This window comes from Pleurodeles waltl, chromosome 1_1 (genome assembly GCF_031143425.1).
Source record: "Pleurodeles waltl isolate 20211129_DDA chromosome 1_1, aPleWal1.hap1.20221129, whole genome shotgun sequence".
In the NCBI taxonomy this organism is placed as follows: Eukaryota; Metazoa; Chordata; class Amphibia; order Caudata; family Salamandridae; genus Pleurodeles; species Pleurodeles waltl.
The window spans coordinates 581,543,713-581,832,070 of record NC_090436.1 but is presented as its reverse complement, the minus strand read 5'-3'; positions in this window follow the sequence as shown (position 1 = coordinate 581,832,070).

Below are 288,358 nucleotides of genomic sequence, written 5' to 3'. Positions count from 1 at the left end.
TTAAGTCACTGTTCATGATTGACTAGGACCTAGGCACGATTATGGGCCAACCACAATAAAATGTGTGCGAGATGTACCAACTGGGCTCTCCTTGTCAAAGAATGTACATTCTGACTTTGTCTCTGATAGTGAAGTCGAAAACCTCCAGTGGGGCAGGGTTGCAATCTGTATTCAATGACTTCCTCACAAAGCCAGAGAGCCACATGGACATGAAGCTGTTGGTTTTGGCAGAGAAAGCTTATAGGGAGAGAAATATAAATGTTGCTGTTGTGAAGTTCTCACGTCAAGCAGATACTATGCAGGCCTTCAGAACAAGTCTTTTTCATGGAGTTCAAATTCCAAAAGAGGGCAAGCCTGTAGCTGCAACTGATGAAGTCCTTTTGAAATCAGCAACTTTTGCAACAAGTTCGCACTGAACCTTCGAAGGTCTTGGTAGTCTGAAAATTATCCCAACTTTTCAGAGTTTCTGAAGAAGCTCCTCTTGGTCATGTCTAAGGCTCTCTGGGACCTCAAGGGCAGCATCTAGGGGCAACGACTCACTCCTGTAGAAGCCACAAGCAGGGTCCAGTTCAAATTCAGTTGCTACTGGTCATCTGAGCACCTCAGGAAAAGGGTCTGTAGCGGTCTGTTGTGTGACACTGGAGGTCAGCCAACTGACCCGTTGAGTAAACAACTTAGTTCTGAGTACAAGTGAGAGGATGTCCAACCATTCAGGGCTCAAAAGGTCTCAAACAGCAGATCTAGTGCCCCTGTTCTTTGCAACGTCCAGGGAGTGTTCTGATGAGCTGTGGATGAGGTACCAGCTTTGTAGATTCTACAAGCTAGCGGTTGAGGGTGACTGCTGAACACTCTCTGACCAATTAGAAAAAAATTCCTTGAGGCAACCATTCCAGCTTTTGCAACAAATACTGTTTGTTTCACAGCACATTATCCTGCAGTGCACCATTCTGTGTCAAATCTTACATGGCAGCTTCTTTCTGCCTCTCAATGGAGTTTCTTTGCCATCTACTGGTGAGGGAAGAGACATGAGGAGCCCCCTCCTCTCAGTTAAACTAAACTGCTTGTTGGACCAGCTCTCCTTCCCACAAGTTTGATGCCAAGTTGGTGGCAGATGGCCTAAGGAAAAAAGGATTTCCACAGGTCTCCTTTTAATGAAACTCCCAGGCTCTAATAACTTGTCCTTCCTGGGTTGAGAGTAGTCACATTTCTCATACCAAGATCTTCTCAGAAAAGGCCTAAACCTTGTTTCTGCTGTGGGGGCAGTTTACACTCCTCATTAATATGATGATAGACGTTTAGCTCAGGCACAGTTATAAATCAAGCACGCTTCTGGATCAATCAGCTATACAAAGATAAGGTGATATTACAGTAATAACAGTACATCTTCATGATTCCCATATTCTCCAAACTTAGCTAATTGTTGGGATTCAGCTCCTGGCTAATGATAAATATCCTAAGGGGGAAGGGAGCACACTGCCGCTCATTCCATCACTGTTCACTCCATTGCATTCTGGTAAATGCAGTACGCTTACTTCAACGTTGCAGTAGTTTTTCACCTAATTTGGTGCAGGTAGTGCTGTTATCCTTAGACATGTGTTTCTGGGTTCACCCCTTTATCAGTAGAGAGTAGAAGTAGTAGAGAGCAGAGAAAAGTTATCTGGGGTGGGTAAAATGCAGCCTGTCTTCATATGTCATGGTACCACTCCACAGGCACAAGGTGCAACCCAGGTGAAATGGTCAGCTCGTTGGCTCAAGGGAGCCTTTTAAACACAAGGGAGAAGGGAGCACACTGCCTCTCATCCCAGCACAGTTCACCCCATTGCATTCTGGTAAATACAGTAAGCTTAATTTAAAGTTGCTGTAGTTTTTCTCCAGGATTGGTGCAGATATTGCTGTCATCTCCCGACACTTGCTTCTGGGTTTAGCCCTTCATCAGTAGAGAACAGAAGTAATAGAGAGCAGAGTAGTAGAGAGCAGAGAAAAGTCATCTGGAGTTTTTGAAATGCTTCCCTTTACTTCTTTATTGATTAATGCCCACACGTTTCGGCTACACAAATAAAACGCATAAAAATGGACCTTCCATTAACCGTACTTCAGATCTCCTAATCCATAGCAAGCGTAAATTGTATGGGCAAAATGCTTGGTAGTTTTTCTAATTGCTACAATCCCTTTTTACCTACTTATTTGGTTCTATTCCTCATCTGAAAAAACAGACCATATACCTATTGTCATTTGCAAAGTTGTGACGTTCCAGCCAAAGTTAATTACAAAAAATGAAATATATCGCTAGTGACATTCTGACTCTGTGATCCATCCCTCTCTCATCATCAATTGTGGTCTGAGTAATTACGTTTACTTGCTAACACAATCTAGTACTTATATATAGGAATAGCTTTCAATGCCAAACAACAATAGTCTTGCGGCAATGACAATACAGAGACTAAACCTGCAGGAATGAGCCTTTCATGAAGCATTCCTAGGAAAATTTATTTTTTCAATACCAAGTAAGCGGAAGTGACAAGAAAACTGATAAGAATCTCAGTCAAACAATTAGCTCATTTCAGAGATTATGAGAATCTGGGTGATGTGCTGCCCCTGTTATTGCTGTGATATCACCTTATCTTTGTCTAGCTGATTGATCCAGCAGCGTGCTTGATTTATAGCAGTGCTTGGTATAAACATCTGTCATCATATTGTCAGCACCGATTTCCTGTGAGACTGTTTCAAATCAAAGGAGAAGGTCACCCAGGCTGGGGAACAGAATCAAATGAACCGAGGTCAGCGCAACAGCTGTCTCCCTGCCTCTATCTTCCACATGGCATTGTATTTTGAAGAGGCGCTTGATCAGAATGCGCACATTTAGTAATACATATACAGCACGTGCTCATTATCACTAATTAAAACGTATGTTCTGAAAAGTTTCTGCTTTAAGAAGAGAATTCGAAAAACACTAACGCCCTCATCACAACCCTGGCGGTCAAAGACTGCCAGGGTTGAAGTGGCGATTGTACCGCCAACAGGCTGGCGGTACAATTCGCCATATTTTGACCGCGGCGGTAGCGCCGCTGTCATACCGCCGGGGACCGGCGGTTTTCTGCCATGGTTGTCCCGGCAGTTTGAATCCACCAGGGCAGCGCTGCTTGCAGCACTGTCCTGGGGATTTTGACTCCCCTTCCCGCCAGCCTGTCCATGACGGTAGAGACCGCCATGGAAAGGCTGGCAGGAAGGGGAGTCGCTGGGTCCCCAGGTGGCAGACAGTGAAAAGCGCCATGGGTGCTGCTGCACCCGCCGAACTGCCAAATTGGCGCCGGCTCCATTAGGAGCCGGCTGCAATTTTACGGCCGACATTCCCGCCGGCCCAGCGAGGATGTCCAAATGGGGCCGGCGGGTTTCCAGCCGCATGGGCGGCCGTCTGGCGGTACATCCTTCCGCCAAGGTTGTAATGAGGGCCTAAATGTACAAATCACGCCATGCAGATTTTTTTCTGCGAGGCATGTCTGAATGAATGATTTAGGTTTTCTGACATACAATCTGTTCAAAAACAAATATGCACCCAATTATGTAGGGTTGGTTTTACGGGCACACTGGAAGTTACATTAACTATGGCTAACAGACAATCCCATAATATTCGTGTGAATGTTAAGAATACAAAAGATGAGAGGGAGCATGGATATAAATGTAATGACTTCAATAAACCAAAGTTTTTACATTTACCTTTTTCCAGTACGTAACCTACACTCTCCTCCATCAGGGAATGGACAGATCCACCGTAACAAACAATGAAAGCGCAAATAATAAATACATGACCATCTAACCTGAAAAAAGGAGCATAAATATAGCTTTGGATAACGAGCAACATATAGTAGATGACAGAGAATACGAGGTGAATCATGCTTAAGTAAGGTGCATTGTACAGTGGACAGGTGGCAAGGGTAAAGGAGTAGTGGGACCTTTGCGGGAAAGAGGACCGTAACATGAGCACGATATAGCACACACTATTAATCGCAGGGTAATTTGCAATATCTTCACTTTTCACTTTTTCGGTGATCAGTACTGGTGTCCAAAAGTGTAAATATTACATGTTTCTCAATGTCTCTACATATGTTTGCCAAAGAAGATGGGCGACTACAAGCAGCATAGATAGCAAATAACCGTAGCACAATACATTTTTGAAAGCATTCTTGTCCTACCCTTAAATATCTGGAACTCCCTTTAAAGATAAATATGTTAAATAAGCAATATGTTATGGTGCACTGTTGCATTCAGAGGCACTGGATTTTCCATCAGCCAGCTGACCTTAATGTGGCCTGACCGCTGATGGAACATGTGATGCCTCTGAATCTGGCATTAATTTACTGAATTGCAATTGCTTCTTACCCACTAAACTCGTGCTTCACCCACATTACTTGGAGCTGGTTGAAGCACAGTGGATCTATATCGCTCCGTCAGTGGAAACCCTTGACTTGACAGACCATCTGCCACTGGTGATAAACACCCCCACCCCATTTAGGGCAGGGGCGCAGTCTACAGAATTCCCTGCCCCAGACTGCAGTGGAATGCATTGCAGTTCCGGGAAATAAAACTGAGTAATCGGCTCTATATGAATAGAGACACCCTTTCATGGCCATTGAATTTTCTTTATAAAAAATCAAACTCCTGCATTGCTACGTCGGACAAGTTTACAATATGTCAATGTCAGAAGGACTAAACAAGGCCTAGTGGGCCGAGGTTTACTGTTAAATATCCCTGAGATTACGCCAAACATTGCCTGCAGCACACACATATACCTCCGATAACTTACAAAAGATCTATAAAGCATATCTTTCACAACTGCCTCAATGTGCAAATGTGGGCCACTTTTCAGCTATCTGATTCGCTATTAAGGACTTTTATTTTGGTAGCTGTTGCTACTTTCTGTCCTAATTGGACCATGTGCGAGGTTTGTGTAAAACAAGCACAATGCTGTACAGGACAAAAAAACATGGGCCTACTCAACATTTCACTGTGCCTACACTTTATTTTTATTTTTTTAAAGATGTTTTTTATTGAGTCAAATACAAGAACATTAACTTTAAATTGCCAGGACAGAGATATGCAGTTGTGAATATATATGCATAAGGAATATTGTACTTGTAAATGCATATTTAAACATGTACATGAATTAGGCATATACAGCAATATAGTATCAAAGACTCCAAGTTTGAATAAAGAAAGAAGAAAGAAAGAGGGAGAGGGAGAAGAGCTTTAGGGATAGAAAAGGGAATCAAGTGATAGCCATGTGGAGAGAGAGGCAATAGGCATTAGATACAGCGAATGTAAGATGAAATATGTATATATAAGAAGAAAAACAGGAAATATATTGACATTTTTTAAAAAGGAGGAGAAAAATCCATTTCCTTCGCAGTGCGCGAGAGATAGTTACTTAATGGCAACCATAGCTGATGACGTTTGAAGAAAGTTCCTGTTGAATCAAGCTTGTAGCTGTCAAGTCTATGATGATAACATACAGAATTCCACCACTGTCTGAGAGTAATGTTCTCCGAAGATTTCCAGTTAGAAGTAATAATAGAGATTGCAATAGAAAGCAAAAGGTCCACCAATTTTCCAAGAGGCCTGAATGAACTCCAGATATCGTGTACGCCTCCCAAAAACAGTAATTCATATGACATTGGTAAGGAAATCTGAGCTATTGCTGAAATGCGAGACCATATTGAGGACCAAAAAGTAGATAGGGATGGACAGGAAATAAACATGTCAAAGTCAGCACCCTGATGAGTGTGGCAGCGCCAACAATTGTCATTTTGTGCAAGTTTGAATTTGTAAAGGCGTACAGGAGTGTAGAAAAGTCTATTATAAAAAAAATATAGGGTCTGTGTGAGGCTTACAGTGTGTGCAGTGGAATGTATCTTATACCATATTCTATCCCATAAAGAAGTTGGCCAAACAACACCAAGATCTGATTCCCACAATGGCTCAATAGGTGATTTGAGTCTAGGTGAAACAGACGTTTTAAAAGTTTATAAATTCCAGCTGCCCTAGGATAATTAGAAGTTACAATCGGGTGTGGAGATGATGCAAGAGAAGAATGATTGTGATGTATAAGTTTATTGAGGGCCTCTTGGACTAGAGTAGAAAGAATGATATATTGGGATTTCATGTGAATAGGGAGAAATTATAAATTGCTGAGAGAGTAGTAAAAGGGATGATAGAGTCTTTATGATATCATTGGGAAATTAGAAGAATACCTTTAGTCATCCAAGCCTTCCAACACAAGGTTTTACCTTGTTTCCTAAGCGAACTATTGTGCCAAATAGGACTGTTAAAGAATTGATTAATGGGGGTAAGATGCGAAATAAAAAAAGGTTTCAGTAAGTTGACTGATTGGGAGATAGTGCTGGGCAACCAGAATTTTGGGGGGTTAGACATAAATATAATGTGTTTATGGGAAAAGGGAGAAATAAATGTTTCTTCCAAAGAGAACCATAGCTTTTTAGGGGCATCATTGAGTGTAGATAAATAGGGATGTATTTGCTTAATGCCAAAAGATTTGTGATAAGTTATAAAGTCAGGGAAATTAACTCCACCTTGTACTTTAGGAAGTTTTAATTTCGAGAGAGAGATTCGGGATTGTTTACCGTTCCACAGGAACTTGGATAGAATTTTATCAATTGAACTAAAAAATAGTTTAGGTATCTTAATAGGAAGCATCATAAGGAAGAAGTTAATGATAGGGAGAAGCATCATCTTAATGGTGTCCAAGCGGCCCCACCACGTGAGATATAACGGAGACCATTTCTGTGTGAGATCTACAAGCTTTGCCGATAGGTTTTCTAAATTAGTCCTTAATGTATCCTTGAGAGTAGTGCAGTACCATACCCCCAGGCATTTAATCTTAGAAGAATTCCAAGATAATCCTGCATCAAGGAATACAGAGCCAGTGCAATGAGCATTAAGTAGTAAGACCACTGTTTTGTCTATATTAAGTTTATAGCCAGATACATCAGAATATAAGTTGATCTCATGCAGGAATGCAGGAAGAGTAGTGTCATGAACAAAAGAATATCATCAGCATATGCCATCAATTTGATGTGTGCATTATTCATTTGAAACCCCGTAAATTGTTCAGACGTTTTTAATTGGTATAGAAAAGGTTCGAGAGCCAAAATAAATAGTAAAGGAGATAATGGGCATCCCTGACGAGTACCCCTTTTAAGAGGGAAAAAAGGAGATCGGATACCGTTTGTTATAACCGAGGAACATGGTGAGGAATAAAGAATGGATATAAAATGTCGGAATTTAGTACCTAGTCCATGCCATTCCAATGCTTTCGACAAGAAACCCCAGTAGACCCTATCAAAGGCCTTTTCTGCATCCAATGATAAAGGTGCCAAATCTTAAGTTTAAATGCCTTGTTAATAATATTTTAAAAAGTACGGGAATTATCTGCTACATTTCTATTAGGGATAAAACCAGATTGATGAGAGTCAATAAAGTCAGGTATATATGGGAGTAAACGGAGAGCTAAAAGTTTGGCATAGAGTTCACAATCAGTATTAATTAAAGATATGGGTCTATAATTTTTACAGTCAGTCGCATCCCGATCTTTTTTGGAATAAGACAAATCATGGCCTCCGTAAATGAGCCAGATGCAGAACCTGACATTATAAAATGATTAAGTAATTGAAAGAGTTTGGGGAAAAGAGACTTAGCAAACTGAATAAAGAATTCTACTGTGAAGCCATCTGGGCCTGGAGCCTTACCCTTGGGGAGCGATTGTAAAGCTGTATATAGTTCGGTAAGTTGTAGGGGTTGGTCTAAAGATGAGAGGTCAATCTGCAAAGGGTCCCTTGGTTTGAGATTAGAGAAATATTGTTGAGAGATTCAACTGTTGGTATGTGTTCTGGAGTGTACAGGTCCTTATAGTAAGAAGCGAAACACAATGCTATATCTTTATCTCTAAAGTGTTTAACACCATTTTTTATCTGTGATAGATTTAATAGTTGTCTTTTCTTTTCTTTGTTTCAAATATCGAGCTAGAAGAGAACCAGCTTTATTGTTACCACCATAATATCTGGCATTTATTTTCAGGACGGTGCTGCATGCTTGTTCAGTGGCATATTGGTTAAACTCCATTTTAGCTGAGACTAGTGCTTCAAGATGTGATTTACTAGTTTTGTGAGTATAGTATTCATGTTCTAGGGACTTTATATTTTCAAGGATGGAAGTCGATTTTTGTTGAGCAAACATTTTTTTTGAGTCAGCGTTACTTATGATGAAACCCCTGGAGGCTGCTTTGAATGCATCCCACACAAAATGAAATGATAGTTGATCACTATCGTTGATGTGAAAGTATTCTTCTATAAACTTACTGTAGGAAGCGATAAAAGTAGCATCTGAAAGTAGAGAGTTATTAAACCTCCATTAAGATGTTTTAGAACCATTAAGAAAAAGATCAAGGTCAGTAATCACAGGTGCGTGATCTGAGATCAAAATAGCACCGATTTCAGAGTTGACCATATGTTGCAATAAACCTTTACTCAGAAAGATATAATCAAGCCTGGAATGGGAATGGTGGCTAGGAGAATAAAAAGAGTATTCCAAGAGGTCGGGATTGCATAGTCTCCAGGAATCAGAGAGAGAATGGTGTAAAATAAAGTTTTTAAAAGCTTTGTGGGAAGCATGTGGAATGAAACGTGACGTGGAACATCTGTCCAAAAATGGATCGAGAATTTGGTTGCGGTCACCACCTATTAGTAAATTGTTTGAGGAATGTTCAGAGACAATATGTGAAAGATTCTTCCAAAAATTTGGATCTGGATGTGTGGGGCTGTATATATTAAGGATAGTAAGAGAAATATTGTCAATTGTAAAGGTAACAAGTACCCAGCGACCTACTGTATCTTGATGCTGTGAAATTATGGTAGGTTTGAGAGATTTATGACAGAGTATAATTACCCCATTTTTGTTTGTGATGGAAGGGGAGTAGAAAATGTCCCCCACCCATTGTTTTTTTAGCTTAATTGCCTCAGAGTCGTTGAGGTGAGTCTCTTGCAACAAAGCAATGTGGCATTTCAAACGAGCTAGGTGAGATAAGACACGCTGACGTTTAATGGGGTGTTTAAGCCCCTTAACATTCCAAGTGACAGTTCTAAGTTGCATAACAAGAAGTATTAATAAACAACTGCTGTAACAATGAAAAAACTAGGCATATCAATTTTGCAAAAGCAAAGAAATGAGGAAGAAACAAGATAGTAAAAAAAAAAAAAGGAGGACGATGACCTGCAGAAGTTGTATATACATGGATGTGGCAATTCAGGGACTAAAGTCCACGAAAGCTAAAAAAAACAAGATAGAAAGTGAATACCCCGAAAGGTAGAGGGACAGCGGAAAACCTGAAAAGACAGGCAAGAGTGGCTTCAGCACAAGAAAATTGATATTAGATATTAAAACATATGAAGGCGAGTTTCATGGAAGAAAAAAAAAACCATACAAACGAAAAATGTACCATTCAGGAGACCAAATAACGTAATAACTACAGTAAAGGACTGTGACATGAAAAACAATAAAAATCAAAGCTTAACAGTGGAACGTGTAGGAGAACAGTTTGGATGGTGAGAAAGGGATACGGTTGGGAAAGGAACATGAGGATTGCACAAAGAACACTATCTAAAAAATATATATATATATATAAGAAAATAAGAAGATGCAGAGATGGAAAACCATGGATATAAATATTAAACATAACCATTACTATAAAACTGTCCAGAAATAAAAAAAAGAAGGACATTAAAGACAAATTAAATTATATCTTCAAGTAATTGCAGATGCTCCTAGTTCCATTGCTTCTGTTTTGTGTTGGTTAATAAACGTTTGTAGTGCTGAAGGTTCCTCAAACGAGTAAGATTTGTCCTTGAATGTAATTTTGAAAAGGCATGGGTGAAGAAGACCATATCGAATATTCAAGGATTTGAGTTGTGGACGTAAGTCCAAAAACTGTTTGCAACGTGCAGCTGTAGCAGGAAAGAAGTCTTGTGTGAAAAATACTTTATGACCTGACCATAGCAAAGAGCCCATCTTTTTGGCTTCCGAGAGTATGTGCATCAAGTCAGTAAGTTGGAGAAAGAGAATAATAATTCCTCTAGGATGTGCACGAGGGCCAGTTGAAGTCTGTGGACCTAAACGATATGCCCGTTGGATAGAGAGGGGAGAGGTAGGAGGCAAGCGAAGAATTGAAGGTATTGCTTTTTGAAGGAATGCAATCATGTTAGAGCCTTCAGAACCTTCTGGAATCCCAAAAAGGCGAAGATTATTTAACCTATTTCTGTTTTCTAAGCTTTCAGTAAGCCTTTTAAGTTGAGCTATGTCATTAGAGATCTGAGGATTGACAGTGTTACAATCTTCAATGCTACTGACTCTCTGTTCCAGAGTACAAATTCGTTGTTCGTGTTGGGACCATTGCTCCTGAATACGTTGCAAAGAGGCATTAGTGTCCATCATAAAGGGCTTTAGTGCACGCAATTCCTCCATGACATCATCTAGAGTAAGATGTGTAGGTGATTTTGAGGGAGAATCAAGGTATTTTTTTGGGCGCTTGACGGAGGAGGTGTTAGATGTTTTTTTCGCAACTGCGCCAGCAGCATGAGATAAAGAGGCGCCATCCTTTAAAAAGACTGCAGCACTATCCATTGTTAAAGTTGATGGTAGAGAAGATTTAGTTATATGTGTGCGCACCACTCGAAGACGATTATTAGACTTGGAGAAAGATGATGACTGGCAACTCTGAGAATTATGTGGTCTCCCCATAAAAGCCAGCAGCAATTTGTTAATAGGAAGCCAGCAATGTGAGGTGTTGATGAAATTATATTACAATGAGAAGCTGCTGCCAGAAGTTTCCAACAACATAGCAAAATATAATAAAAAATATATAAATAGAAAATCCTAAATTCTTCTCTCATAACAGGCATGACAGAATACCACAAGAGCAAAGCACTTTACTGCACATAGTCAAACAATTGGTGACTAGTTTTAAGGGAACCTTCTGAAAAGGAAATAAATCCCCTCCGTCAAAGGAAAGCATTTACCATGTTATGAAGAGCAATTTGAAAGAGCTCCTTGACAAGAGCTGCCAGTGAATACTGAAAGTTCAAAAACTCAGCTAAATGTGTTTGAAGAGAGAGGTCAAAAGTTCAGCTGGCTATTCCATTGCAGAGGAAACTAGATTTGTAGAATCACATCCAGGCAAGCAGTTAAAAGTCAAATAGAAACATTTCTGTGAACGTTTAGGTTTGTGCAGAGGCTTACGGAGTGAAAGCAAATGAGGCAGATAAATAATTACCTCAGGCACTCACATGAAGTCTCTGAAATTACTTCAAAACTGGATGTCTCTGTAAGATAAAGGCATATTTATGCAGCTGCAGTGCTCCGGTGCTCAAAAATGTTGAAGAAATTAATAATATTGATGTGAAAACATCTCCTTCTTTCCAGGAAGTGCTGAAGCCTCACGGAGCTCTAAAGAGCAGCGGCCATCTTGCGTGACCTCCAGCCACGCCCCCCTCTGTGCCTACACTTTGATCACCGGTGGAGCAGCTCCACTGCAGATTTAAAGAGCTCCAACCAGGCATGGATTTTCAGAACATGTTCTGACCACACAGGCTGGTGGGCCGTCAGGGTGGGACTAAACCACCCTACATGGTACTGAAATTATATTTATTCCCTTCTCTCTTTTTGCTTATGTAGTATCCCTTTGAAGTATGAACATCTGACACACTTACAAGGGTTGATGGTTCATTGGTATATCCCAACTGTGTTGTCATTATTGGAAAGATTAACCAAGAACAACAATAACGTTTTTGTGGACTATCGCCTCGAATACCAGTGTGATAAAATGAATGTCACTCTTAAAGAATTGCATACTTTTTATTTCAGATCAGTTGCTTACACTTTTTCATGCCATCAATAAAATAAGATGGGCTCCCTTCTCTTTTAATGTCACACGGTTAATGCTAATAGATTTATAAACAAACGTTTGGGATGGGTCTTCACTAAGTCAAAAAGTAAAACTCAGAAATCATTGTAGATAAAGCAGTCTCTCATTAATGTGATTGTTTATTTACAAACCCTTGCAGTTGAATTCAATGGAACCCTTGCAGATGGATTTGCTGGAACCCTTGCAGATGGTTTTGCTGGATTTCCATAGTTTCAATTTCTTATAACGTAATGTGTCAAGGTGCTAGAAATTGTGTCTCTAGTTGGCAGAGGTATGCACCCTGTCCAAGTAGAGACCACAATCCTAGTCAGGGTAAATCAGACACACCCTCTAAATTCGCCTGTGCTTGCCCTCTGGTAGCTTGGCATAGAGCAGTCAGGCTTAACTTAAGAGAAATTGTGCAAAGTATTTGTTCAACACTTAAAACAGTAAATCAACAAAAACAAGACATAAAAATAATCCATATCAAGTAAGAAAGATAGATCTCAATTTAATGAACAAAACAAGAGACAATGACATAACTTCAATAAGTAGAAGTGGAGATATGATTTTTTAAAGAATATCTGCAAACAGTGCTTAGAGATTTAGGGGCATATTTATACTCTGTTTGCACCAAATGTGCGTAAAAAAGTTTGACGCACATTCAGCGCAAACCATGCCCCATATTTATACTTGATGCCCGACCCCGCGGACGTCAAAAATCCTCTGTGTACCTCATTTTTTGGATGCGGGAAACCGCCTTGCGTTAATGACATGCAAGGTAGGCGTTCCCGTCCAAAAAATGACTTTAAGGCCTGTGCACCTTATTTATACTCCCGCATCATTTTGACGCACAGGAGGGGGCGAGCCTTAGAAAACGGCACACAGCCTGATGTGCGCCGCTTTTTTAACGCCTGGGTGAGGGCAGGCGTTAAGGGACCTGTGGGCTCACTTCCATGGTCTCTGACCATGGAAGCAGTCCATGGAAGCAGGACGTCCCCTGCCACCCTCGCCCACCCCTGGAGGACACCCATGGATAGGGGGGCACCATCCCAGGTAGGTACAGGTAAGTTGGGGTAAGTATCATTTTTTTATTTCTTTAAAGTGGCATAGGAGGGCCTAATTTGGGGGCCCCTACATGCCACTGTGCCCAATGACCGACAGAAGTCCCCTGGGCATGGCCATTGGGCAAGGGGGCATGACCCCTGTCTTTGCTAAGTCAGGAGTCATTTCAAAGAGGGTTGGGCATAAAAAAATGGCGCAAGTCCGGTTTGAGTCATGATTTTTTACTCAAACCTGACTTGCACCATTTTTTGACGCACAACCCCCATTTTCCCCTAACATCAATACTTAAATAAGGCACCTGCCTGGCGCGTAGGAATGGCGTTAGCCGGCGGTAAACTTTTTGACGTAAACCAGCGCCGGCGCTGGCTTGCGTCAAAAAGTATAAATATGGGCCTTAAAATGCCAATGGGGGCTATCTTGTCACTAGACTAGGGTAAATAAAAAATTCAGGGGCGTGGCTTCGGTCATCAAGACAGCGGTCACCCTCTAAGAGTGCTCCGGACCCCTCCGTCACCCGCCTGCTGAAGCCTTTGCAATCCTGCTCCATCATGCACCCCCTGGCCGTCCCTGCGGGTCCCTCCTGCCACCTGGGACCCTGGTGACCCCACTGGGAGAGTGATCGGGCCCGGACTGGTGACTACAACATGGCGGCCGGGAGCTGCGGCCGGCCGCAGCGCCCCTGATCATCGCGGCGCCGTCACCCAGACTGACTGACCCGACCACAAGATGAGGTGAGCGCACCGGAGGGGGCCACTGGACGGGCCCGGTGGAAGACGGCCTGGGCGATCCCCGTGTGGCTGCGGCACCCCGGGGAGGCGTAGCATCTGCGGCTGCAGGCCAGTCCCCTTGGACTCTGGTAGCCGGCCCGGGTCTTGGCGGTCTGACGTGTGGCGCGGGCGGCCCCATGGGGTGTGGGGGCTGGTCCTGGGCCGCGGGAAAGGAGCTGTGGCCCCCCCCCTGGGGGCGGTGTGGAACGGACGAGCTGTCTCCGCACGCCGAGCTGCCGTGGATGACGGCAGACAGACTTGGAGCGTGATCCATTGTGGGCCCGCAAGGCTGCACTGGACAGTTGAGTCTTCGAGTGGGACTGGGCCCCAGCGGTGACGAGGGGCGATCATGCCGTGGGGAGTCCCGGTCCTCCCCTCCATCTGAAAGACCAGCAGCTGTCTCGCTCAGTGAGATGAGTGAGGCGACGACTCGCTTGGAGCCCCTTTTGGCCGAAGGCACGGCCGGGGCCCCGGAGGAGCTAAAAAGACCAGGGGCACTGGGGCAGTGAGCGGGATGCGTGGCTATGGGCCCTGCCGCCTGAGGGCCGAACCACGGACAGCAGTGGAGATTAGCCCCTTGCCCCACCCAGGAATACCTCCTCCTCAAGATAATAAAACAACCACAGCGGTCTCCTGGTCTGGGGGCCCCTGGTGAGACCGTCCAACGGTGAGTGGCATAGAGTGAAGCTGTCTCTCAAACAGAAGCAGAGCCGGGTCGGCTGCCCTTTGGTCCTGGGGGGGCTGGCCTGGGAGCCCGCCATTTTATTTGGGGGTGCCGTCCCGGAGTACAGAGGAGTGCGATCACAGAGTCTTGTTGCCCAGTAGTCTTTTACAGCGACTGTCCAACTGAGCGGGGGCTCCCCCTCGGGAGATTCCCCCTCTGGGAAGCGGTGAACACAAAAGAGGCACCGTACGATTAAAGACCCGGGTGTATTCGACGTGCAGCACCAAGGGGATCCTGCCTGACTCCTCGTGACACCATGGGCAAAGACAGAACTGCCAGACAGCCCCCGGCGTCCCAACAGAGGATCGACCAGTTCACTGCACCGGCGACCACCCGGAATGAGGGAGACGTGGCATCGCGGGGGACCCCCCTGGACGGGGTGTATGCTATCCTTCAGGCTATCCAGTCATCACAACTAGACGTTGGACCTAAGATCATGGAGGTGCATGAGGACATGGGCCTTATGCGGCAAGATCTTAGGAATGCGGTGGGCCGAATCACGGAGGTCAAGAATCGCGTCTTTCAGACAGAAGGCGATCTAGCGGATCTTAGGACCAAAGTGGCCCAACTACAAACTCGAACGGGTGAACTGCACTGCTGCGCCGAAGACACGGAAACCGCTCCCGATGGGTGGTTTCCCAGAAGGAGTGGAAAAAAACAAGGCCTCTGAGTTCCTAGAGGACTGGATCAAATCCTGGATGCCAGAACAAACTCTTTCGACCTGGTTTGCAATTGAACGTGCGCACAGAGCCCTAGCCCGGCGGCCCCCACCAGGTGGACCCAAAAGGCCGATGATTGCACGTTTTTTTAACTTCAAGGACCGCAACAACATCCTTAACGAAGCCAGGCGTTGCACCACCTCCACTGGGACAACCACAAAACTCTGATATTTCCAGACTACACCCGAGAGGTCCAAACACGACACCGGTGGTATGAACATGTCAAGCAAAAGCTCAGGGCAATGCAACTCTCGTACATGCTCCTCTTCCCCGCGTGCCTGAAAGTCCTTATGGGTGGGAAAGCCCACTTCTTCGTGCCTCCGGAGGAGGCATGGGACTGGCTGACTGACGAGGGCATCAGGGCTTGTGGCGTCCGTTCTGGACCGATGGGTGGCTCCCCAGGATGCGGCTTTGCACCCCGAGCAGACACGCGAAGAGGACGAAGGCACACTAGGTCTCGACGTGGGTGGCAGAGGGGCCCTGATAGCCTGCACAGTGAAGAGAAGATGCTAGGGCCTGGCTCTCGGACAGACAGGGATCCTGCAGATATCTCGGAGATTCGAGACTCTGAATGTGCGATGGAAGGAGACCGCCTGAGTCAAACCCCCACACTCAGCTGACTGCGGAGTCACGGCTCTTTCCTGGTGCACCTCAGGGACGACTGATATAGCCTGGTGCAGGCATGTGCAGTCCTGGGCGGGGTCTCCCCCGCTGCCTAATGCTCTCAGCCTATTGTTTACCACCTACAGACCTTGGCCGTCACTTACTGATTGCAGATTATCCGCTTGAAAGGAGGGGTCCACCACTCCATACCAATGACAGTCAATCTTGCTGTGTTGTTTTGTTTGGGTTACTGGGCGACAGATGCTTCCGGGGAAGAAGTATGGGGTGGGGGGTAGTTGGGGGGTGGGAAGTTTACCAACGGGTTAAGTAACAATGTTCCTTTAGGGTTTCTTTATGGTTCCTTCAATCCATCACTTTGTTTGAGACAGCTACCCCTAGACTCACTGACAGGCACTCAATATTCCACTACATCACAGTACTCCATGCGTGCCCCTCACTGACACAAGTCCTTTCATAGAACGTGAATGGACTCCTGGACAAGATCAAGAGGTCCTCAGTGTTCAACACGCTTCGCAGGTACACCCCCTCAGTAGCTTTGTTACAAGAGACCCATCTGCTTGGCACCAAATGCCCCATGCTTGCACGAGGAGGGTATGACAGGGTTTACCACTCGGGATTCTCGAGGGGCTCCAGGGGGATGGCTATCCTACTTCATCGTATACTGCCCATGGTGGTTACTGCCACCCAGTCTGATCCACAAGGACAATTTGTCATTGTGACCAGTTCTCTCCACGGGATGCCGATTAACATCGTAAGTGCTCTCACCTCCCCAGCAGCGTTTGATAGCTTCTTACTTTCGCTTCGCTGGGTACTGTCGGGACTCCCCCAGGGGACAACCCTAATAGGGGGGGACCTCAACTCCGTCGTAGACCCGAGACTAGATGTATCGGTACCGTATCCGTCAGCCGCTCTTGCCTGGCTGCTAGCCTGAGTGGCTGGGCTGAGAGCCATGGCCTCTGTGAGGTCTGGAGAATCTGGCACCCCAGGACGTGATGATACACGCACACTTCAGCAGCTTACCAAACACACGCCAGAGTTGACCTTGTGTTCATGCTCGCGTTAAACATGGCCGGGGTTACCGGGGCTGAGATTCTACCACACGGGGTCTCTGACCACGCGCCACTACAAATTTGGTTGGGAGGCGTGGACCCCGCTCAACGCCCGGTATGGCGCTTGAACGCTTGGCACTTGCAGGACAGTGCGTACACCCTGGCAATTCTGGACCATCTTGGCCAATACTTTGAGCAAAACTTAGGGTCAGTGCAATCGCTGGGTACGGTCTGGGCTGCATGCAAGGCTACCCTACAGAGACACGCCAAGCATCTCCTTTGCATACGGGAACGTGTACGAAACTCGCGGTGTCAGAGCTCGAAGCTCGAGCGCCGACATGCAACCTCCGCCTCCATTCTGAGGCAACTCACCATGGTCAAGGAAGAGATTAGACACTTATTGCTGGATACTGCGAAACATCTCTGGCGAGCATTGGCAGCCCTGTGTATGGCTGGGGAGACAAAAATGGGAAACTCCTACACTGGCTGGCCACTCGGCCTCTGGCAAATAGAATTATCTCTGAAATAATCTACGAGTCGGGAACTCTTTCCAGGACGCCAGGTGACATCGCGCATTGCTTTGCCTCCTACAATGCTCGCCTATATGCAGAGCGCCCCCGGCCAACGGCCGAGAGGGAATCCCCTCTCCTGGATGACATTGTCATCCCAAAGATTTCACAAGTGACCAGGGAAAACCACGACGTGGCTTTAAGCCTCGAAGCGATCAATAAGGTGATAAGTAAATTGGCATCAGGTAAAACACCCGGCCCGATGGCTTCCCAGCAGAGCTATATGGTACATGCGGAGATATCTTGGGCCCTCACTTGCTAACTATGTATGAGGAAGCCCAAAAAACTGTCTGTTTCCCTTCCGGGATCGACCAGGCAACAATTGTGGTAATCCCCAAGACTCAACCTCCGTCGCCACACTGCTCGGCGTGCCGTCCCATCTCTCTTTTAAACACCGAGATTAAGGTGCTGTCCACAATTCTTGCCACCAGGCTGAGGATGGTTCTTCCCTTACTGGTACACCCTGACCAGTGCAGGTTTATGCCCACGCGAAGTACAAGACACTGCATCAGGCGCCTGCATGTGGCCCTGGCCCACCTGGAAGTCCTGGCCCAGTCTTCCTTAGCTCTCCTCTTGCTGGACTTTGGGAAAGCCTTTGATACCGTGGATTGGTCCTATCCGAAACACGTCCTGCTAAGCAACGGATTTGGGCCTAAGTTCGCGGCCTCATGAAGCTCCTTTACTCTAATCCGACCGCCCGAGTCCTAGTGAATGGGGTGATCTCAGACCAGTTTCCCATCTGATGGGGCACCCGCCAGGGGTGCTCGCTGTCCCCACTGCTCTTTGCACTCGCGATAGAGCCCCTGGCAGAACTACTGAGAGAAGACCCCTTGTTTGAAGGTTGGTCATGGCCAGCTGGACCGGAAGACCACATAGCATTATACGCAGATGACGTGCTTATATACCTCTCTAACCCTGTCAAAAGTGGTCCCTGAATTCTGAAGCTCCTGGGTCTCTTCTCCAAAGCCTCAGGCTTAACGCTGACTCCCAACAAATCCCTGCTGGTCCCCCTACATCCCTCCAGAGACTGCATTGAGTGGCAGCAATACATCCCGATTAGACGTAACAGTTTTAAGTACCTGGGTGTGCAAGTGTCCTTACTACCGGATCTCGCGTGGGCCCTCAATGTCACTCCGCTCACCCCACGAATTAAAGACGACCTCCATCGTTGGCGGGCTCTGCCCCTCAACCTGCTTGGTAGAATAGCACTCTATAAAATGATGATCCTCCCCAGACTCCTTTATTTACTGCAGAACTTCCCACACCCAGTACCTCGGAGATGGTTCAAAGAAATGGACACAGTGGCGCGTCACTTCTTGTGGGGCGACACCCGTCCTAGGCTGGCCCTTGATACCTGCTAAAGTGACGTCTATGACGCAGGTCTGGGAATGTCCAATATTTACTATTGCCACCTCGCAATGCACCTACTTGTGATAAACGATTGGATGGGGGAGGTTGGTTAGACCCAGCTTACTGACTGAAGCTCCGAACAATGGGCTACTCTAGGATCATCAACGCACTATATGGCTGCCCAATCCCCCGAGTGTTGCCCGAGCTGACTAGAGTGGTCTTATTAGGCTGGCGCGAGGCCCAAAAGTTGTCGGGCCGTCTCACCCAACAGACCCCATTGTGGCATGGGAGATGGTTGGCGGAGACCTCGGTGTTGGAGGGATTTCGGAGATGGGACGACATAGGAATTTCCACACCGGGTGACGTCTGGGGAGGGTCACATATGTGATCCTTTGAGGAGCTTCAGCGACTCTTTTCTCTGAACTAACCTCAATTCCACAGGTATCTACAACTCCACCACGCATTACTGGTACACGTCCAGGTAGGAGAGACCATACCCGAATACAGTCCCATGGAGGCGAAGGTGCTGATGGGGAGCCTGGGTAGGGGTGGTTTCTCACAGATTTATCGCTCTCTGATTGCTAACACAGTTCGTCCACTTGATGGGTCTCGCCAGAGGTGGGAGGAATGGGTGGGCCCCAGAGAGGAGGAGGACTGGAGGGAAGCAATAATGGCCCCCTCGAACTCTGACCATGGCCACCCGATTTCGACTACTACAGTCCCTCTATCTCCACACAGAATACCTCACGCCCATTAGACTACACAAAGCAGGCCCCTGGCCCCGGCCTGACTGTCCCCAATGCTCTGGCCCGGACGCTGACTTCTACCACATGGTGTGGTCCTGCCCATCCATAGTGACTAACTGGAGGGCGGTTCTGAGGGATGTCTCAGGGGTCCTGGGGGGTGAGGTGGAAATGGCTCCATTGGCACTTTTATTGGGGGTCATGGGGGAAATGGGATTGAGAAGAGCAGATCGAATCTTTCTGGGAATGGCATGCCTGGTGGCAAAAAGAGACATAATGGCGAACTGGAAGGCCGGAGCGGCACCGGCGTTGACGAGATGGAGACGAGGTGTGGACTGGTGTGCCCGGCTCTAAAAACTCATGTATGAAGCCAGGGGATGCCCAAACAAATACTATAAAGTGTGGGGGAAATGGGAGGCCACGTGGTGCACTTTAATTGTTTGTGAATTGCACGAACCACTGGGGATCCTCCCTCTGATACCAACTTTTGGGAGGAGGTTTTTCCTCCCCCTTCCCACCCCCTCCCCCTTTTTTCCCTTCTTTCTCTTATTTATTTCTTCTTCTCTCTCTCCCTCTTTCCCCCCTCAACACGCGTCCGTAGAACTGTATATTGTATAATGACTGTAAACATTGTCTATGATAGCTTGTTTGTGGTTAGCGAGGTGACCGTCTCCAGGCGCCAATTGGTGCCAAGTGGTGTTTTATTTAATGTGGTTTATTTTATTCCATTTGTTTTGAAAAATTCAATAAAAGTTCTTTATTAAAAAAAATAATAATAATCAGACCGCGATGGAGATTAGTGCAGTACCTTTGAAATGGGACTGAGTTCAGAGAGGGTCTTTGAAGTGCACACACGTCCGCCCTTTTCTGCCCTGGCTCCAGACACACAAGAGGGGGGTCGGCAGCTCTTTGTCTGGGGACAGACACAGCCCTATTTAGGTACAAGTGTCAGCTCCTCCTTCCCATCTAGCTCAGGACGACCCATCAGCCTGGTTTGTGACTGTCTAAAGCGAATGCACAAAGCCCAGCAGTCACCAAACCTAGACATGTGTTGAAAGCAGGTAGCAGGCACACAGAGCTTAAGAGCAGAAAAATGCCAACTTTCTAAAAGTGGCATTTTAAAAGTTGTGATCGTAAATCCATCTTTACCATTTAGGAGTGATGTGTAGCCTTTTTAGTTATAGCTCCATGCACGTTATTTTAGCATACTAGGCTTGCTGCTGTGCACTTTAACCTAGATATATTTTATTCAGCTTTGTTTTATTATTCTATCTAGCTGTTTTTGCCTAGGCCAGTACTACGTTCTCAAACGAGACATTCTTGCTCACTCTGTGCTTCTTTCAAGGCTGCAGTAATATAGGTTGCCGGTGAACGTGGAACAAGTATTGCCTCTGAAATTCACAGAAAAACACACATCCTTACGTAGGGACATTTTCTCAGAACATCAGCTGTTTTATTATAAAAACACATCTCTGTCCCTCACACGTTAGAGGGAGATTCCAGCCAGAGAACCACAACTGTATGCTGATTGCTGAACGCTTGCTAGAGCTGCTTATGCAGTCTTCAGGCCTTTGACAGGAATGGGGGATGATGTCTTCCCAGGGGAACCTGAAGGGCAGAATTAGAGCTTAACACGCAGTGCTCTATTATAGCCTAGATAGGAATAAGTCTATTGTCTCTAGTGACAGCGTTATTTCTATGCTTTACTCTCATTGTCACAATTTTAATCTTGCCATGCTGTATAGTCCTGTTATTGCAGCACATGCTTTGGTATCTAAGATGCAGTCGTTTCATTAAAATCTTATTGAAATATATACTGCTTCTGTTTGTCATTGTGTATGTGAGACTAATGTAACTGAGAGAAACGGATGAGAACTGAGCGACCATGATTTCCCTGAGAAATCACTTATGTCATGCGCTCGGCTCCCCAATCATCCCTGCCCTTGGGTAGAGATGAGGCACTGCTAGTTAGCCGGAGCAAAACCCGGATTAGTGTGACAGATGTCACCTGTAGTGGGTCAGACTTAGTCTCCCACAACGCAGGCGAATCTACACGGGTCCACGGGTACCCAACAGTCCTACTTTTCCTTAATGAGGAATTACACTTAAGAGATGTATTAAGGAATTGCCAATGTTATCCTGTGATAGGGGTAGGCCTCACAGTGGCGAAAAACACATTTGGGAGTGTTTCACTATCAGGACATGTAAAACTAAAAAGTATATGTCCTGCCTTTTGCTTACACTTCACCCTTGCCTATGGGCTAACTAAGACCTAGCTTAGGGGTGTAACAAAAGGGGAGTTTAAAGGTTGACCAGAGGTGTAAATGCTAAGTCGACATAGCAGTGAAACTGAATCTACAGGCTCTGCAGTGGCATGTCTGAGACATGTTTAAAGGGCTACTTAAGTGTGTGGCATTCTCAGTGCTGCAGTCTCACTAGTAGCATTTAATTTACAGACCGTGGGCACATTTGACTTTACTAGGGACTTATAAGTGAATTCATTATGCCAGTTGTGTATACACCAATGTTACCATGTTTTAGGGGATTGAGCACCTGCACGTCAGCACTGGTTAGCAGTGGTAAATCAACCAGAGTCCTAAGGCCAACACAAATAGATCAGCAAGAAGTAAGTCAAAGCTGGCAAAAAGTTTGTAGGAAAACCATCCTAAGGCTGTCAGGTCTAACACACAAAAACACGGACAATATAAGTATCATTATGATTGTTTTAAATATTTTATATAATACTATAATACTCAACAATGCATTAAGTAGTTAATTTGCAAAAGAAGGATATGAACACAAAATCAATTTTAGTAGAATTCTTCTCAACACTGGTCTAATGCAGCACGCAAGATAATAAGTCATACATATTCAGTGAATGATCATAGTAACAAGTGATCACACAGTGCTCAAACAGGGAACAAATGGCACAAATGTCATCACAATCCAAAAAAATGGTGAGAAGACAAAAAACTATTTCTTATTAGGGCACAGAGAGAAGTTTTCCAAATAGCCAAAAATCAGGAATATTTTGAAATCGACAATCTCTGTACTGAATCTATCAATATTAGCTTTTCTGATGTTAGAAATGGGGTCCCTAGTTGGCAGAGTTATACAACCTTGACCAAGTAAGGACCACAATCCTAGTCAGAGTTAGTGACACACAGTCCAAACTATTCTGTGCCCACCCTCTGGTAGCTTGGCACTGAGCAGTCAGGCTTAATTTAGTAGGCAATGTGTAAATTATTTGTGCAATAAATCATGCAATAACACAGTGAGAATACCACAAAAATACACCACACAGGTTTAGAAAAATATAAAATATTTATCTGAGTAAATTAAGGTCACAACGCTGGCACTGTGTCGATCTCCACTTGGGGAACTGGGATGCGTCATTCCTGGTTGGTGATGTAGTGATTCTTTCACCTCTAGATAAGCTGTATGCCAATTCTGGCAGGCTGTGCATCGATGTTCGCCACACAAGGAGTTCCTTTGAAGAGATGAAGTATTTTTGGCCCTCAGACTTCAGGAACAGGAGGTGAGCTCAATCTAAGCCCATGAACACCACTACTCAGCAGAGCCAGAGGCCAGCAAAGCAGCAGGGCAACAGTAAGGCAGCAGTCCTTCACAGCAAAGGAGTCCAGGTGAGTCTTTTGGTCAGCCAGGCAGCTCCTCTTCGTAGGTTGCAGGATCTGGTTTAGAGTGTCTGTCCCAGGAAGTGTCTGAGTTGGGTCAGGGACCCAGTTTATATACCCAAAAGTGCCTTTGAAGTGGGGGAGACTCCAAAGAGTGGTTTAGAAGTTCACAAGGTTCCCTTTCAGTACAGGTCTGTCTGCCAGGGTCCCAGTAGAGGGTGTGGCAGTCCTTTGTGTGAGGGCAGGCCAATAGCCTTTGAAATGTAAGTGTCAAGCCCCTCCCCCATTCCAGCCCAGGAAGACCCATTCAGTGTGCAGATGTGTGCAAGTGTGACTGAGCATCCTGTATTTGTGGTTGTCTGGGTTAAATGCTCAAGGGAGCTGTCAACCAGCGCAGCCCAAACGTGGATTGGAGACAGGCTATAAGGCACAGATGGATTTTAAGTGCAGGGAAATTCTCACTTTCTAAAAGTGGCATTTCTAAAATAGCAATATAAAATCCAACTTCACCAGTCAGCAGGATTTTGTATTACCATTCTGGCGGTACTAAATATGACCTGTCTAGCCCTTTCTGATCAGAATCTACCACTGAAACAGTATATGAGGGTAGCTCTAATGTTAGCCTATGAAAGGAGCAGGCCTCACAGCAGTGGAGAACGATTTAGGAGTTACCCACTACCAGGACATATAAATTGCACAGGTATAATCCCTTCCTTTTACCTACACAGCACCCTGCCCTATGGGTTACTTTAGGTGTGTCTTATATGTAGAAAAAGTGGAGTTTAAGGCTTGGCAAGGACTTTTAAATGCCAAGTCGAAGTGGCAGTGAAACTGCACACACAGGCCTTGCAATGGCAGCCCTGAGACATTGTTAAGGGGCTTCTTATGTGGGTGGCACAACCAGTGCTGCAGGCCCACTAGCAGCATTCAATCTAAAGGTGTTGGGCATATGTAGTACACTTTATTAGGGACTTACAAGTAGATCAAATATGCCAATTGGTTATGAACCAATGTTCACATGTTTTAAGGGAGAGAGCATTTGCATTTTAGCACTGGTTAGCAGTGGTAAAGAGCGCAGAGTCCTAAAACCAGCAAAAACATTGTCAAAAAAATGGAGGGAGGCAGGCAAAAAGTTGGGGTGACCACAATAAGGCTGTCAGGACTAATATCTGCCAAATGTTTGTTAACTGCATTCTGGCACTGATCACTATCAAGCTATAATAACCCACTGATAATAACTGTCATGCTGAGCCACACTCTAGGAGAAAGGGGAATGAGTTGATATTTTTTTTGCAGTGAAACTCTTTCACTTTCTGTTCTGTATGTTTGGCAGTACTCTTCTACGCTGCCAAAATCACTTAAGGTAAGAATACTATAACGCACATTATATCAATGGCTGCTATGAATTAAAACATCATTAATCTCTGGGTTGTATCTCTCTATTATGTGCATGAATATAGAAAAATCCAGCATTTCCTACACTAGAGAATGCTTTAGTCTTTTAAGACATAATTAATTCCAAGAGTTACATTATGATGGATGCTTACTGAACATCATTTCTTGTGATTTGCAGCTCAGAATTGTGCAATCTGTTCTGGGTGATGGTCTCTTTGGGTTATTGTGGTAAACTGATTTTAGGCTTGGATAATGTGTTTGTTTGGACTAGCACATGTGGCCCCTTGCTAGAGGCTCTTAATAACTGTGCTGTTTTCCCTCAGATACCTGAAAGTATGCCTACTAGTGTATACTGAAATGGCTGCACAAGGTTCACTGCTGAATCTTGGAATAGCTTTGTGTTTCAGGTGAGTTTTCAGACTGCGTGTGACAGGTGACACGTTAATCTAGGAGCTAAGAAGTTTGGAGGGAGGTTCTTCCAGTTGTGGATCATGGTTTTCGAGCAAATTAAGGATGCTCTCAGTGTTGTATTTTCCCTCCTGCAAGCCCTATAAATTGCAGCTGGCAGGTGCAAATCTTGCAGATTCCCCAAATCGCACATTCTCGGCAGACATTGGGTATTCGAAGTTGTGGTTCTTGACACCATAGGTCCCCTAACACATACTTGGATCATTGGAGGCCCCCATTTCTCCAGGCCTGCTCTGTCACACTGCATGCAACATATCTAACACAGCAGGCCATAGCAGCTGCCATGGTTTCTCCTGTTGGGTGCTAGAACACTTCTCGCGCATTCTCATCCCTCTTCCCTGCTGGGTCCTAAATCTAGTTTTGTAAAAAACTGAACACACAGTTGTCGCTCGCTTTTCTCTGTGACAAGTTTAGCACTTTCACTTTCCAAGTATTGTGCGTCCGTCAGGCCTGCCACAGAAACTGTTTTTCCGAGAGATTATTTCTAGATGAATGGATGCTTACTTCAGACCCCAGACATAGTAGCTGCACACAGCAGTTGCTACAGGTGGTATTTTATAATTAAATGTTATTTATTATCTACAATCAGCATGTAAACTTTGTGTAGCAGAATAATAGTAATAATTATTATAACTCCAGCAGGCATATACGAAGATGAACATTTGAAAGCTGAATCTTTTTACATCATTACTGGTTGTAATAATTTGCTCCAATCTCTCCCCAACACCTATGCACATATTTTTACTACCCGCTCTGTTAAATTGGCTTTATGATTACTAATTTCTCAAAGTATTTATGCCAAGCAATGTAATTATCCACACATGTTCCAGAAAGCTGTCTGGCTTGCAGTACAATAAAAGCACTCAGGCATCTCCCCTCATTCAACCAGTCTTTGTGTATGTCCCCTCTGATTTCTTTGAACTAATTATACCTGTCTTTCCAATGATTCTCTAAGGAGATGAGAGGGGGAGTTGCATTGTACGGAATAAACTGTCATTCACCATTTATACTGAACTGACCTAAGTATAACTTGCACTGCTGTGATGCACTGCATATTGTGAGAAAAGGGCTCTTTTTGGATGGCCCTCTAGGGCCCTGCATTCACATGCACCTAGCACTGCCATTCCAGGCTGAGTGTTCTGGGGCAAACCTAAAAATACAAATTCAACATGGCACACTCCCTGTGTGCCCTGTCCACCCAACACTGCATATGTTATGGGTAAGTCACCCTCTAGCAAACCTTCCATACTATGGGAGCCATTACCACCCCGGCGGTCAATGCTATAGTGGAGGTATTACCGCCAACAGGCTGGTGGCACCTACCTCCCCTATTATGACATTGGAGGTTTGGCCAAAGCGGTTAGGCTGCCCATGGCATTTTGACCCCGCCCACTGACATGGTTTCAGTGGTTTCTGTACTGCCAGAGAAACCATGGCGGTAGGCACTATCTGTGTCAGGGAATTCCTTCCCTGTCACTGATAGGGGTCTCCCCTGACCCCCTCCCCAGAGTCCTCTCCCACCCTCCCCCTCCTAACCCCCCCACATATACGCACATACACGCACATATATACACACCCATACACACATGCATACACACATTCACCCACGCATGCATACATTCATACACACTCACAGCAACACTCCCAAACATACATCCAGGCACACATGCAGTCACACAACATGCACGTATGCACACATGCAATACACACACATGCACGCATTCACACACAGTCACCCCCACCCCCACACACGCACACAACACCCCCATCCCCCCTCTCCTGTTGGAGAAGCCGACTCACCTGCTTGCAGGGGGTCCTCCGGCAGGAGACGGGACGCGGCCCTGCTGCCAGCAGCAGCCTCTGCCAGCAAAACACCACCTGGCTGGCGGTAGCAGTGCCACCTTACCGCCGTCCACCGCCATGACCATAGCCAGAATTCTGCCAGTCTTCTGGCGGAATTCCGGCTACGGTCATAATGGCATGGACGGTCGGTAGCCACGGCGAGGGTATGTTGGCAGCTGTCACCATGACGGTGGGCAGCATTTGCCACCAAGGTCCTAATGAGGGCCTATATTGTTAGGGTTTGTGCACAGCAAAGAGCATGTCCCCTCTCACTGCACTAGTGGGTTCTGTAATAGCTCCCTTTTAAAATTCCTATTGAAAGCCTTTCTTGTTATCTCACCTTTCCCCCCCACCCCCCTAGGCTTCTGTGTATGTTGTTTAATGTGCTGTTTTGTTTACACATTGGGCCTTGCTTTTACCAAGGCTTCTTTAAAACACTCCTCTCTAGGCCATGTGTTAATTTAACTCATTTGCATAATAACTGAAACGCTGCACACCTTTCAAGAACATGTGCAGCATGTGAGGACCACACCCAGCCCTGTCTATAAAAGGCAGCCCTCGAGCCTCGCCCAGTGCTTGTGCTCGTCTACCTCCCGCTTACCTGAGGACAGATCCCTCGGCGCTGGCACTCCTGCTCTCTACAGACTTTCATTGGCTTCAATGGGCGCAGCTGCTGGCTCTTCCTTCTTCCGGTTTCCGGTTCCTCCTTGCCTCAGCCTCTCTCCTACAAGCAACCTGCAAAAGAGAAAGAAGACAAGGTTAGACTGATCAGTATCTCTTGCCAGCAACAAGTAAGTGCAAAACTTTTATTACCTGAAAGAACTTTGACAACAATTTCTGGATTCGTGTATAGACAATTTGAAACAAGATACCTTCCACGAACATTGTGATTCAAACTCTTTGTTACAACAATACTTTGCGGAACTTTGTGAAGCAAACATTTTTTTATGGAACTTTTAAGAATCGAACCGTGGAAACCATTAACAGCAAGGCAAACAGTAAATCAAGGACTTGCACAAATTACATGCTGTCTTTTGACGTAAAAGTACAGTATTTGTTTTATAAAAGATTCTGGAAATATGGGAAAAGTGAGTCTGCTATTGGCAATTTAGGCTTTAGTTATATTAAGATGAATGTTTGATATTGATAATTCTGATAACGGTATTTGTTTAATGTTTTAGAAGCTTTAGAGTAATAGAAAGCACATCCCAGAGCAGTAACCCATTCCAAACCTGGAAACTAGAGACCAGGATCCAAGAGGTACTTTTAGAAGAACATTTCTAATAAATAAAGGGATAGTCAGGAACCCAGTTAGGAATAGGATGTACTTATCTCTTCTTTGTTTATGTTTCATTAGGCACCAGTTTCTACCGAAGTCAGAGAGGGCCGCAGATTTGTGCAGCACTTCAACAGTGGAAACGCAGTTGTCTCTTTATTTTATTTTATCCACTTCCCCCCTTCCCTTGACCTTCTGTTCTTAGTGCACTGTTTTAAAAACAAGTGTGCTGGAACAAGCAGTTTCAGGGTGGGGTCGGATTGTCTTCAACCTCCATCAGAACTGAACAAGGACTCAGGTGAGCTGGGCTTTGACAGAAGCACAAGCCTTAAATAAAAAAAAAAATTCAGTTCTGGTGGACGATGAATATCGGGGAAGAAATAGAGGGCATTGACGTCACGGATATGGCGCAGGCCCTAAATGAGGACTTGGCTCATAATGAATCAGTGTCTGGCATCTTGCAACATATGCAAGAGGAAATAGAGAGATTAAAGATGGAGAATACCTCTTTAAAACAGGATTTAAGCAGGTATAAATTTAGGGTATCTCAGTGGAACACAGCTTTTACGCCTTTGTTTAAAACCTCCTCAGAGACAGGGGCGCCATCAAAACATACAACTTTGCCTCCCCCAGTTGAGGTCACTGTTAATGTTCCTAATGCTGTGCCCTTAGCAGCACCTGAACGTTTTCATGGAGATAGTAACAAATTCCATGTTTTTATCAATCAATGTCAATTACACTTCGTTTGTAAGCCACAACAGTTCCCTACTGATGCTACGAAAGTGGCATTCGTCTTGTCTTATTTGGGTGGCACAGCAGCCAATTGGTCAATTCCTTTCATGGAGAGAGATGATCTCATCCTCCATAATTGGAATCAATTTAAACGTACCATGACCAGCCTTTTTGCAAAACACACTTTCATCCAGGCAAGTGATAATGAGCTTTTAAATCTTAAACAAGGTAACAAGGATTTATTGACCTATCTCACTAGTTTTAATCGTTTACTCACCGAGACACACTGGCCAGAAGAAAAGCGTGTCTCCCTTTTCTATAAAGGTTTGAGAGACGAGTTAAAAGACGCGCTGGCTCATATCGTTGATTTGCCAGAAGACTATTCGGACTTTGTAGATTTAGTTGTAAAATTAGAACATAGACTAGGAGAAAGAAAGGGAGATAAATACAAACTGGAATCACGGTTAACTTGTATTAGACATGAGAAGAAAGACCCAGATAATAAACTCCCTGAACCTGAGCCTATGCAAATAGGGACACTCAGAGGTTCACTCACATCAGAGGAAAAAGAAAGAAGGAGAAAACTTCAATTATGTTTATATTGGGGAAGGGCAGGTCACTTTGCCAGAGAATGTCCAGTAAAGCTTAAAAATCCACGAAAGGGTGCTGTTTCCTCCACATCCTCAACTGAATCGGGAAACGATTAAGCTTGACAAGGGGAGAGGTTACTTGTTCGAGAAAACATCTTAATCAAACCTCTAATGCTGCAGCCTTCATGGTACCGCACATACCTAGACATTTCATAATTCAGGTCGTTTTAATTGTTACTACCCAAGTGAGGCATTCTCTCCCTGTCCTACTGGACTCAGGCGCGACAGGAAATTTTGTGGATAATAAGTTAGCTGAAAACTTAGGACTTCCTATGTGCCTAAAGCCTTGTCCAGAAGCAGTATGTGCAGTGGATGGGTCAGAATTGACCTCTGGATTAATCACAAAACAAACAAGTCCACTTGTTATGGTCTGTCAGAACGGGCACACAGAGGTGATTAGCTTTGATCTGATAGATACTCCTAATTTTGGTTTGATTCTCGGGGTACCCTGGTTAACAACTCATAACCCAAAAATTGATTGGGTGAATAGAAATGTTACTTTGGATTCCTCTTTCTGTAGAACCAATTGCTATCAAGAAGCAGGTACAGAACAGAGCACAGTATTACACTGTGCTAGTGTTATACAAGATGAACCAAGTCTCCCTCCTGAATATTCTGACTTTAAAGACGTCTTTGATCCAGTAAAGGCTAGTGTGCTGCCCCCACATAGGTCTTATGACTGTCGTATAGATCTGATCCCAGGGGCCCCTTTACCTAATAACAGAGTATATGCTTTGACTGACGAAGAAGCCAAATACTTAAGAACCTACCTAGATGACCTACTACAGTCTGGGTTCATCCGTCATTCCACATCTCCGTTGTCATCTCCACTCTTTTTTATCCCGAAGCCGGATAAATCCCTGCACGCGTGTATCGATTATAGAGGACTAAATAAGGCTACAATAAAGAATAAATATCCTCTTCCTCTAATACCTGTGTTGTTGGATCAGTTAAGACATTCTACTGTATACACTAAACTAGATCTGCGGGGAGCTTACCACCTGGTCCGAGTAAAAGAGGGGGATGAGTGGAAGACAGCTTTCAAGACAAAGTTTGGTTTATTTGAGTACACAGTAATGCCCTTTGGGTTATGTAATGCCCCTGCGGCCTTTCAGTTCTTTATAAATGAGGTCCTACACAAATTCCTGGACGTTTGTGTCATAGTATACATAGACGACATCCTCATTTACTCTAAGAACTCAGAAGAACATACCCAACATGTTCGTGCAGTATTATCAAAGTTAAAAGAAAATCATCTTTTTGCTAAGTTAGAAAAGTGTACTTTTAATGTCAGCAAGGTGGACTTTTTAGGATACTGCCTGTCACCTCAAGGAATAACTATGGATGTAAAGAAAATCAGTGCTATTGCTGATTGGCCAGAACCATCCTCTGTAAAAGATATTCAGAAATTTCTGGGTTTCGCCAATTTTTATAGGAGGTTTATTGCACATTTCGCAGACATTGTGGCCCCAATAACTACCTTGTTGCGGAAAGGGCAACGATTTCTTTGGACTGATGAGGCGGCACACGCCTTTCAACTCCTAAAACAAAAGTTCACTTCAGCCCCAATTCTGAAACATCCTGATCCTGACTTGCCTTTTTTTGTTGAAGCGGATGCTTCACAAGTAGCTTTAGGAGGAGTTCTCTCTCAACGAGATGCAGTAGATGGCCAGTTACATCCTATAGCCTTCTATTCCAAAAAGTTATTACCAGCTGAACAAAATTACACTGTGGCTGAAAGGGAACTACTAGCTATCAAAGTAGCCTTTTCAGAATGGAGGCACCATTTAATGGGAGCCAAGTACCCAGTTACAATCTTTTCTGACCATAGGAACCTACAGTTTTTTGGATCACTTAAAGCACTAACACCACGTGAGATGCGCTGGTTATTTTTTTTTAGCACATTTGACTTTGTAATAACCTATAGACCAGGTGCACAACAAATTCAATCTGATGTGTTATCTAGATACGGACATACTTCAGACATGAAACAAGATAAAATAGGAGAACCCATTATTCCTCCCCAAAAGTTTTTGGCACCAGTACAACAGAAGGATTTCATCACAGATCTATATAATGCACACATGCAAATAGCACCTCAGGATTGGTTAAAAGATTCCCATAACACAATACAACAAGGTTTATTGTATCACGACAACATGCTGTTAGTGCCCACCTCTGAATTACAAACACAGGTGATAATTTGGCATCACGCCTCACTGTTGGCAGGTCATCCTGGTTGGGTAAAAACCCTGGAAAATGTGCAAAAACACTTTTGGTGGGACACTATAAGAAAGGACATTAAGCAATTTGTCACTACCTGTCCAATTTGTGCAAGAAATAAATCTTCTCATAAGGCCCCTGACGGTTTGTTAATACCAATGCCAACACCCAAGCAACCTTGGCACACTGTGAGCGTGGACTTTATTGTAGGTTTACCACCTGTAAAATCTTTCACAACAGTGTTGGTTATAGTGGATTTTTTATCTAAAATGGCACATTTTGTACCATTACGGAAATTACCCACGGCAGCAGAATTTGCTAATATTTTTATAAGGGAAATTGTGCGTTTACATGGTTTGCCAAGCAAAGTGGTGTCAGACCGAGGGAGCCAGTTCAACTCTAAATTTTGGAAAAAATTATGTAAAAAACTGAGAATAGATGTGGCATTATCCACTGCTTTCCACCCAGAGACAGATGGACAGACTGAACGACTGAACCAAACCTTACTTCAAACGCTACGTTGTTTATTGGCTGATTATTCTAGTGAATGGTTGGAAGCTCTCCCTGTAGCGGAGTTTGTTTATAATAATACTGAGCATTCAGCTCTACTTTGCTCACCATTCTATTTCTTGCAGGGGTATCATCCAAGAGCTATACCCATTTTGTTAGAAGATTCTCTGTTACCTACAGTAACGGATAGACTAACAAGGTTAGGTGACATACAAGACAAAGCCAGGAAACATTTATTAAAGTACAAGGAAAGCATGAAAAGACAAGCAGACAAACACAGATCTGAGGCCCCAATGTATAAAATCGGTGACAAGGTATGGCTCTCCACAAAGAACCTAAACATAGAGGGATCCCGAAAGCTGCAACCACGTTTCATTGGACCCTTTAGTATAACTGCCATAGTAAACCCGGTAACAGTAAAATTAGATTTACCAAAAGAATATCCAGTACATACTACATTCCATGTGTCCTTGCTTAAGCCGTACAATCCAAAAACCCGACCTGAACCACCACCTCCACCCATACCAATTAAGGGAAATCTAGAATATGAAGTGAAAAGCATAAAAGACTCAAAAAGAATTAGGGGACGTCTGTTTTATTTAGTAGAATGGAAAGGATATGATGAATCTGAGAATTCATGGGAACCAGCATCATATGTACATGCCCCACAGCTGATTAGATGGTTTTATTTAAAAAAATCCAGGAAAACCCCGTCCTGTAGGAGGGCCTTTGAGGGGGGCAACTGTTAGGGTTTGTGCACAGCAAAGAGCATGTCCCCTCTCACTGCACTAGTGGGTTCTGTAATAGCTCCCTTTTAAAATTCCTATTGAAAGCCTTTCTTGTTATCTCACCTTCCCCCCCCCCCCCCCTAGGCTTCTGTGTATGTTGTTTAATGTGCTGTTTTGTTTACACATTGGGCCTTGCTTTTACCAAGGCTTCTTTAAAACACTCCTCTCTAGGCCATGTGTTAATTTAACTCATTTGCATAATAACTGAAACTCTGCACACCTTTCAAGAACATGTGCAGCATGTGAGGACCACACCCAGCCCTGTCTATAAAAGGCAGCCCTCGAGCCTCGCCCAGTGCTTGTGCTCGTCTACCTCCCGCTTACCTGAGGACAGATCCCTCGGCGCTGGCACTCCTGCTCTCTACAGACTTTCATTGGCTTCAATGGGCGCAGCTGCTGGCTCTTCCTTCTTCCGGTTTCCGGTTCCTCCTTGCCTCAGCCTCTCTCCTACAAGCAACCTGCAAAAGAGAAAGAAGACAAGGTTAGACTGATCAGTATCTCTTGCCAGCAACAAGTAAGTGCAAAACTTTTATTACCTGAAAGAACTTTGACAACAATTTCTGGATTCGTGTATAGACAATTTGAAACAAGATACCTTCCATGAACATTGTGATTCAAACTCTTTGTTACAACAATACTTTGCGGAACTTTGTGAAGCAAACATTTTTTAATGGAACTTTTAAGAATCGAACCGTGGAAACCATTAACAGCAAGGCAAACAGTAAATCAAGGACTTGCACAAATTACATGCTGTATTTTGACGTAAAAGTACAGTATTTGTTTTATAAAAGATTCTGGAAATATGGGAAAAGTGAGTCTGCTATTGGCAATTTAGGCTTTAGTTATATTAAGATGAATGTTTGATATTGATAATTCTGATAACGGTATTTGTTTAATGTTTTAGAAGCTTTAGAGTAATAGAAAGCACATCCCAGAGCAGTAACCCATTCTAAACCTGGAAACTAGAGACCAGGATGCAAGAGGTACTTTTAGAAGAAAATTTCTAATAAATAAAGGGATAGTCAGGAACCCAGTTAGGAATAGGATGTACTTATCTGTTCTTTGTTTATGTTTCATTAGGCACCAGTTTCTACTGAAGTCAGAGAGGGCCGCAGATTTGTGCAGCACTTCAACAGTGGAAACGCAGTTGTCTCTTTATTTTATTTTATCCACTTCCCCCCTTCCCTTGAGCTTCTGTTCTTAGTGCACTGTTTTAAAAACTAGTGTGCTGGAACAAGCAGTTTCAGGGTGGGGTCGGATTGTCTTCAACCTCCATCAGAACTGAACAAGGACTCAGGTGAGCTGGGCTTTGACATATATGTGAGGGCATAGCTGCACGATTAACATGCCCCCACTGTGTCTTTGCCTAACCAGGGAGATAGTGGATGAAAAGAGCTGCCATTTTACATGCATGTGCTGGGCACTGGTCATACTTGAGTTCCCCAGCTACATGATGGCCACTCTGCACCCTGGATTGTTTGGTATCAAACAATTCAGGATGATAAATCCAAACTGGTACCGATATTGGATTTATCCCTAAATGTACCCAGGGGTCACCTTAGAGGTGCCCCCTGCAAAAGATAACCTAACTGGCATAATTGGTGACTGGTTCCATCCAGCATGCCACCTGTAGACAGCCAATATACAAACTTTGGTTGAGGGCCCTTTCTCTCTGGTGTGTAAGACAATGACCTTCCTGGGTGGAGGAGCTAACACCCCCTCCCTCAGGAATGTACTTTCCCCTGGTGGTGAGCTTCAAAGGGCTACTTGCCCTTGAAAATTAAGCCCCAGGCCTACTGCTAGCAGCAGATGGCTTCCCCCTTTGCTAAACCCCACCTTTGGTGGAAGCAAAGGCAGGAAACCACACATGGGTAGGAGGAGGGGTCTCACCACTAGAGGCTTGCTGGTGAAGTGGACCCTCCATTTAATTTTCCTCTATGTTGGATGGCAGGAAAATAGCCAATGAGGTTTAGGGCAGTGACCCTTTCCACAGGAAGTGGTCACTGTAGTGGGCGTAGCCACCCAAGGGTAAGTGTCCCATTGGAAACTCCAGGTTCTCCCTAAAAAAAACACAAAATTCAGTATTTATTGGGCTCCCCTAGACCAAGAAATCGGATTCATCAGGAAGAAAAGAAGTCAGCTCCAAAGAACCCCACAGCACGAGAACAGAGGACAAGCTGCAACAGCAGAGGCTCCAAGACCCCTGCTTGATGCACCAGAGTCCTGAAAATCACCGCTGCGGATGAGCTGGCCACTTGACCGACCTAAAAATACCAAGAGGACCTACAGCCTTTGCAAATAGCCAAAGATCCCCCTCTTGGAGGCACCACTCAAGAACCAAAAGAAACCAGCAAGAACCAGCAAACCGTTGAGGGTCACTTCAACAACCGGCTGATATCTCCGCAACATCCTGAATTAATTAAATAATAAATGTTTGAATACCTGGATCTCAGAAATAGATTAATTGTCACTGACGATGACAGTGAGAATGTTAAAGCAACCATTAAAGCAACCATGTCCTCCAAAGAGTATGTTAGTCCCACACTACAGGATTTGTGTTGCAAACATAGCCTGTCTACTTTCATTACGTATCGAACCCTGGATGTCTCTAATTGAAGATTAGATCATCAAGAAAGTCTCCTAAATGAGAGATGAAAGACTGTGACTTGTAGGGTAAAGATGAATTGAAGTTCTGACTTCATCAACCTCTGCAGCAAGAACTCACAGCGCAGCCTCACCACACCTCAGAACTGGTGTGTTGCCGCTGTTGCGTGGAACAGAACCGACATATCACCTGTACTGTGTTGTTCAGAAACAACAGAACCCTCTGCAAATATGATTTAAGGTACTTTGGTTCAGCTGGCCTAACTGGGTCCCTGTAGCTGGCCCATGCTCCATCGCTGTTGGCTTGACGTTTTGACTTTGTCCCAGTCTGATGTGACCAGATATAGCCAGTTGCTGCTTCATGCTTCTAAACGCTATTTTACACTTTATTCTCTAAAAAGTCACAGCTCAAGTTCTACTCATTTAATTTGTATTTGTTTTAATTATTAAATTCAGATTTATTTTTCTCTCCTTGCATGGATTAACTTTGGGTGATGTTGTCACTGTTTTACTGTTTGAAGTGTTGCAGAAATATTGTACACACTGCCTCTAAGCTAAGCCTTATTGCTCTGTGCTAAGTTACCTGATTGTGAGCAAAGGTTAATTTAGGTTTTCCTGACTAACACCCTTACTAGGATTGTGCTTGCTTTTTAACTAAGCTTCACACCCCATCCAACCCACAACCCAATTTCTAATTTTGGTAATCAGCGGTGAAGATAAGGGCGTGTGTTTGTGCAGTTCCATACAGTAATTTGGTTTACACTACCAATCAACATCCAAGACCAATGAAATATTTCAGTTAGCCCTAAATGGCTTTTTCTCCAAAATCATGTCTCTAGCTGCTGGTTCTGCAAGTGGAAGCATGTAATTTGAGCTGGCCAACCTGGAAACCTATGCAGTGGCCCAGCTAAGAGGCTTCTGCAAGGAGCTTTAGCTTCATGACAAGAATGCCACCAAGAAGATGGAGTTACAAAAGGTGCTGAGGGCCTGTGTAGAAGCTCACTCCGGACAAGATGAAAACAACACTGAGGATGATGGATTAGTGAAGCCTGGGAATTGTCCTTCTGAGGAACCACCTGCAGTGGCTGAGGGTCAAATCCCTGAATTGGAGCAACCTGTCAGGGCAGAGAGCAGTATCTATTCCAGCAGCCTACCCATAGTGGAACAGACAGAGAGGAGGGAGGAGAGAGAATTTAAACTGGATCTTGCCAAATTAAAGGTAGAGGAAAGGAAACTGGCCATGAAGGAGAGCAAGGCTAAAAGGGCATTGGAAGAGAAAAAGCTGTTGTCAGCTCATGAGAGGAGCCTAAACAAGCTGGGTACCAAGGCCAGAGAGGTTGATTCCCGCAGTGATTGTGGCAGCATACCAGTAGTACCTGAAGGAGAGAAACGGGTTTGCATACCCAAGGAGTTTGGGCCAGTTGGATGGTCGGAAATGACATAGACAATGTTTTTCAGCCTACAATGTTGCACTGAGAGTTTACAAGGTACCTGAGGAACACTGGACAAACTGTGAGGAGGGACAAACTTCTAACACTAGAGGTTAGGGACCAAACTGAACACACCCCTATGAACGCCAATCTGCTTGCAAAATTTAGTTTAACCCTGGAAAAGTACTGCCAAAGGTTCAGAGGCAGCCAGAAGCTCCCCAACCATTCCTGGTTAGATTTTGTTGATTACTCTAGCAAAGCACTGAATGGTTGTGTGTATGGCAGCAAAGTAAATGATTATGCTGGGTTGTACAGTTTAATCATGAGAGTACCTCCTCAGTGTTTGTTTTACAGAGTTGCACCAGCACCTAGTTGACAGTAAGCTGACTGACCTCAAAAAACTTGCTGAGGAGGTAGACTTCTGGGCCAGTACCAGATTGTCCAAGAAAGTATCTAGGGGGACTCCCACAAAGGTGATCAGGGTTCCAGCTAGAAGAATGAGGGGAGAGAAGAACTTAAACATAAGGAGTTATCTAAAGGCCCCCAAAATAATTCCCAAGAGAGTCATGGTGACCAGCCCCAGTCTGAGTACAGCAGGCACAGGTCAGCACAGCAAAGTAGGAATCCAGCAAACAGCAGTCCAGCAGAGTGGCAGAACTTCATCACCCCAGCAGTCTCTCTTCCTGGCGGAGTATCCATAGAACCAGAAGTGTACTGAAGTGGTGTCTGGTTCCCAGTGGAAGACAAATGTGTACCCATTACTTGTTCAGGCCACATAACTAATGATACATTTTCTAACATTGGTGGCAGTGGTGGGATACATTGGTTCCAACCCACAGTGTACCCTTTGAACCCTAACACTACACACACTAGGCCTGAATGAGGAGGGTTCCTTCTCTAGAGTATTAGGAACAGCAAATGATACCCACATCACAGATTTAGGTGGAAGAGTGTACCTTACTTCTTGGAGCCTAGAAGGTAAATGAAGGGCCCCGGGAAATTCCTGCACTTGTCAAGGGCAGGTTTCCAAAAGGGGGGGCCCAAGTTAGTCACCTTCTCTGCAGAGAGTTTCCCACCATTGGTGCAGGCCAAAACCACTGGAATATTGGGATATTGGGGAAGAAGGGTTTTTTCCCCATGGGTAGTGACCCCCCAAAGGTTCCCACAGTGGGGGGACCCTGAGGAAATGTACCGTGGGGTGCTGGGAGGGTGTGAAATAATTGAGGTCCCTACAGTCCCCATAGGTTATCTTGTTGGAAGGGTGAACAACCGAAGGATGGCCCCTGGTGGTGAGTGTCCCCAATGAAGGGTGGTTTCTCAACCCCAGGTTCCTAGATGTGCTAAGTAAGTGACCCTGAGGAGATCTGAGAAAATTAGTGGTGAACCCTGATGTGTCAGAGTATAGTAGATGATTACCCAAGGAAGCAAAAGTATGTCACTCTGGATCAAGGTTGTTTTGAACCTGAGGTGGTGGCTAGGGCAGTGCCTGGCTAGTGACTAATCAGGTAGGTCCTGTGAGGTCAGACTCCAGGACAAGGAGAGGGGCAGGAAGCTATGTTTGTTAGGAGGGGTTCTGAGCTTAGAGTAAGAATCAGCTGGCCACAGCATGTGCTAGAAGGTGGTTCTGACCATCTAATCCACCCAGATATGTCACTTTTTGATTACCTCCAGTGTTCCCCTTTGAAGATAAGACCACTGCACGCACCAAAAGAGGAGAGACACTTGGCTGGTTAGATGTGAACATATGCGCACATCCATGTACATGTGTCTGAGGGCTGTGCGTGGGATACTTCTGTTGTTCACAGTCCGGGAACTGCGCATAGGTATCCTGGTGCAGAGGGAACTATGCAAGTTTTGGAAAATCGGTGTGATTTACTGTCTTGTCTATAGTGGCACTCCATTATACATTTATGGGGAAGGCTGCTTTAGGGTGCAGCTCTGCTCTTTTTTGGTCTACAGACTCCAGAGATATAGGTATGTACAGTGTCACCTTTTGGAAAAGAACAATTCTGTAAAGTCCAAAGACATATCTGTACAGCATATGAGTCATCCAGGAATGTCATATTTCTCTGGCTCTGCTCAGGATCAGACCCCAGGCCTATTGTCACCCTACTGGGCTGGGTTAATTACTTTTCCCTCGAGCTGCAGTAACAAAGGCCTCCCCCCACTAAGGAGCAATTAACAGTGTTTGAGTCAGTTCCTGAGAAGGAAAGAGGTGGATGAACTCTTCTGCATCAATCTGCCAGCTGTCATCCTGTGCCGGGAAGAAGGCCTGCCGCAGGTCACTGAACAAAGAAGGGAGTTCAGACCTCTGGAGTTAAACCAGGAGAAGGGCTCCTCTGAGGACTTGCTGGGGACGTTCCTGGCAATTATGTCAGTGAGGGGTGGAGCTGATACCCTCCAGAGCACGTGGCAAGTGATTCCTGGGGGAAGACTATGCAGGGAGGTTGGGACAGGAGGGGAGAGATGATCTGTGCAGATCAGGATTGGTCAGAAGCTGCTGGACACTCACATCCCCACATAAAAAGTACCACACAGGGAAGAGAGCTCTCTTGGGTGTGCTTTCCACTGCAACTGGAGGCAGCTGCCATTGACAATGGAAGGAGGAACCCCCTGACTGCCATCTGGTCCAAGGACTTTGACTCTGATTGAGCCCAGGAACAGTGGGGCACTCTTCAGGACCAAGAAAGCGGGTGCCCTTAAACCCACTGGGGAGCAATTGGGGGGGAAGCCCTGAGGAAGAGCAAAGTGAAAGGCTGGCACAGGGAGCCAGGGAAACCATCTCCTTGCTTTGAGGCCTGGCGCCCTAAGGAAAGTTCTCCAGTTGACCAGGGCTTACCACTAGGAGCAAAATGAAAGAAAGAGTCTCAAAAGTGGCCCAACAAGGCCCAAGTTATTTCCAATGAAATTCCACGTTTTTGGCAACCTTTGAACTTTCTTTGTTTCTTCACTGGTGATGAAGCACGTGGGCTGAGCATTCCTGTAGCATAGGTAAGCCCCACACACAGTTCTTGTAGACCACATACCTGAAGTTCAGATGTACACATCACTCCACTTGAGGAATTCAGATCATTATAGTCTGTCATTTTCCTGCTCTTTTTCTAATCTTGCATAGGTGTCTGGCCACAGTAAAAATTACCTTTTTACACCCATATTCAATTATATCCCCTCCACATTATTATATTTTAGCTTTTGACAATGTGCTACAACATGAGCTGCTGAAAATAGATGTTGAGAAGAAAAGATACAAGTGGGACAATATCACACGTAAACAAAGAGATGCCTTATGAAGTTTAGCTGGGGATTCTTCTATTATCATCAAGCCCTCAGATAAGGGAGACAATACTGTGATCCTCAATATGAAAGAGTATTAGGAAAGATGCTCGTCACTAGTTGAATCATGCAGAGTGTTATGAAATTGTGACTTGGGATATTTATAGACAGTCAATACGTACATACCATGACTTGATATGTAACTGGCACCAAGATGACCTTTTGGACCAAGATAAATACAGGTTCCTTAAAAAGGAACATCCTAAAGTGTCCTGTATATATTTTCTTCCAAAGAACCAAAACCATCCCATGCAACCACTAGTGAGACCTATAGTCTCATCCAATAACAGTTTGTTAGAAAATACTGTGCTCTTTTAGATAGATACCTGACACTATATGTATTGAATTTGATACTTTAAGGACAGCACTGACTTATTGAAAAGAATATATGATATACCTTGGGAGGACACCTACAGCATGCTCACTTTACATTTGTGTTCTATATGCACTAGCGTTGAACATGATCAGAGAGTGATGCCTGTATGTACTTGCATTATATATCCAGACTAAGATGTTGGAAGAGATGATGATGTATTGCTTAGCCAACAACAAATTTCTGTTTGAGTACACCTTGAACAGACAGGACAAGGACAGTGTTGGTCACCTGCTTCACCTCTAACTTTGCAAACGTATTCCTTGGCTTGTAGGAGGAGCAGGTGGTCTGAGTGGAGGACAACAAAACATGCACCCAACACACCCAACATACCCTTGCAGATTTATTACATCAACGACCTGTTCCTTATTTGGGACAGGGACATTTCACTTGCAGTAGGGTTCATCAACCCACTAGAAGTCAATAGCCTGAATTTAAGGTTCACATACAATATAAGTAGATAATTGATTGAGTACTTAGATATTACTGTTCATGTAAGGAATAACAAACAAAGCACTACATTACACAGGAAAGCTACACCTGGCAATAGTGTGCTACATGCCCTTAGCTTTCATTCTAGCTCACTGAAATCGAGCATCCCCTACAGGGAACTATTGAGGACTCACAGAAAATGTAGTAATGACAGCGTCTTTGATGTAGAACAATAGCTCCTCATCAAAAGATTCAGGGAACAGGGTTATGCCAACAGGTCACTACATGCTTCCATCTGGTATGTTGAAGAAAATCATGACATGCATTACCTGTACATCAGATTATGTCATCTTTGTGCATGAGTGCCCTTGTGGCCTCAACTCTGTGGGTAGCACTGAATTGCTAGTGAAGCAAAGAATTTCAGAGCACTTAGGGTTATCAAAAATAACAACCACAATTATCAGCCGGCCCGGCATTTCTACACCCATCATGCCAGCAATCCTGAATTGATCACTTTCTATGGTATAGACAGAGTTGTAAGGAGCATCAGGGGAAGTGATCCAGAAAAAATTTCTCAGAATTGCCAAATCCAGGTATATTATTCAGTTAAATACCAGGCACTCTTTTGGGCTGAAAAGGGATGAAGAGTTATTTGTCCAAATTGGAGTCTAATCTGTGGGTTTTCAAACTGTCCAGAATGTTTGGTCTCTAAAGTGACTTCCCTTATTTTATATATGACAGATAGGAGAATTCTTTCAGTTCCCATTGTGTCATCAGGTTATCAAATACTTTGGCCGATATTTATACTTTTTTTTTGCCACATTTGTGTTATTTTTTTTACGCAAAAGTAGCGTAAACTTACAAAATATAATTGTACTTTGTAAGTTTGCGCCACTTTTGCGTCAGAAAGTGATGCAAATGCGGCGCAAAAAAAGTATAAATATGGGCCTTTATGTTTCTACTAAGATGGCGTATGCTATTAGTTTGTTTTATATGCGATACAGCATTTTGAGGTGACTGAGTGTTTGATTCAGTCCTTTTTAATGCCACTGTATTCACTAGTTGCCATTTTATTTGGAGAACAAAGCATTTCATTAATTTGATATTTGTAAATGACTTCTCATATCATGAACTTCTTTTCCTCATTATCCTTTTTTCTTTTTGGGGTATTTGTTTTATAACAATCTAATATAGTACATATATCTGCACTTGCATAAACAAGATGATGTTTGAGGCCGTGTTAGTTAGAGTAGTCCCGTCTGATCATTGGTTCAAGAGGGGTTTGTAGTAAAGTCCTCCTTTTTGCCCTGGTCACCCCTAAACATTTTGTACAGATACTGGTGGTTACTGACTCTTGCTGTGCCCTGGGTACTGCTAACCAGCCCCAGGGCCAGTGTTCTGTGCAAATTGGATATGCAAATTAGGCTAATTAGAATTGGCAGCATATGTCCCTGGTATATGGTAGGACAGGTAGGTTTAGGGACCACTGCATAGGTAGTGCACCCATAGGTTCACTGCTGAGGTGCCCAGTGTCATTTTAAAGGCAGGCCTGCCTTGCTGGCTGCTTATAAATTAAACTTCAAATTCGACTTTGGAATTAAAAGTACTTCCAAAGTCTTAAACTACCTTATTTTTACATATAAGTCACTCCTAAGGTGTGCCCTAGGTACCCCCAGGTTTGGGTGCAGTGTAGCTATAAGCAGGGACCTTATAAAAGATGTTTTATAAGCCCTGGTGAGGGGAAATAGCGAAATTAGTTTTTCCCTCATTGTAGTGAGTGGGCTCCGTAGTCTAAAATGGGGAAACTTTGGCCCAGATATATACTTTTGGCCGCAAAACTATGCAAACGCAGTTTTGCAGCAAAAAGTATAGCGCCTGTTTTCGCCATTTCACAGTGCCAGCCAGGCACTATATTAAAGGAATGGCAGTGTCTTAAAAAAAGACTGTAGTCGGGTGGGGGTGGCGATAGGGAAGGGGGTTGTGCATTAAAAAATGACGCTAGCCTGATTAGAGGCAAAAATATGCCTCTAATCAGACTAGCGCAATTTCTTGGTGCATACCCACCAAAAACATGGCTACTGTCTTAGGAAAGACAGGAGTCGTGCCAAACCACCCCAAAGACCAGCACAGGGGACACGTGTGCCATGCAGGGGACTCCAAGTTAGGAGCCCCTGATGGCACTTAAAAAAATAAATAAACATACTTACCTGGGATGGGGTCCCCCATCCTCTGGTGTGGGGGGGGGTGTTCCTGGGCCTTGGGGAGGACACCTTGGAACCATTCCATGGTGTTTCCCCATGGACCTGGGGCCACAGGTCCCCTACCGCTTTGTCTGATCTGGCAAAGCAAGCGTGACTGGGGGTGAGTGTTTGAAAAGTTTCAACACTCCGTCGATCATCCTTTCGTGTTGCTAAAGTTGTCCTCAGTGGGAAGGGTATGCCCAGACGTGGGTCCCTTGCTCACTGTGCCACTGGATTCAAGCTAGCCTGGCTGATGAAGGGTGATACCGTGAAACCGGTCCCAGGATGCTTGTTTCCTGTCCAGGGAGGACCTGGCCCGGCAGTTTAGGCTGGACTGTTCCCATGGGGAACAGAGTCAAGACTGATTTGCATATGGCTGGGTCCAAACTGGGGTGGCATGGTGAGCAAAAGAAAAATGGATTAAACCCAGATCTGTGACTGGGGGTGAGTGTTTGAAAAGTTTAAACACTCCGTCCATCATCCTTTTGTGTTGCTAAAGCACACGTTACACTACTGTGGGAATGTCCACCATGGTGAATAGGAAGGCAAATTACGTGCCACCATGGTGTCAGTGGCAGGGGCAAAGAGCCTGCAAGGAAGTTGGTGGTGTGGGATCAAAGCCCAAAATACCTTGTAAGGTTACCTCATGTGTGATGCACGATGCTACACATACTATACAACTACAACTTGGGGTCTGTAACATGTCACTGAGACTCCAGTAGCAAGTGAATGATGTGCCATGTCACACATCCACCACAGTCAGAGATTGACATATGACTATCTCATTGCAGAGGATGAGACCTTACCTCCTGCCGACCTGCCTGTCCTGGATTTTACATATGACATGGATGACCAGCTGCCGATCATCAATGAAGAGACTCTCCATGGTGTCCTAGGATCCCTCCAGACACCACCTTCAGTCACAGGGAGGACACAGAGCATTGCAGGATCTCCACATGAACCATCCAGCAACCAACACACAGCACCAGCCAGTCCTGACACAGCCATGGATTCCGAGGACCCAGACATCACCTTTCAGAGGACAGTGGTAGGAGTCCAGTGGGAACAGGCCAAGCAGGTGCAGGTAGGGATGGAGAACATGGCAGGCAGCCTGGAGGGAGTACAGAGGTGCCTCAGTCCAATTAAGGACAACTCCGCTGCCATCTGAGGCACCCACTACCCGCTACATGGACTCCAGCAGTCCCTGGTCAACATAGCTGGTGTCATGAGGCAGAGACTTTAACAATTGCCCTCCCACACTTGCAGCAGCATGATAGACAACAGGCTGGAGACTATACAGAATACCCTGGAGTCCATAGAGGGGTAAGTGGCCTCTCCCAGGGAAAACATGGCTGCCTACCACTGTGATGTTGCTGCAGTGTTGAGAGATGAGCAGATCCTCCTTGCTGCAGTGATGCCTCATGTGTTCCCACAAATGGCAGTTGCCGGGATCTTTGACTTCACATCTCTATCCCTCGATGTGTGTGTGGCTCCCTCAACTTTAACAACAGTACCACCCATGACACAGGGGGCACCACACACATCAGAGGATGAAGATGTGGACGGAACAACATTTGTAAGGAAAACCACCCGGTAGCACCAGTCTGTGCCAGATGGACGGTATCTCCTTAGTTCTGTGCTTAAGATCATGCCAATATTGTGACAGCTGACAATGTGCCCTCTTCATTCAACCACTGTCTTGTCTGCTATGTACTGACATTCTCTCAAAATTGGACTTTTCCTCGCTAATGCACACTTCTAACCATGTCTCATGGAATGTCCCTCACCCTTGGACTCTGATTGTAACAAATGGCTCAGGGTCTCTCATGAGGTCTGTGAATTGTATAGCATTGGAAAATACACTTGCATCTGTAAATAAATCACCTTGTTCACATTTAACATTTCTACATTTACTGTGATCCATCAACTCAGCTAAATATATGCATTGAGTGAAGCTATGTCAGTTTGCATTACTGACAGACACAAAGCCACACACTAGGAACCTAACATGAAAAAGGTGAATGATGGTGTTGTGGGCTACAGCCAACTTACAGAGAAGTAAATACATGTATTGATCAGATATCCATGGAAGTTGACATAATGCATGTATGGGTCTGAACCAAGTGTATGGTAATTTACCCAGATGAGAGCACCACTAGAACTAAAATGTGTGGATAATTGTCTAATACTAACAGGGTTTATTATTAAAACAAATTAGTAACACCATATCAAAACCTAACCTATACACTACCCTACACTAATCTAACCTAAACTAACTTATCTTAACTTACACCTACACCTCTCTATCCTATTTGAAACTTATCTTACACATGTAACGCCACACTCTAAACATTGTTCCCTTGCCCTCTTAAGAGAAAAGACTGGAGTAGGACAACTAAAACTAAGGCTACACATGTACTATCTAACCTATTTCCAAGACATTCATATATTTTTTGTACGTTTTTTAGATATTTTGTTCTTTTATTAACATAGAAACCCCACGTAACCTCCCACCAAGCCCCCAAAATAAAAAATGTAGTATAAGCCCCCCAACTATACTTACACTAACATACACCTAAACTACACTATTTTACTATCCTAACACTACCCACCTATAAATCCACTAAAATGTTAACATCAGTAAAAACGAAACGGAAGGAACTGGGAGGCTGTGGCACAAATAGTTTACAACTTCTTCAGTTTCTTCTTGCAGTACTTAAGTAATTTGTAATTTCTGGCATTTTCTCTTTCCAACTTATCCAGCCTTACCATCATGGCTGCCATGTCCCATCTCAGGTCGACTTTGAAGGTTGAGGTTGTGACTGGAGCTGGTGGCTGTTGGGGAGCCTGGCTGTGGATTGGTGCAGTAGATGTGGAGTGTGTAGGACCAGCAGAGGCCCCTCTGACCCCAGATTTCTTCCCAGATGTGGCTTGCACAGTTGTGGGCTGTAGTGGAGGTCCCCCATTGGAAAATGCACATCAGGCCCTAGTAGATTTCTCCCTTCTATATTTATTTTCCATAGTTTGGTACCAGTCCTGTACCGTGATTACGTGCCTGTACCTGTCAGCCCTCTTTTCAAAAGCGAGAACATGGCATTAAATACAACATTGGGTGGAGGTAGAAGATACATGCAATGCACGCAGCATCCTCAAATGACCTGCTTTCCACCACACATTCCACAACACTGACAAACTCCAAATCTATACTAACTTCCTACTAGCTATCTATGGTATCATGTATATGTCACTGGGGTAACAGCTATCCATTGTTGACCATTGAGGCCCAGAGGTAAGTGGACTACTGTGTACTTGCTCAACATTTGTGTCATCAGACTAGTGAGGAACAAGTCCAGAATCCCTGTGCCATTGTCAATATGTGGCGCAATGTATGCAATCTACCACTTTGACATAGTGGTGCTACTTCAAGCCTTGGCCTTGCATCATGGATGCAAGGTGGGGTCCTCTGATAGGGGGACAGGAAACTTCCCACTTGCAAAGCTAAGCTTTGGCAAAGCATCATTCATGTGTCCTTGGATTAACACCTGCTCAAAGCATGTGTTACAAGGGGACACACCATTGCTCACAATGGGTCCACATGTACAGTTCAGGCTTAGTGCCCATATAGTTTGGCCAAAGCATCAACAGTACATCTATGTTGCCTACAGATTTGGTACCTATTGCCCCTTACCCTGTGCTATGTTGTGCAAATTGGGTAATGCCGCACTCACATGGTGGCTGTATGGGTGCCATAAGGGACACAGTAAGATTGGCACAGCACTGGGTGCAGCTACAGTATTTCTATTTATTGAACAGCATGAGCACATGCATGTCAGACATCTCCTAAGTACAGGTACACACACAGCATTCACATTCTATGCACATGTGATGTGATCAAGATCACTGACAAATATCATGATGGGTAGACCATGTTGGTAAATCTGCACACATCTAGCTTGCTACATACCATAGACATTCTATAACCTACTGGAGCAGAGTTGTATTCTCATTGTGTACTCAACTGACTGTTGGCAGGCACAATAAGGCTCCTTACATGACCACTGCCTCACTTAAAATCTGAAGATTAGTGAGGCACCAGTGGTGCAAGTGAGAGACCTCAAAACATGTACATCATCTGTAGCATTTCCTGAGTAACTGAAAGCGCCATTTGGCACACACTGCTGTCAAATGTGCTGTGACATATATGCTGGCAACAGGCATGCTAATAAAATTAACAGCAGCGAAGACACATATCATGATTGACATCAATAGATATGTGGGCATGTTTTCCTTTTCCTAACACCCAATATTCCATAGGAGCACACGTTGGAACTTGTGCAAAAATCAACTCATACTCCTCCTCAACATAGCATCAGACAAGATTTCCATATCCTAACTCAGATTACGTCATCTCATTGGTCACACATTACGTTTCATCATTGCATTGCACACATCAGACCCTCTCACACAAAACCCTGGAATGAAACACGTGACGCACAAGGTGACACTTACTGGCTACATTGGGGTCTTCAAATTGGGATACTTCTCCAGTGGTGTATGGTGGAGGCCCACCTGCAGTACATTACAGGAAAACATAGCTTAGTGGTTTTTGGACATTTCTGTGCATGGGCAACAGTTTCACATTCAACTTGTTAAACTGAGTAAGCACATCAACTTAGTGGTAGGTCAGAACAACTGCCAAACATGTATTATCTGCCTGGGAGATGAAGGACCAGATAATGGAGACCATGGCACCGCCAAAGCATCACTTTCCCTGAAGCTCCTGTGGTGCATTTCACTGCACCATATGCAGATGGTTTTGTCATGCACCTGTTTTGTTATGTTACACCTCAAAGGGGCAGCATGACACAGTATTCTGCATCAGAGTGGCATGCAATGGTTGTTGTAGTGGCAGTCCCATTGTGACACCCATTGCTTTTGACCCTGCCCCAAATGTTGAAGACATCTTACTCATTATCAGCGCAAAAAGACTAACAACTGCCCAGGGGTTGTGTGAGCATAGTAAAACGTTGAGTAATGCATTGATACATCCTTGTTTCTTGGCACACACGCTAGAGCTCAAATGTTCACGTAGTTGTCCCTTCCTAAACATCAACTGAATTACATTATGGATGTCTTGCCAATATTGTGTGGGTAGCCATTGTCACTACAGTAGACCATTTAGGTCCAGGAAGGGATACCAACCTGCGCATATACACTCCCCTCAACACAGACACACCTGCCCTGTGATCCAAGTATGCCTGCGTTGGTGCAGGCATCTGAGTAATGTGCTAGTGCTGACACAGAAGGACTGTCCCATATGTCTGTAAAATGGGGCAGGTCTGTGGTACAAATTCAGCACGTTGTCAGATTATAGAAACATTATGGAGTGTATGTGATACACAATGTACACAAAGAGGAATGTGCAGGTAGTCTGGACCCGGTGCCTAGTTATGCTCCCTTAAATACCATTCCCCAAAGGCACGAAGTGGCATATGAAATATAAGATGCACCATGCAGTAGTTGACAATCACGTCATTTCATATAGACGTAAATGATGTACTCAGCAGGAGTGGCACCAAAAATGTTGCACTAATCCTGCAGAGTACATAGGTGACCATCATATATAAAGGTATGCCTCTTTTAACGTCTGCTCTGAGCAGGCGTTCAAAGTGTGGGAAAAATGGTGTTAGGATATATAAATGTATTCCCTGCCCCATTTATTGTGCATCCATTTAAGATGTAGGCCCCCTGCCATGCATGATGCCTGGAGCAGCCATCATGTTGTGCAAGGCTTAACAAAGTGGCTCTATGCATCGCACCACTTTGTTAATACGTCGGAGGAAAATCAATCAATCAATCAAAAGATTTCTTCAGCGCACTACTCACCCCTTAGTGTCTCAAGGCGCTGTGGGGGGGTGGTTACTGCTCAAAAAGTAATGTCTTGAGGTGCTTTCTGAAAGTTAGGAGGTCCTGGGTCTTGTGTAGGTTGGTGGGGAGGGAGTTCTAGGTCTTGGCGGCGAGGTGGTAGAAGGATCTGCCGCTGGAGGTGGTGCGTTGGATGCAGGGGACTGTGGCGAGGGCGAGGTCAGCGGAGCGGAGCTGTCGGGTTGGTATGTGGAAGTTTACTCGTTCGTTGAGTTAGGACGGACCAGTGTTGTGGAGGGCTTTGTGAGCGTGGATGAGAACTTTGAAGATGATCCTTTTGCTGATGGGCAGCCAGTGCAGGGATCTGAGGTGGGTGGATATGTGTTTGTGGTAAGGGAGGTTGAGGATGAGACGTGCGGCTGCGTTTTGAATTCGCTGGAGTTTTCTTTGAAGTTTGGCTGTGGTCCCTGCATAGAGGGCATTGCCGTAGTCCAGTCTGCTGCTGATGGGGCATGGGTGACCGTTGTTTCTGAAGGAATCCACTTGAAAATGCGTAGCATGCGAAGTGCGTTGAAGTAGGAGGACGATCTGGTGTTGATTTGCTAGGCCATGGAGAGAGATGAGTCTAGAACGATGCCAAGGTTGCGTGCATGGGTGGTAGGTGTTGGGGGTGGTCCGAGGGTGGAGGGCCACCAGGAGTCGTCCAGTGCTGTCTTTTATGGGCCGAAGATGATGATTTCTGTTTTGTTTGAGTTAAGTTTGAGGTGGCTTGCTGTTATCCATTATGCAATGTCGAGGTGTCCGGCGTGCAGGTTTATCTTGGCGGTGGCTGGGTTCCTGGTGAGGGAGATGATGAGCTGGGTGTCGTTTGCGTATCAGATGATGGTGATTCAGTGGGTGCGGAGGATGTTGGCGAGGGAGGCCATGTAGATGTTGAAGAGGGTGGGGCTGAGGGAGGATCCTTGGGGGACCCCGCAGATGATCTTGGTGGCTGGAGACCAAAAGGGAGGGAGGCAAACTCTTTGGGTTCTTTCGGCGAGGAAGGAGGTGAGCCAGTCCAGGGCCTTGTGTCGAATTCCTGCATCAAAAAGGCGTGTGCGGAGGGTCTAGTGGCATACAGTCTCGAATGCTGCGGAGAGGTCTAGAAGGATGAGGGCGATGGTCTCGCATTGTCCACTCTGGTCCTGATGTCGTCTGTGCAGACGATGAGGGCGGTGTCAGTGCTGTGGTTCTTGAGGAATCCAGACTATGAGGCGTCAAGTATGTTGTTTTCTTCTAAGAAGTGAGACAGTTGGGCGTTGACTATCTTCTCAGCTACCTTTGAGGGGAAGGGGAGAAGAGAAAAGGGACGGTAGTTTATGAGTTCTTCTGGGTCTGCTTTGGGTTTTTTGAGGAGCGCGTTGACTACGGCGTGCCTCCAAACGTCTGGGAAGGTAGCAGTGTCTAAGGAGCTGTTGATGACGGCACGGAGCTGGGGAGCGATGATTTGGCTGGCCTTGTTGAAAATGGGGTGGGGCCAGGGGTCTGTGGGGGAGCCTGAGTGGAAGGAGTTCATGTTTTTTTGGATTTCTCCCTCGTTGGTGGGGGTCCAGGTGTGTACTTCAGTCCTGCCTTAGCGCCATATTATGAATTTCACAATGGCAGCGCTAATGTGGCACAAGGGGCTCTTAAATCTGGCCCACAACAACCTGTCCTTACCCTTGACAAAACATGCTGCACTCATCCTCATGTAGGCCTGTAATGCACATGCAAATAAGGATGTTGCAAATCAAATGGGGAACTTACCAACTGATCCACCAATCTGTATCCCCAGGTGATCCAGTAAATCTTACTCCAGTGCTATCAGGTCAGCCCAACTGTGTTTCAACTGGTGGTCGTTGCGCACTACTCTGAATAATCTGTGTAGGTGGTGGAGCACCTTGTCTCACAACAGCTTCCGGGCCTCTGTGGGGGTAGCCCTGTATTACGCGGCTACCTAAAACTAGCATCATTGGAAGGTAATCCTGCACCAGCCAAATGAGCCCTCCAGTTCATCTGCTACCAACTTGGTTGCCCTTCTCTTCCCAGACATTATGCAGTATGTGCAAACTGCAAATGTGACAGCCCAAAAAATCAAATTAAACTTAATTAACTACCCCACTTAACCTCAATTACCCCAACAAACTATGCTACCCCTGGACAAACACGCCACAACACAATGACAAATACAAGATTAAAATACTACAAAAACTGAGGAAAAAGACAAAAAGCACACAACAGGACACAGCACAAAACTCTCCAACAACACCATTCCTCCACCAGCTCCACACACCCTCACACAGTCACAGACAAAAAGACTTTGAAGTGAAAGTGAATACATTGTACTATGTATGCAGCCAGGAAGTCCTGTTTCATCACTTCTAGGCCTGTGTGTCACATTTTCTGATATTTGTTGCTTTTTTTGATGCATGATGGTCATGCATCGATTTTTTTTCAATTGAGGCTGAGAAGGCCTCAAGGGGGCAGGCGTCATTTTTTATACATATGGGAGTAGGGAATATTTGTGTTTAGGTCAAAATTTCTGAGGCATAACAGGAATGCGTGGATTTTGTTGGAAAGGCTGACAGTGCTCCCAGATTCAAATACCATCTCACAGGGCTATGCATGTATGCAGTAAGTATGGTATGGCTACCTGTGTGTGGATGTTCATACATATCTTAATGGCAACATCGGTATGTGTTACCATTATGTTTGTATGTGTGTGTGATGCATGCAATGACTGATGCCGTTTGCATACGTGCATGTTTTGCTAGACTTTGTACACATACATGTTACCACATGTGTACTAGGAGTGTACACATGTGATCTAACACATATTTGGGGATCTACCACATTGTAATGTCTGATTTCCAAATGTACATTTAACAACAGCACAATAGATATGATGGGCTATGTCCAATAGATGGTAATGCATGTGATACCCATGACAAATCATACGCAGAGGATGCAGGGGACAATGGCTGGGTTGATTTCATGTTACACCTGGCAATGTGAGTGCATGTGTGTTCACACTGATGTGTGTTGTTCAGGCTTCATGGTGCTCTGCTACACGTGTGACATATAGGCCCTCATTCTGACCCTGGCGGTCGGCGGAGAGGCGGCGGTCGGACCGCGAACAGACCGGCGGTATTAAAAATGGCATTCTGACCCTGGCGGGAACCGCCAACACAGCCCGCCAACTTAACACTCCGACCGCCACAGCGGTACAAACAAACAGCGCGGCGGTTCCTGCCAACAGCCCGGCGGCAGACAAAGTACCGCCCACCCTATTACGACCCACCAATCTGCCACCTTTTCCGGGGCGGGAGCACCGCCGATAAGAACACGGCGGAAACAGACTACGAACGGGAAAACGCTCACCTCTACGCACTCCACGGGAGATTCCGGCAGTATGGAGCCAGAGTTGCAGGTCATCCCCGCACTCCTATTCCTCCTCATATACCAGGAGCACGCCCGGCGGCGCGGAAGACATCGGTGAGTACTGCACCTACGACACAGGGGAGGGAAAAGATTACCGGCACACACCCACCCACCCACACCCACTACAACACACACATCAATGCATTCCCACAGATCACTGTCACAACCCACAAACCACCCCCCTCCGAAATAATGCAAAGACCAAAAGAAGAGATCAGAAACGGGCAGATATATTGAAATAAACTATGTACAAAATATATACAGCTACTAAATGTAGTCCAACCACTGTCCGTGGATCACAGGGGTCCTGTGCAAAGGGGCAAGGCCCAGTCCCACGACAAGAACTCCACGGAGAGAACACTGCAGGGGCATCAGAAAGAAAATAGGACAGGCACCTCAGGGGGAAGGGAAGGGGGGGCACCTCAGCCACTTGAGTACACGACGCCAGATCCACGAGGGGACTCCATGACCACTGGGCCATCCTGGGGAGAGCAAAGCCACAGTCCATACAGTCCATACAGTGGGTGGCCTGCCCACTGGGCCATCCTGTGGAGAGCAAAGCCACAGTCCAAACAGTCCATACAGTGGGTGGCCTGCCCACTGGGCCATCCTGGGGAGAGCAAAGCCACAGTCCATACAGTCCATACAGTGGGTGGCCTGCCCACTGGGCCATCCTGGGGAGAGCAAAGCCACAGTCCAAACAGTCCATACAGTGGGTGGCCTGCCCACTGGGCCATCCTGGGGAGAGCAAAGCCACAGTCCATTCAGTCCATACAGTGGGTGGCCTGCCCACTGGGCCATCCTGGGGAGAGCAAAGCCACAGTCCAAACAGTCCATACAGTGGGTGGCCTGCCCACTGGGCCATCCTGGGGAGAGCAAAGCCACAGTCCATACAGTCCATACAGTGGGTGGCCTGCCCACTGGGCCATCCTGGGGAGAGCAAAGCCACAGTCCATACAGTCCATACAGTGGGTGGCCTGCCCACTGGGCCATCCTGGGGAGAGCAAAGCCACAGTCCATACAGTCCATACAGTGGGTGGCCTGCCCACTGGGCCATCCTGGGGAGAGCAAAGCCACAGTCCAAACAGTCCATAACAGACCCCACTGCCACTGGAGGAGGCAAGTTGGCCAGAGGACATCCTGCAGCCCTGCGCAAGATAGATCCTGCCCTGCCACGTCTGCCAAAGGGCCAGCGGTTCTTGCCTTGAAGGGCCCAGTCCAGCGGTTCTTGAGACGGCGGGGCCCAGTTCAGCGGTTCTTGCCTTGAAGGGCCCAGTTCAGCGGTTCTTGAGACGGCGGGGCCCAGTTCAGCGGTTCTTGCCTTGAAGGGCCCAGTTCAGCGGTTCTTGCCTTGAAGGGCCCAGGTCAGCGGTTCTTGAGACGGCGGGGCCCAGTTCAGCGGTTCTTGCCTTGAAGGGCCCAGTTCAGCGGTTCTTGAGACGGCGGGGCCCAGTTCAGCGGTTCTTGCCTTGAAGGGCCCAGTTCAGCGGTTCTTGAGACGGCGGGGCCCAGTTCAGCGGTTCTTGCCTTGAAGGGCCCAGTTCAGCGGTTCTTGCCTTGAAGGGCCCAGGTCAGCGGTTCTTGAGACGGCGGGGCCCAGTTCAGCGGTTCTTGCCTTGAAGGGCCCAGTTCAGCGGTTCTTGAGACGGCGGGGCCCAGTTCAGCGGTTCTTGCCTTGAAGGGCCCAGGTCAGCGGTTCTTGAGACGGCGGGGCCCAGTTCAGCGGTTCTTGCCTTGAAGGGCCCAGTTCAGCGGTTCTTGCCTTGAAGGGCCCAGGTCAGCGGTTCTTGAGACGGCGGGGCCCAGTTCAGCGGTTCTTGCCTTGAAGGGCCCAGTTCAGCGGTTCTTGAGACGGCGGGGCCCAGTTCAGCGGTTCTTGCCTTGAAGGGCCCAGGTCAGCGGTTCTTGAGACGGCGGGGCCCAGTTCAGCGGTTCTTGCCTTGAAGGTCCCAGTTCAGCGGTTCTTGCCTTGAAGGGCCCAGGTCAGCGGTTCTTGAGACGGCGGGGCCCAGTTCAGCGGTTCTTGCCTTGAAGGGCCCAGTTCAGCGGTTCTTGAGACGGCGGGGCCCAGTTCAGCGGTTCTTGCCTTGAAGGGCCCAGTTCAGCGGTTCTTGCCTTGAAGGGCCCAGGTCAGCGGTTCTTGAGACGGCGGGGCCCAGTTCAGCGGTTCTTGCCTTGAAGGGCCCAGGTCAGCGGTTCTTGAGACGGCGGGGCCCAGTTCAGCGGTTCTTGCCTTGAAGGGCCCAGTTCAGCGGTTCTTGCCTTGAAGGGCCCAGGTCAGCGGTTCTTGAGACGGCGGGGCCCAGTTCAGCGGTTCTTGCCTTGAAGGGCCCAGTTCAGCGGTTCTTGAGACGGCGGGGCCCAGTTCAGCGGTTCTTGCCTTGAAGGGCCCAGTTCAGCGGTTCTTGCCTTGAAGGGCCCAGGTCAGCGGTTCTTGAGACGGCGGGGCCCAGTTCAGCGGTTCTTGCCTTGAAGGGCCCAGTTCAGCGGTTCTTGAGACGGCGGGGCCCAGTTCAGCGGTTCTTGCCTTGAAGGGCCCAGGTCAGCGGTTCTTGAGACGGCGGGGCCCAGTTCAGCGGTTCTTGCCTTGAAGGGCCCAGTTCAGCGGTTCTTGCCTTGAAGGGCCCAGTTCAGCGGTTCTTGAGACGGCGGGGCCCAGTTCAGCGGTTCTTGCCTTGAAGGGCCCAGTTCAGCGGTTCTTGCCTTGAAGGGCCCAGGTCAGCGGTTCTTGAGACGGCGGGGCCCAGTTCAGCGGTTCTTGCCTTGAAGGGCCCAGTTCAGCGGTTCTTGCCTTGAAGGGCCCAGGTCAGCGGTTCTTGAGACGGCGGGGCCCAGTTCAGCGGTTCTTGCCTTGAAGGGCCCAGTTCAGCGGTTCTTGAGACGGCGGGGCCCAGTTCAGCGGTTCTTGCCTTGAAGGGCCCAGTTCAGCGGTTCTTGCCTTGAAGGGCCCAGGTCAGCGGTTCTTGAGACGGCGGGGCCCAGTTCAGCGGTTCTTGCCTTGAAGGGCCCAGTTCAGCGGTTCTTGAGACGGCGGGGCCCAGTTCAGCGGTTCTTGCCTTGAAGGGCCCAGGTCAGCGGTTCTTGAGACGGCGGGGCCCAGTTCAGCGGTTCTTGCCTTGAAGGGCCCAGTTCAGCGGTTCTTGCCTTGAAGGGCCCAGTTCAGCGGTTCTTGAGACGGCGGGGCCCAGTTCAGCGGTTCTTGCCTTGAAGGGCCCAGTTCAGCGGTTCTTGCCTTGAAGGGCCCAGGTCAGCGGTTCTTGAGACGGCGGGGCCCAGTTCAGCGGTTCTTGCCTTGAAGGGCCCAGTTCAGCGGTTCTTGCCTTGAAGGGCCCAGTTCAGCGGTTCTTGAGACGGCGGGGCCCAGTTCAGCGGTTCTTGCCTTGAAGGGCCCAGTTCAGCGGTTCTTGCCTTGAAGGGCCCAGGTCAGCGGTTCTTGAGACGGCGGGGCCCAGTTCAGCGGTTCTTGCCTTGAAGGGCCCAGTTCAGCGGTTCTTGAGACGGCGGGGCCCAGTTCAGCGGTTCTTGCCTTGAAGGGCCCAGTTCAGCGGTTCTTGCCTTGAAGGGCCCAGTTCAGCGGTTCTTGAGACGGCGGGGCCCAGTTCAGCGGTTCTTGCCTTGAAGGGCCCAGATCAGCGGTTCTTGCCTTGAAGGGCCCAGGTCAGCGGTTCTTGAGATGGCGGGGCCCAGTTCAGCGGTTCTTGCCTTGAAGGGCCCAGGTCAGCGGTTCTTGAGACGGCGGGGCCCAGTTCAGCGGTTCTTGCCTTGAAGGGCCCAGTTCAGCGGTTCTTGAGACGGCGGGGCCCAGTTCAGCGGTTCTTGCCTTGAAGGGCCCAGTTCAGCGGTTCTTGCCTTGAAGGGCCCAGGTCAGCGGTTCTTGAGACGGCGGGGCCCAGTTCAGCGGTTCTTGAGACGGCGGGGCCCAGTTCAGCGGTTCTTGAGACGGCGGGGCCCAGTTCAGCGGTTCTTGAGACGGCGGACGGTCTATGGCCAACTGCTAATTGCATGGTGGTGCCCTCCTGGGCAGCGGGGATGGTGCTCCTTCACTGCCCACCTGGGCTGTGGGTGGTGGGGCCCTCCTGGCCAGCTGGGCTGGGTCCTCCCTGGGCAGCGGCTATGGGGGTGGTGGGCTCTCCCGGGGCAGCGGCTATGGGGGTTGTGGGCTCCTCCTGGGCAGCAGGCCTGCTGCCTGACCTCTCCAACTTGCTGCCCTTGCCCTCCTTAGTCGTCGGCCTGTGGCCCTTGCCTCCCTTTGGAGCTGTGGCTGGTGACTGTCTCTGGGTGGTGTCCGGGGGGGATGTAGAAGGCGGGCTCCTGCGGCGCCCCTTCCGCCTTCTGCTCCTCTTCCCAGGGGGTGGGCTGGCTGTCCCCTTGCTGCTGCGTGAAGATCCAGACATACGGGCTGGCGGGCTCCAATACCCCTGCACCCTTGTCAAGGGGGCTGCAGGGCTGGTGGTGGCTGAGGTGCTCTTCTTACCCCGACGAGAAGGAGGGGGGGGCTCAGGGTCAGGAAAGAAGTTAGTAGTGGCGAGGAAGAGCTTCTTGGGACAATGGAGAGTGGTAGGTACAGTGGGAATGGGAGTGGAGGGAGAGGATGTGGTTGTAGGTGAGTCACGTTTGCTGTCTTTGGGTGCAGGTGCAGGAGGGATAGGCTGTCGTGAGGTGGATGGCTGTTGGGTGGGTGGGTGGCTGCGTTTGTGTGGTGTGGAAGAGGGGGTGACAGACACAGTGGGAGAGGACACAGGGGACGTGTAAATGGCAGTGGGGGTGGTGACTGCACGTGTGCGGACTGGAGTGGAGGGTGTGCTGGTGATGGAAACACTGGCTGATGGTGAGGTGAATGGAGGTGTGAGTGTAGACGTCACAGGGAGGGAGGAGGGAGACGAGGAGGTGGGGGTCACAGAGGTGGTAGTGACTGTTGGCATGTCTGCATCGGAATGTTGCGTGTGTGAATGTCTGGGTGATCTGTGGTGCTTATGTTTGGATGAGCTTCTCTTGGGTGTTGAGGTGTGTGCAGGCTGGTCTGATGGTGTGGGTGGGACAGGCAGAGGAACAGGAGACTGGGAGGAGGGAGTTAGTAGAGGCAGGCAGGAGACAGGGACAATGGCTGCCGTCAGTGCTGAGGCCAGAGCCTGGAACGATCGCTGATGGGCAGCCTGACCCGAATGAATGCCCTCCAGGTACGCATTGCTGCGATGAACCTCCCTCTCCACCCCCTGGATGGCATTCAAAAGGGTAGTCTGCCCAACAATGAGCGTTCGGAGGAGGTCAATGACCTCCTCACTGAGGGCAGCGGGGGTAACAGGGGCAGGGCCTGAGGTGCCTGGGGCGAAGGAGATGCCCGGCTTCCTGGCAGAGCGGGCACGGGGCGAACGCGGAGGGGCTGCTGGGAGGGCGGAGATGGTGCGCTGGGTGGCGGCTGTACCTGTAATGGCGGGGGGCACGGATGGTGCCACCCCCGCAAGGGAGCCCCCTTCCGAGGACGTGTCCGTGTCGCTGCAGGCTCCAGTCGTCCCCGTCGTGGAGCTCCCCTCGCCCTCCGTCTCACTGGTCCAGTCTGACTCTGTGGCATGGCCCTCCTGGGCCATGTGAGATGCAGCTCCCTCCTGCCCCAATGCCACTTCTCCTCCGCCTGATGATGCTGATGCACACAAGCACAGAAAGACAAACAAAAAGGGGGGGGGAGAGAGAAATAAAGGGATATTGAGTACATGGATCTCCGGTACAGTTAGCGGACATGACAGACACAGATGCCCCCTGCACTACGTTGCGCACTTGTGGTCCGCTACGCATTCCGTGGAACATGCCCTACACGCCTAGAGTTGTCAACTGCACCCATGGATGACACGGCCCAGGGATGGCTGTACTGACACACTACTGAGGGTGGTGGCTGGGGACACAGGGGCTTACGGGGGTGCCCAGCCTACAGATATCGCCCTGGCCTAGGGGGACCCACAGCCCTCCTCCCCCACCCAGACACCTCCACTGCACGACAACAGAGTAGATGATGCTTCTACTCACCCCCTTGTGTCTGCTGTGCTGCCCTCACGCGCCCATCCAAATCAGGGTAGGCCACCGCCAGGATCCGGAACATCAGGGGGCTCAGTTGACGGCAGGCACCCCGCCTACGTTGGGAGGCCATCCCCAGCAGAGACTCGGCGGTCTTCTTTGTCCCGCGGCGGATGTCCTCCCACCTCTTGCGGCAGTGGGTGCCCCGTCGATGGTGGACCCCCAGGCCCCGGACTTCCTTGGCGATGGCACGCCAAATCCCAATCTTCTCATGGGCGCGGACCTATGTGACACGTACAGGGAGGGAGAAATACCACGTTCAAGTTACTCAGCATTTTCCTTTCCAGTGGCCCAACGCCCCCCATCCCCGCCAGGCCCCCCGCCAGGCCCCCCGCCATGCCCAACATGCACCCCATCCCCGCCAGGCCCCCCGCCATGCCCAACATGCCCCCCATCCCCGCCAGGCCCCCCGCCATGCCCAACATGCACCCCATCCCCGCCAGGCCCCCCGCCAGGCCCCCCGCCATGCCCAACATGCACCCCATCCCCGCCAGGCCCCCCGCCAGGCCCCCCGCCATGCCCAACATGCCCCCCATCCCCGCCAGGCCCCCGCCAGGCCCCCCGCCATGCCCAACATGCACCCCATCCCCGCCAGGCCCCCCGCCAGGCCCCCCGCCATGCCCAACATGCCCCCCATCCCCGCCAGGCCCCCCGCCATGCCCAACATGCACCCCATCCCCGCCAGGCCCCCCGCCAGGCCCCCCGCCATGCCCAACATGCCCCCCATCCCCGCCAGGCCCCCGCCAGGCCCCCCGCCATGCCCAACATGCACCCCATCCCCGCCAGGCCCCCGCCAGGCCCCCCGCCATGCCCAACATGCCCCCCATCCCCGCCAGGCCCCCCGCCATGCCCAACATGCCCCCCATCCCCGCCAGGCCCCCGCCAGGCCCCCCGCCATGCCCAACATGCACCCCATCCCCGCCAGGCCCCCGCCAGGCCCCCCGCCATGCCCAACATGCACCCCATCCCCGCCAGGCCCCCGCCAGGCCCCCCGCCATGCCCAACATGCACCCCATCCCCGCCAGGCCCCCGCCAGGCCCCCCGCCATGCCCAACATGCACCCCATCCCCGCCAGGCCCCCCGCCAGGCCCCCCGCCATGCCCAACATGCACCCCATCCCCGCCAGGCCCCCGCCAGGCCCCCCGCCATGCCCAACATGCACCCCATCCCCGCCAGGCCCCCCGCCAGGCCCCCCGCCATGCCCAACATGCCCCCCATCCCCGCCAGGCCCCCCGCCAGCCCCAACATGCCCCCCATCCCCGCCAGGCCCCCGCCAGGCCCAACATGCACCCCATCCCCGCCAGGCCCCCAAGCCAGCCAGTGGCCCCAAATCCAGATAGAATTACACTCACTTGTTGGTCTGGAGGACCGTAGAGTAGCGCATACTGGGGGAGGACCCCATCCACAAGTTTCTCCAACTCCTCGCCAGTGAAGGCAGGGGCCCTTTCCCCAGTCGCAGCAGCCATTGTCCCTTCCAGACCGAGGTCACAGCAACACTTGCAGTATAGGTCCTCTCCTGTGAAAGTTCAAGTCGCAAGTGGATAAGTAGATAGAAAATGGCGGTCACGTCCGCGGCGGTGCGTACCGCGGCGGTGCGTCCCGCCACCGCCGGCGCCCTTCGCCATTGGCTCCTGAAACCCATAGGCTTCAATGTTAACCAATGCGGCTTCGCGCCGCGGTCTTGGCCCGCCGCCCGCCGCGGTGTGCCACGCCAGCGCATTGACCTCACATCCCATTGTCACACTTCACAGGTCAGGCAGCCGCCATTTCCAGGGCCCACATGGCTCAATTTCAACTGCGTCACACAGGCCTAGGCCTTGCATAGCCACTCATACACGCCATTCACTGCATAGAGAATCGTATACTGTGCTAGCTGTGAGTACGTACCTGTGGGTTGCCTGACTGTGTGCTCCATGTTGTCCTTCCTAGGCACCGTCCGCTGGGTTGGGCGAGGAGACGGATGAATCCTCCCGTGTACCGACCGCTGGTGGACCTGTCGACAATGGAAGAACGCCACATTATCCTGACCTACCGTCTTAACCGTGCCACTATCCATGAACTGTGTGCCCGGCTGGAGCCCGACCTGATGTCCCCCATCCGCCAACCCACAGGGATTCCCCCTCTGGTGCAGGTCATGTCAGTACTCCATTTCTTGGCAAGTGGGTCATTTCAGACAACAGTGGGAATTGCTTCTGGGATGTCTCAGCCCATGTTTTCAAAGGTGTTATCCAGAGTGTTGTCTGCCCTGATGAAATCCGTGAGGAACTACATCATTTTCCCTGAGGTGGGCGAACTGGCTACAGTGAAGGGTGATTTCTACGCCCTTGGACATATTCCCAACGTAATTGGTGCCATTGATGGGACCCATGTGGCTTTGGTTCCCCCAAGAGACAGGGAGCAGGTGTACAGGAACAGAAAAAGTTACCATTCAATGAACATCCAGGTGGTGTGTTTGGCTGACCAGTACATCTTGCATGTAAATGCCAAATTCCCAGGGTCAGTGCATGACGCCTACATCATGCGGAATAGCAGCATCCCTTACGTGATGGAACAGCTACAGAGACACCGTGTATGGCTAGTGGGGGACTCTGGGTACCCCAACCTGTCGTGGCTACTGACCCCAGTAAGGAATCCCCGGACCAGGGCAGAGGAACGGTACAATGAGGCCCATGGGCGTACTAGGAGGGTGATCGAACGCACCTTTGGCCTCCTAAAGGCCAGGTTTCGCTGCCTGCATATGACCGGGGGATCCCTAATGTACTCACCTAAGAAGGTGTGTCACATCATCGTGGCCTGCTGCATGCTTCACAACCTGGCTTTGCGCCGCCAGGTGCCTTTCCTGCAGGAGGATGGTCGAGACGGTGGTGTTGTGGCAGCGGTGGAACCTGAGGAGAGTGACGAGGAGGAAGACGACGGGGCTGAAACAGACAACAGGGACAGAATCATTGAACAGTACTTCCAATAGGACACAGGTAACATTTCAAAGATAATTTAGTAAAAGTTAACTACTCTGCAGCATCTCTGCTGCCTGTCTATTTGCCCCAGTGTATGATGACTGAGTTTTGGCTTTTCCCTCCCTATTTCAGATCTGGGGTCCCCACTACGAGTCCTGTGCTTCGTTTCCCCATGGACTACAGCTTTGTGGCAGCTGTTTGTTGACTTCACCATGTACAAGGACATATTTGCACTGTCATGTCAATTACAATCTATTGAAATCACAGCCAGACTCCTGATATTTTGGTGCAAAATAGGTGTTTATTGAAGTGCTCAAAATGGGATGGGTGGTTTCAAGTGGGTGGGGGCTATGGTGAAGGAATGTCCATGGCAGAGTCCAGAGTAACAGTCACACAGGTGCATTGTCCAGAGGCCTGTGGAGAGATGGAGCATGGGCAGTTCGAGGATGGACAGGGTGACAATGTGGGACAGTGGGATGACATCAGGTGGTATCCATTGCTGGCGGGGGTCTTGACATCCTACTCTGTCTTGCGAGATCTCAGGGCCCTCTTGCGGGGTGGTTCTTCTCCTGCAGGAGGTGGGGGTCTGGTGGGCTGCTGCTGTGCGGGGGCCTCCTGTCCACTAGCGCCGGCGGAGGTGGATGGCTGTTCTTGGTCCCGGCTAGTGGCAGGGGCCCTTGGGTGTTGTTCAGTGTCCGCCCTGCTGTTTACGAGGTCCTGCAGCAGCCCTACCATGGTAACCAGGGTGGTGTTGATGGCTCGGATGTCCTCCCTGTACCCCCGATAGTGTTCCTCCTGCAGCACCTGGATCTCCTGGAACCGGGCCAGTACCGTCGCCATCGTCTCCTGGGAGCGGTTGTATGCTCCCATGATGGTGGTGAGGACCTCGTGGAGAGTGGGTTCCCTGGGCCTCTCCTCCCCCCCCTGTCGCACAGCTGCCCGCCGAGTTGGCCTGTTTCCCTGGGCCTCTGCCCCCTGGCCGGTGTGCCCACTACCACTGCCCCCAGGTCCCTGTTGTTGTTGGGGTGGTGGGTTATCCTGGGTGCCCTGTAGTGGTAGACACACCGCAGATTGACGCGCCCTGGAGACAGAGGCATGGGCCCGCTGGGTGGGAGCTGTGCTGGTGTTCCCAGAGGGGTTAGGGTCTATAGTGGCCTGTGCCTGTGTGAGGGGAACCGACTGTCCAGAGGTCCCCGATGGTCCGGGCTGGTCATCGGTGTCCAGATCGACAGAGCTGCTGTCATCGCTGACGGCCTCTTGGGTGGGGGGTGTGGATAATTCTGGCCCCTCCGCCGCGGTGTGTTGACGGTCGGGTCCTGCAGGGGTATAGAGGTATGGTTATAGTTTCAATGTGTGGCATATGGGTGTATCTGTGGGTTCCCGTGTCCCCAAGTGCTGGCATTCGTGTGTGGGGGCTTTGGTGAGGGTGGCTTGTGGGGGGGATGTGTATATGCATTGGGCATGCTTTGGTGATGGGTGTCCATGCTTAGTGGACGCATGCAGGCCTAGGTTTTGGGATGTGTGGGTTGTGATGGTGAGACATTGGCGGGGAATAGGTGTGCTGGGGGTGGGGGTGAGGATGGTGGTGGGGGTGAGGATGGTGGTGGGGGTGAGGGTGGGGGTGAGGATGGGGGTGGGGGTGAGGGTGGGGTTCGAGGATGGGGGTGAGGGTTGGGGTCTGATTTGGCATGCAGGTGGGGGGGAAGCAGTATTGAAGCTTCAACTTACCAGTATCCATTCCTCCGCCGACTCCTGCGAGGCCGTCAGGATGCAGGATGTTCAAGACTTCCTCCTCCCATGATGTGAATTGTGGGGGTTGAGGTGGGGGTCCTCCGCCAGTCTTCTGCACGGCGATGTTGTGCCTGGATACCATGGAACGCACCTTCCCCCGTAGGTCGTTCCATCGCTTCCTGATGTCTTCCCGATTTCTGGGGTGCTGTCCCACTGCGTTCACCCTGTCGACAATCCTCTGCCATAGCTCCGTCCTCCGGGCAATGCTGGTGTATTGGACCTGTGTGCCGAACAGCTGGGGCTCTACACGAACGATTTCCTCCACCATAACCCTGAGTTCTTCGTCTGTGAAGCGGGGTTGTCTTTGGGGTGCCATGGGGTGGTGTGTATGATGTGTGGGGTGGAGTATGTGTATTTAAGTGAGTTGAGTGTGGTGGTGTGTGTTGTTTTGTGTGTGGATAGTGTGTGGGTGATGGTGTTGAGTGGCTGTGGCTGTTATGTTTTGGATCCTGGTGTCTCTCTCTTGCCTTCTTTACGATTTTGTAAGCGTAGGGGTTTGTGGGTGATGTGGGTGGGTGTTTTATATTGTATTGTGTGTGTGGGAGTGGTGTGTGTATGTGTATCAGGTGTGTGGGATTCAAATCGACCAATGTGGGTGAGTTTTGTTCGTTGGTGGGTATTCTGACCGCGCCGGTGTGTCCCGCCAATGGAATACCGCGTTTGAATGACCGCCGCGTGGATTCGTGGGTCGTAATGGGATGGGCGTATTTCTGTTGGCGTGGCGGTGGAGGTTTGGTCACCTCCACCTTTCCGCCGACCGCTGGTCTGGCGGTCTGTTGTGGCGGTCGGATTTTCGGAGGTTTGCCTTCTGCGGGTCAGAATGACTGTGGCGGGTTTCCGCGACCGCGGCGGGATTATGGAGGATTTCTGACCGGCGGTAGGCGCCTTTTACCGCCGAGGTCAGAATGACCCCCATAGTTTCCAATGCATCTGTGATGCACAAGATGGTGTACTCACATGTGTCAATGAAGGTTGGTATGTGCCATGGGTGAGGAAAGACAGGTGTAGTGTCATATGTGCAAAATTTACCACAGTGGTGTGTTCATGGGAATGAAACCTCACAAATCTACCTTCCTGCATGGACACATATTGAACTTTGTTAAATGGCTGTGTGGTCATATAGGTTCCACCTATCTTTCTGTATGTTGAAACACATCTGATGGTCATTTAAGTCTGTCAATGATCATGTGATACAAATGCATTTTCATTAGTGAAAAGTTGAATTTTGTGCAGACTCCAACACACAATACCAGGACTGTGCCATTTAAGTGGTACATGTGTGGAAAGATATAAGACATATGTGTGCATGCCACAAACTAGGTACTTACAATCGACCACAACATGTTTGTTATGACTGTCACATACAATGACACACAACTGTGTAGCAGTATTACAGTCAAGCAATGATGGCAGCCTAGTGATAATTTGTACTGTGTGACTTTTTATGCCCACACAGACACATTGTTGCATGTTTTGGCGCAACATTACAGTGCTCCACTCTGCTCAGTCCACTGTGCACATGCATCAGGCCCTTGACTGTCAAGAGTCAATGTATCCTCAGCATTGGGGTTAGAGGGTGTTGGGCATGGCTGTAGCCTCCTCATTATAGCTTTTCAGCAGAGCAATGCGCAGTCCCCTGCAGAATCACACATGCACATTTGTGGTCAAATGGCCTGGGTGTCCATTTTTTTAGGGGGTACCATGTGCACAGGACTGGCTACTTGTATTTGTAGGACACGTCTCATCATCTGGCATGGTCTGACAGACATGCTAATTCATTCTTAGTAATTTCCATTTGCAGCTTGGTTAGGGCCTGTATCTCTAGTGCAACTTGTAATTTTTGTCCGACCCAGGGGAAAGATGATGTAATCTATCACTGCGTTCTGTCAGAATAGAATGCGATGGGCAACTACAATGTTGTAGCCAAAATGAGTGGGTCATATACTGACCTAGGCATCCTCTCTGAACATATGTTGGGTGATCACACGGATACATTGTTATATTGCACGGTCAATATTGGTCTATGTGTGTACCTTCTCCATCATTTATGGCATATCTTCTTTGGAATAGATTAGGGCCTACATTACTGGCATTCTTTAGGCTGCTCACACGTCTTACACATCTTCTATTGCAACATTGTCCAGTCATACATGGACAGGATGCAACGTGTGGCTTGTGTAATTTGAAGATGTACATGTCTTCTACTACTGGCTATATGATAGTTTCCCTCCCATTTCCAGGCTTAGCGAGATTGCATGACTTCCACACATACATGACAGTACACCTTCCAGAGCATTTGTGTAGTCTCCAATTGACCTCCCGATGATATATCTCCAAGTATCTGTGGGATTCACTCAACTGTCCGTCCACATCCTTTGCTGTACATAGGCTTGCACTAAATTCTGCACTCCACTACCTATGTCACAGTCACCATGAGTGTATTATGTTAGTGAGTGAAATCATCTCAGCGCTGTTGCCACATGCGACATATCTGTCTCCTTCTTCAGCCATACATTTTAGGATGGGTCTAGACATGTTTGGACATTTCTTGACATACTTGCGCATCCCATACCAGAGTGGCATGTTGGAGACCTTGACATTTTAGGGAATATTGTCACTGTTTGTAACTTTCTCTTGATCAGGCATGTGTCAAGGAGAGGTTTGTTTTCATATGTGGTGTGCGATGGTGTTATACAGACTATTCTGAGTAATCTTGATGACACATGTCAACCCTTGTAGGTAATTGCAGACCCTTTCCTACCTAGGCCATACACCCGTACACCAATCTTCACATGTATATCTGGATTAGCTGCAGGCATGTGTCAAGACAGCAGATTTGTGTGACAAGTGTGATAGAATGTACATAGGGAGTGGGACAGACTCTGTCTACATTTCACCCAGACATTCATTTGAGGGTGAATTCTCCCATTTTATAGTTAAATCCTGGCTATGGGCCATAAGTATGGAGAGTGGATCAGCACCCATTGCTACTTCACTTGTCTAGCACCCCTTAGCGCACTCCACAGCCAACATGTGTGTGCTATATTTGAGGTACAGCATACCATGTGGCAGGGTTGGGCCCAATGGCGGTGCCAGAATGGAACGCCATCGATATACGTGCAGGCTTAGGCTCTAACTGCGGTTCCTAACCCTGAGCAGTGAATGAAGGTCCATTGCTACCAATGGTCTCCCCCTTGTCACAAGTTCTCAGTGCTGGCATAGCAGTTATCTGCCTGAGATGTAACACAATTCAGTTCCTATTTTTCGAATCCACCATTTGAAAACAGCCCCTACTGTATGTATGCCCCCCTGCATACATCTTGCCAGGTGTGAGGATGATGTGGGGAAAGGTTTAGGAAATTGCACAATGCCCACTTAACGCCACGTATTTTTTGTGGTGTGTGGATCTAGTCCTTGGAGAGCCACATGACCGTGAGTTATTGTGGGAGGCTGGCCTGGTTTGTAGTGGGTACCTAAGGTACTTACACCTTACACCAGGTCCAGTTATCCCTTCTAGCAGTTTAGGCTGTCTAGGGGTAGCTGTAGCCGAGCTGCCAAGGCTGAACTAGGAGACATGCAAAACTCCTGCAATACTAATATAGCTACACAGTACTTACACAATATAAAAGACAATACTCAGTGTTATAAAAAATAAAGGTACTTTATTTTAGTGACACAAGGCCAAAAATATCTTAGAGGCAATACTCCTTCTGGGGTAAGAATTATACACAATATATACACTAGTGACCAAAATCAGGTAAGTAAACAGCCATATAGAATAGTGCAAACAGTAGAAAATACAATAGATTGCAATGGGCCTAGGGGAAACACAAACCATATACTAAAATAGTGGAATGTACATGTTGAATACCCCCCTAGGCAAGTGTAGTGTGTAGAGGGGCACTGGGAGTGTGAGAAAACACAAAAGGTGAGTAAAGTACCCCACCCCAGAGCTCAGGAAAGCAGGAATAAAGTACAGCACGTTTCCTCAGAACACACTACAAGTTGTTATGAATAATTATGCAAGAACCAAGCAAGACTGCAAGCAACAAACAGTGGATTCCTGGACCTGAAGACCTGTGGAGAGAGGAGACCAAGTCCAGAAGTTGAAGAACAGTCCAGGAAGAACAGGAGCCCCTGCCAACCTGGAAGTAGGTGCAAAAGTGGATTTTCTGGTTAGAAGAAAAGTACAGAAATGCACCAAGGAAGATAGCTGCAGGTTCCTTCCAGGTGCAAAAGATGTCCCACATCGAGTTGTTGTATGCAGGCTGTTTTCGGCACTGGATTCCACCAACAAGCCTTGGTTCAAGCAAATACACGATTTGAAACAAAGAGTAGCTGCCTGGACACATGAGGGACCTGGGGTTCTCAACTTGGACTGAGGAGACAGAGGGGGCTCTCAGCACTTTAGAGAGCCCTCAGAAGACCAGGCAGCACCCAAGGGAGTCCCAGAACATGGGGACAAAGAATATGCAACGTGCAGTTGTTGCAGCACTACACTGGAGGATCCCACGCTGCTGGAGAACAACTCAGGGAGCTGTGCGTCACAGGATGGAGTGTTGGGGACCTGGGCTACGCTGTGCCCCAATGTAGAACATTTGGAAGAAGTGCACAAAAGCCCTAAGAGCTGCATAAGACATGGTGCACAGGGGTACTGTCACAGCACGGGGAGACAAACTCTTACCTCAACCAAATTTGGTCAGCTGGACCTTTGGACAGTCTGGATCACTTTGATCCACCACCTGTGTTCCAGGGAGCACGCTCGTCATCAGGAGAGTACTGGTTGTCATCACAGAAGGGTGCCTTCTGAAGCAGGGAAGTGACTCCATCCCTCCACGGGAGATCGCTTCAGTCCTTCTGGTGCAGGGTGAAGACAGGTGGCCCTCATAGTGTGCACACCTTGGAAACTTTTGCAAATGATGGCTGGAGCTGAAGTTGCAGGTCACAGGAGACGTCCTGGATACTTTGTTGCAGTTACAGTGGTTCCTGGATCAGTCTGAGGTTGATCTGACGGTTAGAAGCTGAAGCAGAGGATGCATAGGAGTCCTGGAGGAATCTTGCAAACCGAATCTGAGGAAACACCCAGAGGAAAGACCCTAAATAGCCGTGAGAGGGGAATTGGCTACCTCCTCAGGTATGCACCTATCAGGAGGGGTTTCTGACATCTTCTGCTGGCACTGGCCACTCAGAAGTCTCCAGAGGGTCCCCACAACTTGAAATCCAATATGGCTAACACCAGGGACATCCTGGAGGAGCTCTGGGCACCACCCCTGGGGTGGTGATGAACAGGGGAGTGGTCACTCCAGTTCCCTTTGTCCAGTTTCCCACCAGAGCAGGGGAGAAAGGGTCCCTGAACCGGTGTAGACTGGATTATGCAAGGAGGGCACCATTTGTGCCCTTTAAAATATTTCCAGAGGCTCTGGGAGGATACCCCTCCCATGCTTGTACCACCTATTTCCAATGGGAGAGGGTGTAACACCCCTCTCCTAAAGGAAATGCATGGTTCTGCCTTCCTGGGATTGAGCTGCTCAACCCCCAGGAGGGCAGAAACCTGTCTGTGAGGTGGCAGCAACTGGGGCTGCAGTGGAAACCTCAGAGAGCTGGTTTGCCAGTACGGGGGTCCATGGTAGAGCCCCGAGGGTGCATGGGATTGGCCCCCCAATATCAGATTTGGATTGGGGGGTCAATTCCATGATCTTAGACACCTCACATGGCCATATTCGGAGTTACCATTGTGAAGCTACATATATGTATTGACATATATGTAGTGCACGCTTATAATGGTGTCCCTGTACTCACGAAGTCTGGGGAATTGGCCATGGACAATGTGTGGGGCACCTTGGCTAGTGCAAGGGTTCCCTCACACACAGTAACTGAGCACCTAGCCATCAGTAAATGAAGGTTTAATATACAATATAGGTGACTTATAAGTTACTTAGTGCAGTGAAAATGGCTGTGAAATAGTGTGTGCACTAATTCACTCAGGCTGCAGTGGCAGTCCTGAAGAAAGGTTTGTATGAACTCTTTTACGGGTGGCAAAAGAAATTCTGCAGCCCATGAGGATCTCCTGGAACCCCAATTCCTTGGGAACCTAGGTTCCATAATACAAGAGACTTATAAGGAAGGTCAGCAACATTCCAATGTTATATTTAGTGGAGAATGAGTAGACCATGGACATTCAGGTGCAAATTGATTTATTGGTGATATTTACAAAGTGATATTATTTGTATAGTATCTAGATATAGAAGTTCTCTATAATTTGTTGTCTCCTGAGAACTCCTGCAGCAGTGTTTTGTAGTTCCCCCTCCTACTGTGTAATCCTCCTCCTCATCGGGTACATCTACCAGTTAATTCCAGGGAAAATTAGTCCATATACATATGTTATGCAAGATAGCACATACAAGTATCATGCATACCAGGGGTGGTGCATACAACAGGCTTCCTCTTGTCAGGGCCAGGCACCTGCACCTTGACTTCAGGAGCCCGAATGTCTGCTCCACAACATTGTCTGTCCTTTTGTGCCCTTCATTATATGCATGCTCGTCCACCAGTGTCAGATTGCCAAAAGGAGTCATTACCAGTGACTGTATTCTGCAACCTTGGCAGGCTGCAAAGGAATGAGAGAACATGTGTTGGTGATATATATTTTGGTTTTAAATGTTCCATGGCAGATGTTAGTTTTAGGTGGAGAGGTGAAATCGACTTGCGTCTGGTATTGTGTGTATTTTTCTGTTTTGTAGTATGGTTCCATTGGTTTGTGTTGATGGACATTGTTATCATGGGTTGTGGCTCAGGTACCTAGTGATTGTCAAATTAATCCAAACTGACAGTTCAACCATGCCAAACATATGTTGTCCATATTTTAGACTGTGTCCTATTGTTAGTGAAACCTACCACCTCCTTGCACCACAATGGCGTCATTTGTATTGACACCATGGTAGCCTTACAAAGCCAAACTCAGGCATCCATGTTACCATGTAGCACTACTCATGCAATGCAACACTTTGTGACCCTTCCTGGCAGGTGATGGCTGTGCAAGCCATCATGTGTATAAGGGTATGATTCACACAATTGAAGGAGAAGCAAAACAGGTGCAGTGGAATCTCCAAGGTTCCTAAACATTATTTATCACAGACACTTTCAACACATGCAGAGTGCAGGCGTTGGGAGGGGGCACACCATCTTTTTGCACGAATCACTATGTATGATGCATGAAAGGTCAGGTATGTTCTCAATACTTCTACATAGCCTTACTATGGTATCAATTATCTTTACAGCATTGTACCTACTCCGCGCCATGGTGGGCCGTTTCTTGAATAGGCGCACGCATGGTGCTGTTAGGGGATGCTAAGAGGTGCATGTGAAGTGGCACTGGACTATGTGCAGCACCACTTCTCATTTACCTGCCCCACTGTCTTTCATGGCTGGTGATGTTGTATTCCGATGTGTGTGTCACAATGCAGAAGACAGGTGAAGGTGCACGCTACAGGTACATCAGGTATGTGTAGGTGATATGTAGTTGGTAATGACAACACTTGGGTGGCATTTGATATTGGGGTCATCAGAGGCTTGAACACCATGACAAATGTGGGGCTGTGCCTATGTGTGACTTTCTTTACATTGACATGGCCTATGCCATTCACATAGCTGAGCTATTCATTGTTTGGTGAAATGTGTGTGGGATTTGTATTTAGTTGTCAACCAGTGGACACTTGTAGTGGTTTGGGCCCAGCTTCTGTATGCAAAGAGAACGTAGCTCCACCTGTCCTTCATGTGGTGTGCCAATCAGGTTGTGGCTGTATTATGTACATATGTGTATGTGTGTGTGATGTGCAATGAATGCGGTGTAGTATGGCATGTGGCATATGTGTTGTTGTCTGTACATCTGTGTTCCCCTGCTCGTGTGTGTTTAGTGTGGTGTATATCTTGTTTGTCCTACAAGGTTAGTGTGTTTTCAGTGTACTGATTAGTATGGTGGCTCACCTACGAGTAGGCTATTGCCATATTGCCCATCCAGGAACCACTCGTTGATAGCACAATGCCGGAATATGTAGATATCATGGACGCTGCTGGAATATTTGGCTAGGATGTTTGTAAAGAGCCCACGGTGGTCTACAATGACTTGCACATTTATCGAATGGGTGTGTTTATTTCTGTAGAGGTGTTCCTTTGCTGCAGGTGGCACAAGTTGGACATGGGTGCAATCCATTGCACCCAGCACATACGGAAACCCAGCAATTATGTAGAAACCTTGCTTGGTCTCCTGCTGCAGTTGCTGGGTGTTGGGGAAGCAGATGTGATGGGGTGTGAGGGGGATGATTGCATTCAGAACCTTTGGTAGGAAGGCAGAGAAGGATGACTGGGAGATACTAGCCACTAGTGCACCCATTGACTGAAATTATCCTGATGCCAGCATATGGAGGACAGCAAGGAGTTTGGTCATGGATGGAATATTTATGGGAGTTTCCACTCTTGCAGTGATGTCTAGTGCTATGTGGTTCAGCAGGTGTACAATGGACACCTGCTTCAGACGGTAAGTTCTGATGACTTCTTGTTCCCTGAGCCCAAGCATGGTTGTGCGCTTTTGGAATATCCTCTCCTGCCTTCTGCACTGCCTTTATGGCTGCTGTGGTGTTGTTTGGGGTTCCTGTGGTGGTGCTGGAGGGACCTGTTGTCATTGCTGTCGTCTGCGGCGTATGTGCCAAGCTGGAGCATTAACAGTTCTATGTTGTCAGGAGGGTGCCAATACTCCTTCTTTGTGTTTTCCCTGTGTGGGCCTCATTTCAACTCTTGGTCTGACCAGACATTACAATTTGATGCAAATTGGCTTTTGCGCCATGTTTGTGAGATTGATTCCTTTCTGTGCGTGTGTAAATATGGAGCTGGAGGGCTTTTTTGAAGGTTGGAAGGGAAAGCCTACCCTGCTTTTGCTTAAATAAATGACGCAAAGGTGGCACAAACGTTTCATGAATATGGGCATATCTGTTAATGTCTTTCATACAACTGCTGCAGATGTTATTTCCTGCATATTATGTTGACATCGGCTATCAATGTCCTAATTTTATTGAAATAATGTACTAGAAACATACGGATGTGGTACCGCCATGTCAGGGTGATTGAAAGTTTTTGCCTTGTTAGGAATATAGTGTCGATGAGGGGGAGTATTTTGCTCCCTAAACTACTCACATCAGGGAACAGAATGATTTTCCTGCCAGAAGAAAAATGTAATAAACTTTCAAAAGATTAATTAATTCCCATAATGTGCGGTTAGTTGATTTTACAGACCTTGGAAAGCATTGAAAGAAAGTTGAGTCTTGTAATTTGTTGTCAGTGTATGATACACTTGATATGGAAAGCGGGCAGTCTTTCATTTGTGTCCATAATGGGCTTTTTCGATAGAAAACATCTCCACAAACAGATGAATTTATGCTTCTACAGTCATATATTATAATGCAGGAAATTGTCTAGATGGCTTTCTTTACAGTTTGTTCCATTGTTTTATTTATTTGAATGAATTAACAAATGTATTTATGTAGATTATTTGACTACAGAGTATGTTGACATTGTTTATGAGAAGTGCATCATTTATGATGTGTGATGAGATGTTGTTTATTTCAAGAAACTAAATTATCTCAGACCACAGTGTGCCATAGTTATTGCAAGCTTACAGAGTATTATTATATATATATATATATATATATATATATATATATATATATGTATATATATATATATATATATATATTTATATTTCTATATATATATATATATTTACATATATATATGTACACACACATATATATATATATATGTATATATATATATATATATGTATATATATATATATATATACATATACATATATACACACACACACACCTATATATATATATATATATCTAATACCTAGTGGCCCAATGATTTTTTTTGCACATGGACATTTTTGGGATGATCTGTCATGCAAGGGCTGAGAAAAAAGGGTCTCAAAAAACGTTGCTGTCAACACCTCACCAGCTCAAACCGCTGGACAGAATTACACCAAATTTGGCAGAAAGCTAGTTGTCAATACGCAGATTGTTCTTTTTGTTAAATCAGTGTAAATCTGTTCAGTAGTTTTTGAGAAATTTAGGGAAATTCGAATTTGTCTGTCTCTGGCTGCAAAGTATTCACGAACAAAGGCGAGCTTGTGCAGGGAAATGCACAGTTACGATTGGCTGCCAACACCTCAACCAGGAAGTGTTGGCAGCCATCTCGGAACACAGCTTGAGCTGAGTTCCAGCAAAAAAGTTAAAAAAAGGAAAGGTGGCAGGGTAGACAGACCCTAACCCCTTAGCAAAAAACCTTTTTTTTTAATTCTTTTTTTGCCTTAAGTTTGAGAAATTCACAAATTTGCGGCAAAAAATAAAAAAGTGTGGGTCCTGCATTTGTTTTTTTATAGGTCCCCGGGTGGGCCACGTCCAAGGGACATTAACAGTTTAGTGTGGGAGCCCTTCTTGCCCCCCACAGCTCCAGGGACCACCACCACCCCAGATCTTTCTTTTTTTTTACATGCAGGGAGTCCTTCAGCGCCCCCTGCTGGCCTGGGGAATGCCACCGCCCCACAGCTCTCCTTCATGAAAAGGCGGTGGGGCCTGCTGACCCCCGTTGCCCTGGGGACCTCCACCTCCCCAGGGCTTTCCCTTTAGAATATGCAGGGGGGACAGCTGCCCCCACTGCCCTGGGGACCGCCACCTCCCCAGGCTTTCCTTTTAAAATATGTGGGGGGCATGCCCCCGCTGGCCCAGGGACCACCACCCCTGGGGCACATATTTAAAAATGAGAAAAGGGGCCCCTTTGGGAGCCCAACAGCCCTGAGGACCACAACCCTCTGGGGCTATGTCACACACGGAGGAGAGCCACTGATGGCCCTCAGGACTGCCACACCCCAGGGCCTGACTCCTGCTATGTCCTGGGGTGCCAATCCCCGGGACATAGCTGCAACCGCCGGGACATAGCTGTTGGCTGTGACTTGGCTGCAGCACTGCAGCCAAGCCACAGCAAACACTTTGGGTTTTGACAGCGGGACCTGTAAAGCAGGTCCCGCTGTCAAAATCCAAAGATTGATGGCACTGTGAGGGAAGGCTCAAGGTAGCCCGTAATGTATGTTTTTTTGTATGTTTTTGTAAATTAAATACATAAATTACTCATCATATAGAGATATATAGGTCTCAGATAGCCCATAAAGGGCTAACAAAACAATAACCAGCATTTTCAAAGCAACAGGTCACGCATTTACTCGAGTTGGAGATTTTAGCATTGTAAACTCCTAACTGGACTTTTCTTGCCACATAAATGACAAGAAAAAAAAAACGCAGCACGATCGCTGTTTTGTTTTCATTTGTGTGGCAAGAAAAGTCTGGTTAGGAGTTTACAGAGCTAAGAGCTCTAACTCGAGCAAATGCGAGACCAGCTAAGAAATATGAGAGCTTACTAAGAAAATGGTTAAAGCGCAGGGGCAGGGGCAAGAGTGGTAGTGGGAACGTGGTGTGTGGGGGGGCGGGAAGGAAGAGCAGTGTATACAGTTCCTATTGGAAAAACTGTTGAGCTGTGAGGGCACAAAATAACAAGCATTTGGAGTGCAATGGTGTTGTGTTTGCTCGAGTTAGAGCTCTTAGCAATGTAAATTACTGACTGGACTTTTATTGCCAGACAGACTGAAAATAAGAAGAGGAAGAGAGCGAGAGCGAGAGCGAGCTGACCCTGGAAAAGCCCCCTTCTGTTTTTATTATGTTTGCAGAGGGAGCTGGTGGGGAGGTGGGACAGAACAAGCACCCACACTGTTGAGGTGAAACAGGCAAATAACAAAATAAAAGTATGTTACAGAAGAGATAAACAGGACATAGCATAATTACACAGTACTTTGTGCTGCTCCCAAAGGGAAAAAAGGCAGGACAAAGAGGCAGAACTGACCACCAGCAGGCAAGGATTTTTGAAGGACATTGCAACTAACAAATGAAAATGCTGGAACTCACTCTATAGTACACTTAAAGGTCAAAGCAGGCCGAACGCTAACGCTCGACCTAAAAACTAAAATAAAAAACTCGTAGCTCAGTGTGAAGGTCGCAGGTTCGAGTCCAACCGGACTCATTTCCTTTTTTTTATTTTTTATTATTATATTTTATCTTAAATTGGAAACAAGTATATCAGTCATCGAAGACTGAAAAACTCTGGGGCAGATTTACAAGCCCCTTGCACCATATATCACCACATTAGTGTAATTTTATTTACGCTAATGTGGTGATATCATGGCAAAAACACCTTATATGCCTTACATGCAAAGTGGTGCAAAGCATGCCTTTTGCCATTTTGTAAACCTTTGTGCCACAATATGCATGCGCCATGCATAATGTATGCAAAGGGGGCATTTCCCCTGTTAATCTAAGAGATTCCACTGCATCATTTTTTGTGGCTACTTTTAAAAACCTGCTCAGAGCAGGTGCTAAAAAGGGGCACACCATTGGTTACAATGGGCCCCTATGTACTGTTCAGGGTTAGCTCCAAATTTTGGCTCTAACCCTGAACAATAGATCAATAGCGTAAAAAATGTTGTTGCCTTTATTCCCTACCCATGGTGAGCCATATTTTAAATATGGAGCACACATGGTGGCAGTAGGGGGGCACTAAGTGGCCCCCTCTATCTCTCTCCTTCTCACTTTCTTTTGCTCTTTCTCTCTCGCTTTCAATCAATTCTCCCTCTCAGACCCCCACGTAGACACTTAAGCACCCACATACAGACCCAGACACTCATGCACCCACTCACAGAACCACTCAGACACTCACGCACCCACTCACAGACCCACTCAGACCTTCATGCACTCACTAACAGCAGCAGTTAGACCCACAAGCACCCACTCAGACAGCTACGCACCCACTCACACACCCACTGAGACCATCACACACCCACTCAGAGACCCACTGACAGCCAGATGCACCCACTCACAAATCTATGTACGTGCTGATGCATCCACTAAAACACTGATGTATGCACTCTCACACCCAAACAGACCCTCTGACAGCCACTCTTACCCCGATAACACCTCTCACACCTATTCTCACACCCAGAGAGGCCACAGACAACTCAAGCTGTGCATGCTCAAAGGGCTGGGTAGTTGGGGGGTTGGCTACTTGAGGGCAACCCCTACTGCACACAGGAAAAGGCCATGCACCCTGCAAGGTTGGGTGCTTAAAGGGGATTATTAGCTGTGCATGGAGAAGGCACGAATTCTAGTTACCTTAGGGCGCACGTTTTAGTTACTTGAAAGAAATCTAACTATATCTGCTGAATTTCTATGGTTTTGTAAGAGTAAATTCAGATCTATAAAGTCCCTGTAAACTTTGTTTTTTTCAGTGAATATATATATACATATATATATATATATATATATATATATATATATATATATATATATATAGAGAGAGAGAGACAGATATATATATATATATATATATATATATATATATATATATATATATATATATATATATATATGTATATATATATATATATATATATATATCTGTCTATCTCTATATATATATATATATTCCCAAAATACTAAAAGTCACGGATCAGTCACTGTCCTACATGGCAGGCTGCAACAAGGGTCGCAAACCCTTCCAAATCATCAATAGAATTCTAAGCCCCTTTTCCCTTTTTTTTGTATTCATGTTTAAGATGTTATAATGCAAAGGGAAAAGAGGTTTAGAATAACTCTGTGAGCAAGGGAGCAGAGTCTCCTGAAACGCGTTGGAGGATTCATTGCCATTTTTGTTTGTTTGCCTGATGAAAGATATCTGGACTATAGCAAGTAAGTGGCTGCAACATTGTCTTCTTTTTTAAGGAATTCTATTGATGATACATATATATATATATATATATATATATATATATATATATATATATATATATACATATAGATGTATATTCATTCAGTGGAAAAACAAATGTTACAGGGACGTTATTGTTAGGAAATAGAATTTAAAAAACATAGAAATTAAATTAAAAAACTAAAGTTATAGGGACGTTGTAGTAAGGCTCACTTTTTAAATATACAAAATCAAAGAAATTCACTTGTTATAGTTAGAGTTATTTCAAGTAACTATAATTTGCGCCCCCTCCATGCAGAGTTTTCTCCTCATTAGTTTTACTGCAAATGTTGCATTAACAGTGTCACTGATGTTATCAAAGATGTCAGAAGTGTTGCAATTTGTGGTGTATTTAGCAGTGCATGGCGAGGGCATGAGTTTTAGCTACCTTAGGGGTCAGTCTCCCTCCCCAAGCTGATCTCCTTTCCAGGGACCCAATCCCTCAGGGCCGACCCTAAATATTTATTATTTGTATTTTTTAGGGAGAGGACCTTGTGTCCCCCCTCCCCAGGCCATTCTTATCCCTGGAGGTCCTATCCCTAGATACCAGGCCTACATAAATTTTTTTAGAGAGAGGGCTGCATGGCTCCCCTCCCCAGGCTGATTATCCCCCGGGGCCCAGCCTATTTATGTCATTTTTTTCTAGGGAGGCTCCCCTGGTCCTAGCCAGCTCTCTACCTCCTGTGAGAACCAGTGTTGGTAAAGCAGCTCCTTCTGTGTGAGAGCAATGTTTCCTCTGTGCCACTGCCTGCATCTTGGTGGGCAGGGAAACAGAGGAAATCTCCACTTGTATTGAAGGAGAGCTGTCTGACAGTTTTCCCTCACTGTGAGTGGAGTGTTTGCTGTGACTTGCAGGGAGCTTTTAAAGCTCCCACCCGGTCACAACAAGCAGCTCTGTCCCATGGGGTATGACAAGAGCTGGGCCTGGGTGGTGTCTGTCCCCAGGGCCATTAATGGCTCCTCAGGGCGGAGTCATGCAGCCCCCCTACAAAGAATAGCTCCAGGGAGGCAGTAGTCCCCAGAGTCCGGGGGTCCAAAATAGACCCCAATCTATTTTTTAAATTAGCCCCAGGGAGGTAAAGGTCCCAGGGTTGTGGGGGGAGGTTGTACGCCCCCCTGCATTTTATTTAAAGTTTTGCCCCAGTGAGGTGGTGGTGCCTGGGGCCTCCAACATAACCACAGAGGAGTCATATGATATGTGGCTTTCTTGAGAGAACTTCCTGCACATTTTTGTACACTCCTCTCTGAACTTCTCCCCTTGCACGTACCAACTGCTCAACCGTCAACCCGTTTCGGCCTGCAGAGGGCCCCACATCACTTCTATACTCAAGGGGGAGTGAGTCGAGAGGCATTTAACAACAACCAAATGTTCTGGATTTTGTCGATTTGAGGGCATCAGGATGTAATCCAAAGGAGAGAAGAAACAATGGGCATCCAGAGAAGGAGCTATACCACTTCTCTGTCAGGGTTGTACCCTCCGCCCAGCTACCACCAAGATATTATGCAAGACGCCAGGCATCAGCATGGTATCCCCTCTAGCAGCAGAGGTTCTGCTAGAACAATATAATCTGGGATCACATACACCATGGAAATCCACCTCATAGTGCCTCGGGCAGGTCCTGGAGGAGAGAACACAGTCTATTCAAGAAGTCACCAGTCAAAGGAGGAGAGGCGTACATACTGATTAGAGACAATGAAAAGTCCCTCAGTGTGCCAGACACAACCACTTACCTACCCAAACTGTTGTGCCACATCTGTGTCATCATCAATGGGACCCACTTGTGTACCAGAATGGCTACCCCCCTTGACCCATGACGGAATACCAACAGATGAACATGATTAAAGCCCCTATATCACACACACTATAAGAGGTTACAGAGGAAAACTAACTGCCTCAAATTTCCCTTTTCAATTCTGATGTGGGGCTCAATAGATTTTATAGATTTTAAAAATTTGCCTTTACCCACTTTTCCGTGGCATGCTTCGTCATAGGACACGCTACCATACCCTGGAGCAGACCAACATCCTGGGAGGAATGTTTTATACTAAGGTATTTTCTCCTTGTTATCAGGGATTTGCTTCAACAAATCAAATCAAATCAAATCATTAACATTTATAAAGCGCGCTACTCACCCGTGCGGGTCTCAAGGCGCTAGGGGGGAAAGGGGGGGTTATCGCTGCTCGAACAGCCAAGTCTTTAGGAGTCTCCGGAAAGCGGAGTGGTCCTGGGTGGTCCTGAGGCTGGTGGGGAGGGAGTTCCAGGTCTTGGCCGCCAGGAAGGAGAAAGATCTCCCACCCGCCGTGGAGCGGCGGGTGCGAGGGACGGCAGCAAGTGCGAGGCCAGCGGAGCGGAGGGGGTGGGTGGGGACGTAGAAGCTGAGGCGTCTGTTGAGGTATTCCGGTCCCTTGTTGTGGAGGGCTTTGTGTGCGTGGGTGAGAAGACGGAAGGTGATCCTTTTGCTGACTGGGAGCCAATGCAGGTGTCTCAGGTGTGCGGAGATGTGGCTGTTGCGGGGTACGTCGAGGATGAGGCGGGCCGAGGCGTTTTGGATGCGTTGCAGGCGGTTTTGGAGTTTGGCTGTGGTCCCGGCGTAGAGGGTGTTGCCGTAGTCCAGGCGGCTCGTGACGAGGGCGTGGGTCACGGTTTTTCTGGTGTCGGCGGGGATCCAGCGGAAGATCTTACGGAGCATGCGGAGAGTGAGGAAGCAGGCGGAGGACACGGCGTTGACTTGCTTGGTCATGGTGAGAAGAGGGTCCAAGATGAAGCCGAGGTTGCGGGCGTGGTCTGCGGGGGTCGGTGCGGTGCCGAGGGCCGTGGGCCACCAGGAGTCGTCCCAGGCGGACGGGGTGTTGCCGAGGATGAGGACTTCCGTTTTTTCAGAGTTCAGCTTTAGGCGGCTGAGCCTCATCCAATCTGCGACGTCCTTCATACCCTCTTGTAGGTTGGTCTTGGCGCTGGCGGGGTCCTTGGTGAGGGAGAGTACAAGTTGGGTGTCGTCGGCGTAGGAGGTGATGATGATGTCGTGCTTGCGTACGATGTCGGCAAGGGGGCTCATGTAGACATTGAAGAGTGTCAGGCTGAGCGATGAGCCTTGAGGTACGCCGCAGATGATCTTGGTGGGTTCTGAGCGAAACGGAGGGAGGTAAACTCTTTGGGAGCGGTTAGCGAGGAAGGAGGCGATCCAGTCCAGGGCCTGGCCTTGGATCCCGGTGGAGCGTAGGCGGGTGATTAGGGTGCGGTGACAGACGGTGTCAAAGGCAGCCGAGAGGTCGAGGAGAATGAGGGCGACTGTTTCACCGTTGTCCATCAGGGTTCTGATGTCGTCTGTGACTGAGATGAGGGCGGTTTCCGTGCTGTGGTTGGTTCGGAATCCGGTTTGTGAAGGGTCGAGCAGGTTGTTGTCTTCCAGGAAGGTGGTCAGCTGTTTGTTGACGGTCTTTTCTATTACCTTGGCTGGGAAAGGTAGAAGAGAGATGGGGCGGAAGTTTTTCAGGTCGCTTGGGTCAGCCGTAGGTTTCTTTAGTAGGGCGTTGACTTCAGCGTGCTTCCAGCATTCGGGGAAGGTAGCAGAAGAAAAAGAAGAGTTGATGACGGTCTGGAGGTGCGGGGCGATGATGTCGTCGGCTTTGTTAAAGATGAAGTGCGGGCAGGGGTCCGAAGGGGCGCCGGAGTGGATAGAGTTCATGATGGATTTGGTTTCTTCCGTGTTGATGTGGGTCCAGTTGTTGAGGGTGATGTCCGGGGAAGCGGGTTCAGTGGTGTATGGTTGGGTCTGGTGTCCGAAGCTGTCGTGGAGGTCGCTGATCTTGCGATGGAAGAAAGTGGCGAGGGATTCGCACAAATCCTGTGAGGGCGTGACGGCGTTGGCGCTGGCGCTGGGGTTGGAGAACTCTTTGACGATGCTGAAGAGTTCTCTGCTGTTGTGGCTGTTTTTGTCTAGTCTGTCGGTGAAAAAGTTCCTTTTGGCAGTGCGGATCAGGTGGTGGTGTTCGCGTGTAGCGTTCTTGAGGGCGGTCATGTTGTCAGCGGTGTGGTCCTTGCGCCAGGCCTTCTCAAGGGCACGACAAGTTTTCTTTGATTCTTTGAGGGTGTCAGAGAACCAGAGAGGTTTTTTGGTGTTGGTCTGTCGATGCGTGCGTTTGAGGGGAGCAAGGTTGTCAGCGCAGTTGGAGATCCAGTTTGTGAGGTTGAGAGCTGCGTCGTTGGGGTCGGTGGTGAGGGTGGGTTGGTTGGCAGCGAGAGCGGAGAAGAGTTGCTCTTCAGGGATCTTGTTCCACTGTCGATGAGGGATGGGTTGAGTGCGGAGGTGGGAGGTCTCGCGTCGGAATGTGAAGTGGACGCAGCTGTGGTCGGTCCAGTGTAGGGCAGAGGTGTGGCTGAAGAAGACGTGTTTGCTGGCGGAGAAGATAGGGTCGAGCGTGTGTCCGGCGATGTGGGTGGCGGTGTTCACCAGTTGTTTGAGGCCGAGGTTGGCGAGGTTGTCGAGCAGGGTGGTGGTGTTGGGGTCGTTGTTTTGTTCCAGATGGAAGTTGATTTTTAAACTGTCTCTAAGGGTACCCACTCTAATCTTTATTATTAGATCCCTCTGACAGGGTGAAAATTACGGCATATTTTAGGGCAGTTTTCAGGACATTAATGTCCCTTGCTTGGCTCTGATGCAACCAACTTGTTTTGGCCCTTCCCTAGCCCTTCTAGGTCTGTGGGCCTTCCTCAGGGTATCAGATCTCTTACCTTTCCCTGGTTACTTGCATCCCCCCATTAACTAATTGTAAATACTGGATCGGATGCTTCTTTGTAATTGTAAAATGCCAATGTAACACCTCGGTAGTTCCTGAGGAGACATAAGAACATGCATCGCACATAGCTACACAATGCATCTTGAAATGTGTACACTGTAGATCCCCCACACCAGTCAAAATATGTGAGTGGTATTTTCTACTCCCCCCATTTCAAAGCATGTGCTCAATTGGTGGTACAGATGAGATCTAATAACCATCATGGTGTTTTATTCAGCATATGAATCTTACGAAGGTTTACCATTCATATTCCCAAACCAGGGATGAAGTGGGAGCGTTGCCCTATAGTCACACTCTATTTTAAAAAGAAGTATAAAATAATAGAAAAAATGTGGGATTGAATATGGAAACATTTCCTCCTGTGTAGTAATCTCCCCATACTCCGCTAAGTGGAAGTACATGTCATGCTCTAGAAGTGAGCCAACTTGACTTTCCAAGATGTTCCTGTCCTCCTTATCAGCTAACCTCCCTCCTCCTTCCCAACTCCCCACAACCTAATCCCTCAACTTGGTATATAGGACAGATTGGAGGTGGTGGTGATGATAACTGTAAGCGCCTAGTTGTTCGCTGTGCACCATATGAGTGCACAGTTTGGTGCTGTGTTTAACTGTGCCTCCTGTGATGCTAAGGAATGTGTAGAGGGCTTGGTGTTGAATCAGTGGACATATGATATGAGGGTGTGCCCTCTGTGGTCATGAACGCATCCCTCAAGGACTCTCTCGGGTCCATAGCTCTGAGTTTCTGCTTAGCCTTTTAGAATAATAGCTGAGTCTATTGCACCTGTTGGGTATAGTCAGGGAAAATCATCACATGAGAGGAATGACAAGATAGTGACCCTGCAGCTTGTTCGCCTCGGATGATCGCGTTTCAGTCCACATAGTTGAGGACCCAAGCTATGAAGTGTTGAGGGGGGAGATGTGATGTGTTCATTCAGCAATAAATCAGCTTTATAAGTCCACTGCCAGCACCCAACTCTTAAGCCAGTTGGAAATGAAGGAGGTGGGTGAGGTCCCCTCTGCCCCCTCAGGGATACCCAATATGTGGAGGGCTGCAAGGTGAGTTTCATGTGACTTTACAGTGTTCTTGGTTTCAGAAACCCTGCTTTCAACCACTGTGACCCTGTGCGTTGTATTCAGCAGTACCAGTTGGATCAAGGCAAGGTTGACCTTGAGTTCTCCTATTTTACCCTCCAGGGTATCTTTGAGGTCTTTAATTGTGGGTCCCCACCTGTTGCCCCCCCCCACAGCTGCACCAGCCTCCTCCTGCTGAGGGGAGGGGTTTGGCAAATTTATCTTCTGTTGTGATGTCGAGGTAGAGAGCTTGTCTCTTGCCATGATGTCCCCTTGGACAGGGGAGAGTCCTGCAGGACTCGGCCCACCCCAGCAGATTCTCACAGATTTCCAGGCCAGGGGGGTGCACAGAGAGACTCCATATGCCGTTTCCCTGCTTGGACCCTCCGCAGCGACTCTTCTCCACCGCCAGTAGCAGAGGGCCTGCCTCCGCGTGGCATCATGAATCTTATTCCTGTCCTTCAGTCTGACCTGGCCCCAGTATCACAGCAGCCCCAGTCCCCTGTAGGACTGTTGTTTACCACATGACTCGATTATGCTGGAAAGTGTGGTTAAACTTATAGGGTGACCCACTCTACAGCACCACACAGTGGGTCCTCTTCAGTATCTCTCTGACAGGAATGCCACTCGATCTCTGGGGGACCACCAGTTGGACCCTGAATACACAATATGCCCCAGTCATAAGAGCCCGATGTGGTGGGGCAGCCCATGGGGTCAGAGGCCAGGTATCCACTCCTTCAATGTCTCCCTCCTCCATAACTGGTGTCACATGGGTAGTCACTTCAAGGGGGTGCCTCTTTCTCAGCTCACCTCAAGACTCCTGAGATCCAGCCCCGGTACTTGAGGGCCCTCCTCTTTGCTGGCATTACAGAGACCCTGAAGCATGGAGGGGCTGCTCAGTAGAGGCCTCAACGGTGCGGTGCCAAGGGCCGTTCCAGTACCTCATACAGGTTGTCAGTGGCTATGGGTCATTCCTGGTCTAAGGCTGCTCTCCAGGGCCGATCAGTAGAGCCCACCAAGAGGAAGTGGCCAGGTAGAAGGCACGAACAGGATGAGCACTTTGCTGCACTGCCAGCACAAGCCCAGGGCCAAGTGCAAGGGGGCCTGCCCACAGCATCTCTGGTGGTTGGACAGCACCCGTTGCTGCACTGGGGTCCACTCCAGCGGGCAGAGTCCTCTCTAACCAGGCAATGGGCATCAACTGGCTCCTGCAGGCCCTGATGCAGAAAGTCACACCGTCTGTCGTCCAGCCATTGGGTGCCGCAAGCCTCCTAGACTGCACTTCGCCACTGCCTCCACAGCCTCCAACTTCCTTTGATGTTGCAGCACTGAAGAGGCTCCAGGAGTTAGCACCACCAGCATACAGGGTATGCTGCTGAAATATGCTCAACCCATGTGAGTCACCCTAGAGAGCAGGCAGCTGGAGCCAGATTTTGGCACCGTAGAGCAGAGCTCGTTTTGAGCCCTGCTGCCACGTTCAGCTCAGTCTTAGGTTCAGGTTTAAGTGTGGATTGTGCATTAATTAACATTGGGTTGAATGTTTTTAAATAGGGTATGGCATATGTTGCTCCCATGTGAAAACATTACAAGGACTATATATATAGATCTGGGTGACACCCATTGTATTGCATATCCTTCCTGTGCATGCAAATATAATTAAGACAGAAATATACTCCTTCACTTTATGAATATCCAGTAGTCTGTAAATCTAAAATATATATGAAAAGAAAGCTTCAGAACTGATGAGGCTTTATAAAATGTTCAGCCTTGTCAAAAAAAGAAGATTCTTGGCTTTCAGTTTAGTAACAGTAATGGATTTAACTGCTATGGTAATGTTTTTGACAATTTACTATTATAAGTATCTTTAGTGAAAGACATACTTATGGAAAACAAAGCTAAACCTTTCTGTAAAACTGCAAGGGGCATATTTAAGAGCCCCTGGCATTACCTTAGCACCGCCATAGTGTCATTTTTTTTATTCTGAGGCAGCCTTAAAGTTGCAATTTCCCTGTGCCATATTTACAAAGTTGCTCAATGCATGCATTGCACCACTTTGTAAACCCTTGTGCCACATTATGCCTGCAACAGGCATAATGTATGCATGGAGAGTGTTCCTCCGTTAGGGGGTGGAGAGGGTTTAAAGGGGGCAGGCCATTATCTATAAGGGGTCCCTATGTACTCTGCAGAAGTAGTACCAACATTTTGGCACTATGCCTGCAGAGTACATCAACAGCGTAAAATAAAATGACGCTAATGTCCCCTACCCTGCGCCATGGTGCACTGTATTTAAAATACGGCACACACATGGTGGGGGTAGGGAAGGCACTAAGGGGCGCAAGGACAGTCGCGCTGCACTTGGATCAGCACCACTTTTCGTAAATCTGCCCCTAAGTCATTTATATTCAGAACTTCAACACAACAAGCAATTGTGACAATGTAGAAGTGGTGACAGAGATCTAGTCAATGTTTGTAGAGGAACTGTTCATTTTTCCACAGGATGCCCAGGGATTTTATAAAGTTATGTTTGAAATATTAGCAAATTAAACTTTCTCTCAGCCTGATCTTTTTGCTACAAGCTGCTATTGGGGACATGAATATTTACTTTGCTTAAATGTTTTTTCAAAAGTCACATTTTCGTAAGATTTCTATATCTTCCTATTCCTGATTGTAAATCTATATCATTTAGGAAATTGATAGATCAAGTTGTGCACTCTAACTTTTCTACAAATTGTGGATGTGGACCTATGTAAACAGTTGCAAAAACTAGGTTGAATAAGTATTTATGTGTTATATTACATAGCAGTGCTGCAGATAAAAGAAAGATTCAAACTGTAATAAGAAGTTTCACTGCTAATCAAATTTCAATTTCTGGGTGCACATTTACTTGCCCTTGAATAATTGTCCACCATTGTGAACACACATTTTGTGGTTATTACATCGTATATTTAAGAAACAATACAGGATGGATAGAATGTGATGATAGTAAGTTAACTTTGAAACACAAATAGCTGAAAAACGTAATGAACTTTTGAATACTAACTCCAATTCAATTCAATTCAATTCAATTATTTATTTATGTTTAGGAACTCTTAAAGAGGTCCACATAATAAAACAAGAATACACTATACATACATAAATAACAAACATACTTAAAAAGAAAATCAATAAGCCAAATAACTCGCCCAACAATCCATCTATACCACAAAGTGCTATATTCTACAGTCCAGCTTAGCAGGATCCACCCAAGGGTGACAGATAGGATAGAACATGTACTGTCCCCTAATAGAGACTATCCAAGACACTATAAGTTAAAGGACTCTAAAATATACAATAACCTTGCATAGCTGCCCAAAATGTGAAAATATAAAAATTACAGAATAATCACAAGTCACAACAACAAATCTCCGTCATAGCTTTCTCCCTCACTCATAAAGTGCCATTGTGCATATCCTTAAAATAAATGTAGAAAACATTTAAAAAGTTAAAAACTCTATGACAGAACAGTTCCTTTGGTGGGGCATTCAAGGCATGGAGAAACTCAGATACCTACATCCCAGAAAACTGGCAACAAATGGGTCTTAAACATTTACGTCAATAGGGAGCAAGGGAAGAACAAACAAATAAAACACAATTTAAATCTTGAATGCTGGCAAAACAAAAATTACATTCTTTAGTGAAACCATACCATTTTGCCAACAGCACATGCAGAAGCAGACGCAGTAACAGCCAAAAACACCTCGCCCCATGCAGCAAGTTCCATGTTACATATGATTGTGCTTTTTTTACTACTAAGGATTTTGCTAGAATCGAAGAAAAACTTTTTGCACAGCTCTCGAAATCCAATCAATGACTTAAAGACCATGTTGCCTGTTTTAAATCGCATTTCATTTGCAAAGAAGGGGCGACCAGGACCTGATTGAGCTCTACCTCAAGCATCTCTGGGGCATACATAAGGTTTTTTACAGAAGGTGTACCTAAAGGCATTATTTTCAGCAAAGATTTATTTTTGCAATATGGCCCTCAGAGTAGTATCCTCAGTCTTATGAAGGGAATCAGCCTAACGTATAACCCCAGCTCGTCTCTGGACAAACACATTTATTAAGCTCAGTTCCAGCCTTAGAGCAGCCACCAGTGCAGCTGTATTTACTGATGGGAGCTTTCTGAGGATTTTACCTTCCAGAAGATTCAAAACCCCCCATTTGGAGCAATCTATGATTTCCAGGCCATAAAGAAGAGAAGACGGGATCTTAACTTGATAGACCGCTAAAAGGTGGACAAAATGCCTTCTTCCTGTGGCCATATATAATGCCCCCAAGCCCCTTTGCTTCACTATCGGCTTCAGATTTATTAGAAGTAATATGGGCTACATCACTAAGGTTCCTGCATACAATTTTCCCTAAAAAAGTGTATGATTTCACAATTTCCAGTTCTTGGTTTCCTAATGTCCAATTGAAATGAGCAAATTTCACTTTTGCTATTACCATGGAAGCATAAAATATTACTCTTCAAAACATTGATCTCTAAAACTTGGGACTCAGAGAATTGTAACAAAGATTGAAGGCAGTTCTGTAAGCCTTTAGGGGTTAGGTCAAAAATAATAATATTGTTGGTGTACAGTAAACAGCAGATCGAGTGTCTCCCTATTTGTGGGGGAAACCCCTGGCTCAGGGATAAAAGAGAGGGCAAATCCAAAATGTATAATGAAAAGAGCATGGGAGCCAAAGGGCATCCCTCCTTTAGACCATTCAAAGTAAACATTTCAAGCAAAAGGCCTCTGTCCACCCCCAGAAGAATTCTACATCAGGTAGAAGAATGAAGAGCAATCAATAGCTCAAAAATGATGGAAGGAATGTTCAGAATAGCCAGATTTCTCCATAATAGGGCTCTATCTATTTTATCGAATGCTGTGGTAAAATCAATTAAAGCGGCATAAACTACGGTCACCCTTCTTAAAGGTATACTGATGCTACCGGTCCATGAGAGGTGAACACTTTGAGAGAGGAAGCACCTACGAAAAACCACAAATAAAATCTGGCTCCAAAGGCGAATGTCTTGTTTTATTACAGAAATGGGCACATTATTGGGGCCATTGCAGCTGAATAGCGCATAGAGCAAATAGCTTGCTCTATCTCTTTCACTGTCGGAAAGGAGTTAGAATGCATCTCCCCTTCTCCTGTAAAGGGCCAAGACAATACCACCCCATTTGAAGCATACAAGGAGGCGATAAATTCAGACCATCAGGCAAGGGATATGGCAACGGGAGAGGACTGAATTCTAGCTCCACACCCCTCCCCGACCAGGGCCCAGTAATTTCTAGCTTGCTCCTTTACTTCTACTTCCCTGAGAAGAATCCAAAGCTTGTTACAGGCATTTCTTGCGATATGTAGTTTCATACGTGTCCTTCTCCTTTTTAATAGAGCCGCCCTGGAGCTTCTTACAGATGAATAGTCTAAATACTGTACCCAAACCAAACTATTTATTTCTCTATTTAGGGTGAGTAGGGGATGTGGAATAATCCACTGGCCACTTTTTGGGACACTCGGGGGGAGTTGGTTGACAACTGATTCATACATTTTATAAAGGTTTGCAGTTACTTCCCCTCCCAGGTATCCAAAATTACAACAGCCGATTCCAGTGACTCCCTAACACCTCACATTCTTCTGGGGTCCCACTGGGTCCTTCCTGTCTTTTTATCAAAGACCGGAGTTGCCCCATCCAACTCCTGAGCCCCCATCATTAACAGATTCAAATCTAACATAAATAGAATGGGGTTATGATCACTAAGCAGAATGTTTATAACCTTTAAACCAAGTACAAAGGAGTAGGCACCATACCCCAATATCACATAATCTAAAATTGCCCTTCCCTGTGGAGCGACATGAGTAAAAGAGGCAGGAGAATCAGATAAAGATCTTCCATTCGCAATTATACAATCACTTTCTGTAAGGAGCTTAAGCAAGAGTTTCCCTCTTTTATTTGTTCTAATCGATTGAGGAAAAAGGCAAGCAGGGATTCGCAAGGCTGTCTCTCTCTCAACCTCGCAAACCTGCGATATGGCATGGTTAGATATCTTACAATTTAGGTAACCTACCAAGAATATAGAGGAAAGAGACTCACTAAAAGTAGCATTTTTATGTGCAAAAAGACCTTTTGTAGCAGGGAATCATAGTCTGAATCAGGGGGAATGTAAGCATTAAACAATAGCAGAGAGGAAGAACCTGTATTATTTTGCATCTGGAGAGATACGGCCATAAAAAGGTTACTGGGATCTTTAAAACAGTCAAACTTCTACTTAGGTCTAGTTGATAACAGACAGGCTACACATCCCTGGGCATGGCCCTTCTAGAGGGGGTAGGCTTGCAATCAATAACATAGTAATCGTCCTGGCCATCGAATCAGCTGTTTTAAATTTTACAAAGAGGGGGAGAAGAGTTTCCAACCACTTCCAACTGTTCTAGGAGTGTCTCCTCTCTCCTCCAGCAGAGGCTCCAGACATCAATTGGTCGTAAACAAGCGTTTGTGTGAAGTCAGGGCACAGCCTTTACAAATGCAGGTGTGCCCCGCTTCTCCTTCTCTCAGCCCAGGAAGACCATTCAATATGCAGATGCACCTCTGTGACATCTCCACCCTCCCAGTGTGCAGGCTTTCTGAAAAGTATGCACAAAGCCCAGCTGTCAGTCTGCCCCAGACTTGGATTGGAGTCAAGCTGCAAAACACCAGAGTAATAAACACAGAGAAATGCTCACTTTCTAGAAGTGGCATTTCTATAACGGTAATAAAAAATCCACCTACACCAGTCAGCAGCATTTCTCATTACCATTACAACCATACCAAACATGTCTACGCTACCCCTTATAAATCTGACAATACCCCCTAGACAAAAGGCAGGGCATTTCCAATGCAATCCCATGAGCAAGGCAGCACTCACAGCAGTGAGAACCCAAATAGAGTGCTTGTCACTACCAGGAGAGGCCACACACCCAGGCATGTCTTGCCTTTTACATACAGAGCACCCTGCCTCTAGGGCTAGCTAGGGCCTACCTTAGGGTGACTTACATGTAGTAGAGTTCTAGGCCTGGAAAGTACATCTAGATGCCAGGTCCCTGTGGCAGTTAACTGCACATTTAGGCCCTGCGCTAGCCTGACACAGGTTTGAAAGGCTACTTCTATGGTTGGTGCAAACTGCGCTGCAGGCCCACTAGTAGCATTTAATTTACTGGCCCTGGGTATAAAGGGCACCTGTACTTTGGCATTGATCAGCAGCGATAAAGTGCTCAGAGTCCTAGTGCCAACTACAAGAGGTCATGAAAAATAGGAGGAGGAAGGCAAAAAGTTTGGGGATGACCCTGCAAAAAGGGCCAGATCCAACATAACCCCCCTCCAGCCTAAAGCCAGGGGAGACTGTAGGAGGCTGGTCCTCTATGTAGTGTGCAAAACAAGGCACACTGTACAGGGGGTCCATGCAACCAAACTTTGGTGTCCAGAGGCAAAAATCAGACCACCTAATGCTCCAATTTTTGCCATAGATGGTCGAGTAGTTAGGCTAATTCAGGAGATGGGCTAAGCATTTGTTGTACTCATATTTTCAATCATGCACCACACACACTCAATGAATAACTTGAGATCCGAATTCATAAAAAATACTTCAGACTATATAATTTTTAAGATCAAAATGGTTAACATACGTTAAGTTCTTTTTGAGTTATAATTTTTCAAAGTTTTAATAAAGTTAGTCTGGGTGTAATTACAAACCATAGGAATCAATAGGCAGTCGCTTTAAAAAATGCATAAAAAATTGTACAGTTGAGTTACCAGTCACTTCTTATGCAGGATGGTCAATAAAGTTGGTGGGCACCTTGGGCCAGCTGGAGAGCTTTGGGCAGCTCCCGGTTCTGGTTGGAGCAGAGCAGAAACGTCTCTTGGCACAGGCCCAGGGCCACTTGGAGCGGCCACCTGGAAAAGGAGCTGGTTTTCAGGTTTAAAAGTGGTGTCTTAGGGTTGCCTTGGGCTGTCGAGTTCGCAAGGGTTTAGGGACCCATGGTACACAGCTGGCTCCGCAATGCAGGGCTCAAGGTGGCTGGATGCAGGGAAAGTTTGAGGGCAAATTGAAGGCTGTGCGCAATAGAACCCATTAGAGCTGGACGAAAGTCTTCTTCTAGGGACCTTGCAGGATGACGAAGGTGCTCTGGTGGTAGGTCCAGGGTGTTCATGAAGTCCCTCCACTGGGGCATCCTCCTGGTCCAGTTGAAGCTCTGGCTGAGCTGTTTTTGCTGTTGCCTGATGTGCACTGACCAGTACTTACGGCATTGGCACAACTCGGCCATGGGAGGGCACAGTGCCACCAATGTTGGCACACTTTTAGGGCTCATCTGGGCTGTTGTTGGTGCGTCATAGGGTCTGGCTGCAATTTCAAGTTGCGAAGATATTGTCCAGTTGGTTAAGTGACCCTCACCAGTTTGCAGGTTTCTTTAGTTTGTTGAGTGGCGCCTCGACTCAGGAGGGAGATCTCAGGCTATTTGCAAAGCCTGGAGCTGTGGAACTCGTGTTTTACCAGTGTCCAGTACATGTACTTAAAATGGGTGCTCTGTTCACTCACTATGGCCATCCCAATATGACATTGGTGGTAAGTTCTGACTACGGCCACGGTAACTGCTGCCACCATACTACCGCGGAGGTGAACATCCGTCCACCATATTAAGACACATACACACAAAACCGACAGAAAGCAGCCACAACCACGAATCTGCCAGACCCACTGTATGTGATAAACTGTTGGAACTACCACCCATACCGCTATGCCACCAATACTATGCCCTCCAAATAATGACCCACAAATCACCACAGCGGACATTTAAGGCTGGTGAACCATTGGTGGTAAACACCGCTGTGGTGGATATGGCCACCCAAATACAAAACAAGACAACATTGGCCAGGAAAAAAAAACACACCTGACACAAATACACGCCAACAGCACTATAAAACAAGCACCCACTTCACCAACAATCCTTTGCTAACACGACAAGATGGCTACACTTTGCAAAGCTAATCCAAAAGAGAACTGCTCACACATATCACAACTACCAATTCATCCGACACCCAGCACACACCCCACCACATCACACATCACCCTCTGCTCAATGTATGCACACCACACAACACCCATGTCTCCACAAAGGCACCCTCGTTTCACCGTTGAGGAGTTGCAAGTCATAGTTGAGGAAATAGTCAGGGTAGAGCCACAGCTGTTTGGAGCATAGGTCCAGTGGATATCCATTGCCAGGAAGATGGAGCTATGGTAGAGGATCGTGGACAGGGTGAACGCCATGTGACTACATCCAAGCACAAGGGACGACATAACAAAGAGGTGGAACGACCTAAGGGGGAAGGTATGTTTCATTACAGCAAGGCACCATCTCACCATCCAGAGGATTGGCGGTGGATCCTCACCTCCTTCCCCACAGCTGACAGCATGGGAGGAGGAAGTCTTGGCAATCCTGCATCCTGAGGGACTCACTAGAGTACCCGGAGGACTGGACACTGGTGAGTCAACATTTACTACCTTTCATCCCCCCATGCCTGCATGCCATCTCAACCACTCACCCTGACTCCCATCACCCCACTCCATCCCACACAGTGCACCGCCCCAATGAACAAACCTAAATGCCAAGCCCTGCATGCCATATCCACTGCATGCACATCCATTCCAGCCCTGCATGTACACCCACCACCAATGCATGCACAGCATGGAGAACTAACAGTCCCACAATCCATCACCATACACAAACAAAGGTGACAGGGCAACAGCAATAATATAGGGGAAGCTACTGATGCAGAATATGTCACAGATATGTTCCAGAATACACCCCTTACATCCCCACAGGTGTCCCAGCAATCTCAGCAGCGAGGAGGTGCCACGGCTACCCAGTCCCCCACCAGAAGATGCCCTCAGGGATGACAGCAACTCTGGAGCTCTGGATCTGGATGAATTCCATGGCCCATCAGGGACCACTGGTCAGTCGGCTACCCCAGCCCACACCCAGTCCACCACAGAGCATCCCCCTCAGACTCCAACACCCCAGCAGCCACCCAACATCCCCAGTCCTCTGTTCCCAGGACACGTCAATCAGTAGTGAGAGCACCTGTACAGGAACCCCAGTCCACAACTCATAGGCAAGACAATGAGGGTCCTTGGGTCAGTGGGAGTGGGCACACGGTTCAGGGTCCACAGGCACAGGGGCCCAGGGATACTTGGAGGACAGCTGTGTGCCAGGGGGAGGACAGGGCCAGGAAACCGACTGCCAAAGAGGTACTCACTAATGTCCTGGGGACTTACCAAAAATCTGGGTCAGGTGATAAACATCATGCAGAAGAACCAGCGGCTACAGGTGGAACACCATCAGGAGATCAAGCAAGAATTGCAGGTCCTGAACACCACCATGGTCTCCATTGCAGGGGTGCTGGGTGATATGGCCAACATCATGAGGGACTACACAGCACACCGGGGGGGGGGCTCCACTAGCCAGTGTACTGACCAGCTCCCTACATCTACTGCAGCTAGTGGACAGGAGGCCCTGCCAAAAGACCCACAGGCCACCAGCACTCCTCCCCCTGCAGAAGGTGAACCACCCCGCAAATAGTCCCTGCGACCCAGACAGACACCAGAGACAGTTGCCATGACCAAGACCGCAGCCAGGAAATGAGTACCTCCTGAATATCCCCTTTGTGTTCCACTGTGTCACCTTGTCCACTTTGAACTGCCACGGCTCCCCTTCCTATGGCCCCTTGGACACTGGACCTGTGCTACAAACAGACTGGCCCAATACACTGGACTAATCCCAACCATCACCCCAGTGTATTGCACTTTGCATTGTCTACATTTTTTTAATAAACACCAATGGACACAACTTGAGTAATAGTACATTATCTGACGGTAATATACAATGTATTGAACTGTAATGAACTGCATGCTCATGTGTAAATGTCCAGTAATATGTTGATCCGTCCTACAAATGTGTCTTAGCAGTCTGTACACATCACAATATTACACTATTGTAACCACAGCAACATCTGCAATAAGTGAATGCATAGGTGAGAGTCAGGTGGGATGCAAATGAAATGAGTGGCATTATGCCACAGTCACACAGCACAACACTGAAATGGAGAAATGTTTAGATCAACAGTCTTACCTGAGTGTCACTGGAAGTACTGCTGGATCATTTGTGTCCTGCTGTCCACATAGTGTCCACTGCTGCCACTGCTACATTGTCACACTCTCCTCCTACAGATAGGATACATAACATCTGAGGGCCAAATTGTGCAACATGCAGCACACAATGACAATCATGCAGACCTTCTCAGGGGTACGTCCATGAGCATCATTGTACTTATTCTCAGCCCCTGTTCTCAGGTTTCTAATCGGGGTCAGGAGCCAGGACAGGTTTGGGTAGCCAGAATCACCTGTAACAAGTGAAGGACACACATTAGCCCTGCACAATGGCATGGGGTATGACTCCTGATGGCATACACTGACATACATTGGGTGGGGACTCAGGCTCACCTATAAGCCACACTCTGTACCTCTATAGTTGTGCCACCAGCTGTGAGACACTGCTATTCCACAGGACATAGGCATCATGCACTGACCCAGGATACTTGGCAATGATGTGGGAGATGTACTGGTCAGCAAGGCACACCATCAGGATATTGAGTGAGTGGAAACTCTTCCTATTCCTGTCCACTCGTTCATTGGCCCTGGGGGGGGACTGAGGTAATATGGGTCCCTTCAATGACCCCAATAGCATGTGGTGTATGTCCCATTGCATAGAATCCAGCCTTCATAGTGGGTAAATCATCTGCCTGGGGAAATGCCATGTAGCTGCACATGTATTTGAACAAGACTGCCAAAACCCTTGCAAGCACAATAGAAAACATTGGCTGTGAAATTCCTGCAGCCATGCCCACTGTCACCTGGAAAGAGCCAGTTGCCAGGACATGGAGCACTGAGAATACCAGCACAAGATGGGGTATTACTGTGGTGCAATGGATAGAAGGTATCAGATCAGGCTCCAATTGTGCATACAACTCTGTGATAGTGGCCCTGTCCAGACGATGGGTGAGTATGATGTGCCGGTCCTCCAGTGTAGCAAAGTCTACAATGGGTCTGTACACGGGTGATTGCCTCCTCCTCCTATTTCTCTGCATAAGTTGGCACCTAAGGGACCCAAAAGTAAAAAGGGAGTAACAACAGGAACCATGAACACACTAGAGCAGTGTACACAGATCATGGTACTATGTTGGACACTGGATTTGTCTAGGTGTGTACATTTGAGTGCAATGATACACTTATTAATCTGAATTAGAAAATGGCACCCGCCTGGTCCTACATGCAGGGACAGGTGGAAGTGACCTCAATCCACCGGCATTCACGTCATGGTGGGAGGCGTTCTGCACTGCCATGCAATTGGCTAATATGGCCCTTTTCGGAGTATGGGAACCAATGATGATGAACGTCGTCGGTGACGTTGTTTACCACTACGAACGTGACTGCCATTTTATTTCTACCATTTCACTTGATTCCTGACTTTCCACAGGAAGACATCTTCACTTCGTGTGCTGCTGTGACCTGTGTCTGGAACTTGCCATGGCATATGCAACAAGAGAAAGGGCCCAAGCCTTCACGTTGGAGGAGTTGGAGAGGCTCGTGGATGGGGGCCCAGCCCTGTATGGGCAGTTGTATGGGCCTCCAGACAAACAGCTGAGTACACCATGGGTACATTGCATGCAACATGGCTGCATGTAGATGTGTGTGTGCTGGAAGTGTAATTTCTGGTAGTAGTGTTAATGCAGGGGTACGGGTCATGTGTGTGCCTGATGAGGGGCAAATACAGTTTGTAGGCCATATGGGTGACAGGCTGGATTGTCTGGTCCATGGTTTCCCACTGTTTGTGTTTCCTCTGCAGGTCAGCGCCCATCACACAAAGGGGTTGTGGCATGCCATTGCCAAGGACGTGTGGACCCGGGGGGTCTATAGCAGGCAGAGCACCCACTGAAGGAAAAGGTGGGAGGACCTGAGTCACTGGGCCCGGAACACTGCGGAGGCCCAGCTGCAGAAAGCCTCCCTATGAGGGAGGGGTGCCCATCAGAACCTGACCCCCCTGATGGCCCGCATACTGGTGGTGGCCTACCTAGAGCTGGCTGGGCGCTTGAGCAGCCACAAGGGGATGAGTACAGTGTGTTTGACAATCATCTCTGTTGCCTGGAATGGGATTTGGGTGCATGGTACTAGTCAGTGGATGCCCCAGTATGCCAGTCTAGACATTGCTGTGTGGTCAAGCTTAGGTTAATAGGGTGAAATGCATGTTTTCAATAGCTAGGTAGCAGGCTTTTCATGGCAGACAGGGCTTAGTTGGTCCCAGTTGGTGTGTAGCTGGCAGTGTTTGGCTCCTACCTGCTGTAGTATTTAGCCAATGGTATGCCAGTGTAGTCCATACTGCCCACTCTCAGTCTCAGTGTTTGACAGTGATGTGTATGCCATGTGTGCTGTTGGTGCTGTGATTGGCTCTTTGCTCCCTTTCTTTCTCCCCGCTCTCTCTCCTTTTGTCATCCTGTCCAAGAGTGCATTAGCATCATCTGGCGAAGTAGCAGGGGCACCGGCAAGTGAGGAAGCTGCAGCCCACAGGACCCAGGAGGCAGAGTCTACTAACACCGAGGGGACCAATGGGACGAAGGGTGAGGGGAGCACCATGGCGGTGATACCACTGACTCTGATGCCTCCTCTGATGGTAGCTCCCTGGTGGTGGCGAACCCCTCTGTGACCACCACAGCTACAGCTTCTACTGCCACCCTGTATCAGAACCGCCCTCCCAGTACCCCCCCCCACCAAGTTGCCCGTGACCTCTCACCCAGGAGGGTGGGCATCTCCTTCACCCCAGGCACCTCAGGCCCTGCCCCAGTCAGCCGTGCTGCCCTCAGTGAGGAAGCTATTGAACTCCCGAGATCCATCTCTGTAGGGCATTCAACAATAGTGAATGCCATGCATTGGCTGGAATCCTAGATGCAGCAATGCAATGCCTTCCTGGATGGCATTCACGGTGGCTTGGCAGCCCTACAGAGATCCTTTCAGGCTCTGCACTGATGGCAGCCAGTGTCCCTATTTCTTCTGTCCCCCCTCCAACTACCACTTCCCAGTCCCAGTCTCGTCAACCCCAACCCATCCCATGCACACATTCAGACAAGCATGCATACAAAACATCAGACGACTCATACAGACAAACACAAGCAGCACATTCAGTCCACAAGCACTCACACAGCGAACACCCAGATGTACACACAAAATCATCCACTGCCTCCACTGTCTCCTCCTCCTCCTCCCTCACAGTCATATCTGCACTCACACCTGCATGCAATGCATCAACAGTCCGTGACCCTGCCACCTGCACAGCCTTGTCCACAGTCACCACAACAGCAGACCCACAGACATGCACCCCACACACCACATGCATGATCACCACATCATGCAGCACAGCAATCTCACTTGGAGACACCACCACAACATTCATCCACAGGTCCTGTTTGACTTCCCCCACCCTGTCTGCCCCCGCAAAAGTCACACAAACGCTCACACTTAGACCCCAATAGTCATCCACCTCACACAAGCACATTGTCCATCCACCTGCATCCAAGTCCAGAGCACCTTCTCCTCCTACAGCCACCAACTCCACCTTCACTCCCATCCCTCCTCCCACATCCCACCCCACTGGCCCTAAGGAGCCTTTTGTTGTCGCCTTGGCCTCTTCCCTCCCCTTCCCCACATCCTGCCCGTGAGAGGAAGGTCCCACCCCCCAGCATAGAACCTCAAGCACCCAGTCTGACATTGTTCCACCCTCTAAGTCTCCAGCTGTCACTAAGGGGCTCATGAGTGCGACGCCAGCCCCCCACTTCAAGGATATTCCTCCATCCCCAAAACATAGGGCTAAAGTGCTGCCTCCTCCCAAACAGGCAATCAAGACCATGGAGCCACCTCCAAAACCTAGGGCCAAGGAGACCCATCCCAAGACAAAGGTCAAGGAGACCCCTCCCAAGACAAAGGCCAAGGAGACCCCTCCCAAGACAAAGGCCAAGACGGCCACTCACAAAACAAAGGCCAAGGAGGCCCCTCACAAAACTGAGTCCAAGGAGCCCCATCGTGAACCAGAGGCCAAGGAGTACCCTCCAGAACCAGTGGACACGGACCCCCTCCAGATCCAATGGGAAAGGAGCCCCTCCAGAACCAGATTGCAAGGAGCCCCCCCAGAAGCAGAGGGCAAGGAGCCCCCTCCAAAACCAGTGGGCAAGGAGCCACCTCCATCACCAGAGGGCAAGGAGCCCCCATCAGAACCAGTGGGCAAGGAGTCCCCTCCATCACTAGAGGGCAAGGACTCCCCTACATCACCAGAGGACAAGGAGCCCCCTCCAGAACCAATGGGCAAGGAGCCCCCTCAATAACCAGTGGGCAAGGAGCCCCCTCTAGAACCAGTGGGCAAGGTGCCCCCTCCAGAACCAGTGGGTAAGGTGCCCCATCCAGAACCAGTGGCATGGAGTGCCCTCCAAAACCAGTGGGCAAGGAGCCCCCTCCAGAACCAGTGGGCAAGAAACCCCACCCAGAACCAGTGGGCAAGGTGCCCCCTCCATAACCAGTGGGAATGGAGCCCCCTCCAGAACCAGTGGGCAAGGAGCTTACTCCTGAAACAGTGGGAAAAGGAGCCCCCTCCGAATGAGAAGCCACCCCATCCACCCTCCCACCCCCTGAGGAGCCTGACCATGTCCAACATATTGCCCCTGAACAGTGGAGTCCCGCTGTTGTCAGGAGTCAAGTTGGGGCTTGGACTTTGTCCTGTGGGCATTAGAGACTTTGAGCTGGCCTTTGGGCCTGCTTGTAAATATGCACTTGTGTATTGTAGGAGGCTGGCCTGGTTTGTAGTGGGTACCTAAAGTACTTACACCTTCTACCAGGTCCAGATTTACTTTATTATTGAAATGTAGTCAGTGTCTAGAAGCAAGACTCTCTGGGGTAGTGTGGATGAGCAGCCAAGGTCTAACTAGGAGACATGCAAAGCTCATGCAATACCACTGTAGTCACACAGTACTCACAAACATGAAAAAAATACTAAGTATTACAAAAATGCCAAAAATATCTTAGAGACTATACTCCCTTAGGAGGTAAGTAATATACACAGTATATACACTAGAATGCAGAAATGGCTGTAAAAACAGTTAGAAAACAATTCAAATAGTGAAAATCACAATAGTTAGAAATGGGCCTGGAGGAACACACACCATATACTAAAATAGCGGAATGCGAAAGTCGGTTCCCACTTAGGCAAGTGTAGTGTGCAGTGGGGTGCTGGGAGTATTAAGAAACACCAAAGGTAAGTAATAGAATCCACCCTAGAGCCCAGAAAAGCTGGAGTAAATGACAGTCTCTTTCCTAGAACACACAAGAACACGTGATAGAAGATTTTGCAAGAACCAGAAGAGACTGAAAGACACCAATGATGGATTCCTGGACCTGAAGACCTGTGGAATATGGGTACCAAGTCCAAGAAGCACTGAAGAGTCCAGGGAGAACAGGATCCCCTGCTAACCCGGATGAAGGTGCAAAAGGAGAACCACTGGTAAAGAACAGTCAGTACTGCACCCAAGAAGACGTATGTGGGATCCTGGTTGGTGCAGATGATGTCACACGCCAGATGGATGATTGCTTTCTGGTTTGCATTGCTGGATTCCGCCAACAAGCTTTGGCACACGCAAAGCTTGCAAATAGCATAAAATGGTGCTGTCCGGTACCAGAAGGGACCTGGTGGCCTCTACCTACGAGGGGGAGGCAGCTCTCAGCAACTCAGAAAGCCCTCAGAATACCAGGCAGCATGCACAGGAGTCCCACAGCACAGGGACAAAGAAGGTGCAAAAGGAGGCCCATGCAGCACTACACAAAGGGATCCCACGCTGCTGGAGAACCATTCAGAAGGCTGTGCATCAGAGGAGGGAGTGCTGGGGGTGGGAGCTTCACGGTGCATGAAGAACTTCGGGAAATGATGCCAACAAGCCTTGGCAACTGCAAAACATGTGTTGTACGTGGTACTGTCTTGCGTGGGGAGGCAATCGCTTACCTCCACCAAAGTTGGACAGTTGGACGTCAGGACCTTCAGGACCACTTCAGTCCACCACCCATGTTGCTGGATCCATGCACTTCTTCAGGTGAGGGGACCCAGCCACCGGTCATCACTGTATCAGGGTGTCTGCTGAAGCAGGGAAGTGACTCCTTCACTTCAATGGAGATTCCTTCATCCTTCTGGTGTAGGCTGAAGACTGGCTGTCTTCTGGGGATGAACGACCGGGAAACAGTTGCAGATGGCGGCAGGAGCTGAAGATACAATTTTGCAGAAGTCATATTTGCTTCTTTGTTGCAGTTGCAGAGTTCCTGGAGGGTTCAGATGCAGTTTCTTTGGTAAGAAGGCGAAGTAAAGGATGCAGAGGATTCCTGCTGGAGTCTTGCAATCTGAATCTGAGGAGACAACCAGAGGAGGGACCCTTAATAGCCACGAAAGGGGGATTCGTCAGGTACACAGGTAAGCACCTATCAATGGAGGGCTCTGATGTCACCTGCTGGCACTGGCTGCTCGGATGCTCCTAGAGTTTCCTACCACCTTGGAATCCAAGATGGCAAAACCCAGGGACCCTCTGGAGGAGCTCTGAGCACCACCCCTGGGGTGGTGATAGACAGGGGAGTGGTCACTCCCCTTTCTTTTGTCCAGTTTCGTGCCAGAGCAAGGACTGTGGGGTCCTGAACCGGCCTGTGCATGTAACACCTATTTCCAAGGGGTGATGGTGCAACATCCCTCTCCCAAAGGAAGTCCTTTGTTCTGCCTTCCTGGGCTTGAGCTGCTCAAGCAGCAGGGGGGCAGAAACCTGTCTGTGAGGTGAAAGTAGCTGGAACTGCCTGAAAAACCTCTGAAGGCTTCAATGGCAGTACTGGGGGTTCTATAAACAGCCCCAAGAGTGCAAGGAATCATACAACCAATGCTTGCAAAAGACTTGGGGTATGATTCCAACATGGTTGAAACCAAAAATGGACATATTCGGAGTTACCATTGTGAAGCTGTACATAAATAGTGACCTATGTACAGTGCACGTGTACAATGGCTTCCCCGCACTCACAAAGTCTGGGAAAATGGTTCTGGATGACGTGGGGCACCTCTGCTAGTGCAGGGGTGCCCTCACACACAGGTACTTTGCACCTAGTCTTCAGAGTTGGAAGACCTGACATATAGGTGACTTATAAGTGACCTACTGCAGTGAAAATGGCTGTGAAAGGGTGCATGCATCATTTCACGCAGGCTGCAATGGCGTCCTGCAGAAGCATTTGCATGGGCTCCCTATGGGTGGTAACAGTAATGCTGCAGCTCATAGGAATCCCCTGGAACCCCAATGCCCTGGGTACCTCAGTGCCATATACTAGGGCCTTATAAGGGGGACCAGTATGCCAATTTGGGATGAAATACTGGGTTACCAGTATGTAGAGACAAATTTGAAAGGAGAGAGAGCAGAAGCACTGGGGTCCTGGTTAGCAGGATCCTAGTGACACAGTCAAACACACTGACATTAACCAGAAATTGGGGGTAACATACCAAAAAGAGGGTACTTTCCTACACCTGTTCCCCAGGGGCATGTCACAAAGCACGTTTGGGTGTGTTAGCTCCTGGCAGCCCACCCAGGTTGTGATGGAGACTACTCCTGCGGGGAGACGGCAGAAAGTGCTCCAATGCGCTTAAACAAACAACGCCAAGCACTCCTCACGCGCTTTCCCAGTAAAGTAAAGCACTTAGCATGCACTTCAACAAAGGCAATGCTGCACTCCCCATGCACTTCCAGGACTCACTCAGAAATCGCTTTAAGCAGCAAGCTCTATGCCCCAGCACAGGAGCCTTCAAACAGAGCTCTGTCCCCGCGCTTTGAGCATTAAACATGCAGAGGAACAGGGAACACCGCACGCAGCCCCTGGAGAGCGCAAGTAGGAGCACAGTGTGGCAGGCCAGCACAAGGGGTTGCAGTCAGTAGCAGTAAATCCTAGTGACCCAGCAGATCAAATTCAGCACAACAGCAGCAGTCTAAGGTGGTTCCTGGTGAGTCCCTCCAGCAGCATTCTGTGTACAGGTCAGTTCTTCAAGAATGTCCTCTTTAACATGGGGAAAACCCCCTGTACTTATACTCAGTTTTGCACAACGTTTACAAAGAGGGAGATATGAGGTTCCAACCAGTTCAAACTAATTCTAGGAGTGTCCCCTCTCTCCTCCAGCACAGGCTCCAGACATCAGTTGCTGGTGAATGAGCTTTTTGTTTGTGGCCAGTGCACAGCCTTTACAAATGCAGGTGTGCCCCACCTCTCCTACTCTCAGCCCAGGAAGACCATTCAATATGCAGATGCACCTGTGTGACACCTCCACCCTCCCTGTGTGCAGGCGCCCTTAAAAGTATGCACAAAGCCCAGCTGTCACTCTACCCCAGACGTGGATTGGAGCCAAGCTGCAAAATACCAATCATAAGCACAGAGAAATGCTCAGTTTCTAGAAGTGGCATTTCTATAATGGTAATAATAAATCTACCTAGACCAGTGAGCAGCATTTCTCAATACCATTACAACCATACCAAACATGCCTATGCTACCCCTCATAGATCAGACAATACCCCCTAGACATAAGGCAGGGCGTTTTCAATGCAATCCTATGAGCAAGGCAGCACTCAAAGCAGTGAGAAACCAAATAGACAGTTTGTTACCACCAGGACAGGCCACACAACCAGGCAAATGTCCTACCTTTTACATACAGAGCACCCTGCCCATAGGGCTAGCTAGGGCCTACTTTAGGGGTAACTTACATGTAGTAAAAGGGGAGTTCCAAGCCTGGAAAGTACATTTAGATGCCAGGTCCCTATGGCAGTAAACTGTGCATGTAGGCCCTGCGCTTGCAGGCCTGAGGCAGGTTTGAAAGGCTACTTCTGTGGGTGGTGCAAGCTATGGTGCAGGCCCACTACTAGCATTCAATTTACAGGCTCTGAGTATAGAGAAACCACTATACAAGGGACTTACAGGTAAATTAAGTGTGCCAATCAGGTGTAAGCCAATCATTCCAACTTTAGAAGGGAGAGCACCTGCACTTTAGCACTGATCTGCAGTGATAAAGTGCTCAGAGTCCTAGAGGCAACTACAAATGGTTAGAAAAAATAGTGGAGGAAGGCAAAAAGATTGGGGATGACCCTGCAAAAAGGGCCGGGTCCCAAAATCACTAGACATTACCATAATGTACAGTAGCCCCCAGCCACAAGCTTCAGCAAAGTGGCTCCAATGTTTTCTATATCATATGCATGCATTCTACATGAACCTTAAACAGTTGCCCACAGGAAAATCAGAATCACAGACATCTCCAATTGCAAGGGTGAAGTTTGGGAATGCCTATCACTCTCCATTGTTGGCTTGTAAACACAGTTTAACTTGAATGAAAGGGTGTACACAGCCACATATGATTCCCACATTCCTGCAAATCACTCTCTGATGCATGTCAACAGTTAAGTAATTAGCCTTCACCATTTAACATGTGCTAAGCACTTTGCCAAATGATTCTACATCAATGGCATGGAAATGCACATTGTGAGTAGAAACTGTACTTCTATCTATCATGTCCTTCATTGCTTCTGCAATTGTACATTTCAAATTACATGGAGTGATGGGTGAGGGTATGTGTGAGCTACCAGTAAATGGTGACACACTCCTGTTTGTAGCACCACATAAACTGTAGCCCTATCAGATATGTCTAATTCAAAACACATGTTTTCATCCACACATATGTGAGGGAATCAGATATCATCCCATGAAGACAGGTGAACCATGCATCAAACAGCAGTGAAAATGAAATGTCAACATTGAAAAGTACACATGCTAACATGTAGGAACAAGGAATGATGACAACAGTGATGTTACCAAAATCATGTTGCCTTACATTCACTACTTACCAAGAGAAAGTATTGCTCTGTGACTATACCCAAAAGGCAATGTATGTTCTGCCACACATATGATGGGCACCTTCACATGAGAGACAGTAGTGAGGCGCAAGCCCTCATGACACACTGAAGACAAGTGGCCTGTGGGGGACAGATGCCAATACACTCACGTGAGCAGCGACATGGCTGAGTACAGTGATCTATTACATCATGTTATTAGTTGTTGGGGCTGACACACTGTAAGCAAGTGGGCTGTTAGGTACAAATGACACACACAACAACAAACATGACCTGATTGATAACTGTACTTATCCATGTGTTGGCCCTTGAGAGTTTATTGGTAGTGGACTGTACTCTGTTGTTTCCTAGGTCACTAGAACAATAGGCAAGGTAGATCAGCATGCACCAACTTCCATACCTACACAAACAATTATTCATCCTGTGTGTCAGACATGGCCCATCTCCTGTTTTCCGGTGGAGATGGCAGACTCGAACATTTCAACTTGAAAATGTAACAGGCAGGAAAATGCCCACAACGTACCCCCTTGTAGCTGATGTGCTCCCCACAAATGTTCATCAAGCTTGGGGTAGGCCATTGCCAAAATGCAGGCCATCAGTGGGGTCAGGCTCCGGTGTGCACCATGCCAGATTGGGAGGACAGCCCCAGCTGGACATCCGTGATCTTCCTGGCCCAGAGTCTCTGGTCCCTTTACCTCTTGCAACGGTGGGCGCTCCGCCGGCTATGCATCCCTAGGGTTTGCACCTTCGGGCAATGACTCTCCAAATCCCTTTATTCTGACGGGCATTGATCTGAATGGATGCAATACACAAATGGAAAGGTTACAATTCAATTTCTGTCAACTGGTTGTGTCATACACCTTTCAGAAACACCAGGCACAAACGTTTTTGTAATTGTCAACACACCAGAAGTGTGAAGTACACATGCTGATAAGTACAGGGACAGAAATACACACTTTTTAGAGTCATCTGCAGGATAACCCACTACCCTGCACATGGTGTACACTAGACTAAGCAAGCCCACTGACATCAGGTAGCTCAGGCTTAAGCAACATGCACTGTGATGTGAGGCACAAGGAAACACCACACACCATTGTGACCGTCTGAAGGGTAAACTCCTTGGACCTGACTGGAAAGACACAATAACACCCAGCCACATTGACTCAAAGCATACAATCCCTATGGGCAACTACTATAATATGGACTACACTGTAAACTTTAAGTGACAGTGAAAGGGTTGTCATGGGTGTCACACAAAGTGCCTTCCTTGTGCATTTGTGGACATGCAGTCTATCCAATGTTATCTCATACCACTTCAGAATGGGTGTGTGTGGTATGTACTTGTACACACCTTTTACCATATGTGGCAATCCTACAGAGATGGCACCCCACATACTAGGGTATGTTTGGTCTGATTGGTTGCATGTAACCAAGCTAATGAGTCACATGTCATGACCTCCTCCAAATATGACTCACGTAAAGGTGACAACAGAGCTGTTAGGGACCGGTCATAAGCCAATGAAAGACATTGCCAATGAGGATCATCGCAAATATGTACTAGGTCGGGGATTACATCAGTACCCAGTCCTAATGTAGTCAATATACAAATGCTTTTAGGCCACCTCATGCCACTGAAGACTCATTTTGGCTTCATTTAAGGATCTGCAGGTCTACTGGGAGTGGGACTGGTCCAACAGTTGCAGAGCCATAGTAACTACAACAGCGTGGTCTTTGTCCCATACTGGGAGAAACAATTAACAGGCCTTGGTCTCTGCAGGCTGAGCTTGCAGAACCTACATGACACCCATGTTTTCATCACGCCCATGCCTGACAGTACATCCTGTGCCCATCCTCTATGTGAGTTCAGGGTTGTCTGGCACTCTGAAGGGCACAGTGAGTTTTACATAGTTCTCATACAACAGTTTGGCTAGGCCAGGTGTGGGCTGAATGATCTGTGGGAATATAAACATTGCTAGCAAGATCTTACAATGACTCAGAGTATACATACACAGCTCATGCTGTAATGCAAATACATGTTGTTTTACCTTTATAAACATCATATTCAAAGATATATCTTTGTATGGCTGTAAAGTCTCCTTGCTTAGATATATGAATGTGTCATAAGTAGGATCTAGGGCTCATCACACACCACACAACACAATGATAATGTGAAATAAATAGAGTACTTATCTCCGCTACGAGCACCATGTACATCACTTGTATGGAACACAAAATGAGACAACAGGCACCTGAAAAGTTTCACTGCCACTCAGAGGCGCATTGTAGCCTACAAGGAAGGAAAGGATGGGGTCAACAGAGTCAAATATGCCTAAGAGGTTCTTAGCTGCTCCTCTAGTGATCCATAGAGCTGACCATACAGGGAAAGGACATCCTAAACAAGCCTCTCCAGCTCCACAGGAGAGAAGGCAGGGGCCCTTTCACCTGCTTGGCTGACATGACTGATGCCAGAGGCAGCACACAGCAGTTGAAGTGGTAGAGGTGTTGATGACAGCAGTTTCAGGAGTCAAGCCAGAGATTTACCAAAATGTAGTGTACATGTATGCCATGTGTGCGGTCATTGCCACTGATGGCCCCAGCCATCAGCCCGCAACCATCATAGTCACCAACCTCAGCCTATGGCTGTGTCTACTGCAGTTAAAACCGTATGGTCAACCACCGGCGGTAGCTAGTTTCCAGTGAACTAGGTCAGGCATCTGTCATTTTAGTGGTTGTCACTACAGTATTGGGCCATGATAAAGACATCACAATATCAATAAATGTGTCTGGTCATTCTCAAACATTGTTAAACAGCCTTGTTGTGTAGTTTTTTGTAGGTTCTCCTACACAATCACCAGTGTATTGTGTTGCTGGTCACAGATGGGATGTACGGCGGCGCAGTCCACTGCCGGTGGCAATATTTTTGATGGTCAGAACAGACTGTTAGATTTCGAAGAACATATGAGGGGCAGATAGTTGGGTAATGCCCAAATCCATGTTGTAGACACATGTATAGACAACCATTGGGCTCTCATTTGGCTCTTGAGTAGTAGACAGCTTTGATGTGCAATGAGTGTAGGGTTTTTCCAGTCAGTAATGCTTTATCATATGATTTTGGTCCTATTCATCATGTATTTTGGTGTGGACACAGTGACTAATTCTCCAACTCATTTAATTTCACAATTAGATACCCTGAGAGAGGCAACAAGCACCAGTGTACTGTCCATTGCCATAACTTCAAACAATGGAATAACGTCACATCATCAAAATATCTGAATAGGCAAACTATTATGGAGTTATGTCGTCAGTTGGAGCCAGATCTGATGCCTGAAAACACAAATCCAACATGCATACCACCCATTGTGCAACTCATGGCAGTATTTACTATTCCTGGCCACAAGGTCCTTCCAATGTACAGTAGCTTATCTGTTCATATGTCCCAACCCCTGTTCACTGCTGTGTTGAGAGACGTGCTATCAGTGATGATGAAACACATTGACAGCTATATCATGTTCCCCAGATGTGAGGAATTAGCCAATGTGAAGGCTGACTTCTAAGGTTTTGGTCACCTCCCACATGTGGTGGGAGTTATTGATGGCACACGTATTGTCTTCATGCCACACCAGGCAAGTGAACAAGTCTATCGCAACAGAACTTCCATTCAATCAAAGCGCAAGTTCTCTGCTTGTCAGGTCTCTATGTCTCAAATGTCTGTGCCCTGTGTCCAGGTTCAGCCCATGATTCATTTGTAATACGGAACAGCACCATACCCCAGCTGATATCACAACTACAACCAGAGAAGGCCTGGATGGCTGTAAGTAACATCTGTCCAGATTTTATGTGTGCAATATCAGGTGCTTCAATCATGAAGTGTATGACTAATTGTGGCACTTATGTCTGATTCCAGAACCGGAGACTCAAACTGTCCTTGGTTGTCGACACTACTGAGGAATCCAACTATACCAGAGAAGTCCACTTCGATGAGTCCTATGGAAGAACATGGCAGGCAGTGGAGTGGGCTTTTGGGATCTTGAAGACCAGATTTTGCTGTCTGGACAAGGCTGGGGGAGCCCTCCTCTACTCACCCGGGAAGGTGTGTCAGAACACTGTGGCATGATGCGTGCTCCATAACATCCCCCTGTGGGGGAATATTCCTTACACCCCTTAAGAGGGGGAGCCTGCAGTTCGAATGGGTGAACATCCTGAAATGCTAAATGAAGATGATAGTGGTGAAGAGGAAGGAGCTGACATGCAACATGATCTCATAAATGTTATTCTTATGAGTGTAAGTATCTAATGAGATGTCATGACTTTGACTGTACAATGAACTGTAGTTATGATAATGTGTTGAGTATATTTTTGAAAATAGTCCAGGAGCTGATGCTTAGGCAAAATCTGCCAAAGGGTGTTTGATGAGGAAGCTTTTGACACATTCACATTTTGATGAATTTGTTTTGCGTCAGATTTTTTTAATGTACTCCAGACGTTTGCTATCTGAATTGTGTCATATCCCTGGTGTTAGACCTGGGATCATTGGCATGCTCTCCCCTAACTTTTTGCCTCTACTTCCCAAGTTGCTTCTGTGTGCTGGACTCTGTTTTTGCTGTTTTGTTTGCTCTGGACACTTCACCATTGCTGATCAGTGCTAAAGTGTAAGTGTACCCTGTATAAATTATATGTGCCCTTGGTTTATCCATGATTGGCATATTTGACTTACTAGTAAGTCCCTAGTAAAGTGCAGTAGAAGTGACCAGGGCCTGTAAATCAAATGCTACTAGTGGGCATGCAGCACTGGTTGTACCACCCACATTAGTAGACCTGTAAACATGGCTCAGACCTACCACTAGAGTGTCCGTGTGTTTAGTTTTAAACTGCCAATTCGACTTGGCAAGTGTACCCACTTGCCAGGCCTAAACTTTCCCTTTTTATACATGTAAGGCACCCCTAAGGTAGGCCCTAGGTAGCCCCCTGGGCAGGGTGAAGTGTATGTCAAAGGTGGGACAGGTACCTATGTGTTTTACATGTCCTGACGTGAAATACTGCCAAATTCGTTTTTCACTGTTGCAAGGCCTATCTCTCTCATAGGTTAACATGGGGGCTGCCTTTAAATATATTTAAAGTGTAGATTCCTTTTGGGAGCAGATAGAAATGTGGAGTTTAGTGTCTCTGAACTCACAATTATTATTATTATTTTTTTAGTGAAGTTGGTTTCTATACTGTGTGAAAGGGCTGTGCCTGCCCTCCCACAATGCTGTCTCCAACCCCCTGGTGTGTGTCTGGGACCTGGCCTGGGCAAGGCAGGATCCTAAAAAAAACAGAGACTTCTGTTTGAAGTAAACCTACTTCAATGGTAGAAAGGGGTATAAGAAGAACACCCAAACCCCCTGAAAATCATATTACTTCTGGAACCAAGAGGAACCTCTGTCCGGTAGAAGAGCTGAGGAAGATGGAGGAGGAGTACTGCCCCTTTGCCTGTGACTGTGCTTTGCTGGGTTGGCCTGTAGTAGCTGCTTCTGCCTGGGAGAGGACAAGGACTGACTTTTATGTGACTAATGAAGAATCTCCAAGGACTTGAACTGAGCTTGCCTTCTTTTGTTGAAGTCTCAGGGCCAACAAAGACTTCTCTCTGCCGGTACTTGGGCTTTCTGCTGAGAGTTCTGCCAATTAGTGACCTAACCTGTCTCTTGGCCCTTGAAAGGTGCAGCTGGTAGAAAAGGACAGACATCCACAAAAAGACCGATCTGCAGGGAAACGTTTGATGCACCGCCTGCCTTGCGGCTGCTAAACGATGCCTCGCCAGCCTCGGGGCTAAAATAGCCGCTCCACCTGCATCGCGGCTGGGAGATCGATGCAGCGTGGCTGGAGAAACAACACACAGCAACACGCAGCAGCTGCTTTTAATGAGGCAAGCCCCCACACAGCGTGTTTTTTTGACATTGTGCGACCGGATTTCAACGCAAACAACACTGGGCATGGAGAATAAACGCAAAGCCTGCCCAGACTTGATGTGCCTGTCCGGATCGACGCATTGCTCTCTTGGGGAGAGAAGGAACAACACACGCGACCCAACCGTAGGAGGAACGACACACGTTCTTGCTTGTGAGTGAGAAATCAACGCATCACTGGCCTTTTCCAATGCACGCTCGCCTGTGTGGCTTTATTTTGATGCTACCCAGGTACTTTTGTGCAATAACAACATTCTCACTGTTTTCTAAAGGATTTAAGACTCTTTTTCTTTTTTAAATTCATAACTTGACTTGTGTATGTTGGATTTTTATTGTTTTGGTCGTGTTTTGTTTAGATAAATATTGCCTATTTTTCTAAACCTGTGTTGTGTAATTTTGTAGTGGGTTCACTGGGTTACTGTGTGTGTTGGTACAAATACTTTATATCTTGCTTCTGAAGTTAAGCCTGCCTGCCTGCTTGTGCCAAGCTACCAAGGGGGTGAGCAACTGAGATTGATTCTTCTTCACCCTGACTAGAGTGAGGGTCCTTGCTTGGACAGGAAGTAACCTGGCTGCCAACTAAAGACACTATTTGTAACATTGGGATTAACGGTTGACAATGGACTTGTATTTGTACTTGACATACAGTGATTGAGTGTACACTACTGTTTTCAGTGCAGACCATTACGTTACCACATACTACTTGTCTTTGTGATTTTTGCTTTTTTCTCTTTTTTGGATTTTTCCCTACTTCCATATTTGGTGGTAATCCTTTATTGACTTTTAAACTTCATTTGGGAACTTGTTTTTCTGCCTTTGGAACTTTGCACTTTTAACTCTTCATCATGTCTCAATCTGGAGACGCATCAGCTGGAGCTGCTTTTGATTTAGGGAAACTGGAGAGCTATACAGTTGCACAATTGATGCAGTTCTTCGAAAACCTTGCTTGTGCCATTAAGGGCTCCACAAGGAAGGAGGAGCTGCAGAAGGCACTAAGGTCCTGGGTAACAGCCATGGAACCTGAGGGGCACACAGAGGGGGAGGAGGAGGAAGAGCAATCTATCTACAGTGATGTAGTGGGTGGGCCTGTTATGTCGAAGGAGAGGGTCTCCAGGGCAGGTAGCAGTGTGTCATCCAATGGTCTGAGTCCTGAAGAATTGCAGGACAGACAGGCAGAGAGGGCTGACAAGTTGGAGCTGGAGAAAATTAGGATGACCATAGAAGAAAAAAAGCTACTGTTGGGTCATGAGCTCACCTTGAGGGAGCAGGATCAGAGGAGCCAGTCTAGTAGGGATAGTGGCAGCAATGACACAGTGCAGCCTGAGGGGGGATACATATTCCTAAGGACCTTGTGAAGGATTACAAAAGGGAGGATGACATATTCTTGTGGTTTAAGGGGTATGAGTCTGCTCTCCATATATATCTGGTCCCTGAAGCTCATGGGTGGGGGGCGGGTCTGTGGAAGCACTTCGAAGTAGATGGGAGGGATACCCTGACATCCTTAGGGGATACCCAGGCTCACCTACCCTATCATGAAGGATGCCCTGGTCACAAGATATGGTCTCACCCCTGATCAGTAGAAGGACAAGTTTAGGTCCTATAAGAAGAAGGAATGCCAAACATTGTTGGAATGTGTTGATTCTTTTTGCAGGTCACTGGATGGCTGGGTGAGGGGCAGTAAGGTAACAACATATGAGGGGCTTTACAATTTGATTGCTTGGGAGGACTTGTAGAGTTTATCTTTTCCAGATCTGTGCCAGCACCTAATTGACAGCAATCTGACTGACCCCAGGAAGCTTGCAGAGGAAGCGTACCGTTGGGAGAGCACCAGGGTCCATAAGAGTTATGGGGAGGCTATGCCAAGGGTGGGCTGGGCCCCCAGAAGAAGTGGAGGGGTAAGGGTAAACAAGGGGAGTTCTCAAAAGGGCCCCAACCTAGTTCCCAGGTTAAAGAATCCAAGGCCCCAGTGGAAGAGAAACCATGGGTCTCTACAGGGAATCCTGCAGAGAAAGGGTCCCGCAAGTGCTTTGCATGTGATTAGGAGGGTCACATGAGGGGGGACCCCAAATGTCCAAAGTAGACACCGACACCCACTGGTGCTCAGTCACAGGGTTTGGCCAGTGAAGCGCTTGGGGAGGAGTTGCTTCCAGGTGGGTGGGAGCCAGCTGAGATGACCCTTGTCTCACTTGGGAACAGTGAGATGGTCCAGAGGACACTTGTGCCTGAGAATACTAAGAAGTACAGGTGGTGGGTGACCATCAATAGACAGAGGGTAGAGGCTCTTAGAGACACAGGAGCCAGTGTGACTACAGTGAGGAGTCACCTGGTGTCTGAAGAGCAGATAGATCCCTGTGTACTTCAACCATCAGTTGCAATCGACAACTCTGGGTGCCTGTGCAGAGTGGTGCAGGTTCCCTTTGAATGGGGGGGTCTCAGGTTCCTTGAAGGTAGCTGAGAGTCCAACCATGCCGGTAGATTGTTTGCTTGGCAATTACTTGGATTCCCCTTGGCAGGAGGTAGAACGCAGGTCACACTTGAAATGTTGGGTCTACCTGGGTGGGCCTGTGCGTCTATCCGGTCTATGGCAGCCCATCAGGGTGATCAGGAGACCCTGGAGCCTGAAAGAGTGGCCCAGTAATCTGCCAGAAGGAAGAAGGGCAAGGGGTGTGGGAAACCAGCCCCAGAGGTTCCCACGGTCCAGGAGGAGGCTGAACCTGAGGGGGAGACCCTAGAGCCTACTGAGCAACAGGTGGCTGAACTGGGTGAGGTCCCTGAGCTGTCACAGTGGCAGCAGGAAGGGGGCAGCAGGGAAATTATGCCCTACTCTAGAGGGTTTGCGGTGGCCGGCTTTAGACCAGGTGTCTGGCAAGGAGCCTGGATCGGATTTGATTTACTGGGAGGATGGCCTCCTATGTAGCAAGCCTAACATTCCTGAACCTGGGTCAGCCCGTGTGCTGGTGGTACCTCAGTACTTCAGAGCATTTCTACTGGGTCTAGCTCATGATGTGCCTTTAGCTTGACATTTGGGGCAGGACATGACCTTTGAACGGCTTCTCACCCACTTTTACTGGCCCCTAATGTGCAGGCACTCACATGCTCATAGTAAGTCTTGCCCAACTTGTCAGGCAAGTTGCAAGATTGGGGGGAATTGCAAGGCACCTCTATAACATTTCCCTATGGTTATTACCCCTTTTGAAAGGGTTGGTATTGACATTGTGGGGCCTCTGGATCCCAAGACAGCCATGGGCAACAGGTTTATCCTGGTCTTGGTGGACCATGCCACCTGTTACCTGGAAGTCATTCCTTTGAGATCAATCACTGCCCCTGTGGTGGGCCATGCATTGATGGGGTGTTTTACCCACAAGGGGTTCCCCAAGGAAGTGGTTTCCGATAGAGTACGGACTTCATATCAACTTATGTGAAGTCTCTGTGGAGGGAGTGTGGGGTAATGTACAAGTTCACCACTCCCTACCACTGGAGGTTCAACTGCACCTTCAAGGGCATGATTATGGGTCTTTTTCATCTCTCTTTTTTCTATCTTGAGTATTTTTTGTAACTATTTATTCTAGTTGGTCGAATTGAGTGACCTTTGCCCATTTATTCTAGAACAAATCACCCTACTCCAATATGGAGACTGTTTTTCTATACTTATTCTCCTTGCATAGTGGGTCGGAATGCGTCATACGTCATCTTTAAACCTCTCTAAATCACATGATTGGGAGGTTAAAATGAGTGAATACCAACCGGCGCGCTCACTAGGAGATTATGTGAATATACATCGAGTTTCCAGGTAAGCCGTTTGGCGGTGGCAGCTTATCTGTCCACACGATATAGAATTAAGTGAAAAGCTGTAATTTATATTTGCTGGTTTGTAGTAAGTCAGGAAATTCTCTATTCTTTTCTCTCAGATTGACAGAGTGAAAGTGTCAGCCATAGTGACGATCACAAATTACAAAACTTTCCGACACAATAATTTTCCTCCCGTCAAGGTACCGCTAACTAGTGGAGGTAAAATGAAGTTAACTGTACTTTGGTCAGCTAAGTTAGGTTTATCTCTGGCACCTATTTCTGCAGTTACAGTCTGGTCTTGCCTTATAGGTGATTTAACACTATGAAAAATCTACACGACCGACACCATGTGTGAAAAGTGGCTTTTCCTTTTCTTCTTCATAGACCCCTGATCCCTTATGAAAAAATGTATTTAGAGATCCCTTTATGTAAATATATGCTTTAAAATAATAACATGAAGGGACTATCTGGACACAGATTGTGCAGCTTTATTTTGGTGAAAGACAACTGTAGTGATATATGGCTCATACAAATCTGTGTATACCACTGGTGATTAATAAGATCGAAATGCATGCTGAGGTGCATTGAATAAAGTACAAGGCAACATTTATCTTTTCTATATCTTGATGCATGTTTCACCAATGGGGTCTGTCTATCTATGAATCTACATGTTTTTTCTCTATCAATTTCGGCCTATGCTGGTGTTAGGTTTTTATTTTTATTTTTGTATATGTGGTGTATGTGACATTATGAGGGTCATTCTGAACCTGGCGGGCGGAGGACGCCGCCCGCCTGGCGGGAACTGCCAAATGGCCGCTCCGAGGCCATTTCGACTTTCCCACTGGGCCAGCCGGCGACCACCAAAAGAGCGCCCGCCGGCCCAGCGGGAAAGGCCCTGCAACATTGAAGCCGGCTCCGAATGGAGCCGGCGGTTTTCCAGGGGTGCGACGGGTGCAGTTGCACCCGTCACGATTTTCACTGTCTGCAATGCAGACAGTGAAAATCTCTCTGGGGCCCTGTTAGGGGGCCCCTGCACTGCCCATGCCAGGGGCATGGGCAGTGCAGGGGCCCCCAGGGGCCCCACGACACCCGTTCCCGCCATCCTGTTCCTGGCGATAAAAAACGCCAGGAACAGGATGGCGGGAAGGGGGTCGGAATCCCCATGCAGCGCCGCCATGGAGGATTCTCCCAGCCGGGGGAAATCCGGCGGGAAACCGCCGGACCCGGCTGGGTGACCGCGGCTGTACCGCCAGCCTGTTGGCGGTGCTTCCGTGGTCGTCGACCCTGGCGGTCGATGACTGCCAGGGTCAGAATGACCCCCTATGTTTTGAAATCTGGACTTCGCTATTTCAAGGTTGCCCTTTATGCATTTTTTGTACTAGATATCTTCTTCTGATATGGCATACATCAAGAGACTGGCATTTCATCTCTTCCATATGTCCTTCCTATGGCATCAGCATCCACATTTGAATACATGGTTTGGAATGGACCTGATGAAGGTTGCCCCCCATTGTGAAGAGTACCGAAACACGCGTAGGCTTTGGTTCCTACTATGTTCCTGGAATATTATACTAGTGTATTGTGATAACAGATATTAGGCTTTACAGCCCTATATATGTGTATAGATGTATTAATAATATTCTATATCATTTGTTATATTATAGATATATAATATATTGATTGTATTTTTGTATATATTTTTAATATTATTTAATACAATATTGATTAAATCATTTTATTACCTTATGTAATGAGATCTGTTGTAGTGAAGGTTTTGTTATTGGTGTAGCCTTAGATTGGACATATAGCAAGCAAATTATTGTTGAAATACATTATAAGGTGAATTTATTATATATTTATAATTATATTTTTTGGGTTGTTTATGTATCTGTATTTTGAGACCTTAGATTAGCTCTTAGTCTTTTTACACATTAGCTTGGTTTTCCCTGGTTGAGCTACTAAATTGACATCAGGGACCCTCTTTTTCCTCCTTTCATGTTTATGGTTCTGTCAGAGCCCTTGAGGCGTAAGTGGGACATCCTCTTGCCATGCCTTCTGTTTGCGTACATGGAGGTGCCTCAAAAAGGGCTTGCATTTAGTCCCTTTGAGCTGCTGTATGTCCACCCTGTCAGGTGACCCTTGAGTCTGGTAATGGAGAAATTGGAGAAACCCCCTAGTAAACCCACCCAGGATGTTTTCAGTTACATGCTGGCTCTTAGAAACCAGACTACCCGCTTCAGGGGTCTCGCACCAGAAAACTTGGAAGCAAGCCAGGAAGACATGAAATGCTGGTATGACCAGAATGCCACTCTGCTCGAGTTTCAACCTGATCAGAAAGTGTGGGTAATGGCGACAGTGGAACCAAGGGTGCTCCAGGACAAGTGGACTGGGCCATTTGAGGTGGTAGAGTGCAAGAGTGAAATCACCTACCTGGTGGCCTTGCAGACTCCCAGGAACCCCTTGAGGGTCCTGCATGTGAACCGGCTCAAACCACACTTTGAGCGGACTGAATTGTCCATGCTCCTAGCAACAACTAATGTGGTGGAGGAGGAGAGTGAGCCTTTTCCTCACCTCCTGTCTGCTGGAGAGAGGGATGGGTCTGTGGAGGGTATAACCCACCTCCCCCTCCCTGACCCCAGAGCAGCAGAGGGACTGTCGCAAGGTGTTGGGTCAGTTTGCCTCTCTGTTCTCCCTGATCCCAGGGGTCACACACTTGTGTACACACGATGTAGACACTAGGGACAGTCTTCTTGTTAAACATAAAGTTTACAGAATGACTGACAGGGTGAGGGCTAACATTAAGGGTGATGTTTCTAAAATGTTAGCATTGGGGGTTACTGAGTTTTCTAGCAGCACTTGGGCCAGTCCTGTGGTCTTGGTCCCAAAAGCTGCTGCTCCTGGTGCCACTCCATAACTCAAGTTCTGTGTGGATTACTGGGGACTCAATACGGTCACCAAGACTGACGTGCACGCCATCCCCCAAGCTGATTTGCTCATTGACCGGTTGGGAGTTGCCTAGTACCTAAGTACGTTTGATTTTACCTCTGGGTACTGGCAGATCATCCTTACTGAGGTGGCTAAGAAGAGGTCTGCATTCTTCACACCAGATGGGCACTACCAGATTAGGGTGATGCCCTTTGGGACGAAGAATGCCCCTGCCACCTTTTAGAGGTTGGTCAACCAGATGTTGGCTGGACTGGTTGATTTCAGTGTTGCCTACCTGGACAACATTGCTGTGTTCAGTTCCACATGGGAGTAACACTTGCATACCCTCTTCAAAGTGTTGGAGGCCCTGCAGAAGGCAGGTCTCACTATTAAGGCAAGCACGTGCCAAATAGAGCAGGGTTCTGTGGTGTACTTGGGACACCAGGTGGGGAGTGGCCAGGTGGCACCCCTACAGCCAAAGATTGAAACTATTCTGGCTTAGGAGCCCCCCCAAGACTCGAACTGGATACTATAGGAGGTTTGTCAAGGGGTAAGGCACAATTGTTACTCCCTTGACTGAGTTAACCTCCAAAAAGCAGCCCAGAAATGTGATCTGGACTGAGTCTTGCCAGACAGCTTTTGATGCCCTGAAGGCTGCACATGTGCTGAAGGCACCTGACGATTCCAAGGAATTTGTTGTGCAAACAGAGCATGGTATACTCCGCTTAATGAAGAGGGCCTAGATCAACCTATAGCCTTCATTAGCAGGAGGTCACTTCCCTGTGAATGTAGGTGGAGTGCAATTGAGTGTGAAGCTTTTGCTGTGGTCTGGGCACTGAAGAAGCTAAAACCCGACTTGTTTGGGACTCACTTCCAGTTTCAGACAGACAACAAACCCCTTAGATGGGTGATTCACTTGAGGGGTGAAAATCCAAAGTTTTTGAGGTGTGCAAGCTCCCTACATAGAATGGACTTTATGATGGTACACCACCCTGGCACCGACCATGCCAATGCTGATGGTCTGTCCAGATTCTTCTGCCTTAGTGATGAGAACTCCCATGAGATTGGGTAGTTGCTCCCCACTTTCAGCTGGGGGAGACACATGTTAGACCTGGCATCATTGGCATGATCTCCCCTAACTTTTTGCCTCTACTTCCCAGGTTGCTTCTGTGTGCTGGACTCTTTTTTTACTGTTTTGTTTGATCTGGACACTTCATCACTGCTGATCAGTGCTAAAGTGTAAGTGTTCCCTGTATACATTATGGCCCATATTTATACTTTTTAGCGCTGCATTTGTGCCACTTTTTGACGCAAAAGCGGCGCAAACTTACAAAATACAATGACTGAAAAATGTAATAAAATATCTTCTGAAAACAAGACACTTGTATGTATGTGTTGGTGTGTAATGGTTGTAATCCTGAGCTGGACTCTGTGTACATGCAACATATTCCTGCTTGCACAAGTAGCTTGTTTCTTCATCGTATGTTTCACAGGATCTTCAATATCTGCATAGATAAATGTGAATTTTAAGACAACCGACAATGAATTTATCACAGGTGAATTTATTACAATGCTAAGACAGAAAATAAATTTGGGACAGAAAGAAACAAAAATATAAAGTGAAGGGGTCAGTCATGGTGAATGAAAACATCAGAGTATATGCCACACCATTTGACGTCCAAAGAGTACTCCTTCCATTGGAACTGGAATGTGGTTCAGGATCAGTCGACGGAGTGCATGTGTGGCACACAAAGGAGGACAATAAGGAAGAGGTTTCTTGCTGGCAGTGGTAGGTGTCTTGCCACCATGCCTCCTGGATTATTGGATGGACGTCCCCACTTGTGAGGGGGGATTAGCTGCTGCAGAGGCAGGGGTGTCTGACAGTGGTTGTGCCTCAAGCAGGGTCACCCTTCATGTGACTGCTGCAGATGTACTCAAGCTTGAGTTGGTTGGCCCACAGAAAGTGGTGGATGGTGGTGGAAAAGCACTGGTCAGGTTTATGTGGATGTACTTGTAAAAGATAGGGACAGGGAGATTAGCTGGTCCAGTGTCCAAACTCCCTCATCATAATGAATATACCAATAAGGTACACTGTTCCAAAAAGGACAAGGTAATACACAAAAAGGAATCTGGGTATATCAGGTATGACTAAGTTCAGAAGCAAGGGCCCTCATGTGTCATCATTGGGCTTGCTTCAGGTCAGACTGGCACTGCAATGTCTGACGGGACCCTTGTGGGGGCCACTATGCCAGAATTTCTCAAAAAGATAAAGAGTGAAGTGATGATGTAGGGAAAGAAAATTAAAATTGGCTCTAACACTCCCCTAAAAAACAATTTTATTAGTGCAGGGGAGCGCAGGTCAAGGTTAAAATCAAAAATAGAGTTTTGGATAATAATGGTCCTTTACTGTAAAGTACGAGTGGAAAAAAGGACATTACTATTTCCACTCCAAAACGTAAAAATGTTTTGCGCTTCTAACGTCCATACGGATCATGTGGATTTGACCATTTGGAGGCATAGTTCAGTGTGATACAGGCAAGCACACAACTTTGTTGTATCTGTATCTGCAGTCATCATGAGTACAGTGTTATGTCAATGTGTTTGCGGCTGCTACCAATCTGCTGATGCAGTTTAAGGCCTTAAGAATCCTTGGTGCACACACTTGATAAGGTGTCATTCCTGTCCTCAATAGTTTAATCTTGGGATACCAGGACAAGGTGGAGCTAGGCTTACAGACACATCTCTGAGTTGAGCATGATGTGCATATTGCTCACTCCCAGGTGAGTAAACTTCATTTGAGAGTTAAAACAGATGTATTTGGGCAAGTGAACGCTGTGCTGTTGGTTGGAAACACAGAAACAGGGCCTCCTGTGAGTTGCAGTCAGCTCACTCGCTTTATTTCACACACTAGACAAATTATATTCTCCCTAGCGAGTAAACTTAATTTGAGAGTTAACAAACAGACATATTTGAGCAAGCGAACACTGGACTGGTGGTTTGAGTAACAAAAACAAGGCCTCCTGGGGGTTGCAGTCAGGTCACTCCCTCTACTTTCCCAAAGGTGACAAATGGTATACTCCCAGATGAGTGAAGAGTCATTTGAGAGTTCAGAAACAGGTGTATTTGGGCAAGTGAACACTGGGCTGGCAGCTGAAGTTACAGAAACAGAGCCTATTGGGCTTTGGAGTCAGGTCACTCTCTCTACTTCCCAAAACTTGACAAAGGGTATAGTCCCAGGTGAGTAAAGAGCAGCTGAGAGGACACAAACAAGTGTATTTGGGCAAGTGAACACTGGGCTGGTGTGGTGGTTGCAGTAACAGGGCCTCTTGGGAGTTGCAGTCAGGTCAGTCCCTCTAGTTCACACATTACACAAATGTTGGGTATTATATACATGTTGCCAGACTACATTTAGGGTGGAACATTACATGTTGAGACATGCGTAGGAGTCTTGGGATTCATTTTTGATATTGAAACACTTACAGGCACTTTTCCAACTTATGGCATGTGATGGGCCTTGGTAGCTGTGATGTTAGGTCCAACAATACACATTGATTGTCTTATATCTAAGATACTCTGGTTATTAAATGTTGCTAAAGTCAATGTACAACATGATGCCAAAAGCTGAGCTGTGAGCATGCATGACATTGCAATTTTGCTGTAGTTTTTGAATGGCATTTTACCAGAATCCACTCCCCCAGGTATTCCTGTCAAGCCCTCAGGGTGAAGGATGGACAAGACCTTCTCCTCCCAGGGGAAGGGTTGTAATGGGACACTGGGATGGCCAAGGCTAGTCTTGTTGACCACCATCTGTTGCCTGGAATCCAGTGAATACCTTGTCCCTCATTTCATTCCACCTTTTCCTAATGTCCTTTTTTTGTGCACAGGGTGGTGTCTACAGCATCCACACTGTCTATGACCCTTTGCCACAGTTCCATTTTCCTACTGAGAGGAGTGTGCTGGACTTGGGCTCCAATCAATTGTGGCTCTGCTGTAATCAGCTTTGTGGTTGGCCACAGTGCTGATGGTGCTGAAGTGCAGCCCGCTGGCGGTCAGCACTTTGGTTTGGTGGGCGGCAGTTCTGCCTGTATACATCATAATATGGTGATCTAGGGACCGGCGTCACAGCAGCCTTTTTGGGACTGCTGCCTTGGTGGTCTGGCCGTCTGACAGCCAAAATCGGGCCCTAAGTTGTAAAAAGGTAAAAATATGCACAAATATAATTTAATGATAAAACATGTAAAAACAGTGCGTTTACCTTGATTATAAAATATTTCAATAACCTTTTTTCATTTAAAAATAATGTAACAATAGATTTTATTAAAATGTAAGAAATGTATTTCAAGTAATTGCACAATCAATTTTAATAATTATGAATGCATAATATTTTTTTTCTTACTTTATGTGGAAATGTATTTTTATGTCAACCAGGAGAAAAATAATTTTAATCTAGCTTAAAAAAATGTAAGTATTTTGATATTTAATTCACAATTTAGTTCAAATGGTACCACTTTTTTAGTCTATATAAAGTAAATGTATATAATTATTTATATTAATATTTATCATAAAATATTCTTGAAAAAACTTTGAAAACTATACCTATATTTTTCCATGTAGAGATCTCCATAACTGGAATAGAGAGCTATTAGGGTAAAGTATAGGCAACCTTTCCCTATGCTTTAACATACGGAGAGCTGTGGCCTCACTCCAGCGTGTATTAAACTAAAAAAATATTAAAATATTTTTATGATGAACAATACATTTCTGAATTTTACATTTATAAAATATTTCCAACCCAAATTATTTTATTATGCATTAATAATTATTAAAAGTGATGTAAAAATGTATTGAAAGTAATTGAATTAGAGTTTAATAAAGTGCATTATTATATGAATAATAAAATATAAAAATGATTATTGAACATTTCAGGATTAAGCTAAAAATGTGTACTATTTAAATGCATTATTGCTAACATAATTTTACATATATATATATATATATATATATATATATATATATATATATATATATATATATATATTTGAAACACAACAACTGAAATCAATTGTAATGCTGCACTCCAGGAGAGTTTTTATCCTTTTAATTGTAGTCATAAATTTCACCAACCATCACCAACGCGTTTCGACCTCCCGGTCTTGTTCACAGTGTAAAAGTATTTTTTCCATATCTCCTATTTATAGTCTACCTCCAACTATCCACCCTAGTGCATTATGGGCCATGTAGTCAGTTTATTTTTAAGAAAAAACATATTATTAACTAAAAGAAAGGATATAGCATTTCATAGTATTTCTACAACTAATGTGATAAATGAATAATAAATAAAATATCAGTTGTGCACAAACTTATGGAAATTATTTACACCAAGAAATCAGGATAAAACAAATGAACGCAGGAGGAGATCCCATACTGATACTCAATATTAGTTTTTTTTTATTTTAGAGTTATTAATTCAACCACAATCCTAGGTCACGTACTTTCTATTTTCAATTCACTCCACTGTTTTGTCAATGCAATATGTTTATAGGTATTGCCAACTCTCACCAACTATACCCGTCCCTGTTTTCACATGGTCAATTGTATATCTGCATTGCATGACGTGTGGTACTGTATATGGTAGTACATATTCCTTTAAAAGCGGTAGTGAAGTTCTTCATCCCCATTGAGACCCCTTGGGGTCTTGGTTCTGAGCTGTATTATAGGCCGTGACTCCAAACGTCTAATTTTTATCTCTCAGTCTCCCCCCTCTCATTACCATCAATAATAGCAATTCCAAAGAATTCATGTCTGTCCAATTCACTCCAACATGTGTCATCAAATGTTTTGCCATTGCATAAGTCACGTCCTTGTTTTGTACAGCTCTGATATGTTCTAGGATACGTTTTTTTAAGGGGGCAAATTGTACTGCTCACGTAGCGTAATCCACAAAAACACTCAATCATATAGATCACATAGCTGGTATTACAAGTGATCGTTTTGTTAATCGTTAGCTTATTACCTCGATGGTCAAGGAATTCTTCTGTATTTACCCCAACTCTGCACTTCCCACAGCATATAAATCCTGTAGTCTGAGCTGTTAGCCAGTTTGACTGTTTCTTCATCTGGAAGTGACTATTTACCAATAGATCTCAAAGAGACAGTGCCTTTTTGTATGTTACCATTGGTCTGTCCCCCACCGTTTTGCTGAGGTCCATTCCTCAAGGCTGCACCAGCATGAAACGCATGCCACAATGTGGACTGTATTGTTTGAGATATATATATATATATTATTTTATTAATTTACATTTTTGCTTGCATTAACATTATTTCCTAAGGATTTTTAGTCTGTAACTCTATTATTTTCTTTGGGAGGGAGTATCAATTTCAGTTGTTGGCCATGTGTCGTGCTAGGCTTAATCCATCTCTGAGCTACCAATCTTCTGGGTCCCTTTTTGGCTGTAGTAAATTATAAGAGCAGTGTGTGAATATCTATAATCTTACTCATTTGTGGGTGTGTGATCTTACTCCCTAAACCCCACCCTGACACTCTGTCCCTCCCTAGGCCCTCCTTTCTCCTCTCAAATTATTTCCTTTTTTTTCATAAATATTCCTCATTTTCTATCTAGTCCCTTGTACCCTTCCTACGTTCCCTACTAAAGGTAAACACATATGTACAGAGGCTCCAAAGTCGGGGCAGAGATCTCCATACATCTATTTGTAGGAGTTACAGAGGCATGAATGCTGCAAGCAGGTTTGTGAATATCATAATTTTTTTTTTTTTTTTTTTTTGCGGATTTATATAGAGCAAACTCAACTCAAAGGTATTGGAGCGCTTTATATGAGCATCACAAAAAATACTGCAAAATACAGTTTGTCAATAGCCCCCTTTGTCAACTTTCGATACCAAAGCAAATACACTGCTAATCCTCTGTGGAAGTTTTGAGAAAATGCCTCTTCCTTATTGCAGAATTGTAATAGGTATAGCATGAGAGCAGCACCAGGATTGCTTGGGGAACCTGTGCTGGTGTCCCATGAACTGCTAGGACACCATCACCATTGGGATAGAAGAGGAGTGAGGCGGCCAGCGTCAGCAACAGCAGCAGGGCAGGTATTCTTTCCCCCTGTCTCCACCTCGCCTTGAGAACCGTGGCAGCCGCCACTGCAAGGGTGCCATTTTAGATAGTGTATGACCCATAATAAGCTATACCCTCCTCTGTGCTTACAAGGCTACAATTTACAACTCCCATCTCTCTGTTAAATGGAACTAAGATGAACGTGTTGTTAGCACTTTACTGTAGATTCTGTTAAAATAGAAAAGTTAATTATCCAGCTCACAAATATTGAGCCGATGTTAACGTTCAAATGCACTCTGCCGATTTATAATGTTAAAGGTAACCAAAATGTCATCAAAATAAACACATCCAGTGTTGTTGCTTTGAAAATCGACTGTTTATTCCGTCGGAAATGTAAATTCAGAATATCGTGATCCCATTCCATTTACTTTCAAGGTAATCGATAGAAAAATTAAAGCGTAGCCTAAACCGAAATACATGTAAATATGCTGACGTTTTAGCTGCTGCCACTGGGATACCGAAGAGATTGCGTGTTTTAATTTTCTATTTTTATATAATAAAAGTCAATGAGGTAATAAGAACACAAATAGAAATATCACAAAATGCAGTCCCAATTCTGGAATACCTTCAAGCAGAAGATGCTTATGTTGTTTAAATTCTCCCAGCTGCTAACAACCCACCTCCTGGACAATCCATCATAAGAGAAAACATTTTATGTGGAAACGGGATGGGCGTGCAGGAAACCAAGGTAATACAGCTGAGGCTCCATTATCATTAAATTGTCTAGGGCGGCATTTCTATCATTACTAAAAAGTGTTCTTTTAGAACGAATGCCTTTTTTACGGAAGTAAAAAAGATAAAATAAAACAAAAGAAAACATAATTTGCAAGATACAGCTAATTACGAATCAAGTCTTACATTCCTGTTTCAAGCTTGGCTTCAGACCTGCTTTTACAGAGTTGCGTAAAATGTCTTAGTACCTTAAACTACAATAATAAAAACACGTAATTTCTGGAGTAACCAGATGTAGTAGAATGTAATACATCATATTGTTTACAACAGCTTTACAGCAAAGTCAGGCATAAGATATACGGGCTATAGGAAATGTTTCTACATACTTTTTATCTTTACTCAAGGATAATTTTTGGCAATGATTTCCAAATAGATCACTCTGAAGTTTAGAACTGTATATCTTGAAAGTTCCTCGCCTCCTTATTTCCTTTGTTTATATGACAATCAGGGTTAGAGATGGTGTTTGCACTTTGATGTGATATATAGAAGGAAAGAAGGATAATTGTGAACAATGGGTTGTCATTGAGGTGATCTAAGTGACAAATAATAAACGCCGAGAGTGAATCTCAAGTTGTAGATAATGCGGGTCATTCCGACCCTGGCGGTCGGTGGCCGCCAGGGCCACCGACCACGGGAGCACCGCCAACAGGCTGGCGGTGCTCCTACGAGCATTCTGACCGCGGCGGTTTAGCCGCGGTCAGACGCGGAAAGCCAGCGGTCTCCCGCTGACTTTCCGCCGCTCGTAGGAATCCTCCATGGCTGCGGAGCGCGCTCCGCAGCCATGGAGGATTCCGACTCCCCCTCCCGCCATCCAGTTCCTGGCGGTTCTCCCGCCGGGAACCGGATGGCGGGAGGGGGAGTCGCGGGGCCCCTGGGGGCCCCTGCCGTGCCCATGCCTATGGCATGGGCACGGCAGGGGCCCCCGTAAGAGGGCCCCTAAAAGTATTTCAATGTCTGCAAAGCAGACACTGAAATACGCAACGGGTGCAACTTCACCCGTCGCACCTTCCCACTCCGCCGGCTCTATTACGAGCCGGCGTCATCGTGGGAAGGGAGTTTTCCCCTGGGCTGGCGGGCGGTCTTGCGAAGACCGCCCGCCAGCCCAGGGGAAAACTCGGAATACCCTCCGCGGTCTTTCGACCGCGGAGCGGTATTTCGGAGGGGGGAAGTCTGGCGGGCGGCCTCCGCCGCCCGTCAGACTCAGAATTAGGGCCAATGTGTCTCAGAACCTCAGGTGAAAAACGTCTTCTTATTCACAGTTACCCATCAGTTACTCGTGTACAATTTTATGGTGCATATGGGTTCCAAATCCTTCCACTATTGTTAACATGATTTTCGAATTGTGATAATTTAAACATCGAAATAAACATATTCTAAAGGTGGCGGGCGCTGAATCCATAAATGAGCATTATTAGATAATAGCACTGGACAACAAGCTTTGTTTGCTACCCCTGTGACATAATTACTATGAAAAACAACTTTTTGTAGAGTATGTTCAGAGCAGTGAATTGAAATGTATCCCACATATCACTAGCGAAATAAACTGGAGCCACTGATGATAAATATTCCAGCTGAAACCAATAACTCTGATCTGGATCTGCATCAACAGCCTACTTTGCACTGTTGAGGGTACTACGTAAAATCCTCGCTCTAATACCTTTACATTCCAGGCGAAAAGTGGTTCAGGTGCTTAGGACCTGATTAATGAAAAGTTAGCGCCGCCTTTGGGTCATTTATTGATGCAAAAGCGGCGTAAACGTACAAAATATAGTTATAGTATATAGTTATATTTTGTACGTTTACGCCGCTTTTGTGTCAAAAAATGATGCAAAGGCTGCGCTAACTTTTCATAAATCAAGCCCTTAGTCTTTAATGCCTGGACCATGGGATTTTCCTGTACTTAGATTCACCTAAAACCATTAAGAGGCTCCAAGTAATCCAAAATACGGCCACTAGAACTAACTTCCAAATTCCCAAATATGTATCAGCAAAAAGCGCCATTGCAACCCTGCACTGGTTCCCAGTGGCTGAAAGAACACAATTTAAGACATTGGTGGTCATTACAACATTGGCGGTAAAAAAGCCGCTTACGGCCGTGCAGAAGACCGCCAACATACCGCTGATGCTGCGGAATTCCGCCACAGCTATTATGACCCACATCTCGAAATCCGACAAAATTCAGACACCCACACAAGTCCGCCACACCAAAGGTCAGTGATAAACTGGCGAAAACAAAACCTCCACCGTCACGCCAACAGAAATACGCCCACACTGTCACGACCCACGAATCCACGCGGCGGTCTTTCAACCGCGGTATTCCATTGGCGGTACACACCGCTGCGCTCAAAATACACACACACATACAAAACACCGCCACATTGGACAATTCGAAATACAAGCACCTGATACACATACACACACCACTCCCACACCCCCAATACAATATAAAACACACACCCACATCACCCACGAACCCCTACGACCACTATTACAGAGAGAAGGCCAGAGAGAGACACCACCATCCACAAACTAGCAGCCACAGGCACTAAACACCATCACCCACACAACTTCTACACACAAAACACCACACACCACTACATATCAACACACACACACCACCCCACACATCACCTACACCACCCCCATGGCACGGCAAAGACACCCCAGGTTCTCGGAGGAGAAGCTCAGGGTCATGGTGGAGGAAATCGTCCGGGTAGAGCCACAGCTATTTGGAGCACAGTTGCAGTACACCTCAATTGCAAGGAAGATGGAGCTATGGAGAAGAATAGTCGACAGGGTCAATGCAGTGAGACAACACCCAAGAAATCGGGACGACATCAGGAAGAGGTGGAACGACCTACGGGGTAAGGTGCGTTCCGTGGTCTCAAGACACCACCTGGCGGTTCAGCGGACTGGCGGCGGACCCCCACCTCCTCCCCCACAACTAACAACATGGGAGGAGCAGGTCTTGGCGATTCTGCATCCTGAGGGCCTCGCAGGAGTCGGTGGAGGAATGGACTCTGGTAAGTCAAAGCTTTACTAATATATCCCCCACCCTTCCTGCATGCCATCACACACTCCTACCCGTACGCTCACCCTCAGCACTCCACCAACTCACATATACCCCACTATCACAAACCACCCATCCCAACACCAAGCCCTGAATGCAACCCCAACGCATGGACACCCATCACTAAAGCATGCCCACTGCACATACCCATACAACCCCCTAAACCATCATCACACAAGTCCCCACATAGGAATGCAAGCACTGGGGTACACCGGTCACCATACCATTGCCCACCATGACACACACAGATGCAATAATTAAGCTTTTACACCCCTGCAGGACCACTACCCAACGTCACCAGACAGGAGGGTCCAGACATCTCCACCCCACCCACAGAAGAGGCCCACAGTGATGACAGCAGCTCTGTCCAACTGGATCCAGATGACCAGCCCGGACCATCGCGGGCTTCGGGACAGTCAGTTCCCCTCCCACAGGCACAGGCCACCACAGACCTTCCACCCTCTGGTAACACCAGCACAGCACCCACCCAGTGGGCCCATACCTCCGTACCCAGGACACGTCAATCAGCAGTGTGTCCACCACTACAGGGAACCCAGGATAACCCACCATGGAATGATAACTCTTCCAGTTTCTGTACACCTGTTCACTCCTGTGGGGGGGGACCAAAGCCACATGGGTCCCATCAATGGCACCTATGATGTTGGGGATATGTCCAAGGGCATAAAAGTCACCTTTCACTGTAGGCAAATCCTCCACCTGAGGGAAAACGATGTAGCTCCGCATGTGTTTCAGAAGGGCAGACAACACTCTGGACAACACGTTGGAAAACAGAGGCTGGGACATCCCTGATGCTATGGCCACTGTTGTTTGAAAAGACCCACTTGCAAGGAAAAGGAGCACTGATAGCACCTGCACTTGAGGGGGGATTCCTGTGGGATGGCGGATTGCTGACATCAGGTCTAGCTCCAACTGGCTAACAGTGGTTGGTACACCGGAGGATTCTGCCATCTCCTCACATGTCCCAGCAGACGGTGCCTATGAAGGACAACAGCGAGCACAGAGTCAAACAACTCAGAGGTATGTACCCACAGTCTACACAGAACACCAATCATACACAAAATGTGGCCTGTATGTGTGTTGAGAGTAGGCCTAGGTATGTGTGACGCAGTTGATAATTAGGCCATGTGGGCCCCTGAAATGTCGGCTGCCTGACCTCTAAAGCGGGACAATGGGATGTGAGGTAACTGCGCTGTCGTTGTACACCATCGCGGTAGGCAGGCGAAGACCGCGGCGCAATGCTGCATTGGTTAACATTGGACCCTATGGTTCCCAGGAGCCAATTACGATGTACGCCGGCAGTGATGGTACGCACCGCTGCGGACGTGCCCTCCGCAGACGTGACTGACATTTTCTAACTGTTTAATCACTCGATACCTGATCTTCGACAGGAGAGGACATACACTGCAAGTGCTGCTGTGACCTCGGTCTGGAAGAGACAATGGCTCGTGCGTCTGGGGAAGGGCCCCTGCCTTCACTGCAGAGGAGTTGGAGAAACTCGTCGGGGGGGGTCCTCCCCCAGTACACGCTACTCTACGGTCCTCCAGACCAACAGGTAAGTACACAGGGAGCATGTTGTATGGGCTATGCCTGTGTGGAGAGGGCTGGTTGTAAGAAGGAAGGTGGCAGAGTTCTGAGTGCATGAAAGACGGTGAATGCATGTGCCACATGGCAAGGGTGGGGATGGGGGCAACTCACTTTGACGGTGCAGTTGTTAATGACTTCTCTTCTTCCCCTGTACATTTCATGTAGGTCAGCGCCCACCAGAAGAAGGATATTTCCTTCTCCAAGGACGTCCGGACCCTGGGGGTCCACCACAGATGGAGCACCCACTGCCGGAAGAGATGGGAGGACATTCCCGCTGGATTAAGAAGACGGCGGAGGCTCAGCTGGGGATGGCCTCCCAAAGTGGGAGGGGTGCCCGTTGAACCATAACCCCCCTGATGTTCCGGATCCTGGCGGTGGCCTACCCTGAGTTGGATGGGCGCTTGAGGGCAACACAGCAGACACAAGGGGGTGAGTACACTATCATTCAGCTGACTTTGCACGCAGTGAAGGTGTCTGGGTGGGGGAGGAGGGCTGTGGGTTCCCCTAGGCCAGGGCGAGTTCCGTAGGCTAGGCCCATTCATAAGGCATGGCCCTGTGGCCCCCCACCCCACCTCTGTAGAGTGCCAAGTACTGCTATTCATGCCCCAGGGTCATCTATGCAGATGTTGTCCATAGCCTTGTAGGCCATTTCCCAGGAATTGCACTGTAGAGGCCAACAGCGCGACGTAGTGCAGGGGGCTGCTGTGTCTGTATTGTCCGCCAACGGTAGCAGTAAGCCATGCACTCAACCTGTCTTTCTACTGTTTCCCCCCCCCCTTTTTTTGCGGTCTCCCTATTCTTGTGTGCATTAGCATCATCAGGCCGAGGTAGAGTGGCACCGGAGCACGAGGGAGCTGCATCCCACATGGGCACGGAGGCCCACACTACAGACTCAGAATACACCAGTGGGACGGAGGGCGAGGGGAGCACCACGGCGGTCACAGGATCTGCAACCAGCGACACGGACTCGTCCTCCGATGGGAGCTCCCTTGTGGTGGCGGCAACATCTGTGCCCCCCACTACTACAGGTACAGCCGCCACCCCCCCTACCAGCACCGCCCTCCCAGCAGCCATTCAGCGTGTGCCCCGTGCCCGCTCACCCAGGAGGGTGGGCATCACCTTTGCCCCAGGCACCTCAGACCCTTCCCCTGTCACCTATGCTGCCCTCAGTGAGGAGGCCATTGACCTCCTCAGGTCCCTCACTGTTGGGCAGTCTACCATTTTGAATGCCATCCAGGGTGTAGAAAGGGAGTTGCAACACACAAATGCATTCCTGGAGGGCATTCATTTTGGTCAGGCTGCCCTTCATCGAACCCTTCAAACTCTGGCCTCAGCAGTGATGGCAGCCATTGTCCCTGTGTCTAGCCTCCCCCCTCCAACTTCCTCCACCCAGACCCAATCCCCTGTACCTCTGCCTATCCCAAGCACACCATCAGACCAGCCTGCACACACCTCACCACACAAGAGAAGCTCAGGCAAACATAAGCACCACACATCCCACAGGCACTCACGCAAGCATCACACACATACAGACACACCAACATCCACTGCCTCCACTGTGTCCCCCTCCTCCTTGTCTCCCTCCTCCCTCCCAGTCTCGTCTACACAAACACCTGCATGCACTACCACTACAGCCACTGCGTCCCGCACCAGCACACCCACCACCACACCCCGCTCACGTGCACTCACCACCCCCACTACCATTTACATGTCCCCTGTGTCCTCTCCCAGTGTGTCTGTGACGCCCCCTCCGAAGACACACAAACGCAGGCACACACCCACCCAACAGCCATCCACCTCACGACAGCCTCCAGCGCATGCACCTGCACCCAAATCCACAAAACTTACACCTCCTACAAGCACAACCTCTTCCTCCACTCCCAAACCACCTGAAGCTACCCGTCCCAGTGTGTCCAAAAAACGTTTCCTGTCCCCCCTTAACCTATTTCCCACCACCCCCCCAACTCATAGGTCCTGCACTAGCACCTCAGCCAACAAATCTCCGGGACCAGTGGTGCCTGTTGTTACAGGTATGTGGAGTGCACCGGCCACCAGGGCAGCCAGTGTGGCACGGAGCCACAGCACAGCCAGTCCCCCCCTGTGAAGCACCAGAAGTTGGACAGTGCCCGGCGGGAGAGGGGGAAGACTCCAGCCAGCCAAGCCTCTCACAGGGGTCCCGGGGGGAGTATGGACTCAACTTTGACTCCTCCCAAGTCTGGAGGAGCAGCACGGCGGAGAAGACTGCCATCATCCCCGCCGGCCAGGAGTCCACTGCCAAGGAGTCCACCGCCAGCCCCATCGTCACTGCCCAGGAGGAGGCCACCGCCAGCCCCATCGTCACTGCCAAGGAGGCCACTGCCAGCCCCATCGTCACTGCCCAGGAAGAGGCCACCGCCAGCCCCATCGTCACTGCCCAGTAAGAGGCCACCGCCAGCCCCATCGTCACTGCCCAGGAAGAGGCCACCACCAGCCCCATCGTCACTGCCCAGGAAGAGGCCACCGCCAGCCCCATCATCACTGCCCAGGAAGAGGCCTCCGCCAGCCCCATCGTCACTGCCCAGGAGGTCCCCGCAAGCCACAGCCCAGCTGACCAATGACGGTCCGCCATGGCAAGCACCGCTGAACAGGGCAAAGACCGCCATGGCAAGCACCGCTGAACAGGGCAAAGATCGCTGAACAGGGCAAAGACCGCCATGGCAAGCACCGCTGAACAGGGCAAGCACCACTGAACAGGTCAGAAACTGCCAACATAAGCACAGCTGAACAGGGCAAGCACCGCTGAACAGGGCAAAGACCGCCATGGCAAGCACCGCTGAACAGGGCAAGCTCCACTGAACAGGGCAAAGACCGCCATGGCAAGCACCGCTGAACAGGGCAAGCACCGCTGAACAGGTCAGAAACTGCCAACACAAGCACCGCTGAACAGGGCAAGCACCGCTGAACAGGGCAAGGACCGCTGAACAGGGCAAAGACCGCTGAACAGGGCAAAGACCGCCATGGCAAGCACCGCTGAACAGGTCAGAAACTGTCAACACAAGCACCGCTGAACAGGGCAAGCACCACTGAACAGGGCAAGGACCGCTGAACAGGGCAAAGACCGCTGAACAGGGCAAAGACCGCCATGGCAAGCACCGCTGAACAGGGCAAGCACCGCTGAACAGGGCAAGGACCGCTGAACAGGGCAAAGACCGCCATGGAAAACACCGCTAGGCCATTTGCGGCAGGGGCAGTGACGCAACTGGGACCGTCACGGGGTGAGTGCTGCACTCTGGGCACCAGTCCCCCTCGAGAACCAGTGGAGACATGCATCGACTTGAGAGACTGTGGCTTTGCACTCCCCAGGATGGTACAGTGGGCAGACCAACCACTGTAGAGACATGAGAGACTGTGGCTTTGCACTCCCCAGGATGGTACAGTGGGAAAACCAACCACTGTAGAAACTTGAGGGACTGTGGATTTGGACTCCCCAGGATGGTACAGTGGGCAAACCAACCACTGTAGAGACTTGAGAGACTGTGGCTTTGCACTCCCCAGGATGGTACAGTGGGCAAACCAACCACTGTAGAGACTTGAGAGACTGTGGCTTTGCACTCCCCAGGATGGTACAGTGGGCAACCCACCCACTGTAGAAACTTGAGAGACTGTGGCTTTGCACTCCCCAGGATGGTACAGTGGGCAACCCAACCACTGTAGAGACTTGAGAGACTGTAGCTTTGCACTCCCCAGGATTGATCAATGGGCATGGAGCCCCCTCGTGGATCTGGCGTCGTGCACTCATCCGGCTGAGGTGCCCCCTCCTTCCCTTCCCCCTGAGGTGCCTGTTGTATTTCTATCTGATGCCCCAGCAGTGTTCTCTCCGTCATGTTCGGGTATCTTGTGTGGGCCTCGCTCATGCATTTTGGGCCCAGTGGTCCACGGACTATGAATGATGCAAAACCTGCACTAATAATCGTGGTGTATATTTTGTTTATAGAGTATATATATATATATGTATATTTTTGCTTACTGATTTTTGATATATTGCAATAGTTACACTCATTTCCTTTTGTCTTTGCATTCTTCCAGGGGGTGTAGGGGGGTGTTACTGTAATGTACAGATAAGCATTGGTGTGTGTGTTGTAGTGGGTGAGGGTTGGGGTGTTGAGTGTGTGTGTCCCTGTTTTTTGCCTCCCCTCTCCCCTATGTCGTAGGTGCAGTACTCACCGTGCTCTTCGCCGCCGGCGTTGGTGATCCTCGTAGAAGAGCAGGAAGACTAGCGCTGGAAGAATTTGAAGTTCTGGCTCCATGCTGTCCTCCTTCCTCGTGGAGTGTGTAGAGGTGAGCGTTTTTCATTCGAAATGCCTGTTTCTGCCGTGTTTTTATCTGCGTTGTATCCGCCCCGGAAAAGGTGGTGGATTGGCCTGTCATAATAGTGTGGGCGGTACATTGGCTACCACCTGTCTGTTGGCGGTGACCGCCAAGCTGTTGGTCTGTACCGCTGTGGCGGTCTGAGTGTTAAAGTGGCTGTCTTTGTTGGCGGTTTCCGCCACAGTCGTAATTGCAAAATATTTACCGCCGGCCTGTTGCCGTTCTTACCGCCACTTTAACACCATCCGCCAGGGTTGTAATGACCCCCATTGTGCCTTGCACATTAGGTAATCAATCAGAGAGGGACCATTATGATTAAGTCCCTTTTGTCTCCGTACAACCCTATTAGGCCTTTGAGGTCCTCCAGTGCGAAACTCATGAAGGCTCCAAAAATTCAAAGGACCAGATGCAGGGGGGATCGTTTTCATATCTGACCCCTAAACTATGGAATTCATTACAAGCACAGTTGAGAAATGAAAACAGTAAGACCTGCTTCAGGAAATTGCTAAAAACATGGATATATGGACATCGACCTACAGCTTTAATCCCCATTGTTATAGGTCTATACGCATGTTTATTCTGAATTAGCATGGGGACGCCTTAGGGTAGCCAGGTGCTTCATAAGCCCATAATAATAATACAAATAATAATACATCTGCCATCAATCACTATGCAGTTTTCTTCCCTATTGAAGAATGCCATTGATTATCTGTTGAGTGTAATTTTGAGAACATTAAGATGAATTCAACAGCAACAAAGAGGCAGAGTATGAAGGGACAGATTCACTGCCAGTAAGACTTCGCGCTCACTTTCATATCAAAATCGTCATCATCATCCTCAGTATAATATTAGTGGTACTTCACTCCATATGCATCTAGGAACGCTCCAGTTATATGGTGTGATAGGAATAAGGTGGTTTGACAAGTTCATTCAAATGTATGAGTTTTTCAGTTGCTTGAATTGAGACAGAAAGAGACCGCCAGAGATGGAATACATGAAACCTTAAGAATGTCCCACTCACATGAGACTAAGGTACTTACATACATGAGACAAGCCCTTGTGAGTCCAGCTGGAAACACAGTGGCAATTCCTGGAAAACAGCAATAGCACACTGTCACTGTCAGGCACTTAAGACTACATAAAACACTAGACAAAGGATGGGGCAGGAATAGCCTCCTGGATATCAGGAGCCAATCTCAGTACAAAGGAAAACACTTATACACAGGTGAGGACTGATAGACTCAATAACCCAAGAGGAAACAGAAACAGAGGGAACAAACTAGGAGCAAAGGCAGGAACAGGGAACAGGCTCAGGCTGAAGCAAGCTGGAATAGGGCTGAGAAACAGGGAGCAGGCTCTGGCTGAAACAAGCAGGAACTGGGCTGGGAAACAGAGAGCAAGCTCTGACTGAAGCAAGCAAGAACAGGTCTGGAGCACAGGGAGCTGGAACAAGCAGGAGCATGACTGGGAACGGAGAACAGGTTCAGGCTGAAGCAAAGCAGGAACAGGACTGAAACACAGGGAGCTGGAATAAGCAGGAACAGGACTGGGAAACAGAGAGCAGGTTCAGGCTGAAGCAAAGCAGAAACAGGACTGGAATACAAGCCAGCAAGAGGTCTGGTACACAAAGGAAACAAACTCCAATGCATGACGAGGAGCTTCAGGAAATGGCAAATTATAAGCAGTTCCAGGCAGCAGCAAGCACAGGACAGAGTCACATGGCTGGGCTGCACAAAAGTGACCACAGGTGTGTGCAGTTCCAGTCTCTCACAAGTCCTGGAGAAGAGAATCCAGTACAAAGGAACAACAGGACTATTCCCATAGGAAACAAGGGACAATAGATTACAGGTCTTACCGACTACCAGGCAGTGCATTATGGGACCTGAAGTCCATGGAAGCAAATGTAGGTCTTCAATAGCATACCATATAGAAAAGGGAAGCAACCATGAGCCAGAAAGGAACTCTGGGTGAGTGTTAGTGATGCTTCCCAAGCTACAGATAGTTTGTTTACAGCGCCCACTAGAGATGGGATGACAGAGCCATAACATCTGTACTCTAACATCAAAGTACTCAATACTGGTCTTCTGTAAGGTATGTGTGAAAACTAGATTGTGGGTTTTGTTGCTGAGTTTGTTCACACAATCAGATGCAGAGGCACTGGTACCTCTTCATATGATAAACAGATTGTTGATGTACCTAAGCCACAGAACAACATGTTCGGGCTTGGTACTGAGGGTGATGGTGTCAAATACTTGCTCCTCCCACTAGCCAAGGAAGAGGTTTCAAAATGTAGGGGGGGGGAAGCAAGTAGCCATTGCTATACTGAGGATTTGTGTGAGATATCACAACTTGAAAATGGCACTTTTTGCAGGGTTATCCCCAAACCTTATGCCTCTGATCTATTTTTGACTGTGAGCTGCATTTTGTTTTTGCTGGTTTTAGGACTCTGGGCACTTTGCCACTGTCGACCAGTGATAAAGTGCAAGCGTTCTCTGTCTAAATTGCATTGGTGATTGGCTTATCCGTGATTGGCATATCTGATTTACTAGTAAATCCCTGGTATAATGCACCAGGTGTGCCAAGGGCCTGTAAATCAAATGCTACTAGTGGGCCTCCAGCACTGATTGTGCCACCCGCATGCGTAGCCCTGCAAACATGTCTCAGGCCTGCCATTGGAGTGCCTTTGTGTACAGATTTACACACTTACCCACTTGCCAGGCCCAAACCTTCCCTTTCACTACATGAAAGTCACCCCTAAAGTAGGCCCAAGGCAGTCCTATGGCAGGGTGCAGTGTATTTAAAAGGTAGGGCATATACTGGTGTGTTTTACATGTCCTAATAGTGAAATACTGCTAAATTTGCTTTTCACTATTGCAAGGCCTATTGCTCCCCTAGGGTAACTCGGGATTGCCTTGAAATACCTTTTAAGTGTAAGTTCTCATTAGGAGAAGATAGAGATATTGGGTCCAATTCACAAAGTCCGCACTGAGGGCGGAATCTCTGCCCTCAGGGTAGGCATCCACCCTGAGTGTGGAGATTTCACTCCAACTGCAGAAAGTACACTCTGGGTGCAGGCTTAAAGATACTACTCAAAACTTACCTTTGTGAATGCCAAAATGTCTTAAATGTAGACTTTTGGTCTAAAGTTAGATAAGAAGTCAAAGTTTACCTTTGTGAATCAAGCCAATGAAGTATGGAGTCTCTGAACTCACAATTTAAAAATACATCTTTTGACAAAGTTAGTTTTTGAATTGTAAGTTTGAAGGTGTAATTTCCTTGCTTCACAATTCAGTCCCTCTGTCTGTCTGCTGAATACATGTGTGAGCAGGTTGACAGTTGGGCTGTTTGTGTATTCATTCTAGACAGTCACACAAAGGGAGCTGAGATGTGAACTGCATATCAGGATGGCCCATCACCGAGCTGATGAGTCTTACTGAGCTAGAGTGGTGGAAGGAGCTGAGACGCACCTGTGGGCTGTGTCTGTCTCAGGAACATCAAAGGCTACACCTGCCATTGCCTGGTCTCATCTGCAGAGAGTTCTGACTTGCCAAGTGGTGCCAGCTCCAGTCCCTTCCAGTCCCTGAGCCCTTGTAAGTGTAAGCTGGTGACCTAAAGGAGGAAATACACACACCGAAGTGCCACCACAGAAAAATCGGCGCAGCATCTGTCCCACGGCTGGAGAATTGAAACAGCGCCTCTCTTGCGGCTTCAAAATCAATGCAGCACCTGTTTTCCCGTGGCTCCATCAACACAGCACATCCAGAATCGATGCAATACCTCCCCTGCTCAGTGGGGAACCAACAAATCACTTTGATTTTCGGAGCCACACATCTCCTGTGGCCCACATCATCGTTTTTGCTGATGTATCCCAGGTACTTTGTGCTAAAGAGATGCAACCATTGATTCCTATGGATTAAGACTCCGTTAGACCTTTAAAACGTGATAGCTTGATTTGTGTGTGTTGGAATTCTTGTTGTTTTGGTCTTATTTAATCCTGACAAATATTGGCTAATTTCCTAAACTGGTGTGGAGTCTTTTTGTGGTGCTTTTACTGTGTACGTATGTGTGCAAATACTTTACACATTGCCTCTGAGATAAGCCAAGCAACCAAGGGGGTGAGGAGGGGTTATCTGAGCTGTGTAACTCCCTTACCCAGACTAGAGTGAAGGTCTCTACTTGAACAGAGTACAAACAACTACCAACAAGAAACTCCATTTCTAACAACAATCAATACCATATGTCTTGCATTCACTTATATATATTATCTATTTGTAGCCCTACTTTATCCCTGTCCCTCATTCCTGAATCCTAATTTTATCACTCCATTAGGAGAAAAGGATTTTAAATGACTCAGTGGCTACCTGGTCTTTTTAATGTGGTCAAGCAATAACACAAACTTTTGACAGAAGAAGATACTGATAGATAGCTAACCTAAATGTAGCGGGCGTTGCTGGTGTATCTTGTGCAAAATGCAAACTTAGGTATCTATCTGATATAGAAAATGGGTGCACAGACCACCAGCAGTGCTGTTGCAGGGATGTCATTGGAGCCCAGGTATTCCAGGGAGAGCGAAAAGCCACAGTGTTGGCACGGAGAAGTTGCAAGTCACCTTATTTTCTTATTGACAATACCGTATTGGTTAAGTGAGGCAGATTACCCACCTATCACCTCCAGAGGGCATCTCGCCACCTAAAGCTGTGACGGCATGCACTACCATGGCTTCTCTCTAACGGACTGCAGTCGGGCCGGCAGTCTGCATTTTGGGACGCCAGCACCGCCGCTGCCCATTTTTCTGTGTTCATTTTGCTGCGGTGTGGTGGTTTCATGCTCTAGGTCGCGTCGCAGCCCCAGACAGCCTCCCTTATTTTCTCTTCTACTCAACTCCTTGATTCTTTCCTCTTCTTTTCTCCTTTTTCTTTTTCTTTTTCTTTTTCTTTTTCTTTTTCTTCATTTCTTCCTTCTTCTTGGTCTACATATTGTCTTCTTCCTTGGTGGTCTTCTTCCAAGCATTCCCTTTTCCTTTTCTACTTGGTCCTTTTTCCTATTCGTTTCTATATGGTGTTTTCCAATCCAAGATGGTATCATAATTTCTTCCTGTTGTGCCACTTCCTATTTTCTTGTATATAAGCACTGCAGTTCCTTTCTTTCTTGCGTTGCAAACACTCCCATTTTGGCGGTGATCTTCACTCCTGCTTTACCGGGTGAGTGGGGGTGTCAGGGTAGTTTTGTTTTATAGGTGAGGGGCGTGGGTCAGGGTAGAGGTTTTTTAGGGTTCAGGGCAGATAGGGGTCGGGGAACTTTAGTTTCTAAGGAGGCGGGTGGGGGTTAGGACAGTATTTTTATTTAGGGCTCCGAGCAGGTAGGTGATCACAGTAGTTTACTTTTCAGGAGAGGGGAGTTGGGGTAGGTTTTTTCAGGGTTCAGGGCAGGTGGGGGCGTCTGTAGTTTTGTTTTATGGGGCAGGAGTGGGGGTCAGGGTAGCTTTTTTTAGGGTTCAAGGCGGGTGGGGGGTTGAGGTACTTTAGTTTCTAAGGGAGGGGGTGGGGATAGTATTTTTTTTAGCGCTCAGGGCGGGTGGGGTAGTCACAGTAGTTTAGGTATTGGGGTGGGGTAGTTTTGAACCTCAGGGCGGGTGAGGGGGTTGTATGGTAGAACCACACATGCCATTTCACATGCAGTTTCCACACATGCCTTTACTAGGCATGCCTTTACAATGAAATTCATTGTAAAGGAATGCGTGGTTAAGGCATGCATGGAAACAACGTGGTCGTGGTTCAGACTGCGTTGTTAAGATATGCGTTGGTCCGACATTTATCTTTCCATCGTACAACTGTGCAATTGTCACATTCAGAAGGACCACTTTCTCACCTCAAAATCTGGGACGCTTAACAATTATTAACATGAACCAACACTTCATGCAACAAAATCACACAGTTCCTGAAACAGCACAGGAGGAGGATGAGGGCGATTGGTCAGCCTCAAGTGCATTAGCTGATCAAAATCATGGTGAACTCTACTTCCCTGACTAAGTGGGCCACAATAGAAATTTCACATTATTATCAAATTGCTTTGCAAAGAAAAAAAATGATATAGAGGAACATTTATATATTTACTGTCCCATTTATGCAGCCCCACTATTTAGTCACAATTATGGCCTGATTGGAGTTGGACCAGTGTACACAGAAGAATCCTCCCCATTTGCTTAAAGCACATAAAGACAATGCATGCCTCCATCCCATCCCTTTCCTTCTTTTTTCATTCCCTAGCTGGCTGGGTTGCTCCAATAAAGGTCATTAATTTATAAGACTGGCATTCTATTGCTTCCATAGGAAAAGAGTAAATACTGTAGAAAAAAGTGTACCGCCATGCTTGGATTAGAACAGGTACACTTGCACTGATGAGTGATATATATGAATCTAATGTAAGTGATGATGATTCATGTGGCGGCAGACAGTGAGAGCATTGTTCAACTAATTTGTGAACTTGATTTTGATGCTTTGCAATGTTTGGAGGCTGATTCTACCTGAATGTGATTGGCCCTTTCAAACTTAGCTATATTTACTTGCCTTGTTCACTCCTTGTTATACTTTTTTCCAGGTTCTTTAGAGACCAGACCATTCAGTTCAGTTAACAAATCTACACAAAATGCTCAAATACATTTGCTCTTTATTTCACCAATGGCAGTGTACTACAGGTCTATCTCTCTTCAATCTCATTTGGGTTGAGAGCCGGATGGAGTCAGGACTCAGGGCAGAACTACCCCAGCTGCCAGAGTAAGGAAGTTATGAACAATGCCTATGTACATCAGAAGGAAACCAGAACCAACATGAATCAAAGAGGCCCTGTGTACTGGAGAGAGGTGCATTGATATGGGAAATATTGAGTAGTTTTCAGGCTCCAATGTCAAACTCTTCCAATAAAGTAGTTGTGATCTGGGGGGGACTGTGACTGGACACCACTTGTCACATGATGGACTAATTTGGCTAGATGTTATCACAGTTCTGAGATTAATCCGCCAGGTACATGTACCTACATGTCAGGACTTGATTGTACAATTTTTTCTTACTTTTCAGTTAATCAAACATGAGTTATCATGGTTGCACTGCAGCAGCCTATGCTCTTGCTCTGCCTCTTGGTCCACACCTCATGAAGATCACCTTCTCATTGACTCTACAATATTGACATTTAGGCCCATATTTATACTTTTTTAGAACCACATTTGCGCTGCTTTTTGATGCAAAAGTGGTGCAAATTTAGAAAATACAATTGTATTTTCTAATTTTGCGCCGCTTTTGCGTAAAAAAAAATACAAAAATGCGGCCCTAAAAAAGTATAAATATGGGCCTTACTGTTTTACAATCCACAGTCCTTCTCTTCTTCTGCATGAAAGTTCAATAACAGAACACTCCTGCTTACCTTAGTCGACCAATTCAGCCAGGCACCCAAGACGGACATACTGAGAAGAATGTAGATGCACTTATAGAGTACCAATTTTCTTTTAACAATCATAATTTTTAGAACTGTGTGGGTTCACTCCTCCCTACTTTGTATTTTTCAAACATAGATAACAGAACATTTATATAATTATTAAAATTTGGGTTTCTGGGGCTAAAGGACTGTTTGCAATGCCTTTAACCCCTTCACTGCCAGGCTTTTTCCCCCTCCTGTACCAAGCCTTTTTTCGGCTATTTGGGGTAGTTAGCACTTAGGCCCTGATAAATTTTGTCCATAAAGCTATCCATGCCAAATTTGCACACTTTTTTTCCAACATTCTGGGGATTCTAAAGGTTCCCAGAGTTTGTGGATTTCCCTCGAGGAGACAAGAAATTCGCCAAAATACAGCTAAAACTTGTGTTTTTTGGGGAAAAATGGGAAAAAAGTGCTGCAGAAAAACACATGTGTTTTTTTTTCCTGCACATGGCATCAACAGACGGTTTGTGGGGCTAAAATAGCATATCTTCCCAGCTTTCAGGAACAGGAAGACTTGAATCAGAAAACCACATTTTTCAACACAGTTTTGGCATTTTACTGGGACATTCCCCATTTTTACTATTTTTTGTACTTTCAGCCTCCCTTCAGTTAGTGACAGAAATCAGTGTGAAACCAATAGTGGATCCCAGACAGCTAATTATTTCTGAAAAGTAGACACAATTCTGAATTCAGCAAGGGGTCATTTGTGTAGATTCTTCAAGGTTTTCCTATAGAAAGTAACAGTTTAAAAAACAATATTGAAATTTAGTTGAAAAAAACTGCCATTTCTGTCTCCGTTTTCTTCTGTAACTTTTTCCAGCTATGGCAGATTTTTTAAAGCTATATACCGTTACATCTGCTACACCCTTCTGGTTGCGCGGTTATATAGGGCCTGTAGGTAAATCAAGAACCCAAGGTACCCAGAGCCAATAAATGAGCTGCAGCTTGTAATGTGTTTTATTGTGTATCTGGTATACAGGGGAAACGTGTGGAGCAACGATTATGCGAGCAACGCAAGCATAACCAGCTTGCCGAATCAATGACTGCCTTTTTGTCTGCTTAACCTCACATGTGCTGAACAACATATATGCGTGGTTAAGGCAGAGAAAAAGGCAGAGTGGATTGAGAGAGGACACGGTCAGGCAAGTGGGTTTGGGGCAGGGTTGGGGGTAGTTTTTAGGGGTGGGGTAGATTAAGGGATTTGGGTGGGGTGGAGGGCTGGGGTAGTTTGTTTTTTTAGGCGTGGGGTGGGGGATCGGGGTAGTTCTAATTTTAGTGGCAGGGGATTGTGGTAGTTCTGTTTTTAGGGGTGGGGTGTTGGGGTAGTTTTGCTTTATGGTGGTCGGGGTTCTTTTGTTTTTGGGAGTGTGGGTGGGGTAGTTTTGGTTTTTGGGGGTGGGGGATCGGGGTAGTTTGGTTTTTGGGGATGAGGTAGAGGGATCAGAATAGTTAGGTTTTTACGGGTGGGGTAGGGGGTTGGGGCATTTTGGTTTTTGACAGTGGGTGCTCAGGGTAGTTTGATTTTTGGGGTTGGGTGTGGTAGTGGGGGGATAGGGGTAGTTAGGTTTTTGAGCGTGGGGGTTTGGGGTAGTTAGGTTTTTAGGGCAGGGTGGGGTGGGGGATCAGGGTAGTTTGGTGTTTGGAGTTGGGGTGGGGGATGGGGTAGTTAGGTTTTTGGGGATGGGTAACTGGGGTAGTTTTGTTTTATGGGACGGGTGGGGAGGTCAGTTGTTTTTAGGGTGGGTGGGGGAGGTTGGGGAAGGGTTTAGGGCTCAGGGTGGGTGAGAGGCATCCGAGGTAGTTTTGTTTCAGGGGTGGAGGGTCGGGGTAGTTTTAGTATTAGGGTTGGGGTACTTCGGGACCTTAGGGAAGATGGGGGGTGGCATGCTAGAACCACACATGCCATTCCCACACATGCCTTTACTAGGCATTCTTTTACAACAAAAAATCATTGCAAAGGCATGCGTGGTAAAGACATTTGTGGTAACAACACAGACGTTGTTCCGACCCCATTGTTCAGGCATGCGTGGTTCCAGGATTCGTTGTTCCAGCACACATTTGGTTTACAGCAATTCATTTGGTAACATATAAAGAGTGAAAAACAGGTATAGAGGGAACCTTTGTATTTCTGAAATGAGTACAAGATATGGAGTTTAGAAGCAGTGGTTATCTGCACATCTCTGAATTCCTGGGTCCCCATACTTGTATGTGAACTAGAGGACATTTCTCAAAATGACTTTCTTCGTACACACTGTCTTACATTTAGAAGGCAAAAATGTAGAAATAGAAAATTGGCAATAACACTTGTTCTTCTATTCTGTGTTCCCTCAAGTCTCCCAATAAAAATGGTTCCTCAGTTGTGTGGGTAGGCCTAGTGCCCGCAACAGGAAACAACCCAAAATGCAACATGGACACATCAAATTTTTCCACTGAAAATGGATGAGTTTTTTGCAAAATGCCTAGCTGTTGATTTTAAGCTCTAACTCAGCAGGCACTTAGGGAAACCTACCTAACCTGTAAATTGTTTAAAGCTAGACACTAAGGGTAATCTAGGATGGGGTGACTTGTGGGGCTCTCACTGTGTTCTGTCACCCAGAATTGTTCGAAAATCTAAAAATGTGGTTAACAAACACTTTTTCTTCACATTTCGCTACTGAAAAGTTCTGGAATCTGAGGGGAGTCACAAACGTCCTTCCACCCACCATTCCCTCAAGTATCCAAATAAAAATGGCACCTCACTTGTGTGGGTAGGCCTAGTGCCAGCAACAGCAAATGCCCCAAAACAAGAGGGACGTGGGCACATCAAATTTTTCCAATGAAAACGGATGTGTTTTTTGCAAAGTGCCTACTACGGATTTCGCCCGCTAGCTCAACCAGCACCTAGGGAAACCTAGCAAACCTATCCATTTTTGGAACCTAGACACCTAGGTGAATCCAGGATGGGGTGACTCATAATACCAAGGCTGCTTTGAAGGTAGTGCCAGGGGTCAGGTGGATAAGGAGGTGGCAGTCCCTCCTTCTTTTTTCTGCCAGCCAAGGCCTGGAATCAGCTTCCTTTTGAACTTTAATTCATAGGCTCTGAAGACATGGTTCTTCTCTTGTCATTATTGGTGATAAGGTTTATTTGCGCTCTGCAATCTTCAGTGCCAGGGCACTCCTAAGAGTAGCTTATTGCTCTATAAAACAACCTTATTAACTCATTAATTCATTAGAAAAATTCAATCAGAGTTGTGTATCACTGCACGACCTGATAAGCAAGAGGGCTTGAATAAGGAAGTGGGATTCTCACACCAAGAATGTACATACAGATCAGAGCGAAGGATAACTAAAAAATGGAGGGTCAAGAACACCCGACATTTAAATACGGGAAGAAGAGCTGACTTTTTCTAGCATGGAAAGGAAGAGCAGATGTTTTCAGAAACAATATTAGTGAGGTAATTAACTGAAAAACTAAATAGGTACATCCGATTTAAATCTCCCAGTTACTTTTGAAGAAAAAGTTAAAAACAAAATAATCCTATATCAAATGAAGAAATAGCATTAAACGAAGTGAAAATCAAAAAAAGTAAAAGCGGCTGGACCAGAGAGTATCCTGGGAGAGTTGCATGAAGAATTTTTATCTATGCCACCTCCTGTTATAAAAAGTATTATTAATGATAAATTGGTGGATGGGCAAAAAATCTCTAACTTTCGGAAAGGGGTTATGATGTTCCTACTTTGAACCAAAAAACCGTAAGTCATATAGGCACTTCTCATTACTTAAGTGTGGCTATAAGACCTTATTGGGTATTCTGACTAGGAGATCGAGTGCAGGAGCAGGGCAGTATAGTTGTCTCACCAGGACCAAATGGGCTTTCTACTCAGAAGACAAATCCCATAGGTAACATAAGTCTTGATAGAAACTATTGAACTTGTTGGGCAAACTGGAATCCTCCCTTGTGATACATATACTTTCAACCTCTCAATTCTTTAACAGGTTTAACACAGTATAGTTATGGGTGGATTTGAATCACTTCAGCATTAAAGAAGGGGAGCCAGGACAGCTCAAGCTATCTTTAATGCCCGTATGGCAAATATCCTATAAATGGAAATTTGCCATCCAGTTTCCCCGTTAGTAGAGGGACTATACAAGGGTATCCAGTGTCACCACTTCTTTTTAATTTGTATATTAAACCTCTTGCATACGCAATCAGGCTAGAGGAGAGAATTACTCCTTTCATATGTGGGAATTATAAATACAAGATAGGGTTATATGCAGATATTTTAATAATATATACTTCAGATACAGGGAGATCAATAGGGGAGGTTACAGGTAACTGATAGTGAAAGAAAATTAATCTCTTTAGTAATGTTACATGAACAAACCAGCAGTTCTTTTTCATGGGTATGATGGATGGTATACCTACAATTGAACTCCTGGTGAACCAAGAGAAAATAGATCCATGGAACGCATGAAGCCTCACAGATCTTGACTCCCAAAAGATAAGGGATCACACTATGCTATACTTAATTGATCAAATATGAAGATAAAAACTCCCTATGCACAAGAAACCTGGGCCTTGGTCTTGCATCCAACAACAAGAGAATAAAAATGTTGCAAATATCTTTACCTAAAATACATAAAGTTGTCAAATCTACATCAGGTAGGATAAACCACTTCTTTACAATCCATAAAAGCTACTGGTCCCAGAAAAGAATGGCTAAATTTACAAAACATCTCCAAGGCAAATACAAAAAATGCAGTTAGAGTCAAGTTGATGTGAGTTGCCCTGTCTTAAGAAAATGTTGGGAAGAATTTGGTAAGGTCTTTCATGAGCTTTATCAGGAAGAAAATTAGGTAAGTCTACCTTTAATCCTTTTTTGGTGTTATGGATGGGCCACGTATTATACATCTTAGTAGAATTGATACTTGGTTGCTCTTCTACCTGATTCTTATAGCTAGAGTTGAGACGTGAGGACGATGTATTTTCCCCATACTACCAACTACACATGAATGGCTAGCTAGAGTAGTGCATGTTTCAGAGATGTATAAAACGTCTAATAAAAATCAGGGACGCCACTTTGACCACAATTTGATATGTGGTGAGCCTGGTCACATAGTCCAATGATTACATCATAAATAATGTAAGATATTTGCTAGATATATCATGCCTGAATGAGTTGTCCTTCAATAGTACAAAACAGTAGAAAATCAGACAAGGTCAAGGTTTTTATACGTTCTGTATGGGTCAGCATCACAGATCTCCTTGAAATGTGGCAGATTTTTATCAATTTTGTATTACTCTTGAAAAATTAAGTTTTATGCAAACCTATTAAGGGGGAGCACAGTTAATTTAGTAAGAAAATGTTCTTTCTTAACAGCAGTACCACTGGTTATTGAATAAGCATATTATTTGACAGGCTGTTCGAAACTTAAGCCCAGTGTTTGATTCTCCAGTTTCAGGTTGATTTGACAGGAGGAGCCATCTTAAAGAGGCAGGGGGCAAAAAATCTTTGGTTTGCAAATATCTTTGATGTCTTACCAGGGACAAAGCTTGAAAGTCCAACAGCAAATTTAGCTTACTCTTAACATATTGAAGGCCTAATTTAGAAGGCCTGTGGAGCAGGGAGTTGTAGCAAGTTCCTTGCTACACCACCCTACGCCATGGGGAAAGAGCAGAAATGTGCAGTATCTACAAGATATGGTGCATTTCTGTCCTCTCACCCGCACCATGCTGAATCCAGCACACATAGAAAGAGAAAAAAACATGTCACTCTTATGCCACCCCTTTCGTAGGGTAGGAATCTGACAATTTTCAGATTTATAAATCTGGGAATGCATCAGATTCCTTTGGGTTCCATGGGTTTTGGAACACCACTTTGACCCAGTGTTAGGCGCAAAATGGGTCTATATTTACAAGGCCATGAAAATCCAAGCAAAGTGGCTTTGGGTGGCCTTGTAAATATGGGCTGGCACACTGCACCACTGGAGCATCAAAATATTATGCTTCGGTGGTGCAGTGCACTGTTAAGGCCTCGTAAATGAGGCCCTGAGTTTCATGTGAATTCATCACAAGTGGGCATAGTTTCAGTTTGGCCTAAAACTGTTAATTTGCTCTAATGTTTTGCTATTTTACATTTTTAGCAATATGAGGTCAGTACAGGGATCACAAATTTCAACAAGATCTGAAAAGGGAGCCAAAAGTAGAGTTATGTGAAAAGGTATGGTGCAGTCCGCAATGGTGGTGGTCCTAGCTCTTTGCGGTATCTGGGGGCCACCCTATGGCCTACCTATGGGCAGCCTGTGAGGCTGAAGGTGAAGTGGAAGGGGACTTGGTGGCAGTACCTAGACCTCGGTCAGATCCTCCACCCAAACTCTCATGTAATTTCACCCCTGCTGCGCATGGCCTTCAGCCATTCACTGAGAGGGGGTTACCTGGAGAGTCTGGTCTGTGTCCTTTGTTTTTTTGTACATATTTCTAAGCTTTGGTGCACCCTATCTGGAAGACAGCACGATGGAAGCAAAAAACATTCTCGTCCAATTTATAAATTGAGGTCTACACTTATTCTGTCAGTCTAGGTTTGAAGACTGTCTGCTGACTAACGTTCTGGATATCTTCGATGTTTAAACCCTCTGAGGCCCACTAATTTCGCAAAAAGTACTGAATAGATTTACAACAAATAAAGCGCGAACACATCCTTAAGTACAGATTGAGTTTCATGCCAAGACTGGTATAATTTCATTCAGGTTTTTTTTCCCTGTAGCAGGCAGCAAAGGCTCCTAAGGGAGTTTAAACTAAAACTAATGTTTTACCCCCCATTAAGTGATACCCTCTATACAGATTTGCATGAATCTCAAAATATCAATCGTAAACTAAATACAGCATCTGCCTAGTGTTGTGTAGATCCATAAAGGGTCATCAAAGCTATTAGCGAATACATTATTTTTTGTGCACCCCCCCACACACACTTTGGTTTTCCCTCATACAGTATGAATAAAAGCGGGGATTCCTGTACTGGTTTTAACGTGCCAAAAATCTACTAAATTTCATGTATATTTCTTAAAGATCACCAATGTTATTACCACATAAAACTATTTTGCACCCCTCCTAACTTTGCCCATTAATTGATGGATTTGCACAAGAGTTGCTATATGCACAGAAGATAGCAAATTCTTTGTGAATTCATCAAATGTTGACCTGGTTCTTAGCAAACAAACACGTTTCTGATCTCCGTTTTGACACGTATTAATGTCAAGCATAAGCTAAACATGGTAAGCATCTGTTACATTTCCTGCAAGTTTGTCAAACAGCGCAGAAGCTATAGGCATATCAAAAATATATTTCTGACTGTCAAGCTATCTCTATAATATAACCTCTTCATGTCCAGACCCACACAAATTGTAAATGCTAATTTCTTGAAAACGCTTAATGGACAGCATCTGACTAGTGTTGTGTAGATCCATAAAGGGTCATCAAAGCTATAAGCGAATACATCATTTTTTGTGCACCCCCCCACACACACTTAGGTTTTCCCTCCTTATACAGTATGAATAAAAGCGGGGATTCCTGTACTGGTTTTAACGTGCCAACAATCTACTAAATTTCATGTATATTTTTTAAAGATCACCAATGTTATTACCACATAAAACTATTTTGCACCCCTCCTAACTTTGCCCATTAATTGATGGATCTGCACAAGAGTTGCTATATGCACAGAAGATAGCAAATTCTTTGTGAATTCATCAAAGGTTGACCTGGTTCTTAGCAAACGAACACGTTTCTGAACTCCGTTTTGACACGTATTAATGTCAAGCATAAGCTAAACATGGTAAGCATCTGTTACATTTCCTGCAAGTTTGTCAAACAGCGCAGAAGCTATAGGCATATCAAAAATATATTTCTGACTGTCAAGCTATCTCTATAATATAACCTCTTCATGTCCAGACCCACACAAATTGTAAATGCAAATTTCTTGAAAAAGCTTAATGGATTTCAATCAGTATTTCCATGAAGCAAAGCCACTCCCTCGAGGTGCTGAAATCTCTTTTTTTCTATTTCCGACGTTGTCACAGCCTTTAACATTGAAGAACCACAGACAAGAGACTTTCCGCGCAGGTCCGCAGCGTCTGGAGATGACCCTCGTCGCCAAATGAAGTAAGCGAGGGAAAACAAAGTTGCAGGAAACAAGGTAAGTTTTATTCGTTTTAAAATGTGTCCCCGATCTCCAAACGCGTACGGAGGCGGCACACGAGCAGCAACCGTTTGATCATTACGGCCGCGCTCGCTCCGCTCTTCTGGTGTCGCGCTAGGCAACACCAGAACGCTGCTCGCAAACCGCAAGTACAACAAAAGGCATTTCCTTCAGTAAAGGTATGCTTTCATTTTCAGTTTGGTGAAAGTAATTTCCTAGCTGTTTTCAGTTATTTGTAAGATGTATGCATTAAAAAAAGTAGCCAGACAACTTCGTATTCCTGCAGTTTTAAACAGTGATTCTGAAAATTGTTAACATTTGAAATTGTTATCAAATGTTTTTGGCTTATGAAGGGAATTTATTTTTTCCATTATCTTGAAAGTCACGATCTTATTTTATTTTATTTTTTTAAATACTACTCGTTAATGCCCCTTATGAATTCCCAAAGTCGTAAACTTAGACGGATCTGTGTGGAGTTTTACAATCTCTGCGCTTCCTATACTTATGAGTGAGGCGTTCTCTTCCCCTACTGCAATGTTTCCTGGTGCGTAGGGCTCTACACACCTATGTATAGAGAGTGCCCATAGTTTGTAAATACCAAAAAGTAGTACCTTTATGAATCAGCCCATAGGAGTTTAATTTTTCTGATAGTGATTTTATGTCTGTGGAGACTTCGCATTTGGGATGGAGAACCCAACACATTAAAAAAAGGGCAGGTTTATATTATTATGTGCATAGTTTACACCACAAGGGCAGAGTTTCCACAGTCGGAAAATTATTACTCGTAAAATGAAACTTGTAGTTTGTGAAGAGTAAAAAAAATGGTAAACCTACACAAAAGTGGAAGTTTACCTTTGTGAATCAAGCCCTGATTGTAGGGCACATTGGTCCTCCATTTGTATCTCTTATGCTTCATCCTCATCTTGAAGTTACAATATGTCATCAGCCAGGATTTAGACTTTATTTGTGTGCCTATGTCCTCTTTGTTAGCCTGTGTCAACCTTGTAATAGGGATGGGGGGATTGCCACATCCATGGTGTCCTCTCTGCAAGTTCGGCGGTCCTGCGTTGGGACCGCCAAACTAGTAATGAACCCCTCAGTGTATGACTTGGGAAATTCACAAAGGGCATTTACAAGTACTTTCTCTAGGTCCGCACTTAGGCGGATCCCCACCCCCAGTGCAGACCTAAAGATAGCACTGGGGGTGGGGATGCCCTTAGTGAAATCACAAATTCGTAGACTTATTTTGTTCTAAGAATAGACCAAAGGTCTATGTTTACCTAAGTACATCGAACCCAGTGTGTTTTGCTCTTTTAAAGGTACAGTTTAACTTAAAAATTATCCATGGGTTAATGTATTAACTAAAACTGTCTGCTAGAAAACGATATTTCGAAAATATAGTGCATAGAATTTGTGAAAGGAATGTACTAAGCTTGATCTACACACAACAGAGGGTAATAGTTTTTATTTACAAACTCTAGCAGTTCATTTGAATAGGAGACAACTCATATATCTAAATTTTCAAGCAATAGACTAGAATGTTTCTCATAGGAGAGGTAAAACACATTGCTCAACAAAACAACAGAGCTCTCTACCTGAGGAAAACCACCTAGAGTGTGTGTAATACCAGTGCTATTTTAAAGGACTAAGGGCCATATGTATGAACACATTTTTCCATAGACACAAAATGGGTAAAACCCTTTGATACATCTGGCCCTAAATGAAGTTGCTAAAGGAGACATGGATTCTCAAGTTGTCTGGGACGATATTTTGTTGCGTATGGCCCTTTCTGCATTGTCATCCCCAGACTTTTTGCCTTCCTTGTCCTTTTTTTCTGACCTTGCTTTTGTTGGCTTTAGGACTCTAACCTGTGCTAAAGTGCTTATGGTAATATTGGCTTACCCAGAATTGGCATATTTAATATACTTGTAAGCCGCTAGTGAAGTGCACTATATTTGCCCAGGGCCTGTAAGTTGTGTGCCACCCGCTAAAGAAGCCTTGTAAAAACGTCTGAAGCCTGCCACTGGAGAGCCTGTTGTGCAGATTTAAGCTGCCATTTCAACCTGGCAAGTGTTCACACTTGCCAGGCCCAAACCTTCCTTTCTATTTAATATACATCACCCCTAAGGTAGGCCATAGTTAGCCCCAATGTGAGAGTGCAGTACATATAAAAGGTTGGACATGTACTTTTTAATTTAACATGTTCAGGTAGTGAAAAACACTCATTTGTTTTTCACCGCTGCAAGAACTATCTTTACCATAGATTAACATTGTGATTTCCTTAAAACATCTTCTAAGTGCAATTTTCAATTAGGAAGAGCTAGAAACGAGGCGTTTGGTGTTTCTTGACTCAAAAGTTTAAATCACAACCTATGGTGAAACTGGATATTAAATTGCATGTCTGAAAATACTACTTTTAGAAAGTTTGCATTTTCTTACTTTAACCATTCTGTGCCTCTGCCTGCCTCTGAATAAACGTCTGGGATAGGTAGCAACTGGGCTTTGTGCACCCCCTCCAGACAGTCACACACAAGGGGAGCGGTGGTGTGGCATTTGCATTCTGATGGCCCATCACAAGGCTGATGGGTCTTTCTGGGCTACATGGGGAGGGAGGAGCAGACACTTACAACTGAAGAGGACGGTGCCTCTCATCACACAAAGGGCTGCATGTCCCCCTTTAGAGTGTCTGGAGCCAGGGAAGGAAGGGAAGGGACCTTTTGAGGATCAAGGACTTCCTTGATGTCTTCCCCCACTTCGAAAGGCACATTCTGGCATAAACACTGGACCCCTGACGTCCCCAACTCAGTTGAATTTTGGGTCATGAGGAAACTTTGCCAAGAACAGGAGCAGCACTTCCAGGAGGGACTGCTACTTTGCTAACTGCTTTGCTGTGTTAGCCTGCTGCCTGCTGATTGCTGTGCTGCCAGGAGTGACTGCCACTTTGCCACTTGCTCTGCTGTGGTGCCCTGCTGCCTCTTGCAGTGAGAAAGACTGGAACAGATCTCTAAAACCTCAAGAAAGAATTTCCAAGGGCTGGTTGGCTTGCCCCCCTGTTCACAAATTCTAAGGGCCCTCAAAGACTTAACTAACATCTATGACGCTGTCAGATTCTGCCATCCGTGAATCAACCAACTGCACCATTCATTCATCAGTGCTCCACCCACGAGGGCAGCATTCTCTATCCAGTCCACCAGTGGAGCTTGGCGCTCTTTGGGGCATATTTATACTCCGTCTGCGCTGAATGTGCATCAACAATTTTGACACACATTCAGTGCAAACCTTGCCCCATATTTAAACTTTGACGCCCGAGCCAGCGGATGACAAAATTACGCCATGTGCGTCATTTTTTGGATGCGGCAACCCGTCTTGCGTTAATTATGTGCAAGGTAGGCGTTCCTGTCCAAAAAATGACTTAAACTGCCGTGCGTCGTATTTATGCTTTTGGGCAAAAAAGACGCACGGCCGTGAGGCGGAGCCGGAAAATGACGCACAGCCCGATTTGCTTCAAAATTTAACGCCTGGGTCAGGGCAGGCATTAAAATGGGGCAAACACACCTGTATTTAATCAGAACACACAGAAGCAACAGCAGAGCAGCAGAGCAGCAAAAGTGAGACATGGAGGTTCTTCTCATCCAGCATGCACGCAGACGCAGAGCCCAGCAGCAACAACAGCAGCTACCACAATACCAGCAGGGACCCCAAAGGCAGCGCCGAAGGCAGGACAGGTTGAACTGTCAGGCCATACAGCAGCTGCTGCGCAACATTGAGCCACAGTTGGCACCCACCTTGCTGACACCCCACACCATCCCAACAGAAACCAAGCTACTTGCCGTACTTCACATGCTGGCAAGTGGCTCTTTACAAACAACTGGTGCCCTGGTTGCCGGTATATCACAGCCATCATTCTCTGCCTTTTTGCCCTAAGTACTGGATGCCATCATTGGACTTACACCCGCCACATCTGCTTCCCTAACACACTGCAGAAGCAGCAGGAAACAAAACAGGGGTTCTACCTCATTAGTGGCTTCCCACATGTCCTTGGTGCAATCGACTGCACACATGTACGCCTTGTGCCACCTGCTGCAACTGAACACCTCTACTTCAACAGAAAGCACACACATTCCATCAATGTGCAGGCCATTGTCGATCACCAAGGATTGATCACCAACATCGTGGCTAAATATCCTGGGAGTGTCCATGACTCATTCATCTTCCGTCACAGCACCATCAATCAACACTTCCAGGATGGACGGTATGGCAATGGACTACTTGTTGGTAAGTACAAAAACCTACTTATATACACACTGCACAGCAACCCTCTAGGACACACAACACATAAACCACAACAGCAACATGTCGACAGGAACACACTGAGGTTGTGACACTGCTAGCCATGTTTCTTAGGTCACCATTGAACCTGTCACACATCTGAAATTACTGTACAGCCTAATGTTAAGACGTCAATGATCACAACGTTTGGAGTGGGTTGCCTAAATGTCACCTTGCAAATTGTAAACATCTCAATTATGTTTACATTAATCCATTGCACAAGTCTAAAGGTATGGGATGTCCAGGGTAAATAGAAATGAACCTGTTACCACCACTGTCAATTTTAACCTGTGAATGGAACTATCATCTCACCCCCAGTGAAGACACAGGGACACCTGTATCACAAGTCACAATGCTAGGGAGGGCACACTGTACTGCAAATCCCAAAACATACTGCTGACAACTGGTTAGCAGCCAAACACTCGTTCAGCCAAGGAAACAACACAATGTAGATGGTACATCCTACTAGTCTAGGATGCGACATAATAACACAAAAGAGTCACAGATAACACAAGACAGCTACTGCCATGAAAGGTGATTTCAATGGGTCTAGCTACATCAACATGATCCCATTCATTTTCTTTTGCAGCTGACCAGGAGTATGGCATCCAGCCATGGATAATGACACCTATTGGCAACCCGAGTACTGCAGCAGAGAGTGCCTACAATGACGCACATAAGAGGACATGCACCAAAGTCGAGAGGACCTTCGGCATCCTCAAGTCAAGGTTCCGTGCCTCGACATCACTGGTGGTAGCCTCTTATATTCCCTGGAAATGGTCTGTAAGATCATCCTAACATGTGCTATTCTGCACAACATTTGGATAAAAAGGAACATTCTCCTCCAGGAACCCGAGCCACACATGCCTGAAGAGGAGGAAGAGGATGATGCTGGCCTGCAACATGAGGGGGAACAACAAAACACGGCCGCTGGTATACGTAGGCCGCAACATATCGTGAACAATTTCTTTTAAATATAATCACCATCACCACTTTATGAACTAATTTAAATAAACACCTATAATAATCACCATATCATGGTTTGGCTATTCATTTTTGCACACCTTTATCTCTAACTATCAGATTAAGAGTGTTGCCTCATGGAGCATTGCTGATATACCGATTAGGACACTGAAAATCCCAGAGCAAATCTGATGCGTACGATGCAAAGGTCACATACACACACACAGTAAATGACATATATCCTGTACATTTCACCTTTGAAGGGCAATAGCAGAGGACCACACCTATTTCACACATACATTTTGGAAACATGGTTCATCGCAGCATATGGCTCACAACTAAGACACCATCACTGAATAAGGGGAAAACAAGCCTCATACATGAGGCAGTTGATGTGCTTTTGCATCAGTAACAGGAATGTCTGACCAGATCCTTGACAGCATTAAGTCCAACTGCATCCAATCTTTGCAAGGACTATCTGTGACTAGAGTTCCATATAAGCAGAACATAGACAGCACAAGTGCCACACATATGAGCGGCATTGCCCACATGACATTCCATGTACATGTCAGCCCATTTCCTAAATCCTGACACACCCATGCACCTGGTCACAACCCACCTGTCTGAAGAGGTCCCTGGAATAGTAAGATGTGTACCCTGATATTCCCTCCTCTACACACACAGCTTGTCAATAGCAATCCAGTGTGCTACACCCTTTCCTATGGTATACCATTTTCATAGAACATTTGACTGCATGGACTTCAGGTCAATTAATACACTGGCTTCTAGTTTCCAAGCCCTGTTAGCACCTGTAGATTGCTTCCCGTGTGAAAATGTCTGTTGGCCATTAGAATGCAAATCTCACCCACAGGACTTGTGAGAAACTGATGCAGCCCACACCTGTGATCACCTCCATGCACACCACCCATTTCAACAAGCACTGCCCCTGCTGATGCCTGGAACAGCATAGGATTTGCCATTTTGTCAAATACACCGTTAAGCATTTCTACTAATTAAGCCTTGTAACACAGCCCTTGGGTTCATTTGTCACCTTCAAAAACACAGGACATACACAGTTTTACATGTCAACTGTCTAGTTCGTCCTCCAAACAGTCGTAGTCAGACCACTTATTATGTAACTTGTTTAATTGCTGGATCCTTATTCACCCTGCATCCTGTCAGCCTGACTGGCATCTGTCTGTGCATCACCCTAAAGTTTCCCTGTGGCTACATATGTACCACACTTGCATTAGAAAACCTCTCATTCCTCAGAGGGTATTTGGGCATGTTCTTCATCAATGCATACCCAAATACATTGTATAGCTTCATCTGCCTTTTAATTGTACCATATGAGTTAAATCCTCTGTGAATACAAAAATTCATGGCCTATCCCTAGTCTGGGTCTCATTTATGCATGAATGACAAACTGTGACAGTGTCCCAGGGCCGTATGCAGGGATTGGGTACGGGGCCTTCAGCAGAACCAGCAACCTCTGATAATGTCCATTTAAAATCCACACATGTCAGGACCCTGACAGTTCACACACAGAATTACATTGCTCACAACATTGTGATGGGCCGTGTGTGGTGAATAGCAGTTAGAATAATCAGCACAGAGGCTATGATGTTCCCAGATGCAGTGGGAATTGCAGAGGCTAACCTGTGTACAAATGTTGTAATGACACCTGCCTGAACAATCAATCAATCATAGTATTTATAAAGCGCGCTATGTACCCGTCAGGGTTTCGAGGCGCTGAGGGGGGGGGGGGAAGCGCTGCTGATTTAGCGGTCGAAGAGCCAGGTCTTGAGGAGCCTTCTGAATGCGAGGAGGTCCTGGGTCTGGCGAAGAGATGTGGGGAGAGAGTTCCAGGTCTTGGCGGCGAGGAAGGAGAAGGATCTGCCGCCGGATGTCTTGCGCTGGATTCGGGGTACGATGGCGAGGGCGAGGTTGGCGGATCGGAGTTGACGTGTTGGAGTGTAGAAGTTAAGTCTGGTGTTGAGGTAGGAGGGTCCGGTGTTGTGAAGTGCCTTGTGAGCGTGGGTCAGGAGTTTAAAGGTGATCCTCTTGTCTACCGGGAGCCAGTGGAGTTCCTTTAGGTGAGGGGAGATGTGACTTCGGCGGGGTATGTCGAGGATCAGTCGGGCGGAGGCATTTTGGATACATTGGAGTCGTTTGATGTCTTTGGTTGGGATGCCTGTGTAGAGTGCGTTGCCGTAGTCAAGTCTGCTGCTGACGAGGGCCTGGGTCACCGTCTTTCTGGTTTCTGTTGGAATCCACTTGAAGATTCTGCGGAGCATTCGAAGGGTTTTGAAACAGGAGGAGGAGACGGCGCTGACCTGTTTGGACATGGTGAGGGCGGAGTCCAGGATGAAGCCGAGGTTTCTTGCGTGGCTGGCAGGGGTGGGCGGGGGTCTGAGGACGGAGGGCCACCATGAGTCGTTCCAGGTCGAGGGAGTGCGCCCGAGGATGAGGACTTCCGTCTTGTCGGAGTTGAGTTTCAGGCGACTGTTGTTCATCCAATCGCCAATGGATTTTAGTCCCTCATGGAGGTTTGTTTTGGCGGTGAGCGGGTCTTTGGTCAGGGAGAGGACGAGCTGGGTGTCGTCGGCGTAGGAGATGATGCTGAGATGATGTTGGCGGGCCAGTTGAGCGAGGGGGGCCATGTAGACATTGAACAACGTAGGGCTGAGGGAGGATCCTTGGGGGACGCCGCAGATGAGGTTGGTGGCTTTGGAGCGGAAAGGGGAGAGACGGACTCTCTGCGTTCTGTCGGAGAGGAAGGATGAGATCCAGTGGAGGGCTTTATCTTGGATGCCGGCTTCCTGGAGGCGGGTCAGTAGGGTGCGGTGGCAGACGGTGTCAAAGGCGGCTGATAGGTCGAGGAGGATGAGGGCTGAGGTTTCGCCGTTGTCCATTTGATGTCTGATGTCATCTGTGGCGGCGAGGAGAGCAGTCTCAGTGCTGTGGTTTCGTCTGAATCCGGATTGTGAGGGGTCCAGGATGGAATTGTCTTCGAGGAAGTGGGTGAGCTGAGTGTTGACGATCTTCTCGATGACTTTCGCTGGAAAAGGGAGGAGAGAGATCGGACGGAAGTTTTTGAGATCGTTGGGGTCGGCCTTGGGTTTTTTGAGGAGGGGTTGGATTTCTGCGTGTTTCCAGCTGTCCGGGAAGGTGGCAGAAGTGAAGGAGAGGTTGATGATTTTGCGGAGTTCGGGGGCGATGGTGGCGTTGGCTGAGTTGAAAACATGATGGGGGCAGGGGTCCGTGGGGGAGCCTGAGTGGATGGTGTTCATGGTTGTTATGGTTTCTGCCTCGTCCACGTGGGTCCAGGCGGTGAGGCGGCAGTCGCGGGAGGAGACGTCGGGGGTGGGGACTGGCGGTGGACCGGTGTTGAAGCTGTCGTGGATGGTAGCGATTTTCTGGTGGAAGAAGGTGGAGAGGTCGTCGCAGAGTTTCTGGGAGGGCGGGATGTCGTTGGAGTTGGCTTTTGGATTGGAGAGTTCCTTCACGATGCCGAAGAGTTCTCTGCAGTCGTGGGCGTTGTTGTTGATGCGTTCGGTGAAGTGGGCGCGCTTGGCGATGCGGATCCGTTGGTGGTGTTCGCGGTTGGCGTTTTTGAGGGCGGCCAGGTTGTCGGGTGTGCGTTCTTGGATCCATTTCTTTTTGAGCTTCTGGCAGATGCTTTTGGAGGTGGTTAGATCGTCTGTGAACCAGGCTGGTTTTTTCTTTCCTTGGATGGCGGTGGGTTTCTTGAGAGGGGCAAGGGTGTTGGCGCAGTCGAGGATCCATTGATGGAGGTTGATGGCGGCTGTGCTCGGGTCGGTTGCGTCGGGTCGAAGGTTGTTGATGAGGGTGCTGGTCAGTTGGTCTTGGGTGACTTTGCCCCAGCGGCGGTGGGGAGGTAGCTGGATGCGGTGTTGCTCTGTGGTTTTCTTATAGGTGAAATGGACGCAGTGATGGTCGGTCCAGTGGAGTTCGGAGGTGTGGCTGAAGGAAATGTGGTTGCTTGAGGTGAAGAGGGGGTCAAGGGTGTGTCCGGTGATGTGGGTGGGCGTGTTGACTAGCTGGCGGAGTCCGAGGTTGAGGAGGTTGGAGGTCAGTGATGCGGTGTTGACGTCGTTGGCATTTTCCAGATGGTAGTTCAGATCTCCCAGGAGGATGTAATCCGGGGAAGCGAGGGCGTGGGTGCTTGCAAGGTCGGCGATGGTGTCGCTGAAGGGGGCTCTTGGTCCTGGAGGGCGGTATATGAGGGTTCCTCTGAGGGTCGTGTTGGGGTCCGTGTGGATCTGGAAGTGGAGGTGTTCGGCTGTCCTGAGGGTGTCGTCCGAGTGGGTGTGGATTTTTAGGGTAGCTTTGTGAGCGATGGCTATTCCGCCGCCGATTCCGTTGGTTCGATCTCTTCTGGTGATTTTGTAGCCGTCCGGTATGGCGATGGCGATGTCCGGAGACGAGGAGTCGTTCCACCAGGTTTCGGTCAGGAAAGCCACGTCAGGTGCAGTGGTGTCGTGCAAATCCCAGAGCTCGATGGCGTGTTTTCGTGCGGAGCGGGTGTTGATGACGATGCAGTTCAGGTGGTTGGGGTTGAATGTTTCAGTAGTTGGATTGGTCGTTCTGATGCAGGAGAAGTTGCAGGTACGGCAGGAAAAAGGTCCTTTAATGTGCTTCGGGGATGCCCAGCAGCATTCAGTGGAGGGGCCGGGGTTGAAGGCGCGGAGTTCGTTGATCGAGTAGCGGATGCGGGGGGCGCGAGGGCCAGGGGGTGTGGCGCTGGGTGCGGTCCAGGCGCGGACGGGCGCAGACGGGCTTGCCTCTGGCGCACCTCCGGTGCGCCAGCGGCGCGCCCGCTGCGCGGATGCGCAGCGCCAGCCATTAAGAAGGGAGGGGGAGGGAGGAGCAGCTGGGAGGCGGGAGGCGGGAGGGAGCGGCAAATGGGGGCGCGAGGGGGGCGGGCCGCAGGGAGGCAGCGGCAGGGAACGGGGAGCGCACAAGGGGCAAAAAACACTGAAAACGAGCAAAACTACAAGCAGTTACTATGAGAAAATACAATCAGAAATACAATAATGGCACAATACACGAAAGGGGAGACAGCAATCAGGGGGGCACAAAGGGGGCAGAAGCGCCGGCGGCGAGGCGCTGAAAAAACGAAAAAGCCAAAAAACACTTACAGGACGGCGGAAGCGGCACACGGGTCAAGTGAGCCCACTAACCACCAGGGATGAGGCGCAGGAGGATGCCTGCGGGTGGAGGAGGGCCTCGAACACGCAAACGGCAGCGTGCTCGTGGGACAGAGGCAGAAGGCAGCAGGTTGGTGCTGCGGTCGTAGGGGGCGAGCTCAGGACCTGAAACAGGTCACCTGAGACATTATCTCACTCAGCACACCAAGGTTGCCCTGTTGACAGTCTCATTACACGTCTTCAGTGACAGGGTGGGACCATCCCCATGTAGGTTCTCATGTCCACATCCACTTTACTCACATTGATCAACAAAGGATACTCAGTAGATACAGGAATAGCTGCCACTGACTCATGATGAGACCTGGACCTAACTGTGACAAATTATATGCCTAAAAATATACAGGCTCAACATTGGACCACACACATGAACAAGACACCTCTGTGCAATTGATCACTGCAAATATGTGGACACGTGCTGCCTCGTCTGCTGGACCACCACAGCCACTGGAGAGTTGTGTCTCAGTTATATGACCTCAACTGTGGCGTCATATTATATTTGTGGTTCACCTTTGGCTGTCTGGGCCAACTACATGGTACCCACTTCCTCAATGCATGTGTTTGACTCACTGTGGGATTCACCAACAAGTGCTTAGGAAGCTGTTAACAAAAATCTAGGACATAGGATGGTGAAAATGTGGACCATTGATATGAACAAGCATCTGCCATCTATCTGGTGCATGCTTTGTCATCTGTGGTGTCTACGTCACCCAAAATATTGGAAGTGCACATAACGGATGTTGCTACATGTATGACTAACACATGTCCTCTCCCATTACCACAATGACTTGCATCTAAGGTTTGGACACGTTGACTTCACATTCATACAAGCATATGTTCACTAATGCATCATGTGATGCACACACACTCGGTCAACAACTACATTAGTTGCCACTGCACACACATTGAGCCATAGGCATTGAGGTATTGTATATATGTGCGTCACATTGCTATCCTCTCCTGATGCCAAACATGCCCACATTGTGCATTACATATGTGTAGGCCACACATATGGCCATCTAGTGCGTCAGCCAACCGTCAAAATCCTGTTAAGGAAGTAGCGGGTCATGGTCCGCTGCAGTAGGATGTCTCACATGTGAACATTCACCATCAACACCATAGTGGGTGCCATCAGCCTATCTCTGATGTGTCCCAAATGTAACATAACATAAAAACAGAAAAAATGCCCATAACCAGTTCATGCACTGACATTTTGACGTTGCTAGCATTATGCGTCATTTTTTTCCCACCAATACAGATTGTGCATCATATTTTTTGACGCACAGGAGTGAAAATTAGGCCGCATCCAATTAATTGTACAGACTATTTACTATTATTTGGATGCGGGCTAATTTTCACTCCTGGGCATCGAAAAATATGCCGCACCAACTGTATGCGTGAAAGAAAATGACGCATAACGCAAAAAACGGCGGCCATTTTATGTAGGAAGTGATGTAATAGGATATCCTGTTTACAGATTATGTACAGTGGGTGTACTTTCACTTTCACTTTGCAGTCTGTGAATCTTCTAGACTGTGTGGCTGTTTTCTGAGTGGTGTCCAGTGATTTTGTGCTTTTGTGTCCTGTGCGCTATCTCAATTGTAAGTTTGTGAAATAAATATTGTTGGTGTATAGTGTCCTACTGTGTTTTGTTTACATTTGTCCAGTATTCTAGTGTTTTTGTTGTTTGTGGGAGTCTGTTGTGGGTAGTGCTAGTTTGGGCTCTTGTAGTGGTTAAGTTTACTTTTCATCTGTTTTTGTACCCCTACTTTCCCCCTTTTCCCCTTTCTACTTCTTTAACCCCTATCCCCCTGTTCATTTGCAAGACGTCTGGTAGGCCATCTCTTGGCAGGATGGGTGAAGAGGAGTTGGGGGGCTTTATATGGCTTGTGTGCCATTTCCTACCACTGATGATCGAGGCAGGGCGATACAGGGGTATCACACTGAGGCGCACAGAATCTGGTGGGGAAAGGTGCTGCATCACCTGCAGCGCGTGTATGCCAGCCAGAGGAGTGACCACCAGCTGAAGCACCGGTGGGCTGACCTCATCACCACGGAGCAGGATCTCTTGAACCACCTGGGAATCGCGATTGGTGGCCCTGTTGGTGAGTACTAAACATGTAAATGTGCACCATGCTCTGTAGTGACATCAGATGATTTGTACAATATCTGCCAGCTAACTTGCTGACTGTGTGTAATGCTGTGGAAACGTACAGGGTACTTGATGCACTATGTGAAGGTTCACAATTACTAGCTGTCAGGAAGCACATTCTCTGCAAACTTACAGGATACTTTTCCGTTAAGTAAATTGGTGCTGCCTTTGGGTCAGACAACCAAACAAAATAGGAGCCAATCATGTCTATATAAGCCACATTTGCCAGAAAAGTAAAGATGTATTGAATATTGGCTAACTTTGTTGACGGTATAGCTAGACTGACTTTAGAAACACCACATGATGCAGAAAATGAGTACTGTCTTCACGTCAATTGATGATAGCAAAGTGGCCCAGACACATGTCTCATGTGAGTCTGGTGAGTGTGGAAGGAAAGCGTTCACGGAAGTTCTATGAAAGTTAGGGATTATTGTGGTCCTTCATCTTTTTGGATACATGTCAGATCAGGATTTGAAAACATTGTGAAAAGGTGTAAGGTGCCCTCAGCTAACATCTTAGACTGGTATTTGGAGTTAGTTGTGCCACATTCCAATTAGGGATGGCAGTCCAAAGGTATGCACATGGCTTCACATCTCCATGGTTGGTGCAAATCTCACCATTGCAGGGCCACATCAAGGGCCAGATGTACGAAAGGATTTTACCCATTCTGTGTCTATGGGAAAAAGCTTTCGTACATATGGCCCCAAATGAAGAAACTGTCACAACAGGAGGGCTAACAAAAGTCCCTGCCCCTCTGTACATTGTACCTATGTGTCTGAAATGTGTCATGGCCACATAGGCTTTTTGATTGGTATGCAGTCCTCAAGTAACCAGGCTTTGGATGTCTCTCTTGGATGCACATGATGAGACAATTACACTCCATTATTATTTCTGAACACTAATGATGGGGCATGTTTGCCACCACATGATAGTTAGGGCCAATGCATATGTGCAGATATGTGTGTAACTGTCACAGGAGACCCATGCTATGTACATGTTGGCCGTGATATATCAGATGCAGTATCATCATGTCTGAATGGCTCTCATTTCGTTATTCAGCTTACACATTGTATATGTCTTTGAAATTGTTGGTCAGTGCACAGATTTTGAGCACATTTCTTCCTTCCATGCCTTACAGGTGGACCGGCACCCTACACTGTGGGAGAGGTGGCTAATCATTTGTCTTGTTCCATGAGTGGGATTTCAGTTTCTCAAAAGTTTTGAGTTGGCCAGTGCTTATCCTATTGTATTATCTAGGGATTGTAGGTCATTCCTGTAGGCCCCACAATGAGTACTGGGGTGAGTCATGTGGATGAAACTTGTATCAACATGAGTCGCACTGGAAGTCAGCTCAGATTTAGTCAGCCTTTCAGACCCACATTCTCCCAGATTGGTACTGCAAATTGCTTTCCAACAGACTTCTGCTTCCCTATTCACCAAAGTACTTATTCAACTGTAGGCAGAACTTCCTAGCAGCATGTATTTCCACATGTAGTGCTACAGGTATGTGGAACATGAGTGCAATGGCCTAGGTGTGCATGCTAATCATGATCATGGGTGTTCTTGCAACTCTGTGTCTGGTGTAAGTCATGCCTTACTTGAAGTATCTGTTGTGTACCAAGCTCTGCATATCCTGACATGTGTGGTGCTATGATTGGTCAAGGGTTTGCAGACTCCTAATTGTTGATAGACCTTACCTGTGGTGTGTGTGGAGAGACAAACACGTGTAGAGTTTTCTATACACTCCTCGGTGTCCATGTTGTTTAGAATTGTTAGTTGTTTCTCCACCCCCCCTCAAACACAGGCATAGGTTTGTGAATAGGGTACCTAGGACTGATGCTACCAGTATGTTGCACAAGTGACTGTTTGGTCGGAACCTAGTAAACACACTCAGGTATGGCACATGGGTACTATACTGGCTAGTCCAGTTACAACTTGCAGACCATGTGGCTTTAGTTTTGCATTCCGTACACTGACATTTGTAGCCCAGGTACTGGTGGAGGATATGCAGCATGATTGTTAGCTGATAACTGGCAGAACTCAGATGGCAAGTCAATGCCAGTTGTTAACCATCTCGTAGGTTTTGGATGTGCTATGTTTGATGTGACCTTTGTAGGCTGGCCTGCCATTTACTTCCTCAGGGACATTCAATGATCTGTATGGTGATATGAGCTGTTACAAGTACAGTAGATGTATTGTCTGATTGACGTCTTGTGCCATTTCACACAATGCAGTTCCTAATGTAAATTATTTGCATTTGTCTTCACAGCTGCAAACATGACTCCCAACCAGGTCCGTGAGTTCCAGCGGCGGGCCATGAGATACCAGCATATCAGGCTGGTAGAGTCGGAGTTCAGGAGGATGGCCCATCGATACTGCCATAAACTGGCCTCTGGGGCATGGAGGGCTTTCCCAGAGGGTGGCCCTACTTTGCCCACCACCAGCACAACCATCAGTTCTACCCAGGTGGCCCCACCCACAGCTGGGACTGTTGTCCCTACGTCTGCTGTAGTTCCAGGACCCAGCATTGCAACAGCTGCAGGACAGCCCACTGGCCTTGGCTCCACATGCCCACAAACCTCCTCCGCTGGTACCCAGACTGCCCCAGCTCCAACAGTTGACCCTGCAGCATTCCACGAAATGGAACGGAAGATGGACGTCTTGACGAGATAAGCAATCTGAGCCGGGATGTTCGCCACATTTACAGGCGTGTGAAGTCCATAAAACGGACCCTCCGGAGGGCCAACCTCTAGACTTTGGTGACAATGGACATGATTCCCTCCCCTCCCTCCTCTTTTCTTGTTCTCATAATTAGTGGGCTTAGGGGGCTTAGTGTTAGGTTAGTATAGTCTGTTAGTTTAGTTAGTGTTAGTGGGTGGGGGGTCCTGATTCTTTCTATTTTTTACTTATTAAGTGAGTGGGTGGGGGGCTATGTTGGGGTTCTTGTGTGTTTAATAAAAAAAAAAAAAAAAAAATATATATATTTGTTTAGGATAGTATTGTTAGTATGTGTTGTCCTCCATGTGTCCCGTCTCATAAGGGGGTGGGGTGTTGATGTTTAGAACGTTTCGTTACATGTGATAAGTAAGTTTCGCTTAGATAGGGACAGTTGTGGGTAATGAGTAGTCAGGGTAGATTAGGGTAGGTAAGACTTTTCCATCAGTTTCCTCTTCTGTGATTACCATTTAATAAATATATAGTTAACCCTTTACAGTATGTGTTAAATGCTACTTGATCATGGCCTTGGCATTAGTGTACATGAATTTTGTACTATTACATTTGTGTCCCATGCTACGAACAAATCCAAACTGAGCTGTAAGATTGGCTGCTACCCCAGAGCTACCTTGCAAAGATTCCACCATTCGTTGCAACCACCAATCACAGTTAATATGGATCCCAATGTGTTTTTGTCGATAAGTATGTTTTCTACGTCACAAACAGTGCTTCCAGACTTGGTATTGGGGGAACAGTTTTAGGTCTGACTGCAGTGTGATGTTCAAGGACACCCTTATAAGATGAGTTCTCGTAAGCACTCTTGTAGTCTTGTCTTCATGACTCACATAGATCATTTGTGAAACTGTTCAGCATGATTACCTATTTGGATGTAAACTCAGACAGCTTCATTCATGCAGTTTTTGTAGAGTTAGCTTAGATATATGTGTTAGTATTGCATGGTGACAACATTTTGCTGCCACTATTTGATGACTTAGATATCCCTTGATGAAGCATTATTCTCTCCAACACAGCATGATGGTGTATAGTTTCTCACTTCATCAGATATTACCCTCAGGAAGGGCAGAATATGATGCAATCATGGCCACTGTGCAGATTTATCTGACTACATAATATCAGGACAGTTGTATTGACAAGCTACTTAATTTGACATTAGGTACATTTCAGTTATCTACTGCACAGTTGATGTGTCACATTACCCAGTGACAGATTTGTTGTGTAAGTGCTATTTATTGAAAAGTGCTGTAGTGCTATATGTACATTGTCCATGATTGTGAGTTCATTATAGTGACATCTTACATTGTGATCCTACACAAGGGGTTAAGGAAATGCTTTTGACATTCTGGGGTGATGTTTCAGACAGTGCAGAGGGACAGGATTTGCCGATGAGTAAGAGAGAGACAATCACTGGGCAGGCTGACAAGATATACAGTGGTTAGCAGAACAGTCATTGAGTAGAGTTGTTGTAAGACTGGCATGTTTCAAAACGCAGAACCTTGGTAATAGTTGGCCATGTGGCAGGGACTAGAGCTTCTGGGTACTTTTCCGTGTGAATGTGATCTGTTCCATGTCTTCTTCTTCTGATGTGTGTGTTGCGTCCTCTGTCCTTGGTGGTGGTGGTGGTTGTGAAATGGCAACACACACCTCAGTGTTAGAAGACGTGGAGTCATACATCCCGGTCGCTGCTACCTGTGAAGGTCTTAAGGGCAGTACTGCAGCAAGGAGGATCTGCTGATTCTTAAGACTAGCAGCCACATCACGATGGTAGGCAGCCAGGTCGGCCCTGAGGGGTTCAATGTTGCATTCTTGCACGCATTGACAGGATTGCTGTTGTAGGTGTTGGGTCAACTGTGTTACAGCTGTGCTGATTTCCTACATGCTTTTTTGCTGTTCCTGCAAGATAGATGTTAGCGCTTGCATAGCTGCTGCCTGATCTGCAGATGACATCATGCACGAACGCACCCCCTCAAGGCTGGCTGCCATAGTTTGCATCCCTACCCGCACCTCATTGGCCAGCTCCCGCTGTACCCCAACTACAGTTCTCTCAAAGCTGGTGCCTGTGTCGTCTGAGTCCTCAGCTGTATTGGAGCTTGCAGGTCTTACAATTGGGGTGGTGGGTGGGTCCTCTGTGATGGCTGCTTGTTCTGTGCTCCTCCTTGTGACTGAAGGTGGGGTCTGGAGGGTTCCAAGGACCTCTTGGATGGTCTCCTAGGGAATGTTTGTCAGCTCGTCATCCATGTCATCAGGGTATTCTGGGACAGGCATATCCGCAGGAGATCCACCTTCCTCTGCAATGAAACGGGGTACAATTAGTGGGTCTGTGTTGTGGCATTAGTGATGTGACCTGCCTGCCTTGTGATGAATTCACATTGTGATCTTGTTTCGTGTTCATTGCTCCAGTCTTTCAGATGGGCATTCTCCCATGCCTATGGCCCACCTGCATGTCACATGTATAGTATTAAGTTATTGGATTTCTCTGCATCATCTCCTCTAGTATTGTTTTAGGCCAAATAGTGAATTGCCACCTTCTTGTCCTACTCAACCCTCCGTCTACATCCATTCTCAGGGTGAGGCCTTTCACTGGCTGTGGGTGTTCTGATGGCACTGGCAGCACACTTGACAATCTGGACCTGCCCCAGTGTCTGATCTTTCACATCAACTTAAATGTAGTTGACATGTAGCGTATCCTATGCATAGCATTGTTATGGCACAATATGGATTTTGGCATTGGTAATGTGTACATCTGATGTTGGGAATGTGTGGTACATTGGATTGCCCTGGTAATCGTAGCAGTGTCCTATTTCCTCCTCTGACTATGCAGGTGTATTTCAGTGACCAGTTACATGTGTCCCCCCTCAATGCTGTTGTCTGAGCAGTATGACATTTGGGATGTTACACTGTGACCCAGGCACAGGATGGACCCTGACATATGCAGCATGGGTATGTCCTTAGTGCTGTGTAGCTCCTATTGTTGTTGACATTGGCTGATGTTTGCTGATGTGGGCATTGACATTTGACAGCACTGGGGCCTTTGTCTTTTTTCAGGGGATTACTGGAGCTGTGATCCTCAACCCTCTAATTTAGGTGTGTATGTTCCATGGGGAAGTTACTGCCATTGGCTACTTGAGCTGCACACAGAGCGGAGGTGGTAGTGGCAACTGTTGTTGCAGTTACATTCCAGTTGTCGGTATGGCTAGAGGTTGTTAATAGGGCCCTAGTTAATGTAGGGGGTATGGTGCCTGACGTGTGCCGGGATGTCAGTTTGACGTTGTGCCCTTCCCTCCTGGCGTGGCTTTACCTTTGCATGGGACTGTTGTTGGTGTAGTGTAATGGTGTGCCCCAGCTTCTGTCTGTGCAGGCCATGCCCACATGCCATCCCCCTTTACCCATGCCACTCCATGTATATGATGACTTCCATGCATTTTGTGGTCAGTATCCCCCCCCAGTTGTAGTTGACATTAGTGCATTTTAATGCCCCATGCGACTTACCCTGCATGTGCGTTGTCTTGTGGTAGTCTGCGCTGTCCTGTCCTTGAATCCCTGTGACGATCTCCTCAGGGATAACGGCTGCGACCACCTCCTCCATGTGGTCCAGGGCCTCCTGGTGTGCTGGACTCCCACCTCCAGTCTGCAGTGCTGCCTTCCTGTTCCTGGCCATCTTTTCCTTGGTCCTGCGCTTGCAGTCATGCCAGCGTTTCTTGCACTCGATGACTGTTCTGCGTACTTCTGCCACACTTTTGATCTTGTTGACAATTTGTTGCCATATAGCCTCTCTCCTACTAATTGGCAATTTTGAGGTGACAAACAGTTGGTGCTGGTGTTCCGTCACCTCTTTAACCAGAATTTCCTGTTCCTCTGCACTAAAGCAACACTTTATTTTCTTCTTATAAGTGTCCTGGTTCTTGTGTGGGTCCTTCTGGCTGGTTCCTGGTCTGTTGTCATCTTCCTGGGGTCTGTAGAGGTATCTGGGATCCATTTTGGCTCTCCTCTGCTGAAATGGCTGTGTTTGCGGGGATTTTTGACACTATTGCGTCAAAAAACGTCTCATATCCAGTTTGCGGGGTCGTAAATCGACCCACAATCATTTCCGATGCGTTAACATAGTTTTGCTTTACGACTTGACGCTGTGGTGTGCATCAAAAAAAATGACTCACATCTGTGGTTTGTGCCGCCGTGTGTCAAAGAATAGATTTAACGTCCGCACGGCGCACCAAAATGGCGTTAACCGGCGGTATTATATTTGACGCAAAACTGCGCCGGCGCAGTTTTACGTCAAAAAGTATAAATATGGCCCTTTGTACCTAGGAAAGTGCTGGCCCCTTCCTGATCTTCAGAGGAATATGGCACTCACAGCTACAGTGTTCCCAAGATGCATCAATCTATTTTTGAGTGACGGTGCAGTGCTGGCAACAAAGGCAATGTCTAGGCTAAGCGGAGTGCAGATCCAGCACAGTGTGGCTCTCCCGAGCCCTGCAACCCCTCCCCTACCTGTTGCTGGGGCAACGACAATGCCAAGAACTGTGGTGACATCAGCGACAACCCAGCCACTCCCAGCCAAGCAGCATGACCACACCGTCACTGCAGGAGGCCTGGAATGAAGGTCAACACTGCTGGAGACTTGCCCCATCCTCGTTGCATCGGGTAAAGGTACCTTTTGCTTGCAAACCACTCTTAGGTGGTGGCTGACAGCTAGCAGTTTGCCCAACTCCGCGGCCTCATGTGAAAGTGCTTTTTGCTTGCGAACCCGAGAGGTCCCTTTTAGTTGTGTTGTGCTCCTCGCAGCCTGACATATCGAACACATAATGAGTTCACAAACATACGGCTTGCAGATTGCTCTACTATTGAGGGAATTACCAATCCCTCAGCTGGGCCATAAATACCTTAATAGAAGTGCATAGGATCTTCTAAGACTGCACTAAATCTACATCCTTTAAACATTTATATCTTGACCAGTACTTATTGGATTTTTGTAGTGTTGGTCATATTTAAATCAGATACACTTCTATGTTTTCAATTTTCTAGGATTTATATAGAGCATGGCTACCCAATGGGCCTCCTAGCACTGGCAAGACTTTCGCTCTGGATAAGAATATCTATGAGTCACTAAAATACATTAATTTTCAGTAGTTTCCTAAAGTAGATTTCTGATTTCTCCTGTTTAATGTGGGAAGAGAGTGCATTCCAGAGCTTAGGAGCTTGAAATTTAAAAGAGCTTTCATATCTCCTTACTTTCTTAAACCTAGCAACCCAGAAAAAATGTTGACCTTCAGAACATAGGGTTCATTTGGGGACATATGGAGAGATTAGATGTTGAATTGGCAAGGGCGCTTTGCTATGTACAGCTTGATTGACCAGGCACAAGGACTTGAACTGTATTTTTTTCTGGACTGGCAGATAGTGAAGATCTGCCAGAGCAGGTGCAGCTGAGGTGCGTTTGGGGATTCTAAAAAGTGTGAATGCTGCATTCTGTATTATCTGCAGTTGGTTGGTAACATATTTAGGTTTCCCTAAGTGTGAGTTGGATGAGGCCCTGAACTTCTGTTCTGTGTAGGATGATAGGAAGCCAGGTCAATAACTTTCTTAAGGAACAAAGAAGTCCAAAGCAACATGCTGCCAACCTTTTTTGCCTGGATTACTAAAGTGAGCCTTTCATCAATCCAGAAACCTAAACTCTTCACAGACTAAGCAGGTGCTGGGAGAAGGCCTAGCTCATTTAGTCAGCTAAGTTCATTCCAGAGGGAGGGGTTGTTTCCTACCATCAACACTTCTGTTTCATCTCCATTTAGTTTCAGATGACTATCCAACATTGTGCTAGTAACATGCTTAAGACAAGCATTCAGCTGTTGCAGGGTATTCTTAATCTGTAGAAAGTGAGACAATAATCTGAGTGTCGTCTTCGTACAAAGCATGCACAAACCCATTTGTTTGCACAATTTCTGATGGGGGAGTACATAAAGGTTAAAAAGAGTGGGACTCAACGAGGATCCCTGGGGCACTCCACAGTTTAATGCAAAGGCTTTAGATAAGAAGGAGTCAACTTGGCCTTTGAAGCTTCTCAACTTTGAAAAAAGTGGGTCTTCCGTTTGAGGGAATTTTCATTCATTCCTGCCTCCTTCATTCTCTGAATGAGGACTTGGTGGAATACCATAGTGAAGGTGGCACTCAGATCCAGCAAAATCATTGCTGTTGAGTTGCCTTGATCCAGAACGGATCTTAATTCTTGAGTTGCAACAAAAGGGCTGTTTCCATACTATCACCTTGTCCCTACTTCTCTATTTCTCTATTTTCCTAAACTGGTGTGGAGTCTTTTTTTGTGGTTTTTCACTGTGTTACTGTAACTGGTGTGTTGCACACATTCTTTACACATTATCTCTAAAGTTAAGCCTGACAGATCTGTGCCAAGCTACCAGAGCGTGAGTATAGGTTAACTTAGGTTGTGTATCTGAATTACCCTGACTAGGTTTGAGGTCCCTACTTAGACAGGGTGTATACCTCTGCCAACTAGAGGCCACGGCCCTGAGTTCAGACAAGTGGTACTTCAACCAGTGCAGCGCCACCTTTCTTGCACCCCTTAACACCCCCCTAACACTAACATGTGTGCACTGTATCTGGCGGTAGTTAGGGGAACTAGCGTCAACATTTTTGATGCTAGCTCAGAGCTTTGCAGGATTAGCATAAAAAATGTTAATGCTATTCCTGCAAAGCCCATTGAGTTCCACTGTAATCAATGGTGTGCCTCCTTGTAACACCTGCTCTGAGAAGGTGTCAAAAGTGCTGAAACAAATGACACAAAGATTTATTTGCACTGTTTTTTCGCACCCCCAACCGGTGAATATCCCCTTTGCATACATTATACCTGGTGCAGGCATAATGTAGTGCAAAGGGTTACAAAGTAAAATGACTCTAATGTGGCAGAAGGAGGCACTACTGGCTCTTAAATCAGCCCCCAAATTTCTGCTAGCTTTCCAATTTACTGCTGTCAAGACCAAAAACTGTGATCACCTATTCTCACTATTATAATTTAGGACTGTTCAAAAGTTTGACAAATAAAGAGAGATATGTTCTGGAAGTGCATTTGGGGGACAGGGAACACACTTTGGTTTAATTACAGAGGTATTGCAATAAAGATCTCTTTGTAGCTGTTAGAAACCAGGACTTTTTGCATATTCCCCCACCCCATTTTTGCCCCCATTTGTGATCACTAGATGACAATTTTCTGACTCTGAGGATACCCTGGGCTCTGCTTTCCAGACTCAAGGCCTGTGTTCTGACTAAAATGTGTATGCAAATTAGGCATAATTATAATTGGTATGGCAATTGGCAATATGGTAAGTCCATAATATATTGTACGGAATGTAGGTTTAGAGGCCAAGCAGATTTAGGCCCTCATTACGAGCCTGGCGGTCTGTGACCGCCAGGCTCGCGGTTGGCGGGAGCACCGCCGACAGCCTGGCGGTGCCCCTTAGGGCATTCTGACCGCGGCGCTTTGGCCGCGGTCAGTGCAGGAAAACCGGCGGTCTCCCGCCGGTTTTCCGCTGCCCGTCAGAATCCTCCAAGGCGGCGCAGCATGCTGCGCCGCCTTGGGGATTCTGACACCCCCTACCGCCATCCTGTTCCTGGCGGTTCGCCCGCCAGGAACAGGATGGCGGTAGGGGGTGTCGCGGGGCCCCTGGGGGCCCCTGCAGTGCCCATGCCAATGGCATGGGCACTGCAGGGGCCCCCGTAAGAGGGCCCCGCTTGTATTTCACTGTCTGCATAGCAGACAGTGAAATACGCGACGGGTGCAGTAGCACCCGTCGCACCTTCCCACTCCGCCGGCTCGATTCCGAGCCGGCGTCCTCGTGGGAAGGTTGTTTCCCGCTGGGCTGGCGGGCGGCCTTAAGGCGGCCGCCCGCCTGCCCAGCGGGAAACTCAGAATGCCGGCCGCGGTCTTCAGACCGCGGTGCGGTATTCCTGCGGCGCAACTTTGGCGGGCGGCCTCCGCCGCCCGTCAAAGTTGTAATGAGGGCCTTAATGTACTTACTGCCAATTTAACCTCTAGGAAAGAGTTTTTCCATTTTGGATTTTGAAGAAATAGCCCTTTCTGTGGGTGGTTTTTGCAACACTTTGTAGGAAGAGGTCGAGCTAGGGGGTGTCACCCTGCACCCTATTGGTCAGGGGTACCCCCCTGCTTGCCAGCCTCTTTCCCTGGGAGGAGAAGGTCTAGGCCATCCTGCATCCTGAAGGCTTAACAAGAATACCTGGGGGAGTGGAGTCTGGTGAGTTACAACAAAAAATGTCACCAAAATGCATTGTCATTCATGCTCATAGATCACCTTTTGCCACTGTCTTGTTCATGTATCGCACCAACATTCAATACCCAGAGTATCTGAGTTTTAACACTGTCAACGTGCGTTATTGGCCAAAACATCACAGCTACCAAGGCTCCTCACATGCCATATGTCCAAATGGTTCCTGTAAATCTCACAATATCAAAAAACATTCCAGGATTCAATGTATGTTCTAAAATATAAATGTATGCTCAAACTTGAATGCAGCCTGCATACAGATACATACTACCCAAAATTTGTCAAGTGTGGGGAAGTTGAGGGAGTGATCTAACTGCAACTCTCAGTGTCAGTAATTCCAACCACTGACCCAGTGTTCACTTGCCACAATACATCTGTCAGTGAACTCTCATACAAAGTTTAATCACTTGGGAGTACACCATTTGTCAAGTGTTGGGAAGTAGAAGGAGTGACCTGACTCCAAAGCACAATAGGCCTTATTTCTATAACTCCAACCACCAGCCCAGTGTTCGCTTCCCCCAGTACATCTGTTAATGAACTCTCAAATGAAGTTTACTCACCTGGGAGTATACCATTTGTCAAGTGTTGGGAAGTACAGGGAACGACCTGACTGCAAATCCCAATAGGCCTTGTTTCTCTAACTCTAACCACTAGACCAGTGTTCACTTGCCCAAATGCACCTGCTAGTGAACTCTCAAATTAAGTTTACTCACCTGGGAGTATACCATTTGTCAAGTGTTGGGAAGTAGAGGGAGTGATCTGACTGCAAAGCCCAATAGGCCCTGTTCCTCTAACTCTAACGCCCAGCGGTCACTTCCCTAATTACCATGTGTTTTAACTCACAATTGAAGTCCCCTCACCTGGTAGGATACTATTTGTATAGTGCAGATAGTAGAGAGAGTGACCTGACTACAACTCCCAGGAGGCCTTGTATCTGTATCTCCAAACACCAGCCCAATGAGCACTTGTCCAAATACCCCTGTTTGGTAACTTACAACTGTAGTTTACTCACCTGAGAGTGACCAAGATATAAATAATGCTCAACTCAGAGACGTGTCTGTCTACCTAGCTCCATCTTGACCTGCAAACACAAGATTAAACTATTGAGGACAAGAATGATACCTTACCCAGGGTTTACAACAAGTATTCCTGAGGCATCAAGCTGCATCACCAGCTTGGTTTCAGCAGCAGACACATTGACACAGTGCTGTGCGCATGACTCCAGTCACATATGCAACAAAGACCTGCGCTTGCCTGTATGTCACTCAACTAGGACTCCAAATGGTCAAATGCATATGTTGCCTCTTCAGTGTGTTGGCTTCCCTGGTGGTAAGATGTCAATTTCAGTCTATCTTCCAAAGTGCAACTGATCTGCACATCTCATCAGCTGCTTGAGTCAAATAGTTTATGCATGCTTCACACGCCATGTCAAATAACCTAATACCATGGTCACTTGGCACAATAGGATTACCTACAACTGAACTATGTCCAATGTTTCTGCTTACTGTAACACAAAACCTTTGGTGGTAGAAGTCACAATTCAACCAGTAACAATGTACGTCCTTCATCAACAGGTTGAGCTGCAAAAGGGCACACAGAGGCCACAGAACAGCCTACCAGTACCCCCCTGGATGAAGCCCTCAGACATGATAACACTGCTGGACTTGTGGATGTGGAGGAAGGTCCTGTCCCATCTGGGCAACCTGGTCAGATAGCAACAGTGAGTTTCACTGTGGGTACAACGTCACCTTCTAGCCCTGTTGCTTCAACATGCCAGTCAGCAATGTGCCCCCCAACCTGTGTACCTAGCGCAGTATTTACCTTCTTGTGCCCTCCAGTCCTGGATCCTGAGGTGCAACTCAACACTCCAAACACTGAGGGTTCAGGACCCAGTTGAAGAAGGCACGCTGGCCTGCAATGAGGAAACACATACACAGCTACATCCAGGTCATACAGAAATAGTGTTTTGCCAATGTGAAGTGTAACTGACATGATTGTGGCCTATGACTACATATTTGTGACCACATGATGACATAGATAATGCATCAGGGCCAACACAGGACACAGAACAAGACCAATGGAGTCTTATAAATGTCCATCCTATCACTGTGAAAGCTGTCTTGGCACAGTTCTCCTACACCCAAAGTCTGTGACCTAAATTCCCTGGAACAATCCATGTCCACTTCATATGTCCGAACAGCATCACATACATGCCAATGTCACAACTCAGAAATGCCCACATAAGGATGTCATGGTGAAGGTACCCGAACAAAAAATAAAACAAGGAGTACAGGCATGAAACCATACAGTCAGACAGCAAGCATCTGGAAACAAGGTACATGGCAATAAATCTGGCACAAACCAAGCAATATCCGGTTATAAAACTTTATTTTGACATCCAGTGCCATAAAAGTCACATAACACCACAATAAATAATACATTAGGAATTCATAAAATGGAAATTTGCTTTATAATAAGTTAAAAAGATGCACAGAGAGCAATACAGTCAAAATACAGTCCTAAATTACAGTATGGGGGCTAGAAAATGCGAGTAGGACTGCAAGGGACATAAAAGCTAGGCAATCTTGACCAGTTTCCTTCTAATGCGCTACATTCCTCTGAGGAATTTGGCAACTGCAATGTGGATTGGGCAGACTAGAGTCTGATGTTAGGATCCTCATAGCTGCAGCATGATCTCGAGTCCCCAGCCATTTGAAGGTTGGAGCAAACCATTTCCTATGTTAGGGAGTTTAAGATGGGCATACAAAGAAGACATGGGCAGTTGACTCCTGAAACAGGTTGCCGTTGGGACATGACTAGGGGTCCTATCATGCCATTTATAAATAAAAGTGTTAAGAGAGAGGGAGCCAAATCTAAATTGTATATAGAGCTTCCTCTCAGTTGGATCTAGAAAGCTATCCAAGTAAGGCTCTAGCAACCAGATGGACTTAAAGTCCAGAAACTTGCTAGTTAGTCGCCCTAATGAAAGCGAGAGGGATATAGACTGGATTACCCACTCCCAGTAACAAGACTTCTCTCTTTCTTTGGTTGGTGGTGGTCCTATGAATAAGGAGTTCCATGAGTCTCCCATCCCAATGGCATTAAATGGTGACTTGACTGAGTTGATCCACTAGATCTTGTTGGAGGTATCCAAAAAACAAACTTCCCTAAACGCGGTGGCAGAGGAGGAAAGTTTGGGTGTTGCCATGATTCTCCTCCAAAACAACAGTTTTAGACCAACTATGGCAGCTTATGGTTTACGGGCCAGATCCAAATGCAAAGGAAAAAGCGGGGTACTCAGGGACAGGGAGGTGAGATTTCTCATGAACATGTTTTCTATACAGGTAAGCTCCTTTATATCCCCAAAGCCCCAGAGTTCAGCCCAGTTAAGTGCTGCGCTGACAGACTTCATGTTGTAGATCTTGAGAGCAGCAACTATTGGTTGTGCAGTAGATGCATGGTGCTCCTTTAGAAAGATGCCCACCAGCTGGCTAAATTTTAATGACATAGAATTAGTATGAGTTGTCCAGGGCATTGAGTCTGATAGTTTGATCCCCAGATATTTGAAGGTGTTACCTCATTCTAATTTTGAAATGCCTAGGGAAAGGTTCCCCCTGTACGATCTGTGTGGGTTAATAACCATTAACTTGGTTTTGGAGGTGTTTATTTCTAAGCCTCTCTTGGAGCAGAAATCGTGAAATTGATTCAGCAAGGATTGGAGGCCCATCAGGGTTTTAGATACTACCAGGGTTTTTAGTCTAGGGCTGGTGCATCAGAGGGCTGCAATGTGAGGTGTTCAACAACCTGGTTCAAATATAGGGAGAAGAGAGTTGGAGCTAACACGCAACCCTGCCGAACGCCCCTGACTACCTTGATTGGATCAGTGAGGTCACCCTGATTACCCCAAAGTACTTTTGCACAATTGGCTTTATGTAATCCAATGATTATGGTCAGGAACCCTAGAGGCATTCCCATCTCGTTGAGGACCTCCCACAGTTTACCTCTGGGGACCAGGTCAAAGGCAGATTTATGGTCTATAAAGGCTACATAGAGAGTCCCCTTCCCTATCTCTACAACCTTCCAATACAGGAGCAGGAACCAAAACACCTGATCTATGGTGCTTGTTTTGGACCAGCCTGAACTGGTGACAGGATGTTATTCTCAGAGATCCAGTCGTGGAAGACACAATAGGATACGATGGAAGGGCACAACAGAATACCTTTTGAAGTGTGTCAATAGGGCTTATGGACCTATAGTTGGCGGGTAGAGACCTATTGCCTTTCTTAGAGATGGGTATTATCTCTGCACCCCTCCATGACATGGGAATGGGGGTTCCCCTAGCAATTGCATTGGATAAAAGGAGGATGTCTCCCAGGTTAAACAAACCGTCCCAGTAGTTGGTATTCAGCTGTGGAGGGAGTAAAGGGACAGAAGTGGTTGTGAATTGGCTATCTGCATTTGTAGAGGGAGTTGAAATGTTGGAACCAATCTGAGGGCTGGATGTTATAGCCAATTGCGGGAACTCTCCTTTGTTTTTTTTTCTTTCAATAAGCCAAAAAGATTTGGATTCCCTGCGTTCACAAGCGACCTTAATAAGTCTCCAGCTTTCCTCTTCCCAGTCCTTCCTGGACTTGTTCTGCGTCTGCTTATACAGGTTCAGCAGAGTCTTAATTTGGGCAACATCTTTTTGCTTGATTGCACTAATTAGATTTGCTCTTCCCAACCGACTGTCTCAATTAAACCAGTTGTCTCCCTCGTGGGGTAGAGCGCTACGAGTATTGTGGGCAGCTGGCATGGTCAGTAGCTGTTCCAGTCTTTTGAAGAACCCAGTGTGTACATCTAGTAGAGAGGAACAGTTTCCCACTTCCTCTTCCATCATAAATATCTATGATATGCAGTGTGCCAGATCTTAATTGATGGTAGAGAGAATGCTGTCTCGCAGGGCAACCTTGCCCCATCTTAGACGCTATTTTCGGCCTGTACCACCTTAGTTACTTTGGTCGTAGATGTTAGAATAGGTGCCCTTCCCCAAGCGGGCTCTAAACTGAGACATGGTGGATTGTGGTCACTGTCCATTTGGTTCCTGACTACCATGTCATCTACCAAATGTCAATGACTGATTTCAATCAGGATATAGTCAATGCGACTCTTCCCCTGTGTGCAAATGAACGTGTAGGCGGCATGCCTGTTGGATTTGGTTCTTCCATTGAATGCCTTCAGGCTTTGGCCGAGGGTCAAGGCATTTAATTGCAGGGCAGCCTGGTGCCACTTCTTAATGGGGGGAGCTCAAGCCTGGGTATATGCCATAGGTTGTCTTCTTCCAGAAAATCGCCCATATTATCCAGACCAAGGAGTTTAAAAGTGGCATTGAAATCCCCCACTACAATGAGGCTATGTTTCGAGGGTCTCTCACCCAATTGGGTCTCAAGAGACTGAAAGGGGGCAGAGTGGTTGGGCCACTTTTTCCCCCTGGCGTAGATGTTGAATATGTCAGTGACAGTGGTCCCAGCTCCCTTGAGACTGATGCCAAGAATATCAAAGCTATTGGTAGGTATCAATTTCACTGCACACTGTAATGCAGTTTTCACCCATGTTTGGAGGCCCCTCGATGGACGACCCTCCTTACTGGAAATGGCGGGTATGTGGTAGGTTGCATAACCAGGTTTGTAGGCAGGTCGGTTAGCCAGGTTTCCTGGAAAATACATATGTCATATTGGTTGATAAAGGTATTACAGTGACGCAATGGAAGTTTGGATTTAATACCTTCCACATTCAAGGAAACATTGTTTGCTTTCTGACAGGTAGCCATGGAGTTAAACAATGGGGGAAGATTTGCCTGGAAATCTAGGGAGCCTGTTGAAGGTCGACAGGCTTCCTTGTTGGCTAGTGCACCAACATTTGGTGGTACGGTGGGGGCCTTCCCTTCACCCTGGTCAGGCATGTACGCTGAGTAACTGATAGTACAAAGACAGTTGTTGGAGCTTGCACAGCAATGGAATTCATCGTAGGAGGCCTGTGCCTCAAGCTCTAGGGTCAATCCAGCTTAGAACAAACAATGCCATCGTCTAGAACAGTGTGTGTGGGGGGGGGTGACACACAAAAAGGAATCAGTGGCTTAGGTTTGAACTGTACAGTAGACCCATCCGGGGGATTGTTTCTTTGTTCTAGGGCCACTAAGACATAAGCTAACTGCCCATTTTCTAAAAGAAGCTCAATACAGTCGGACGGTGAGCTCAGAGACCTATACCATCTGGCCTTAAGGATATCTTTTCTAATTACTGAGAAACATCCCCTACTATGTTGAATCCAGTGGCTGAGTTTATTAATCAAGGAGTCTTCCCCTTCCCTCCCCCGAGAATTAGGTTTAGGTACATTAGTCATAAACATTTTCTGAGGAGAGGGGGTGGTGGTCTTGGCAATGTGTGTTCTACTAAGATGACGACCCTTCCCTAGTGTATGGAGTATGAAGTGTGGAATTTTGCTCCGAGGGTAGATGGAAGGGACTTCATTTGGCACACCTGCAGGTATTCGGGAACCCGTGGTGCGGGCTCCGACCGATGTCCTAGAGATATTATCCTCATGTGGTAAACCTGGGTGGCCTTCAAGGTGTTTTGCATGAGGGGGCATAGTAGGAACAAAGGGTGCCAGGGTGGGAGTGCTGGTCAAAACTGGGATGGTGACTCCTTCTCTAGGTGTTCTCCCCCTCTCTCCCATAATGCGCCCCACTGTAACCACAAGATTGCGTATCATACACTTTTAGGCTGCTACTTCGGACCTGAGTGTTTGTATACAACCTTCCACGTTGTCATTTGGGGAGGGGGAACCTGACTGGTTGTTTGGGGGCCACCTGCCCCAACTTGTGCAGGAAAAACTACAGGATCCTGAATTACAGGTGGATCAAGCATGCATGTTAGCGGTAGACAGCGATTGGTGCAGGGGATGGGAGAGGGAAGGCACTATTGCTGTGTCATGCGTGGAGCCAAAACTGGGAACTAGATCTGCAGAATTTTGGGGCGCTGTACTGGTCTTATTCCTCATCTGTACCCTAGCTTTATTAAACATATTAGATATACATTCCTTCCTGTTGGTCAGCGGTTGGATTGCTGAACACAGTTTGAGACTCTTTGGGTGGTCTGCACCAGATGGTGGGGCTAGTATTTCCCGCAATGAGACAGAAGGTTATCAATGCGATCAAGCACATCATTGCAGCCCAGCTTTTTGGAGTTTTTCTTGTGCTTTTTCCCTCCCAAGTGGGAGAAGGTGATGCAGAAAATGGCTGCCCCCTGGGGCCATAAAGCACTCTGGGATGCGTAGTACCTCTGTTCTTGGTTAGCCCGTCTAGCACTGCGGTATGCCCCCTCACGCATTATAGCACTCGTTGGAAATGGCAAGTGATATCAGGTAATGCAGAAAATGGCCACCTCCTGGGGCCACAAAAGCAGTCTGGGATAAGAAGTCCCTCTGGTCTCAGCACGTCCCACGCTGTGGTATGCCCCCTCGCGCTTTATAGCGCTCGTTGGAAATGGCAAATGGGAGCAGGTGATGCAGAAAATGGCCGCCTCCTGGGGTCACAAAGCAGTCTGGGATATGTAGTGCCTCTGGTCTTGGTTAGTGCATCCAATATGATCAAGGTGGGGATGTGTCAAAAGCTATCTCATCAAACAGTATTTGGCTGATTTTTGGCTAAGTATCAGCTCCCTAACTACTTTGTAGAATCAACTACACACATTCACAGAACTACAATACATTGTACAGTTAAACTCATGACATCACATGACATAATTACACTCATGAGAAGAAGCTGTCAATGAGATCTTGTCACAAGTCAACTCCTTCCTCTTCACCACTGTCATCTTCATTTTACATTTCAGGATTTCCATCCGGTGCCACTACAGGCTCTCCGTCCTCTGGAATGTAAGGGATATTATTTGCAGGGTGATGTTGTGGAGCATGCAGCAGGCCACAGTGATCTGACACACTTTCCAAGGTGAGTAGAGGAGTACTCCACCATTCCTGTCCAGACAGCGAAATCTGGCCTTCAGGAGCCCAAAATTCTGCTCCACTGCCCCCTGTGTTCTTTCATGAGCCTCATTGTGAAGCAGACTTCCCCTGACGTAGTTGGATTCCTCCGCGGTGTAAATAACCAAGGATGGTTTGGATATGTTGAATCTCCTGTTTAGAAATTGAACTTAAGTGCAACAATGAGTCACTTCATGATTGTAGCACCTGACTTTGCTCACAGACAATCAGGACAGATGTGACTTACCAACCTTCCTGCGGAAGTGCAGTGTCAGTGACGGCCCAATGGGGGCTTTTTATGGCTGTGAATGTATCATTCATTGTGAATGACTCCGGCCCAGGACACAATGACAAGTATACTTGGCCCACATAGCGTGATCCCAATATCATGTGGATTATGATGCAACGATCTATTGTTGAGCTTCATGATACGGGTAGGTGTGTGTTCTTACCATCAGTTGCTTCCACAGCAGCGTGAAATTTGTGCTCCATCTATGAGCAGCAGCAGGACGTGTGTGATTGGCTCCATAGCCTCACATGACGCATGACGCTGCCTGCAGTTGGGTTCCTTCCTTCATACTCTCCATTTCTGCCTGCTGGAATGTGGTGGTTGGACCGCCACAGTCATGTCGACGGAAGGAAACATCATAATGTGTCTGGGCGATACACTGTCTCTGACCTCCTCATTGGCCTGTCTTGCCTCCGTGGTGGTCTGCGTGTCTGGCAGTGCCGGCGATACCACATGGATCTTTCCTCTATGGAACTACATGCATAGTAATACAGTGGTGCAACTTCCAAGCTTATGGTGATTGGATCGCCTCCGCCATGGTGATCCACAGACCACCAGGCTCATGGTCAGGCCCTATGTCAGAAGGTAAAAACTTGACAAGGCACTACAGCTAAGTATATCCAACCCGCACTACATCGAGGTCAGCCTGATACTTTGACTTTCACCCAGTCAGCAGTGACCAGAAGTCTCAAGTGGCACATTTGGCTTTTGGGCACTAGAAAACATTCATGCCGTCATTATGACATTGGCGGTAAATCCCACTTAACATCATGCCGACTGCGCCAACATACCGCCACCGCCACAGATATCCGCCAACCATATTATGACACACACAGACCAATCCGTCACTATACTGCCACACACACAAGTCCACCAGCCCAAAGGTCAGTGATAAACTGGCGCTATCCTAACCCACACCGTTGCGCCAACAGAACTACGCCCACAACATTATGACCCACAAATCACTGCGGCAGACGTTCAATGGTGGTAAACAACTGGCGGTACATACCGCCGTTCTCAAAATATACACACACATAAAAAACAACACCATATTGGTCAATTTAAATAACAGACACACCTGACACCTATGCACACACCTCACCCACACACCCACACCACTATAAAACACACACCCATATTTCCCACAACCCTTTACCACTGCAAGCCATAGCCAACAGAGAGAGAGAGAGAGAGACATCAAGAGCACCCACACATCCAGAGCCACATACCACCATCACCTATGCACCACCCACGCATCTCACAACACACACCCCAACACATCACCCTACACACCCTCACCAACAACACACTCATGGTGCCTCAATGACACCACAGATTCTCTGAGGAGGAGCTAAGGGTCATAGTGGAGGAAATCATCCGGGTAGAGCCACAGCTATTTGGATCACAGGTGCAGCAGATATCCATTGCTAGGAAGATGGAGCTATGGCGGAGGATCGTGGACAGGGTCAACGCCATGGGACAGCACCCCAGAACAAGGGATGATATCAGGAAGAAATGGAACGACCTACGGGGGAAGGTACGCTCCATAGCAGAAAGACACCAACTCGCTATCCAGAGGACTGGTGGTGGACCCAACCTCCTCCCCCACAACTAACAATATGGGAGGAGCAAATCTTGGCAATCATGCCTCCTGAGGTCCTGGCAGGAGTAGCAGGAGGACTGGACTCTGGTAAGTCAATTCCCTATTATAGCCCCCCCACCTGCATGCCAGTACATATCCCACCCTCACTCCATCACTCCACCACCTCCCACACACCCCGCCAAAACAACCCACTCATCCCAATGCCAAGCCCTGCATATAACACCAATGCATGGACACCCCTCACAGACCTGCATGGACACCTATCACCACAGCATGCACACTAGAGAGAATCACCTAGCCCACCCAATGACAACTCACACAAGGAAAAGCTGCCAGGGTAAAACCAACCAAAGAGGGCAACACACCAATGCACAATATGTCACACAGAGAAACAATAACACTGCATTTACATCCCCACAGGTCCCCCAGTCAATGTCACCGGCGAAAAGGTACCAGCCACATCCAGTCTCCCCGCAGAAGAGGCCCACAGTGATGACAGCAGCTCTGCTTATCTGGATCTGGATGACCAACCTGGCCCATCTGGGACCTCCGGACAGTCGGTTACCCAGGCACGCTCTCACACCACCACAGAGCCTCCCCCCTCAGGAAACACCACCACAGCACGCACCCACCGGGCCCATACCTCTGTCCCCAGGACACGTCACTCAGCAGTGTGTCCACCACTAAAGGGACCCCAGGACACCCTACAAACACAGAACAATCAGGGACCTGGGGTAAGTGGCAGTGGGCACACGGTTCAGGGGACAGAGGCACATGACAACAGGGAAGCTGGGAGAAGTGCTGTGCGACAGGGGGAGGACAGGACCAGTGAGCCGACTCTCCAGGAGGCACTCACTGCGATCCTGGAAGCATACCAACATTCCTAGGATACGCTGGGCCAGATACTGTACCAGTTGCAGGAGAACAATGGACTGCAAGAGGGACAGTACCTGGGGATCAGGGAGGACTTGAAGGCCATTAACACCACTCTGTTCTCCATTGCAGGAGTGCTGACAGACATGGCCAACAGTTTGAGGAAGGTAGTGACACACCACCGGGCCACTGACACTAGCCAAACCACTGAACAGCCCTCCACCGCTGCTGCTTCTAGTAGACAGGAGGCCCTGCCACAGGACCAACAGGCCACCAGCACCACTCCCCCTGCAGAAGGAGAACCACCCCGCAAATGTTCCCTGCGATCCAGGCAGAAGCCAGAGACTATTGCCAAGACCCCCGCCAGGAAATGAGGCTATCCTCATTGTCACCCTTGTGTCACACTCTGTCACCCTGTCCACCTTGAAATGCCATTGCTCCCCTTCCTATGCCCCCTTGGAAAATGCGCCTGTGATACAAATAGACTGGAATCTAACCTGGACTTTCCTCCATCATCACCCCAGCCGATACCCCCTCTTCTTCAGAGCACTGCAATAAACACAATTTGATAAAATACAATTATGGTGTATGTCAAATGTTTTCAAAATGTATTTGCTTAAGCAGATTCAAACATTGCAATTCAACTGTACAGTAATGTTCAGATTGGAAAGACCTGTAGTTGGCTGCACTAAACACACCAGGAGCAATAGTGGGGCACCAACATCTGCAAAAAGAGATGCCAAAGGGTACAGTGAGTGGGCATAGAAGTAGGAATACACAGCCTGCCAGTGATAATGTCACACATCAAACTGTCAATTATATGTGTATTAACACTGTCTTACCTGTGTGTCATTGGAAGTATTGACGAATAATTGCACTTCTGTTGGCCTCATCCTCATCCTCTGCCTCCTCATCTTCACTGTCCACAGGATCCACTGCTGCTGCACGGCCATCTCCAGCCTCCACCTCCTATAGAAAAGGCACCTTACGAAGGGAGGTTGTGCAACATACAGTATGCCACGATGATCTGTCAGATCTTCTTGGGTGAGTAGCACAGGGATCCACCTGTTAGATGCAGGCAATGTTACCTTGCCTTCAGGAGTCCAAAGGTCCTCTCTATAATCCTTCTTGTTCGCCCATGTGCCTCCTTGTAATGTTCCTCTGCCCTTGTCCTGGCATTCCTCACAGGGGTCAGTAGCCATGAGAGGTTGGGGTAACCAGAGTCACCTGAAAATATCGAGGGACAACTGTTAGCCACACACCCACCCTTAGGGCCCACACCATACCCATACACCAACATCCACTGGGTGGGAACCAGGGTTAACCTATTAGCCATACCCTGTGCCTCTGGAGTTGGGCCACCACATTTGGGATGCTTCATCATGCACAGACCCAGGATACTTAGCATTGACGTGGGAGATGTACTGGTCCGCCAGGCACACCATCTGGACATTCATGGAGTGAAAACTCTTTCGATTTCTGAACACCTGTTCATTTAGCTGGGGAGGGACAAACGCAATATGTGTTCTATCTATTGCCCCAATGATGTTGGGGATATGTCCCATTGCATAGAAGTCAGCTTCCACTGTGGCCAAATCCTCCACCTGGGGGAAAATGATGTAGCTGCACATGTGTTTAATCAGGGCCAACAACACTCTGGTCAGCACTATCGAGAACATTGGCTGTGACATTCCTGCTGCCAACCCCAATGTCACTTGGAAAGAGCCACTTGCCAGGAAATGAGCACTGATAGGACTTGCAAAAGAGGGGGGATCCCGGTCGGGGGACGAATAGCAGATATTAGGTCTGGCTCCAATTGGGCACACAGCTCTGTGATTGTGTCCCTGTCAAGTCTATAGGTGAGGATAATGTGCCTGTCCTCCATTGTTGCCAAGTCCACCAGGTGTCTGTACACGGGGGGATGTCTCTATCTCCTATTCATCCACAGCGGTTGCAATCTATGGGGCAAAAGAGTGAGCAGCTGGTCATTAGCTCTACATTCCAACCACTACAGTTCAACGCATATTGTGATTGCATTTGTGTACTGACACAGTTAGGATCCATGGCCTGCAACCCCCTGAAATGGCGTCCACCTGTCCTATATGGATGGACAGGTGGAAATGAGGTAATTCCGCTGACATTGTGCACCGTTGTGGGAGGCGGTCGAGTACCGCTGTGCAACTCCTCATTGGTTATCATTGGGCCCAATGGGATCCAGTGGCAAACGGTGATGTACGTCGCCGGTGACGGTACACACCGTCGCAGACGTGACTGCCATTTTCTATCTGTGCACTCACTTGCTACCTTACCTTAAATAGGAGAGGACCGACACTGAAAGTGCTGCTGTGAACTGTGTCTGGAAACAACCATGGCTCGTGTTACTGGGGAAATGGGCCCCTGCCTTCACCTCGGCGGAGTTGGAGCAACTGGTGGATGGGGTCCTACCCCAGTACTGACTGTTGTATGGGTCTCCAGACCAACAGGTGAATACATCGTGGGTACGATGCATGGGGCGTGAGTGCATGGAGTGCTGTGTGTGAAGGCCTCATGTAGGGGGGTGGTGGATGGGCCCTGGGCAGTGTAGAGCATGTATGGTGGCCATGTCTCTGCTAATGGGGATGTGAAGGGGCATGGTGGGCCATGAGTGCAACAGGCAGGACGGTCGGACTAATAACTTTCCATGTGTCTTTTTCCCTGCAGGTCAGCGCCCATCAAAAGAAGGGTATATGGCGTGCCATCGCCAAGGATGTGCGGACCCTGGGGGTCTACGGCAGGTGGAAACGGTGGGAGGACCTGAGACTCTGGGCACGGGAGACAAGGAAGGGGTGCCTGTCGAACCCTGATCCCCCTGATGGCTCGCATACTGGTGGTGGCCTATCCAGATATGGATGAGTGCTTGGGGGCATCACAGCAGTCACAAGGGGGTGAGTACAGTGCCTTAATTTACATCTTACACCTGGTGGGGTGGTATATGGTGGCGGGTGGGGCCCCTATGCCAGGCCTGGCATTGCAGAGTAGGTCCCATGTTGTGCAGGATTCTGATGTGAAAGTCCTCCAAACAAAGTATTAGGCATCCACTACTGGGCAGGGGTCTGTGGGTCTCAGGAATGCTGAAATTTGCATTAGGTGTCCCTATCCATGGGCTGGTGACTAGCATTGTGACTGGTAGTGCATTGCCTAATGTGTAGGACTGGTCCCTGTGTGTGAGAGTGTTCTGTACACCAACGGTGGTGTTGGTGCCGCCATTGACCAAGTGGATCCTTTGTCTCTTTCCCCCTTTTTGTTTTCTCACCCTGTCCTTATGTGCATTAGCATCATCTGGCGGAGGAGCAGAGGCACCGGCTTGGAGGGAGCTGCATCCCGCAGCACCCAGGGGGCCGAATCCACCGACGGTGAGGGCACCAGTGGGACGGAGGGCGAGGGGAGCACCATGGCAGAGACTGGAGGAGACAGTTCAGACACAGATTCCTCTTCCAATGGAAGTTCCCTGGTAGTGGCAGACACCTCTGTGCCCACCCCAGCTACAGGTACAGCCGCTACCCCCGTACCAGCACTTCCCTCCCAGCAGCCCCTCAGCAAGGTTCCCATGCCCGCTCATCCAGGTGGGTGGGCATCTCCTTCACCCCAGGTGCCTCAGGCCCTGCCCCAGTTAGCCCTGCTGCCCTGACTGAGGAGACTATTGACCTCCTGCGATCCATCTCTGTTGGGCAGTCAACCATTGTGAATGCCATCCAGGGGCTGGCAGCCAAAATGCAACAGTCCAGTGCATTTCTGGAGGGCATGTACACTACTGGCTTGGCGGTCCAACAGAGATCAATCCAGGCTCTGGCCTCCTCTCTGATGGTAGCCATTGTCCCTGTTTACACCCTCCCCCACCAGCTTCCTATCCCAGGCAGACGAGCAGGCACCCATGACAACACAGAAAAGTGGACATGGCAAACAAAAAGCACTGCACTTCATCACACATGCACTCACACAAACAACATCCACAATCAGAAATACCAGCATCCACTGCCTACCCTGTGTCCCCCTCCTCCTCGTCCTCCATGTCCCTCCCAGTTGCATCTACACTCACACCTGTATGCACCACATCCTCATTCATTGCCACCATCACCAGCACACCTATCAGTACATACCCCTCACTGGCAGTCACCACCCCCACATCCAAGCACACGTCCCCTGTGTCCTCTCCCACTGTGTCTGTGCTCCCTTCTCCCAAAGTACACAAATGCAAGCACTCAGACACCCAAACAGCTATACACCTCAAAATAGCATCCAGCCCATGCACCCAAACACAGCTGACTGACATCTCCTACCACCACTCCGTCTTCCTCCAGTCCCAAACCATTTCCCTCTTCCTACCCCAATATCTCTAAGAAGCTTTTCCTCGCCAACATAGACCTCTTCCCTAGCCCACCCGTCCCTCACATCAGGCAAGGGTGATCAAAACCCAGGCAAGCACCTCATCCACCCAGTCCATCAGCACTGTAGTGTCCCCAGCTACTCCAGGTGGGAAAGGATCCCAGCCACCAGCCAGCCAGATGGAAAGGGTGCCTGCCCCAAGTGCGTCAAGGAAGGACAAGGAGGCAGCCCTAGCTGCTGGAAGGAAGGAGAAGGAGGCAGCCCCAGCTGCAGGAAGGAAAGGCAATGGACCTGAACAGCAAGCAGTGGAGACAAGGGGCCTGGTACTGGGACTCAGTCGGAGCCACCACCACCAGCCATGGTGGTGCAGGCATCCGAGGGTACAGGAGATGTGCTGGAGCCTCCCCCCACCACTGCCTGCACTGCTACCAGCACCGCCACCAGCAGCAGCAGCCCCAGTGAGCAGCCGTCCGAGGCTGCAGGGGATGGGCTGGAGCCTCCCCCCACCACTGCCAGCACTGCCACCAGCACCACCACCATCACCAGCAGCAGCACCAGTGGGCAGGCGCCCGAGGCTGCAGGGGATAAGCTGGAGCCTCCCCCAACCATTGCCAACTCCACCAGCAGCAGAACCACTGCCACCACTCAGCAGCCGTCACCTCCGGCGGACAGTGTGTAGTCCTGCATCCATGGGCTGTTGTGTAGCCTGGCCCCTGAAAATCCTGTGGGTATGTCACCCAGGTGAGAGACTGTGACCTTGCACTGTCCAAGATCTGCATCCCCCTCCAGAACCAGTAGAAAAGCCATCCACTCAACCCATCCTCCCCAGATTGAAGCTCACAGGGCACGATTCTCCCTCCAGAACCAGTGGAAATGCCATCCACTCACCCCATCCTCCCCAGGATGAAGCTCACAGGGCACGATGCCCCCTCCAGAACCAGTGGAGAGGCCATCAACTCACCCCCTCCAGAACCAGTGGAGAAGACACCCACTCACCCGATCCACTCACCCCATCCTCCCCAGGATGAAGCTCTCAGGGCACGATGCTCCCTCCAGAACCAGTGGAGAAGCCATCCACTCACCCCATCCTCCCCAGGATGAAGCTCACAGGGCACGATGCCCCCTCTGGAACCAGTGGAGAAGCCATCCACTCACCCCATCCTCCCCAGGATGAAGCTCACTGGGCATGTTGCCCCCTCCAGAGCATGTGGGCAAGTCACCCACTTGAGAGACTGTGGCCTTGCACTCCCCAGGACAGAGTAATGGGCATGTTGCCCCTTCCAGAGCATGTGGGCAAGTCACCCACTTAAGAGACTGTGAACTTGCACTCCCCAGGACAGAGTGATGGGCATGTTGTCCCCTCCAGGACAAGTAGCGCTGTACCATCTTCCAGCTGAGGGCCCACTTTCCCCGTCCCTCTGCGTTGCCTGTCTGTTTTTGCCCTGATGCCCCTGCAGTGTTCCCTCCGTGTTGTTGCAGGAGTGAGGTTGGGCCCTGGACTTTGTGATGTGGCCCTGTGGCCCACGGACATTGAGGACTGGGCAGTGTCCCTTGCATTGTAAATCTGAATATACTTTTTGATTTGGATGGACTAATTTCACCTATATTTATCTTATTACAGCCTCTTTACACTATAGTAGCTGTCCTTGCATTATTCCTGAGGGGTACCGGGCGTATATGTTATGTTACTGCATCTGGTTGTGTGTGTGGTGTTTATGGTGGGGGTGTTGCATGTTGCGTGTGTGTGTCACTCTCTTTTTCCTCCCCCCCTGTGTGCTAGGTGGCAGTACTCACCGTGGTCGTCTTCGCCGACGTTGGTGTTCGTAATGGAGCAGAAAGTAGAAGAGCATGGGGAAGACATGCAACTCGGGCTGCATGCCAGCGTGGTTCTTTCCTGAGTTGTTTCCTTTCTGTGCAGTGTTTCTGCCAGGCTTTTGATGTCGTTGGTACTGCCCTGAAAAGGTGGCAGATTGGTGTGTCATTATACAGTGGGCGACACATTGTCTTCCGCCTGGCTATAGGCAGTTACTGCTGTGGTGCCCGTTGATTTCGCACTGGTGGTCGGTGTATTAAAGTGGCTGTCTGTCTGAGTGGTTTTTGACATGGTCATAATTATATTTATTTATTACCGCTGGCCTGTTGGCGGTATTACCGCCACTATATCACCGACCGCCAGGGTTGTAATGAGGGCCTTATTCTTTTAAATTTCATATTGGTTTCCCTTCATTAGATCATCGCTCATTTGGTGTAATTTTACTCATAAAAATATGTATTTTTTTTTTAAATTGGTGTGGAATTTTATTTGTGTCTTACTTATTTTATTTATTGGTGTTTTTAATTGTTTCACACACCTGTCTTCTAAGTTAAGCTGCCTGACAGTTGCCAGCTACCAAGGGTTGAGCAAGTGAATAATTTATTGAGACCTTGACTGAAAATTATATTGTGATTGTGGCCTTATTACTAGTGGTGAGTACCTACCAACCCCTAGTAATAAACCACCTTCCAACAGTAGCCTATTTTCTTCATTACAATATATGGTACCATAGTAGTACTATTTATGTACTTACATGTGTCATTCATATATCTCTGGCCAGATATGTTCTCTTATTCCTCTCATATCTCTGATGTACAGAGATCTTAGCCATAAATACAGAGATTTCCACACACTTAGGTCGCAATTTTTGTATAAAATGTAAGAGGAAGAATGGGGAGTGGTTGGAAAATAGGGAATGTCTACTATTAAATGGATGAGGTTAATGGAAATTCAAAGAAATGTTAGGGTTGCACATGCAAATCCAGAAATATACCAAGAAAAAAGGCCTTTGAATATTCATAAAATGTACATTTCCATCTTCTTTTGTAGTGTGACTAACAAAAGAGGCTCAAATCTACTCCAGCTGCAACTTTGAATAAGTCAAATACCACAAATGGCCAGTCACTCATAGAGCAGCACACTTTCATAGAAATTAAGCAAGGAATCACACAAACAGCCCATAGGGTAAAGGAGGAGACTAAATAGCAATATGTTTGTATTGTCTGAAATGATCTTTTATTATATGATTTTTTTCTATTTTTTTTAATATTACAAATAAAAATAGCATGTCTTCAAACTAATTCAACACACCCACAACTATAAAGGAATAGGGAAGAGAGAGTCATCAGTCTAGACTTCGCCACAGGCATCAACAGGTGCAAATAATTGCAGTACCAAACCATCACATGCAACATGTTCACATTAGAAAGCAAAACACAGACCAAATAAAATTGTTTAGCATGTCAGGGAATATATTTATTGCTTTGTCCCTGATTTTGAGGAACAATTCTTTGAAGAGTGGAGAGAAGATTTACTGGCAGAGGCTCAATATCTTTGCTAGGTCCATGGAAGCCGTCTGCTAGATAATGCTTCTCACCTGATATTATCTTTAACATGGTTGCAGACTAGGAGCAAGAACTCAGTTCAACTGCTTCGATTTCCAGGCCATCCATGTGTGTGTGAACTGCTTGTCTGACACCTTGTCCTGATGGTCATTGGAGACATCATATCCATCTCACACACAACCTAATTAAGAATGTTGTGACAGTGACTGAGATACTTGTGAAACACTGGGACACTTTAATGCAGAGACATTATGGGTGTTAGCAATATCCGGAATCAATTGAACCATTCAATGACTGTAAATAATGCCAAAGACGTGCCTTCATCAAAGATAATTATTTGTCTGTATTCACATTTTTATTGTGTATCATCACATAGGTGGAAAATTCAAAACTGTTACTTAGTGACAATAGCCCAGACGACACAGTGTGTTAACAAGGTACAAGAAGGAACTATATACAAATAAAACAACTCTTTTCTCAATCTCCGGTCTTTACAAGAATCTTTTTGAAACTTATTACAGTTCACAGTTATTCTCTATTTAGAATCTGAAATATGGACCAAGGGATCTTCAAGTCAGCATTTCTATCCTAAAGGCATTTATGGGTCTCAAATAACTGTGAATTGTAACAGGAGTCAAAAAGATTGTTGTAAAGACACATGAGGGCATATTTATAATCCCCTAGTGCCACCTTGTGCCACATTAGCATCATTATTTTTGGCGTTAATGTGGCCCGACGAGGCCGAAATCCCCACACCATATTTACAGAGTAGCACAATGCATGCTTTGCTTCATTCTGTAACTTTGCATAATGTATGCAAAGGGGGTGGTTCCCCATTAGGGGGTCTGAACAAATGACACAAGGAACTCTATGAGATTTCCTTGCACCATTTTTTACAGCACTTTTAATGCTAAGAGCAGGCATTAAAAGGAGGCTTCCATTATTCAGAATGGGTCCCTATGTACTCTGCAGGAGTAGTGCCAACATTTTGGCACTACTCCTGCAGCGTACATCAATAGCATCCCATTGAATGAGGCTATTGCCCTACTACCCTGAACCATGGTGCACCGTATTATCAATAAGTCACACACATGGTGGTTGTGGGGTGCTAAGGGGCGCAAGGACAGTGGGGCTGCACTGGGTGCAACACCACTTTCCATGAATTTGCCCCAAAGTGTGTGAGATGGTGAATAACCTGCCACTAGGTTAAAACAAAGGCAAAGATCTCTGAAACTTCATTTAGAGTCAAGCGGTTTGTGGAGGCTGTCTGAGTCGCTAGTGTGGAATAATGTCTCTGTGTCATCTGGAGCGCATCTCCCTGTGTCCTTATCAAGAGTGTGCTACCAGCCTCATTTGATCTAGGACAGGCCTGTCTGTTGTAGTTAATATTATCCACGAAGGTATGCCGCAGCCCTAAAAAGTGGCTGACTGTAATATTTCCACTAAGTCATTTGGCATGAAAACTCTTGTATCCGAGCAAATTGTTATGGTGCGTAGGTGTATAATATACTTCCGTTTTTGAGTTCCTAATATCCTTATATATCCTTAAGTCCAAGAAGGCTAATTCATGTTGACGGTGAAGGTAAACTTCAGAAATTAGTTAATGCTATTAAGCCATTCAGCAAACTACAGGACCTCTGTTTTGCTAAAGTGGCAGTGGACAAAATGTCCTCTTCCTGATTCTGATGTTATTCAGAAAAAGGTTATTATTTTCAGACACAATTTTAAACTAAAAACTATGTAATGTAAGTAGGTTAAGCCTAAGTGCAAATACAGTACGAATTACAGTGGTTTTGTAGAAAAAAAGCACATCTGAATTTAAAATTTTAACTAGTTAATGCCCGATGGGTACAGTCTAATACAAAGTCCCTGATGTCATACATTCCCAGCGTACAGCTGACAGCAAGGAGTCATGGACTTTTAGGCCCATATTTATACTTTTTGAGTCCCGCATATGCGTCATTTTTTTACGCAAAAGCGGCACTAACTTACAAAATACAATTGTATTTTGTAAGTTTGCGCCACTTTTGCGTCACAAAATAACGCAAATGCGGTGCAAAAAAAGTATAAATATGGGCCTTAGAGTCTCTTCTTGCAGAATATTCGTGTAAAGAGCTTCCATATCCATGTTTATCATAAGTTCCTTTTTTAGGCTCAAAATCAAGATTAATCGGTACCTTCAGCATGTCCTTGGTGTCAATTAGAAATGAAGGTATATATTTTCTACTGTGGGCCTAAAGTACCAATCGCACAACTGTGGTAAAGGTTCACACAAAGAGCCAATGTCAGAGACAATCAGTCTGCCTGCGGAAGACTGTATATTTGTGTGCACCGTACATACGATTTAAAGATAAGAAACACTGGATACTGTTTTTTGTCAGCAGAAATTTTCCTTCGTGTTTAGTGATCCAGTTGTTGTCAAAACCCCTATTGACAAGTAATATTAAAAGGTTTCGATCACATCTGGTATAGGATGCGTTTTTGCATTCATCACTGTACATGTCAGTAGAAAGGACAACTGTCACCAATCCTTATTAGCTGGGTTGATAATGACAGTGCTATCTTAGGTAAGTTCTGAAACAGCCTACATTTCCTCCTTAGTAATATTCTGAAAGGGTACGTAGAACGCATACTGTAGCCCAGCTTGTTTTATTTTTGTAAGTAATAACCATGGTCTTAAATTTCCATGGTGTTTAACTCAGGCACACACGAATGAGAACGCAAATTTCCATTCTTCAATGCACGCACAGTTGTAGATGTGGCAAAGGAAGATATATATCTATGATGGGGATGACCTTGTGAATTCTGTCCTGTAGAAAGAAGAACGAAAGTAGCAGGAGGTTTCTACAATATTTGATCAAGGAGCAATCCTCAAATATTTTGCATAATGATACATGAGCCAAGCATGAGCTGCCCCATCTATTCTCTATTGAACGCCATGCTTAGAAAAGGTATATAAGGTATAGGCATGGGGCAGGGTTAGACATAAGGACCATTCTCTGAAGAGATTGATGAACCACTGAGTTCCAACTTTGTGCCTGAAGGCACCATGCAATACACATGGGGTGCTGCATGACTTGATATATTAGCAATTAGTGAAGACTTACCCAACCGTGCCATTAGTTGGCTGGCTGTTAGAAATGGGGTCTCTGGTTAGCAGTCAGTTTGCACTCTGTCCAAACTGGGACACTCACTCTAGTCTGGGTAAGGGAGATACACAGCGCAGATCACTCCTGCTCACCACTTTGGTAGCTTTGCAAAAACAGTCAGGATTATATCAGAGGTAATGTGTAAATTATTTGTACCAAAACACAGGAATACAGTGAAAACATCACAAAGGTACTCAACACCATTTTAAAAAAATAGCCAATATTTATCTGAGTAAAGACCAAAAGGGCAATGTTATGAAATTTAAACTTCAATTTGGCTCTCTGAAACACAAATGCTTTAATTTGGTGTTATCACAGCATCGTGACAGATTCCTTCCCAACAATTCAACGCCAATGGCACCCAGTCGTGGAGTCGCACGGACCCCCAGGTACAGTACCTTTTGAAAGTTAGGAAACAAAAGGTGCATGGAGTCGGGGAGTGAGGCGTTGCTAGATCTGGTGCAGTGTTGATTCTGATGCTGTGGAGCAGGGGAGCGGAGGTGTCGGTGCGAAGCGTCATGTCTTTGCTACGGAGCAGTGGGGTGAAGCATTGGTTCCTGATGATCTGGCGGGGTCTATGAATTCGGCGGGTCAAGACGCTCTGGGTAACCTCATTGGGTCACGGTCACGCCACATGGCTGCAGGAGTGGTGGCCGAGTGGGGTGTCACGGACTTCGGTGACATAGCACTTCAGGACTCACAGAGTTGTGGAACTTCAGCGAGGCTGTGGAGGCGTTGGACCTGCTGTGTCAGTCTGGGTCATTGCACTCCATTGGGGACCACGTCTTCAGCAGCAGGTGGCGTTGTGGGGTGAGGCAGCATCGTCGGTCCTGGCATCATCCAGAGTTAGTGCACCTGGTTTTTCTTAATTTTTATCCAGCTTTCACTCCCAAGGACCCAGAAACTGGAATAGCACCACCTGGTGAGTTAGGGTCCACAGCAAGTGAACCCAGAGGCTGGTAGGTGAAGTCTTTGCTGTCCCTGAGACTTCCTAACTGGAGGCAAGCTCAGTCCAAGCCCTTGGAGAAACTTCACATGCAGGATACACAGCAAAGTCCAGTCTTTGCCCTCTCTAAGGCAGAAGCAGCAACTGCAGGCCAACACAGCAAAGCACACACAGCAAAGGGGCAGTATACGTTCTCCAGCTCTTAGCTCTTCTTCTTGGCAGAGGTTCCTCTTGATCTAGAAGTGTTCTAAAAGTCTGGGGTTTTGGATCCACTACTCATGTCTGCCTTTGAAGTAGGCAAACTTCAAAGGAAAGTCACTGTTTTTTACAAGATACTGTCTTGCCCAGGCCTGGCCCCAGACACACACTAGGGGGTCAGGGACTGCACTGTGTGAGGACAGGCACATCCCTTTCAGGTGCAGGTATCACCTCCTCCCTCCCCACTCTAGCCCATAAGACTCATCAGGATGTGCAGGATACTCCGCAGCTCCCTTTGTGTCACTGTCTAGATGGAATTCACAAAAAGCCAAAATGTCAGTCTGACCTAGACGTGGATTCCGCAAGCAGGCAGAGGCACAGAATGGTTAAGCAAGAAAATGCCTACTTTCTAAAAGTGGCATTTTCAAACACACAATCTGAAAACATACTTGACTAAAAAATGTATTTTTAAATTGTGAGTTCAGAGACCTTGAGCCCCATTTTTATATCTGCCCCCAAAGGGAATCTGCACTTTAATAATATTTAAAGGCACTCCCCATGTTAACCTATGAGAGACCATGCCAAGCATGCCAAGTTTAACACCATTCTCTGGGCATGTGTACTTCTTCCTCAGTACTGGATGTGGCATTTTTGCTGCCACCATCTGAACTGGGCTCAGCCCTCCTGGCTCCCAGCATCTGCTCTCTGAAGCTCAGTTCATGAGCTACAAACATTTCTTTTTCTTTGGCTAAGGCTCTTTCATCCTCAGCTCCTTTGATCTCTTCATCCAGCTCTGTCAGCCTCTGTTCTTAAGCTAGATGCCATTCCTCTTGCTCTGTTTCCCTCTCAGAGCCACTTCACTACACACCAGAGTAGTCCTCCTCCTCTGAGTCATTTGGTATGGTTGCTTCCCAGTGTTTCTTCTCACACTGAAGCAGGGCTGTCTCAAGAACCCACCTTTGGGAGCTTCTCTTCACATCCAGCCCCCTTTCATTGTAGAAAATGTTTAGCTCCCTCACTGAATAGGTTTCCATGTGCCAGAAGTCGATGTCCATTCTGTCAAGGCCTCACAGGTATAACAAGTAACCAGAGTCCCAAGTATCAATAATACATCCAGGAAGACACCAGTTAACATAAGAGGAAAAAAAGAATGTTGTCCCGTAAAGGATTGCAATAAAACAGTAGTGTACACCAATCACTGTACGTCAAGTACAAATACAAGTTCTATCCTCACAGTTGATCACCAATGTTAGAAATGGGGTCTCTGATTGGCAGTCAGTTTGCACTCTGTCCAAACAGGGACACTCACTCTAGTCAGGGTAAGGGAGACACACAGATCAGATAACCCCTGCTCACCCCCTTGGTAGCTTGGCACACGCAGTCAGACTTATCTAAGAGGCAATGTGTACAGTATTTGTACCAGCACACACAGTAATACAGTGAAAACACCACAAAAGTACTCAACACTGTAGGAAAGTACCATCTTCCTTGGCATGTTACCCCCATTGTTACCTGTATTTCAGTATGTTTTTGCCTTTCTCACTGGGATCCTGTTGGTCAGGACCCCAGTGCTCATAGTTTATGGCCTAATGTGTGTGTCTGTAAAGTGCTTGACTGTGTCACTGAAGCTCTGCTAACCAGAACCTCAGTGCTTATGCTCTCTCTGCCTTTAAATTTGTCACTATAGGCTAGTGACCACTTTTACCAATTTCAATTGGCACACTGGAACACCCTTATAGTTCCCTAGCATATGGTACCTAAGTACCCAGGACATTGGGGTTCCAGGAGATCCATATGGGCTGCAGCATTTCTTTTGCCACACATACAGAGCTTAGACAAACCCTTGCACATGCCTGCCATTGCAGTCTGCGTGAAATAACACACGTTATTACACAGCCATTTTCACTGCACTTAAGTAACTTATAAGTCACCTATATGTCTAACCGTCACTTGCTGAAGGTTAGGTGCAAAGTTACTAAGTGTGAGGGCACACTTGCACTAGCAAAGGTACCCCCACATAGTTCAGGGTCATTTCTCAGGGCTTTGTGAGTGCGGGGATGCCATTAATAGTGTGTACTACATATAGGTCAATACCTATTTGTAGCTTCACAATGGTAACTCTGAAAATGGCCATGTAACAGGTCTAAGATCATGGAAATGTCCCCCATTCCAGATCTGGCATTGGAGAGCCAATTCCATACATCCTGAGGGCTCCACCATGGACCCCCAGTACTGCTGAACCAGCTCTCTAAGGCTTCCACTGCAGCTACAGCTGCTGCCACCTCACAGACAGGGTTCTTCCCTCCTGGGGTCTGGGCAGCCCAGTCCCAGGAAGGCAGAACAAAGCATTTCTTCTGAGAGCAGGATGTTACACCCTCTCCCTTTGGAAATAGGTGTTACAGGCTGGGGAGGGGTATCCTCCCTCAACCTCTGTAAATCTTTGAAGGGCACAGATGGTGCCCTCCTTGCATAAGCCAGTCTACACTGGTTCAGGGACCCCTTGTCCCCTGCTCTGGTGCGAAACTGACAAAGGAAAGGGGAGTGACCACTCCCCAGTCCATCGCCACCCTAGGGGTGGTGCCCGAGCTCCTCCAGTGTGTCCCATACTTCAGCAATATTGCTTTGCAAGGTGTGGGGCACTCTGGAGGCCTCTGAGTGGCCAGTGCCAGCAGGTGATGTCAGAGATCCCTCCTGATAGGTCCATACCTGATAAGGTAGCCAATCCCCCTCTCAGGATTATTTTAGGGTCTCTCCTGTGGGTTCTCTTCAGGTTCTGCTTGCAAGTTTCCTTCAGGAATCCTCTGCAACTACTTCAGCATCCTCTGACCTCGGATAGCCCGTAGCCTGCTCCAGGAACCTCTGTAACTGCAACAAAGTACCCACAAGGGATACTTTTGTTCTGCAACCTCAGCTCCAAGTCAGCAACTGCAACAGTTTCCATGGTGTGCACGCTCTGGGGACTCCCTGTCTTCATCCTGCACCAGAAGGACTGAAGAAATCTCCCGTGGAGTGACGGAGTCACTCCCCTGCTCCAGCAGGCACCTTCCAAGACGACGACCGGTACCCTTGGACTCCTCTCTCAGAGACGAGCGTGCGCCTAAGGACACAGAGGGTGGACATCATCGACATAGACTGTTCTGAGGTCCTGCTGATCCTGTTTGGAGTAGGTAAGACCTTGTCTTCCCAGAGAGAAATTGTACCCCTATGTAATGCGTCTTCTTCACCTCCTGAGGCCTCTGTGCACTATTTGCAAAATTACTTTGTGCACAGCCTGGCCCAGGTCCCCAGCACTCCATCCTGTGATGCTCAACTCGCTGAGTTGTTCTCCGGCGGCGTGGAACCTTCCTTTGTTGTGCTGCATCAACCAGGTTTTGCACCTCATTTGTCCCCGTATCCTCCGAGGGGTGCTGGCTGGCATCCTGAGGGCTCTCTAAAGTGATGAGAGCCCCCTCTTCCTCCTCACACAGAGTTGAGTCCCCCAAGTGCCTCCTGGCTCCATCCAGTGCCATTTTGACGCAAAGCACACTTTTGTCGTAGCCAAGGCTTGTTGGCGACTTCCACACAAAATCATGTCTGCAACGATCTTCACGTCGTGGGACATCCTTTGCATCATGCAGGAACCCGCTAGCATCTTCCTTGGTTGCATTTCTGCAGTCTTCGACTAATCGGGGTCTCTTCTTTTGCACCCTCTTCTGGGTTGGCAGGTGCTCCCGCCCTTCCTGGAACTTCTTTCGACTTTCTGGACTTGGTCCCCTTCCTTTGCAGGTCTTCAGCTCCAGGAATCCAGCAGTTGTTCTTTGCAGACTTGGTTGGTTGCTGCAAAATCCCAATCACAAGGTGTAGTGTGTCCTAAGGAAACTTGCAGTACTTTACTCCTGCTTTTCTGGCCTCTGGGATCTGGGGTGGGGTAATTTACTTACCTTTTCTGTATTCTTACTCTCCCAGCGGTTCTGCACACATTGCAATTGTCTAGGGGGGAATTTGTGATTCGCATGCCACTTTCTTAGTAGCATTTACTATTGTTTGCATTGTTCTATGACTATTTACTTGTCTAATTTTGGTGTCTGGTGTAAATATTGTGTATAATACTTACCTCCAGAAGGAGTATTGTCTCTAAGATATTTTTGGTACTCTGTCACCCAAATAAATACCTTTATTTTGGTAACCCTGAGTATTGTCTTCACTTGTGCATAAGTACTGTGTAACTATAAGTGGTATTGCATGAGCTTTGCATGTCTCCTAGGTCAGCCTAAGCTACTCTGCTATAGCTACCTCCATCAGCCTAAGCTGCTAGAACACTACTACATTTCACTAATAAGGGATAAATGGACCTGGTATAAGGTGTAAGTATACAAGGTACTCACTACAAACCAGGCCAGCCTCCTTCAAACACCAGTTTAGAAAAATACCCAATATTTATCTGAGTAAAACAAGACCAAAATGCCAAAAATCCAACATACATAAAGTTATACATTTTCAAACATTAAACTTCAATATAGCTCTTAGAAACACAAATGCTTCAATTTGCAGTTATCACAAGTCAGGGCACAGAGTCAGGTAGCAGGGCATCACTGGATCCAGTGCGGTGTCAGTTCCAGTGCTGTGGAGCAGTGAAGCAGAGGCATCAGTGCGAATTGTGGGTCCTTGCTGTGGAAAAGTTATCTTTATTATTTGTTTGCCTAGGAGAAGCAAAGCAGTAAGCTTTGACAATTTGTCAACCATCCTTGCGCCAAAGGGAATTCAGGTGAAAAGGCCTGGAATGTTTGCAGAGAGGCAGTGGAACATCTAGGCAAACAATATTCAACAAACCAAGTATAATGTTGGAGAGGCAGACTTTCTTCAAACTAAAACAGTGTACTGAGGAGAGTGCTCAGGAAAATGATTCTGCTCTTAGAGTTTTAGCAGTAACATGTGACGTTGGTGCAAATATTGATACTTATATCCAATTTTCAACTGTTACTCAAAAGCAAATTCAGGAGAGGTTGCTGAGCTGTAGGAAGACCACATTAATAGAAATCATAGATCTAGCAAAGAGTATTGAAAGATCTATGATCTCCTCGAAAATTCTGAATCCTGGTGACTCCATCAACTCTGATTCGACTTCAGATGTGCACCCCTTTTCAAGGCTCATCATGCGCTCATGTTTCAGTTTTTATAAGTGAAATGTCACGCCCCACCTTGAAACATGCTTATGCCCGCCCGTCATCATGTTTAAGGCTATTTTAGGTGTGCGGAGCCACTCATCTGTAATGGCTACTCGTCATCACGCTTGCCTGTCATCACGTTGGCGACCATTTTAGGTGTACGGAGCCAATACTCTTTTACGTTCACTTGTCACCACGCTCTGTGGCCATCTTGGGAAAGCAATGTTGTCGGCAATTACTCATCGGCAATCAAATGTCTGGTTGTGTTGTTTCTCACTACGTGTTGGCAAATTAACTGAAGTGTTTTCCCGGCTAATGTTTTTCTGTACGGGAGGTTCCAATACTCATCAGGTGCTCACTCATCAGGAGAAGTTATTAATTAAACCTAGCACAATGTTGACATTTTCATGCAGATTCAAGTTTCTTATTTTAAAATTCACTTAACTTCTAAGTTACTGAGTACTTTTATTTTTATCTATTGCAAACATAGCAACAACACAACATTTTGCACAGCCTCCTCCATTTCAGGTACATCCTTGCAAACTTCAAATGAAGTAGACATCATGGCTAGAACTATCTTATGGCAATAGATGCAGTTGATTTTACCCCTGTGGGCAAGTTAGCTTTATTATTTGTTTGCCTAGGAGAAGCAAAGCAGTAAGCTTTGACAATTTGTCAACCATCCTTGCGCCAAAGGGAATTCAGTTGAAAAGGCCTGGAATGTTTGCAGAGAGGCAGTGGAACATCTAGGCAAACAATATTCAACAAACCAAGTATAATGTTGGAGAGGCAGACTTTCTTCAAACTAAAACAGTGTACTGAGGAGAGTGCTGAGGAATATGATTCTGCACTTAGAGTTTTAGCAGTAACATGTGACGTTGGTGCAAAGATTGATACTTATATCCAATTTTCAACTGTTACTCAAAAACAAATTCAGGAGAGGTTGCTGAGCTGTAAGAACACCACATTAATAGAAATCATAGATCTAGCAAAGAGTATTGAAAGATCTATGATCTCCTAGAAAATTCTGAATCCTGGTGACTCCATCAACTCTGATTCGACTTCAGATTCAGAGCAAGTGGAGAGATAGTATGTTATGTTAAAACACAGATTAAGGGGAAGATGTTTCCTTCCAAGAAACCAGCATACACTTGTTTGAAATGTGGGTCTAAGTCCTACCTTAGCACCAATGCAAATTGTCCTGACATAGGAAAACACTGCTTAGTACGCAAGAAAATTGGGCACTTTCAAAATGGATATAAAGGTATTAATAGGAACTCTTTTAAAGGCAACAGCATTGATATTCAAGAGGATGCAATAACTGGAAATTAGACTTTTATGTGAGGCTAAGAATGGTGGGATTTTGCTACGGGGCATGGCTGATTCAGGGTCTCCTACCACAATTCTTAGAGACACCACCTTTAATGATCTGTGGGGTAGTTCTGTGTTACTGCTACCCACTGACATTAACCCTAAGGCCTTTGATGAGAAGGCTACAGATACATTGGGATATTTTGTGTCAACCATAGAGTGTTTGGAGAGAGTCACAAAAACTAAGATGTACGTGGCAATCAAGGAAAAAATATAATTGGCTGGCAAGACCTAGCAAAATTAAGTTTATATCTCAAATCAGGAGCAGCAAATCCAGTGGTATTAGGTGAAGAGCCAGTTGCATATGTTTCTAATGGAGATACTGACAACAGTATTGAACATATCCTGGCAGAGTTCAATGATGTTTTTTGTGAGCAAGTAGGTAATGTTCAAGGATTTGAACATCAACTCAAGATGAAATTGATAGCTGAACCTGTCATTCACAAAGTTCTTTGTCTCCCACTCAGTATCAGAGATGAATTAAAAGGGATGTCTTAAAATGTATGCACAGAAGGCAGCATTGAGCCTTGCATTTCCTCACAATGGGTTTCGCAAGTGATGGTGGAAAAGAAGAAATTGGGAGGGATCAGGTTGTGCTCAGACCACAAGACCTTGTTTAAAAACATAATGATTGTCACCCGCTGCCAGAGATACAATATCTTTTGGCTAATTTAGGTGATGCTAAATACTTTGCTATCTGATTTGTATTCCGCACCCCATCAAATTGCACTCACATTAGATGCAAAAGAAATAACAACATTCATTACACTATTCTGAACACACAAGTACCTAAGATTTCCATTTGGGCTTGCATCAGTTGCCAGTGTGTTCCAGAAGACGCTAGATAACCTATTTGGCAGTTTAAATACCAGAATGATATCCTGATTGATGCAGGAAGCTTGGAAAGGCACAATCACATTCTTAGAGAGGTGTTGCCCAATTTTTTGCATTCTGGCATGACTCTCAGATGTGACAAGTGCAAGTTTGGAATGCAGAAATTAGATTGTTTGGGTCATACGATTTCTTCATCCGGAGTTAGGCCTGTTTGTGTGGTCAGATGATGTGAATACAGCTTTTGAGAAAGTCAAAAGAATGATGAAGAGGTGCCTGCTTTGAAAGCTTTAATGGAAGGCAGCAAATGCATCATCACAGTTGATGCAAGCTTGGTTAGATTAGGGGCTGTGCCCAGTCAATGGATTAGAAACAAGGAACAAGGAACAAACAGTGGGGTTTGCATCCAGGATGCTAAGAGAGTGTGAGGAAACATTTGTATTCTACATTTGTATTCCTTGTATTCTTTTATGTGTTTATGCATTCTTGGTACCATGTTTACTTTTGCTTTAAGTTCTTTTTAGGGTCGAGCTTGTGTTGCATGCGATTGCGCATGCGTATCGCTTGCAAGACGCTTTAGGAATTCGAAAAGGCTCGGAGCCACGTCCACATCAAGTCAGTGTCTTTCATTGGTTCGTGGGCTTGCCCGTTAAAATCTGCTTGCTTTCATTAGTGGAAGGCACGCATACGCCATGCCTTTTACGGTGGTTAGCCCTCTTCGACCAAGTACAGAAAAGATGCAAGGCTCGCTGTTTCCCATCAGGTTTGTGGACTACTTTTTCTCCATCTTTGCAGCGTGATCTCGCTTGTTTTGATTCTCGTTTTTTAGTTGGTTAAGTCTTTGCGGGACAGATTGATTTTGGCTGTGGAAAATTGGCTGCGCACACACTGTGGTTGGTTTATGGGCACTTTACCAACCGTGGCATCTCGACCCTGAATCTTTCTCAAGTGGTGGATTTTAGTTCCAAACGTGCCTATTTCTCATGGTATGCTTTTTCAGTCGTAGTGTTCCAGCAGTGAAAATGGACTGCGTTCCACATCAAGGCGCGTACATGCGTCCAACTTGGGTTTATTTGAATGGAATGTGAGGTTATGAATTGGTTCTCCTAATGCCCTAGGTTTGAGGACAGTTCGTTATGTCCCTTAGAGATTTCACCCTTCATTTTAGAGATGTGGTCTTGTGTCAAAAGAGCTGCTGACTTTGAAAGTGGGAACCAGGTTCAAATTCCTGTATCAGTTCAGCCATACCCTGTGATTGCTGAGCAAATCACTTAATTTCCCAATGCCTTAAATAAAAACAAAAGTTTAACATATGCTGGTGTTCATGTGAAGCGGGGTAATGACCTAGGGGCAGGTTGGTACTAGAGGGCTCTGGTTTAGCTGCTGCTTGTCTGAGAAACAAAGTTTTACTGCCAAATCAAACACTTTTCGAAGCTGTTTACATTTGGGAAATGAGAAGTGCTGTTGTGTATGGGGAAAAGAGGATTGAAATGTGAATAAGAACGGAAGATGACATAAATTTGAGAAAGGTAGTTTGTATAGTAGTAGAAATGTGAAAGTATGAAAGGTGTGAAATAATATGAAGGCAGTCTGAATGGTTGGGGTCTCTAAGGATGTAATGACTGGGAGGTGAAATAAGGCATTTGAGAGAAAAAGTTATTTTTTTTCTTAGTGCTTTACCCCTGACACTTGGGGGCATATTTATACTCCGTTTGCGCCGAATTAGCGTCGTTTTTTTTTACGCAAATTCGGCGCAAAACTAACGCCATATTTATACTTTGGCGTTAGACGCGTCTAGCGCCAAAGTAGGAGTAAAGAGCGTCATTTTTTTGCGTGAACGCCTTCCTTGCGTTAATGAGATGCAAGGTAGGCGTTCCCGTCCAAAAAAATGTCTGCGACGCAAATGCGTCGTATTTATACTCCCGGGCAAAAATCACGCCCGGGAGTGGTCGGGTCAAAAAACCCCGCATTTGCGCCTGTTTTTAACGCCTGGGTCAGGGCAGGCGTTAAGGGACCTGTGGGCTCAAAATGAGCCCACAGCTGCCCTCCCATGCCCCCAGGGACCCCCCCCTGCCACCCTTGCCCACCCCAGGAGGACACCCAAGGATGGAGGGACCCACCCCAGGGACATTCAGGTAAGTTCAGGTAAGTATAAAAAAAAAAATGTATATATTTTTTTTTTGGCATAAGGGGGCCTGATTTGTGCCCCCCTACATGCCACAATGCCCAATGACCATGCCCAGGGGACATAAGTCCCCTGGGCATGGCCATTGGGCAAGGGGGCATGACTCCTGTCTTTACTAAGACAGGAGTCATGTAAATGGCGTCTGGGCGTCGTTAAAAATGGCGCAAATCGGGTGGAGGGGATTTTTTGCATCAACCTGACTTGCACCATTTTTAAGACGCCCTAGCGCCATTTTTCCCAACGCCGGCGCTGCCTGGTGTACGTGGTTTTTTTCCACGCACACCAGGCAGCGCCGGTCTGCTTGCGCCGGCTAACGCCATTCAATAAATACGGCGCCCGCATGGCGCTTCAGAATGACGTTAGCCGGTGCAAAAATTTTTGACGCTAAACTGCGTTAGCGCAGTTTAGCGTCAAAAAGTATAAATACGTGCCTTGATGTTTTTAGTGAAAGGGAATAGAGAATGTGGTCGGTTTGAGTGATCAGTAAAACTGTATGTTCAAGATGCAGGAATTTGGAGAAAGTCTTGAGGTTTCAGATATCTCTAAAGATTCCCCAAAACGTCTCACCTTCCAAAATAAGTACAGGCACTTGGTTGCGTGTAAAGAATCCTTTTTAAAAGGTCAGTGGTATCTTTGATATAGAATGGCAGATTTTGTATGAAGAGTCGTAAAATATGGTCAGCATAGCGGGAAATTTCTCTATGCCTCTGTAACTTCGGTTTCTATGAGCTCCGCTATATTCAAGCTTTCAACGTTACGTAGAGCAGGGTAGATATGAGCACTTTAGTTTATATTATTATTCTTTACATGATTATTTACTATTTTGATCACTACGGCATAATACAAGTGTACTTCTTTAGCAAGAATTTTGACTTTGCCTCCGTTTTCAAATTGGATTTAATACATTTACTCGAGAGGATGTTTCCTTTATTTATGATTTTGTCAATCACATATGATTACCCAAGATCTGTGCAAAATGACGCTGAGTATTGTGACAAAGACAAGTGTGCTCCCGAAACGCGTCATGCTTACTGATGCTAAAGGTTTAAACTGCTTCTTTACATGCACCCAAGTGCCCGTTCTTCTTGTGGATTGTGAAAAGTTTTTGGAATTTGCACGGGCAGAGAGCAGCAAAACACCCATACTGGCACAGCTAGCAATTTTGAGAAAACCGGCACTCCTGTAATTGGAGGAGATATCTCTAATGATGGAGACATGAGCTCAAAGGCAGATCCTAAAATGAGATGATGACGTTGGTAAAAGACAGATTGAAGGCTAATTTCTATGTATCAGGGCAAAATTCAGTCCCTGCTTTCCTTTCTAACAAAAGGTACTCAAAAGAGGGCTGATATAATAAGCACTTACAGTACAGTGTTTCATAAAAATTTATACACAGAAAAATAATAAAATTTGTGACAGCAGAGCTAAATGCACATTGAACACAGATGCTGCTTCCTTAAGCTTCATCCCAATATTTTTAGTTTGAGCGCACAAACATCTATATGTGGGCTTTTAACCACGCCCACTGCACGGATAACACTATTGCTCGTTCATGGCCTTGCCTTTCAAAAATCCTTTGTTATTATTGGTAGCTGCTTTATGTTTGTCCCTCCTTGGGGCAGTTTTGTTTCTGCCTTGGCCATTGTCCCTGTTACATGTATAATTGCACATTTGCTGATACATTTGACTGCGAGCAAAGGTCTTTTTCCTTGTGTGTCTCTCGTTCGCGCTCACGCTCATGGCTGCCATGGCACTTTGAATCGGCTTGCTTATCTCAACTGTTTTACTTTTCATTTTCAATTTATGTGACATTAGGAATTTACAATGCTAATAGCTCTAACTCAAGCAAACGGAAGACCCATTGAATTGCAAATGCTTGTTTTAGAATGGAGTGGTGGCTGAGGACTCAACAGTCACTTTAGTTAGTAGCCGTTGGAATGCTGAGCTGGCCAGTCTGTTGTGGGCAACATTATTGAGGAAATAAACCAAACCGTTTATGAGACAGCTTTGTTGGAGTGGTTACTTACCTCTACAGGGCTCTAATACACTAACCTTGTTTGCTTTGTCCAGCCAGAGCAATGGCTGACCTTCTTTGCCCTTCCATGAGCACAAGAGGGTGTCTTAGTTCACATGTTTCTCTCCATATGTGTATGGGAATGGGAAATGAACAGAAAACACTGCTTGCTTAATTCTACTCTTGCAGGCTATCAACACTTTCTAGCGCACTGACTGTAAACTTCACCATTCTTCATGTATGGTTTCAATGCAAACTCTAATGCACATATATACAAAAGAACAGTTTTAAGCCAGAAAGCAAATATTGTTCTTTAATCAGACTGTCTAATCATTCCTTGATTTACCTGTTATTATTTGCCCTGTTATAGCCACATCTGCAACTTATAGAATGTGAATTATTATCTTTCTTCACCTATGCTCACACTACACATAGAAATCAGTTTTGAAATTTAGTGTATAAGTGATTCCATTCTTCGGCCAGTTCAGCTTTCTTTAAGACATGTTTAAATAAATCTGTTTGGATGTCACCAATGTACTTCTAGAGTTTTAATCCTGTTGCATCACACAACCTATTTTATTAATGTAACAGCTTTCATCCTACCATTGCTGTTACCTCACAAGTGTCTTGTATTAATTTGAGTTTTCCCAAAACGTTCTTTAGTGTACTTGAATTATCTTATGACATGCATTCGTGTAATCTCCTGTTCCTATTTGTCTTAGAACATTGTACCTCAATGTACTTATCCACAGTGGCTGCTGGTGAAATGTAAAAGTGATGGGGCATAAACACCTTGCTCATATACGAAGAAGTGAGTGAGTGATGCAGACAAGCTCAAATAGAGGTATGTGGGGTTCGTCACTGTAACAATCCTGAACACTAGATCTGCATAATAGTGCATTTCAAGCAACTTTTCCCCAAGGAAATTGGCTAAAAGACTACAAGTTTTGGGCAGTTCCGAAGGAGTACTTTTGATAACATTACGCTAATTTATGACTATGGTTATAATACCAATTAATACAACAGACTGCCTTGCTCTCCAAACGTAGTGCAATCAGTAACGCTGAATCTAGTATAAAGCTACAAAGACAACCAAAGTCTCATCTGACATATTTAGCATGCCCTGTCTTCAGCAGAGTAGCAATAATTCCACGAGTCTCAATGCGATCTAACACAACCCGCTGTGGAATAAAAAGATAGTCAACAATAGGACTGCAGTAGGTTTCGTATTGCTTTAGACCTCGCTGCCAAAACACCTGCTGCACCATGGTTAGCTATGTTTCTACTTAACTTAGTGTTCTGAGACTTAACTACACTGGGAAAGGTGAAACTAAACATGCCAGAACACATTGTTCTGTCAATTTTAAAGCAAAATATAGGACTCGATGTTAACAATGGCAGCAGTCAGTACACAACAGATTTGCAACAATGGGTGAGAGTTAGACTGTGCTCCAAGATCCTAGCTCCGCAGGTAAAATCATGTTTAAAAAGTGTAGTCTGCTACAAGTTCACGCAGATCAAATGTAGTTTCCTCTCAATGCTACTCACCCTTCTGACCATGCCTGGACTTGTCTTGTTGTTGAGTCCAAAGTGGCCTCTGTGGAGTACATACATTTGGACATTTTTCAAGTCCGATTTTTGTTATAAAAAAGCACTTTGAATGGTTGTAAAAGTGGAGGTTAGTAACAAGTACATGGCCTGCGGACTGGGACTTAAGGGTAGAAGGGTAGTCATACATACTCTTCAACAGAACAAACTGCTCTCCTCATGACTCGTCTGGTCCTAATTAAGTCAAATCGCTACGCACACCAGTTACAGGTGAAGTACAAGCAGAACAAAATACCAGCATCAATCAGCAACCACAATACTCTACTCACTCTCACTGGTACCTGAATCAGCCTTAGACGCCAGTACCAAAATATGTACAATTCTGATGGCACAAGAGCTCAACTCACTGGAGGAAAACAACAGACACCAACTGCACTTACAGACAACAAAAAAAAGACAGTCCTCGAATATGGCACTTCGAATTCAGTTGCCTCTTACCTCTGGGAGAATATATCCTGGCAGGGCATTCTTTGATTGGCAGAGGTCGCCTTGCTCTACTACCTTAGTCTGCATTCAGAATATCGGATGCAGCATAGGATGGGCCAAACTGTGTTCCCTTAAAGAGAGAGGAAAACAACTGCTGCAGGCTTGGTGAACAAAAAAAGGGTGGGTGGAGCCTACAGTCTATTTTCAGTCTTGTGATTCTAACTTCCTTGCCCTTTGCAACTACTGCAAAGAACCTTTTTTTTACTTCACCCTGGGTCGCAGCAGTCAGCACTCCAGGGAAGATATTTCACAATGCTGCTTATAACTGGCCACACTCCATACACAACATAACAGCTGTGGCCTTTCACATTGGGGGGACTGATGACCTCGCCTGATACACACATGCACAGATAACACCACTTCCAAAAAAAAACAAAAAACAATATGATTATCAAAAAGAGGCCATCCCTTTGTGCTGAGCTGCTTCAGTATTCATGCACTTTCCCCTCTCTCCTCCCACAGTAAATGGGGCACTGCTCGAATGTTCATGCATACCCGCTGCCCCGGGTAATCCAAATCTGCTTGACTTTTTGTTTGCTTCCCACAGGCAAGGCAGGAACAACAGTGTTGCCGAATACTGATTCTATGATTGATGTCCAAGCAAAGGTCTAGCAAACTACTTCAAGCAATCACAGTGGTGTCCAGCACAAGGCTGCAGAACTCCAGAGACCTTCAAGGTGATTAGTCAGATAGTCATAGCCTAGTAAGGTGTGATGGAACTGTGTGAAATTTTAATAGTTTGGGGCCCAAGATGGCTGCTGTGAACAAAAGAACTTCCAAGATCTCATGCAACTTTAACTCCATATAATTATATATGAAATGGATTCTAAAACAGTCTCCTGGCCTTTCCGTTCTTAGGAATGCTTTACTGCTGATGCTTTATATTTTAATTTACACCTTCCTCTAGTTTATAGTGGCCAAAGCTCTTTGCAGGCCAGCACCGAGAAGGGACTGCATGGCAACCAGTCTCATTTTCTATGACCTCACTTTTTCAGGGTCATCCAAAAGAATGATGTCCAATATGACGCACAAATAGAACGCCGTACGAGGACGTATCGATTTATCACGAGACATTGCTCAATTTCAACCTTGATATTGATTTATTACAATCGATTTAAGAATGGGTGTTTTATTATAAACAAAATCTAGCCTTGAAGAAGCCCTAGGTGAACCCCCCATAAAGGGGCAAAATACATGTCAGTGGCTACCTTTTCTCCTTATCCTGAAATTCTCTATACAGAACAGGACATTTAAAGTTTTTAGGCACAACTGCCATTAATAAATGCACTTGAATTTAAAGAACTGGACTTGAAGTATTACTATTTATTTCAAACTGGGATACTTCTACATGAGTTATCTACTTTCTTGGAATTCTATTACTGATTTGGGGCTAACTGGTCCATACCCCTATTTATAACCCATACATCGTCTGAGAACTGAGCATCTACGTGGATGGAAGAAATTGACCTTCTTACCTTGACTTGCTTCTAAAATAAAATTACCTTCAAGTTCTACTTTCAAATTAAAAGTACTTCCAATGTCTTAAAATACCTACCATTTACATATGTCACCCTTAAGGTGTGCCCTAGGTGCCCCCAGGGTTGGGTGTAGTGTAACTATAAGTAGGGACCTTATAAAAATGTTTCAGAAGCGCTGGTGAGGAAAAAAAGCCAGATTCATTTTTCTCTCATTGTAGTGAATGGGCTCCATAGGCTAAAATGGGGACACTTTATTTTAAATTAATAAAGTCCCAAAAGGAGCTAAATTTTTCTAATTTGGTATCAAACTATAAAGGCACTGTGAAACATAGTACCAGCATACCTTAACCACCACCTCACCTTCTACATACCCAACAGACATCCCTGTTCCTCCCAGCTGGCCCTTGCAGCCATAGCAAAGATCCAGAAAAGTACAGCAGGAGGAAGAGCTTTCTCCTACCTTACAGCCGAAACACAGAACACACTTCCCCTCAAACTCAGGCAGACCACATCACTGAAGCAGTTCAGGAAGGACCTCAAGACCTGGCTCTTCGACTGAGCAGCACGCCTTCATTCAGTCCCTTGAAACCCTATGGGTGATTAGCCACACTTTATAAGTCCTGAGTGATTGATTGAAACCGATTGTTATAATACACCCAACAACTTGCTGTTGCTGAATTTAATATAACTGGTTCATGGAAAGTGTTTAAGAACTCTACTTGAAAGTTGCCAACTTCAGCTCTGTAGTGCCCTTCTCTGATTGGCCAGCCGCTGGCAGCCTGGCCAGGCTGCCTTGAAGAGGTGTGAAGTGGCCTGGGCTGAAGACAAAGGAGGTACCTGGGGAGGAGATTTGCCTCAGCAGATGGTGAAACAGGATAGGGTAAGAGAAGCAAAACTTGTATTCAAAGGAGGGAAGGACCTTTGGAGCAACTCAGGATCTCCCAGATTTCCTGCAAACCCAGACAACCAGGCGTCCCATAGATGAGATTAGGAGAAGGCAGGAAAAGGATGTGTTAAGGGATTTTAGCCACACCAGTGTGCAGACTCAGTCAGACCAGATGCAATACCCCTCAGGACAGTCACTGCTCCCACAGTGGTTTGGGTCCTGCTTGGTGTGTTTACCAGAGTAGAATTCTCAAAGGAGGTGGTCTCAGATTGGAGCACACACTTTATGTCTGCCTCTCTGAAAGCAATGTGGGATGAGTGTGGAGTTACCTTTAAGTTCACCAGCCCCTATCATCCCCAGACCAATGGTCAGGTGGAGAGGTTTAACAAGATCCTAAAGGGCATGATAAAGGGTTTGTCTGACAAACTCAGGAAAAGATGGGATGTTCTCCTCCCAAGCCTGCTGTTTGCCTACAGGAAGGTACCACACAAGGGGGTTGGTTTCAGCCCCTTTGAGTTTCTGTTGGGTCACCCTGTAAGAAGCCCCTTGTGTTTGGTGAGAGAGTCTTGGAAGAAGCCTCTCAGAGAGTCCAAACAGAATGTGCTGGTCCTGCGTTCATGCATGGCTGAGTACATGAAGAAGGCAAGCAGCAACCTGGAGGCCAGCCAAGAGCTCATGAAGCTCTGGCATGATCAGAAGGCTACCATGCCTAAGTATTAACCTGGTCAATAGATATGGATTGTGGATCCTAGGGCATCTCAGGCCAAATGGACTGGGCCCAATCCAATTTTGAAAAAGAAGGGTGAGGTCACCTACCCGGTGGACATTGGCACCCCCAGGAATCCTCACAGGATCCTGCATGTGAACAGACTAACACCCCACCACGCAGGGCAGACATGACCATGCTTATGGTCACAGATGAGAGGTGGGGAAAAAAGCTAAAATTGTATGTAGATTACAGAGGTCTAAATGCAGTCACTAAGACTGATGCTCACTCCATAACTAAAGCTGATGAGCTCATTATTAGGTTTGGGGCTGCTAAGTTGCTGCATACATTTGACTTGACCTCAGGATACTGTCAGAGTGCCTTAAGCCCAGAAGCTAAGGAGAGGGCAGTATTTTCCACCCCAGAGGGCCAATTTCAGTTCAAGGCGATGCCCTTTGGGTAGGAAAAATCTTGTCTGAGTTGGAATCTTTTAGTGCAGCTTATCTGGATGATATAGCTGTATTCAGTTCCACCTGGGAGGATCACCTGGTCCACCTGAAGGAAGTGCTTCAGGCCCTGCTCCAGGCAGGCCTTCTTATCAAGGCAAGCAAGTGCCAGATATGGCAGAGTTTAGTGGTATACCTGGGCCACCTTGTTGGTGGAGGTCATGTACAGCCTCTCCACCCCAAGATCAAGATCATCCTGGATTGGGAGGCTCCTAAAACCCAGACTCAGGCCAGGGCCTTTCTTGGCCTGACTGGGTATTACTCTGTAAGAGTGTTATTGTGGCCGAAATACCTGCATGAGCAGAAGCGACACCCAAAAGCACTGCTTTCTCTAGATCTAATCTCCAGTCTTCGTTGGGGATCACCCGATCTCCAACCCCAGGACTTGTTGCGTAGGCAACATTCTGTGCAATGATATGGTAGGAATAGTTTGTAGGGTACCCTTTCGGGAGAGACTTGCCTTCAGCCGAAGCTTTCACGGCAGTCAAAATTTCATTATCCAATCTCGTATGGGAACAAGTCACTGCAGCCACAGAAGCCGTAGCCACTGCAGATTTGGCTGCTTCATCAGCCAAAGTATTACCGATAACGTATACTCCTACACGTTGGTGGCGCAATGTATGTACTACATGGACGCACTGTAGCTTCTCCTTGAGATCAGCCACCCCCCCACAATGTTTTGTGTTTTATGGTGTTCCTTTTAGAATCTCTGAACCCGTTCAGTTTCCAATGATTAGATAATCATTGTAAGACTGAATGTAATAATATGAATCACAGGCAATCAAAGTCAGTCTTCCAGTCTCAGTTTTTTCTAGTGCTAAAATAAGAGCTTTAAGTTCAGCCAACTGAGCTGTGCAGTCTCCTATGGTCTGCGTATAGGTATTGTGAGGGTGGAAAATTCCATCCTTCATCACTCCACTCACGGCTGCGCAAGAGGCTGAGTATTGATGTTTGGTACCTACAACTGGTTGGGCTGAACCATCAGTGTAAATGACAGTATCATAGTTGTCTAAAGGTAAAAGATGTAGAGGAGTGGGGCACTCTTGTTCATATTGGAGAAATTCTTGTGTCTGACGTTTTGGATCAAAAATATAATCCACATCAGTAGCTGTCAGAGAAGTGGCCCACTGAATCCAGCGTGGATGTAATGCTTTAGCATTAGGAACACTCGCTTTGGTGACGGCCTCTAGTGCCGGCACGGGGTAATGACAATGATGCGTTTCCTCTGGGCAAGTGGTCTCTCTTTTATGACAGCTATCTGAACTGCAGTTAGAATCTTTTCTATGGGTGCAAATCGTTGCTCTGAATTCGAGTATGAATGAGATTTATATGCAATGGGCACCGTGTCATCCTCATTAAAGGTGGCATACGTGAACCCAAGGGCACCAGCAATTATTCTGATGACTACATTTTTCTTGTTTTCGCGGGTGTGTAAGTGTTAAGCTTCTAGGATATCCTGTTGCAAATCCCTAAGGATGCGTGTTTGTTCAATTGTCCAGTGTCTGCTAGAAAAGTCTGGGCTTATTAAGTCATATAGCGGCTTAATGCGTTGTGCATAGTCAGGAATGTACGTTCTGCAAAAATTAAAGAAACCAAGCAGAGACTGTATTTTCTTTGGTGTATTTGATGGGTGCAGTTGGGCACATTTTTCTAGGAAGTGTGGGCCAGGCTCTTTCCTACCTGCGATAGATCATATCCCAGAAACAGTACACTGAGAAAAGCAATCTTAGTTTTCCTAAAGTTGAATTTATAACTGACTTCTCCAAACACCAAAATTATGCGATCGACCCTTACAAGATGAACGTTCAGGTCGCCGTCTGTAAGGTAAATGTCATCCACATAGGATAATGCCTCAGAATCAATGTCATGTAATATTGACGTCACTCGGGCTGAGAACAGCGGCTGTTCTTATAGCCCTGGGGCAAACGGCAAAAGCGTTTTTTGTGAGCCAAATGAGAATGCACTCAGGTCCCTACTTTTTTCCACTAAATTCTGACAGAAGAACCCGTTGGATATATCCAATGTTGTTTTATATTTTTTCCACATTATATTATTTAACAGTGCTGTGCTATGTGAGTTTTGTGTAGCATATGTACGGGTATGGCTATTGAAATGTCTGTAATCTAAGACTATTCTATAGGAATGGTCTGGCTTCGCAACCAGGAATAACAGGTTATTCATTGCAGAGGCACAGGGCTTGACTACTCCTTGATATTCCAGCTGAGTGATGATTTCCCTCACTGGAGCTTTCTTCTCATGTTTAACCGGATTTTGTGGCTGAGGCTAAGGTGTAGACCTGACAGGTATCACATGATATGGAGATCCCCTGTCCCAACCGACATGATTGCGGTATAATGCAGGTGCCTGTGCTACAGCCCAACTGACAGCATAGGTTTCCTTTTTAGCAACTGGAACAAGATTTGAGAAACAAGGCAAAATGACATTTTCCCCACGTGGGAGCTTACAGATGTGTTCGGGTAGCCAATCTCTTTCGGCCAACAGGATGTCACAATTAGGTTCGTCTGAAAAGATCACACCAATGGTGCGTTCCACGTCTCCCTCAATCTGTATTTTTAGGTCAGAAAGTCTATCTGGTGGGAGTAGACGCCCGTCCGCCGTTTCAACTGCAATTAAATCGATAGTTTCTGTCACATCCAGATGTTCTTTCAGACTCTGGCAACATGTAGTGACCTCTGCTGGCCTGTCTGGCAGTGTCACTGCCCACATCTTGTTTTTCAGCAAAGTTCTCAAGTGTATTGGCATTTTTAAGCGATAACGCTGCCACCTTTTTCTTTTTAAACTGTGGCTTTTGTTGTGAAGTCTGTTCTTCTTTTTTTATTGTAGACTGTGGTGAGTCTTTCTTTTTTTTCACGTAGTCCGGACATCGGTCAGGACGGCCCCCTCTCTTGTTACGCCTATCCGGAGCAACCTGAAAGGAACGAGAGGGATGTGAATCAGTATATCTATCAGGAGTTCTAATATTCTCCCTATTTCAGAGAGTATATCTCCTTTCTGGATGTGGAGCATCTGCTCTCTTATTCTGTCTTTCTTTAAATAGTTTTGGCTTCTCCCAGCGCTTTTTCGAACTTTCCTGTGTCTGTTTAGTTCCTTTCTTAGGGGTAGTACCGTGTACTTCCAATTTCTTTGGCTTGGCTCCCAAACCATCCCGTCCTATAACAGTATAGGTATCGGAAATAATTTTCGGTAGCTGTCTCTCTTGTTCCAAATGTGGAGTTTCTCGGAGACGCTGGCGTATAGCCAGTGCTACCGCTTCCCCTTTAATATTACGAAGTATTATCGAGGATACTGTGTCAAAGTTACGCATCAATTTCATCCCCAAATCTAGGGCAGGGGCTGCCCATGCTCATTTTGAATCTGTTTGAACACTTCCGGTAAATTGGCAAGTGTCGGGGTACCATGTGTGGTAGTATGTATTGCAGAGAAGACTGTGCCCCATATGGCACAGTCATCCACGAGGGAACCATCCCAAAGGGCAAGCACATTGTGAGAATTCTATGTTTCTCCTGTGGTCCAGTATGGGGAAACACAAATTCCAGCAGATTAGTTTTCTGGGCTATCCAATAAGGTACCTTTTCCCTGTCTGTGGGTACCTTACCCATAATGGTATGTACTGTTTGTTGATTAATCCCAGTAGCCAATTGATATCCAGCAAGTGCTGGTGGTGCTGGGCGCGCTGGTGTTGTGTTCAAAGTCCGCATTACGAACTGAAAAAGCCTTCTATATAATGTTACGACTTCATTATATAAGTTTCCCAGATCTGCTACTGGCATGTTCTGTATTCCGGGGTGCGGTGTGTATGTGGCAAACATAGGCCATGTTGGTCCGTCATTACTCAAAGGACCTAATCTCATACTCTGTACTACATATGGGAGGGCACCTTCAGTCAAGTTCTGATGCTCTTGATAGGTGAGCGATATTTCGTGATACTGGTATTCTTGGTACCGTTGAGGTACATTAGCAATTTTATATGTGTGAAAGGTAGCTGACCTGGCGTCTTCCTCAGGAAAGGTGACTCAGGCATATAACGTTTCTGTTTGGTAAGCTTCATTAGCTTCTACTATGAAAGTGACGTTCCCGCCCTCGTCTCTTAAGCCATGCGCTAGTAGATGTAATGTTAATGCCTGTCTAGCATTCTCAGGAATGTCTATGGCATTAGCCATATTGAAAATTGGGTAAAGAGATGGAACACCAAGTGGGGAGTATTAAGTCCTTTTTAAGAGTTTGAGTTTGAACAACCTACAGCCTAATTAGGTGTTCCCTGTTCAGCTGAGGAGGATTTTCCCAAACACCACTGACGTCTCCGTATAATGATACCTAGGGTACCTGTTGTCTGTGAGACAGTGATAATAGGAGTATCCGTAAATGCCTAAACACCATCATTGGTGGCACCATGTCATAGTTTGGACTCTTGCCCTGGGCAAGACTGCTGGTTTAGGGATGACAGTACTTATGTTTGAAGGTGACTATCCCTGTCCTACAACAAGTCGCAACTGTAGTCCCAACCCTTCCGGCTTACTAGCAGTACCTCCCCAAACAACCCAAACAGTCAAAGGTGATTTGTAGCAGCCTTTACGCATGGACTCAGAAGTATGACATCTCAGGGAATGTCGTGGTTAAGCGGAGATTACCCCTTTCTCACAGATATACTATATCTCAACCAAATACAGGCAATAACAAAGGTGCAGTAATTTTTCAATAGTTTCTATTCAACATAAGGGGTAAATCATATTGGCTGCAATGATTAGGATAATGAACAGTACAAGAGATAGAATTGTAAAGACGAGGGTCATGATTATGAAGACCCCCCACCATCTTGTATTAGCATAGGAAGACATGAAGCGTGTCATATGTCCGTGTACCCTATCATAATAGGCCTAACCATCTACCTAGAGGAGAGCTAGGTATGTTAAACCTAGTCTGCCAATGCCATGTCCCTGGAAGGAGCCCCCAACCCTGGTTATCTCGAGCTCAGACTTCGGTAGAACACGAAGTAGAGGTCAACGTCAAGGCGACGTGCAGCATCGATAGCAGCGATGGTATCTGGTCGGAATCCCTCTGCTTATCTGTCTAAAGTGAGATGTATTTATACAGATCTGCTTGGACCCCTGATGTAGGTTGTTCCAAAACAATAGAGAACGCCACATGTTTGGGACCGTAATTTCTAATGTGAGCCCCTCTAGTTTGTATGTCTTTGTTATATGAGTTGATGCCTTAGCGAGGTGACACTGATTACATAACTCTAAACAAAAGGGCCTAACTATAAACACGGCAGTCATCTTAGAAGATTTAATTAAATAAATGGTCTACGGCAGAGCAAGCTAAGTAGGTTAAAAGTCACTAGGTGACGAGGGCACGAGTGTGCAAGCAAAAGCTAAGCTAACTCCTGTTATCCCATTAAAACAAACTAAGATTCACTACACAGGTACAACAGATATCTATAGCAAGGAAGCTGGAGCTATGGCAGAGAATCGTGGACAGGGTCAATGCTGTGGGGCAGCACCCAAGAACAAGGGATGACATCAGGAAGAGGTGGAACGAACTACGGGGGAAGGTTCATTCCATAGCAGCAAGACACCAGCTTGCCATACAGAGAACTGGCAGTGGACCCCCACCTCCTCCCCCACAGCTCACAGCATGGAAGGAGCAGGTACTGGCAATACTGAATCTTTAGGGACTCGCTGGAGTAGCCAGCGGACTGGACAGTGGAAAGTCAACATTTACCACTTATCATCCCCCATACCTGCATGCCATCACACCCCCTCACCCTCACTCCCATCACTCCACACCATCCCACACACTGCACCTTCAAATATGACTAACCACAATGCCCAGCTCTGCATGCCATATCAATGCATGGACAGCCCTCCCATCGCTGTATGGACACCCATCACTACATCATGTATAGCATAGGGAAACTAATATAACTACAATGCATCACCATACACAAGCAAAATGTGGCAGGACAACATCAACCATAGAGGGGAAGCTACGAAAGTACAAATGTCAGACACTTGGAGCATAATACATCATTTACATCCCCACAGGTACCCCAGCCAATGTCAGTGGAGAGGAGGTGCCATCACTATCCAGCACCCCAACAGAACAGGCCCCCAGTGATGACAGTTACTCTGGACTTCTGGATCTGGAGGACCTTCCCTGGCCCATCAGGGACCACTAAACAGCCGCTTACTCAAGCCCACTCACAGACCACCACAGAGCCTCCACCATCAGGAACCAAAATCACAGCACCCACCCAGCATACCCACACCTCTGTCCCCAGGACACGTCAATCAGCAGTGTGCCCACCTACACAGAGACCCCAGGCCACACCTCGCCCCTAGGACAATCAGGGACCTGGGGTCAGTGGCAGTGGTCGCACCGTTCAGGGGACAGGGGCACAGGCCAACAGGGGCACTGGGAGGCAGCTGTGCACCAGGGGTAGGACAGGACCAGGGAACTGGCTCTCCAGAAGACACTCTCCGAGATCCTGAGAGCCTACTAACATTCCCAGGACACGATGGGCCAGATCCCTGACAACGTGCAGGAGAACATGCGATTGCAGGAGGGACAGTACTAGGGGATCAGGGAGGACTTGCAGGCCATTAACACCAACCTGATCTCCATTACAGGGTGCTGGCAGACATGGCCAACATCATGAGGGTGGGAACAGCACACCAGAGGGCCCCTACCACTAGCCAGTCACCTGAACAGCTCTCCACTTCTGCTGATGCTAGTGGCCAGGAGGCCCAGCCACAGGACCCACAGGCTACCAACACCCCTCCCCCTTCAGAAGCTGAACCACCCCGCAAATGTTCCCTGCAACCCAGACAGAAGCCAGAAACACTTGCCAAGACCACCGCTAGGAAATGAGACTCTCCTGATTGTCCCCCTTGTGTCCCACTCTGTCACCTTGTCCACCTTGAACTGCCATTGCTCCCCTTCCTATGTCCCCTTGGACACTGCACCTGTGCTACAAACTGACTGGACCAATACCCTGGACTTTCCTCCATCATCACTGCATTCCATTGCACTTTCCCCTCAATTTCTTAGCAATATAATAAACACCCTTGGACAAAACTCGACTACTAGTATTTCATGTATTGCAAATTTGTATGGATTGAAACAGCTACATCCATTGCAAATGAATTGTACAAACTGAGAGCATAGAATTATTGACCTGTTGCTGGCACTTGTGATCACATCATGACGTTGTTGTCATATCACCAACATCTGAAACATGATAGATCCATAGGTGACATTAAGTAGAGGAAACAAGTGGGTAATGCCAGCAGGCCAGTTCCACACAGAATACAACAATAGTCATAGAAATGTGAAGTTGCACTCTCTTACCTGTGTGTCATTGGACGTACTGACGGATCACTAATGTTCTGTTGTCCACATCCTCATCTTCTGCCTCCTCATCCTCACTGTCCTCAGGGTCCACTGCTGCCACAGGGGCATCTCGAGTCTTCTCCTCCTGCAGAAAATGTACATGGCGTCTGAGGGCCAGGTTGTGCAACATGCAGCATGCCACTACTATCTGGCAGACTTTCTCGGGTGAGTAGCATAGTTATCCATCTGTCAGATGAAGACACCTGAACCTGGCCTCTCAATTATCCTTCTGGTTCACCCATGTGCCTCATTATAACGTTTTTCAGCCCGTGTCCTGGCATTCCTCACAGGGGTCAGCAGCCACAATAGGTTTGGGTAGCCAGAGTCACCTGAAAGTATTGAGGGACAAAATTTAGCCACACACTATTCTATTTGGCTAACAGCAGAGGCATACACCAACATACACTGTGTGGGAACCAAGGCTCACCTATAAGCCACCTCCTGTGCCTCTGTAGTTGGGACATCACATTTGGGATGCTGCTATTCCTCAGGACAAAGGCATCATGCACTGACCCTGGATATTTAGCATTGACATAGGAGATGTACTGGTCCACCAGGCACACCATCTGCACATTCATGGAGTGGAAACTCTTACGATTCCTGAACACCTGTTCATTATGCCAGGGGGGGACAAACGCAATATGTGTATTGTCAATCGCCCCAATAATATTGAGAATATGTCCAATTGCATAAAACCGGCCTTCATAGGGGCCAGATCTTCCACTTGGGGAAAGCAATGTAGCTGTACATGTGTTTTACCAGGGCAGACAAGTCTCTTGCCAGCACGATTGAGAAAATTGGTTGTGACATTCCTGTTGCCAGGAAAGGGAGCACTGATAGAACCTGCACAAGAGGGGGGATCCCAGTGTGATGATGAATAGCTGAGATCAGGTCAGGCTCGGACTGGGCACACAGCTCTGTGATTGTGGCCCTGTCCTGTCTATAGGTGAGTATTATGTGCCTGTCCTCCAGTGTAGCTAAGTCCACCAGGGTTCTGTACACAGGAGTATGTCTCCATCTCCTATTCATCCACAGCGATAGGAATCTAAGGGATGCAAGAGTGAGTAGGTTTTCACAATTTGAACAACTATACCACAACAGCAGTTCATATCGTGCAATCATATTTTGGGACAGTGTAATGTAAAAGTATGTGCCTATTTATCCTGTGATGGTGACCGCCTGTCCTGTGTGGAGGGACATGTGGAAGTGAGATAATTCCGCCAACGTTGTGCACCGTGGCAGTGGGCTGTCGTGAACTGCCGTGCAATTCCTCATTGTATTGTATTGGGCCCTATAGGGTACAGTGGCCAATGGGCATCTATGTCGGCGGTGTACACTTCTGTGGACGTGACTGCCATTTTCTATCTCAATCCTCACTTGTTTACTGACCTTCCACAGGAGAAGACCTACACTGCATGTGCTGCTGTGACCTGTGTCTGGAACCTACCATGGCCCGTGTGACCAGGGAAAGGGCCCCAGCCTTCACTTTGGAGGAGTTGGAGCGACTGGTGGATGGGGTCCTACCCCAGTACAGACTACTGTATGGGCCTCCAGAACAACAGGTGAGTACAGTTTGGGCATGATGCATTTGGCATGAATTCATGGAAATGTGTGTGAAGGCATCATGTAACAGTGGGTGGGGGGATTGTCTGTTGGTGGTGTACATGTTGTGAGCTAGCCTATGTGTGTTGCAATGGTGATGGGATTGGGTATGGTGGGCCATGTGTGTGACAGGCTGAACTGTTTGTTTAATGGAGTTCTCCTCTATGTATTACCTCTGCAGGTCATCGCCCATCCAAAGAACGGGTTATGGTGTGCCATTGCCAAGAATGTGTGGACCCTGGGGGTCTATGGAAGGCGGAGCAAGCACTGTCTGAAACGGTGGGAGGACCTGAGACGCTGGGCATGGAAGACCGCGGATGCCCAGCTGGGGATGACCTCGCAACGAGGAAGGTGTGTCCGTCAGACCCTGACCCCCCCGATGGCCCACATACTGGCGGTGGCCTACCCTGAGCTGGATGGGGGATTGAGGGAATCGCAGAAGCCACAAGGAGGTGAGTACAGTGGGTATCATTACAACTCATGGCTGGTGGGGTGGTATCCGGGTGGTGGTTGTGTGTTAATGGTTGCCCCTAAGGCCAGGCCAGACATAGCAGCGTAGGTCCTCAGAAGGGTAATGGTTGTATGACAAATACAGGTAACCTAGCTTGTTAGTATTCACTTCTAGACAGGGCTGCATGGATCCCAGGGGTGCTGCAGTTGGCGGTGTGTGCTCCTCCTCATGCCTTGGTAACTAGCCATTTCACAGGTAGTGCAATGCATAGTGCATAGGCCTGTTCCCTGTGTGTGAGGGTGCTGTGTAGGCCAACGGTGGTGCTGGCGCAGTCATTGACCCAGTGTATCCTTTACCTATCTCCTCCCTTTCTTGTTTTGTCATCCTGTCGTTGAGTACATTAGCATCATCTGGTGGAGGAGCAGAGGCACCAGCGACAGAGGGAGCTGCATCCCACAGGACCCTGGAGGCAGAATCCACCAATGCCGAGGGAACAAGCCGGAGGGAGGGCAAGAGGAGCACCATGGCGGACACTGGAGGGGACAACACAGATCCTGATACCTCCTCCAATGGGAGCTCCCTGGTGGTGGTAGACACCTCTATGACCACCCCAGCTGCAGTTTCAGCCGCCATCCCCTGTACCAGCAGCGCACTCCAAGTAGTCCCTCAGCGAGTTGCCCGTGCCCGCTCCCCCAGGAGGGTGGGCGGCATCTCCTTCACCCCAGGCACCTCAGGCCCTGTCCCAGAGAGCCCTGCTGCCCTGAGTGAGGAGGCTATTGACCTCCTGATATCCATTTCAGTAGGGCGATCAACCATTGTGAATGCCATCCAGGGGCTGGCATTCCATATGCAGCAATGCAATGCATTCCTGGAGGGCATTCACAGTGGTTTGGCAGCTGTTAGACCTGACAGCCTTAAGGTGGTCACCCCTAACTTTTTGTCTGCCTCCCTCCACTCTTTAGATACCGTTTTTGATGGTTTTAAGACTCTGCACACTTTACCACTGCTAACCAGTGGTAAAGTGCCTATGCTCTCTCCCTTTAAACATGGTAACATTAGATCATACCCAATTGGATTATTTAATTTACTTATAAGTCCTTAGTAAAGTGCACTATGTGTGCCCAGGGCCTGTAGGTTAAATGCTACTAGTAGGCCTGCAGCACTGATTGTGCCACCCACTTAAGTAGCCCCTTAACCTTGTCTCAGGCCTGCCATTGCAAGGCCTCTGTGTGCAGTTTCACTGCCAATTCGTTACATTAAATGTACTTGCCAAGCCTAAAACTGCCTTTTTCTACATATAAGTCACCCCTAAAATATGCCCTAGGTTACCCATAGGGCAAGGTGCTGTGTAGGCAAAAGGCAGGACATGTACCTGTGTAGTTTATATGTCCTGGTAGTGTAAAACTCCTAAATTCGTTTTTACACTGCTATGAGGCCTACTCCCTTCATAGGCTAACATTGGGGCTGCCCTTATATATTGTTTGAGTGGTAGCTGCTGATCTGAAAGGAGTAGGAAGGTCATATTTAGTATGGCCAGAATGGCGATACAAAATCCTGCTGACTGGTGAAGTTGGATTTAATATTGCTATTTTAGAAATGCCACTTTTAGAAAGTGAGCATTTCTCTGCACTTAAATATTTCTGTGCCTTACAATCCACATCTGCCTGGGTTTAGTTGACAGCTCCCTTGTGCATTCACTCAGACACACCCCAAACACAGGATACTCAATCTCACTTGCATACATCTACATTTTGAATGGGTCTTCCTGGGCTGGGAGGGTGGAGGGCCTGACACTTGCATGTCAAAGGACAGTAGCCTGCCCTCACACAAAGGACTGCCACACACCCTACTGGGACCCTGGAAGACAGGATTGAAGTGAAAGGGGACCTTGTGCACTTCTAAGCCACTCTTTGAAGTCTCCCCACTTCAAAGGCACATTTGGGTATTTAAACCGGGCCTCTGCTCCTACCAACTCAGACACTTCCTGGAGAAGAAACTTGAACCAGAACCTGCATGCTGCCAATAAGAACTGCCTGGCTGCCCAAAGGACTCACCTTTCTGCTTCCTATGAAGGACTGCTGCCTTGCTGTTGCTCTGCTGCCTTGCTGTTCTCTGGCTGAGGTGAAGAAGTTCTCTTCAATGACTTGGATCAAGCTTGCCTCCTGTTCCCTGAAGTTTCAGGGCCAAAAAAACTTCATCTCTACAAGAAGGACTCCTTGTGCAGCGAAATTTGACGCACAACCTGCCAGAAATGAGACACAGCCTGCACCGCTGTGAAAAATTCACTGCATGCCGAACTGGAATGCCTCAGCCTGACTTCGCATTGAGAAGATTGACGTAGCACCAGTGTAGTGACAGAAATTCGACGCACGGGCCACCGGATCGACACAGCTCGACTCCCAGAGAGGAATCGACGCAGCGCCTGCCGTGCAGTAGGAAATTCGCCGCAAATCCCACATAATCGACGCAGCTCTTGTGACTTCATCCTGCCAGTGTAGGAAATCCATGCATCGTCCCCGGGCATCTGAAAACCCCGCAAAGAGGATCCACGACCGAGCATCAGCAATGGACGCACAGCTATCCCTCCGTGAAAAACAAATGACGAATCACCGTGCGTGGCCCGAGAAATCAGCATACACCCCTTTGTTTCCACGCATCTCCACCTCTGCGAATCTTTGCGGAGATTTTGCACGCAAACCAGGTACTTAGGGACATATGTATGAACACTTTTCCCCATAGACACAGAATGGGAAAAAACCTTTGCTACATCTGGCCCTTAGTGCTTAAAAGAGACTTTGATGCTTTTAAAAGACTTAAGACACTTTGGGCCTCATTTTAACCCTGGGCGGTCACTGACTGCCAGGGTTAAAGGGGCGTTCGTATTGCCAACAGGCTGGCGGTAAGAAATGCCACATTTTGACCACGGCGGTACCGCCACGGTCACACCGCTGGGACTGGCGGTATACTGCAAGCCTGTCCATGGCAGGGACCCTGGGGGCCCCTGCATTGCTCATGAACTTGCCATGGGCAGTGCAGGGGCCCCCAGGCACAACCCCATCGCGATTTGCAAGGTCTGCTTGGCAAACAGTGGAAAGCACAACGGGTGCTGCTGCACCCGCCGCACTGCCACATTGCCACCGGCTCCATCAGGAGCCAGCTGCAATGTTACGGCCCACATCCCTGCCCACCGGCCTAGCGGGGATGTTGAAATGCGGCCGGTGGGTTTGCAGCCGCATAGGCGGCCGTTTGGCAGTTCAACCTTCATCCTCTGCCGCCCGTCAAGGTTGAAATTAGGTCCTTTATATCACTTTTATAGTGACATCTCAACATATACTTATTCCATTTTAATCGTTTTGACCTGCATTTATCCGGAGAAATATTAATATTTTTCTAAACACTGTGTGGTGTATTTTTGTGGTGCTATACTGTGTTGTTGTATGATTTATTGCACAAACACTTTACACATTGCCTTCTAAGTTAAGCCTGACTGTTCAGTGCCAAGCTACCAGAGGGTGGGCATAGGATAATTTGGATTATGTGTGACTTACCCTGACTAGAGTGAGGGTCCTTACTTGGACAGGGGGTAACCTGACTCCCAACCGGAGACCCCATTTCTAACAGCAGCCCAACAGAGATCAATCCAGGCTCTGGCCTCCTCTCTGATGGCAGCCATTGTCCCTGTTTCTACCGTCCCCCTTCCAATGTCCACTTCCCATTCTCCTAAACCCCAACCCATCCCAAGCACACAGACAATTGAGGATGCACACAAGGCAACACACAAGAGTGTCACAGGCAAACACAAGCACCACACTTCATCCCACAGGCACTCACACAAACACATACCGTTGCAGACACGACAACATCCACAGCCTCCACTGCCTCCCCTTCCTTCTCCTCCTCTACTTCCCTCCCAGTTACGTCCACACTCACACCTGCATGCACTACATCTACATCCACTATCAGCATCACCACACCAATCAAAACACACACCACACTGGCAGACACCTCCACAACATCCATGCACACGTCGGGTGTGTCCTCTCCCAGCATGTCTGTACCCCCTCCTAAAGGACACAAACACAAGCACTCAGATACCCAACAACCATCCACTTCACATCAGCATACAGCCAATGCACCGGCATCCAAATCCAGCAGACACACACCTCTAACAACCACTCCCTCTTCCTCCACTCCCATTACTTCTCCCTCCTCCCGCCCCAACGTCACTAAAAACCTTTTCCTTGCCCAACTTGACCTCTTCCCTACCCCTCCCACCCGTCCTGCAGGTATTGGCAGGGTTCCAAGGACACAGCCATCACCTCAGCCAAACAATCCACGAGGACAGTGGTAGCAGCACCTACTTGTGCTGGTAAGGATACCAGACCTACAACACTGAAGGGGAAGGAGACAGCACCACCAGGGATGAAAGGGAAGAGTCCTGAACCAGCTGTGAGGAGGGGGAAGGGGCCTCCACCAGCTGTGACGAAGGGAAAGGAGCCAGCACCAGCTGTGAGAAAGGGGAAGGAGCCTGCACCAGCTTTGAGGAAGGGGAAGGAGTCAGTACCAGCCCATCCAACCCTGCCAGGAAGGGTAAGGGATCCCTGACCCATGAACAGGAGAAGACGAGGCACTCTACACCAGCAGAAGCTGTCAGGCAAACACCGCCACCACCACCAGATGTCACAGGTCCCAGACCGCCAGCTGTGGATGTGCAGCCATCAGTGAGTGCACAGGCTGCCCAGAAGCCTCCTCCAACAACCACCACCATGCGGCCATAGGTGAGTGCAGGGACTAGCCAGGAGCCTCCTCCAACCACCACCACAGTGCAGCCATCATCGCCGGCGGAAGCCTGGTAGTCCACCCTCCAGGGCCTACTGTGTGGGCTGCCCCCTCCAGAACCAGTGGGCAAGTCACCCACTAGAGATATTGTGGCCTTGCACTCCCCAGTACAAAGCAATGGGCTTGTTGCCCCCTCCAGAACCAGTGGGCAAGTCACCCACTAGAGAGACTGTGCCCTTGCACTCCCCAGGAAAAAGCAATGGGCATGTTGCCCCCTCCAAAACCAGTGGGCAAGTCACCCACTTGAGAGACTTTGGCCTTGCACTCCCCAGGACAAAGCAATGGGCATGTTGCCCCCACCAGAATCAGGGGGCAAGTCACCCACTCAAGAGACTGTGGCCTTGCACTCCCCAGGACAAAGCAATGGGCATGTTGGCCCCTCCAGAACCAGTGGGCTTGTTCCCACATCCAGCTGAGGTGCCCCCCTGCCCCTGAGGTGCCTGCCTATTTGCAAACCGATGCCCCCGCAGTGTACTATCCGGATGTGGTCAAGACTTGAGTTGGGCCTTAGACTCTGCCCTGTGGCCAAGTGGGCCCTTTGAACATTAGACTGGGCAGTGTCCCTTTGTGTACATGTGTACATATCTGTTTCATTGATAAATCAAATTATTCGTTTTGATGTTGATCTGATTACAATCACTTTCCTTAATTCCTGTTGTCCTTGCATTATTCTGCCGTTTTTTGGGGGACAAATTGATTTTTGTGTGTAGCTGGTTGTGTGTATGTTGTGTGTGTGTCGGGTGTGTGTGGTGCATGTGTGTCACTCTCGTTTCATCCCACCCTCCCTTGTGTGCTAGGCAGCTGTCTCAAAGTCGTCATCTTCGTCGGCGTTGGTGTTCCAGGTGGAGCATAAGATAGAAGATCATCAGGAAAACATGCAGTTCTGGTTCCATGGCAGTGTGGTTCTTCCCTCTGTCTCCAATGGTGAGTCCTTTCACTTCTGAGCTCTGTTTCCCCCAGGCTTTTGTTGGCGTTGGTACCACCCCGGAAAAGGTGGATGTTTCAAGTGTATTAATCTGGTGGGTGGTACTTTGTCTTCCGCCTGGCTGTTGGCAGCTATGGCCGTGGTGGCTGTTGTTTCTGCCGTGGTGGTTGGTGTGGTACATTGGCTGTCTATGTGAGTTATCACTGCCATTTTATCACCCACCGCCAGGGTCACAATGAGTGCCATAGTCTTTTTGTCTTTCAGCATTCGAAAAATACAAGTTTTCATACACAGTCATTCACAAAAACCTTCCAGGGTAAAAGCACCTTGGATTATATCTTCACCTCAGAGGAAATCATTAAATGCTTGGTCTCCTTTGAAATCTTACAAGTAAACGCTAGCAATCATCTCCCTCGCAGACATCAAAACGGATATAAGATGCATGGAAACACAAAAGTTAATAGGAATCTCAAGAGGAGAGGAAGAATTACAACTAATCAGGCGGATAAAATGGGGTCCAGTGGCAACCCAGCTATACAGCACATGGATGAAACCAAATGGCCCCCTATGCTGACAACGGCTGGTGATACACTTTGGGCTAACTGGTCGGATATTACCGACAACCTTTTGTGACATGCAGGATCTTCACACATTTCACAACAGAGCTCCAATAAAACCCTCCCCCAACCTCCCATAATGGAAAGCAAACGGAGACTTGTTAAGATTGAGAGCACAACACAAAAAAAAGTAGGAATGCTGTAGAGAAAATGGCGCTAGCCATAAAACTACAGGAACATCTTAAACAACATAAACAGCTGATTTGGTCATTAAAGCATAAACATGAGGAAAGGAAGGCTGTCCATATCTTTTCCTTGATGGGAAAGCACAATCATGCTGATTTATGGAGGTACATTAAAAACAAGGTAGGACCGAGCAACCTTCGAATCAATGCAATAAACAAAACAGAATGGATAAAACATGTCAAGAAACTGTACAAAGATACCCAACCTGGACATCAACTGGATAAATCTGGCACATATGATGCCCAGCTGGCTCGGGACTTTGCACCTGCACCAAGGGAAATTTCTATCATCCTGCAAAATATGAGATCATCAGGGGCCCTGGTCCAAATGGCATCCCTGCACAAATCTTCAAAGAAAACAAAGAGCTTTGGTCCCCCTTTTTGTCAGCACTCTACTGCTTTTGTCTGGAATCAGAGGAAATACCACCAGCCTAGAGAGGCTCTTTACTGCATCCAATTTTTAAAATCGGGGACAGACACGACCCAGCCAACTACTGTCTTTTCGCCCTATTAGACATCGTAGCAAAAGGCTTTGCCTCTGTCCTCTTGGATGAACTACAAAACTGGGCAGAGGACACTGGGGTAGTACCTCTCTGCCAAACTGGCTTTAGGGCAAAATATGTGACCATAGATAACGTAGTGGCTCTCTAATTTCTGATACATGAAGCAACTACTAAAAAGATCCCTTCATTATTTGCGTGCTTTGTAGACTATTTTGCAGCATTTGATGCAATGGACTGGAAGCGGCTATGGAGAAAGCTCCAAAACTGGGGAGTTCCAAGCAAACTACAAAGGGCAATGATTCTACTTTACTCATCAACATGAGTAACAGTTCAGCTATCGAGCTCTTCCATTAGCAAGAATATCCCCACCACCAGCGGACTAAAACAAGGTAATTTGCTCACGCCTCTGCTATTCAATCTTTACACAGCAGACATGTCACAAGCACTAAAATACACAAACCTGACCCAAACAAAAATTGGGAATCTCATACTCACCCTTCGCCAATATGCAGATGATATAGGCCCTCATTACAACATTGGTGGTAAAAGTCGCTTACCACTGTGCAGAAGACCGCCAACACACCGCCTCGGCCGCGGAATTCCGCTACAGCTATTACGACCCACTGCTCAGAAACTGCCAAAATCTAGACACCCACACAAGTCCGCCACACCAAAGGTCAGTGATAAACTGGTGATAACAAAACCTCCACGGTCACGCCAACAGGAACACGCCCACACTATCACGACCCTCGAATCCACGCGGCTGTCTTTCCACCGCGGTATTCCATTAGCAGTACACACCGCCGCGCTCAAAATACACACACATATACAAAACACTACCACATTGGACAATTTGAAATACACACACCTGATACACATACACACACCACTCCCACACACCCAATACAATATAAAACACACACCCACATTACCCACAAACCCTTACTGCCCAAAAATCCGAAAAAGGCCAAAGAGACAGCAAAGCAAAGACAACACCAGCATACAGAGGCACACAACACCATCAAACATACACATGCACGCACAAAACACTGCACACCCCTAAACATCACCCCACACATCACAAAACACACCACCTCACACATCACCCACACCACCACGTGGCACTGCAAAGATACCCCAGGTTTTCTGAGGAGGAGCTCATGGTCATGGTGGAGGAAATCATGTAGAGCCAGGTAGAGCCAGAGCTATTTGGATCATAGGTGCAGCACACCACCATAGCTAGGAAGATGGAGCTATGGCACTGAATCGTGGACAGGGTCAACGCAGTGGGACAGCACCCAAGAACATGGGATGACATCAGGAAGAGGTGGAACGACCTACAGGGGAAGGTGCGTTCCGTGGTCTCAACACACCACATTGCGGTTCAGAGGACTGTCGGCAGACCCCCACCTCCTCCCCCACAACTAACAACATGGGAGGAGCAGGTCTTGGCTATACTGCATCCTGAGGGCCTCGCAGGAGTATCAGGAGGAATGGACTTTGGTAAGTTAAGGCCCATATTTATACTTTTTGACGCAAAACTGCGCCAACGCAGTTTTGCGTCAAAAAAATTAGCGCCGGCTAACGCCATTCTGAAGCGCCATGCGGGCGCCGTATTTATTGAATGACGTTAGCCGGCGTTAGCCGCCGGCGCCGTCTGGTGTGCGTTAAAAAAAACGACGTACACCAGGCAGCGCTGGCGTAGGGGAAAATGGAGCTTGGGTGGCAAGAAATGGGGCAAGTCAGGTTGAGGCAATTTTTTCGCCTCAACCCGATTTGCGCCATTTTTTACGACTCCCAACCCCCATAGAAATGACTCCTGTCTTAGCAAAGACAGGAGTCATGCCCCCTTGCCCAATGGCCATGCCCAGGGGACTTATGTCCCCTGGGCATGGTCATTGGGCATAGTGGCATGTAGGGGGGCACAAATCAGGCCCCCCTATGCCACAAAAAACAAAAAAAACTTACCTGAACTTACCTTAATGTCCCTGGGATGGGTCCTTCCAGCCTTGGGTGTCCTCCTGGGGTGGGCAAGGGTGACAGGGGGTGTCCCTGGGGGCATGGGAGGGCACCTCTGGGCTCCTTCAGAGCCCACAGGTCCCTTAACGCCTGCCTTTTGCAGGCGCAAAAAAAACGGCGCAAAAGCGGCCGTACGTCATTTTTTTTGACCCGCCCACTCCCGGGCGTGATTTTTGCCCGGGAGTATAAATCCGACGCACATGCCTCGGAGTCGATTTTTTAGACGGGAACGCCTACCTTGCATATATTTAACGCAAAGTAGGTGTCCACGCTAAAAAATGACGCTAACTCCATGGACTTTGGCGCTAGACGCGTCTAACGCCAAAGTATAAATATGGAGTTAGTTTTGCGTCGAAATTGCGTCAAAAAAACGACGCAATTCCGGCGCAAACGGAGTATAAATATGCCCCTAAATCTTTAACTACTTTATCCCCCACCCTACCTGCATGCTATCACATACCCCCACCCTCGCCCTCACCCCATCACTCCAACTCCTCACGTATGTCCCAATAGCACAAATGACACATCCCAACAGGAAGCCCTGCACGCAACAACAAAGGATCGACACACATCACCAATGCATGTCCACTACACATACCCACACAGACCCCTAAACAATTATCACACAAGCTCCTACAAAGGAATGGAAGCAGTGGGGTACAGGGTCACCCACCCATTGCACACCATGGCACACACAGATACTAAAACTTTGCATTTACACCCCTGCAGGACCCCTACCCAACGTCACCTGACAGGAGGTTCCAGACATGTCCACTCCCCCCACAGAAGAGGCCCACAGTGATGACAGCAGCTCTGTCCAACTGAATCTAGATGACCAGCCCGGCCCATCTGGGACCACGGGACAGTCGGTTCCCCTCACACTGGCACAGGCCACCACAGAGCCTCCCCCCTCAGGAAACACCAGCACAGCACCCACCCAGCGGGCCCATCCCTCTGTCCCCAGGACACGTTAAGCAGCAGTGTGTCCACCACTACAGGGAACCCAGGCTAACCCACCACCCCAACAACACCAGGGACCTGGGGGCAGTGGTAGTGGGCACACAGTTCAGGGGACAGAGGCCCAGGAACACAGGGGAACTGGGAGGTCTGCTGTGCGACAGTTGGAGGACAGGCCCAGGGAACCCACTCTCCACAAGGCCCTCTCCAACATCATGGGAACCTACCATAATTCCCAGGAGACAATGGCAACGGTACTGGCCAAGTTTCAGGAGACCCAGCGGCTGCAGGAGGAACATTATTTGGGGTTCAGGGAGGAACTCAAGTCCATCAAAACCACCCTGGGCACCATTGTAGGGGTGCTGAAGGACCTCGTGAACATCAGGAGGGACACTGTGGCACAACAAGGGGCCCCTGACACTAGCAAAAACAACAAGTGATGGACGGAATGCTGAACATTGTCAAACATTCACCCCCAGTACAGTGATCTGGGCCTAAATCCATCGTTTTTTTGCTGCCCATGCCATTCCAGTTTGGACCCAGCCATATGCAAATCAGTCTTGACCCTGTTCCCCATGGGAACAGTCCAGCCCGAACTGCTAAGCCAGGTCTTCCCTGGACTGGAAACAAGCATCCTGGGACCGGTTTCGGGGTTTCACCCCTCATCAGCCAGGCTAGCTTGAATCCAGTGGCATGGGAAGCACGGGACCCACGTCTGGGCATACCCTTCCCACTTAGGGCGACAAATGCAAAAACAACAAGTGATGGACGGAATGTTGTTTTGCTTTGTCGCCCCTGACACTAGCCTGGACGATGAACTGCCCTCCACCTCCACCAGTGCTAGTGGACAGGAGGCACCGCCACAGGACCACGACAGAACCACCCTGCAAACGGTCCCTGAGATCCAGGACAAAGACAGAGAACAATGCCAAGACCCCCGCCAAGAAATGAGACCACCCTGATTGTCATCCTTCTGTCCCACTTTGTCACCCTGTCCATCCTTAAAATGCCCTAGCTCCACTTCCTATGCCCCTGTGGACAATGTAGCTGTGAGACAAATAGACTGGACTCTGCCATGGACATTCCTCCACCATCACCCCTGACCATTTCCCAACCCCCTCCACTAATTTGCATCTAAATAAACACCCTTGAATCACAAAACAATCTGGAGTCAGTCTTTGCTTTCACAAATGTGTATTAGCTATAACTAAGGAAAATACCAATGTCCATTGTATTGTCAACATACCCAGTCACACAGCTCTAGTCCATGAGGTTACATAGCAGAGGTCACACAGTGGGGCCCACATCTGTGAAATCGAAAGGGAAAGTGACAAATCAGGGTCCATACACTGGGTGAACGTGACAGACAGATGAGAGGTGGAACAATTTTATCAGATACAGGTGGCAGTGATGTCTTCTTACCTGTGTCTCACTGGAAGTATTGATGGATCACGGTGTTTCTGTTGTCTATGTCCTCTTCTTCTGCCTCCTCTTCTTCACTGTCCACAGGCTCCACAGCTGCCACAAGACCTCCATCTGGACCATCCTTCTGCTGAAAAGGCACCTGTCGTCGCAAAGCCAAGTTGTGAAGCATAGAGCAGGCCACGATGATCTGGCACACCTTCTTTGGTGAGTAGTAGAGGGAACCACCTGTCATATGGAGGCACCGGAACCTGGCCTTCAGGAGGCCGAAGGCCCTCTCTATAACCCTCCTAGTTCGCCCATGTGCCTCACTGTAGCGTTCCTCTGCCCTTGTCCTGGGATTCCTCACTGGGGTCAGTAGCCATGACAGGTTGGGGTACCCAGAGTCACCTGCAAATGTCGAGGGACAACTGTTAGACACACACTAACCCTTAGGGACAACCCGAGACCCAGACAACTATTCACACTGTATAGGGTCCATGTCCTCACCTAATAGCCACACACAGTGCCTCTGGAGTTGCCCCATCACATAAGGGATGCTGCTATTCCTTAGAATGTAAGCATTATGCACTGAGCCAGGAAACTTGGCGTTCACATGGGAGATGTACTGGTCGGCCAAACACACCATCTGCACATTCATTGAATGGTAACTCTTCCGCTTTCTGTATACCTGCTCACTCCTGCGAAGGGGACCAAGGCCATGTGTCCCATCAATGGCACCTATGATGTTGGGGATATGTCCCAGAGCATAGAATTCACCTTTCACTGTAGGCAAATCCTCCACCTGAGGGAACACGATGTAGCTGCACATGTGTTTCAGCAGAGCAGACAACACTCTGGACAACACGTTTGAGAACATAGGCTGGGACATCCCTGATGCTATGGCCACTGTAGTTTGAAAAGACCCACTTGCCAGGAAATGGAGTACTGACAGGACCTGCACTATAGGGGGGATACCTGTGGGTTGGCGGATAGCTGACATCAGGTCTGGCTCCAGCTGGGCACACAGTTCCTGGATTGTGGCAAGATCAAGTCTGTAGGTCACTATTACATGTCGCTCTTCCATTGTCGACAGGTCCACCAGTGGTCTGTACACCGGAGGATGCCACCATCTCCTCACCTGCCCCAGCGGACGTGCTCTATGGATGAGAATATCCGCTATGTGCCTGTCTTAGTGTATATGAAAGGCCTAGATATGTGTGATGCATTTAAAATAATGCCATGTGGCCCCCTGAAATGGCGTCTGCCTGACCTGTAAGGTGGGACAATGGGTTATGAGGTAACTGCGCTGGTGTTGTACACCGTCGCGGTAGGCGGTCGAAGACCGCAGCGCAATCCTGCATTGGTTAACATTGGACCCTATGGGTCCCAGGAGCCAATGACGATGTACGCCGGCGGTGACGGTACGCACCGCCGCGGACGTGACCGCCATTTTCTGTCTGTTCACTCACTTGATACCTGATCTTCGACAGGAGAGGACCTACACTGCAAGTGCTGCTGCGACCTCAGTCTGGAAGTGACAATGGCTACAGTTTCTGGGGAAAGGGCCCCTGCCTTCACATCGGAGGAGTAGGACAAACTAATGGATGGGGTCCTCCCCCAGTACACGCTACTCTACGGTCCTCCAGACAAACAGGTGAGTACACTGTGAGCATGCTGTATGGGCAATGCCTGTTTGGAGTGGTGTGGATGGGAGATGGCGGGGGAATGAGGGGTGCATGAAACGACGGTGAGTGTATGTGCGTCAGGGCAAGGGTGGGAACGTGGGCCAATGACTGTGACGGTCCGGACGGTTATATTTTCTCCTTTTCCCCTGTACTATTCCTGTAGTTCAGCGCCCACCAGAAGAAGGATATTTGGCGTGCCATCGCCAAGGAGGTCTGGACCCTGGGGGTCCACCACAGACGGAGCACCCACTGCCGTAAAAGATATGAGGACATTTGCCGCTGGAGCAAGAAGACGACAGAGGCCCAGCAGGGGATGGCCTCCCAACGTGGGAGGGGTGCCCGTCGCACCATGACCCCCCTGATGTTCCGGATCCTGGCGGTGGCTTATCCGGAGTTGGATGGGCGCCTGAGGGCATCACAGCAGCCATAAGGGGGTGAGTACAGTCACAGTCATCCGATTCAGCGTGCATGAGAGGTGTCTGGGTGGGGAGGTGGGCAGTGGGTTCCCCTAGGCCAGGGCAAGTTTTGCAGGCAAGGTCCCTTCGTGATGCAGGCTATGTGGCACCCCACCCCACCAATGTTAAGAGCCATCTACCCCTAGTCAGGCTCCTGTGACTTCCATGTGTGCAGCAATCGGGCATAGGCCTTGTACCCCATGACCCTGTGATTAATTAGTGAACTCTAAGTGCATGGCGTAGTGCAGAGGGCTGCTGTGTCTGTAGTGTCCCCCAACGGTAGCGGTATTGCATGCACTGAACATGTCCTTCTACTTTCTTCCCCCCCCTTTTTGTGGTCTCCCTGTTCTTGTGTGTATTAGCAACATCACGCGGAGGAGCAGTGCCACCGGAGCAGGAGGGAGCTGCATCCCACATGGCCCTGGAGGGCGAGACAATGGACTCCAAATTCACCAGTGGGACGGAGGGCGAGGGTAGCTCCACGGCGGGGACAGGAGCTGAGATCAGCGACACCGACTCCTCCTCTGATGGGAGCTCCCTTGCGGTGGCGGTCCCTCTGTGCCCACCGCATCTGCAGGTACAGCAACCACCCCCCCTACCAGCACCGCCCTCCCAGCAGCCCCTCAGCGTGTGTTCCGTGGCCGCTCACCCAGGAGGGTGGGCATTTCCTTCGCCCCAGGCACCTCAGCCCCTGCCCCAGTCAACCCTGCTGCCCTCAGTGAGGAGGCCACTGACCTCCTCAAAACCCTCACTGTTGGGAAGTCTATCATTCTGAATGCCATCCAGGGTGTAGAGAGGCAGTTGGAACAGACAAATGCATACCTGGAGGGCATTCATTCTGGTCAGACAGCCCAACAGCGAGCTTTTCAGACTCTGGCCTCAGCACTGATGGCAGCCATTGCCCCTGTGTCTAGCCTCCCCCCTCCAACTTCCTACACCCAGACCCAATACCCAGTACCTCAGGCTATCCCAAGCACACCATCAGACCAGCATGCACACACCTCAACACACAAGGGTAGCTCTGGCAAACATAAACACCACACATCCCACAGGCACTCACACAAGCATCATACCCATGCAGACATACCAACATCCACTGCCTCCACTGTGTCCTCCTCCTCCGCGTCTCCCTCCTACCTCCCTGTCACGTCTCCACTCACACCTGCATGCACTACATCTTCGGCCACTACGTCCATCACCAGCACGCCCATCACCACACACCGCTCACATGCACTCACCACCCCCACTACGATTCTCACATCCCCTGTGTCCTCTTCCAGTGTGTCTGTGAGCCCTCCTCCAAACTACACAAACGCAGTCACACACCCACCCAACAGCCATCCACCTCACGACAGCCTCCAGCCCATGCACCTTCACCCAAAGTCAGCAAACGAACAACTCCTACAACCACTACCTCTTCCTCCACTCCCAAACACCTTCCATCTACCCATCCCAGTGTGTCTAAAAAACGTTTGCTGTCAAACCTTGACTTTTTCCCTACACCTCCCCCACCACTTCCATCCCCTAGGGCCCGCCTTTCTAGGTCCCAACTCAGCACCTCAGCCACCACATCAGCGGGAACAGTGGTGCCAGCAGTAACCGGCTTCTGGAGTGCACCAAGCAGCAGGGCAGCCAGTGTGCCAAGGAGCCAGGCCAAGGACATTCCCCCACCTCAAAGGCAAAAAAAGTTGGCCACAGCCCAGAGGGAGAAGGCCAAAACACCTGCCACCAATCGCTCTCCCAGGACTACAGTTGGGAGTGGCAAGACAGCTGCACCACCATCCAAGGTAGGGAAGGGCCAGAGAAAGAAAGGGAAGTCGCTGCCAACCTGCACAGTGGACAAGACCGCCACCGGCACATTCATATGCACCACCACCACAGGCACCGCCGCTCAGGACACCGCCGCCAGCAGCACGCTCACTGAGCCACCCACCAGCACCGCCGCCCAGGACACCGCCGCCAGCAGCATGCTCACTGAGCCCCCCACCAGCACCGCCGCCCAGGACACCGCCGCCAGCAGCACGCTCACTGAGCCACCCACCAGCACCGCCTCCCAGGACACTGCCACCAACAGCACGCTCACTGAGCCACCCACCAGCACCGCCACCCAGAACACTGCCGCCAGCAGCACTCTCACTGAGCCACCCACCAGCACCGCTGCCCAATAAGTGCCGCACGCACCGCCGCTACTGAGGCTGCCGCCAGCACCGCCAGCGGGCACGCCACATCCTGTGCCAGTGGCACCACTGCAGACATGGCTGCCATCCCCAGTGGTCAGTCGTACGTGGCTGGTGGTCAGTTCCAGGGACCTGGACAGCTTCCATGTTGGCCCACCGTCAGTGAAGTATCACATCCACTACCTCAGTCCTTGGCAGGATGAAGCACTCTGGGCACCAAGCCCCCTCCAGAACCAGTGGAGAAAGGCATCCACTACCTCAGTCCTTGGCAGGATGAAGCACTCTGGGCACAAAGCCCCCTCCAGAACCAGTGGAGAAAGGCATCCACTACCTTAGTCCTTGGCAGGATGAAGCACTCTGGGCACCAAGTTCCCTCCAGAACCAGTGAAGAAAGGCATCCACTACCTCAGTCCTTGGCAGGATGAAGCACTCTGGGCACAAAGCCCCCTCCAGAACCAGTGGAGACTGTTATCCACTAGAGAGACTGTGGCTTTACTCCCCAGGATAAAGCAATGGGCAAACCACCCACTGGAGAGACTTGAGAGACTGTGGCTTTGCACTCCCCAGGATAAAGCAGTGGGCAAACCACCCATTGGAGAGACTTGAGAGACAGTGGCTTTGCACTCCCCAGGATATAGCAGTGGGCAACCCACCCACTGGAGAGACTTGAGAAACTGTGGATTTGCACTTCCCAGGATAAAGCAGTGGGCAAACTACCCACTAGAGAGACTTTAGAGACAGTGGCGTTGCACTCCCCAGGATACATCAATGGACATGGAACCCCCTTGTGGAGCTGGCGTCGTGCACTCATCCGGCTGAGGTGCCACCCCTTCCCTTCCCCCTGAGGTGCCTGTTTTATTTCGATGTGATGCCCCTGCAGTGTTCTCTCAGTTTGGATCGGGTATTGAGTGTGGGCCTCGCCCGTGCATTTTGGGCCCAGTGTTCCACGGACTATGTAGGTGCAATACATGGACTTGAAATCTTGGTGTACATATTTGTTAATATTGAATATATATTTTTGACTAATGGATTTTTCCTGATTACAATCGTTCAAATCATTTCCTTTTGTCCTTGCATTCTCCCAGGGGGCTAGGGGGGGTGTAAATGTAATGTTTCAACATGTATTTGTGTGTATGGTGTTGTGGGTGAGGGTGGGGGTGTTGCATGTTGCGTGTGTGTGTCACTCTCTTTTCCCTCCCCCCTCCCCTGTGTCGTAGGTGCAGTACTCACCGTGGTCGTCGTCGCCATCGGTCGTGCTGCTGGTAGAGGAGCAGGAAGACAATGGCAGGTAGAATTTGGAGTTCTGGCTCCATGGCGTCCTGGTTCCTCGTGGGGAGTGTAGAGGTGAGCATTTTCCCTTCCAAGTCCTATTTCTGCCGTGTTTTTATTCGCGTTGAATCCGCCCCGAAAAAAGGTGGCGGATTGGCCTCTCATAATGGTGTGGGAGGTACATTGTCTTCCGCCTGACTGTTGGCGGTGACTGTCATGCTGTTTGTTTGTACCGCCGTGGCGGTCGGAATGTTAAAGTGGCTGTCTATGTTGGCTGTTTCTGGCATGGTGGTGATTCCATTTTTTTTACGCCGGCCTGTTGGCGGTCTTACCGCCGCTTTACCACCGACCGCCAGGGTTGTAATGAGGGCCATAGTCTTGTTGGACCACTCAAAAACTGGTCTACAAAAAGCACTTACTGCTTTGTATGACTATAACATCGCAAATAAAATGGGCCATTGAAACATCGACCCCTCAACTGGAAAATGGGGCCACTCAACATCTGTAGCACAGACACCTATAATTACCTGAGCATCTGGCTATCGGCTAAGAGAAAGCCCAAAGCTCATCTTCATCACTTGAAGGCAAAAGCTGATATCATAATAACTAGACTATGCCAGTTAAACAAAACAATGGAAAGCCCGACTGCCAGATTAATTCTTCAGGTACTGAAAGCTTCTTTCTTACCAGCATTAAATTACAGGCATGAAGCCTACCCAGGTCATCTAACCACGCTGATAGAAAAGCTTCAAGTAAAAATCTATAAAAGAATATTCAACTCCCACAATATCGAAGAAGTAATCTGATAAGGTTAGAATTTGGGCTGGAAGGCCAACAATTAGGCCTCATTTTTAACGGTTTTACAAATTAAGAGTAATGATTATTGTTTAACCCCTTTGCTGCCAGGCCTTTTCCCCCTCAGGGACCGGCCTTTTTTTGGCTATTTGGGGAGTTCGCACTTAGGCCCTCATAACTTTTTGTCCACATAAGCTACTCACACCAAATGTGCATCCTTTTTTTCCAACATCCTAGGGATTCTAGGGGTACCCAGACTTTGTGGGTTCCCCTGAAGGATACCAAGAAATTAGTCAAAATACAGTGAAAATTTTGTTTCGGAAAAAAAGGGCTGCAGAAGAAGGCTTGTGGTTTTTTTCCCTGAAAATGGCAGCAACAAAGGGTTTGTGGTGCTAAAATCAACATCTTCCCAGCTTTCAGGAACAGGCAGACTTGAATCAGAAAACCCCATTTTTCAACACAATTTTGGCATTTTACTGGGACATAACCCATTTTTACTATTTTTTTGTGCTTTCAGCATCCTTCCAGTTAATGACAGAAATGGGTATGAAATCAATGCTGGATCCCAGAAAGCTAAACATTTCCGAAAAAAGTAGACAAACTTCTGAATTCAGCAAGGGGTAATTTGTGTAGATCCTACAAGGAATATACCAAGCTATGATATCTATTGCTGCACCTCTTTTTTTTCTTTAATGTCATTAGGCCTCATTTTTAATGGTTTTACAAATTAAGAATAATGATTATTGTTTAACCCCTTTGCTGCCAGGCCTTTTCCCCCTCAGGGACCGGCCTTTTTTTGGCTATTTGGGGAGTTCGCACTTAGGCCCTCATAACTTTTTGTCCACATAAGCTACTCACACCAAATGTGCATCCTTTTTTTCCAACATCCTAGGGATTCTAGGGGTACCCAGACTTTGTGGGTTCCCCTGAAGGATACCAAGAAATTAGTCAAAATACAGTGAAAATTTTGTTTCGGAAAAAAAGGGCTGCAGAAGAAGGCTTGTGGTTTTTTTCCCTGAAAATGGCAGCAACAAAGGGTTTGTGGTGCTAAAATCAACATCTTCCCAGCTTTCAGGAACAGGCAGACTTGAATCAGAAAACCCCATTTTTCAACACAATTTTGGCATTTTACTGGGACATAACCCATTTTTACTATTTTTTTGTGCTTTCAGCATCCTTCCAGTTAATGACAGAAATGGGTATGAAATCAATGCTGGATCCCAGAAAGCTAAACATTTCCGAAAAAAGTAGACAAACTTCTGAATTCAGCAAGGGGTAATTTGTGTAGATCCTACAAGGAATATACCAAGCTATGATATCTATTGCTGCACCTCTTTTTTTTCTTTAATGTCATTAGGCCTCATTTTTAATGGTTTTACAAATTAAGAATAATGATTATTGTTTAACCCCTTTGCTGCCAGGCCTTTTCCCCCTCAGGGACCGGCCTTTTTTTGGCTATTTGGGGAGTTCGCACTTAGGCCCTCATAACTTTTTGTCCACATAAGCTACTCACACCAAATGTGCATCCTTTTTTTCCAACATCCTAGGGATTCTAGGGGTACCCAGACTTTGTGGGTTCCCCTGAAGGATACCAAGAAATTAGTCAAAATACAGTGAAAATTTTGTTTCGGAAAAAAAGGGCTGCAGAAGAAGGCTTGTGGTTTTTTTCCCTGAAAATGGCAGCAACAAAGGGTTTGTGGTGCTAAAATCAACATCTTCCCAGCTTTCAGGAACAGGCAGACTTGAATCAGAAAACCCCATTTTTCAACACAATTTTGGCATTTTACTGGGACATAACCCATTTTTACTATTTTTTTGTGCTTTCAGCATCCTTCCAGTTAATGACAGAAATGGGTATGAAATCAATGCTGGATCCCAGAAAGCTAAACATTTCCGAAAAAAGTAGACAAACTTCTGAATTCAGCAAGGGGTAATTTGTGTAGATCCTACAAGGAATATACCAAGCTATGATATCTATTGCTGCACCTCTTTTTTTTCTTTAATGTCATTAGGCCTCATTTTTAATGGTTTTACAAATTAAGAATAATGATTATTGTTTAACCCCTTTGCTGCCAGGCCTTTTCCCCCTCAGGGACCGGCCTTTTTTTGGCTATTTGGGGAGTTCGCACTTAGGCCCTCATAACTTTTTGTCCACATAAGCTACTCACACCAAATGTGCATCCTTTTTTTCCAACATCCTAGGGATTCTAGGGGTACCCAGACTTTGTGGGTTCCCCTGAAGGATACCAAGAAATTAGTCAAAATACAGTGAAAATTTTGTTTCGGAAAAAAAGGGCTGCAGAAGAAGGCTTGTGGTTTTTTTCCCTGAAAATGGCAGCAACAAAGGGTTTGTGGTGCTAAAATCAACATCTTCCCAGCTTTCAGGAACAGGCAGACTTGAATCAGAAAACCCCATTTTTCAACACAATTTTGGCATTTTACTGGGACATAACCCATTTTTACTATTTTTTTGTGCTTTCAGCATCCTTCCAGTTAATGACAGAAATGGGTATGAAATCAATGCTGGATCCCAGAAAGCTAAACATTTCCGAAAAAAGTAGACAAACTTCTGAATTCAGCAAGGGGTAATTTGTGTAGATCCTACAAGGGTTTCCGACAGAAAATAATAACTGAAATAAAAAAATATTGAAATTGAGGTAAAAAAAACAGCCATTTTTCTCCATGTTTTACCTGCAACTATTTCTCTGCAATGTCAGATTTTTTAAAGTAATATACCGTTACGTCTGCTGGACTCTTTTGGTTGTGGGGCTATATAGGGCTTGTAGGTTCATTAAGAACCCTAGGTACCCAGAGACAATAAATGAGCTGCACCTTACAATGGGTTTTCATTATATACCGGGACTACAGCAATTCATTTGTTGATATGTAAAGAGTGAAAAATAGGAATCAAGAAAACCTTTGTATTTCCAAAATGTGCACATGATAGGGTGTTGAGAAGCAGTGGTTATTTGCACATCTCAGAATTCCGGGGTGCCCATACTAGCATGTGAATTAGATGGAATTTCTCAAATAGACATATTTTTTACATTTCGAATAAAAAATGTAGAGAAAGACAAGTAGCAAAAACACTTGTTTTGCTATTCTGTGTTCCCCCACGTCTCCCAATAAAAATGATACCTCACTTGCGTGGGTAGGCCTAATGCTCGCGACAGGAAACACAACATGGGCACATCACATTTTTACATTGAAATCTGAACTGATTTTTGCAAAGTTCCTAGCTGTAGATTTAGGCCTCTAGCTCAGCCGGCACCTTGGGAAACCTACCAAACCTGCACATTTTTTTAGACTAGACTAGGGGAATCCAAGATAGGGTGACTTGTGGGGCTCTCACCAGGTTCTGTTACCCAGAATCCTTTGCAAACCCAGAATCTGGCTAAAAAAATACTTTTTCCCCACATTTCGGTGACAGAAAGTTCTGGAATCTGAGAGGAGCCACAAATGTCTTCCACCCAGCGTTCCCCCAAGTCTTCCAATAAAAATGGTACCTCACTTGTGTGGGTAGGCCTAGCGCCCGTGACAGAAAATGCCCCAAACCACAACGTGGACACATCACATTTTCCCAAAGAAAACAGACCTCTTTTTTGCAAAGTGCCTAGTTGTGGATTTTGGCCTCTAGCTCAGTCAGCACCTAGGAAAACCTACCAAACCTGCACATTTTTGAAAAACTAGACACCTAGGGGAATCCAAGATGAGGTGACTTGTGGGGCTCTCACCAGGTTCTGTTACCCAGAATCCTTTGCAAACCTCAAAATGTGGCCAAAAAAACCACTTTTTTGTCACATTTCGGTGACAGAAAGTTCGGGAATCCGAGAGGAGCCACAAATTTCCTTCCTCCCAGCGTTTCCCCACGTCTCCAGATAAAAATGGTACCTCACTTGTGTGGGTAAGTCTAGCGCCTGTGACAGGAAATGCCCCAAAACACAAAGTGAACACATCACATTTTCCCAAAGAAAACAGAGCTGTTTTTTACAAAGTGCCAAGCTGGGGAACTTGGCCTCTAGCTCAGCCGGCACCTAGGAAAACCTACCAAGCCTTCAAATTTTTGAAAACTAGACACCGAGGGGAATCCAAGATGGGTGACTTGCGGGGGTCTCACCAGGTTCTGTTACCCAGAATCCTTTGCAAACCTCAAAACTTGGCTAAAAAAACACTTTTTCCTCACATTTTTGTGACAGAAAGTTCTGGAATCTGAGAGGAGCCACAAATGCCCTTCCACCCCGCGTTCCCCCAAGTCTCCCGATACAAATGGTACCTCACGTGTGTGAGTAGGCTTAGTGCCCACAAAAGCAAATGCCCCAAGACACTATAGCCCTCATTATGACCCTGGCGGACGGCGGTATTTTGGAGAAAAGTACTGCCAACAGGCTGGCGGTACTCTTGCCCAAAATATGACATTGGCGGTTTGGTTCAAGCCAAACCGCCAAAGTACCACTCTATCTGCCAGGGAGGTAACAGCTGCCGGGCTGGAGACTTCAGTCTCCAGCCAGGCAGCTGTCACTGTCCCACCCGCGGGATGGTTTTCGTGACTTCCTTACCGCCACGAAAACCATGACAGTAGGCAATATCAGTGACAGGGAATCCCTTCCCTCTCCCTGATAGGGGTCTCCCCCACCCCCCTCCAGAGAGTCCTCCCATTCCAGACCCACCCCCCAAAATACAAGCACATTCACGCACCATCATACACATGCATACACACACTCATACCCACACTCACCCATGCATGCATACATCAATTCACACACACATCCACATACACGCGCCCACGCATTCACACAACACAACATATACGCACACTTACAATCATGCATGCACACACGCATTCCACACACTACACATCCGCATGCACACACCCACAAACATACACCCACACAGACACACAGCACCCCCCACCCCATCCCCTGTCAAAGCACCCGACTTACCTTTTGTGAGAGGGTCCTCCGGCAGGAGACAGGATGGACCGTGGCTGCCAGTCGCAGCATCTGCCAGAAGTACACCGCCAGGCCGTATTATGGGTCATGATACAGTCTGCGGCAGTCTACTGGCATGGCACTGCTTCTGGCAGCAGCGCCACCTTTCCCCTGTCCGCAGCCATGACCGCAGCTGGAATTCCGCCATCCTTCTGGCGGGATTCTGCTTACAGTCATAATATGGCGGACGGTAGGTAGCCGCGGCTTTGGTTTGGTCACATCAAAATTATCAAATACTAAATGACCTGTTTTTGCAGAGGGGGCTGCATTTTTGGTCCTGGGCTCAGCAGCCATATGGGGAAACCTACCAAACCCACACATTTCTGAAAACTAGACACCAGAGGGAATCCAGGGAAGTGTGACTTGCGTGGATCCCCCAATGTTTTCTTACCCAGAATTCTCAGCAAACCTCAAATTTAGGGTGCTGATGTCATGAGACATCACAAGGGTTGGGGGGGTCGGGGTGGAAGGGGAAGCGATTCCCCTTCCAGCCCTGCCATGGGGGAGTGGCCCCTGGGGGGAGCACTAGCGCTTCCCCGAGGGTCAGTACTAGGACGTAATGGTTTTATCCATGGTGCCTCAGTGCCGGGCCACCGGACGTAACCATTACATCATTGGCGCCCAAGGGGTTAACAGTGGCGCATTACTTGTATTATTAGCTGACACCTGTAACTTGCTACATTATGTGTTCTGTTGCAAAGATTTGCAGTAATCAAACAATAACGTTTTTGAGAATGGTAGGGTATGTAGGTTAGAAGTGCACCCTAGCATATGTGGTGCACTTCTGGGGTGCCCAGTGTAATTTTAAAGGCAGGCCTGCCTTGCTGGCTGCTTTTAAATTAAAGTTACCTTCAAATTCAACTTTGAAATTAAATGTTTTTTCAAAGTCTTAAACTACCTTAGGTTTACATATATGTCATCCCTAAGGTGTGCCCTAGGTGGTCCCAGGGTTGGGTACAGTGTAACTATAAGGAGGGATCTTATAAAAGATGCTTTATAACCCATATGAGGAAAGATAGCCACATTTGTTTTTTCCTCATTGTAGTGAATGGGCTTCATAGGCTAAAATGGGGAGACTTTATTTTAAATTAATAAAGACCCAAAAGGAGCTAAATATTTCAACTTTGGTATCAAACTAATTGTTATAATAAATTCAACAACTTGCCATTGTTGAATTTAATATAACTAGTTCAGGGAAAAGGCTTTAGAACTATACCTGAAAGTTGCCAACCAAAGCTCCTCTGTAGTGCCTTTCTCAGATTGGCCAGCCTGCCTTGATGATGTGTGAAGTGGTCTGGGATGAAGACAAATGAAGTGCTTGGAGTAGGAGAACTGTATCAGCAGATGATGAAACAGGATGGGGGAGAGCAGCGAAACTGGTCTTCAAAGGACATTTGGAACAGCTCAGGAGCTCCCTCATGCCCTGGAACCCAGACAACCAGGTGCCCACTTGATTAGATTAGGAGAGGGCAGGAAAGCAGTATGTTGTGGTATTTTAGAAAAGCTAGTGAGTGAACTCAGCCAGACCTAACCCCCAAAATTCAGATTCAGCCATTTTGCATTTTTAAAGAATATTGTTCCCTGGGATTGATTGTTGCCACACTTCCCAGGAAGTTGTCATTCAAGAGGGCGGGTGCCTGCCAGTCATTGGACAGCTGCCCCCCCGCTTTCCCCCTCAGGAGCAAGGATAAATATGGCAGGGCTGCACCCACACCTCCAATCTCTACCAGGAACAAGAAAAGAAGAAAATGGAGTACCCTGCTGGACCCCTGACCTACACCTGGACACTTCACTCTGAAGGACTGCGCCAGCTGCACACTTGGGCTTCACTACAACAAGGACTTTGCCTGTCTTCAACTGGTTCAAGAAGGGACTCCCTGTTTGCTACAGGTAGAGAATAGCTAACCAGAGTGCCCTTTATTCAGTCCTGAAGAAAATGACCGGCTAATCACTGTCCAGTGGTAATTTTTGAGTTTGAGCCATGTGCAATCTAGGAGTTGGAGTCCTAACCCTCAAGGAGCAACTTGGAGCTTCTGAAACCCTGGGGTGAGCTGTGGACTCCTAAAAGACCCTCAAAGACCTTCTGGAAAAAGATCTAGAAGATTGCAGAAGATTGGAAAACTTTAGGTAAAAAGCTCCATAAAGGGACCGACCTGACGTGAGACTGACTTGAAGGTTTGCCACGCTGAAAAGCTCCGGAGCCCCAGACTCCCAGGATTTCACAAGGGGCTCCTGGATCAGGCAAGCCGACAATGTTGACTTTAAATCAGCTTGCTGTGGAGGGTCGTTTGATGTCACAGAGAAAAAGGTCCAAAAAAGTGACAAGGTCAGAATGTAAAAAGTTGACCGGGTCTGCCCGTGCAGCTTATCTGAGGAGGGCCGTAAGGATGTCGGATCCAATTTCAACTTCAACCCGGATGAAGATTTTCGTCCTGAAAAATCATACAAGTCTAAAGGTAGAATTTTTCACCGAAGATCTCCTGAAAGCACCCAGGCACAGTCACACAACACCACAGAGCCTCCCCCGTCAGGAAACACCATCACAGCACCCACCCAGCGGGCCCATACCTCTGTCCCCAGGACACGTCAATCAGCAGTGTGTCCACGACTACAGGGACCCAAGGCCATCCCACAAACACAGGACGATCAGGGACCTGGGGTAAGTGGCAGTGGGCACACGGTTCAAGGGACAGAGGCACAGGACAACAGGGAAGCTGGGGGGACTGCTGTACGACAGGGGAGGAGAGGCCCAGGGAACCGACTCTCCACGAGGCACTCATCAACATCCTGGGAGCATGCCAACATTCCCAGGATACGCTGGGGCAGATACTGGACGAGTTGCAGAAGAACATGCGGCTGTAGGAGGGACAGTACCTGGGGATCAGGAAGGACTTGAAGGACATCAATACCACACTGGTCTCTATTGCAGGGATGCTGGCAGACATGGCCAACACTAGGAGGGATGCAGTGGCACACCACCGGGCCCCTGACCCGCAAAACCGACGAACAGCCCCCGCCTCCGCTACCGCTAGTAGACAGGAGGCTCCACCACAGGAACAACAGGCCACCAGCACCCCTCCCCCTGCAGAAGGAGAACCACCCGGCGAACATTCCCTGCTATCCAGGCAGAAGCCAGAGACAATTGCCAAGACCCCCACCAGGAAAGAAGACTCTCCTGATTGTCACCCTTGTGTCCCATTCTGTCACCCTGTCCACCTCGAACTGCCATTGCTCCCCTTCCTATGCCCCCTTGGACAATGCACCTGTGATACAAATAGGCTGGACTCTATCCTGGACTTTCTTCCATCATTAATCCGGCCCATTCTACTACCCCCTCTATTTCTTAGCACTTAAATAAACACCCTTTCAAAAAATATAGTATGGAGTATGTCAAATGATTTAAGTATGTATTTGTTTAACAGGGTTTAAACATTGCAATTCAACTGTACAGTAAAGTATACATAAGAAAGACCTGTAGTTGGCTGCAGTCAACACACTAGGAGTGATAATGGGGCACAAATATCTGCAAATAGAGATGCCGAAGGGTACAGTGAGTGGCCATAGAAGTGGGAAAAAACAGCCTGCCAGTGACAATGTCAGACACAAAACTGTCAATTAAAAGTGAAGTTACACTGTCTTACCTGTGTGTCATTGGAAGTATTGACAAATTATTGCACTTCTGTTGTCCTCATCCTCATCCTCTGCCTCCTTATCTTCACTGTCCACAGGGTCCACTGCTGCCACATGGCCCTATCTAGCAAAGGCACCTGGCGATGCAAGGCAAGGTTGTAGGCAAAATATTGTAACAATCACAATATACATTGTACTGTAGTGGTTACAATCTACAGATAATGACCAGCTGGTCACTCTTTTGCTCCATAGATTGCAACCGCTGTGGATGAATAGGAGATGACCCCTTGTGGACTTTGGCAACAAAGGGGACAGGCACATTATCCTCACCTAGAGACTTGATAGGGCCACAATCAGAGCTGTGTGCCCAACTGGATACTGACCTGATATCTGCTATCCGTCACCTCACTGGGCTCCCCCGTCTTGTCCAAGTGCTATCAGTGCTCCATTTTTTGCAACAGAGTCTTTCCAAGTGACAGTGGGCTTGGCAGCAGGAATGTCACAGCCAATGTTCTCAATAGTGCTGACCAGAGTGTTGTCTGCCCTGATTAAACACATGTGCAGCTACCTTGTTTTCCCCCAGGTGGAGGATTTGGCCACAGTGAAGGCTGACTTCTATGCAATGGGACATATCCCCAACATCATTGGTGCAATTGATGGGGCACATATTGCATTTGTCCGTCCCCCCGGCTAAATGAACAGGTCTTCAGAAATCAAAAAAGTTATTACTCCATGAATGTGCAGATGGTGTGTTTGGCGGACCAGTACATCTCCCATTTCAATGCCAAGTATCCAGGGTCGGTGCATGATGCTTTTATCCTGAGGAATAGCAGCATCCCAAATGTGATGGGCCAACTCCAGAGGCACAGGGTGTGGCTAATAGGTGAGCCCTGGTTCCCACCCAGTGGATGTTGGAATATGGGTATTGTGTGGGACATAAGGGGTAGTGTGTGGCTAACAGTTGTCCCTCAATATTTGCAGGTGACTCAGGTTACCCAAACCTATCATGGCTACTGTTCCCTGTGAGGAATCCCAGGACAAGGGCTGAGGAATGTTACAATGATGCACATGGGTGAACAAGACGGATTATTGAACATACCTTTGGCCTCCTGAAAGCCAGGTTTCGGCGCCTCCATCTAACAGGTGGATCTCTGTGCTACTCACCCAAGAAGGTCTGCCAGATAATCGTGGAATGCTCCATGTTGCACAACCTTGCCTTGAGACGCCATTGTGCCGTTTCTGCAGGAGGAGGAGGCTGGAGATGGCCGTGTGGCAGCAGTGGACCCTGTGGACAGTGAAGATGAGGAGGTAGAGGATGAGGATGAGGACAACAGAGGTATGGGCCCACTGGTGGGTGCTGTGGTGGTGGTTCCTAAGAGGGGAGGCTCTGCGGTGGAGTGAGTCTGTGCCTGGGTAACCGGCTCACCGGAGATCCCTGATGGGCCAGGTTGGTCATACAGATCCAGGCGACCAGAGCTGCTGTCATCACTGTGGGCCTCTTCTGTGGGGAGACTGGATGTTGCTGGCACCTCTTTTCCTGTGACATTGGCTGGGTACCTGTGGAGATGTAAATTCAGTGTTATTGTTTCTGTGTGTGACATATTGTTCATGGGTCGGTTGCCCTCTAGGTTTTTTATTGCCCTGGCAGCTTTGCTTTGTGTGAGTTGTTATTTGGTGGGCTGGCTGTTTGTCTCTAGTGTGCCTGTCATAGTGATAGGCGTCCATGCAGGGCTGTGAGTGGTGTTAATGCATTGGAAATCTGCTACACCTGTGATCCAAATTGCTGTGGCTCTACACAGATGATTTCCTCCACCATGACCCTTAGCTCCTCCTCAGAGAATCTAGGGTGTTGTTGTGGTGCCATGGGTGTAGTGTGAGTGGTGTGGGTGAGGATGTGTATAGTGATGTGATGGGGTGTGTGATGTAAGGTGCGTGTGTGGTGTATAGGTGATGGTGGTCTGTGGCTCTGGTTATGTGTGTGCTCTTGCTGTATCTCTCTGATGGCAATTATTGGTATTCATAAAGGGTTGTGGGTAATGTGGGTGGGTGTTTTATAGTGGTATGGGTGTGTGGGTGTGGTATGTGTATGGGTGTCAGGTGTGTGTAGTTTGAATTGTCCAATGTGGAGCTGTTTTGTTAGTGTGTGTGTATTTTGAGCGCAGCGGTATGTACCGCCAATGGTTTACCACCATTGAATGTCCACTGTGGTGATTCATGGTCATAATGTTGAAGGTGTTGTTCTGTTGGCGTAACAGTATGGGTTTTGATACCGCCAATTTATCACTGACCTTTGGGCTGGTGGATTTGTGTGTGTGGCTGTATGGTGACAGATTGGTTTGTGTGTGTGTCATAATATGGTTACCGGATATCTGCCGCCACGGTATGTTGGCAGCAGTCAGCATGGCGGTAAGTGGGATTTACCGCCAATGTCATAATGAGGGCCTAAGAGTCTTACTCCATAGGAAACAATGCAAATGTTGATTTTACACAAAGTACCTGGTTTGTGTCAAAAATAAAGCGGCATGGGCGAGCAAGCATCAGAAAAGTCAGCGAATGCGTCGATTCCTTACTCGTAAGTGAGGCCGTATATTGTTTCATCTCTGGTTGGGTAGGTGATGCATCATTTTTCTCCCTCGTAAGAGAGCGATGCATTGATTTCTGGACAGGGTACCTCGGATTCACTCCGATTCACGATGACTTTGATGCCCATGAATGATGTGTGAGAAATCCAATTGCACGGTGTTAGAAAACTGTGCTGCTTGGGTATGCATCGTTATCAGCAGCCGCAAGCGGGTTTCGCGTTTTTTCTCCAGCTGCGATGCATCAATCTCCCAATCGCGATGTAGGTGAGGCATTGATTTTAGCCTCAAAGCAGGTGGTGCATCGTTTATCAGCCGTGTTGCAGGTGGTGCGTCGAAAATTTCCCAGCATGGCGTTCTGTGTGTAGATTTCAGCTCTTCTTCTGCCAACTTCACCTTTCAAGGGCCCAGTCACTGGATAGGGCAGACAGTCCAGGTGCTGGCAGAGGAAGCCTTTGATGGCCCTAGACTTCAAAACAGCAGGCAAGCTCAGTTCAAGCCCTTAGGGATTCTTCTCAAGCAGGAGTGCACAACAAAATCCAGTCTTTGTCCCCTTTCACAGGCAGAAGCAGCAAATGCAGGTTTGCCCAACAAGCACAGTCACAGGCAGGGTCAGCACTTCTCCTCAGGTCTTCTCCTTGGCAGAAATTCCTCTTGGTTCCTGAAGTGATCTTGAAGAAATCTAAATTCTGGAGTTTTGGGTCCGCTACTTATACCCTTTTCTGCCTTTGAAGTAGGTAAACTTCAAAGGAAAGTCTCTGTTGTTGACAAGATCCTTCCTTGCCCAGGCCAGGCCCCAGACACACACCAAGGGGATGGAGACTGCATTGTAAAAGGGCAGACACAGCCCATTCAGGCATAAGTGACCACTCCTCCCTCCACTCCAGCTCAGGTGGCTCCGCATGATATGCACGCTATACCCCAGCTCCCTTTGTGTCACTGTCTAGAGGAGATTTGCAAACAGCCCAACTGTCATTCTGACCCTGACAGGGAATCCACAAACAGGTAGAGTCACAGAATGGGTTATGCAAGAAAATGCCTACTTTCTAAAAGTGGCATTTTCAAACGAACAATCTAAAAAACAACTTCACTAACAGATGTGTTTTTAATTGTGAGTTCAGAGACCCCAAACTCAAAATTTCCCTCTGCTCTCAAAGGGAAACTGCACTTTAAGGATATTTAAAGCCAGCCCCCATGTCAACCTACGAGAGAGATAGGTCTTCCAATAGTGAAAACTGAATTTTGCAGTATTTCACTGTTAGGATATGTAAAACACATCAGTATATGTCCCACCTTTAACATACACTGCAATCTGCCCATGGGGCTACCTAGAGCCTACCATAGGGTTGTCTTACATGTATAAATGTGAAAGTTTAGGCTTGGCAAGTGGGTACACGTGGCAGGTTGAATTGGCAGTTTAAAACTGCACACACAGACACTGCAATGGCAGGTCTGAGCCATGTTAACATGGCTACTTATGTGGGTGGCACAACCAGTTCTGCAGGCCCACTAGTAGCATTTGATTTACAGGCCCTGAGCACTTCTAGTGCACTTTACGAGGGACTTAGTATTAAATCAAATTTGCCAAACATGGAAAAGCCAATTACACATACATTTTATCCAGGAGCACTTGTACTTTACCACTGGTAAGCAGTAGTAAAGTGCCCAGAGTAACAAAAACAGCAAAAACAGAGTCCAACACACAGTCAAAACATGAGCAGAAGAGGAAAAAAAGACAGGGGTGATCACACCAAGAATGCCAGGTTTAACAGCCTCATACTGTGCAATACATATGTAGGTAGTGACTTCATGTTTAGTTGTCAATTTATGCATGTGTGCAGTACATGTTGTGTTATTGGAGGACATGCGGTGATAGCAATGTACACCTACTCGGAGGTTCCTAAGTGCTTTGAAAACGTAGATTATGTGCAACAATATGTGTAAGACATGTCAAATTGGTTGGACTTACAACCATTTACAGTAACAGATGAATTTGTATGTGTAGTTCAATTTTTAATCAGGGAAATGTACACCAAGGATGGTGTCATTGGGTGACTAGCTCTGTGCTGTACTGTAGATTTCAGAGTTTGTAACCAACCTCGACAGCAGATATGTGTGAGTTGTTTATCTGACTTTACAAGATGTCTGCATGCTGCATGTCACATACTTTGTTGACATTTTTTCACACAGTTATCCTGCCATGAGAAGTGGACAGCAACCACCAGTGTATCCTCCACTAGTAGACCTGCATACCATGGAGGAGAGACATTGTATCCAGACATATTGGCTGAATCGTCATACTATCATGGATCTTTGTGATCAGTTGGAGCCGGATCTGATGCCTGCTATTTTCAATGCCTATACTTCCCATCATTCAAGTCTTGTCAGTGCTGCACTTCCTGGCCACTGGGTCCTTTCAGAATACAGTGGCCCTAACTTCAGGAATGCCTCAGTCCATGTTCAGCCTGGTGTTTGAGGGATGCACTGTGTGCATTGCTGAAACACCTGGCAGCTACATCAGGTTTCCCCAACATTGGGATTTGGTCTATGGGAAGGCAGAGTTTTATGCTTTGGGACACATTCCACATTTTGTTGGAACCATAGAAGGCACTCATGTAGCCTTGTATCCCCCTAGTGCCAATGAACAAGTGCATAGGAACAGGTAAAACTATCACTCCATAAACCTTCAAGTGGTGTGTCTGGCAGACCAGTACATTTCACAAGTCAGTGCTAAGTATCCAGGATCAGTCCGTGATCCCTTCATCATGCAGAGCAGCAATGTCCCACTGCTGATGACTCCACTCCATACAGAGAGGACCTGGTTGGTTAGTAAGTTATGACTGAAATGTGTGTTTGCAGTGTATGTCTCCTGCCATCACAATGTTGCAAGTCCCACATATTTGTGTATGTTATTCGACCAATTTGTTCACATGTGACTCTGGCTATCCTAACCACCCTTGTTGACACCAGTGCGGTACCCAACCACGCCAGGGGGAGTCCCCTAGAGTGAAGCTCATGGGAGGACAAGGCATGTCATTGAGCAGACATCTGGGCTCCTGAAGGCAAGATTTAGGTGATTGGAGAAATCAGGAGGAGCCCTCCTCTACTCACCCAACAAGGATGTCAAATATTAGTTGCTTGCTGCATGCTCCACAATCTTGCCCTGAGATGACAGATACCATTTATACCAGATGAGGGGAAGCTAGCAGAACCAGTGGGTGGAAATGCAGATTTGCCAAGTGATGAAGAGCCAGAGGAAGATGAAGCAGGAGACTTTAGGGCGGATCTTATCAATCAGTATGTCAACTGACTGAAAGTATGTGAAGTAGACGTAATGTTGTAGTTCAAATTTGCAACTTGAAGTAGAAGGGTAGCATGTCACTTCCTTTCTTGCACCTTTCTAGGGGAGTCCCCTAGAGTGAAGCTCATGGGAGGACAAGGCATGTCATTGAGCAGACATCTGGGCTCCTGAAGGCAAGATTTAGGTGATTGGAGAAATCAGGAGGAGCCCTCCTCTACTCACCCAACAAGGATGTCAAATATTAGTTGCTTGCTGCATGCTCCACAATCTTGCCCTGAGATGACAGATACCATTTATACCAGATGAGGGGAAGCTAGCAGAACCAGTGGGTGGAAATGCAGATTTGCCAAGTGATGAAGAGCCAGAGGAAGATGAAGCAGGAGACTTTAGGGCAGATCTTATCAATCAGTATGTCAACTGACTGAAAGTATGTGAAGTAGACGTAATGTTGTAGTTCAAATTTGCAACTTGAAGTAGAAGGGTAGCATGTCACTTCCTTTCTTGCACCATCTGTGGGGTTGTAGATAGCTCCAATGCCCATGAGTGAGTTGTGCATGCAAAGTGAAAATATGTATTGTGTACAGAACAGAATGGTCTATAGTATCATGTAATGTTGTAACAGATACAAAGTTACACTTGTGAACATGAGTTCTTTCATTTGAGGAGTGTATTCTGCTATTTCCCATCCCTCTTCTCTTTCAATCACAGATTTGTGTAGATCCTGTTTGGCTCATCAACCTTAGAAAATGACAGACAGTTTCAGAAGCAGATGGGAATTGCAACCAGACATTAGAAGTGGACATGGCTGAAACATGGTACTATAACTCTTGATTTTGTGGAGTGTGACTAACATTGTTAGACTGTCAGGACACTGAGGTGGAAAACAGTTTTCCTGTCAAGTTCACCTGTAGGATACAGGAGGTAGGATACAGGAGGTTGTGAAATGCTGTCATTTGTGTCTGGATATGTGTCTGGCTCATGTGTATATATAGGACCATAACCTCTCACATCACAATGGTTACTGTTGTATAAACTACATTGAACTAGCTGTCAGTGTGCTCCTACTTTGCAGATCAATGTGCATGTCACTGTGGACTAACATAGGTGAGTGGCAAGCCTACAGGTATGTGACCAATGTAAGTGAAAATTTCCAGAACTGGGTAGATCAGTACTGATCTCTGTCTGTACCATGGGATATGTATATTTGGAAGCTATGGTATGGGTGTGTGATAAGGCTTTACCAGGTGATACATAGAACCAATCTGTGTGCCTCCTGCCTTGTTGTTAGAGTTACATGACCCTAACTTTTGTATTGTGTAGTTTAGCATTGTGTTACACCCCAACAGACAGCATGATGCTACTCTCAGTCATGCTATTTGTGCTGTTATCATATCTATCACTGATTGTGTGTAGTTGTAGTTTACAACTTTTGAATCTGTCCTGTTACAATCCTATTGTAGTGGCTCTCCTGCTGATGGAGTCCATGTTTGAGGTCCATAGCAATGGGTGTCCAATACAGTGAGACATGATATGACTAGTGCCGGCATACATAACTATTGTACATGGATGATAAATGAGACATACATGGGACCAGTGTTTAAGTGTGATTTATTGTGGAAATGAAAACAACATATGTGACTATTAACTTGAAAACACACACACATAAAATAGTGGTAGGTTCAGTCATGGTGGATGAAAGCATCAGGGTAGCCACTACACCATTTGGAAACACAAGTCCAATGTCCTTGCACCATAGGAAAATGGAGATTGGTTACATAACAGTCAACAGGGTGTATCTGTGGCACACAAAGGGAACACATCAGGAAAGGTTTACTTCCTGGCAGTGGGTTTGGTCTTGGCATCTGCTCCTGCTGGGTGTCTGGGTGGACGTCCACATTTGTGGGGGAGCTCTTCATCTATAGAGGGTGGGGTGTCTGAGGCATCTCCTTCCCCTGGCAGGGCCTCTATTCCACTAGAAGCCAGAGATATAGAAGGGCCTGATATCACTGCTAGTTGAAGGGGCCTAATGTCAGGTACAAAATCTACTCAGTGTGGTATTAATTTCTCTCAGCACCCCTGCAATGGAACCTAAGTGGGCATTTTGTGCCTGCCACTGCTGCATGACTTCCTGGTGGTTGTCCCTTTGCAGCTTTTGGATTTCCCCCAACATGGTGATAACTTGGCCCACCATGCCTTGATAACTTTAGTAGGCTCCCAAGACTTGGGAAATGGTCTCCAGGTCAGTAGTATCCCCTTGAGACCCCATCCTCTGGACCACAACATCCATCCCACACACACTGCCCCTACGTGCCTATGCCCCTGGCACAGCATGCCCACTCCCAGTGGTGGCAGGTTGATCATTGTCAGGGGTGGCAAGGTGAGACTCAGGTACCTGTACTGTGGGGCACACAATGGATGAAACTGTCCTTGGGACACAGGTTGGTGGGGCGAATTGTTGCCTGTAATGTCAATGCAACAGGGCTGGGAGGAGTTGATGTAGGCAGGGTGAGGCTGACAGTTGTTGTCAGTTCCCAGACATCAAGGGGTGTTGTCCTCACTGGGGCGGGCCTTCATCCAGAGGGGTAGTGACAGTCTCTGGTATCCTCTCCATGGTGACAATGGCAAGTTTACCTGTGGAGGGAGTGGGAAACAGAGTAGCTCTGCTTAAAATGGGGGTATTGTAGCAGTTGTGTGAGATGCAGACAGTGCCTTAACATGATCCCCAGCAATGACAATGGCAGCTACTGTACAATGTAACTTACTGCAACATGAACCTCTGTAACTTCAATTCTATACACCATGTTTTATGCTGTTTAACTATGTTTTTAGTGGTTGTACTGCTGATGGCATATGATATTGTTTCATTATTGACATGGTTGTTCTCCTCTGTGTTCTAGTGAACTGTCTGGCATGATAGATGGCACAAATAACAGCTGTACAATGCACATTGGTGTCCTTCTAGGAAGACAGTATGTGGGTTGACAATGGATATTGACCTGTATCTGGATGTATTGCATGTGCATCCACTTAGCCACCTTACTGTCCAAACCAGGTAAATATATTACTGCTTGGAGCCCTTAATATGTGGCCATTTTATATGGGAACTCAGCTATAGCTGTGTTTCGCTTGGGATGCTATTGTGAGTGAGCCATTGTATTGCTGTCATTACCATGTACTGTTCCACTCTAGAACAATGAAGATGGGTTAGATAGGATATTGCTTTAACATGCATGACAAGTAATACTTGGTGCAGTGTACTGGTGTGGTAAATGTTGGGATATTGCATTCGTAGAGCTATAGTGCTATAATTAGCCAGTAATTCATGTGCCATTTCCAAGGGCTGTGGGGCCAGATGAGTTTAGTGTACATGTGGCATGCCTGGGAGGGTATTAGGTGGTTAGGAGAGAGTTGTGATGGGTAGTGTGTAAATTGGGGTGGTGGGGTGATGAGGGAGCATGCAGGGCAAGACAATTGTGTGGCATGAATGTTGTTGGTACTTACCAGATTCCACTCCCCCAGGTATTCCTGTCAGGCTCTCAGGATGCAGAATGTTCAAGACCATCTCTTCCCAAGATGTGAGCGTAGGTAGAGGAGGTGGGCGCTACTGCCAGTCTTCATTACTGCTAGCTGGTGCCTGGATGCCATGGACCTTACTTTCCCCCTCTTCCTGACGTCCTCCCTTGTGCATGGATAACTGTCTACAGAATTCATCCTGTCAACTATCCTTTGCCACAACTCCATGTTCCTAGTAATAGATGTTTGATGGACATGTGCTCCTAACAGGTGTGGCTCCCCCTTACAATTTCATACCAATGACCCTCAACTCCTCATCATTGAAATGTGGGTGTTTTTGTGGGGACTTGGTAATGGTTGTGAAGATGGTGTGGTTGTGTTCAAAGTGAAAGTGTGCGGAGTTAGGTAAATGGTGAGGTGTAGGTATTGTGATGTGAGGGGGTGACGGGTGTTGTGGATTGTGTGTGGTACTAATGTGTGTTTTGTATGTTGTGCAGATGTGTGATGTGTGCATGGCAAAGTGTATATGGGTGCCAATTCTTGCTCTTTTGAACTCTCTGAGATGATGGTTGTTTTTGGTTGTGTGTATCATTTTGATTGCAAAGGATTGTGGGTTGTGTTGGGGTGTGTTATATAGTGCAGTGAGTAGGTGTGTCATGTATGTGGATGTGCATCAGGTGTGAGGTATTAAACTATCCAATGTGGTGTGGTGTTCTGACTGAAGTGAGTTGAGCCAAACTCATAATGAGGCCCTTTGTCTCCTAAGTTAAGCCTTGTTGCTCATTGCCATGCAACCAAAGGTTGAGCTGGGGTTAATTTATTGAGACCTAACTGAACCTAGTGGGGGTTAGGGGCCTATTGGTAAGTATATGTACTTACCTGCCCATACCAATGATCCACTTTCCAACAAGGGGTACACATCTATGAACTTTTGCAGGGTTATTTAACATTCACTGAACTCTATATGAGGCTTTTATAACTTATATGAACACAACACATAATTCAGGTTTTATATGCATCATTCAAGTGTTGTCTGCATATATTTCTTGGCCTATATCATTCTCAAGATATATACCTCAACTGTTCATTCACACTACCGTCAGTGTGTTATAGCCTAAATTAGAGGTTCTTGGTATATCAGTGGATGTGTAGTAGTATACAGTTCCTTATATTCTAGAGACTGCTAGTAATACTTGTTAAAACAATGTCCTAATAACTGTTGCTTTCCCTTAAAACTGTAGTTATGGCCTACCAGCGTATTAAAGAGACTTTTTTCTTGGAACAAAGGCGCATCAAGCCTGACGTACAGGTTACAGACAGTAGAGGTACAGGTTACAAGATAGTTCCATTTTGTATATTCATCTAATTTATTCAATGTGAGACCTAGTTGCAGAGCACAGGATATTCTGGAGAGAGCGTTAAAGTAAATTGACAAGGGTCAATACATTTCTTGGGTCAAGTGCTGAAGGAAAGAATAGATCTGGATAGATTGTCTGGGTTCCAAGTAAAGATAATTAGCCACCTAAGTAGTGGTAGGCAGTAGATCCTAATGGCGTTTCCAAGGATCCAGAACTTGCTTTCCAGATGGATCTGTCATTTTGTGCACCATCCTTTTCTGACAGCTTATAATTTGATCAATGAGGACTAAGACAAAGATACTGTTTCAAGAATGTGCTTAATCAATTAAAGCAAACAAATTTAAATTGGGGTGGGTCAAAACACCTTTGATTTCCTATTAGTGTTTGTGGGATATTACAGAGTTTTTTGAAACTTGGCAGCTCTTTATCAACTTTGACTTACTCTTGATCTTTTTAGCTTCATGCAAATCAACTAAGTTGGAGCACAGTTAATTTAGTAAGGAAAGGTTCTTTCGTACTAGGAGTGTCACTGGCTATTGAATTAGCATATTATTTGAAAGTCTGTGAGTAAATTAAACCCAGTGTTTGATTCTCCAGTTTCATGTAGATCTGACAAGGAGAGCAAATTTAAAGAGGAAAGGGGGCATATGTTTGATATCCTACCAAGAAAAAGCTTGAAAGACCAACATCATATTTAGCTTACACTTAACATATTGAGTTTCATGCAAATCCATTACAAGTGGGCATAGTTGCAGTTTGCAATTGGCCTAAAAACTGACAATCTGTTCTAGATGTGGTTCTGGTCAATTAATTTGTATGGTATTTTACAGTTTTTAGCAATATTTAGCCAGTACAGGGATCAAATGTTTTAACAATATATGACAAGGCGCTCAAAGGTAGAGTTATATGCAAATGTATGGGGGCAGTCTGCAGTGGGGGTGGGTCAAGCCTATTGAGTTTTTTCATGTTGCCAAATCCCTATGGGTAGCCTGTGAGGTTAAAGGCCATGCACAGAGGGATTTGGTAGCAGGACCGGGACTTCAGCCAGGCTCTGCTCATGTAATTTCACTCCTACTGCTCATGACCTTAAGCAATTCATTGAGTTGGGGTTGACCGTAGCATCTGGTCTGTAACCAGACCTTTTATTTTGTTTTATATATTTGTAAGCTTTGTTACACCCTATTTGGATAATAGCACGATGGAGGTAAAAAGCATTCTAGACCAAGTGGCTTTTCTTTATAAATTGAGGTCCATATGGATTCTGTTAACCTGGGTTCAATGACTGCTGACTAATGGTCAGAGATGCCCTCAATGTTTAAGCCTTTGAGGCCCACTCATTTTGAAAAAGGTACTGAATAGATTTACAGCAAACCCAGTACAGACACATCATTGAGTACAGATCGAGTTTCATGCCAATTCTTGTATAGTTCTGTTCAGGTTTGTTTTTCTGTAGCAGACAGCCAAGATTCATAAGGGAGTTAATGTGAGAAATTATGTTTTTTTACCTTCTCAATAAGTGATTCCACCTTTACAGATTTTCAAGAATCTCAAAACATCAAGAGTAAGCTAAATATGGTGTCTGCCCAATGCTGTGTAGATCCATAAAGTTTCACTAGCAAATAAATTATTTTTTCTGTGACTTCCCCACTCACGTTTTCTCCCTCATACAACATGCATAAAAACTGAAGACCCGGTATCGGATTTAACATGCTAATGGTCTGCTAAATTTCATGTATATTTTTTAAAGAGCACCAAAGGTATTATCACATAAATCAATTTTGCCCCCTCCTAACTTGGCCTCTTCCTTGACGGATGTGCTTCAAGCTTAGATATACTCTATGCACAGACGATCCAAAAATTCCTGTGAATTCATCAAATGATGCCCCAGTTACAAGCAAACAAACACATTTCTGAACTCTGTTTGACTGTAGTTCCCATTTACACAAATGTATCAATCCCAAGAATAAGCTAAAGAAGCTAAGCATCTGTTGCATATCATGGAAATGTGTCAAACAGTGCTGGAGTTATAGGCATATGAAAAATACAGCTTTCTTTGCTGTCAAGCTGTCTCTATAATATAACTTCTACATGCACAGACCCACACAATTTTAAATTCTAATTTCTTGAAAACCACAACATGTATTTAAACCAAATGGAGCAAAAATAAAGTTATACATCCATTCTTAGGGGCATGTTTACAGTTTTTGATGCAAAACTGCACTAACGCAGTTTTGCATCAAAACGTTTAGCACCGGCTTCAGCCATTCCTGAGCGCCACCTGGGCGCCATATTTATGGAATGGTGCAAGGTGGTGCAAATCGTGGGATAGCATCAAAACAAATGACATTAGTTGGGTGGGGTTGGCGGTATGGGAGAAAGGGGTTTTGCACCAAAAAATGATGTTAGGCTGGTTGGCAGCAAAAGAAAAATGCCTCTAACCAGCCTAGTGTCATTTTCATACGCAAAACCATCCATACTACATGACTCCTGTCTTAGGAAAGACAGGAGTCATGCCCACCACCCCAATTGCCAGTACAGGGGAACAGTGTTGCCTGGGCATGGCCATTGCACCCTGTGCCATGCAGGGGGCCCCAAGTTGGGCTCCCGATGGCACTTTAATTAAAAAATAAAAATACTTACCTATAATTACCCTATTTACCTGGGATGGGTCCCCATCCTCTGGTGTGGGTGGGGTGTTCCTGGGGCTTGAGGAGGGCACCTGTGGACCCATTTCATGGTGTTTAACATGTCCCCTAACACCTAGTCTGGCCCAGAAGTTAAGTAATGGTGCAAAGCAAGCTTTGCCCCATTATTTAGCCCCTCTTCCCACCTGTGCGTCATTTTAGCACAGGAGACAAATAGGGGGATATGGGGTTAGCACCATTTTTTAGATGGGAACACCTACCTTCCATCTTATTGATGCAAGGAAGGTTCACACATCTAATAAATGGTGAAAACTCCAATATTTTGACGTTAGACATGTCTAATGTCAAAATATAAATATTGACTTAGTTTTGCGCTGAAATTGCATAAAAAATGACACAAATTTGGCGCAAATTGAGTAAAAATATACCCCTTATTTTGGTGGAAGTCATTCCATCTGCTTGTGAGGTATATGCATTTAAAAAGCTGCCAGACAATTTTGCATCTCTGAAGTTTTAAGCTGCGATTCAGATAGAACTATGTTAATAACATTTGAATTTGTTCTGAAATGTTTTTGGCTGATGAAGGGAATTCATATTTCTCATCACTGTGAAAGTCCTGGATTTAGTAAAAAAAAATACGATTTTTGAACTCTGGAAAAAAAATCACTGTAATGGGGAATTAGGGGACACTATGAATTGTGCTTGATTATTGGGGGACCCAGAGGTGTAGAAAATGGGCTAACATAGAAAAAAGGTTTCCTCCTATGAAATCATGAGTTTAATGAAAATCACAATCTTGCTGCTGCCATTTTGTGAGCAGAAAAAAAGGATCCATTATTTGTTTAAAATCAAAATTTTCCATATAATTATGATTTTCCATTAAGAAGGAAAAGCTGGAAAAAAAGGTAAAATCCCTCTGTACACAGCAATGGATGTGCATAGCAGAGTTTGGCTGCCCATGTTAGCAATCAAGGACAAGGCCCTGTGGCCAACTCTTGCTGCACAAGTCCAAAGGGCATGCACAGGCTGGGTGGCTGAAGACAAGGCCCTGCTGCACATACAAGCTTCACATTGCCAAAGGCCAAAAGCAGCAGAGGTTGGCAGCATGTGCCTTGTTGATTGCTGGGCCACGCCATCAGCCAGTAGCAACAAGGATTAACAATAAATTGTATGTAAAAGAAATACACAAAATAGTCACTGTTGGACCTGGCCATTTTTGCAAGGTCATCCCCAAACGTTTTGACTCCTTCCTCCTGTTTCTTAATCAGTACTAAAGGGCATATACATACTGTATAAATTGTCTTCGTGATTGGTTTATCCATGATTGGCATATTTCATTTACTAGTAAGTCCATAGTAAAGTACATTAGAGGTGCCCAGGGCCTGTAAATCAAATGCTACAGCACTAGTTGTGCCACCCACATAAGTAGCTGAGTAAACATGGCTCAGACCTGCCACTGCAGTGTTTGTGTGTGTAGTTTTAAACTGCCAATTTGACCAGGCAAGTGTACCCACTTGCCAGGCCCAAACCTTCCCTTTTTATACATGTAAGGTACCCCTAAGGTAGGCTCGAGGTAGCCCCATGGGCAGGGTGCAGTGCTTACTGTTAAATTCAGATTTCTCGGTTGCAAAGCCTCTCTCTCTCATGGGGTAACATGGGGACTGCCTTTACATATCTTTAAAGTGCAGTTTCCCATTGGGAGCAGATAGAGATTTGGAGTTTGGGGTCTCTGAACTCACAATTTAAAAATACATCTTTTGGTAAAGTTGTTTTTTAGATTGTCAGTTTGAAAATGCCACTTCAAGAAAGTGGGTATTTTCTTGATTAAACCATTCTGAGTCAGACTGACATTTGGGCTGTTTTCTTTTATCTCCACTAGAAAGTGACACAAGGGGAGCTCGGGTATAGCCTGCATATCCTGATGGGCCATCTGGGTTAGAGTGGAGGGAGGAGCTAACACTTACACCTGAATGGGCTGTGCCTGCCCTCACACAGTGCTGTCGCCAACCCCCTGGTGTGTGTCTGGGGCCAAGCCTGGGTAAGGCAGGATCTTGTGAACAACAAAGACTTTCCTTTGAAGTGTTCCATCTTCAAAGGCAGAAAGGGGTATAAGTAGTGGACCCAAACCCCCAAATTTTCAGATTATGGCCCTCATTGTGACTTCGGCGGTCTTTCAAAAAGACAGCCGAAGCTGCGGGCATCACTATACCGCCAGTGCTGGCGGTATTGGTGGCTCCCTATTATGACTATATAAACAGCGTTCCATCCGCTGGCCCAGTGGCAAAGTCACATCAACATTGCAGCCGGCTCATAGTAGAGCTGGCGGCAATGTTGATGTGCAGCGAGTGCAGCAGCACCTGCAGCACATTTCACTGCCTGAAATTCGGGCAGTGAAATGCATGATGGGCTGTGCCTGAGGGCCCCTGCACTGCCCATGTGGCATGGGCAGTGCAGGGGCCCCTAGGGGCACACCTAGTCCCCCTTACCGCCAGCCTTTCCATGGCGGTGTTTACCACCATGTACAGGCTGACGGTTGGAGACTCATAATCCCCAGGGCAGCGCTGCTTGCAGCGCTACTCTGGGGAATATGACCGCCTGGCGGAAGCCTGGTGTCAAGTGGAGGGGCCAGCAGTATGGCCGTGGTTAATGCACCACAGTCATAATACACTGGCGGAACACCACTAGCATGTTAGTGGTGTTACCGCCAGTGTATCGCCAGCCGCCAGGGTCATAATGAGGCCCTATATCTTGATCAAGAAGAACCTCTGCCAAGGAGAAGAGCTGAAAAGCTGGGGGATGAGTACTGACCCTTTGCCTTTGACTGTGCTTTGCTGGGTTGGCTTGCAGTTGCTGCTTCTGCCTGAAAAGAGGACAAAGACTGGACTTTGTGGTATATTCCTGCTTGTGAAGTGCCTCCAAGGGCTTGGACTGAGCTTGCCTCCTGCTTTGAAGTCTCAGGTCCATCAAAGACTTCCTGGGCTCTCTGCTGAGACTCCTGCCAAGGGGTGCCCTATCCAGTCCCTGGGACCTTGAAAGGTGAAGCTGGTGGAACCAAGGTGGAAATCCATGCACAGGAGCCGTGTGGGGAAAATTTCAATGCACCTCCTGCAACGCAGCTGTAGAAACGATGCGCCACCTTCATGGTGGCTGAAATCGATGCACCACCTGCATCGCTGCTGGGAAATTGACACATCAACTGCACTGTGGCTGGGGAAATGATGCAACACCCACTTGCGGCTGCTGAAATCAACCCAAGCCCCACGCAGTGCGGATTCTCACCCTCATGTGGCTAGGTATTACACGCAACATCGCTGGTAGTCAAAATCAATGTGAACTTACCCGGCAAAATTACGCATTGCCTGCCTGGCTGGAGAAGAAACGACACATGGCCTCACTTGTGAGTAAGGATTAGATGCATCACTGACTTTTCTGATGCACACTCACCTGTACGGATTTATTTTTGATGCAAACCAGGTACTTTGTAGAACATCAATGCATCTATTGTTTTCCATGTAGTAAGAATCTTTTTACTTTAAAAATTTGGAACGTGACTTGCGCATGTTGGATTTTTTTTTGTTTTGCTCTTGTTTCATTCAGACAAATATTGCCTATTTTCCTAAACTGCTGTGGTGTCCATTTTGTAGTGTTTTCACTGTATTACTGTGTTTGTTGGTACAAATATTTTAAACATTGCCTTTGAGCTAAGCCTGACTGCTGTGCCAAGCTACCAAGGGGATGAGCAGAAGTTGTCTTAGGAGTGTAACTCCCTTACCCTGACTAGAGGAAGGGACCCTGCTTGGACAGAATGCAAACTGACTGCCAACCAGAGACCCCATTTCTAACAGTCACAGTTAAAAACTGCCTTATGGTTCTAATTCAAAAGTGTAAAACCACTGAAGTTTGCCAGTTATGGTTAGCAACTCATGAATGGCATGCCATAATGTACACTACCACCCCATGATGAATATACCACTTTGCCAATGGCACACCCCAATGCCATATCTCAATTTTAACTGCTTTTTTCAGTGAACAGAAGATGTTGGATGATACTTCTTTCAGATTCCACATTTTGAAAATTATAGCTATGGACGAGTTAGGATTGAGGTATCTATGTAGAATCTACTGGTCCAATTCTTGGAGGTATAGGAAAAAGGAACAATAGTCCAGATGTGCTGGGCATTCTTGCTTTAGTATTATATGAGAATCATCATAGTTTTAGCAGGAAATAGAGAAGGACTTGATGAGGTTAAGAAGAGATGAGTAATGATGGAGACTTGTGAAAAACAAATGCTTCAAAAATTGTCTAAAAGAAAACATGAATTGACATAATGAGAGATCTTACAGTGGAATTTCAGTGGATCCCACCTAGTATGACCATTTAAATTCTGACTTCACAGAACTGGCAGGGTACTGACTCGAAGACAGTAGAGTGTTCCAGGAGCTGGAGGGTTGCATTTCAATTTGTTTTAACTGTGGCCTTAAGACATCCCAGGTTGTTGTCATGTTGGAGTTCATGCAAATGTCTAAGCAAAATTCTGTCTGATGGTTGTGAGTACACTATTTTCATAGAGGAAACAGTTATCTTCATGAAGGTTGATTTTTCAATGCCTTTTCCCAGACAGAGTCTGCTTGAGATAAGTCAGGAGCTGAGTGGTTCTGCCATGTCACAGACTTGCTTCTTTATGATTGGTTAGATGTGTACTCCAAAAGTCAGAAATGTGTATAATTTATAGGAGGAAACCATAGGAAGAAAACATGGGATACATCTTCCAGCCAAATAATAAGTTGCTGCAGAGAACATTCCAATTGATTCCAGTTGCAGCTTAATATGGGTGCCTACATGTCGGGTTGCGATTTTATTTCTAAAAACAAATTGCATAACAAAAATATAATTTTATAAATATTGTTTTCAAAAGTATTGTCCAACTGGTTGCATGTTTTTACTATCTCCATTGTTGAAATAATCTGTGTTTTTTGTGGATATCATAAAGTTTGATTAGAAGTTGCTTAGTATATGAAATAAATAACAGGCATAGGGCCTGATTTAGATGTTGGATGTTGGAGGTAATGGTCCCGCTGTCAACTTTTCAACTGAAAACCCATCTGTTGCCTCAATGGTCTGCCAGCCTTATTTAGATGTTGGTGGTCCCAAAGGTGAAAGCTCCACCAAAAACACCGCTTGTGTTGATGGTGCAATAGGGAAAAGTGGCTGACGGAAGATTCCCAGACACCCTTCCAGCTGTGTAGATTTGGATGTGTGTTACCGCCAAGAAAAAATGTGGAATTAACCTTTATGTTTGAGTTGGCAGATTGTGTGGAAAAGAGGGTGAAACCTCCCCTTTTTTCTACTTTCCACTCTCGACTTCACCTGCCATCACTGCTGCCATCAATGCGCATAGAAAACACAACCCCCCATTGCCGGACTCGAAGGAAGGGGGCTGCATTGCCAGGGTCCATTGGGTGGTCACTGCATGGGAGGTCAAGTCCACTGCAGACATATACATGTCACAGTATTTTTTTTTTATCACTGTGACATATGTCGGCAACACAAGTGTGTTAGACACAGATGGGGACACACTGGTACACAACACATATCGCACACATACACAACTGTCATTATGGTGCCAGTATTCATGAACAAATAAATGGTAGCACCACAATGATGGTAAATTTACAACTGTCAACTGTCTCCATGTGTGCACATTGACAGGGGACCTGTCATGTTGTGCTGTAAGTTGAGTGTTTGAGTCAGTACGCATCTGTGTGTGTGTGTTTGTGTGTGTGTGTGCCTGTGAATTGGCTGGTTGAGGTGGAGGGAAGGGGAGTGGTTGATGTGTCTGTATGTGTGTCACTTGCATGTGAGATCGATGCTGTTGTGTTGCCATGTGAGACATTCAGGTGAGTGTTGTGGTTGTGTGGTGGATGTTGTCATGATATGTGTTGTTGTGCATGTGTAAGTTTGTTTGTGTAGATGAGTGTGTTGTTCCGTTGGTTGTTGTGGTTGTGTTGTGTGTGAGAGAAGTGTGCATTTTGTGTGTATGTTTTGTCATGTATGTATGTCAAAGTGTGCTTAACACATGTACAGGTTGTGTTGTGTTAAGATGTCAGTGTATTATTGTTTGAATGTGGTGTGTTGTGTAGTGTGTAGTGCAGGATACACATATGGCTAAGGGACAGTGAGTATGTGTCACTTACCTCTCTTCCATAGCTGCTGTCAATGTACAAAGTCCATTTGGATCTGCTACCATCTCCCTCCATCAGCAACCTGTGGCCATTCAATCCGCTTGCAGAACTGCAACATCTAACTATGGTAGGTGGAATACAGGTGGCTTTGCAGTCTTTTAGGTTCTGTCGTCGATGCGGCTTGGTGGTGCAACTGCCAAGATCTAAATCAGGCCCATAATTATGCTGTGATTATTTTAGAGGGATAAATAGGATTGCATTTGAACCTGAATATTACTGATATTTAACTGAATCGCTGCAAAATAAAACGATATAATATCCCTATCTCTCTAGGCACAACTTCTGCACTATGAGTCTTAAAATCAGAAATGTGTATGCATTCAAATTAATATTCCCTTGTACACCTAATGCTTAATTCGTAACATACCTAAATTCCTTCGGAAAACATATATTTATTCAAAGGGCAGATTAACACTGCCCTTGATATTTATCATCTCTTCTGGTGTGGACATGTATATATAAACTCAATCTAAAAATAATGTTTTGAATAATTATGCAAACAGTGATTTTCAAACTGAAACCATGTCAGTTATAAATTCAGTGCATGTTTCCAACATTTTCAAATGCTCACAAAAATTTACACACCAAAGTATCACCAGGAAGTTAAGTAAACAAATTGGGGTATGCCATCTGCTTGAATAAATACTCCCATTATACAGAGTATACTGTAATTACAAATCTATTTGTTTTACTGCTGAATATAATCAGTGTATCTCATAAGGCACTTCTACAAGTTAATGCAGTGAATTCCATTAACGTTAATAGAGACTATGGATTTTTAGGGGGTATGTTTAGTGAAGTAAGTAGGGATTTTGCTTTATCACTTCTTGGCATCGTTAATCTAAGCAGTGAGGTTTGAAAGAGGATAGTGACATGCTTAGCACAAGATTTTGCTTCCCTACAGTGTGGGCCTGCTTAACATAGGTAAGCTTAAACTTTTTTATAAGCCTACTACCTTGTGGTATTCACAAATTATGGGCAGAGTTTTACAATCTCTGCACTCCCTATAGATATGTGTGAGGAGTTCTCCATCCCTACTGGAGAGTTTACAGGTATGTAGAGTTCCACACACATAAGTATAGAGAGTGCTGAGTCATACAACGCTGCATGTAGTTTGTGAATATCAAAAATTTGTAAACTTACACAAAAGTGTCATGTTATCTTTATGAATCAGGCTCTACAAGTTTAATGTTACTATTAGTAATTTTATGATTGTGGAGACTGTGTAGTCCAGGTGGATAACTCAGCACATAAAAAGATAGGAACGTCTATCCTCTAGTCTTTTATGTCCACAGTCTCTGCCATGAGGACAGAGTCTCCAAAGTTGTAAAAATGTTTATGAATAGTATAAAAAAAGTAACCTTACACAAAAGTGGAAGCTTACCTTTGTGAATGAAGCCCTGTGTGTAGGGCGTATTGGTCCTTTGTTTGTATATCTTATGCTTCATCCTCTTCATATGATTTTGAAGTTACGATACATCGTCCGCAATGTGCCAGGATGTAAACTTGATTTGTGTGCCTGTGTCCTCTTTCAAAAGGCTAAACTGAGGCTACAGTGAGTGTGTTTTCTTGACTGAAAGGTATACTTTAACTTAAGAAGTACCCAGGAGCTATAGTATTAACAAAATCTGTATGCCAGAAAAGGATATTTTAAAAATATAGTACATGGAATTTGTGAAAGGAATGTACTGACTTTGGACTACACACAACAAAGGGTAATATTTTTCATTTTAAAAATTCTACCAGTTCATATAAATTGGGGACAATTCATATATCTAAATTTTCAAGTAATGAAAAATCAAAAAGAAACAGCTGATTAGAAATAGACTAGAATCTCTCGTAACAGAGATAAAACACCTCACTCAATAAAACAACAGAGCAGTGATATTTTAAAGGACTACCTGAACTTGCAAAAAAAAAACACAGGCTCTCAATTTGTCTGCAAAGGCTTTCAATATACAGCTGCAAAGACCAACACATTTTCTGTTAACCAAAACAGTGAATAGTCAATGGAAGAGCATTGGTAGCATTTGATGTAATTTGAAATGTTTTCCAAGTTGTCATCAATGACATTGTTTAACATGGCATGAGTGATGTCATATTCAAGGTTATGAACAGTGCCTAATTATGGTGCAAGGTGTGGTTAATTTTTCTACTTATACATGGAAAATGTCAGTGGTTTTTAGGTTTAGTTTTGTAATCAGAACTTCACTTCATCCTTTGTTTTTGTCAATACATTTGTGGGATTTCTGCATTCACCTAGCGAAGTGTGGTATGATGGGATTTATTTTATAACTGAAATCACAGTTTACATTTCCATATTTTTAAACAGAAAAAGATGGTTCTAAAAGTACCCTTTTATATATTGTAAAAAGTTTTACTTTTTTCTGAAAGTTTTCTGTTTTTAGGGATTAACTAAGAATAGTAGCAAAACAGGATATCAGAACTTGGGAGCAAAAATTAGGTTCTTGGAAATGTAAACAGTGGGCGAGGAGAGAACATTGACTTCCTTCCTGCCTTCAACATTTCTCTAAATATATTCAGGCAGATGCAGCCCTCATATATGCTTTTATTCTCTCTGCAGGGAAGTTTTTGTTGAAAAGAGGCTAAAAAGAAAATGTAACCATACTGTGTGTTCCAATTGTTAATCATTACATATCTGCAAGATAATCAGAAATATGTATTTCTGTGAGTGTTTCTTGTCAGGTCTATGGTTAGCAGTGCTCTTCGTGCAGCAACTAGGAATGTTCTAAACCTATGAAACTAATACATATGTGGTATTTCCACAATCAATAGATCTATGTAAATTCGTATGTGTGTAAGGAGAACATATGTCAAAAAATAATTTGTAAAATGTAATATTTGAGATACATTTTGTGAAAGATGACATAATGTCTATCTCTAAAAGTTGAACCACCAATAAATAAGGATGGGTATTATTATTTGCACATGAAGTCTTATGTATGCTAACACTTACTAAGCATTGTCAGTTGATTATTATAATAAGGGCGATCTTTCATGTTTACTTAAGGTCCTCTCAGTCAAGTGCAGCTGCATACACTTTTTTCATTATGTGAAATTAAAAAACAATATATACCTTCAAAATTATTAAAATAAACACTTTTAGTGTGCAATACAAACCAATATACAGTTTATTAGTTCTAACTACAGTAGAACACAATTTTTACCACTTTAGCCTACAAATGACTGAATGGCAGTGCAAATGTAAAGCAACATATCAGGGCTGAGAAAGACTTGGGCCCTCATTATAAGTTTGGCAGACGGGAATGCCCATCCGCCAAACTTCCAACAGGGTGTCAGCCGCCATTGGGGCATTCACCCAGTCTGACCTATTAGGCATTTCCCACTAAGCCGGCCGGTGGAAACGGTCTATTAATTGTCTCAGGCTTAGTGAGAAGCAGGCTATATAATTGTCTCAGGCTCGCAATCGAGCCGGCGGCAATGCTGTAGCCCGCAGGGTGCACCAGCACCCCTCCAGTGTTCACTGTCTGCACAGCAGATCGTGAACATTGAGACGGTGCTGAGCAAGGGGACCCCCACACTGCCCATGCCAAGTTCATGGAAAGTGCAGGGGATCCCCGGGGCCCCTTGCACCTGATCTCTGCCAGCCTTTTCATGGCAGAAAACCGCCATGGAAAGTCTGGCAGAGAACGTGGTCGTGATCCGCAGGGCTGCCCTGGCTAATTACGACCTCGGCCAGTTTGTCGGGATCACTGATCCCGGCAGTGCTGGTGGAACCCTAGGGGTCTGACCGCCAGGGTATGTATGTCACAGTCCTGACCGCGACCATGGGGCTCGCAGTCTGAAGATCACAAGCCTCTTAATGAGGCCCTTAGTCCTAATCCGGGTCCAAAGAACCAAAAATGTTTAAGGATTTACACAGGGACAGAGAAAATTGCTATACAGGGTTAAGATTGTAGATGTCCATTTGACACTATTTGATTTTTGCCCTTGTTACTTTAATTTGGGTTTGCTTCTCTTAGCTTTTTGCACATTTCCACTAGTTGTTATGAGAAGGGAATGTTTTTGAACAAATACATTCGCTTTCAGTTGTGTTATGGTTAATATTGTGTTGGTGATAATTAAGCTAACTCTTTATATCCAACGCTTTATTCAAACTAATAATAATCACATCTGAGTGACAATGTATTAAAAGCATCACTTTCACTTTTACTTGTCTCCTTTATGGCGGTAATTTTTTCAAGATATTGTACCACACGGTATTAGCCAGAATAACATTTATCAGGCAACAAACATTGTGATTGTAAGGAACTTTACCTGGTTTTCCCGATTCTTTGTAACATTTTCATTGGCTTGATTTTGACCTATTTTGTAATCCGAGGACTGCTAGCCAGGCCTCAGCCATTGTATGCTGTTTCTAAAATGGGAATCTTTTCATTTTCACTGTAGCTTCTTATAACATGAAAATCTGCTGACATTGTGTCAAATTACTAGGCTGAGAATGCAAGGTGTCACTTACTGATAACAAACATATTGTAAGTTAGTTATACCAGTTATACCAGTACAGGGCAAGCATTGTTAGGTTATGAGAGGTTTACCACGCTGTACTTTATTCAATTATGTGTGAATTAAGGGTTAATTACACCAGTTAATGGAGAGAGAGACTAAAAGGCTGATTTTGATGTTGTCAGTCGAAGTGTACTCCGTCAGGGTGATGGAGTAAATTACTCTGTCGCCCTGATGGAGTACCCACCTGCCAAATTTTGAAATGTCCGTTAGCCCAACCTACATTTCAACCACTGACAGGAGTAGCCATTAAGGCAGTTCCTGCAAATGTATTGGAACTTTTCTGCACGGCTTTTATTTTCAAAATCATAACCCCAAAGTGGGTTTTTGTTTTTGAACATTAAAAAAAAAACTATGGCCTTTTCACCATGAGAGTCCTCTCCCATTGCAAATGGGTTAAGTTTAGTTTTTTACTTCCTCCTAGAGCCAAAGTTTTCCTGGCAGTGACAGCAGAAAAAATAGCTATATGTTCCCTGATTTCAATAGGGCAGGCAGACATATGGCCAATGGAGAAGTTTGGCTATGGCGGAGATGGAGAAATCTGTACCGTTGCCAAACTGTGCATCTAAATTTGTCAGATCAACCATAATGTTGGTGATAAGAATACTCCGGTGCAACAGAGTATGTGTACCACCAACATATAATTCAGTCCCTAATTTGAATGCAGATGGTTATGTCAAATGTCCAACTACAGTCTATCACTACCTCAGAAGCCTGTAAACTATTGCTACCCACAGATTATGGATCTGCTTCATCCCTGTAGTACTCACAATGCAATATTCCTCCCCGTGCATACACACATACTTCACTCCACCTGTAAAATGCATGTCCCCTTCCTAGTTGTTCAGTTGTTGACAGCTGCCTGTGCTGTGCATATCATGATGTCTAAAGCATGAAATTAGAAGAAGTACAGGAATCATACATTCCTTGTAACCTTCTCTAATCCCTGGATATTTCACCAGTTTCACTGGCTGGAAATGAGCTGAAAATGGACAATTACCACCCGAATGGAGTGTGTTACTCTCTATGTCGGTGGTAAATACAAATTTTTCAAGAGACCCTCAGGTTAAAAGCCAGATAATTGCAGTGTTTGTGAATCCTACAATTACCAACTCCAGTTGGCATCTGTAAGTTTGGGTGCAGGAATATCAATCAGTATTGTAATGGAGCCCTAATGGTGCATTTAAAGACTGCGACACAATTTAAATGCTACTTATTTACTTTACTTACAAAGATTGTGGAGAAAAGGGTAATAATTTGACTTGAGATGGCAGCTGAATGCGCAAATTCATTTGATAATCAAAAGGGGCGCTCACCTGGCCGAAATTTCCCTATGTCAGATCAAGAAAGGGGAACTAAAGTTGCACATTTTCTGCTGCTATGTGGCAGAAGCCGCAACACAACCAACTGTGGGATTTAGGCTACAATAGAAACAAGCATTTGCAATGCAATGGGTCTCCTGTTAACTCGAGTTAAAGCTATTAGCATTGTAAACTCCTAACCGGACTTTACTTGCCACATAAACTGAAAAGTAAAACAGTTTCACATAAGCAAGCCGACAGCAACCATGGACGCAAAGCAAACACACAAAAGGAAACAGAAGTTAGCTTGCAGTGAAATGTATCGTCAAAAGTTGCAATTATCCATGTAACCGGCAAAAGTGCAATTATCCACTTAACTGGCAAAAGTGCAAATATCCACGTAAAAGGGTCGATTTCATCTACTACTGCCCAACAAGATCGTGCTGCCTATGAAATATGGAGAAAAAATAGTGCAGAACCATACTGAAAACAATGGAGTCTTGTATGTTTTCAGTAGCTGGCCGGTGCGCTTGAGGCATGCTAAACACCGGAAAAGGCATGATATATTGTAGTGGCAAGTATGAAGGATGCGAAGGAGGCAGATTTCATGTTAATATCTTTTATTCTTGCCACAAGAAATAAGGCCCACGAGCAGCCGGCCGGCCGCAACACCGCGCTTTCTTCGCGCCTCTGCCTTTCCGCCGCGCCGCCCCCTGACGTCACGACCGTCCTCGTTACAGATTGGTCGTGGCGTCATGAGGCGTCTAAACATAGAAGACAGACTAGCTCTGTCCCTCCGGCCTCGTGCGTTAACTCACGTACGACATCTCCCTTTTCAACAGAACAAGAAACTTAAGGAACTTCACCTCATAACAAAATCTTCGAACCTCTTGGGTGCTCGGATACGCCTAATTGGCCTGCTCGGAGTAACATACTGAAGTGAATTCGCCTTGACGGCGCACGCATCCTCTAGGCTTGACCCCATTACATTGTGACTGTCGCTCTCCACAGATTCGGGCCTGCAGCCATTCTGTCCTGAGGCAGCCGTCAAGCCACGCCATGCCTTCTCGCATCGCTCCGCACTCGCCTGTCCACTTATTCCTGGCCTGGAAGGCGTATTCACACATTCCTCCTCATCAATGACTACATCCCTGGCTTCGTGAGTTTGCCACTCATCAACATCATCCGTGCCTTCGGCCCCATCCACACGGACATCTTTCATGATGATTTTCTCTTGCCCAGCCTTGAGCCTAACTATGTCGTCCTTGCTCCGCCACCCCGCTCCTTCCAGGCAGACTGCCCCTCTTGTCACTCCTTGCACACGCACCGGGGTTTGAAACACAGACTCCCCCTTCATCACCCTGTTGGGTTTCTTCACCAATACCCAATCCCCTTGCGCTATATTTTTAGTTTTGGCTCTATTCACCATGTCAGCGTACCTCTTATTGTTTTCCTGTTTGGCCACTATTCTTGCTTTGACTCTCAATCTCTCATCAGATTCTGCCTCAATTTCCCGGTTCATGTCATACCACTTATTTAATTTGGGGGTAAGCTCACTCATGCATCTTCTCCCTCTCATCAAATAAAACGGAGTGTGTCCAGTAACCTCACTGGGCGTGTTGTGGAAAGTGTTCACCTTGTCCGCCAGAAACGCTTTCACATTCATGTTGGAAGCGATCGCCTGTTGCACGCCCTCTTTGAGGAATCTATTCATACGCTCAACCTGCCCATTGCTCTTCGGGCTGTACAGCGGGGTTTTCTCTTGCTTAATCCCCAACCTGGACAGAAAATCCGTCATCCGCCTGGACACTAACTGGGTGCCGTTGTCCGACACCATGATCTTCGGCTGTCCCTCAATCGCGAAAATTTTCGTCAATGCCTTGATCACTCGTTCAGTGGTAACTTCCCTGACGAACTTGTAGTGAATCCATTTGGAGAAGTAATCCGTAAGGACGATGAGATGTCTACACTCGTCAGGTAGCCTTGTAAATGGGCCCGCAAAATCAATGGCAATCTTGTTCCACGGGCCGGCAGGTATGTCCACCAGCTGCAACTCTCCTTTTGTCGTCTTCCAGTGCTTATCGGCCCTTAAGCACGGTCCACACCGATCAATGAATCTGCTGACATCGCTGCACATCCCTGGCCACCAGTAGTACTGCTTGAGGAGATTCTTTGTAGCGGTATTGCCCGGGTGGCCTTTATGGGCAATCCTGATTAGCTTGTCTCTTAAGCTTTCCGGAGGTACGAACAGCTCGTGTCTCTTCACAAAGCCGCCTTCGATGGTGAGTTCGGGACTAATCTGTTGGAAACTTCTGAGTGCCCCGTGCAAGTTCCGGATAGGGGGCCAATGAGCCTTCATGTGGTCCATCACCCTCCGCATAGTCCCGTCCTTCTCCTGAGCCGTCAACCATTCTTCCTCTGATATGGATCCCTCGCACATGGCTGTTGCGTCAACCATTGCCACAACGCACTCCGTGTCGTCCAGGGAATCATTCTCCTCGTCCGGGATCGGTATGCGAGATAGGCAATCCGCCCTGCAGTTGAGGCCCCCTTTGATGTGTCTGACGGTGAAGTGATATTCTTGCAACTTAGACAGTAGACGTAGGAGCCTAGAGCTGGCTTTGCCATTGCCACGTCCTTCACCGTCCATCATGTATATCAAGGGTTTGTGGTCGGTGACTAATTCGAACTCCCTGCCCCACAAATATTTTCTCAGTTTCTCCACGGCCCAGACGCACGCGAGCGTCTCCCGCTCGATGGTGCTGTAGTGCTTCTCTGCTTCGCTCAATGACCGCGATATGAATGCAACAGTGTTCTCCTTCTTCCCTTGGAATTGGCAAAATACTGCACCGATTCCCTTGGCACTGGCGTCAACCGTGATTACATTCCGGAGGTCCTTGTTGTACGGTCGTAATACTGGGGCCGCGGCGATTGCCTGCTTGACGGATTCGAAGGCAGCGCTTTGTTCTTGTGTCCACGTATACTTTTCGTTCTTCCGTAGCAGTTTCCTTAGAGGCTCCACAGTGGTTGCGTATCCTTGCATGAACTTGGAATAGTATTTGCTGAGTCCCAGGAACGATCGCAAGGTGTCTTTGTCTCCTGGGCAAGGGGCATCTCGTATGGCCCTCACTAAATCATCTTTCGGCGCGATGCCATTAGGGGTAAGCACGTGCCCTAAGTATTCTATCTTGTTTTTCATGAATTTGCACTTGTCTTTGGAGACTGTCATCCCCCTTTTTTGTAGCACCTCCAACACTCTGCGCAGCAGTTCTAAGTGCCCCTTCTCGTCTTCCGTGTGTATCAGAATGTCGTCCTGAAATGCTTCAACCCCCTTCATATCGCAGAAGAGGAGGTCCATTAGCTTTTGAAAGACGCCCGAGGCCGATGCAAGGCCGAATGGAAGACGGATGTACCTGTATGCTCCAAACGGGGTAATAAAGGTGGTAAGTTCCTTGGATTCCTCCGTGAGACATACTTGGTGGTATGCAGACTTCAGGTCTATCAGGGTGAAAAACTTCGATCCTGCTGTGGCCGACAATATCTCCTGAATGTTGGGCAGTGGATGGCAGTTCACCAGGATATTTCTGTTCAGTGATCGCAGGTCTACACACAACCGAATGTCCCCTGTCCTCTTCTTCTTGGACACCACGATTGCGGACACCCATTCTGATGCACCTGCTTCCTCTATTACTCCTTCCCTTTTCAGCTTATCAAGAACAGCCTTAAGCTCCCCCCTTACTGAAAGAGGAATTGTTCTGACTTTGTGTTTTATGGGTAGGGCACCCTTTTTTAGCCGTATAGCATGCACAAATCCTCTTACGCACCCTACCTTGTTTTCAAAAACGGAGTCAAACATTTCGAGGACCTCAGCTAATCCATCATGTAAATCATCAGGCTGCACATAATTGACCCAGTTATCTCTCAGAACTATGGGATCTTCTGCCCCAGGGACTAGCATCACACCTAGCTTCGCCAGGTCCTTCCATCCTACAAGGCTCCTCCCATTTTCAGCCACATATATCTTTGTTCTCACAGTGCGCCCTCGAAAGGTGAGGGAGTCCCAGAAGTAACCTTTCATCACTATGTCGTGTTCCCCGAAGGCCTTTGGACTCACATCCGTCTCGTGCAGTCGTACATCTTGCCACTTCGAATCAAATGTCCTATCAGAGATCAGGGTAAGGGGGGAACCAGAATCAGCCGTAAATGGCAATTTTATCACACCAATCATGACGGAGCCAATGGGACCCTTCACTCTACCGTCCTCACCATCAATGGACAACACCATGTCCGCATCCGCATCAGTATCATTCTCGCTTACCGAGCTCACTTTCATTCCCGTATTATATTTTTTTGCTTTGCATACTGCCGCAAAGTGGCCCAACTTCCTGCATTTAGAACAGCTTTTGTGCACGGCAGGGCAGGCCCTGCTATCCGCTAAGTGATCTTTTGACCCACATCTATAACAGACGAGCTGCCTCCTGCCTCCCCCTCTATCACTCGCTGCCCTTTCTGAATTTCCGGGCACATGTTTACGGCTGTCCTGTACATAGAACACATTTGAAGCCTGACTAGTGTTCGCCAGTTCCTTGGAAGATACCATGGAGCGTTCCACTGCCTTTGCAATGGCAATTACGTCCTTCAGCGAAGGATTCCTGCATGAAAGCAAACGTTCCTGCACTTTCTTTGAATGGCAGTAGAACACCACCTGGTCTCTAATGTACGTATCAGTCATCACTGCAAATTCACAATCTTGAGCTAGGACACGTAGACATGCAATATTTTCTTCGATAGTCTCTCCTTCCTCTTGTTTCCGCAGTGCGAATTTATGGCGCCCCACCATGATGTTGCACTCCTCTGCATACTGCAGCTCAAGCCGCCGCACAGCCTCCTGGTACTCATTCAGCGGAGCTGTGGCTCCATGGGGATTCACATATACCGGCAGGCTATCGAAAACCTCTTGTCCAGCCTTCCCCAACAGTCCGAATAGCAAAGACTTTTTCCGTTCGGGGCTATACCCCTGACCATCAATTGAGATAATATAGTTCTCAAATGCGCGCAGCCATCCTTTCCACTTCATGCATGGCTTACCGGGAGAGTCCAGGAAGAGAGGAGGTACGCAGATATGACCTGTCTGCGACATGGCCGGAAAGCGGGAGGCTACTGGGCTGCGCAGAACGGTAGGAGTCGTCGAAGTCAATCGTGTGGAGACCGCAGCATCAGCGCCTTAGGGGTTGCACGTAGTCCCAGTGAAGAGATATCAGCGCTTTCCACTGGCCTCCCGAAACACCAGGTAAGGTGGGCTACACTCGTGGGCCTTGGTAGAAGCTGTGACCCTCGTCGCCATTTGTAGTGGCAAGTATGAAGGATGCGAAGGAGGCAGATTTCATGTTAATATCTTTTATTCTTGCCACAAGAAATAAGGCCCACGAGCAGCCGGCCGGCCGCAACACCGCGCTTTCTTCGCGCCTCTGCCTTTCTGCCGCGCCGCCCCCTGACGTCACGACCGTCCTCGTTACAGATTGGTCGTGGCGTCATGAGGCGTCTAAACATAGAAGACAGACTAGCTCTGTCCCTCCGGCCTCGTGCGTTAACTCACGTACGACATATATGCATGCCTTTCACCAATTAAATCAAGCTAATTTTCAAAAGCAAGCCCACGAACCAACCAAACTGACGGGCTTGACATGGGTGTGGTTAAAAGCTGACAGAGAGATTAGACCAAGGACAGAGCGCTTTACGCTTGACCCTAAAAAGCGGAATGAGAGAAAAAAACCTCAGATGGTGTACAGTCAGAGCAGACATTCAGCTTCCATTCTAAAGAAAGATGCACTGTGAAAGCTGGAATGTGTTGATTCGTGAGGAATGTGCTATAAAACATTGGATAATTCATTAGTTTTAGAACAGAGGCAGTATGATGAATAGCTCTGATAAATCAAAACTTTGACTTAAACTCCCTTTTTGGCAAGCCCTGTTCACAGATGTTTTTGAAAAGATCTTTACAGACCATAAAGCACAATGTCGGTCCAATCAAATAATGTCAATGAGAATGCATTTTTTGGGTTACCATTTTCTGTAAAATGAATTTCGAATCATAGCACGTCAGAAAAATGTGTTAATTTGAACTCTTCATGTCAATTAATGCTTTATAAGAAATATTAATTTTCTCAAATAACTATGTTGAAATGTAAGGCTTGAACTCTCAAATTCAAATGGAAATGTGATGTCATTTATCTATTTTATTGGACAATTGATAATGTTGAGGCATAAATCATATAGTATTAATGTTATAACACCTTTCACTGCCCCAGAGTCTTTCATTTGTAATATAATCTCACGAGATGAAAAAATGTAGCAGAATCTCTAGCCTGTCCCTGAATTATAAAAATATAAAACGTGTTTCTATGTTTTCAACTACATATACTTTGTCACAACCAGTTTTTCATAATGACGTAATCAGAACTTTGAAATATGGGTAAACAAACAAGATGCAAAGGAAGATGTATTTTTCATATTTTTATTATAATTTAAACAATATTTGTTTCCTTTCATGAAAACGTGAAAGATACATGTGAGTGTATTTTAGGATATCAGATTTGTTTATGTGTTGTAGATATTTTAGTCTGGGTGTTAATTTAAATCTTATCCGTGCAGATTAGAACATTGTGATTAAATAACATGATGGTCCAATATCTTCCCTGTCAACCCAAGACCCTGATAAAATATATACAACATTACCTAAAGTCCATATCAAATAGTGACCAACATGTATTAACCCCTTCGCTGCCAGGCCTTTTCCCTCTCCTGTGCCGAGCCTTTTTTTGGCTATTTGGAGCAGTTCGCGCTTAGGCCCTCATAACTTTTTGTTCACGTAAGCTACCCACGCCAAATTTGCGAGCTTTTTTTCCAACATCCTAGGGATTCTACAGGTACCCAGACTTTGTGGGTTTGCCAGAAGGAGGCCATGAAATTAGCCAAAAAACAGTGAAAATTTCGTTTTTTTTAAAAAAATTGGAAAAATGGGCTGCAGAAGAAGGCTTGTGGTTTTTTCCCTGAAAAGGGCATCAACAAAATCACCAGCTTCCCAGCTTTCAGGAACAGGCAGACTTGAATCAGAAAACCCAATTTTTCAACACAATTTTGGCATTTTACTGGGACATACCCCATTTTTAAGATTTTTTGTGCTTTCAGCCTCCTTCCAGTCAGTGACAGAAATGGGCATGAAACCAATGCTGGATCCCAGAAACCGCAACATTTCTGAAAAGTAGACAAAATTCTGAATTCAGCAAGGGGTAATTTGTGTAGATCCTACAAGGGTTTCCTACAGAAAATAACAACTGAAAAAGAAAAATATTGAAATTGAGGTGAAAAAAACATCCATTTTTCTCTAAGTTTTACTCTGTAATTTTTTCCTGCAATGTCAGATTTTCGAAAGCAATATACTGTTACGTCTGCTGGACTCTTCTGGTTGCGGGGATATATAGGGCTTGTAGGTTCATCAAGAACTCTAGGTACCCAGAGCCAATAAATGACCTGCACCCTGCAGTGGGTTTTCATTCTATGCCGGGTATACAGCAATTCATTTGCTAAAATATAAAGAGTAAAAAATAGCTATCAAGAAAACCTTTGTATTTCCAAAATGGGCACAAGATAAGGTGTTGAGAAGCAGTGGTTATTTGCACATCTCTGAATTCCAGGGTGCCCATACTAGCATGTGAATTACAGGGCATTTCTCAAATAGATGTCTTTTTTACACACTGTCTTACATTTGGAAGGGAAAAATGTAGAGAAAGACAAGGGGCAATAACACTTGTTTTGCTATTCTATGTTCCCCCAAGTCTCCCGATAAAAATGATACCTCACTTGTGTGGGTAGGCCTAGCGCCCGCGACAGGATACGCCCCAAAACACAACGTGGACACATCACAGAAAACAGACCTGTTTTTAGCAAAGTGCCTACCTGTAGATTTTGGCCTTTAGCTCAGCCGCCACCTACGGAAACCTACCAAACCTGTGCATTTCTAAAAACTAGAGACAAAGGGGAATCCAAGATGGGGTGACTTGTGTGGCTGGGACCAGGTTCTGTTACCCAGAATCCTTTGCAAACCTCAAAATTTGGCTAAAAAAACACATGTTCCTCACATTTCTATGGCAGAAAGTTCTGGAATCTGAGAGGAGCCACACATTTCCTTCCACCCAGCGTTCCCCCATGTCTCTCGATAAAAATGATACCTCACTTGTGTGGGTAGGCCTAGCGCCCGCGACAGGAAACGCCCCAAAGCGCAACGTGGACACATCACAGAAAACAGACCTGTTTTTAGCAAAGTGCCTACCTGTAGATTTTGGCCTGTAGCTCAGCCGCCACCTAGGGAAACCTACCAAACCTGTGCATTTCTGAAAACTAGAGACCTAGGGGAATCCAAGATGGGGTGACTTGTGTGGCTGGGACCAGGTTCTGTTACCCAGAATCCTTTGCAAACCTCAAAATTTGGCTAAAAAAACACATGTTCCTCACATTTCTGTGGCAGAAAGTTCTGGAATCTGAGAGGAGCCACAAATTTCCTTCCACCCAGCGTTCCCCCACGTCTCCCGATGAAAATGATACCTCACTTCTGTGGGTAGGCCTAGCGCCCGCGACAGGAAACGCCCCAAAGCGCAACGTGGACACATCACAGAAAACAGACCTGTTTTTAGCAAAGTGCCTACCTGTGGATTTTGGTCTGTAGCTCAGCCGCCACCTAGGGAAACCTACCAAAGCTGTGCATTTCTGAAAACTAGAGACCTAGGGGAATCCAAGATGGGGTGACTTCTGTGGCTGGGACCAGGTTCTGTTACCCAGAATCCTTTGCAAACCTCAAAATTTGGCTAAAAAAACACATGTTCCTCACATTTCTGTGGCAGAAAGTTCTGGAATCTGAGAGGAGCCACAAATTTCCTTCCACCCAGCGTTCCCCCACGTCTCCCGATAACAATGATACCTCACTTGTGTGGGTAGGCCTAGCGCCCACGACAGGAAACGCCCCAAAGCGCAACGTGGACACAACCAAATTTTTGAAGGAAAACAGAGGTGTTTTTTGCAAAGTGCCTACCTGTAGATTTTGGCCTGTAGCTTAGCCGCCACCTAGGGAAACCTACCAAACCTGTGCATTTCTAAAAACTAGAGACCTAGGGGAATCCAAGATGGGGTGACTTGTGTGGCTGGGACCAGGTTCTGTTACCCAGAATCCTTTGCAAACCTCAAAATTTGGCTAAAAAAACACATGTTCCTCACATTTCTATGGCAGAAAGTTCTGGAATCTGAGAGGAGCCACACATTTCCTTCCACCCAGCGTTCCCCCATGTCTCCCGATAAAAATGATACCTCACTTGTGTGGGTAGGCCTAACGCCCGCGACAGGAAACGCCCCAAAGCGCAATGTGGACACATCACAGAAAACAGACCTGTTTTTAGCAAAGTGCCTACCTGTAGATTTTGGCCTGTAGCTCAGCCGCCACCTAGGGAAACCTACCAAACCTGTGCATTTCTGAAAACTAGAGACCTAGGGAAATCCAAGATGGGGTGATGGTGTGGCTGGGACCAGGTTCTGTTACCCAGAATCCTTTGCAAACCTCAAAATTTGGCTAAAAAAACACATGTTCCTCACATTTCTGTGGCAGAAAGTTCTAGAATATGAGAGGAGCCACAAATTTCCTTCCACCCAGCGTTCCCCCACATCTCCCGATAAAAATGATACCTCACTTGTGTGGGTAGGCCTAGCGCCCACGACAGGAAACGCCCCAATGCGCAACGTGGACACATCACAGAAAACAGACCTGTTTTTAGCAAAGTGCCTACCTGTGGATTTTGGCCTGTAGCTCAGCCGCCACCTAGGGAAACCTACCAAACCTGTGCATTTCTGAAAACTAGAGACCTAGGGGAATCCAAGATGGGGTGACTTGTGTGGCTGGGACCAGGTTCTGTTACCCAGAATCCTTTGCAAACCTCAAAATTTGGCTAAAAAAACACATGTTCCTCACATTTCTGTGGCAGAAAGTTCTGGAATCTGAGAGGAGCCACAAATTTCCTTCCACCCAGCGTTCCCCCACGTCTCCCGATAAAAATGATACCTCACTTGTGTGGGTAGGCCTAGCGCCCGCGACAGGAAACGCCCCAAAGCGCAACGTGGACACATCACAGAAAACAGACCTGTTTTTAGCAAAGTGCCTACCTGTGGATTTTGGTCTGTAGCTCAGCCGCCACCTAGGGAAACCTACCAAAGCTGTGCATTTCTGAAAACTAGAGACCTAGGGGAATCCAAGATGGGGGGACTTGTGTGGCTGGGACCAGGTTCTGTTACCCAGAATCCTTTGCAAACCTCAAAATTTGGCTAAAAAAACACATGTTCCTCACATTTCTGTGGCAGAAAGTTCTGGAATCTAAGAGGAGCCACAAATTTCCTTCCACCCAGCGTTCCCCCATGTCTCCCGATAAAAATGATACCTCACTTGTGTGGGTAGGCCTAGCGCCCGCGACAGGAAACGCCCCAAAGCGCAACGTGGACACATCACAGAAAATAGACCTGTTTTTAGCAAAGTGCCTACCTGTGGATTTTGGCCTGTAGCTCAGCCGCCACCTAGGGAAACCTACCAAACCTGTGCATTTCTGAAAACTAGAGACCTAGGGGAATCCAAGATGGGGTGACTTGTGTGGCTGGGACCAGGTTCTGTTACCCAGAATCCTTTGCAAACCTCAAAATTTGTCTAAAAAAACACATGTTCCTCACATTTCTGTGGCAGAAAGTTCTGGAATCTGAGAGGAGCCACAAATTTCCTTCCACCCAGCGTTCCCCCACGTCTCCCGATAAAAATGATACCTCACTTGTGTGGGTAGGCCTAGCGCCCACGACAGGAAACGCCCCAAGGCGCAACGTGGACACAACCAAATTTTTGAAGGAAAACAGAGGTGTTTTTTGCAAAGTGCCTACCTGTAGATTTTGGCCTGTAGCTCAGCCGCCACCTATGGAAACCTACCAAACCTGTGCATTTCTGAAAACTAGAGACCTGGGGGAATCCAAGATGGGGTGACTTGTGTGGCTGGGACCAGGTTCTGTTACCCAGAATCCTTTGCAAACCTCAAAATTTGGCTAAAAAAACACATGTTCCTCACATTTCTGTGGCAGAAAGTTCTGGAATCTGAGAGGAGCCACAAATTTCCTTCCACCCAGCGTTCCCCCACGTCTCCCGATAAAAATGATACCTCACTTGTGTGGGTAGGCCTAGCGCCCGCGACAGGAAACGCCCCAAAGCGCAACGTGGACACATCACAGAAAACAGACCTGTTTTTAGCAAAGTGCCTACCTGTGGATTTTGGCCTGTAGCTCAGCCGCCACCTAGGGAAACCTACCAAACCTGTGCATTTCTGAAAACTAGAGACGTAGGGGAATCCAAGATGGGGTGACTTGTGAGGCTGGGACCAGGTTCTGTTACCCAGAATCCTTTGCAAACCTCAAAATTTGGCTAAAAAAACACATGTTCCTCACATTTCTGTGGCAGAAAGTTCTGGAATCTGAGAGGAGCCACAAATTTCCTTCCACCCAGTGTTCCCCCACGTCTCCCGATAAAAATGATACCTCACTTGTGTGGGTACGCCTAGCGCCCGCGACAGGAAACGCCCCAAAGCGCAACGTGGACACATCACAGAAAACAGACCTGTTTTTAGCAAAGTGCCTACCTGTGGATTTTGGTCTGCAGCTCAGCCGCCACTTAGGGAAACCTACCTAACCTGTGCATTTCTGAAAACTAGAGACCTAGGGGAATCCAAGATGGGGTGACTTGTGTGGCTGGGACCAGGTTCTGTTACCCAGAATCCTTTGCAAACCTCAAAATTTGGCTAAAAAAACACATGTTCCTCACATTTCTGTGGCAGAAAGTTCTGGAATCTGAGAGGAGCCACAAATTTCCTTCCACCTAGCGTTCCCCCACGTCTCCCGATAAAAATTATACGTCACTTGTGTGGGTAGGCCTAGCGCCCACGACAGGAAACGCCCCAAAGCGCAACGTGGACACAACCAAATTTTTGAAGGAAAACAGAGGTGTTTTTTGCAAAGTGCCTACCTGTAGATTTTGGCCTGTAGCTCAGCCGCCACCTAGGGAAACCTACCAAACCTGTGCATTTCTGAAAACTAGAGACCTGGGGGAATCCAAGATGGGGTGACTTGTGTGGCTGGGACCAGGTTCTGTTACCCAGAATCCTTTGCAAACCTCAAAATTTGGCTAAAAAAACACATGTTCCTCACATTTCTGTGGCAGAAAGTTCTGGAATCTGAGAGGAGCCACAAATTTTCTTCCACCCAGCGTTCCCCCATGTCTCCCGATAAAAATGATACCTCACTTGTGTGGGTAGGCCTAGCGCCCGCGACAGGAAACGCCCCAAAGCCCAACGTGGACACATCACAGAAAACAGACCTGTTTTTAGCAAAGTGCCTACCTGTGGATTTTGGCCTATAGCTCAGCCGCCACCTAGGGAAACCTACCAAACCTGTGCATTTCTGAAAACTAGAGACCTAGGGGAATCCAAGATGGGGTGACTTGTGTGGCTGGGACCAGGTTCTGTTACCCAGAATCCTTTGCAAACCTCAAAATGTGGCTAAAAAAACACATGTTCCTCACATTTCTGTGGCAGAAAGTTCTGGAATCTGAGAGGAGCCACAAATTTCCTTCCACCCAGCGTTCCCCCACGTCTCCCGATAAAAATGATACCTCACTTGTGTGGGTAGGCCTAGCGCCCGCGACAGGAAACGCCCCAAAGCGCAACGTGGACACATCACAGAAAACAGACCTGTTTTTAGCAAAGTGCCTACCTGTGGATTTTGGCCTGTAGCTTAGCCGCCACCTAGGGAAACCTACCAAACCTGTGCATTTCTAAAAACTAGAGACCTAGGGGAATCCAAGATGGGGTGACTTGTGTGGCTGGGACCAGGTTCTGTTACCCAGAATCCTTTGCAAACCTCAAAATTTGGCTAAAAAACACACATGTTCCTCACATTTCTGTGGCAGAAAGTTCTGGAATCTGAGAGGAGCCACAAATTTCCTTCCACCCAGCTTTCCCCCACGTCTCCCGATAAAAATGATACCTCACTTGTGTGGGTAGGCCTAGCGCCCGCGACAGGAAACGCCCCAAAGCGCAACGTGGACACATCACAGAAAACAGACCTGTTTTTAGCAAAGTGCCTACCTGTGGATTTTGGTCTGTAGCTCAGCCGCCACCTAGGGAAACCTACCAAAGCTGTGCATTTCTGAAAACTAGAGACCTAGGGGAATCCAAGATGGGGTGACTTGTGTGGCTGGGACCAGGTTCTGTTACCCAGAATCCTTTGCAAACCTCAAAATTTGGCTAAAAAAACACATGTTCCTCACATTTCTGTGGCAGAAAGTTCTGGAATCTGAGAGGAGCCACAAATTTCCTTCCACCCAGCGTTCCCCCACGTCTCCCGATAACAATGATACCTCACTTGTGTGGGTAGGCCTAGCGCCCACGACAGGAAACGCCCCAAAGCGCAACGTGGACACAACCAAATTTTTGAAGGAAAACAGGTGTTTTTTGCAAAGTGCCTA